The sequence below is a fragment of the Magallana gigas genome, chromosome 8, assembly GCF_963853765.1.
Source record: "Magallana gigas chromosome 8, xbMagGiga1.1, whole genome shotgun sequence".
Taxonomy (NCBI): domain Eukaryota; kingdom Metazoa; phylum Mollusca; class Bivalvia; order Ostreida; family Ostreidae; genus Magallana; species Magallana gigas.
The window spans coordinates 7,066,986-7,345,698 of record NC_088860.1 but is presented as its reverse complement, the minus strand read 5'-3'; the positions used below and the strand labels follow the sequence as shown (position 1 = coordinate 7,345,698).

General features: G+C 33.0%; 10 protein-coding genes, 2 long non-coding RNA genes and 1 other non-coding gene across 48 annotated transcripts; 8 read left to right on the top strand and 5 right to left on the bottom strand.

Moving 5' to 3' along the window:
- Nucleotides 1–489: 489 nt before the first annotated feature.
- Nucleotides 490–31,477, top strand: LOC105332783 (beta-arrestin-1). Of its 5 annotated transcripts, none has more exons than XM_066068649.1 (13): nucleotides 490–998; nucleotides 13,749–13,779; nucleotides 14,358–14,418; nucleotides 15,450–15,691; nucleotides 16,835–16,894; nucleotides 18,170–18,237; nucleotides 20,557–20,692; nucleotides 23,724–23,808; nucleotides 24,960–25,032; nucleotides 26,449–26,595; nucleotides 28,577–28,663; nucleotides 29,282–29,422; nucleotides 29,958–31,477. In XM_066068649.1, the coding sequence occupies exons 1-13, from the start codon at nucleotides 961–963 to the stop codon at nucleotides 30,049–30,051; spliced, it is 1,263 nt and encodes a 420-aa protein (XP_065924721.1). In that variant the 5' UTR covers nucleotides 490–960; the 3' UTR covers nucleotides 30,052–31,477. The 5 variants fall into 5 exon arrangements, with proteins under 5 accessions (XP_065924721.1, XP_065924722.1, XP_065924719.1 ...); XM_066068650.1 differs by lacking the exon at nucleotides 490–998 and adding an exon at nucleotides 1,796–1,848; XM_066068647.1 differs by lacking the exon at nucleotides 490–998 and adding an exon at nucleotides 7,278–7,420.
- Nucleotides 31,478–43,112: 11,635 nt separating this feature from the next.
- Nucleotides 43,113–63,332, top strand: LOC105332782 (beta-arrestin-1). 2 transcript variants are annotated; one of them, XM_011435488.4, is made up of 14 exons: nucleotides 43,113–43,244; nucleotides 45,012–45,118; nucleotides 50,383–50,413; nucleotides 50,535–50,595; nucleotides 53,512–53,756; nucleotides 55,126–55,185; nucleotides 57,044–57,111; nucleotides 57,637–57,757; nucleotides 59,372–59,456; nucleotides 59,758–59,836; nucleotides 60,093–60,239; nucleotides 61,821–61,907; nucleotides 62,457–62,567; nucleotides 62,790–63,332. In XM_011435488.4, exons 2-14 carry the CDS (start codon nucleotides 45,078–45,080, stop codon nucleotides 62,896–62,898), a joined length of 1,245 nt encoding a protein of 414 aa, XP_011433790.2. In that variant the 5' UTR covers nucleotides 43,113–43,244; nucleotides 45,012–45,077; the 3' UTR covers nucleotides 62,899–63,332. The 2 variants fall into 2 exon arrangements, with proteins under 2 accessions (XP_011433790.2, XP_034330034.2); XM_034474143.2 differs by lacking the exons at nucleotides 43,113–43,244; nucleotides 45,012–45,118 and adding an exon at nucleotides 48,396–48,468.
- Nucleotides 63,333–67,295: 3,963 nt separating this feature from the next.
- LOC105332781 (lipopolysaccharide-induced tumor necrosis factor-alpha factor homolog) lies at nucleotides 67,296–69,566 on the top strand. The gene is made up of 3 exons (XM_011435487.4): nucleotides 67,296–67,455; nucleotides 68,062–68,242; nucleotides 69,357–69,566. Exons 1-3 carry the CDS (start codon nucleotides 67,398–67,400, stop codon nucleotides 69,463–69,465), a joined length of 348 nt encoding a protein of 115 aa, XP_011433789.1. The 5' UTR covers nucleotides 67,296–67,397; the 3' UTR covers nucleotides 69,466–69,566.
- Nucleotides 69,567–70,639: 1,073 nt separating this feature from the next.
- On the top strand, nucleotides 70,640–73,626 carry LOC105332780 (uncharacterized). The gene is made up of 3 exons (XR_010708385.1): nucleotides 70,640–70,818; nucleotides 72,077–72,242; nucleotides 72,695–73,626. It is a non-coding gene; the product is annotated as an uncharacterized protein (transcript).
- Nucleotides 73,627–89,920: 16,294 nt separating this feature from the next.
- On the bottom strand, nucleotides 89,921–92,031 carry LOC117690321 (actin-like). The gene is made up of 2 exons (XM_066070133.1): nucleotides 91,805–92,031; nucleotides 89,921–91,066 (listed from the first exon to the last, which is right to left on the bottom strand). The coding sequence occupies exons 1-2, from the start codon at nucleotides 91,928–91,930 to the stop codon at nucleotides 90,062–90,064; spliced, it is 1,131 nt and encodes a 376-aa protein (XP_065926205.1). The 5' UTR covers nucleotides 91,931–92,031; the 3' UTR covers nucleotides 89,921–90,061.
- Nucleotides 92,032–120,804: 28,773 nt separating this feature from the next.
- LOC105332778 (retinol dehydrogenase 11) lies at nucleotides 120,805–127,782 on the top strand. Of its 2 annotated transcripts, none has more exons than XM_066068613.1 (7): nucleotides 120,805–120,934; nucleotides 125,209–125,403; nucleotides 125,784–126,023; nucleotides 126,132–126,221; nucleotides 126,302–126,481; nucleotides 126,583–126,692; nucleotides 126,894–127,782. In XM_066068613.1, exons 2-7 carry the CDS (start codon nucleotides 125,253–125,255, stop codon nucleotides 127,125–127,127), a joined length of 1,005 nt encoding a protein of 334 aa, XP_065924685.1. In that variant the 5' UTR covers nucleotides 120,805–120,934; nucleotides 125,209–125,252; the 3' UTR covers nucleotides 127,128–127,782. The 2 variants fall into 2 exon arrangements, with proteins under 2 accessions (XP_065924685.1, XP_065924684.1); XM_066068612.1 differs by lacking the exon at nucleotides 120,805–120,934 and adding an exon at nucleotides 124,188–124,245.
- An 856-nt stretch (nucleotides 127,783–128,638) lies between these two features.
- Nucleotides 128,639–133,581, bottom strand: LOC105332776 (lipopolysaccharide-induced tumor necrosis factor-alpha factor homolog). 2 transcript variants are annotated; one of them, XM_020069129.3, is made up of 5 exons: nucleotides 133,180–133,581; nucleotides 130,831–130,944; nucleotides 130,151–130,332; nucleotides 129,580–129,745; nucleotides 128,639–128,868 (listed from the first exon to the last, which is right to left on the bottom strand). In XM_020069129.3, the coding sequence occupies exons 3-5, from the start codon at nucleotides 130,305–130,307 to the stop codon at nucleotides 128,763–128,765; spliced, it is 429 nt and encodes a 142-aa protein (XP_019924688.3). In that variant the 5' UTR covers nucleotides 130,308–130,332; nucleotides 130,831–130,944; nucleotides 133,180–133,581; the 3' UTR covers nucleotides 128,639–128,762. The 2 variants fall into 2 exon arrangements, with proteins under 2 accessions (XP_019924688.3, XP_011433776.3); XM_011435474.4 differs by lacking the exon at nucleotides 130,831–130,944 and having other exon boundaries at nucleotides 133,180–133,575.
- Nucleotides 133,582–142,011: 8,430 nt separating this feature from the next.
- LOC105332775 (alpha-2A adrenergic receptor) lies at nucleotides 142,012–175,650 on the top strand. 2 transcript variants are annotated; one of them, XM_011435473.4, is made up of 3 exons: nucleotides 142,012–142,141; nucleotides 165,379–165,697; nucleotides 173,550–175,650. In XM_011435473.4, the coding sequence occupies exon 3, from the start codon at nucleotides 173,920–173,922 to the stop codon at nucleotides 175,231–175,233; it is 1,314 nt and encodes a 437-aa protein (XP_011433775.3). In that variant the 5' UTR covers nucleotides 142,012–142,141; nucleotides 165,379–165,697; nucleotides 173,550–173,919; the 3' UTR covers nucleotides 175,234–175,650. The 2 variants fall into 2 exon arrangements, with proteins under 2 accessions (XP_011433775.3, XP_065925091.1); XM_066069019.1 differs by lacking the exon at nucleotides 142,012–142,141 and adding an exon at nucleotides 162,841–162,857.
- A 6,664-nt stretch (nucleotides 175,651–182,314) lies between these two features.
- Nucleotides 182,315–185,957, bottom strand: LOC105332774 (UDP-GalNAc:beta-1,3-N-acetylgalactosaminyltransferase 2). Of its 3 annotated transcripts, none has more exons than XM_011435472.4 (2): nucleotides 185,828–185,957; nucleotides 182,315–183,853 (listed from the first exon to the last, which is right to left on the bottom strand). In XM_011435472.4, the coding sequence occupies exon 2, from the start codon at nucleotides 183,779–183,781 to the stop codon at nucleotides 182,357–182,359; it is 1,425 nt and encodes a 474-aa protein (XP_011433774.3). In that variant the 5' UTR covers nucleotides 183,782–183,853; nucleotides 185,828–185,957; the 3' UTR covers nucleotides 182,315–182,356. The 3 variants fall into 3 exon arrangements, with proteins under 3 accessions (XP_011433774.3, XP_065924709.1, XP_065924708.1); XM_066068637.1 differs by having other exon boundaries at nucleotides 185,732–185,895; XM_066068636.1 differs by lacking the exon at nucleotides 185,828–185,957 and adding an exon at nucleotides 185,641–185,777.
- Nucleotides 185,958–186,157: 200 nt separating this feature from the next.
- On the top strand, nucleotides 186,158–195,268 carry LOC105332772 (DNA cross-link repair 1A protein). 3 transcript variants are annotated; one of them, XM_011435470.4, is made up of 11 exons: nucleotides 186,158–186,469; nucleotides 187,460–187,664; nucleotides 187,838–187,954; nucleotides 188,230–189,891; nucleotides 190,061–190,194; nucleotides 190,521–190,639; nucleotides 191,626–191,769; nucleotides 192,138–192,283; nucleotides 193,230–193,384; nucleotides 193,801–193,942; nucleotides 194,784–195,268. In XM_011435470.4, exons 1-11 carry the CDS (start codon nucleotides 186,344–186,346, stop codon nucleotides 194,990–194,992), a joined length of 3,159 nt encoding a protein of 1,052 aa, XP_011433772.3. In that variant the 5' UTR covers nucleotides 186,158–186,343; the 3' UTR covers nucleotides 194,993–195,268. The 3 variants fall into 3 exon arrangements, with proteins under 3 accessions (XP_011433772.3, XP_034330044.2, XP_011433771.3); XM_034474153.2 differs by having other exon boundaries at nucleotides 187,457–187,664; nucleotides 187,838–187,945; XM_011435469.4 differs by having other exon boundaries at nucleotides 187,457–187,664.
- A 5,403-nt stretch (nucleotides 195,269–200,671) lies between these two features.
- LOC105332771 (uncharacterized) lies at nucleotides 200,672–202,671 on the top strand. The gene is made up of 3 exons (XR_900841.4): nucleotides 200,672–200,781; nucleotides 202,254–202,386; nucleotides 202,599–202,671. It is a non-coding gene; the product is annotated as an uncharacterized lncRNA (long non-coding RNA).
- A 10,180-nt stretch (nucleotides 202,672–212,851) lies between these two features.
- LOC105343249 (uncharacterized) lies at nucleotides 212,852–266,962 on the bottom strand. 24 transcript variants are annotated; one of them, XR_004602403.2, is made up of 5 exons: nucleotides 266,620–266,954; nucleotides 249,278–249,422; nucleotides 231,474–231,523; nucleotides 215,616–215,679; nucleotides 212,852–213,515 (listed from the first exon to the last, which is right to left on the bottom strand). XR_004602403.2 is itself a non-coding variant. In XM_034474159.2 (5 exons), the coding sequence occupies exon 5, from the start codon at nucleotides 215,676–215,678 to the stop codon at nucleotides 213,735–213,737; it is 1,944 nt and encodes a 647-aa protein (XP_034330050.2). In that variant the 5' UTR covers nucleotide 215,679; nucleotides 231,474–231,523; nucleotides 247,936–248,024; nucleotides 249,278–249,422; nucleotides 266,620–266,962; the 3' UTR covers nucleotides 212,852–213,734. The 24 variants fall into 24 exon arrangements, 21 of the variants coding, with proteins under 21 accessions (XP_034330050.2, XP_065925963.1, XP_065925962.1 ...); XM_034474159.2 differs by adding an exon at nucleotides 247,936–248,024 and having other exon boundaries at nucleotides 212,852–215,679; nucleotides 266,620–266,962; XM_034474168.2 differs by lacking the exons at nucleotides 212,852–213,515; nucleotides 215,616–215,679 and adding exons at nucleotides 225,810–227,885; nucleotides 247,936–248,024 and having other exon boundaries at nucleotides 266,620–266,937.
- A 4,440-nt stretch (nucleotides 266,963–271,402) lies between these two features.
- On the bottom strand, nucleotides 271,403–273,254 carry LOC105343251 (uncharacterized). The gene is made up of 2 exons (XR_902669.3): nucleotides 272,958–273,254; nucleotides 271,403–271,922 (listed from the first exon to the last, which is right to left on the bottom strand). It is a non-coding gene; the product is annotated as an uncharacterized lncRNA (long non-coding RNA).
- Between the last annotated feature and the right edge of the window lie 5,459 nt (nucleotides 273,255–278,713).

Genomic DNA, 278,713 nt, shown 5'->3' with positions numbered 1-278,713 from the left:
GTATTTATTTTTAATTATTTTAAAATCTTAAACTTTGCATGCACACGATATTATTGTAATATAGTTAGCTCTGGCGCATTTGATTGGTGAGCGAGAATTAAGGTAATCCCTCACACCTTTAAATTGAGGGGATATCCCTCTTGACGCACCCTTGAATATCTGCGTCACAATGTGTTTTTATTGCCAATAATATGCAACTATAATAAATAACACGGCACACTTTAAATGAATTCGATACATTCTACGTACACTCCCTTCCGTAAACTTAATTTTTTAACTTAAAAAAAACCCAACTTAACAAACTTTTGAGTTCATTTCAAACAAAAAATCAAGAAATATAACAGATAATAAAAGATCAGAAAAGCAAAGGAAACCATTTTTATGTACATACATCTTAATTTACATTGCTTTCAAACATTTTAAAACCACACAGAGGGCGAACGGAAAAGCAGGTGCCCGATGGGGATTCCTCGATTGACGTCACAATACACATCTTTAGGATATTGTCACGTGACATTCCAAATCAATGGCATATTTCTTACAATTGTATATGGGTAAAATATGACACAGTTAGGGGCGAAGTGACCGATTAACACCCTAGAAAGGTCACTCTCTGTGCCGATAGGTACCACACACCAGTGTGCAAGTGACCGCAAAGCAGGAGGCCACCGATTGTCGGAGAATACTTGCCAAATTATCGATCTTCCGCCATGAAGACTCGACTCGTACGTTCGTGAAAACGAAACGAGGAAAATAAGTTATGAGCCTTGTTTACATTACAGCTAAACAAGACGCCTGACTCTTCAATTTTGGTTGTGTTGCTGAAATCTTACGCCAAAGGGCGTCTATATGTGAGATGTGAAGTGTTTTTGTGTGCTGATTAGAACCCGAAGAAAAGAGAGAGAGAGACATTTAAATTGGGTTGCTGATGCGATTGAGGATATTGGCTGATTTCTTACGATGGCAAATCATAACCAGAACGGGTCCACAGGGACCAAGTAAGTAACTTCCTATATTTTGTTTGTCAACAGTTGCTTGTGCATGTGTGTGTGTGTGTATAATATTGTCATGACCTACATAATTGGGCGGATCACAAAGGGTTGCACATGTTGCTATATAGATATAATAGGATTATAAATGGAGGGTCTCTGGGGGCTGAGTCAATTTGTAAACATGCTGATTGTCATCAGATAGATCTGTTCTACTACTGCGTGTGGAAGCTCAGCATGAAGCATTGTAAGCTAGCAGTGAGTCATTTTCTGGAGTCAACATAGTAATGATATTATCTTTCAGGAACAGCATGGCAAAAACCAAAAATTTTGTATTGGATCACCATTTATAACATATGTCAGAGGATTTACTTGTCATATGCACAGGTTGCTTGGAAACTAATTGAAAGTTAAAGATTAAAAATCAACCTCGAGATAAAGATTTGATTGGTTCAAGTTCAGGTCAAATTTTAAAATTCAGACAATTCATCTTTGATTTACTGCCTGCTGTTATTGACTAAACTGAACTGAGACTGCAGGGGCCGTGACCTCTCTTCGCTGATTGTCAGCTGAGCACCCTATATTTGCTTGTAGTGATAATTATGTAAAAAAGCTTGATCCATCAGTTGTTGATCTCAGAAACCTCATGGCATCAATTTACATCATGTTTACAGTAATCAATTAGAATCGACCAATTGGAGTCACTCTCTTCATCATCACCATCATCATCCACATCAGATTTATTTAAAGAAGAAAAAGGCAACAGCTTGCAAGACAAATAAATGATTTAAAATATAAAAAATATAGGGTAAAACATTCAGAAAATGTTGGTCTACTCTGATCAGCACCATTCAGAAAGGTAGGAATGATGTACCATTTTTCCTATTTTCAGTTTAAATCATCAAAATTAAGCTCATTTAATACTCAAATGTTAACTACAGTATTTTAGTGAGTACCGCGGTAGTAGTACAACATCTGTATCAATCATACAACAACAAAATTGCTATCAATAAATCCTCTGCAATGGAAATGTTTTCAGTGATGTACAACAAAACATTCAAAATTAGTAGATTTTATGTTTTTTTATATTCTGAATTCCCCTTAAACATTTTCAAACATTGCTCATTTTCTGACTTTTAATGGTATTGGCTCTGACCCTAAAAATGTAGAATGAAAGATTATATGTAATATATATTTACTTTATCAACTTCTGATGTTGAGAAAATTGTAGATCACAATGTACACACATAATGGTCTTTTAACATAGTCTGTTTGGGCGTGGACTGAATGCAGATATTGTCTACAGGGATCGTGATGTCAATGTGCGACCAAACATCAATATACTGCCAGCTATCAATGTACATGTCTAAACATTTTAACCCATGATTATAATATTTTTTATTTTCCTGAATGGAGTATGTAAAAAAAAAAATCTATGCATGAAAATCACACATTGTTGGTAATAATGGTCTTCTGTCTTACAAAATTCTGATACGGATGAAGGTACACAGCATTTTTTGTTAAATTTTGCTAGTCAGACAATACTTAATTTGTCTTAGAAAGATTCCAATACTGCTGAAACCTGAGGTACGACGTGATGCTGATCAGTGAACAGTTTGGATCAGATTTCCCAGCCTCACAATTAAGACTGTGCAGAAAATATTGTTCTTCTTTTTCTTATCTCTCTGAGTTGGTATTACATAAATTACAAAAGATTTTTCTTAAGATTCCAATTTAGGTACAGTAATTCAAGGACATCAATGGGAAATGGCTCATTACTAAACTATATGTGTTTTCAAGAAGGAACATTTTTTTCATTTAATTTTTTGACACTCATTGACAAGTTCAAATTGTGGCAAGACGTAATTTTAAAGTTGACGAGGAAAGACATAATTCTTGGACATTTAATGAAAAAAATAATTATATCTGGCAAAAGATAGATTTAGCAATCTTGTAACTGAACACAATTTTCTTCTTGGAGCTTTCAATGGAACTCAGTGAATGCTTGAATGCCGAGTTTTGCAGACAGAATTGATATCATATATCACTCACGTGAAATTTTAATCATAGTCACGCGTGTATTGGAATTCTTTCAATTTATATAAAAATGGAAGAGATATTACTTAATTAAGGTTGAGATAGATGATTTGAATTTGGAAATTGAGATTGTGTTTTATCATGTTTTTAGGGTGAAAATGAAGGTTTAACATGTTTGTTCTACATATCAATGCATGTGATTAGATATATTAAAAAAGTAGGGCACAAAAACTTCTGCCTACATCTACTGTGTACAGGGAAATATTTGCTCCCCGTTTTATTTTTGCCCCTTTCACCCTAGTCAGTGGGCGTATTTAAGACTGGGTGTATTCCAATGTTTCAAACTATCTCTCTTTAAACACAACTGCGTCTGGGCGAATTCAAGACAGAGCAAGTGTAAAAGGGTGAAAATTAAAGTGGGCGAAAATAACAATGTATACCGTAGTAAATTTTTTTCAGAATGAGATACAGTACCTAATAAATATTGAATTTATATAGTAAGATATCCAGGATACTTCATGTGTAATACCAGCCGTATACAGAATAATTAGGCTTGCAAGATGCTTCAAAGTACATGTATCTAGGGTCTAAAGAAACCTAGTAAACTAGATTATTTTGTCATCACAATTGAAGTGCGGATATCAGATGCTCATGTCATGTAGGCATCTCTAGAGCCTCTTGAATGCAGCATAACGGTACAATGCGGCTTGATTGCCTTTATCTTGCACATTAGCGAAGAAGGAGAATCAAATCAAGTCAGGAATGTCCTTGTGTTGATCATTTAGTAAAAAGCAAGGTGCAGGACACCAAGAAACAAATAAAGGAAGGGTTAAACAACAACATGATCAAGGAAACGTGTACATGTTTGTTGACAGTCCCGGTTATTGTTGAGGCAGCAAGACAGAAGGAAGTTCATCAATCTTGCATATTAGATTAGAGGTGCACCGTGAGCTGTTTAAATAAATTGATCCAATCTGTAACAGGCTGCTGGTGTCAAAGTCACTGCGCTGCTTTTTGAACTAAAAGATAGAAACATTCTTTCACTAAAACACCTTTTCACACTGACACAGGAATATTGTATGTAAGGGGAGCAACTTTAATATTGGTGCTCAGATATTTTTGAGTCAAGTGACATATTGGTAGCTGAGGAACAGAATAGATGCATGCCAACACTGAAATATCACCCTGTGGTGAGGAAAATCTATAAAGCAGTTTAAGTGATGGGGCGTAGAGCCTCATCGCTTCCGTGTGTTTGTGACTGGAATCTCTGTTGTCGTGCAAAAAATCCTCAAGAGCTTTTTTAATGGAGAGGTAGAAGAAAATTGTTAAATGGATTTTCTTTTGAGACGTGATTTCGGAGCATATTAGTACGATGCTGTTGTACAACAAACTTTTCCTTTTTTTTAATCTGAGATAATCAGGATGAGAAAGAATTTTATCTTCTGTAATGTGTTGGATTTGCTCTGATCAGAAATTATGGGAATATAGATGGCTGATAAGAAGTCAAACACATTATTATAAGCAAAAGATCAAAAAGCATACACTATTCTACTGATTTGAATAAAATTTACATGATGACTATGTTATCTTTTTAAATTTATACTTGTAATTAACTTTCAGTAAAATCATTTAAGACATTGGATATTGGTGAATTTGAGTTTATTAAAACAGGAACTTTAATCATGTGTATGATGAGAAATAATGTGGATGTGGATCATGTGTATGATGAGAAACAATGTGGGCCGAGTTTACATACTCATCATGAGGAACTGTGAAGTACCGTGATAAATAAACAGTAATAAAAAACATGTACCAGGATGTAACAGTATCATGCATTCATATACATAACATCCCCATCCTTCCCCCACCCCATTTCATGTGTTGGGTGGGGGTAGGGGGGTAGGAGTTGTATGTCAGATGTGTGTACAAATCTGCGGCATAACATGACTCAATTCAGATGTGATTTGTTTGGTGATATGAAAACCTCTTCATTCTCTTAGTCTGAAGATTGAAAGTACTGATACATGTACAATGAAATTCTTATTAACAGGTCTTTTATCCAGAACATCGAGAGATGCTCACTGAATTGTGGTTATATGATTCAGATTTACTTGTAAATAAGAAACAGTGTACTCAATTAGCAAATGTAAGGCACAATCGAAAGAATTTAAAGTTTTTATAAACCACTAGAAAGACTTATAAGTACGCTTAAGCGTACCCATTGAAGTACACTTGAGAGTCTTCTAGCTGACATAGTAAACATGGTAAAGGTACTTGTACTGGCGGGGTAGTGCAAGCAGTTGTTGATAGTATTCTGTTTCAGTAGAAATAGTCACTGAACAGATGTTACAACCGCAAGTTGTCAGCATTCACTACAGCCGTTATCGTATTTCATTTGACATTTTGCCTGAATTGGGTTTATAACATGCAGGAGTATCAGAGAATGTGGGCTTCCTAGTTCAAATGGAAATCAAAGGTTAATGATTAATTACATATATAAGTAGGGTAAACTTTGCAGGTTTATTCATCACTCTTATGTGCATCAGCAACATTTGATTATATGGTAGAGTAAACCTTTGGTCTTCTGACATCACTAACTCAGATGGCAAGTTTTTGTGCATCAACAATATACGGTAAGTAGAGTAAACTCCATTCATTACCTACTGATGGCAAATATTTGTGTATCAGCACAGTTTGATATTATATATAAGTAGAGTAAATCTTTGGTCCATTCCCCATTCAATGATTGCAAATTATCATATATTGATCAGCACAGCAGTGCACTATCAGAAAAATATAGGAATCAGATTAATGAGAAATTCTTCCTACTGTAATTATTTATTAATGATCAGACCAGAGGGAAGATGATTGATATGACATGTTCTAGGGGTGTCTCAGGGAAGCGTAGGAACCCTCCATTCTGTTAAAAAAAATGAACTTTATTTATTTTACAACGATTGATAAGCAAGTTCTACAACTTATATTAATATCTCTCGTTGGCACGGATGTAAGCGCGAGGGGGTCAGTGGTGTGGGAAGAAGCCGGAGTACCATTCTGTTCCTCAGAGAGAGGAATCAGGTCTACAACCTCTCCCTAAATTCCTGTCCACCCAGATATAAGCTATTAATTCCAGGTGCCAGATGACCATGTGCAAAAATTTTCTGTGTTTATTGATACAAATTATAAAAGCCCACTGTTTGATAAGACTTGAATGCAAAAGATTAACATTTTAGTATTGTTTGGTCTTAATTAATGCATGTATCATTATTTAAAAATTTTGGTACTTTTCCACTTGAAGTCTAGAAAAAATATCTTGTGGCTGTGTTGTATGAAAAATGTTAACATGGAGAAAAAAAACATCAGAAATTCTAGGCAACGGGATGAACTGAATTATTAAATGTGTCTCTATTTTACTTTACTATACATGTATCTGATTGGTCAAGATGCATCCAAACAATTGATTAAAAATGCTTCTCCCTGTATTATGTAACTGTACCTTCCATATCCATGGCAACAGGTGATATTACCAAAAATATTGACTGTAAAATTCATATTACTTGTATATTTTTTCTTAGTTCTTGTTTGTGAATTGAAATAATTTATTAAAGCATATGAAACAAAGAATAAGGCAATGCAAATTTAATAAACTTTCTTTAATTATAAGGTACCCAGGTAACCATTTGTCTATTTGAATTTGTGCATGCCTTAAGAATTTATAATATTAATAAATGCCAGTGAGGGTAACATATTGGAAATCATCTTCTTTTGTCAACCTATGTGCAGCATTTACTTCTTTTAAATTCACTTGCCAGTACAAATCGGCATACATGTACATGTATGTAATGTATGTATATCAACAATACTGTCCTGGCAATCGTGTCTTCAGTAGGACCAAAACCTTTCCTCCATCAATATTACTTTATGATAAAACATCATATTTACCTGTAAATGCAATGTTTTTATATCCATGATTTAGCATATCGCATATACACTTAAGCTATCAGTATTTCCTAAGAATATTTTTAAAGACAATTTGCAAAACAAAGGATGTTTTTTCCTTTGACTGATGCTTTCACTCTATAGAAAATCAAAAACAGTAAGTCTGGGTTACTGGATGTTGTTTTTGCTCGAAATTTGTTTTGCTTCTGAAGCAATCATAGAATGCTGTTAATGACGCCCCTATTATCACTTTGGGAACAATCACAAACAAGATAATAGACATTATTTCATGTCTTGTCCACCAAGGAATAGCTCTGTATATTCGTGATGCATATGTTACTCTTTGATAATAATATTGTGCCGGAAAGGAGGAGAACTCTTGACTCTAAGATTAGACCCCAAAGGAAAGGGAAATCTAATGCTGCATTATATAGATTTGACCATCGTTTCCAAAGGTAAGACTAAAACAAAGCTCAGAAATTTTTACGACTTCGAGTGAAGTGGAATAAAAAGATTGTCGTCATGGGTTCTAGTTCATTTGTGAGCGTTGATGTTTAGGAAGACATGCTCATCAAAAATAAAAATCAAGGCTAATTTTAAGTAAGAATAAAGTCCATAAAATCTATTCAATTCAATCAACATTTACATTTATTTTTACAAAAGTATTAAGTTTATGAAGTAATTGACCAGAGAAAAAGTCATTGATTTATTCAAAACAGGGAATGGAGAATTTGAGGTGTAATTTAATTACTGATAGCTTGTTTCTGTTACTGTGAAGTTTCTTGCCTCTGATGGATATAGTGATGGGCAATTTTGAAGGGTTTGTGGTAAAAATATGTTTTGTGCACTTTGTCAATTATGAATGAATTTTTTGTTTTTGATAAAGATGTTGTGTAGTAAAATATAGATTTCTTTTTTATTTTTTGTGCTTAAACATGTTAAAATGGTTATATGTCATTTTGGAGATTTGGCACATATTTGCTGACATTTTCTGCCATTATTAAAATTTTACAATATTTCCATGAATGTCTGAGGAAAAATCCATGTTGCATAATCTTGTTTTGATTCCATTAGTACATGTAACATACAGAGAAGAAAAGGGCAGCAACATCACTATAACACATTATTAAATCAATGGCCTCTGAAATTATAAAAAAAAGGTGTGTAATCTTGGTGAAAGCATGTCTTTCCATGTGACATAAGATTTTTTTTTTGTATCTGATCCTTTTATCATGCAGGGAATGGATCAAAGAGCTAAATAGCTATTACTGTTGACAAAATCTGCTTAGGAATATTAAACTATAATATAATGGGTATGAAGAGTCAGGCAAAGAAGATCAAGGAAGATAACAGCCATCGAAACAATGTTCTGCTATTTTGATGCATTCCTAACAGACTCTATAATAGAAAGAAACAATTTAAAGTCCCTGGTTCAACAAAAATGTTCAATAATTTTGGAACTTAATGATAGAAGTTGTAGAATAACCAATGCATCAATTATGAAATATAGTATCTGCAGAAATTGCTGTTATTCGGCATGGATTGCAAAGCCCAGAGTCTGAGTCCATTAAAACATTGTTGATTTATAATTAAAGATATACTAACTACATTGAGAATTGAGATAGATGTACCAGGTATTGTATTGATATTCTGAAAAATGAGTTTATTGTTCAATTTACAAAAAAAAAGAACCTTCAAGAGAATGTTTTAATAGGTCTGAAGGTATGCTTGGAATTTGTATTTGTTTTCCCGGTCTAGATTTGCATTCTTAGTGCCCTACCAGGGGAAGAACAGTGAAGTAAAAACTCCCCTCTTTATTTTTACAAGATGGTGGAACTGTCTTGAGGAGAGTGAGCCGATCTTGCTTTACCCCTGCTGAGGTTCTACCAGTGTTCCTAGCAAGACAGATATAGGAATCTATATGTATTTTGGCAGAGGTAGAGCTATGATGTGACCGCAGTCTGTGTAGAGAAACATTTACTTTTACCCACAGTGTGTCCTTCATGGGTAAAACACCGTCAGAAACGGATTGCCTCTCTATGCTGGACAATGCAGAAAGCTTGACACTCTGCACTTTTGATCTGAGACAATTAGAGGAAGTGATGTAGTTAATGAAGTCTTAGTCAAAGGAACTGCTTCCCAATGGGATGATTTCAGTAGTAAACAAGTGGAGAAAGCCTGGAATTCTCTTGGGTTTTTATGTTATAAATGAGTGCTAACGATTGGAGCTCTCCTGATTGCAGGTAAAAACCAAGCTCTCATCAGGTGTAAGATGACAGGTGTTTACTGTGAAGGTCCCCTTGGATGGAACTTCACGATTTTCTCAGTATTTTGCATAACGTACAATGTATATTACGTAAATAATTACTAAAATGAAATAAACAGCTTCTTTCAATTGGGGCAAGTACAAAAACAAGTCAAAGAACCAATACAAAATATTTTAATTATTTTTAGATCGCTTCATAAGGGTTGCATATTTTGACAATTTGCTTCTTGTTCTAATCATGTATATATTGAAATGGCTCACTATCCCTTGTTGTGTTCATGCTGTTTTATATATAAAAGTGTCAAAAACAGTGATGTCGTGTCATAATTTCTCAACAAACTTGTCTATGTTTGTACATTCTGTCACTTGCAGCTTCACCCACACGTCAGATAATCAGGATCAGATTTACTTTTTTTAACACTCTATATTTGACTTCAATCAAAAACATATAAAAGACTTGTAATCTGACTAATAAGGAGTGCATGGTTTCTTTGATATTATGTAAATGAACAAAATAAAAGACAATTGTATTGGATAGTAGCTTAAAATTTGGCTTTGATCCTTGTATATGCACGTATGTATATACATGTACCAGGTATATATGATATTCTGCAAGGGAATATTTTGTCTAACGTTATTCACAAAATGATGCAGATACAGTTTATTATCAACCATATGTTATTACAGGTAGAAAGAGATATTTTTCTTCATGTATGGTTCAATGAATAAGATGATTATTAAAGCTTATATCCAGGCCTGATTTAGCTCTGATGCTGTGTGAAGACAAATCGGATAAAGTCCTTATTCATAGAACATCATCCATTACCTGCCGATTCTGGCTAATTAGACGTTGATCACCATGGCAATATGAAATGAATTCCATAAGAACTGAAGCCTTGTACATGGTTTTTCATTAGTTGAGAAGGCAGTGAGGGGATACAAAAGTGTAATCACCAGAACAATTTTCCTCTTGATTTTCTCGAATAACGTCAGCGTCTTCTGTGTGGACTCCATTGTGTCAGTGACACCATAGTGGTCTGCTTCATAGAAACGTTCCTAACCTTCAGTGAACCCTGTGGCCTCAAATCGTGTAGGAAAGTGCTAGATTTCAATTTCCGACTTCTTCTTGCACTCTGAAGATGGTTGCATTTGAATCAGACTGTCTTTTATCATTTAAAACTGTGACAGTAAATTTATTGTAAATAATTTTTGAATTTCCTTTCTAATATCATTATTTTGTGCTAGTTTTCATTAGAACATCGGTTAAATTTGGACGAGGAAAAAGAAAAGAATTGGAACTTTAATTAATATTTCTCAATCACCTGAATTCGAAGGATTTTACACTCAAAAGTTCATCCTCAAAAATACCATTTATTGATACGATCAATATATAGGTTCTATAAGATATTTAGAAAATTTAGTTTGATTGGAATATGCCTTCTCAGGATTTAGCAGCGAATTCACCTAAATGCAGGTTGGTTAATAAAGTTTCTTTGTTTAGTCATTGTTAGCTATCAATTAAGACTTTAACAAATGTTTTTAATTAAAATTTGTCATTAGTTACCCTTTAATCTTAGAATATTGGACAGCTAAGAGTGATAGATCTATCGGATGCATTGCTGTATGTTTTTCTTTGAAAGACTTCAATTTAACTAATTGCTTTCATTAAAAGTCAGAATATTGATCATCTGTGTCACAGACTAGATATCAAATCTGTTCATTTGCTCAGTGAAATTTTTGTTGTTGTGATCATGGAGACAGCTTACACTGCTAATTCCACTGGGGAAAGTGTTGAAGTGATTGTTGTTAAGATGGTTGCCCGACCAAGCTGTAGATAATCCTGCACAGTATGTTTTACTAGTTTATGATATAGACATGAGGTATTCAATCTTGTCTTTAGATTTATTTTCTTCTAAAACCAAGGGGCACATTGTAGTTATTAATTAATTAAGCCAATGGTCACATTATCAGTGCAGTTTCTCTTAATAAATTGAGTAGAAGGTTTTTTTTAATATCATATTGTTTCATATATTGCACAACATTTCTGCTACCCTATTTACTTCCAGAACCAAGGGGCTTGAATCTCACAAATGACAATTATCCACAATAGTAATTAAGAATGATATATCTGGCTGACAGAGCAACCAATTAGTTAATTGTTGTGCGCATATGAATTCTAGGATTTGCTCAATTAAAATCCTTCAATCTTTTGAGTTCTCTCATGGATCAGCAGGGTGAGGGTTTAGAGCATGTAATCAATGTTATATCATCAGAAATAAGTACACACACTCAGTATTTAATTCCTGAATTTGTACATGAACATAGAGTTCCTGCTTATCTTTAATTAAGAGGTTTTTCTCGTAAATATCAGCCAAAAATTGCTTTATGGGGAAGGATAAGTGCAAGGTGGGCTTTTATTATTGAATACAACAATTCAGCACAACAATACTATCAAGGAATGGATGACAAAGCAGAGAATACTGCCCCCTCAAAACAGCTCTGACCTATATATGGGGCATTTACTGTTTGTTTACAGTAGAGCCCATATTGGTCCGTGTTTGAATTGGAGACTATATGCCTGCAGGGAGACACGAGGTTTCCTCTCAACTGTCAGGTGTTGCCATAGTAACCAGGTGATATAAAGTGCAAACCCATAAACTGAAATTCAAAATCAAATGTCCATGATGATTTTTGCATGGAAGCAATTGTATTTTAAAACAAGAAAAAGCCAGATAAGACACTAAAAACATTAAGACCATTAATTTTTCTGTCAAAGATGATGGAAACTTAGTGAGTAGAATTGTATATTTGCCTTTGCATTCATCATGGTCCTTTCCCAATTAAAAGTATGTACGGCCAACTTGCTGGTAGCGAATTATATTCAGCATGCGCGATACTTGGCGGGAAATGGTTTTTCAAGAAGTTATTTGGAATGTGCCTATTCTTATACATATATGAAAAGCATTTAGTGATGCATATGTACTTGATTTGGTGGAAGCGCCTTTCTGCCACAACTTTAACGCTAAAAGGAATACTCAGCCAAATGTAATACATTTATAGTATTACATTAGCTTTGTCCAGAATGCTACATCTCCATCTGATTATGTGCCAGCCCATACCTGATCTCTACACCTGTTCCCTCACTGTTTGGGTCTGGTCAATTTGTAACACTTAGTATAATAACTCATAAATGACTGTGTTAATAAAAGGTTAGCAAGTGCTCTGCATGTGTTTCCCTGTACTGTCTGTTCTCTGATTAGATTACCCAGTGTGCCTCAGTGTTCACTCTCACAAGAGAATTTCTGACGCAGCTCTTTTTGTGTCACAAAGAACTATATTTTGTCTTGAACCAAAGAGAGAGTGCATGGATGAAATTGCAGATGGTTTAATTAAACACAAAACAATAATCTTGTCAGTTGGTGTGCAGAAGAAGCAATTGCAAGATGAACTAAATGATTGTTGTGTGGAGTTGATAGTGTTGATTCTGGATCAGGATGAACCCCTTTTAAATGTTTTCCTGCACTTTTAAAATGGTTAGATTTTAGAAATTAAATTGCAGACCATTGACGTTCTTGACACTTTTTAAGTTGATTTATGAATGGTTGCAGAGAATGGAAAAGGATATATAGACTTGAGGAATTGTAGAAAACAATGACAATGAACAATTGTGTTCTTATCAGTACACAAGGAAAGAAGTATACTAGGCTTTAGTTTCCTTGTTGAGGGTGTGTAAGATATACCGGTACTCTCCCAGTGAATGTGCACTTACAGCTCATCTTTATCATAAAGACACATTGTTGAACACTTGCCTTTTCCTTTATTGCTTCCTTACACACACTCATAATGCGCATTTTTTGAAATACTGTGACACAATGCGACCCAGAAGTGCAAGTTATCAGTATACAGTAAAACACGCTTATAACGAAGTCCCAGGGACGGCCAACTTAACTTCGTTATAAGCGTAATTCGTTATATCCGTCAAGTTTACAACATGAAATAGAGACTTGGGAAATGAAATTAACTTCGCTGTAAGCGTCAATTCATTATAAGCGTGTTCGCTATAACCGTGTTTTACTGTATTTTTAAGTACATGTTTCATGTACTTTGAGGATATTATATAACTGTAGGGCTAATTTTTCTTTAATAGTCTAGCTAATAAATAAATACAAAGTTTAAAACTGGAACTGAAGTTGGAATTGAAAGAAATGAAAAGTTGATAATTGGATATGAAGTTGATTGGTCACATAAGCAAATTCTGTGAAGTCCAATAGGCTAGCTATTATTCGACTCTATTGTATGCAGTATTTTTGTATAGAGAATCATTGTAAGCTTAAATACTTGATACAAGATTGCTCATGAACTGTAAATATGTATTGACTTTGACCTGAGTCAATTAATCAAGTTCAAGGTCAGGGCATATTTTTTGCAAGGGGTTTTATCATTTAGTGAGCTTGTTTATACATGTGTATTACCTTCATTTACATTTAAGTTTAATTTATAATATTTTTATTTTTCAGGGTTTTCAAAAAAAGCAGTCCAAGTGGGAAGGTAAGCTGGTAGACAATGAGAACACTGTTGTACTAGAACCATTTTAACAAGACCTTGGACTTTCAGCAGGACGTATCTATCTATTTCTGCATCAAAACAAGTTAAAATGATGCTGGTTTCAAGTGAAATATACACTGATTGCGTAGTCATAGCTCAAAAGCCAGACAAATCTTGTTGATTTCAAAGAGCAATGGCTAGGTGGCCTACAATGAAATAGACAGGCCTACGTCACAATGCTGTTTGACACCAACTACCTAAAGTCCAAGCTCTTGTTAAAATGGTTCTAATATAAATTTATGATAAGTATCTATCAAGGAAATAATTTTACAGCAGTTTTTGAGTACTGGTATAACCTGGGTTGGAGTAATACATAAACATGTACATGTAGTACATTTTGGTTAACATGTATTTACGTGAAATGACTTGAAACAGTGCACTGGTAACTTTTTTTTTTAATAAATCACTGCATAGTTACAAGTACCTACATGTATTTAGCCAACTTATCTGAAAGGATATGGCTGAAATGAAATCATTAAATATTGGAGACTATAACTGTAATTTTTTTCTTCAATTTTCAGATAACTACATACCTAGGAAAACGAGACTTTATTGATCACCTAACTCATATAGATCCCATAGGTAAGAGACACAAGAGAAAGAAATTCATTGGATGCAATTCAGTGATCTTTGAACATTGAGGTAGACTCTGATGAACCTCAAGGTGAGCTACGTTCTTATCAGAACAACTAGGAATTGTGTAACACGTACATCACATTTTGGTGTATTTGATACATGTACATGTATATCATAGGAACAACAACTTTCATTTCTCTGTCATAATATTGTTTGAGGAATAAATGAAATGCTTTATTAAGGTACCTCACTACACCTACACTTATACTTTTTAAGACACTAAGTCACAAGATGGCGATTTAAATGTTTTGTTGAACTGTTTTAATCATTCGAGTAGGTTGTATATCCTCTTAGCTCAGAGGTTAAAGTATTGGACTTCTGAACCGCAGATCATAAGTTCGAATCTGCGGGGAGCTTTTGTTCATGTTAACTGAATTAAATTTTTGAAACTGTAATTTTTCATCCAAAATTGCACATTTTTTGCCTAATAGACTTAAATATTTCTTATCCATTATGATATCTATCATAATCAAGTAATTTTCTGCTGATTTGAGAAAAATATTTCACGGTGTAGTGAGTCACCTTAATAATCAAGATGACATTTTTTTGGGCATGTATTCTAGCTATTCTATTAATGTATGTAATTATCTATTCTTAGAATTTTTGTATTATAATTTATGATAGTTTACATATGCCAGTTATCTTCTTGAGTTTCTAAAACAATCATTTACTCGTGTGTGTTTTCTTTATTTGATAAAAATTGAACTTCAAATGATAGATGGAATACATGTATTTGATACTTTTATAAATATGGAATAATAGTCTACTATTTACATATGAATAAGTCTGGTGTCAACAAAAACTATCTTAATGAAATATGTGTATATTTACAAAAAATTTTATTCCATTTTTATTGTTGATTTTTTTGTGTATTAAAAATAGCTTTGTATTAGAATCATCTGCTATGATGTAATTTTAATGGAGTATGTTCATGGTTTTTGTCTGCACTTTTAAGATATAGAAATGTTGTATTACAGATGGAATAGTTCTGATTGATAAAGATTCCCTCAGAGGAAGGAAAGTATTCGCCCATGTGTTGGCTGCGTTTCGTTATGGACGTGAAGACCTGGATGTGCTCGGTCTGACTTTTAGAAAGGACCTTTACTTGGCCAATTATCAGGTGTATCCCCCAGTGGAGGACCAGGCTAAACCCCTCACAAACCTACAGGAGCGCCTCATCAGAAAGCTAGGACCAAATGCCTACCCCTTCTACTTTGAGGTAAAATTCCTGAGGCATGTTCAGCAGAGCGAGTATTCACAAGCGCTTGCCAAAGTTTGTGTTGCAGGTATAGGGAATTTGGCCTGCGCTTGCTCTGTTTAACACATGTCTAGTTTCCTCTGAAAAATTATTTAACATGTTTCCAAACTTCATATGAATTATTTTTTATTTCTTTGTTTGGTATCACTTTTTAACATGTTCTGATATTCTATTTGAAAAAAACTAATTGTAAATTATTGTTACTTTTTGAGTATAAGGCATAATGATATTTAACTAATGTACATGCATGTAGCTTTTCAAATAAAAATTATCATTTACTGCCATGTTGTTCACTAAAAATCTAACATGTTTAATCTCTTATATAAAAGAGTTGTCCTGGATTGAAAATTTCCAATGTCTCTGGTTTGATTTATATATTTTATTTTAAATTAATTTTGATTTATGTTACTAAAAACTGTTACATTTTTCGTAACTATGTGGGAGGTACTGATAAATACACACCCTGTTTATGTAAAAGCCAGGTGTTTAACCTTTGCCAACTAATAGTTCAGTGGAATCAGTGTTACATTGGCTGTAAAATAAACATTTAGGTTGAAAATGAGGTGAAATGTCTGGGTATAGTAATTGTTAAAGCCAAGATGACTTGTTAATGACTCGTTACATTGATGTCATTGAATAGATTGGCTAACATTGATGACCTTCTTATCTTCATTCAAGTTCTTTTTATATTTCAACACTATAGTCATACTGGTAATTCTAAGTAATTAACACTGTTAAATTAAAATGATTGTGGGGAGCAGTCAAGTTTTGAAGATACTAATGTTTAGAAACTGTGACGATATGGACTTAATGTGAAGATCTGTACATTACGAAAAACTCTGGGTTTTTTTTGTTTTTTTTTTTGGGGGGGGGGGGGGAGGGAGAGGAGTTGTGCCCCTTTTATTCAAGTATTTGCAAACATTGCCTTTCATTCTGTGTAACATTGTCAGATAGGTGAGGGGTATATTATGTGAGCTTACTCACATTTTATTTCATTTTGTAAGGGCCATTTCTATTCAGATTTAATCTTACAAATGTTTTTTAAACAATATAGTTAGACTTGTACAATTTGGATTTTGATTATCTCCCCTTTGTTATTTCCAGCTTCCTCCAAATACCCCTGCTTCCGTCACACTACAGCCGGCTCCGGGGGACACGGGAAAGGTGAGGCTCCGGAATAAAAAAAACAACAACCTTAACACACCAAACGGCCAGCTGTAAATGTCTTATACAAAATGTACAGAAAACATTGTTTTAACACACCAAACAGCCAGCTGTAACTGTTTAATACAAAATGTACAGAGTACATGGTCATGTGAGGGCCTGAAATCAGGGGAAAAAAACAAAACAACTAACTGTCTGTTCTTTCTGTTCTATTCAAAGTTTATTGAATACATGGTTGGTTATATTTTCTTAATCACCTTTGTCAGTGATTTTGCTTTATTATACATTGTCCTTATACATTTAAAAAAAGAAGAAGGTATAAATTGATTAATGAGATATAATAATATTTGATTTAGTCTAAAGACAATATAGACCAAATAAGCTTTGCATATACAGCTTTTTCATGGGAAGATTGAAATCGTTGGATGGCTAGAGACCATTGCCCCTTGTATAGATTACTGGTATATCATGAGTAAAGTGCTAATGATGATAAAATAGTTAAATTAATCCAGATCTTAGCAGAAACAGCTGGTGCCATCTACTGGCCGAGATCAATACTTCTCATGTCACGTCATTACTCACGTACATACCTCATCTTTAGAGGATTGCGCAATAAATCAAAGAGAATTCAATGAAATTCACGACAGTCAGTCTATTGTGTATGCTCCTTGATGGATATCCAGTTGATATGCAGTGGCAGATCAACCTTTTGACTTCAGATTACCTTATTAACTGCTTTCTTGAGAGAAAAAAGAAAAAAACCATGCACGTTACTTGGACTTCCAAGACTTAGCTTTTCATCGAAACCATTCTTTTTATTTCGATATAGATAGAAGTTGATATTTTTTATTTTTTGAATACAATTTACTGATAAACATGCAATCACCTTTTCGATTTTTTGTATAAATTTCATATATGTCTTTTCCAAATTCATATTCATTGCTGTGTTGCTTGCTTTGTTCAGTTTCAAAATATTTATAATTTCCTATCCACTTGCAACTCATTGTGTTATGAAATAAAAGTTTCTGCAAATGGAATTAAGATTTGAACAGTATGTACATTTATAAAGACTGTAAAATTGATGTCTTGGAGATGCTTGATACACTATAATTATTGCATTGGAACTCAAAGAAACCTGAAAGTCAAGTCTAAAGTATTGTCATCAGACATTGATTTTCCAATTGTTGTAGAGAGATTCCAGTAAACATTATATGCAAGCAAATGGGCAGTATTTCTTTACGAGATATTTTATGTCATATTGATTTTTTTTTGTAGCCATGTGGGGTGGACTATGAGCTAAAGACATTTGTTGCTGAGAATGCAGATGAAAAACCACATAGAAGGTACAAATATTGGATGAAGATCATAAGGGAGAATGTAAAAACACAATAGGCTGATTTGTTCTTATGAGGAGAGTTATCAGCAGCTGCTGGATCTCTGAAATTTTATTATAGTACAAAGCATTATAGTTGATGTTCTTATAAGTATAATTTTGAGAATGAAGGAATATAAAACAAAATTGCAGCTTTATCTGTTAAAATTAGATTTTGCATGTTTCCATTACGAATCATATGATTATTAGGTATGCTTATAAAGGTAACTCTCTACATCAAGACTTGTACTTTTTAAGACACTACCTCACAAGATGGTGTTTTCTTAAATTTGTTGAAAATCATCATAGCTCAGTTGTTAAAGTATTGGCGTGTGAACAGCCAGTCATGAGTTTGAATCCGCCTGGGGTTTTTGTTCATATTTGCTGAATTAAATTTGTTAAAATCATATTTTTTAAAATCCAAAATTGCATATTTTTCACCTATTGACCTATATATTTCTTAAACATTAATAGAATCATTCATTATTACGAGTGTGGGATAGTGAAATTCCACCGAGGGGACAAGATTCACTGTCTAGGACGAGGCTTTGCCGAGTCCTAGACCGTGAATCTTGGCCCCGAGGTGGAATTTCACTATCCCACACGAGTTTATAATGAATGATTATTTTTCTCGCATTATATTAGCTTAAGGTATACGTTTACTCAGAATGAAAAAAAATTCCACTGATGATAATGAAAAACCATCTATTGTGTGTTAAAGACCTATCATGGGAGTGCTATTTTTTACTTTCAAAAAAGTAGGTCAATGACCTACTTTTTGAGATAATGGTCATTGAATATTTTTTCGAAATTCAAGAAAAGTCCCTAAAAATTTTACACTATGATTGAAATTTTCTTAATTGTGAAAATAATACAAATTGCTAAACAGTTTTAAAAATGAAATACAGTTTATGAATGGCAGCGACACTCAACAGACACAAAGCAATAAGTTTTCATTCACAATTTTTGTTAATATTCCAGTCCGAATTTCCTCTATCAGTTTTCAAATTCCTACCCTTTTTTGATTTAATTTTACAAAAAACTGAATGATGATAATACTAAAACATTAATAGCATTAAACTAGGTATATTGACCTTACTCTGCAGGCATAAAAGTTATATGAGGTCAATGATCAAAATTTTGAGATATGGTGTCTTTTATTGTTTTTAGGCATTTTTCAATATTGTTGTATTGTGTGCCATTCAAATATCTTAACGAAAAAGGGAGATAAAACCAACAGAAAATATACAAAATTATGTAAACTAACAAATAAAATCTTAACTTTGAATATTACAGTACTACCAAAAATATTTCAGTGAAAAACAAAATCTTTAAATTTTAGTCCGAATTTCCTCTGTTTTGCTAAAAGTCCAACTTTGCTTAAGCCTAATTCCATAATATAGTAAAAATATTGAATGGTTTGTCAATAATAATTCATTTCATAAATACTTTTAGTGGGTAGAACAAATTTTCCCCATGAAATTGAATTTTATAACAATCCGAATTTGAGAACTCAAACCCTGAGTAAACAACGTCCTTAAAAAATGATGTTTGACAACTTTCTGTTATGACGTTCAAAAGATTACTTTCGGTTTATCCCTCCGCGTGCTTCAAATAGTGCAAGTTAAATGAAAGCATAGTATCATACGACAGTTTTTTTAATTAAAATATGAAAAATTGTAATTAATTATGCAACACAATTACTTAATGGATAATATCAATGCACTATTTTGCATTTCCCTACAGCAGACAACGTTTGTTTACGTTTTAAAACGGCGTAGTAATACACAGTGTAAGACAGAAAAATCTCACACTGCTGTCTCACACCGGACAAACCGATCTCACACCGGTGATAATGCGAGAACATGCTATCTATCATTATCAAGTAATTTTCTGCTGATTTGAGAAATTATTTCAAGGTGTAGTGAGCCATGTACCTTAAGGAGGCTGGATATTGTCAGTATTATCCATCAAGTTATCCATCAGATTTACTTTAAATTTTTTTGTGTGATTAATAACCATTAAGCCATTTACTATTGTTAAGTAAAAAAAAAAAATCAAATAATTTAAAGTTTAATAGTTTCCTATACATGTATCTATATATACAGAGCTCTTCTTTCCAAGGAGGTTAATATATAGTCTAAGAAAGGCCACAACTATTCAGCCCTCTTAAATTTAATACCAGTTGTTACTATTTTCAAGTTGATTAAAAGAACTCTTGAATTATTCTCTATAGTAAGATAGGATCTCATACATATGAATTTTATCTAATAATTTTTTGATATTCTAGAAATTCAGTTCGTCTGGCAATCAGGAAGCTGACATATGCCCCCGAGGCGCCCGCACCCCAGCCTAGTGCCGAGGCTAAAAAAGACTTCATGATGAGCCCGGGCCACATCAAGCTAGAGGCCTCACTAGATAAGGAAGTAAGTGATAACTCAGCAATTCTGAGCCTGACCTATTTAAACAAAATGTGTCAAGTGGTCAGTGATCCAATGATAACAGTTTCAAGTTATGAAGGAAATGGCTAATACTTTGTATCAATCTACCAAGAAATGGCAGACTTAATGGTCCTTGTGGTGCCTTTCATCTCTCGCCTGAAAGATGAAAAAAATGTCTCTCAGGCTAGTTTCAAACTTGAAAAGGAATTTGCTTGTTACAAGAACATTTTAAAGAAAATTGACAATGAAAAGCTAAAGCCTGGCCATTGATACAGTTATTAAGCGAGTTCTGTCAATTTCCATTATAACCTTTTGAAGACACAGTAAATACATGTACCTTAATATAGCACTTTTTAACACCAGTAGTGATAATAACAGGGATATTGGGATATTCAGAGGTCAATGCCAGCTGGTTCACAGCAAATTGACCAATTTTGATCTGCAAATAAATCAGGAGAAAGTAGGGGGATCAGAAGTGTGGTAGCTGTTGAATGAGGATCTGTGAATTGATTCCAATCTGTTAATGATACTACCAGGATCAATGTCCTGTGTGAATATATAGGCCACCTCACATTGCCTGGGTGTCTAATTCCTGCAAGCCTATATTTGGCAATTTCCTTCTTGATTAATAATTATTTACATTTAATTTGATGAAGATATCTCTGTATTAAAGGATATACAAGAGATTATTCTTGCATTAAAAAGTTGAGAATACATTGGCGATGTGCCTCTATCATTGTTACCCTCAGCGGTGATTTTGTTTACCCAGGAGAAATCAGTGGATAATTTGATATTCTTTATCTGCTGTTGGCAGCTCATTTAGATGCAGTGTGAGTTCAATTAAATATGATTGACCATAAACGGCATTTGACTGAGCTAGCCCATTGGTAATTGCCTTGAGCTTCATCAGAGCAATCTTTACAATCAATAGTATCCAGACCTTTCACAGTTTACCAAACACTTGATTTATCATGTAGCAGATTGAACTTTATCACTCTGAAATATCGAGGCACTGTGACATTTAATTTGGGACAGTTTCTGAAGTGGAAGAAATGATGGACCTGTCTCATGCTCACTTAGCTCATTATTCATTTTCTCACATTTCCTTGTCCATGGCTCAACTGAGACTTTTGTGATGGAAAATGTATTGCTATCTGTCATTTGAAGTCAGTGCTATTGTCAGGGGGTTAGTTTTTCTCCTAAAAAAAAAGGGTTCTAAAAATCGCAGCTAATTTAGCTGAGTTAAGATGGGAGAGAGAGAGAAAGATCAAGTAGGGGTCACACTCTTCCATAGATGTATATTGACATTCAGTGTTTATTTCCCCTTATGTTTGCATTGGAAATCTTCGACGTTCAATTTCCTATGAATACACTTTAGTAATTCCTGCACCGTGAGCACAAATATAAACGTATCCACGTGTTTTGAGTTTATTTATTTTTGTAAGATTAAATGAAATGTTCAATCTTACATAACCAATTTGACATGTACTTATGAAAAATAATCATTAAATTATATCTACTTCATAATTAAATAGATTTTTCTCTACAAAGTTTCTGGCACTATATTCTTTGTCGTGGAAGCTAACTAAATAACTTGTTAATATGGCTGTTCCATGTGTGTTTTATCTTCCTGACTGAGAGCATATAATGGCTTTACAGCGACAATACATATATATTTCATACAAAAAAACATCAGTATGAATATAAATATAAGCATTAAATGCGTATTTTTGGATTTCGTCGGTCCTATGACACACCAGCGCAGTGCAGACAAATTGAATACCGCGCATTAGCGTGGTATGATCATTAGCACGGTATTCAATTTGTCTGCACCGCATTGGTGTGTCATAGGACCGACGACATCCAAAAATAAGCATTCAATGCTTAAATTATCTGACTAGTACCTCAAGAAATTGAACCCCAGTTGGCAAAATATAAATGATCGAATGACACAGCAGGAACACAATTTTTTTCTATTATTTGCATAAGTGCATGGTGAAGTGGCAACAGGAGTGCTATGACAGAATGTGTTGTCCTAGTCTAGAATTATGACATCTTGAACATGTATATAAAGTGTTTATTTTCTACAAAACATGCCTTTAATGTAGAAAGAAATGACATTTAAGATAAGTTCTGGGCTGCATTTTACCAAAGAACTTCAAACAAAATCGTAAATCTTTCAGTCTTATGCAATGATCCTGATCAACACTTAAAAAGTTTATATACAACCACTTGTTACTTGATTTTTTAAATATAAGTATGTTTTATTGGTATTAAGATCAATAATGTGCGCAAGCTTAAAAATAACGAGCATTTTAAAATTTGGTGGCAAGTTCTTTTGTAAAACACAATACTGACCTTTTCCACTGTCTGGTCCCAGCTCCTGGTTATATTCTACCCCCTATGCCCATATTGATAATGGAAAAATACTGGTACATGTATATGGACATGCAATCAACAAGTATTTACATTGTTGAGTATTTTCTTTGATCTGCACCATGCAGCATGGCATTGTATACTATTGCCTTATAATGCCTATGTTTGGAAAAGGTTGTTCCAGACATGTTCTGACTCTTCTTTTATCATTAACTGTCCTTACAATCAAGACAAAGTATCTGTAAGATAACCCCCCCCCCCTAAAAAAATGAAGCAAAAAAAAAAATAACCCCCCCCCCCCTAAAAAAATGGAGCCAAAAAAAAAAAAAAAAAAAACCACAAGAAAAAAAAACCCCTGGCAGGAAGTTGAATGTTGTTTGATGTTCATGCACCAAATCAAATGATATGAAATTTTCAATACATCTTTCACCAGAAAATAAACAAAATTATATAATTATCTAGATATCATTTTGGCTAGTAGGTTAGGTGTATGGTCTATGCAGCCTTACTTTGCTGGAAATGAAATGACTGAAGATAGAAGAACTTGTTATTGTTGTTTTTTAACAACATTGTTGATATATATTTCCTGTTTTGCTGTCATCAATGAATATGTACATCATCTTTGTTTTTCCTATTCAAGAAATACTACCATGGAGAGAGTATAGCAGTCAATGTATTGGTGGATAATAATACCACTAAGTCTGTCAGAAAAATCAAGATATCAGGTATGTGTAATATACATCATAATTACGCAAGAAAATTAAACTTGTGTATTGAGCAATGTCCCTAAAAATAAATAGCGGCTTTCAGGTCTAGGCGGGGCTTAACTTTTACTACAAGTGTGAATGCCTCAAGCAAGGGTATAGTCTACTTGGAGTCTCAAATACTGCTATTCCCTGTACACAGAAAGCAAATTAATACACAGGAAATAAACATTTACCGGTAGTCGAAATTTAATTATACTTTTGTTTCAAGATTTCTATACGAAGCTGTGAGGTGGTTTTATTAAGGAAATACATGTAAATAATTTTTAAATATTTCTTCATTGTTTGTCCAAATTTTCTCTGAAAGGTATTTTTAGTGTGTTTTGGATGTGAAATTGAGTGCTCATAGGTGTTATTAATATTAATATTCAAATTAAACTTTCACATATGTGGACTTGGAAAACTACCCTTTGTCATAGTAATATACCCAAATATCCAATGGCATGTATTTCTTGTGTATTTGAATGAGACATTTTTTTTCTCGCAACAATATGGATGACCACAGAAAGAAAAGCAAATATATATATTCACATTTATGTACATTTCATTAGTAATCATGATATGATTAAATAGATTTTTTGTCGTGTCATCTTAAATTTTGCAATCTGTTGTCTACATTGCCGGTGATAATCTATGAATAGAATCATGTGACCAGATTAAGGTGAAGTTATTCAGTGCATTTTTTAATGACAAATAATTTTGAACATGATATAATTGTAAAGTGATTGAACTCAAATGAGTAATTTACAGGAAAATAATATATTCTAATTGGTAATGAAATTATGTAATTTATAGGAAATTCATATATTTCCAATAGTAATGAAATGATGTATAGGATTAAAAAGATTTTAAAGATTATTTGTAACTTTAATAATTAGGACATTTTTGTTACTTAACTTTTCTGGAACTTCATGAAAAATTATGAGATATACATTGCATATACCGGTACAAGTATGTCTAGAAAATTGTAATTAAGAAGATTTTTTTCTCAATACATTCACATAGACTATTATAGAGTATATATACTTTTATTTGCTTGTGTTATGTTTGATATTATCTAATGTTATAGATGGGAGTGGTAATCAATGAATGTTTTTCTTTTGTATTTACAGTTCGCCAGTTTGCTGATATTTGTTTGTTTTCAACTGCACAGTATAAATGTAGCGTTGCAGAAATTGATAGCGAGTAAGTATCATATGTTATTGAGTTATCAATATAATGGCTGAGGCTATGAAACTTAATAATGTGAAGCATCTTTGCTTTATATTGATTTTTACAGACAACAATCTATATACAGCTTCTGTAGTGAATCTTTGATATCAGTATACATGAATATTATTGAGTGGTAAGCATTGCATGTAGTTACAATGTAGGGACGGAATGCTTTCTAAGAAAGTGGGGGGATTCCTCCAATATTCCTTTTATTGAATGAAAGTTATTGAATTTTAAAATGTATGATGTTGGTTTTATGATCTATTGAGAAATATTATGCCTGCTATTACAGTCTATTGTCAGGATGGGGAAAAACTAATTAGTGAACAATTCCAGATCCATGTGATGGACTTGATACCTTATGTTCTACATTCTTGGCTGCCTGCTTTTTTGCAATATTGATATTGATTCTAGAATATCAACAAGAATAATTAAACCCGAGTCGCTTTCTGATGGGGCAAATTTATCACTGATGACAGCAAGGCATTATTTTCAGTAGTTTAGCTCCAATATGAATTTAACATCTGAATATCGGTTAGAGCAAATTGGTTTGTTAACATTCTAGTTGTTTGTAATGTCAGAATCTGATCCGGCATCAGTAAAACAAATTGCCTGCAGTTAATAGGCTCGACTTACCTGTGTAGTACTGTTGATATGTACCTTAAATATACTCCGTCATTTTGCTTGCCTAACCTAAATTGTATCATACTCCAGATAAGTACACATGTACCTAAAACGTCTTCAGTAATTTTGTATACCTAACCTTAATAGTACTCCAAATATGTATCTGAAATATCCCCATTCATTCACTATGATTAATAGTTGTTAATCATAATTTCAAAAATTGCAAAACAATATTTATCAGATAAAGCTTAATAATGGAAGCGCTGTATGAAAAAATGTCAGAGTTTCAAGGCCTATTAGGGCTGAGAACTGTCTGATATTTTTTCATACAGAACTATTTGAGGCATATATGGTACTTAAAACACTGCCATTGAATTTCATTGTTGATTTACCTCAGATAGTCTGATTTTAAAAGATATCAGAACTGTAACCATTGGTAACTCTCTGATATTAAGAGGCTCAAGTCTGTAACTGTTACAGGTAAAATTTTAGGCTCACTAAAATTAGTTTTTGTGCAGGAGATGATTTTTTTTTTAATTTTTGTTCATTTTAAAATCTGTAAAAAAAAGTTGCTGTAAAACAAAAATAAAGGGTATGATGGAACATTCATGTGATATTAAGGCACACATTTGATATGTAATGTCTATTAAAATTTGATGTATACATTGAGTGCGTTTGGAACAAAGAACAATATGAATTAAAAGATAATTCTTACCTTTACTATTTGTTGAAGTTGGCTATATAAGAATCTATGTTTTTTTTCAGGGAGGGTTTTCCTATTCAACCTAGTCAGATTGGGTTTTGCAAAGTTTTTTACCTGACACCATTGTTGTCCAATAATCGAGACAAACGTGGCTTAGCATTAGATGGCAAACTCCGACATGAAGATACAAATCTGGCCAGTTCTACAATGTAAGTACAGTTCAAAACTTTACTCTGCAAATAAAAACTAACAAAAAGATGTTGCGTTTGTAAGTATGTTGGTGTGTTAGTGTACTGAAGGTTGTGGGCAAGATTGAAGGAAAACCTTTGCAGTTGCAATCATTAAATTTGCATACTTCTTAAGCATTGTAACAAGTCAAATTCTATACATTGTCCAAAGTCACTAGGTATGTATTATTTCTCATCATATTCCAACAGTCCATGTTATTGAGCACAGACAACTCAATTTACAAGTTAACAGAAGTACACAATAAACAAATAAGGGAATTTGATTCACAAAAATTAAAGAAAAAAAAACCCCAAGCCTATTTCAAGAGGATGCTTTTGTTGACACAGAAGTTAGACAGAAACTGTAAATATTGAAATTTTTCCTTGAACATTACTTACATTTTCAGAGGCGGATCCAGCAATTTGGAAAAGGGGGGGTTCCATTTGTTGAAAATCAATATATGCAAAATTCATTATTTGTCAATAAACAAGGACCCTTTTAACATTTTCCGTGCGTATACAACTATATTTAATAAACATTTATTTATCACTATCTATTTCACATCTATTTTAACATCAGAGTGCACTGCATTATTGAGCGTTTTGCTGTTTTAGTTTAGGTAAGGAAGATTTGCATAATTTCTAGCCTCAAGAAAATCAAGTCTCCAGCAATGAAAAAGTGCGTCTCTGCTTGATAGAAAAGAAACACGAAGAAACAAAAAATAACTCAAATTACAACAAACTATTATAAAAATTGATATTTTGGCAATTTTTTTTACACGTCTTTGATGTTTTTAAATTCTGAACTATTTTTCGATTTTGATTTCTATCTATTGCCTTCTTAAATAAAGGTCAAAATGATGGGATATGACAAAAGAATGGGGATAAATTATCCGCTGAATAGATGGTACATGTGTAATACAATGGGAGTACCTCCCAGGGAACATGATGTGACCTCTGTAATGGGTGCGCTACATCATCCGGCACTAGTACTGATGCGATCATATTTAGGAAAGTTTTGAAAAGTTGTGCATTTTCATAATGGTTTACATATAAACACTTTACACGGTATTTTTGTAGCAGAATTTCCGATTCTTAGAAACAAAACAAAAAAGGGCTTTCTTTTGTGTTTCATGTGGGTATGAAGGTAGCTAGCATTAAAAAAAAATAGCATAACCCGCATAAGCAGGTCCTGTATTTTTTTTGTATTTTTCCTATGAAACGAAGTAAAACTCATCTATTACAATTACTTAAGTTAATTTGAAAGTGGCTTTTTTATGTGAAACGAATGCGTGTACTCGTACTTGAACGTCGTTTTACTCGATGGCTTGTCAGTTCAAAACTATATGAACTATAATCGATTTTTTTTTCAAGAAATACTAGAAAAGAAAATACATTGTAGATGTTATTATAAATCTGTGTTTTTAGCGATACTGCTTAATTTTATGTATTTTTAATTTTCCACATGTTTACTCAGTGTAGTAAACACCGGGTGCTGAAGGTACAATGTACTTTATTTTGATAAAAAATCTATAGGATTTTTTCATATAAAAACAAAACTATGGGACGTAGTATGAAATTCTTTAAATATCAAGCAATTTTAGAAGCATTTATTTTAGATAATTACAGCATTTCTATTATAAATGGAAAAAAAACTGCCTTTGAATAGGCTTTAAACGTTTCCAAAAAAATTTCATATGACCCAGAGAAAGGGGGTGTTCCAACCCCCGGAACCCCCCCCTCTGGATCCGCCAATGATTTTAATACCATAAAAATATAGTATAATGTTACAGTCCACCAGGAACCTCACTATCCTACATATATGTCTTATATAACATATCTACACCCTGAAGATAATACCTTTCATTATTATTGTCAGCATGAAACAACTTCCGAGAAATATCCAAGGTACTTTTTGTTGTATTTTGTGTCATGACTATGTGTTTATTTTGCTCGGTTGCAGTATGACAGAATCTAGTCAAAAGGAAAACCTGGGAATTGTCGTGTCTTACAGAGTGAAAGTGAGGCTCATCCTGGGATTTGGATCGGGGTGAGTTGTCTTCTTTTTATTATCCATCACATTTTATTTGTCAACAAACAAAGACTTTTACATCATTCCTGTAAACCTACCAACAGTTTTTTTTCTGCTAACCTACAATAGGTAGTTGCATGGTAAATTTAAACTCAGTAGACATTGCAATATTGAATAATACTAGAATTCATTTTTTGAAACATTAACAAAAATATTTTATAAAGCTTCAGAGTGTTCAACTCTACTTGATAAATGAAGATGCATTTATTGTTTATTTATTAGTAATCATTAATCTGTATATACATCAATGTACATTTACCGTTAAACAGTTTAGTTGTAATTAACCTATAATTCAAACTTCAGATACTACTATTGATATGGTTTTTATTTTACTGATTTGATTGTAATGATATCAAAGTCTTTATTTAACAAACTCTATTTGATTAGAAAATAAAGCCAAAAACAACAGCAAAAGGAAACCTTGTCACTGAAGAACAAAAATAAGTTATTAATGCATGTCACAGTGAAATTGGGAAAAATGTGTAAAAAAAAAAAATGTGAAAAAAGCGAAAATAAGATAATTGCAAAAATTACAGAATATACGGTATGTTCATTATGTTTGCCATTTGTTTACAGAGACCTGTGTGTGGAGCTACCTTTTACCCTGACTCATCCTAAACCTCCGGAATCTCCTCCCCCCTCCCGTCCTATCAGCGTGGTCTCCAAGGAAGGCGAGAACGCACCAGTGGACACAGACCTCATACAATTAGACACCAAGTAAGCCAGTGCTACTTGTTGGCTATCAAATATTATTAATGATCTCCTTCAGTAGATCTCATTATTCAAACTTATAAGTAATAATCAACTCTCTCTTAGCATTGAATCATGATTTTTGGAAAGATACAGTCTCATAACTGCACAGTGTGTGCATACAAATTGAATAACGTGCGTTAGCGCATTATGAAAATTTGTATGCACATAGCTGCAGTTATGAAACTGTATCATTAAAAATAATTATTTAATGCCTCTATTTACATTTTTTTTTAACTTTTTGCCTTGTATGCAAATGTGATTTATACCTTAAAATTCCTATCATATCCTAAGGGCAACTTCATATTAATGGAAGAGCCACTGTAACGGCCACAAACGTGAACTTTGATTTTCGCTTGTGACCTTGCAGTTTACAGCGTTCAGCATTTGTGGCGTCATAATAAAACTCATCATTTTAAACTTTAAGTACCCTAAGCAAAAAATATGTGGAATGTAAATATTTTTTATTATACTTCATTCCAAGAAATTCATTATTTTTCAGTGGAGTGGAGCCAGTCAAAGATGATGACTTTATATTTGAAGACTTTGCAAGACTAAGATTAAAAGGTCATGATCCAGATGACACAGAAGCTTAAGTTGACCTTTGAAGTAACCTTTTGCAAATCAACTCTGTGGCAATTTACACGAAAAAAAAAAGATTTGTGTCAAACCTTTCAGGATAAAAAAGAGAATGAATAGGACCACTTGTTAGAATTCTCAGAATTCAAAAGTGTTAGAGATACCCCAAGAGCAGACTGGGTGTTTTTCTTAGATGTTGTCATAGTAACAAATGTGAAGTTTCTATATTTTTATTGTATTGAATCTTGATCTGAGTATCACTGAAGCCTCTCCCCATGTCTTCGTACTTTATATTTCTGATAAAAAGTTTTTACTCCAGGGAGCAAACGATCTGTGCATGCGAGACAAGAAAACTTCACACTGTTCTCCAAGTGTATTTGGTACCTATGTAAGCCCCTTCCTATCTGGTGCTTTACGAGTTCAGTATGTTTGAGTCTGTCAGGGTGCTTGTCTGTGTGTGTGTGCGTGTGTGTATGGTTTGGTATATTTAGATAAGTTATGTATCTGTTTGGCTTGAGAATTATAGTATTATATATTTATTAAAAAGTTCTAGTGCTTGTATATTTATCTGTAGAAATCAGCATAATGTAGCCATTTTTAAGGATGTTTGAATTGTGTAAAATGCTTGAAGGTTTTTCCCCCTCAGAATATATAACATGATAAAGCAAATGATTTGCTATATTTATCAAAATTTCTTCATATTAACAATAGAAAGCAAACTTACCATTCTGATTTTTTCATTATTTTTTTTTATCAGTTCATGATTCAAATTTTTTACCATGCTTAGAATTTTCCATGTGATTTTACATAATTTTATTTAACAGAAAAGATATGTCTTACAAAACGTTGTCATTCATCAATTGAACCTCATTTGATTTTATTTAGCTAATGTATATTTTTGTCTGAATTTTACAGTGCATATTAAAATACGGTCAGCTTCATTCTATGGCAAAAAACTGTGTTATGTCACGAAGCTTTATCAGTTCAAGACTGGTGATTTTTAACAATACTCGATCGTCAATACGGGATTAGTTTAGAACTGTTAATAAGATTGCAGGTTTTTTTTTAAAGATATAGATAAAGAGCTTATTGGTAACCTCTTCAGTATGGCGTACCATCTGTACCTCATTGTGGTATGTCATTGGAAGACTCCTGGGTTTGACTTTTAACGATGCAATGCTTTATCTGACAAATTGCAACTTCAGCAGAACTACTAGATATACACACGAGTTTTGACCACTTGTTAAACGAAGCAAAGACACGCGCATTCGCCAGCATTAGTTGCAGTGTGAGGAAGGGGAGAGAACCCTTGACTGTCCTACTTTCTGTTCGGCCTGTCAGCGCTTATGTCCAACAAGATATATTTATATGCTTTGTTGTTGTTCGGTAGTCCTGAAATTTAATCATTTGTATTGTTAAAGTAAATATATGAAATTCATCCTAGTATGTTGTTGTTGTTAATTTGATTTACAGTGCTCTGTAACACTGTAACACATTGCTTTATGTATACTACCAGTAGATGAATTCAATTTGTTCACTGGTTGTGTACAAAACGCAACTCAACTGAGTTCGTCTTAAGACTTTGATACTTGTATCCCTGCATTCATGGCATCGTATGTAGTTTTATCGTTTTACCAATATCTGCATTTTCTCGCAAAGAACACAAATGTTATTAGATGGCATCATCAAGTGAATATACGTTCCCCAAGGCGTACTTTCGCACTGATATACCGTAATACCATTTTTTCATGGACGAGGAAATGTCATCGGCTAATCTACAATAGAAATTGAAATGTAGGAAATTTGCATTCCGCTTGGTGTCACATGGGTGTTTGGAACATTTTATATCTCATACTTTCACTGGCGATTTAACACATCATTTATTCATCACCTTATACAGAATAAATAACTAAAAAAATCGCAGTCTTCATTGATTAATGGTTATCCTTTGATAACTTCGCCACTGTTTTAAATGACAACTATAATGACAATTATAGTTTAAATAAAAAAACTTAAATTCAATAAAACCATTGAATATACATGAAATAACGTTTCATATACAGAAAGGTGACGCAAAATAATTAAAAATAGGTAAATTTGATAAATTATATATTATAAATATATAAATTGATTCACAAGAAAAAACCTTTCATTCAGTTTATCTCTCCATGCTGTGAAAGTAGAGAAGAATGTTTTCCAAGATTTAATTCATTTTCACAAATTGGCCATATTGACTCAGCAATAGGGACTTTATGATTATTGCTATCATGCATTTAGTTTTCTTTAAATATGTGAGTAGAGAAGAATTTATTCAGATAAAATACATTTTCACTATTGTACGAAGGGAAGTATTCGCCACCGTTTTATTTTCGCCCCTTTCACCCTTGTTGTCAGTGTGCGAATTTAAGACTGGGGGATTTCCAATATCTCAAATTATTTCTCTTTAACACAACTTTGTTTGGGCGAATTCAAGACGGGGCAAAATTATTTGAAAATGCAGTTGGGCGAAACTAAAACCCTGTTTACAGTATATGGCCAAATTGGCCCCGCCTTAGGACCTGGACCCATGATTCAGGGGCCACGAATTTTTCAAATATATATGGACATAGAAAAGACGATTTTGTGAGATTTGATATATTATTATTATTATAGTCATATTGGCCCCGACCGAAGGCCTGGACTAGAGGTATAGGGGCCATATATTTTACACTTTAGGTGGAGGGCTTCATGACCATTAAAATCATGCATTTAGTTTTTATCAAGTTTAAATGGGAGTTCAGAAGATTTAATACATTTTACTACAATATAGCTATATATTATAAGAATTAAAAGTAGAGAGGTTTATATACATGCATTTAGTTTTTCTCAAATTTATAATGAAGTCGAGAAGAAGATATTCTAATGTTTAATAAGTGCTCACTACATGACCATATTGGCCTCACACTGAGATTTGAACCTCTAGGCCATGAATTTCACAATCCTTGCTCATCATAAATATGTGCTTAGTTTCTCTGCTAAATGTCCAGTAGTATAAAAACAGATTTATAAAATTTGCATCCCTTTTTACAGTTTTTACCCAAGGTTTCTGGCGTCTAGCTGAGGGTGGTGGTCATGAATTTTACAGTGGATTTGTTCCTCTCCCTCTATGGATGATACACACCAAAGTTCGTCAAGTTTATCCTACAAGTATATCGACAGAAAGCTGAAAATGTCAAATGATACCACACGACGACGGACGAAACCGGACAGCAATATGTCAGCTAACAAGTTATAACGTTTTATACTATGAAGATAAATTGCCATTTACGTGCCTTACACAGCAGAGCAGGAACCTAAAATGAATATAAAATTGTATCAAATAGTTAATCTGTGTTTGATTTTCAGTTTGTAGCACAAGAGGAGTCAATACGAACGAATTGCAATAGCATTTTTAGGTCACCTGAGTAACTCAGGTGACCTATTGATATTGTTATCTGCCTGTCGTCGTCCGTCCGTTAACAATTGAACACTATTACTTCTTCGTAAAAACTACTCGTCGAATTCTTTTCAAATGTGGTATGTTGCAACTTAATTGTTGGCAAGAGAAACATAAGTTGTAAAGTTTATGACTCTTTTCTCACAAGGGCCTAGTAGCAGGGCAAAATCTGACAATTTTTCAAGAATCTTCTCTACTTCTGCTCATCTGAAAGAAAAAAACCCCCTGAATACTAGTAGTTTAGTACCTCAGCACAAACCATCGCCGCTGACAAGACTTAGTTCTTGAAAATAATTGATAAATTCGATGTAATGTATGCTAAAGCATTGTTTTTCAAGGAAACTTATTTAAAAATACATTGAAAATAGTCAGAATTTATATGGTACGAACAATTAAGATATTTTTTGTAGTCGTATGTATTCCTACGCCAGAGTTCAATATAGTCTCGTTCATCTCCGAAAAGCAGAGAGTCTCTCTTGCTTGTCGGAGATTTACGGTGTCAGTCGAGCGTTTGGTTGAACGAGACTAGAGTTCAATATTGCTTGGATCCATACAATTTTCGAGAAATATTTCTATTACTGATACACAGTTTGATTGAATTAATTTTATCTTTGAATATTATTTAACATGATTCATATGGGGGTTTCTCGACATTCTTGTCGAAAAAGTCTAAAAATTCATATTTATGAAAATGTGCGTAATTCAAATACAAATTAGAAACTCCATGTACTTGTCATGCAAAATAACATCATTGATTTTAAAATAAATAAACATCGACAAAATCAACTCTCGTCAGTTCTTCAGTACTTTGATCAAACATTATATTCATTAACAATATATGACCATTTAAGCCCTGCTCTCGATTTGAAACCCTTACCCCCGTGGGACATGAAATTTATAATTTTTGCTGAGAGATTGCTGAGGTCCAAACACTGTTTCACTTTAATTTCGGTTTGTCCGAGTAACTGCATAGGAGAGTTGATTAAAATCAACTCCCAAAAATCACAGGATGAATCTGTACCATTCAGTCAACTGAACGTTAACTAAATGGTCTAGAGAGGTCACTAAATGGCAAAGCTATGCCATTCAGTCACCTTTCAGTTACCTCTCAGTCACATTTCAGTCGACTGAATGGCACAGATTAATCCTGAGAATCTTCTTTATTTTTGGTTGATACTAGTATAAAGTATTGGAGATTGATTATGAAAATCATAATTTTATAATAATATTGGAGATTGATTTTGAACTGTCATTTTCAATGAAATATGTAGGGAATAGGTAACATATCTCAGAGATTTTCCTCTTCATTTCTGATTTTTAAAATCTATCTATTAGAATGCCTACACTACTCCTTTTCAAAATGATATCAAATTAAATATGTTTTCGTATAATTTTTTATAGGATGATAAGAATTTTATTGTTTCATTTTGTCATCATTAATTAGATCTTGACCTTAAGTTAAGGGGGATGTGCGGCCATCTTGCACATTTGAGGATAAGAATGTAAACATTGCTTGAACTGGCTTGTTACTGCCAAAAAAAACTGGACAAAATTGTTGCCAAAAGATATAAAAACAATAAATACGAAGTCCTACATGTTATTTTGTTTAAAAAGTATGCATACAAGAACAGGACAATGCCTTTTTAATCACTAGGAACATTTGTCGAACTGCGCAGGTACAGACTGATTTTCAAGATTTAAAATTCTGAAAAAAAATAGGAAGGGGGTTCATTGGTGTCCTCTCTACAACAATTTTTGAGAAAAATGTCTAAGCTTGCTTAATGAAGTTGTAACTTTGTTTCAAAGTAAGGTACCCTTTTCTTAAAATGGGCCTCAAAAACCACAAGATATATTTGTCTGTGTCTATGGAGGTAGATAGCATATATATTTTCATTTAAATATGATGTATACAATTTTGATTTAAGACAATCAATATTTTGGACCCCTATCCCACTTCTAAAAAGAATATATTTTATTTTATACTTATAGAACTAAAAATCCCCATAAAACAAACATGGGACAGGTATTGAGATGTATATCAAATTCAAAACGCATTGTTTTGAGTTGACATTTATTTTTTTCTATGAAAATATAACGTCAATGTGTCTCCATAGAGTTTTAAGTATAGAATGGATTTTCCTTGTTCTAAAAAAAGATCCCATACCTACTGATAAAAATAGGGTACCCAATATTGAGGCAAAGTTACAACTAAAATGAGCAATATTCAAACTTTTTCTCAACAAATGGTTGTAGAGAGGACACCAATGAACCCCCTTCATTTTAAAAGATTTTTTAATCTTGAGGATAAGTCTGTAGCTGCGCAGTTCGACAGCTGTTCTGAGTGATTAAAAAGGCATTGTCCTGTTCTTGTATGCATACTTTTCAAACAAAATGACATGTAGGTTTTTCATACTTATTGCTTTTATATCTTTTGGCAACATTTTTGGCCAGTTTTGGACAGAAACAAGCCAGTTCAAGAAATGTTTACATTATTCTCCTCAAATGTACAAGATGGCCGCACATCCCCCTTTAAACTGCATGTATTTTGTGAAGAATTGAAAGTTGTAAATCACAGCTAACGTAGCCTCTACTTAGAAGGGTTACGTAACATATTTCAATTCGGGCGCCTGTAAAGTGCGAAACGAAATCGAAACGAAACGAAACGAAATCGAACGAAACGAAACGAAACCAATCGAAACGAAACGAAACCAAACGAAACGAAACCAAAAATCGAAACGAAACGAAACGGAATTTAAACAAAACTAATATCAATTTTGACTACATAAAAGTGAAAATATATTCATTGAAATAAATTTTTGAACCATAAGATATAACTACAAGTACCGTATGTTTCAGACTGCCGCTGTAAATTTTTAAGCCGAATATCCGAAATTTGCAAAATTTATATAATTATGTAAATAACTGATGTACATTCCTATACCTTTTAATGTTTCTAATTTGTTTCATTGAATGATATTCAGACGTTTAGAGAGAGAGAGAGAGAGAGAGAGAGAGAGAGAGAGAGAGAGAGAGAGAGAGAGAGAGAGAGAGAGATGCCTTAAAACTTATCAGCGACATCACATAGCAAAGTATATATGCACGTTTGGGAGAGAGAGAGAGAGAGAGAGAGAGAGAGAGAGAGAGAGAGAGAGAGAGAAAGAAAGAAAGAAAGAGAGATAGAGATATAATGATGATGATGATGATACTGAAGGGGACATTCTAACAACGATTTTCTCTCTATCGATTTGAAATATTGTAAAAATGAAACGATCGAATACAATGTGATTTAGAGCATACTGGTTGGTTGCCAGTTTCTAACATAAGAATAAGAATTGTCTTAATATGTATAGCATGAATTTGGACGTCGTTATTTGACAAAATTAACTTGCAATATAAAGATGATTATACTGTAAACGTATAAAAAAACTGTCATTAGTCCTTTGGCTGTGTATTATATTTTGCGTTTTTGGCGGCAAACGGCGTCCGCAAAATCAAGTACGTTGCCAAATGATAAATATATAAGTAGATAAAAAGGTAAATTCAGAAATGCGCTAAATCAAATCCATGCTAACTTGTTGAAAAATTATATTCCGCCAAATAGCGTGCACCCTATAGTATAGTACGTTACAGTATATATGGAGGCATTCCAACCACACGATTTTTTTTAAATATTGATATGAAATATTGTAAAAATGAATCAAAAACAACGTGCGTGCGTTTGATAGGGAGAGTAAGAGGGGATTATGTTTGATTTAAGGTAATACACAGGTAAAAAACATCTTTATAATTGCAAATTGATATTGTTTATTGAAATTACGACGTCCAAATTCATGCTATACATGTTAAAACAATTCTTATTACATGTTAGAAACTGGTAACCAAACCAGTATGCTCTAAATCACATTGTATTCGATCGTCTCATTTTTAAAATATTTCAAATCGATAGAAAGAAAATTGCTCTCTCTCTCTCTCATTTCATTCTCTCTCTCTCTCTCTCTCTCTCTCTCTCTCTCTCTCTCTCTCTCTCTCTCTAAACGTCTGAATATCATTTAATAAAACAAATTAGAAACATTAAAAGGTATAGGAATGTACATCAACATAATTATATAAATTTTGCAAATTAATGGAATTTCGGATAATCGGCTTAAAAATTTACAGCGGTAATCTGAAGCATACATGTACTTATCTTTTATGGTTCAAAAATATATTGGTATTAGTTTTGTATAAATTCCGTTTCGTTTCGTTTCGTTTCGATTGGTTTCGTTTCGTTTCGATTGGTTTCGTTTCGTTTCGTTCGATTTCGTTTCGTTTCGTTTCGATTTCGTTTCGCACTTTACAGGCGCCCTTTCAATTCATTGATAACAAATAAGGTTTCATTCAAGTTGCCCCATACAAGTTTTACTAGTGCCTCAAGTCATACACAGGTATCCAAGTAGAACCACTTTAACAAGAGCTTGGACTTTGGGTAGTTGTGTCAATCGGCGATGTGACGTAGATCTGTCTATTACATTGCTGGCCACTCAGTCAAGGCCCTTTGAAATTACCAACATTTGGCTGGCTTTTGAGCGAAGACTTTCACAATCGGTGTATATTTCGCTTTAAACAAGCGTCATTTTAACTTGTTTTGACGCAAAAAATAGATAATTACATCCTATTAAGTATAAGTGTAGGTGTAGTAAGGTACCTTAAAATGGTTTTAAGTTAAAATACAGAGTACAAATTCATAAAAGCTGCAAACCCAGATCAGCTGCAAAAGACAAAAGAATAAAACACTTGTAACACGAGAGACAAAAGATGAGACAGAGCAAAATGACATCTTTAAAAGACTCCTGTAGTAAATAATCAGTCTAGCAATAAGACAAAAAAAAAATCTCAATAGTAATGTACTTTATTCATATTGTATTCATACTGTATAGAAGTTGTCTTTCTTTCATTTACGTTCTTAACATGAAATGTATTTTATTATAATTAAGAAAACTAACAAATGAAAATTGTAAGTCATCCTCATCATTCTCTATGATATAATGGGAATTGTTTCAAGCATTTTTGTGTTGTTTACGTACATGTATTAATTTATCATTACGAATCATTTTATTGTTAGTTTTCCCCTTTTTTGAGTATCATGATTTAAAGCTTGCTTTACACATTATATTATATTTCTAAAGATAAAATTTATCAGAATACTTCATTTATTTTTGTAAAATATTACCATCCTTTTTTTAAAAGTTCAATTCTACATTATGACAATTAACTGCACCATGATTCAAAACAGTGTTGCAACCTGACCTTGTAGAAGGTTTTAATGCATAACACGTGCAATATTTTACATTTTTTTGCATTCTTTATTATAAAGTATCAATTATTCATTCAACAATATCTCTATGACACGCCAAATTCACCAAAAACTGAGAGAGGAATAGTTTCAGTGTTAAAAAACTAGATCTATCGACTGTAAGTTTTACTACTGTAGATTCCTAATTAACGCCCGGAATAAATTTCCACAAAATCATAAGAACCCCATTTCACAGATTCTAAAATATCGCTTTTATTTTTCGGATAGGTTTTAACTAAATGAAACTATAATAAATATTCGGCTTTCTTTTTTTTTTATTATCGCGTACAATGTTTAACGGTGGAAAAATTCAGTACTCGCATAAAATAAGGAATCTACAGTAGAGTTAGCAACGTTAATCTATATATACTATGGTTTCATTAATATTCAAGGGTATCAATTTTCGTGGATAAAGTGAAAAATAACAGTTTCAGGGAATGCCAACGACCCCATCAATACAAAATGTTAATAGAAATTGCATTTCAATGAACATTTAATTTCATGGATCAACTTAGAAACGAAATCCACGAAAATTAGTATTCAACGAATATTGATGAAACCACAGTATAGCACATATCTGTAAACCACAGTTAGCGCAATAATCTATGTTGTGTAAACTATCATGAAATTGATCATTTGCTATTGTAAAACATTGTATATTTGATAAACATACTTTCACAATTGTTAAAACTATGATAAGCAACTCTTAGAACTGTTTAAAATTCTCCGTGTACCATACAATTCTAATTTTTTCTTATTAGAAGTGAAGACAATTACAATCCTCTGCATTTTAGTATCCTGCCATTGCCTTTCATATTTATTGTATTTACAATTTTACAGTAGTAGAATTTTTATTATACAAAGCCTACCATTCATTATGTTTTGTAGACAACCAAAGTACATGGACGGAGCGAAGTTTGCTTGTACTTAAATGCAAACATATACTGTTCGATGGCAAAAACTAGTTAACTCTGGCGTTTTGTAATTTGAACATACTTTAAAAATCTCTAAATCATGGTTTCTAAAAATGTTTTTCTTTGTGAGTGGTCTTGGAGGAAAAATTTTCAATCCGAACCAACCAACACATTTCCTTGTTTAAAAATAAGAGGAACTGATCTCTATCAGAGATGAAAAGATTGACAGAGCGGAAAAACTTTGGCTTTTCGGATTTGATGAACAATAATTTAAGTAAGCATTCTTAATGAGACTCAAAACATCAATCTAATGTCGTTTCATCATAAAGCGACAAATATAAAATGTGACTTTGTATTGTAATTAATGTAATCACAATAATTCTAATTCAAAACGAAAAGTTTGAAATCAAAAGTTCGTTTGCCTCCGTATCTATGTTTGGTGCGCTAATTTTGTTTCCTTCCATATAAAGTAATGAACAAAGCACTGGTACAGTTTTATCAACGTGACTACTTTGGTGTTGTTTCCTTCTCACAGATAAGAACTTGCTATTCTCTACTCAATAAAGATGGTCGGTTGATTCTTATAAAGAGGACAGGTCGTCTAGCATTACAGACCGTTGGCCTCAACCACTTCATGTCATTTGCTGGTAACGTTTGTTCCTAATATTGTGGACTTCATCTATACGGTTGTCTACAAAGAAATTGCAAGTAATCAACAACAAGTAGCTGTTGTCGTTACGACATACTCTATTACGTTGTCTTTTTTGGTTTTTCTCCCACCCCCCACCCATATTCATCTCCTGTATAACCAAGGAATCAATACATCCTTGTATTGCTGCTGTACGTTTATCGCAGCCATCTATATGCCATGCCAAGTTTGGGTCACCACTTCCTTTATTCATAGTCTTTCTAATTTGCGATCTTCTTACAGGAATTGGCACTTTAAGGATCCCATATACGACATCTTTCGGAATTTTCATTTCAGTCATTTTGTACCCACTCCAAATGTATTTATACAAGCTATTTAATGCATACGTTGTTCATTGTTCTAAGTTTGTACAATATAGCCAGTGCACCCTGCAAATGTTCACTACATTTCCCCCGTTGGACTAACCGTTAGCGATTCATTTTCCTCTTTATCATTCTGAAACTTATTAACCCCACTGCACCGTTCGATAAGCATAGCAAGATCATATTATTGGTTTATTTTAAATTTAAGCAAATTTATATAATGTCCTCTTCATACATTGTAGTTTTCGATGTTAATTATGCCAAAAAAATAAAATAAAATAGAAAATAGCATTTTTGTTACATAATTACGAGATAACTAAGTCATAATCACAAATCTTTTCCAAATTACGAGATCATTATGTCATAATATAAAGATAGTTTTCTGTAATGACGAAAAATTATCTAACAACGAGATAATGATATATTTTCTCATTATAGAGATATCGTATGAGATAATTTAAGTCGTTTTAACGAAGTCTGTTAATGGAACACTTTTTGTCTTTTATTATAACCTCGCTAAGAAATTCATCAGTTTTAGTTGGTTTTGTGTACAACATTTTAACCCGTTTAAAAATAAGAGAATGAAAATTCAAAATAATGCAGTGTGATGTCCTTACTTATAGTTATCAAGCATCAGTGGTACAGAGGAAGCTATGGATTTTCATCCACGAGAAGTTCATGTGCGTACTTCAAGTGCACTTTTATTAAGTATTTAATGTTGTATTTCTATTCAATGGAAGCGTTCTTGTTTGATGGTCTCCAAAATGCATGTACTGTAATGTAACCAATTAGATTATTTCCTTTGATACCTATTTTATTCAAAACAATATTGTTCTTTTTACAACAAACCATTAGATTCATTGTAACTATACTCTGTCCCAAGATATTTATGCAGCACATTTTTATATATGATTCGATATGAACAAATACCTTTGGGTTCAAACGATGCTCACTCAATATTAGGAAAAATTTCCCAAGACGTCTCCTCTAGCTTGTCAGATAACAAATAAATAGTCTACGGGGATTTTGCACTGCAGGCAATATGAAGGAACCGGATGAAAACGTTCAACAACTGTGCAAGGTGTCCCGAATATTTCAAAAATGGGGAAAAGCTGTAAACATTTCCCACTATAAATCTCCTTAAAAAGAATTTGTTTTTGTTGCTGTGAGTTTCTCAAGGCAAAACAATTGTTGTGTCATGGATTTTTACCTTTTATGGATTGTATTACACTTAATTGACAAGTATCTTTATTATCATTAAAAATGGACAAAATGTGACAGAAACTTGTGGTATACTATAAATGTTAAAATGTACTAATCGTATTACATTTGGCTGTGTATTCTTTTTAGCGTATTTGGCGGAAAGCGGCTTCCACTAATTCAAGTACATTGCTAAATGCCTTTCAAATACGTATAAGAGTGAGCATATTACATTCAGAAGAACTCCAATTCAAATCCACGCTAACTTGTTGAAAAGTCATTTTCCTCCAAATACCGTACACACTAATTATACAGTAATACGTTTACAGTAATGCAAAGAAAAAACAAAAGCAATGTAATCTTACCTGATATTCAGGACTTTTATGTACTTACAAAGAGATCGACAGACTTGACTGGTAATAGTTCACAAACTGTATGTTTTTAAAGCTAGTACTGTTTTTGATATTTTTTAATATTAATTTTATACAGTATTTTAATTGCATTTCTCTCAAGTTTCACGTAGTTGACCTATATAAGGAACGTCATGTCACTTCAGCAATAATTATAACAACTGCTAAGGGGGCTAGGGGGTGGCTGCCATTTTAGACAATATTGATCTCCTTTAAAAGAAGAGCTCCATATAAAAATAATAGAAAATGATAAAATTTTATATTAAAATATATGAAATTTTTCTTTATTAAATAGTAGTTGATAGCTTCAGAAATCGCATATAAAATTGTATTGTTTTGAACTGCGTATTTCCATCAAATACTTTAATAAAAGATAATGAAATAATCATTCAAAATTTGCATTTTTTAGATTCTGGGCCAGAAATTGGTGTAAAATTCAAATAAAAATAACCATTCATTAGTTACATAAATCTCTTATGATTTAAATGTGATGAGAAGAACTATATAAACCAGTAATTCTTTATTTAGATCTACTGCGTAATGGACTTACAACTTTGACGTTAGAGGTAAATATTATTCTCTTGGTATTGGTATTGGTTTTTTTTTAAATGGGGGGGGGGGGGGGTACTTTTTACTACTCGTGATGTGGCTATGCTACAAATATGGATGTTAAAAATGCTGTATGAGATCCTAATCTACTCAAATCCACCTTGGCAGTAGCTTCTTTACTTTATCAATACTACGGAAACCGAACACCGGAAAAAACGCGGGAAGTGTCGGTGAGATTGTTAATCAGCTGACCGTCTGCCTAATGACGACACAGTCCATTTTCGTCTGCTAGAGAACGTCAAATTCAACACATTTCAAGGTACTTTTTAACTTCCTTTTCTGTTTTTTTTTCAGTTGTAAGTGTTTACGCTACCATGGAGTTTGTCACAGGGGGCTTTCCTTCTATTATATTAAGATGCAAAAATTCGAACGTAATTAAAGTTATCTATAACTATAGATAAATATAGTTATATGAAGCTCAAAAGGTTAAGATTGGGATTGAAATTATTATCGTGAAAGTATTGGTATATACATGTACATCGGATGCCCGTTCACATGATTTGCTACTAAATTTAGGTAATTAAAAAAACCAAAATTGTGGAAAAATAATATTGAACACTTAAAACAAACCAGAATTGACGTTATCAAAGTCAAAATAATGCATTATTTATTTAACAATTTTGAGCACATTCATATTAGATCGTACGGTACTAATATTCTTTTAAAGTTTGCCATTCAAGCAATCAAAATAATGCCTTTCCTGTATGTATTATTAATTAAATCTTCTAAGAAGCCCTTTCGGTTAGACACTATATAATCAACTAAGTACAAATTTTCAGAGATTTTGTGGGGGAAAATATTCATTAATAAATTGCACCGTGTATCGAAATTTTAAAAAACCCTAGTAATTACGTAATAGTACTTATCGTACGAGTTTTTATTATGTTGATTACAAAGATTATAAATCTCAGCAGAAGTATTAGTTGTATTACTTATTACAATCACGACATTGCACTTATTTAGTAATTAATAACCTTTATGGAAAAATGAAACGAAAATGTAAAGATACCAATGAAAATTGAGCAATTACTTCGATATGACTTGTTTAGAATTTTAAGTTCTTAAATACACCTTCTATTTAGTCATTTCTGTTTCTGGCTGACGCTTCTATAAAAATCTTCCCCATTTCAAGCAACAGTTTCTACTTATACTGATGATGGTTAACCGTATTTTGTAAACAATTATTGTAAACATCTTGTATTCTTTAAGCGCTTATGTGTTTGATTGTTTCGCCACTTCCTAGGTCAAATAAAAAATGGATAAACGCGACTTGGTCCAAGATACGAAGGATACTTTAAAGTACAGAAACAAAAATAGTTGACATCTGTAAATCGGTTGTCGATCAGCCATATATTGGCTTTCATCTATCGTGATACATAGGTATGTATTTAAGTATGAATTAACCGCGGGTACTTTTATCTTCTGTGATGGTAACTTCAGACAGAATATATGCACTTTATTGCTAGAGCAACCGTATTTCCTGGAAGCCAAGCACAAAGGAATCGCTTGCGATATCAAAAACGTTGTTCCTTACTGTAATACCTGCGCTGTTAAAAACGTAATTAAATTTCATGCATATATTATCAAGCATACAATCTAGCAGAAGTGGTCTGTGGAGCCAAACATGAAATATAGATTACGAAATTACAAAGGTACACTCTCTCCGTGTATACATCAGGCGCTTCTTGAGCACTGAGCACTGAGAGTATACACTGAGTGTGTTCTTATGAATACAGGAGTCATTTTCACTCAGGCTTGAGATCCGAGGCTACCTCTTAATTGGTATTCGATCGTTCCAGCTGGTATAAAGAGAAACTCACCGCATATACCAGGAGTGGATGCGTGACTCTGTCATATCCGGCATTCTCTTAAGTAATGCTGGCCGAGATTGGGTGTTGATTGTTATCAGTAATGGTATCGTTTTTGGACTTACTGGATAATTACCATCTACTGAAGTGATTACGTTTTGATGAATAAAACCTTGATTAACATTGAATTCCCCAGTTGAGTTTGATTACTTATCCAGTATTGTTAGTCTTTGCCACTATACCCCAAGAAGTCAGGTGTGTGGTACAAGGAACACAGTGACGATATGCCCAAGGGAGAGCTTCAAGATCCGGCGGAACCGTTAAGGTAAGAAACATACCAGCGGCAGTTTAAAATCTTAATTTATATTTTCAGTTATACTCTTTAATAACACTATAGTGATTATGTTTACTGTAGCTTTATAGACAGAAAGCAGAACTTTAGTTATAGACTAACCTATATTCATATAGTGCATAATGCATGATTATAGAAGTTTTTATATCATGGCTTCCTACATGTACTTCGAAATAAAATCCAAGAAAATTCACTTGTATTTTGAAATTCCAATTCACATGGCAAATTTCAAAATATATATCTAAATAAAAAAAATCAGATTTTTAGGGTAGTGCTCTGTCCATAATTTTGCTGTTTTGACAATTTTAGAAATACATTGTTTAAAAAACTGTACGTTAGTTAGATTAATAATACGTGGAAAATAAGGCCAGAAAAACAAATGGTTTGTAGCACGCAGCTTATCCAGCATTGACGAATCGTCATGCGTGATGGTACCAATCATTGGGCGGTAGGAAATTAGCGTTGTTAGATTTTGTACAAAGTAACGATGTCATGAAATAAAGAGTGGACACCAAGAGCCACAGTTGTTAATGAAGTCAACGCTTTTGTATTTCACTCGGGTTATGTTCGTACATGCATTGTTATTTAAAGTTTATACAAGACTGTTTTCACCAATAACCTTTTTGAATTCATAAAAAAGTTTATATCTAGTTCAGCTTCAAACCTGAAAGTCATAATAATACGCTTTGACTATAAAAACGGCCCCAAACTTGATAATTTTTTGACTCTCTCAAAAAGTTGGAATCTTGATTGTTCAAAAATAAAAGTGGTTCGAATAACAAAACAAATATCTAGTACAATACAATAAAAAATATCTAGTAATCCAGATTAAAATGTAATTTGATTATCATTGCAATTCTATGTCATACAAAGTCATAATACACGATTATATATTTTTAAAGAGAAAATAACATATAATTTAGTGTCATCAGATTCTTTAAGATTCAGAAAATGGTCAAAATATTTCTCATTCCACTCATTCGATATTATTATCGCTACAAGCAATTTGGTAGCATCACTTCAAATTTCAAATGCATATCTACAATATCGAAAATCACGCAAGTAATTTACTGATGACCGCTGTCTATAGTCAGGTTTTTTTTTTTTTTGGGGGGGGGGGGGGGGGGGGAGTGTAACAATTATAACCAAATAAGACAAAAGCTACTTTAGCACAACAATTTGAAGCATATACCCTAAAAGTAAGCTTGCCAATAATTTATGTTATTTTGTTTTACTAAATTACTAATAAGAAATTATATAAACTGTATTTAATTCATTGAAATTTTGAAATACATAAAAAAGCAGTTTGGAAATAAAACTATGCCCATGTCATGACATGGCTTCATAGGACAGACGTCTGATCACGACCTTGTGATATAGTTAGTTCTGACCTTGAAGTTGCAGTTGGCCACATATATGAGGTCTATAATTTGTAATGTATTGAAATAATAGGAATCAATACACGGAGCTATCTGAATTCTGTCTGCTTTGAGATAGCCGAATTCCATTCGTATGTTACATTTGGGACATGGGTGGTAACTAATTGAAGACCTCAGTCTAGATACACGTAGATGCAAAAGTTGATTAAAAGTATCTGTATGGCAATTTAAATAACAAAAGTGTATCTGTGGGATCATATCTGCGAATGGCACACTGTCACTCGTATCTCCCCTTGGGAGAAGCACGACGAAAAAAATGAGATCACTACAGTAATTTTGAGGAATTGCAACTCGAATTTTGAAGGACAGAATTCAATCATTTCTGTGTTTTGAGAAACCGTTGATAAATTGCGATTTCAAATCAAATGAAAAATGAGACTGGTACAATACTAGGCACCAACGCCGTATGTCACTGTTTGATTATAACACGATGGATTCCTGACATTCCGGAAAAGAAAAATGAAAGTACTGATACTACTGATACCCGGGCTCTTTGATGAGAAAATATGTTTTTCTGGAACGATAGCAAAAACAAGTACACGTGTACTCTTTATTAAATCAAACTTTGGTTCATCAGTACATAGTTATTAATTCTTTAATGAAGCAAATATTTCCTTTGTTTTTCTAGGCGAGAATGTGGAGTTCACTGTTAGTAATTAAAAGTAGCTTTAATAGTCACAATAAACTTAATTTACCAGTTTAAGAGAAATTAGTTTACAATTCCGTCTGCAGTTACATGTTAGTTACGGGTTGCAATAACTTTTGCGGATTCCTCTGCATTTGTGATTTAGATATATGTCCTATGATATACATTTATTGTGTGTAATTATACGCATAAACCTTTTTAAGAGAAAGGGGTAGGAACCTGGCATCATATCTAGGGGTAAACCTTTCTAATTGAAGCGACAATAAGGATATAGCATAGACATCTGATGCAATATTTGATTACATCAACAAAGACATTCTAATTTTTCAAGACTCACTCCACCGACTTGGGATCATTTGATTTACTCTAAATTTATTTTAAAAAAAATATTTCAGCAGACGGAAAAATGCATTTGTCAAAATGGTCTAACCTTATAAATCCACCGTTGACACCTTGGTATTTTTTTTTACCAAACCTACAGATAACAAACCAGTTTTCAATGTTCATGCTTTTTAGAAGTAGTTTCTTATGAAATATAAACAAATACACATCCGGTGTCTAACTCGTGAAAAGATCTCTTAAACAAGATATTTGTGATGTTGCGATTTCGTTAATGGTATGATCATATCGCACATGATCTGACTGCTGAACAAGTCGTTGGTTACAGGCATGAGTATTAGTAAGAGCAGGTAGTTTTGAACAAAAACGCATTCATTCATAAGTTAATTTGGTCTTGATGAATAAATTTGATTACAGTTTGCCATTGTTGGTATTGAATTAATATCTCTCTTGGAAAGTTTCAGAAAGCTCCATTAGCTTTTAGAACACATTGTTTGGATATAAACACATCCATTATCATCAGAAATAAATCATTAGCTGAATACCGAATGATAATTGTAAAATTGGTGTCTTGTAAAGTAGATCAGTATTTCGGATGAAATGTTCAAATTCTATTGATTTGAAAGAAAACCCTCGCTTTCATTTTTGTCCTTTTGTTTTGGTCAGATTAATTTCATTTGGGACATGAAGAAATATCTCTCTCTCTATTTTATGGCAATTGGATCTGAGCTACACGTTTTGTCAATTACGAATCATTATCGAAACATTAATAATTCAGATTGAGGCTTAATAAACTACGTTCCTCTCTGATGTTTGACCTAGGACGTCCATGTATTATCATCTTTCTTAAGAATATACTCGCACGTCTTTCATTTTATTATGGTTATGGATGCGGTAAGGTCAGTTTCTCTCCTCTCAGATTTATTTTCTAAAGTTGATTTGTATTGTGACTCTAGAAAAAATATCTTATGAAAAAGTATTAGTTTCAAAGCAAAGGGTTGTAGTAATTAAAATATTGTCGATCATTCTTTATAAGCACCTGAACTATGCTTACTGCGGATGTCGGTCCTAACATTAATACATGCAGTTATTTTTTTTTTTGCTGCAGAGCTATTTCCATGTAGCTACCCTGTCGGTAAAAACGCTTAGTTAAACATATGATGCTGTTATATTTCATAAGCTTACGTAATTAAATAATTTAAGGAGATATTTAACAACATGTGAGAAGAAAAGAAAGTGTATTGTTGGTAATTATATCCACAGAGACTAAACGTTAATAGGGTTGAATTGTTTATGGTACATTATTTTATCTTCTTATCTTAATTTTTTCTTCTAAAAGTGTGTACATGCACAGAGATATCTGACTCTTTGATTATATTCACCATAAATTATGATTCTATTCAAATAGATGTACTGAAAAACTCCCTTTGAACGACCGAAATTAAGGAAATTCGAAAGAATAATTATGACGTCACTTTGGCCAACATATTTACTCAGAACGCTCCAAAATTTGTTTATTCTGCAAGAATGATGACAATAACATGAAAATTACATGAACTTTTTTTTCTACAGTATAGTTATGTTTAATTATGACTATGTGTTTCCCGTGGCTTTCTTTCAAATGCACGAAATTGCCAAAGTACACACATCGCTTATAGCATTTGCGCACGACTCTCCCTTCATGCATTTAATTTTGATAATAGAAGGAACAATTATACTATATGAACAACATGATTAAACTGTGTTGCATCAGTTTGGTGAATGATGAAGTGAGCGCATAGTTAGGCAAAATTGTAATTGCGCAAAAGAACGAGGTTCAAAATCATTAGAAAAACTCTATTTTAACCAATAGATTTAGAACATAATACCAATGTCACCCCCCCCCCTTCTATTCATTACCCCTAAAAGACCTTCTGACCTCTTTCAGCTTTTTTATACAATAAGTTGAATAAGAAGCTATGACACTGGTACTTGACGTTTCAAAATATCTTGTGTTTGACTGAACAGAGCCACATTCGCTTTATCTACTTCAAATTATCATCATACATATCCTTCGGTAACTATTGATAAATGTCAGCCTTGCCAGGTAGAAGGTATCGGTCTTTTTTTTGTTCGGCTTACCATCATCAAGTAATGTTGATTTTTAGATTTGTGTCAGTCAGGCTTGGGGTAATGTTTAATGTATAGTGGTAATGGCAATGCATTGCAATGTTTTTAAAGTAATGCTAGAAATGTGCAATGTCACAAATTCAGCATTACAAATAATGGTAATGTAATGCGATACTTTCTAAAATTTAAAAGAAAAGTTTACATTGCAAAAATAGAGAAATACAAATTTTTTAATTATGACGATACATTAGTTTAATTAATTGTATTCGTGCTGCATTCTTGCTCAGTGTGTTTAATGAGTAACAAAACCTCCAGGTTTGAAATCAAAGCTCTGTCAAAAAGTGCTTTGCTATTAACAACCGTCTACCTATAAAGGGCAACGGTTTGATTGTCAATTAAGATTTTTAATAATTGGTTTTTATTGTGAATATTAAACTGTCTTAGAGTATAAAATTTATGCTTATTTTGTGAGATTGGCAATATCAAAAAAGTACCTTTACAGTATATTTTATTTCAAATTTTATATGTTTTCTTTCTATCAAAATGTTTCAATGGAATCTGAAAAAACCCAAACACACAGAAATCAAATACAAAAAAATCACCCAACCTCCAAAAACAAGACAGGTACTGAAATTCATTACATTCAAATTACCTAATGTCCTAACTGTTTATACTACTATTTATCTCTCTCTTTTTTAAAACAGAATATTCAAGAAGAGTAGCTTAAATGGAAGAGTAAGTACCTTATTTTAGATACAAAGAAAAATGTCTTCAGATTTAATAAATTTTCCTTTAATTTTACATATTTTAAGCGGATGTAAAATCGGTTGCTAAGGGATGATTTTGCTGTTGCTAGGTGACGGTGTTCCTTGGTAAGCGGGACTTCCTGGATTACCTGACCCACGTTGATCCGATAGGTGAGTACTTTACTTCTTCCAAAACATCTTTAAAAACAAATATCAAGTTAATTCATAATAATTTCGACAATGCAAACCCAGTGACCCAAACACAATCTGCGAATTGGAAATTAAAAAATAAAAAAATTTTAGTTAAAGAATTCGGTTTTTTTTGGTTGAATATGATATACATGTATAGTGTATAATTCTATCTGTTTTCTTTTGTCAAAGATTTTAATAAAAATATACGAAAAAATGATCAAATCCAGAGCCGATGAGGTTATGTTTGAACAAAATAAAAAAAGAACAGAATTAGAAAGTTAAAGTCAACCATTTCAATTTACCAAAACACATCTTTGCATTTAAAACAGCACACTTAAAACTAAAAACGCTTTGTTTTTGCAGCCGAAAAGCTTTTAATGCAAAACGAATAACTAATTTCCAAAAACACATTGAAATACAAAATAGAAAAGTTTAAAAAAACCCAACAGACTCCGATGGAAAACAGATTCCGATAAAAAATGTCACCTTACAAGAATCTTATATGGTCTTACCAAATTTCCAAAACAGATCAACATATCTAAATCATAGAACAGAAAATAAAATGCACATTATTTTTTATTTTTATACTACCACTGCACAGTTTTTAAGGAAAATATGACGACATAAATGATATCATAGTGAATCTAGAAAGTGTACAAATGGCAAAATTTTTATTGAGGTGCTAATGATACCGTACCAAATGACACCAAACCTTACGAAGGCGGAACTAATTTCTGCTAGCCCCAAATTGAAAATGGATTCAATTAACCATTCTAATGCATTATATGGACATAGTAATGAAGATTCATCAAAGAAAAAAATGGAATTTTCTTGTTTTTTCCCCACAGAGCGGTAATAGAACTCTTCATTCTTTTTCGCCACAATTAGTAAACCGAAAATATTGAAAAAGAAACACCTATGTTAGTTCTTTGATCAAGAATTATAACAAAACAAAAGAAAAAAACCAAAACATTCAAGAAGTAAATTAAGCACGTCAATAAAACAATTGTATGTTCTTTCAAGGAATATTTTCTTGTTTTATTTCTCACTGTGTTTTTTTTTTAAGTTCTGAACATTGAATATAACGAACGTAATTCTCCAGAGAATAACTGCAATTGAGTCGACTTTAATTAAAGTAGCTAGGATACGGGAGTCATATGCACTCTACAACAAGTTAATAGGCTGCTCCAAGCACGGCAGTCAAGTGGGTTTCGATATGAAGAAAAGGAGTCGTGATATTGTTATAGTCCGATTAGTATATGGAATGGACACAAAGCCGATGTCATGACCGTATGCTGTTATGTCAACCAGTCATGTCCATATTAGTGGACCTTCAATACCAGTCCTTTTGACCTTCATTGTAAAGAGCTTATACCAAAATAGAATACGATTAGGAAAGCACGTACATCTTACCAACATCAATAGGAAAGAACTCGCGTCTCTTCCATCAGTTTACGTTCATGTGAATATAAAAAAGAAATTTGATGATGAATTCGAAGCAACACGATCAAAATGTTCACAGCAACAAGTAAAGAATTTTTGAAATAGCTTATGAATAAACAAATTAACTGAAGATTACCCTTTACAAGTATAAAGTATGGTTTTATAATACAACATTTGAAAAATCAGTGTTTATCGATCTATCACTTATTTTACTAATCTGTGTTTATGTATTTAAATGTTGGAAAATACATGTACGAGGGTCAATCAAAAAATACGAAGACAATGTGGCTGTCTATCATATATCTTTCATGTAAGCCATACTTAACAGATTAATCTGTGCACAAACACTTATGTTATTGATATGCGAAGTTTTAGTCCATTTGATGAAACGGTATTTTTGTTACCCCTTTTTAAAAACAACATGTTTTGTCACCACGGCGCACGGTAACGTTCAAAACATGACGTCAACATTAAACACGCACAGTTTCACTCAGAGGAACAAACAAAAGAAATCGTAAACGCAAAAATGTTTTTAACAAGATTATGCAATTTATTCTTAGACATATCCTATAATTCTAGCCCTATGAAAAAAAGACATGTTTGTGAAACATCGATTGTAACATTAGTTTGATGTGATGAAAAGTTTATTTTCTGATTAAATACAAAATGTAGCGAAGTAATTGTAACTGCAAATAATACTGTAAAAACTTCTTTTTATTTCATTAAAACATCACAGCAGTTTGGGGTCTGCTGATTTTATTTGAAATAATATTTTATCTATGTTTAGCCCCTAGTACCTTAAAAGCATTTCTGTGTCATGTCTTAGCATTTTAAATGTATCGGTAATAAACCAGACAGTGATTGGCTGTTAAACATGCATTATTTTCAAAATGGATAAATACTGGAGATTTTCCTTAATAAAGTTCACAGTTGGGTGTCTTCATCCTCACTGATTCGGATTTTTACGTGTTCAACCTAAAACGGATTCCTGGAAAGTACACAAACATGGCCATGTTCTCCATTCTCGCATTTTTGTAATGTTTGACAGAATCAGAGATTGCAGTGTGTTTGCAAAATTCTTGGAAATGTTTGTGAATGAAAAGGCATAATGCATTCTGCTGGCTGTATCACTACATTAAAAAGAATTCTTCTCTTATGATGGTCTGTAAAATCCGAGTTAAGCGGAAGTTATCGCGCAAAGTCCTCAAAATCGAAACCGATCCGCGTGCTATAGAGATCTTGGTCGGATTAGAAATGTCAATGGGGATTACGCAAGACAATGAAGCTAGCCAGATACGACAATTTTAGCATACAAGAAAAAAAAAGTTGTTATATAGATCATTCCTTGGATGTTTTATCTGATAAATGAACAATTTCTTACATGCACAAGTAAACGAAAACCCAAACAAATAACATAATCGAGTTTAATGTCAAAAATTCATCATTTTGTAGACGGTGTGGTTTTGGTTGATCCGGAATGTGTAAAGGATTCGAAGAAAATTTACGTGCAAGTCCTTGGAGCTTTCAGATATGGAAGAGAAGATCTGGATATCATAGGGTTGTCCTTCCGGAAGGACTTATTTAGCGCCACGATTCAAGCTTACCCACCAGTTGTTGAACAACAAAAACCCTTGACACCACTGCAAGAAAAACTATTAGGAGTCCTTGGACCCAACGCGTATCCTTTCTTCTTTGAGGTAACAAAATATACATGTAAACACCTTTACAGACAACACACTGTTAATTTTGTTTTTCTTCTTCACAAACTGTTTTGCTTATCTAAGAACTGTTTTGCTTAACTACAAACTCTCTCTGATCAGTAAATGAGTTTAACAGACAAATTGGACATTTTAATTTTCGTTGTATGCAAAAGTATGATGTTCATAAATGTTTTACAAGAAATCTGCATCCCTGCATAATCTATGATAACGTCATAAGTATTATTCATCTAATGTACTAAGTCAGTTATCTTATTTTAGTAAAAAAAATACTGTTGACACTAAAATCTGTGTTAATTAAGTTTCAAACTTTAAAGGTTGTCTAACATAACAGAGTATACAGATCAGTCAGTATTAGATTTCGACAGCATGTTTTTTTTTTTTAGAAATGACTGAGCCCCTTTAAACATGTAGGATTAAAGTGAAAAGCTCTCAGTGCACAGCAAACCGCATATATTCTTTTACGTGAACTGTATCCATTATTCATTTGTCAACCCTGAATCGATAAACACTACCTATCCAGAGAAATGGTGTACCGATTATGTACTATATGGTAAAGACCTCGTAAGTTGTAAGAACTTGTGTCCTAACCATTTGTATATGTATCTTATATATATACACAAATATGTTCTAATGATGGTGTACCATATATGCAATATCTGCTAGAAAATGTTTTAACAGCCCGTAAATCAAATACAAGTAATATGCATATCTCTTATATATGTCCAGTTGATCTGCAAATCACCAACTTCCTATCCTTGAAAACTGTATCGGTAATATAGGGATATCCTTTTGGCAGCCGCCCGCCCACCCACTCGCCCGCGATTTTAACCAGTTCAATAACCGGATTTTATATTTGTAAAACCCGGTTAAAAGCATTTCTATAACTACTCAACTGGAAATCATTTAATTGGCGAAGATGTAGGTAATCAAATGCATGTTGAATTATTTCGTTTGACCACTACCAGCTTCATGTATTTCGATTGATAAATAACGGATGACGTGTTCAGGACATTCATTCAGAACGTTTATTCAGAGTGCAGATAGGTTAGATAACTGGCATTCATTACTCTACACACTATGCGTATTGACGGCTGTTAGTCAAGGAGCACCTGAATGTAAAATTAATGAGCTTTCTACAATTGAAATAGATGTATGAACGCTTGCTACCAAACAATGAGAAGTATCTTAGACCGAGTTGTCATCGGCTTCGGCATCAAATTCCAATTGATCAGCATAGTTAGCTGTTCCTACAGTATATTATAAGCTATTGGATACACGCTGGGAAGAAGGTTCTTGTGTGTATAACTACATTAATGCTTTTCCTAATAAAAGCGATTCGTTGCAGATTCCTCCCAACACCCCAAGTTCCGTCACTCTACAGCAATCCCCAGGGGAAGATGGCAAGGTAACAAACGCGCACTTGTTGTGTCACATCAATTTAGAATAGCTCACATTATAATGTTAGAATTTTGATTTATTCGATTATTCTACGTTTCTTAGCAATTATATTTTCTTGAATAATGATTGAAGAGATCGGTTAATGAAGGCATTTCATCACGTTTAAAACAAACTTATTTTAGCTCTACAAGAAATTCCCAGCAGTCCTTGAAAGTTACGTGTTCGAAAGCTCTCTCCTCAATTTGTAACCAAAACAAATATTTAGATTCACGATTTTCTTGTCGTTGTTTTTTTTTGTCCTTTGAAAAAAATCATCAAAGATTATTCAGAACTCGCACGTCCGACCTAAAAATTAGCCGCTGTCTGACGGGGAGTCTCTAAAGACAAATTAGAATCATTAAGACCACGAAGCTCTCCAAAAACCATGAATCATAATTTCATCAAGAACCTAGGCGACAATCACTATTGACGAGTCAGTTTCTAGACGTGTCCCTCGCGGAACTTGGGAATTTGCAAGGTTTTTGCAATGTTAAACAAGAACCAAAACCTGCGTATTTCTTTATTGGGTACGATAAAAGTTCGCTTTAATTCTTTAAGTATAGAGAACTTAACCCAAAGTCTTCTAAAATGTGTTTCCTATGTATTTCCTTGCGGACAATATTTTTAAGTAGCTATGATTTTTTAAATGATGAATTCAATTTCATTATAAGCATCTATATCATTTTATATAATCATATTTTGCTTATAGGGTTATATATTCAGTTTCATAATTGTTTTTCTAATATCTATACTACTATATTAAAATAATAGACTCGAAGTTTTGGTCTTTAATACCGAGAAATCGGAAGAATACTGTCTTTTGTTTTATATATTTTAAACATCATTGGTACTTGAAGATTACCAGTTTGTTTTTATTTTTTCTCAATCAAGCTTCGCCAATAAATAATCAACGAACATTCCTTTAAAAAATCCGGAAATCATCAGGATTTTTTGGATTTTACATTCTTGCGCATATGCTTTACATTCACGCTAAATCACGGGAGGCTCTTTAGTTTATGTTTCCACAGTATCACATTTGCATGGATAAACTCAGAAACGATAAAACAAAATTAATACGTTTACATTTTCATTGAAAATTTGCTATATCCCGAGAGTTCCGAAATTCAACATGTGTGTAAATTCAAAGCGAGTAAAAACGTTGGTGAAAAAGTGGCGAATCCTTCATTAATATGGATTAAATTTTTAGATGAAAGGTATTTACTGCCTCAAAATGGTTTGTTATGTATATTTTGACTGTTATTTGCAATGCAGCCTCATTAATTTTCTCCAAAATCGTTTCGGGGCGATTCTGCAGTTTTCTGCTACATATATATAGTATATATATGGTATATGGGAGACATTTTATCTCTGGTGGCCTGTTCCGAGACAGTTAGATTATTCAAACTAATCAGAGTGTAGTGAAATTAACATTATAGCATTATTGTAGGCTTAAAGCTTGGTTATGTAGATCAACAATGCGGTGTGTCGATGTATCTATTCCGTGAATGTCCGATATCAGATGCAATGTGTCAACCCGTGCATGCACGGGTCAAAGTCTAGTCTATTTATAATTATTTATTGTTTTAGTGATAATTGTGTGTTATAACTGTCAAACAATGGATTTGATTAAATTTAGCTGAAAGTTGAGAAAAACTTGTGATAACTTCTTTAATTAAAATTCCTTTTTATTGAAAAAAATATAGGACTTGAGTTTAGTTAAATGATTGGTATAAAGATTATACATGTATAAGATAATTTATTATAAAGGAAATGCAATTTACTATGGTGCACTATCAAATGACCTTTATCAAAATCAACTTTTCAAGCCCTGTGGTGTTGACTATCAACTTAAGACACATCTTGCTGAGAGTCTGGATGACAAACCAGAGAAATTGTAAGTTACTGTTGATTTCCTTTGATAACTAAACACACTGCAATAACGAGGAATAACGGGGAAATGATAAGGAGCCTGAAGCTTAAAAACAAACGAAGGCTACAGTTGATGTTTAATCAAATACTAACAAACATACATACAGTGATACTTGACACAGTTCAATACACTAGTAGAAAATATGTATTGTATATTTTTTTGATGAATAGAATATAATTAATAGGGTATGGAACACAAGTCGATATTAATGCGAAGAAAAAGTCCAATTTAATCAAAATGCTTTCACTGATTTAGAACTTTCAAATTTCACTACATTTGACAAAAAACTATGTGTTATAAAATTTTGTAAAAGTAAAAATTATGAAAGTCCCAGCAGAATTCAAACCAGACTTTCAGATTCTTATTTAACGTTTTAACCTTGCGCTACACTGTTAGGTACATGTAACAATTATGGGAAAGGAAACAGTTATAAATATGACAATTTAAAAGATACCTGTATAAAAGCATTACGCATACTTACTTTGACAGGACTACGGTGAGAATGGCTTTACGTAAGCTGACGTATGCCCCAAGTGACGAAAGAGTTCCTCCGCCCAGTGCAGAGATAAATAAAAACGGAATCAAGCTGGATGCCTCGCTAGGAAAGGAGGTAACAAATTGTAAAGCAATATAGCAACACAGCAAAACAAGACCATTGCAAAGCAACGTATACAACGATGTTATGTACTTGTATTCAATGGACATGCAATGAGAAACATAGATAATTAGTTGATAAAACTCAAAGTATAATCATATTTAAATGTACATGTATTATCTTACTATTACAAGTTCTATATACATGTTACAATAAGATATACTATACTAACACGTATACTGTAACAATCTAGTATAATTTAACGTAAGTGAATGAGTTTGAATACGAGAGTGGAAATAAATTATCATAAGAATTATGGTCACGATGTATTTCTGATACCACTTGTCAAGATCTAAGCGAGATCAATAACTAATATTTACATTCTACTGTGTTTTTCCATTAAATTCCGTGATGTTTAAATGCCTCTAAATGCAACACCTATTCACTGCGTATGGATTTACGAGTAATTTACATAAGTAGTTCTCAAACACTGATTTCTATGTTATCAGTTAAAAAATGTTTCATGAATGTTGTCAAAACACCATGTTTTATAACTATTCAACAAAAAAGTTGACTTTATTGTTAACAGCAACATTTCAAGAGTTATTTATCATGGATTATATTTTCATGCTCGTCGATCTAATCTCAACAGTCTATGTGAAAACCAGTTTAAACCGGTTTTACAAAACAGCTGTTCTTGCTGTTACTTATTCACTCCCTCCGTGATCTGCACTTTATATCGATTTATTTAATAAACAATTGATTTCTTCAGTAAGGGAATGTAAATATAAGCATTAAATGATTTATTTTTGACGTCGTCGTGTCAATAACTGCCGTCAGGTAAGCAGACAAATTATCATAACGCGCTAACGCGCGTTATTCAATTTGTCTGCTCACCTGACGGCAGTTATTGACACGACGACGTCAAAAATAAGTCATTCAATGCTATAATAATTTTTAGTTACGTGAACAAGGCGTGTGTCTTGTTTTTGTTTACATTGACTAAATATAGAAATAAAACTCCAGTTTCAAGCAAGTTTTTACATTAAATCTACTAGCTCGTTTTGTACACAAATAAACTTTTCTAGCATTTGTAACATTAAGTTTTATTTAAATCGTGGAATTTGCTATTCAGCTATTCGTGCCACAAGTGTAGTATCTATGATAAGGCTATTGTTTTATGTCATTCATTTGAAATAAGATTAATTCGTGATTTAAAAATCAAATAAGTTATAGCGAAAATATAAAAAGGGCATGGTCACAATTTGATTGAAATTGTTCAATTTTATATTTTTCCATTTTGGATGAGTAAAATCACAAAACAAAAACTAAGTATTGAATAGCTGAATAGAACTTACACATGCAGTTTCAAACAAATTGACAAACACAAGATAGGTGGGCTACTGTTTTTATACTCAAAGCAAATTAATAAGAAGAAAAAAATCTGCTTGAAACAGTCTAGCATATCTAACAAGGGTTAACAAAACATGGAATCTCAAGCTTTGTGTATATATAACATATGATAGTAAACTCTCAATCATTCACTTCCTTTGACAAGTGACATTCAAATTTTAGCTGACCATTCTGATAAAGGGGCAATAAAACTAAACTTTTTTTTCATTTTACCAGAAATACTACCACGGGGAAAGCGTGGCTGTCCATATTTCTATAGACAATGCCTCCAACAAGACCATTAAGAAGATTAAACTCAATAGTAAGAGGCTATTTTAGTGGCAGAACACTTCTGTACATTTAATACGGATTCCCTCTTATGATTTTTACCACTGTAAAAAATAAAGAAGTTACAACTTTAAAAAAAATAAAAACATGATTTAAATTTTCCGTCAAAAGAATTTCTTATTTTGCAACATTTTTTCAAAACAGTCTTTTTTCTCATTTTTTTCCCCTAAAGCATAACAAGTATTTTATAAAGCGTGGAAGTGGATTTGCCACCTTACTTCGCATGTACTTTAAAACAATTAAACACTTCCCTTGTTCCTACCTGAACTTTTCAGTTGTACAAAAAACAATGGTCACACTGCACGTGCTTTGTGAGGAAGAACAGGAGATAAAAGTCCCGGATCTGAACAGTCAGTAAGTTAGAAGTCACATTGACACATTCTGTTATCATCTAATTCTCTACTTAATCAACTTCACAGCAAATAAACAACATAGCATCAAATAAGATAAAATAAAGTAAAAGTTCTGGAATTAAACAGTCAGTTAGTACATTGATGATATTTTGATAGTAATTATATTAGCCCCAGGCAAATTACAAACATCACGTAAATTTACCTGATTCAATATACTTACCAGAATTGTAATTTTTAACATAACATTGCTGTTATAGAGAGGGATTCCCAATAAGAGCCGGACAGACGGGGTTCGCTAAGACCTACCACCTGATGCCGTTACTAGAGAATAACCGTGACAAACGAGGCATAGCTCTGGACGGGAAACTTAAGCATGAAGACACTAATCTGGCATGTTCAACAAAGTAAGTAACATGGTATATAATCTAGGAAAGTGAGATGTTCAAATTTATTTGGTACTAGAGTTCAAATAGGTATAATGTGTACTCATTAATTATGTCTCCCCTTTCAAAGGGGAGACATTTTGTTTTTGTCGACTTTCTTCTTCTTATTCTTCTTCATCCAAATTTGTCCAGGCCGTAACTTAAATACCCTTTGACATTAAGAATTCAAACTTGGAATATAGGTAGATGGAATTGAGAAGGAGTGCACGCCACCAAAATGTTTGACCATGACCTATTTTGCTCTTCAAAGTCAAGCGTTTTATAAAAATATTGTCCGGACCATAACACAAGACTCCTTCAACATACAGACTTTTAACTTGTATCATTGATAAATGGTATATAACCTAGTTGAACCTTACCAAAATCTTTGACCTTGACCTAATTTTTTTATTTCAAGGTCAAATTAGAAAAAAACCTATTTGTTCATTTTCTGAATATACTCTGACAGAAGGACTTCAAACTTTAAACAAAGAACAATAATAATACACTAAGGTGCACTATTGATTAATATTTGACCTTGACCTTGTTTTACTCTAGATCAAATTAAGAAAAAAAAAAATAAAATTATGTCTGGGCCGTAACTTAAATACCCTTCGATATTTAGACTTTAAAATTGAAAAATAGGTAGATGGTATTAAGAAAAAGTTCATGCCACCAAAATTGTTGACCTTGACCTATTTTGTTATTCAAGGTCAAGCGTTTTATAAAAAATATTGTCCGGACCATAACACTGAACTGCTTAAACATACAGACTTTAAACTTGTATCACAGATATATACTTAGAAACAAAGAACTTAAATACCATGAGACATACTGTTGTTAATTTTTTTTTACATTGACCCTTTTCCTAACTCAAGGTAAAATTAAGAAAAAAAATCATTTTTTTCCAGACTATAACTTCAAAATTTTTTGACAGAGAAACATTAAACTTAAAACATAGTTTGATGATCTAGCGAAAAAGTGAACCAAAGCCAACTTTTTGACCTTGACCTTTTTGGATCTCGGGGTCAATTATCATGAAAATATTCCTTACAATAATGACTTTGTATCATATACAGATGATATACTGTGGAATCATTAGAATTCGTGGTGGCTCAATTTTCATGGTATTCGTGGGTAGCCCTCGCCCACGAATTTACATCCTCAATGAAAACCAATTATAAAAGGTTTGGTTTACCTACTGAAACTGAAAACTGACTCATCAATGAAATTGGATCCCCACGATCAAACAAAAAACCCACAATCCACGAAAATTGGCCCCCACGAAATTAAATGATTCCACAGTATAACATATAGCTAACATCAATCTTTTTCACTTATTTAATTTGCCCCATATTACAATCCTTGGGGAGAAGGGGAGACATGTGTTTTTTGTAAAACAAAAACAATACCCACTAGTTAAAAATGTAACACGTGTTATGAACTTGAATAAAAATGCAATTCGTGTTAGAAATGTAATTGCAGTAAGTAGACCGAAAACAAAAATCAAGTCAGATGTTCGAATGTATGTGTAAAACGAATGGTATCCATATTTCAAAATAGGATGTCCAATTGTCTTCAAAAGGAAAACGCTGGGATCATTGTGTCTTACAAGGTGGTTATCAAGTTAGTGCTGGGATTCGGAAGCAAGTGAGTGAAAACACAGCGAAACAGTCTTTTAATGTCATGCTTTTTGTGTGCTTTACATTAATATAAAAGACTATTCAAGCAATTCAGTACTTGGATACACTTTAGTTACATGAAGTATGGGTTAAATTGGTGTGCAACACTTAATAAAGTTACTTATCGGATTTCAATGTATATAGAAAAAAATTATCAGAAACAAAAAGTACTTTTTTTCATTTTCAAAATATTGTTATGAAAAAAAAAGACATTTCCTCTTCAATATTTTTTGGAAAAGAATTTAAATATAAGAAATGTTGATCAGATATCCCCTAATATTGTGTTTTCTAGGCTGGTATGTATATCATGAAGGAACAAGGTGTTGCAACACAAAAATATTTGTGTTTCTTTTATCACATGATCAGGGCTCTTTTTATCCAATACCTAGACGGTGCAGAACTCATCCAAAATGACAAAACTATAGTTTTGTTTTAGCATGAATGAATGAATACAGAAACTAATCAGCAGCACAATTTTACATTAGAGAGACAATGACGAAATATTTGTTTGTTTCAGTGACGTCATTTTAGAACTTCCGTTTACTCTGACACATCCGATGCCAGACAGTCCCTCTACCAGAACAAACAGCTATCGAAGTTCTGTAGCTGACGATCCCATTATTCCTAGGTAATGGTTTCCAAATTCTGGATAAAAACATGCATATACATGTATTAGCAATTAACTTGCTTTAAAGGAGACGGTTTTGCATGTGAAACGGCTGTAAAATCATTTTAGCGTTAAAGATGATGGTCGAAATTCCAACAACTCAATCGTCTCTCATCCGACAAGGCGACTTGACTATTTTTTTTCTCAATAAATGTTATTATAATACATCTATATATTTTTCAGTGAAGACATAATCGATGATGACATGGTATTTCAAGAGTTTAACAGAGCGCCTATTGCTGAGCCCGAGAGCTTTAAGGACCCCATACCGGGGGAAAACAACGACAAGTGATATATAAAAACTAAACCAGATATACACTCTATGTCCCCTCACACTGGCCTATTGTCTTTCTGTTGTGACACGGTATTTTGATTTATTTATTGTATAATTTTTTTCACGTCTTTTTTGTGCATTTGTTAATATGTTTACAAACAACCTGAGTTAACTGATATACTTACATTTATAAATAAATTTGATGCCTATTACTATTTCCATTTTTATTTTATTGTGTCTGAATTGTTTACAGATTCGATACAGAATATTTAAAGTTAAACAAATTAAAACAAATTACAGAACGTTTAAATTGATCCTGTGAACAACCAGCATTTATATATATCTTATTTATAGGATAGAAGAATATCGGTTATTTCTCAACTTTGTGTTTTATGTCAATGTGATATTACTGACAATTATAAATTAATGAAAATTTAAAAAAATACAACTTTTTGAAACTTATGTTGTCTCTTGCAAGTAAATTGTTACAATGGTTGGATGGTTCATAACTAACGAATGGTATTCTTAAATATTAAGAATCTTGAAATGCTCAAATCAAAGAATTCAATCAATAATGTTTTAGACACCAAGAGATTTCTAGGTATACGGTATAACAAAGGATGTATACAGTTCTTTATTCGGTAAATACTTTCTACCAAAGGTTATACTTGTTGCCCGAATTCACTTGTTGGGTTCATTGTTAATACATACAACGAAACATTCTATTTTGTTCATCGAAAATAACATACCCTTAAAGAAACAAATATGATAAAAATAACAAATATACAATATTTTAATAAAAATAAAAATCAGCCCTATAGGGAGTATTACACCAGATATTAAGAGAGCAGCTGCTTTGCTGAAGCATTATAAGCAGTCTTACGTTGTCTTAATGGTTTTTATCTTGAATTGCGTACATTCGTAGAAAAAAACCCACAATGTGAATAAACTTGCTGCATGTCGTTCACATATGAATACATATGAATACAACAGTGGCACCACTCCACCAACCGGGTAAAAACATTAGAACTACTCTACCAACTGGGTAAAAACAGTGGCACCACTCCGAAAAGAGCAACTCAATAATAAAACGCGTTTTAGAAGTTTGCAACTAATAAATAAAGTGAAAATATAATTTCAAATGCTTAATGGTATAAAGGACACTTAACAGTTTATGAAACGCATGCGTTTACTTGTATATAATTACATTTTGAATCATATTGAAAAATTCAAAAGATTAAGGTCGAAAAGATTACTAGGCAAAAGATTAAAAATGACCAATTGTTTACATGCATCTATTCAATTTCATTTAATGAACAAATATGGCGTACGAGTGAATTCATCTTAGAATCTAATATAATCATTATATAGATTGTATGGGCAAAGTTTCAAGAGAGAGAGAGAGAGAGAGAGAGAGAGAGAGAGAGAGAGAGTCACATAATATTATCATATTTATACAGTTGTTATTAATTATCATTTTAGTCGTCGGTTGTAGCGGTTTTTTCTAAAAGATAATAAAAACGTAGAGAGGATATAATAAAAGCGCAACTTAAAACTCATTTCGTTTTGTAAGATGTAGCTAAAATATCTATAGATTGTCTATACATGTATATATGTACGATTCCGTATGGTTTAGCACATATGATACTTGTATGAATTGATGAATATCCGTTATCTTATTTTTTAGCCGGGCTTAGCTGAAAGCAGAGTCCTGGCTGTAGGCAGGCAAATCGCCAATGATACTATAAATAGCACAACTTCAAAAGTAAACAAAAACCGAGCAGCGTCAAAGTAAAAGCTTCCGCTATACCAAATAGTTACTCAGAGAGCTATGTTTTGTCAAATCTAATGGTTTTTTATTTGTTTGCGAATAATTATTTTCCCTTTCTTATTACTTACGTGTTTTTAAACAAGACTATGCATTTTGGACACATATACAATGCGCATGAATTTCCATGAACTACTTTTCAAAGCATTGGTGTTTTGCTGCAGATAGAAGTAATGAGGGGAAGGGGTTGATTTTATAACGCTTGTTTCGAATTTCAATGCAACTGTTGAATTTTTTTCTACTAGACAGACATATTTTTATTTATAGCTGCTAACAAAACCATTCAGTCGCTCTCTGGCGCATTTCCTACATTAAAAGAATGAGAGAGAGAGAGAGAGAGAGAGAGAGAGAGAGAGAGAGAGATAGATTGCCAGTTTTTACTACAAAATATGCATAATGACACATCAAAAGAGCCCAGCTTTCAGTACTATTTCAATACTTTGATTTTAACTGCTGGTAAAATATATTAGACAATTTTTTAAAAACTTAAAAAAAAAACTATGATCTATATGCAGAAACAACGAAAGTAGCAAATGTCTTTAGATTTGAGATGGATTCGATTAAAGTAACCTGACCCTACTGCAAAGGTACAGTTTTCACTTCTACAATGTATGACACGGGAAACATCACTTGGCTGACATGTGTAAGAACAGCCTTACTTGGGTATGATAAGATGAGATATTCTTTATTTCCTCTACAGTATTGGAGAGTATTATGTTGTTTAACATGAATCTAAATAACCAAAGAAAAAAGACCAAAAACCAAAAAAAAAAAAAAAAAAAAAAAAAAAAAAATAGGATTAAAAAAACCAAAAACACAAACTATTAACAATCAGTTTAGGGGTAAACAGTATTCGATTTTTATTTTACTACAGTCAATTACGAAATGATTCTCCCAAAAGTTACGAATTTTGATGCACAAATCAGATTTTCTCCCGCTTTTTAAAAGTAATTTGAACAAAACTGGTATCCTCAATACACCCTAATAGAACCAAACACTGGCTTTCGGTGTCTTTCAAATCAAAAGAATTTTTTATACATCTTAAATATCTAAACAAATCCTCTAAAAGTTTGTGTCTCTCTTTCACGAATAATAAACAATTAAGTATTACATATATGTTAAAATTGTTAAACATTCTTGACTACTTGTTTTAAAAACAAAGTTTTGTTGAAATCACTCTCTGCATATGCATTGAAAGAATTTGACAAATCATACTCAATTGTGTTTTTTGATTAGTCTTAGAAACAATATATTTATCTGGAACATCCTTTGAAGATAAAAACACAAACACCTTATTATGAAGAAGGGTTTTGTCCGCTCTCATTAGTCTACCAAGATATAGACGGTGGCATTTGTCTATATATCCTTTTACTGACTACAGGTCGAGATTTATAATGAAACATTTTTAAATGAAAAACACCGTGACAATTTATTACTCTAATAACGTTATAAAGCGAAGTCGAAGGTGCTTCACAAACTAAAACTTTTTCACTGAAAAATATTGAGAATGGATTTGTTGTTGTTTAAGAGGATGTTTCCTGCAACTTTATCTCTATTAAAAACCAAATGGAACCACTTATAAGAACGTACGTGTAGTTTCCCTTTACGTGTACACATTCTTGAACTCGTTTTCATTTACTCAAATTAGATCAGGAAATGTTTTTTGAAATCTTATTTTAAACGATTCAAGAAGTTTTATTATATAATAATTAATTTATATTTGTTGTTGTTAAACAGTCTCTTCTTATTTTGATATTTTATAATGTTGACAGTGAAAACATTCATTACGACTTTAATAACTTGGCATAATGATGCATGTTTTTATTAGTAAAATTAAAATCTGTCTTAAGGAAATTATTACAAAACATTGTAGATGATGGGTATATAACATGTTGTCCAATGATAAAACAATAATGATACATCTTACTATTAAATAAAATATCTTTTTTTTCTTCAAAATATGGTACTGAGCTGATAACAATTCATTGTAAATTCCGATAATAAAAATACGGAAAAACATCACCCTACAAGTATTACAAACCCCTTTTAAGTGTATAATAAAAGTTGTACTCAGAAGTAACAATCGAATTTATAATGAAATCCTGACGATACTTGTTATGATACACATTAGAATAGAATACACCTCTTTATTTCCCTAAATAGCCTTGTGTAATATGTCTGTTGTGATGTATATCGATCTCGTGACTGAATTTCCACATAGTGCACGTGGTATGTATGGGAAACATTTAATGACATAAATAAGGGCAGGATTTAAATAATTTAAAAGTGTAATGAAATCAGATTGGTATTGTAATGTCTGGGAAAATCCTTTGTATCCAAAATAATGGAGTCAAGGAGAACTCGTACATAGCAAGATCACAGTCCGAAAATACACCCAGTTTGTTTTCATCAGTATGCACCCTAAATTTGCAAGATTCATATCAGTGAAATCGGTGAAACTTAGATCAAATAATACAAATAAATGTCAATATAATCATAAAAAGCATTGAGTCAATGAGTGAACAGAATTAAAATCACGAGTGATATAAATAGGTATACTTCAAAGATGAATTAAAGATTTATTTCCGTGACGACCAGCCATACATTTTGTTATCAGGAAATTTATTACCTGTCTATCTCGGGTACGAACAGGGCGATACAGCGACGGTCTACATTTGAAGACAACAAAATGGAGAAGTCAGGACCTCCACCAAGCTATAGTGGTCCCCCGCCATCCTACCAGGGCCGTAAGTATTTAGTAGTTACAAAACAGAGCCTCATTATTCTCTAACGTCCAGGAGGGACATTTTTTATTTTGTTTTGTTTTTGTAAATTTACTTTCATTTTGATTATATCAGGTTATCTTTAATATCGATACATTTGACTGTCAAATTACACAAATTGTTTGAAATCTGACAAAAGGGTTGAAAACTAGTATATTAAATGTCACACATGTAAAATTTTCTTTAAAGAAACACATGCAGTGTAAATCTAATGCAATCTTTAATAGTTACCGTACTAGGTTATTCAGGGTGGGATTGGGTTCCAAATAGCGAGAATTGTTATCTCTGAGAAAAACCTTCTTGTTTTTTTAAGCGCAATATTTTGTCAAGTTTCCATCAGGCCGAATACCTTTAAAACTATCAGTAGAACGGATATCGTTTTAAAATCAATAGAGTGTACAGTGACAATGATGATAACATGCTAACGGTACGGTGTAATCAGTCTAAAAAGTTCTATATAAAAACAAGGAAGTTTGCTCTGGTCTTGTATAATACCTTACTTTATTATTATTATTTTAATCACAGGTATCTTTATGTCATATTTATCTTTCTTAACATTGTACTTGGCAGAAACAAGTTCGTCAACAGTTGTATTTGCACAACAACAACCGACTTTGGTGGCAGTTCAGTTGTTTAGGGAAACACCCGTGCGAGTTACTTGCCAGTATTGCGGAAGTGACGTTTTCACTTCTACAATGTTTGAAACGGGAACCATCACTTGGTTGGCATGCGCAATAACAGCCTTCGTTGGGTATGTTTCTGATACTTATTAATTTACTCAAACACCATACTTGAACAATACATGTCACTGCAAATTGCTTCACCAAAACAACTTAAACTCTTTACCACTTTGAGTAACTTAATTGTTTAACAAAACAACCAATATACTTTAACCAGTTGTGTTTATAAAATTTGCTTCTCTTTCACCACTACACTTGATATTGAGCACTTTGCGGCACACTGCAGATTGCTGCGTAGCTGCAATAATGTAGCCCTCTTCGATTTTTTTTATATCTGATGTTTACTGAAGAGGGCTACAATTCCACAGGATCTCCGTAATGGTGCAAAATTAATTTTTTAATGAGGCTGACTTCGGTCTGAAACTTCAAAAGATCGATTTTATATTTGACTTCCTTTAGATAAAATGATTTTTTTAATACAGGTTGAAAAAATAAACTGTTTATAAATCAAAACCAGATAAAACACATCAGCATGTTTACTAGTCTTTTTCAGCAGCCATGACAGTTCTCGCGTGATTTTATGGGATGTACGCTTGGAGATTTGATGGGCTTGATAACGTGAATGTCAGTGTAAATAATCGATCTTACCTCGTTATATCAATAAAACATCATTTAAGGAAATGGTATATAATGGAAAATTCATATTTACCGCGTTAATTATGTTTAAAATAGGGGAATTCCTACATTCAGTTCCAGATCCGCTCCCGAATTCTTATTGGCTGTCCCAAAATAAAACCGGTCAAGGTCAGTAAACATGGCGGACAAATTCAACTTTCGTTGTTGACATACACGAAAAATAACCGATATATGCCAAATATGGACTATACTTGATATTTTTGGATTAATTTATACCATAGATATCTACAACGTTTGAGTTTAGGTAAGAAATGCAAATGTTATTGTCATCTATAAACGATTTGAGACGAAATCGTTGCGGGAGTGAATCACTCCCGCACTTGCACCATTACGGAGATCCTATGGAGTTGTAGCCCTCTCCCCCCAAAAAAAAATCGGGAGAGGGCTACATTATTGCAGCTAATTGCTGCGGAGCAACAATTTCCAACATCTCCGTTGTTTTATCATTATTTGGTTATTGTTGACGGGTACTTGTTGTTTTTTCACCAGGTGCTGGTTAGGCTGTTGTCTGATCCCGTTCTGTGTGGACGGCTGTAAGGACGTGGTCCATTCCTGCCCCAACTGTCGACAGGTGCTCGGCCGCTACGACAGAATCTAAGGAACCAGGAACAGGGTCCTCAGCCACCAAATTACAGTGTAGTTCATGACTGTATTCGTGCACACATTGTTAACATTTGTTTGATTATAGGACAAATTTTGGGGATTTACTTTAAAATCATGAGCGTAATCTTTATTGTTTTTGTTTAAATGATTTTTATGATAAGAATTGTTGTATATGTTTGATATGTACCTTAATTGTTATGGATTTTAATCTTGTTTTTAATAAATATTTATCTTTAATATAAAAGAATTACAAGCGTAATTATTATTTTAAAGTCAGTCAGAGGCATGCCAAGTCCTCAACTTAACATTTACACAACATTAAACTTTCAAATTGGTTTCACATGTGAGAAACATGGGCTCTATCATTTGTTTGTTACTCCATGCACATGCTTTACATAGCAGCTGCCATGCAAAATAAAATACACAGGAACGTATCGGCTACGACGCAATGTTTGTTCTGCAAAAACATTTACACCGAAACAGTGCCTTTTTATCAGGTGGATCGATTTTTATTACTAGTAAGTATTTCGTTCGACATTAGCTATTGCAATTAACGGGTTTTTTTGTGAGATGTTTAAAAAATCCGTTAATCCGTTGTAAGACATGCTTGAAATAGAAAAAAAAAATATACTCACATGAATAATACACATTTGGACTAAGTATTGAAAGAAACGTCAAAATGATCACACTGCAAATCATTAAAATTGATAATATCAGATTTGACGTTACATTTTGTCTAAATTTTCCAATAGAAAGAAAAAGAAAAGACTATCAACTCTTTTCTGATAATATAGAATACCTTTATTTAATTATTGAAACTGATTTTTTTGTAAAATGCAATGAAAGCAAATATTAATGAATCAAAGAGTGCAGACAAGTTATGGTACTTTATCCAAATACATCTGTACAATTTAATGACAAAATGGTTCAATGTAACAAAAAAGGAGGCAGAACTTCAACCATGTACATTTACCCAGAACGAACTTGCCAGGCAATCATATACATATCTTCAAACTAGAAATAAACAATAAATATATTCAGACCCGCAAACTGCTATGTCAATTAAAAAACCACACACAATATAATCGGTTATCGATTTACGAGTTTTAAATGTACCATACAATCATAGTGAATACGATCCTTGAAGGCTCTCCTTTACGAGCAAAGCACCCCGGCATACAGCGAGAAAGACTCCCTTTAACTACCCCGAAGTAAAGAAGTTGTCCCTGTCTCTGGAGTTGGATGTACAAATCTATATTTTAAGAATATTTTCTTTCGTTTGATGCCAATGTTGATTTGATGTCATTTTTAACACAAATGATTTGAAAGAAAATGAGTAGTAATCAAGGTAAGTAATTGATTAACCTCAATGCAATCTAATTTTTGTTTTGATAATCATTAGATGATAATATGGTAAACCTTTGTGCAGTAACAAGTAAATGTTAACGTTATCAACAGAAACATTACTGTGTTGATAGTTTGAACTTCCTGGTTCTCGATTTTATTGATTGTATTGATTTGAATATTCGCGTTTAAAATTCCAGCATGGGTCGGTGCCAGTTTTTTCTTGTTAAAGGTATCTAAACAATTTAAATTCCTTCGGAGTGTAGCCTGTGTTTTTCTTGAGTTTTCAGTCTTATCTCGATACTATTTATATTTCAGGTAGTAATAAATCTGTTAAGAATCAGACTGATCGCAAATTTTTATTAATACTAGTAATGAAAATTGAAACAATAATAATTCACGTTAAAAGAGGTTGTAAGAAAGAAGTAAATAACATGTTTATAGCAAGAGGTATTTGAAAACAGTTAGTAACTTACAAGGTTTCAGTGTATAGCAAGAAATTATTAGTTTATGGGACTTAGACACGATTTGAATGAAAATTTTCAAATTTTATTTTTCCATTTTCAATGTTTATAATGATAAATACAGACGTTTATAATGCTATGTTAAAATTTGAAAGTCAAATATCAAGTTATAAGCAAGATACAGAGTTCATAATTTCTTTGTTTTGTAAACAAAGCTCGAATATTGTCATTGTTGTATTGGTGTAAGTATTAATCAAGTGTAACTTTCTTTTGTTGATCTCTACTTTACATTTTTTGTAAACAACCATAAGACTCGAGCTTTGTTTACATAACAACCAATTCTTACCTCTCTATCTCGCTTTTAATTTGACTTTAACATTCAATATTTTGTTCAATCATTCAAAATGCACCAGTTAACCACTTAATACATAAAAACTTATAATAACATTTTCCCTTTAACTCTAAATATCTTTTTTTATAGCAGGTGGTATAAGAAAACAGTAATTAACTTATTAGAAAATGTTAATAAATGTTAGTAACTTGTTTATAAAAAAGATTATTAGAAAAGAGTGAATAGTTTGACGTGTATAATTATGATTATTAGACAGTAAAAAAAAAATTCCCCATTTTCATTGTATAATAAAAACCACAGTACTAAAATAATTGACAGGAACAATCCCAGAGATGAGTTTTAGGTAGGACTACGTAGAAATCGAAACAGGAACAATGGCAAAAGTATTGTCTACAACTCTTCTGCTGATGAAATATGACTATTATTTCGTTTCGACTTTCTTTTAGACACCAAAGCTATCATTATCCAGCCAGAGGGTCGGGGTAGAACCCCCCTCCAGGAATGGCCCGTCCATACGGAGTGTCCTCACTGTGGCGGCTTTATCCTGACCAGTCTAGAATATGAAACAGGGACGCTTACTTGGATAATGTGTTTCTTTATAATGTTCATTGGGTAAGACCGGCTATCATTCTTTATATACATTTTACCTACTTACTCAGTCCGCTTCGTTCCTTGTGGAGCATATGACTACTAGAGTCGCTCTCCATCCCACTCTGTGTCGGGCTGTCCTTTTTTTGCCTCATTCCAAGTCTTCCAAATATTTTCAAGTTCTTTCACTCTTGTTTTTTTCCAACTGCAGAGTGGTCTCTCTTATCCACATCTCCTCTTTATCTTTGACTGTACTATAACATGTATGCAAATCAAATTTCTTCTTACATTACTCGTATCAATATGTTTTTCTTTTTTTTCTTTCCTGCGTTATATTTATTATTTTTGCATTTCAAGAAAATCAAATATTGGTTGTGTGCTTTAAAATTTTTAAGTATCTCCTCCTATTGAGGCATTGTTTTTCATAAAGTTCATGTGATTGTTTGACCAATTAATTCCTTTTTTTCTTCCTACAGGCTGTTTCTAGGATGCTGTTTAGTACCTTTTTGTATGGACGGGTGTAAAGATATTGCTCATATTTGTCCAGACTGTAAAAAGGAAGTGGGAAGATTTTACCGGATTTGAAATTATATTCACTGAGATATGCATGATTCCGTAGCCCATCATGTTTTAAAATTGCACATCATTTTGTTTTTCAAAGAAACACTGTTGTTATTGTTTTTGTATGTGTATGTTTTTATAAGGATTATATAATTAAACAATGTACAAATAAGCCAATGTCAGCTGATATGACCTTACATATATAATTATCATTCAGCATTACCTTACTTCGCTAAACTCTTCGTACAAGCACTGCCTATAAGCAAAATAATTCAATATATTAGCAAAAGTTTGTTAAATAACCCGTGAATATATATTTCTAATAAATTGACATTATTAGGATGTTTCTGTGCGCACTTCTTAATGTCCATAATTTGCTTTGACGCTGTATGACTGTACTTTTAAGCAATGTTATTTGCTCTATGCAAAAAACAGAACCATGTAGTCCGACTGCTCTCAGCATGTGGTTTTGTATTGTATAATGTTTTTTAAAATTTTGTTTAACAACTATAATTGATGATTTATAAGTTATTGGTGATGACGTTTGCAGTGTCTGCTCTAAAAGTATGTTTTCTTGACATATTGTCACTATTTAGAAAAAGATTCTGATTTGAAATTTGTGATAATTAGGAAGACCTAGTTTGTTATATTTGTTGACAGTTATTTTTTTTGTAAATTAGATAATTGAATGTATTAATAGAATGAGACATGTAATAAACGATCATGAGTCAATACAGCCTGCAAGTTAATGCAAATAGTAAATCCATATATTAAATACCATTTTAGATTTTTTAATGATATGAATTAAAAATGTCTTTATTCCAAAATAATATAAAGACAAAAGCTTTATTGGGGTTTCTGCTCAAAAGATACATTTATCACCAATTCATTTTAGATACTACTAGTATATATTTTGATTCACCCGAAACATATGCGGTCTTAATTACGTATATCAAAAATAGTGGGGCATGGTTCACAAGTACTAAGCTTTTAAACTACTCATAAAGATTTTCACGGTTCCCTTTGGATCATGAAAGTGTAAAAAAAAATGTGGAAAGGCATGAAAACATGTGTAACAAAACCCCCAAAACCTGTAAAATTAAAAACAGTATTGAAGAGAATCCATGCTTTCCTAGGTAGAACTGAGACAATTCCAATCGTTTGATATATCTTGTTTTAATAAATAAACAGCAATTGTTAACATAATCATACTTCAAATTACCATTGTGTTAGATTAGATTTGTTTTTTCTGTGAAGAAAACTTTTTAAAGAAAAAAATTTCTAATAGAAGAGGAAACACATTCTTTTTGCTTTCATAAAAAATATTTAAAATAAAAATTGCATTACTAAATTGCAGAGCAAATTTTATATAAACCAGTACAAAGTAAATGATACTGAAACCACAAATTTTACGAAACAAAAGCCGCCATTCGCAGGTGATAATATGGGATTTTTTCCGCCTATTATTCATTTTCCTCGAAATTTTACGAGAGACGCAGTTATGAATTTTTGTAGTTTCTATAGTTTCTATGGGTGTAGCTTTCTCCAGATTCAACCACCAATAGCCTCATAAGAAGACACTGCCAGATTTCAAGGACATGACCTTGACAACTATTCCTTTAGGTACATCTTAATTTCTTTTAGATAACTGCATTCTCAGAAATGACAGATCAAATAAGCTATCACATGCATTTAAGATACTTAGTATATGTATAAATATACGGAATAACACAACTCTTGATTGTTATGGTCTCACAACTGCCCGTGTCTTAATTTGTAAGTCTTTTTTATTTTCATACTTCTATTTTTTCTTTGTTCGCATACATCTTTTTTAAATTTGTTTAATTTTAAAATAATACTAGTATCAGCTGAATAACATTTTTAAGAATGAAATTATAAATCATATTTGTGATATAATTTTTATGGGACCCATATGTTATGGGTATTATAAAAAATAAATGAGAACGCACCAGTATTGTGAAAGATAAAGAATACCTGCAAGGAAATATTAATCGACGTCTAGTAACTGCATTTTCTTCGAGTAAAATAAACGTTCTTAAATTAATTGACCTTTATCTAGATTTCAGATATGCTAAAAATGATTTGGGAGTTGATTTTTAATCAACTCTCCTATGCAGTCACTCGGACAAACCGAAAGTAAAACAGTGTTTGGACCTCAGCACAAATCATTGCTGCTGACAAGACTTAGTTCTTGAAAATAATTGATGAATTCGATGTAATGTATGCAAAAGCATTGTTTTTCAAGGAAACTTATTTACAAATACCTTAAAAATAGTCAGATTTTAAATGGTACGAACAATTTAAATATTTTTTGTAGTCGTATGTATTCCTACGCCAGAGTTCAATATAGTCTCGTTTAACTCGACGCTCGGCTGTCTCCGTAAACCCTTGTCAGAGATTTGCGGTGTCAGCCGAGCGTTTGGTTGAACGAGACTAGAGTTCAATATTGCTTGGATCCATACAATTTTCGAGAAATATTTCTATTACTGATACATAGTTTGATTGAATTAATTTTATCTTTAAATATTATTTAACATGATTCATATGGAGGTTTCTCGACATTCTAGTCGAAAAAGTTCAAAAATTCATATTAATATAAAAATAGGCGTAATTCAAATTAGAAACTACGTATACATGTACTTGTCATGCAAAATAACATATCATAGATAAACATCGACAAAATCAACTCCCGCCAGTTCTTCAGTACTTTGATTTTTTAAATTTAGGCAAAACTCACAGAGCTAATGTTCCTACATCTATCTTTTTATGTTTAAACACTGGACTCAGGTGAGCAAGGCATTGTGGGAATAGAATGCAGTACATAAAGAAAATTAAATTGCATAGTAGTGTAAAAATTACAGTCATATAAGTTGATTGAAAAGAATTTTAATTTTTTTTCTAGATACAGTGTACCAGTGCTGTTAAGTACCCTTTACTCCTAACCCAACCCCCCCCCCCCCCCCCCCCGGAAAAATTGACTATAGTGTAGAATTTCTTCCATGGAAAGCTGGCTGTATAGTATTATTTCCTCCTTTTTATAACCCTCCCCCCCCGGAAAGCCTACTACATGTACATCGTAGCGTTTCCCCTTTCTTACATCACTCCGTCATGTTAAGGGCGGGCCATTCATGACAATATTTCACAATATCTGATATGGCATTGATTACTCATAATGAAAGATAATGAATGTTTATCTCCTTTCGATATACTTCTTGACAAATCCCTAATTCGATATGTATCTTTTGAAAAAAAAGAGTAAAAATGTTACAAAATTTGATACCCCTTTTATTCCCTGAAATCAATATACTGAGTATTTTAGATAAAGACAGTAATTGTTTTTATTCTAAAAACTTTTCTTTCTAATTTTTGATATCTGGAGACAGTGTGCAATGATAGGATTAAAAACTGTAGTTTTTTGTGGTTCCGCTAGGTAAGCTTTTAAAAAATGGCAAAGGTGTACTTTTGAGTATGTATTAAACAACAAATTTAAAGTACGTTTTCAGATGTTTACAGATATGTAAATACGTCACGCGGTTTGATGTGTTTTTTCTAGCAGACCATATAAGAAATACAAGGTTAATACCATGCTTACAATTCCTAAGCAAATTAAATGGCATAAAGTTGGTTTCTTTGCTTGAAATACGCGTAGTTGGTGATTACTAGAAAGTCTTAATTAGCAACGTGATTTGGAAAAATATAATATTTCGTTATTATGATTTAGCTAACAGAAAATACAATTCGCATATTTTAAAAATGTCTTTGCATTTTAGAATGTTTATATTAAATCAAAGTACTGAAGTACTGACGGGAGTTGATTTTATCGATTATCATTTATTATCTTGCATGGCAATTAGGTTCTAGTCTGTATTTGAATTACGCACATTTTTATGATATAGATTTTTAGACTTTTCTGACAAGAATTATTTCGAGAAACCCCATATGAATCATGTTGTGTAATATTTAAAGATGGATTTTAAACTATGTCTTAGTAATTAAAACAATTCTAAAAATTGTATGGATGCAAGCACTATTGATATCGAACTCTAGTCTCGTTCAACCAGACGTTACTCTCCGACAAGCAAGAGATCTAGAGCCCCTCTGCTTGTCGGAGATTTACGAAGGCAGCCGAGCGTTTGGTTGAACGAGACTATATCAAACTATGGCGTAGAAATACAAGACACTACAGAAATATCTAACTTGTTTGTAATATATAAAATCTGACAATTTTCAAAGTGTTTATTGATAAGTTTCTTTGAAAAACAATGCTTTAGCATACATTACATCGAATTTTTCTATTATTTTCAAGAACTAAGTCTTGTCAGCGGTGGTGATTTGTGCTTAGGTCCAAACACCGTTTCACTTTCGGTTTGCCAGAGTAACTGCATAGGAGAGTTGATTAAAACCAACTCCCAAAAAAGTATACGTATAAGTTTAATTTCACATTCTAAGGATTTATAGTTAAAATGTTGTTTGTCTAGGAAACAGTAAAAACAGCATTATTCACTTGCTTTTTAGAGGTGGCAAGTTATATTGCAGTTTAAAAAAGATTTTGTCACAAAGTTAGGTAAATATTATGTATTATCAATTAATTTTGATTTTACATTTATGGTGTAGATTTTACTGTCATTAAACAAAAAAAAAAATAATTTTATGAGAGAGGACACATTTATGGATGATAAATGTATTTCCGCGTTTTTACTATTTAAGAGCGGGCTTGTCTGATGTTTTTGCCTGTAAGTCTTACAATTTATTTTTCATAAATAAAGATGTTACCTCTTTTTAAATAGTTATGTATCTCAAGAAATTATGATGGTTTGTTTGAACTTTGTGCATGAGTACCTGTTTTTTTGTGACGAAGGCAACTTGCAATATATGTAACACAGAACTATGTGAAAGGTGTGGCAATTATACCAAACGCAAACTCAGAAAACATATTTTGATTGAAAAATAGAATGTACTGCTTAATTATCGTTAACATATCAGAGTGAAAAAGCAAGACATGAACGATCAGTGTATAACGTAGATACTTCCAATGATTTCCCAGATTAGGTATATGGCCCAGACAAGATTGCACGAACAGACGAATGACTTGATTTGTTGAGACAATACTAATGTAAAAATTCAGAACTAATATTAGTATGTGAATGCATAATATGCCATACCTTACAGATTTATCAATGACTATGCCAGTTAAGTTCTAAGTTTTCAATATAATCTAAGTTAAAATCACATGTGCACATGTTTACACAGGTTTATGCAACCTTCGGATTTAAAAAGCATTGATTTGAATTTTGAATTCAATCACCAATTGGCTTTTTGTAAATCTTTTTATGAAATCTGAGCCCAAAGCGCGGGGAATAAATCCTATTATGTGGGAAGGTCTACTACATGTATATAATGGCTTTCTCCCTGTGGAGAATTACTTCTAAATGGCAGATTTTGCCGGGGGGGGCAACTATGGTGGAAAAGCTGTTAAACAACACCGGTATTTATATGTTAAATTTGGTGTTATTGGGAAAGAGAACATTATTGAATCGTATTCTTCGTATATAGTTTTAACAAATTTGCATTTGTATTACGATTTTAGTTTATATTTTGTTAAAAACGAATATGGTTTTTTTTCTTCAAACAAATGTATACGTTAAATGTTGTTAAACCCCTTTTGGGATACCAGTTCTTTTTTTTTCTTTTTTTCTTTTTTTTATAGATTTATTCATTATATCAGTTTTACATCAAATATAACAAACAGAGATAACATCAACAAAATATAGAATGTACATATGCTCTAAATTGATTTTACAAAATTTTGACACAGAAGCATAGAATACAGTAGATACCTTTACATGGTTCAAAATATTGTAATTTGTTTCTTCTAAGGAATGTACCCGACAATACATCTTATATTTATAAATTCTGTATGCTATAAATGAAATGAGGGTATTCAGTGATACAATTTTTCTATTTTGTTGATGAAAAAAACCTAAAAGTACATGACTGTTTCCACTTAATATCAATTTTAGTGTAAACATTTAAAGCATTCCATATTTCAAGTACATTATCACATTCAAAAATAAGATGCTTTGTATTTTCATTCTCCTGGCATATTTTACATTGACTGTGGATTTCTTTATTCCATTTACTTAAATAAACATTGTTACAAAGAATATTATTTGATACTTTGTAATTGAAATCTGCTAGACGTTTATCAGAAATATCTGATAATTTACATTTGTAGATATATTTCCAATCAACAGAATCAATATCATATTCCTTTTGTAAAATAGTCTGATAACAAGGTTTATTAAACTTCTTATTTACTAAATTCTCATAGAAAAAACTACATCTCTGCCCTAATACATTCTCATAACCTAAAAAAAATTAAAATAATTATTATTTTGCATATTAGTAAACTTACAATTTGAAAAATCAAATTTCCTACATAAAGGCTTGAAAACAGAGGAAAGAATCTTGAATTCACATATCCAGTTTGATTTATTATTTATACAGTCTTTGAAGACTTTGAAGGGATACCAGTTCTTGAAAGTCTTTGCATAAACAGTTTAGAATGTCCATTATGTCAGGATGTTTGTTAAGTTATATCGTATATTGTAGCACTAAGGAAGCTCATCCCCTTATATTGATATGTTTGAATTTTTAACCCGACCAGGTCCCTTACTCTTACTCCGATGTCACAGATTGAACAATTTAGCGTTAACATTATTAAGGTTCTTGGATAATATACATGTACTCAAAAACTGAAACGTTGTTTTGAAGAAAAATATCTCCCTGTCTGTTTATAAGATATTCTTCCAAATGTTTTGAATTACCGACAGTTGACGATAATAAAATTTTATAATCTTTTTTTTTTTGGCTTTTAACAGCAACAAAAATTATTCAACGAAATTGCGACATGATGTGTATCTATGTGATTTTAACCGTTGCTTTTGTCGCCTTACTGGTATACTTAGCACTTGGTAGGAAAAACTACAATATCACGGTTTCAAAGTCACTGGAGGGTAAAACAATCATCGTCACTGGAGCAGAGCAAGGTATATAAATGATTTTATATCAGCAACTTAATTTTTTTTTCAATGTAGATGAGTTAAAAATAAAATCTTCACAACTGAAAGCAAATCGGACAAAATCAAGTTCACTTGGTTTCAATAGAACTGAAATTATTTGACCTTTCGTCACAATTGTAGGAAGAGGGTTTCAAATCGCACTTGAGCTGGTGAAGAAAAAAGCGCGAGTCATTATGGCGTGTGCAGATGACAACAAAGGAAGGAAAGCTCGACAAAACATTGTTCAAAGAACAGGAAACACAGATGCTGTGGTCCAACATCTTGATGTCACTATGATGTCATCTGTTCGGTCTTTTGTGGCGTGGTTTAAAGAACACGAAAAGAAGCTAGACATTCTCATAAATAATAAAGAAATGATAAGTAAATAAGAAATGAAAATTTTATCTTTTATAACTTCATTGATAACATAAACGATTTTTATAAACAAAACGATGTTTTCAGCCATTCAGAAAACGATGACAGAGGGGATTGAGTTGATTTTTGCCGCCAACTATCTTGGACCGCTTTTTGCTGACAACTTCGATGCTAGGCATGTTAAGTACACAATTCACTTTAACATTTTAAACACATTAGAAAAAATCTAAAATAAAGAACAAATATAGTTATTTTCTTTTTATAGATTTGCTGAAAACGTGCAAAGGGCGAATTGTAATTATTGGCTCTGTACTACCTAAATGTAGGTTCACTGAAGTGGACTGTGAGAATCTTAAAGCAGAGAAGTCTTTCGATTTTTCAAGATTTTACGAATCCAAAATAGCACTGATGATATTTACCAAAGAGCTTGCAAAACGAACTTTAAATTCAGGTTTTCAATGACGATAATATTTTTTTTCTTATAAAATTGTTATTTTATTGAAATTCAAATGAAGTTTTTGATACTTGCTACTGTCCATAATTGCCACTCCATGTTTATTTTATAACAGGTATTGTTGTTTCCTATGTGAACACTGGATTGGTGGAAATCGACTTTTACCGAGACATATCATGACTGTTTTTTCTTTGTCCAGGCACGTAGCATCGTTTTTGAAAGTGGGGTGGGGGGGGGGGGGTAGACTCTTTCAAAAAATCTTGACAAGCAAAAAAAGGAAAATTTTAAGTTTCCGAAAAAATCTTCAAAATCCTAATCCGTGGGGGGGGGGGGGGGGGGGGGGGGGGCGTGGGTCCAGGGCAAAGCCCTGGTGGGGGCCCGGGGAGCGAAACCCTCGGAAGATCCTGGGTTTTCGTGTATTTTGAAGGTAAAACCAGGCTCAAAATAGCGGTATTTTTTTTGCTATGTACACTTTTAAAAGATGAAATAAGCAATAAAAATAAACAAACAAGATAAAGTTTTCATTTCTTTTAAACACCAGTTGGATTTTCAAGCATTTTCCGTCTTGGATTTCTGGAAACAAATATGTCAATGATTTTACTGACATCTACCATGATGTCTTTATGTATAATAAACAAAAGCATAAGCTCATTAAATCGCTCTCCTCCCATCGTAGAGCGCAGATAACTCTTGAATTGTTACTTATTCCTAATACATGTATTGGATTAAAAACAAAATATTTTAGGCATTTATGAACTCCCAAAATTAACCAGGTTATCAAAGTTACAACATTCTAATGACGTTACGGTATCCGACTCCCTATTAGCTGTTAGAAATATCTGATCCATCAAATCTTCAATATTCTTATATTAAAATAGTCTATTTACCTAGAAAAAATTTCAAAAAATATACAGTAATTAATCAATGATTGCACATAGACCATCTGGTTTTAAATGCAATTATATATTTACCTTCGACCAGCTTTTAAATATTCAGGAATTTTTCCTTGCATCACAATAGGGAAATGACAGTGCAGTCTATACACTTGAAACAAAACTGCTGGGATTTCCAGTCGATTCTTGGTCGAAGCCCCAAGTTCAGGGCCTTGGGGAATTTGATGCAGCCACTATAATGAAGTGACCAACACTGCTTTTTTTAAACACAGTTTAAAGTGAAACACAAAATGCTAACTTTTTTATGTAAAATTTATCAGCTCATCTACAGTCATGCATACTTTGAAAATTTTAGGGGGGGGGGGGGCGTGCGCCCTCCACGCCCCCCCCCCCCCTTAAATCCGCCATTGGCCAACTCCATGATAATTCCATTTTCTATTTGTAAATTTAAAAAAAATTCTTGCTGCGAGAAAAAGTGGGGGGGGGGGGGGGCAGGGCCCCCCTGATGCTACATGCCTGTTGTCAGTCTCTCCGTAAGGGACAAGGACTAAAGGTATTGTAATTGCTGGTCATAGATAAGAAAAAAAGTTGAAAAAAAATATTTCATTTGTTAAATTTAACCTGATTAAATTTATTTTGTGAGCAGTCAGCGACAGAGGGCGCTCTGTCCGTGCTGTTCTGTGCCCTGGACGACTCTATACAGACGGGTGGGTGTTATAGTAACGGTCAGCTCATGGACCACACGTCGGTTCCTGTCTCTGTGTACGACGAGGGACTGGCCAAGAAACTGTGGGGGTCAGCGAGAGACTCACGGGAACCTTTGAGGAGAAGAAAATAACTTCTTGCACTAAAATTTCGAATGGTCGGAAAATAGAGAGATACAACTGTAAAACGGATATAATGAGTGAGCTGGAGAGCATACTTGCTAAACGTGGACGTGCCGAGTAACACCTATAGTGTTCCACATATAAACTGTTCATATTCATTGTATGCACTCTTATGAAAATCATCAGTTTTTAGAGAATATACTATATATATATATATATATATATATATATATATATATATATATATATATATATATATATATATATATATATATATATATATATATATATATATCAAGGTGTAGTTTTTTCCCTATAAACGTTAACAAATTTCGTTTGAATTCTTTAGTATCTTTCACTAGAAAAGAAAATGATCTATCAGGTTTCATTGCAAAAATTTTGAAACAAAGATTTCAGATAGTTGTAACGTTTTTCAATTGAATGAGAGCAAAGCTTATTATACGGCAATCAATGTGATTTTGATTACCAGTAGTTACTGTGCCGCTTCGTAAATATCGGTTTAAAAATATCTTACAGAAAATATTTCTACGTATTTAGGTACATTGTAATGCCTAAAGTGAATCAAGGACATAATTATTTTGCCTTTTTAACTGGGTTTTCCAACGGAAAAATCCGGTTATTAAAATGGTGAAAATGGCGGGCGGGTGGGCGGGCGGGCGGCTGCCAAAAGGGTACCCTCATTGTACGGATAACTCCTCCTACAGTTTTCAAGATAGGAAGTTGTTCTTTTGCAGATCAATTGTACATATATCAGAGGTGTGCATATTGCAAGGATTTTGATTTCTGATAATTCATCGAAAAAATACCAGCTTTTGAACTTAGTCATTTTTTGGCAAAATATTGCATATAGGGTACCCTCATTGTACGGATAACTCCTCCTACAGTTTTCAAGATAGGAAGTTGTTCTTTTGCAGATCAATTGTACATATATCAGAGGTGTGCATATTGCTAGGAATTTGATTTCTGATAATTTATGGAAAAAATACCAGCTTTTGAACTTAATCATTTTTTGGCAAAATATTGCATATAGGGCACCCTCATTGTATGGATAACTTTTCCTACAGTTTTTAAGATAGGAAGTTGTTCTTTTGCAGATCAATTGTACATATATCAGAGATGTGCATATTACTAGGATTTTGATTTCTGTTAATTTATGAAAAAAATATTAGCTTTTGAACTTAGTCATTTTTTGGCAAAATGTTGCATATAGGGTATCCTCATTGTAGGGATAACTCCTCCTACAGTTTTTAAGATAGGAAGTTGTTCTTTTGCAGATCAATTGTACATATATCAGAGATGTGCATATGGCTCGGATTTTGATTTCTGTTAATTTATGAAAAAAATATTAGCTTTTGAACTTAGTCATTTTTTGGCAAAATTTTGCATATAGGGTACTCCATTTCACTGGATACGTGTTGACATGGATTATGGATACAGTTCACATAAAAGAAAACCCGGTTTGCTGTCACATTGACAGCTTTTCACTTGTATTAAATTAGTGGAAAAATATTTATGTAAGGGAATTCAGAATTTTTTTTTAAACGGTTGAATGCCTAAAACATATAACGATAACAATACAGCCGTAATACAATCTGGAAGATAAAACTTTAGCTTGAAAAAAGCCCATACTCTGATTTATTTTGAATTGTGGATACTAAAACATGATAAAAGAAATGTATGATTTTGATTGTCATTTTAATCCTTGTTTTTTTTTTTCATTTTCGGCGATTATGAAGATTATTTATCTTATATCACAAAAATAAAGTTATTGTGCAAGTGTCATTTTTTAATTGCAAAGATGTAATTGCTAACCATATTCAGTTTGAATATTCTAGCAAATACAAAGGAAAAAAATATTTGCTTTAAGTTTTGTTGATATCGAACTCTAAACCGAAAAAGCCAAGCCCTATAAGCTTAGCTGTGCAAGGCATGGAAACCTTACCACTGATCTTGAGCTACATTTATTCACTCACAACACAGCAGTCAATTTAAGTCGGCTGGATGATTTGGTCGTGGCTATTTGTAGACTTTATGAATCTCCTTAAAAAGAAGAGCTAAATAAATCATACTTATAAATTTAAGAAAGATCTTTTTGTTAATTCGTTGACCAAGAGTTTGGTATACATACTTTTATTTATCAATATATTTCAAGTGTTAAAACTATTAAAGAGTTACGAATTATTGTTATGTTATGTTAAATATATATAGTTTGGAATGCTTTTTTTGAAAGAAATACCAATACTGTGGAATCATTTAATTTCGTGGGGGCCAATTTTTGTGGATTGTTTTTTTTTTTTGCTTATTCCTAGGAATGCAATTATGTGGAGGCATCGGTTTTCAGTTTCATTAAGAAAGACAATTCTTTTTAAATTTGTTTTCGTCGAAGATGTACGAAAATTGAGCTAGCACGAATTCTAATGATTCCACGGTATGTTGCTATTTTCAATTTTTTAGTATATAATCCATTCTAAAAAAAAGGGATTTTAAACGCCTTATCGCCTCATCTTTTATGTAAACAAAAACTCAATCATAGGGATGTAAATTCATTGATTAAGATAATTCATCAACATTAGACCTCCTCGAAAAGATGATAATTCCTAAAACATGACTATGTTAGAGTATTGATTCAAAAGTCTAACTATTTTGCTGACAGTAGTTTACTTTTAAAATTGTGAACGAACAAATACATCGGGGTATTAGTTTTTGAAAAATTATATTGTTTTAATAAACAAACAAAACAAGTAGATATTCTCTGAATCATTTTATACGATATTTTGGTGGTTTTTTAAATAAAAAAAGTGGAAAAATAAACTCTACAGTGTTTACTTGCAAACACAGCAGAGTTTCTTTCTTTTTTAAAATATAATATTCCCACTTATTCTTAATTTTGCGCTCTAATCAATCCATAAGATGAAAATAAATGTGACAGTATACATACTTATTTCTTTATGTTTGGTAAATGCCCCATTCCTTGAAAAGAATATTTGTCTTTTTACCATCTGTTACAAGTTATTACCCATACGCATTCAAAAATCAAAGAAAGTGATTCTGATTGTTTTCAGACGCTCAAAAAGCTGAAATCAACATTAATAAACTTTATCAACTAGCATAACGTATAACGATATAACAAAATAGAAAACTTAGGAAGGAGGTTTATGTAAAAGGCTGGTGAGTCCAAATTTGGTCCATATAAACAAAAGACTTTTCTATGGTTACATCTAATAGAAGAAAATTACCAGCACTATCTTTATATTCATTGAGTATTGTAATATCACAGTTATTATTGATTAGTATAGCTACTCCTCTAGAATTTGATTTGTATGAGTTAAAGTAGGCTTTATAACCCCATAGTCCCTTTATCATGCTTTCTTCCTTTTCAATGAAGTGAGTGTCTTGAAGAAAGTATATATTATATCTTGATTATATTTTGATTTTAAGACCTTAAAAATGTCCCTTCTTTTATTTATATCACCTAAGGCTTGGCAATTTAATATCAATATGCTTAGATAGCTTTTTTGCACTTTATCATCCATGTCTATATAAATGCTTTATAAGGTTTACAGTTTCCGAAAAGAATAGAAAAGGAGCAAAAAAAAAGGGAGAAAAAACAATTATAAAACAATGGTTTGGAATTGCGAAAGCACATCACGCTGGCTAATTCTACCAACAATAAAAAATAATTGACTGCATGAAGTTGACCAAAAACAACCTTATTTGTCAACGTAAGAAAAAAAATATCGTACAATAATATAGATAATTCAGGATTCAAGATATTTACTCTAACCAGCATATAGTTACTGGTGATGATTTTAATTTAGTTTTTGATAAAGACTTAGACTTCATGAACTATAAGAACTTAAATAATCCCAAATTAAGACTCGAAGTCTAAAAATAAATGGATACCTTAGTCTGAAAGATGTATATCGCGAGCATAATCCAACTCTAAAAATATTCACTTGGAGAAAAAAACCCAATTAAACAGGCCAGACTTGATTTCTTTCTTATATCAGAATCTTTACTTAACTAGTTACTCTATGTAAAATATGAAAACAGTTACCGCTCTGACCATTGCCCAGTTTTCTTGTATGTAAGAACAAATGAATTTCTTAAAGGAAAGGGTTTTTGGAAACTTAACAACTCTCTTCTTTAAGACAAAGAATATGTATATCTAATCAAATAAAAAATGAAAAATGTAAAACAGCAGTATGCCTGCCCAGTTTACAATTTAGAAAATATTGAAACAATAGATGATAATAATATACAATTAATTATAAGTGACCAATCATTCAAAGACACATTACAAATGGAAATTAGAGGAAAATCAATATTCTATTCAACTTATAGGAAAAAGAAAACAACAGAACTAGAAAAGCAATTACAGCAAGAGAATTTGCTGCTTGAACAGAATTTTACAGTAGAAACTAAAGATGAATTATCCAATAAACAAACAAAATTAGAACTTATTAGAAAAAACAGATTGCAAGGTTAATGTATTAGATCAAAAGTAAAGTGGATATATGAAGGTGAAAAGCCATCAATATATTTCATTAGCCTTGAATTTAGAAATTTTTCGAGCAAAATTATACCAAAAGTTGAAAAAGAAGACAGCTCCACTGTTTATAATCAATTTGAAATACTAAATGAATTAAGACTGTTCTACGATAACCTTTATCAGAAGAGGGAAACTATAGACTCTGAAAGCATTTACGAAAAATTCAAGTTGTATGACATTCCCAAATTAAATAAACAAGAGTATGATCTTCTTGATGGCCCCTTAAATAAATTGGAAGTCTATAACCTTTTGAAGAATATGAAAAACGATAAAAGCCCAGGGCCTGATGGGTTTACGAGCAAATTTTTTAAATTCTTCTGGAACAACTTAGGCAGATTTATAAGAAGAGCCATAAACAATACTTATGAGTTAGGACACTTTACAGAATCAAATAAACTAGGTATAATAACATGTTTACCAAAGGCTGGAAAACCAAAACAGTTTTTTTTAAACTGGCGCCCAATTAGCCTTCATAATGTATTATATAAAATTGCTTCAGGTTGCATTGCTAATAGAATAAGAAACTGTATTATATAAATCAATTAATGAAGACCAAACTGGGTTTTTAAAAGGTAGATTTATTGGAGAAAATGTTAGAATGATATATGATATAATGCAATATACCGAACAAAATCAGATCCCTGGCCTTCTAATGTTAATCGATTTGAAAAAGCTTTTGATACTATCTCTTGGAAATTTATATACCAAACACTGGACTTCTTTAATTTTGGAATTTCGATCAAAAACTGGATCCAAACTTTTTATAGGGATATTAAATCTTGTGTTATACACAATGGAATTGCCTCTGATTATTTTTTTCCTCAAAAAGGATGTAGACAGGATGACCCAATTTCCCCATATCTTTTCCTGCTATGTGTTGAGGTTCTAGGAATTTTGATTCGAAATAGTAAAGACATTCGTGGAATTAAAATTGATGGGGTAGAATACAAACTTTCGCAATATGCTGACGACACTTCAAAAATATTTGATAGATCACCTCAGTCCATGGATGGTATTTTACGAGAACTTGATTATTTTACATGCATATCTGGTTTAAAAATAATTTTTCTAAAACTAAATTGGTATGGATAGGAAGTAGAATATTTTCGAAAGAAGTTTTTCGCCACTCGCGATGGAAGCTTGATTGGAACAATCCCACTTTTGATCTCCTTGGTGTTAAATTTTTTGTTAATTTGAATGAAATGGTAGAACTAAATTATCCATCAAAATTTTTTGAGGTAAACCGTTTGATAAAGCAATGGAAAGTAAGAAATCTTACAACAATTGGAAGATTGATTATGATTAAAACACTGTTAATACAAAAACTTAACCACATAATCCTAACTATACCAAAACCTAGTGTAGAATACCTTCAACAGTTTGAGAAAGATTTTTTTTATGGGGAGGCAATGTCCATAAGGTAAAGAAAAGCGTTATAATTCAAGATTACAGATATGAGGGGTTAAAATGATAGACATATAGAATTTGTTTGTGCATTGAAATCTACATGGATAAGAAGACTAATTCACTCTAATACAAAGTGGGTAAAACTTTTCGAATCAGAATTAGAAAATAAAAATAGAAAACCTATGGGAAAAAGGTTCAGACTTTATTACCAATATTAGCAATAAGATAAATAACAAGTTTGGAAAGTAGTTTTATTAGATTGGGTTAGAATTGTTAAGTCCTATAGCCAAAATGACATAAAAGTACTTAATGAACATATATGGTTTAATCCTAATATTAAAATTAATAACTCATTCATTTTTATAAAGAATTATTTCAACTGTGGTTATAAATTTATTAAACATTTGATGACAGAAGAAGGCAATTTTATAAGCCTTGAAACTCTTAGAAGCTCAAATGGTAAAACCATTTTTCTAGAGTATATGGGTTTGAAAGGAGCATTTTATTAAAGATTAAAGGCCTCAAATAACAATAACGTAGAATATGGACCATTTATTCCAAATTCCCTCAGTATTTTTTGCAAATAAAGCAAGGGATGTAAGGATATGTATTATGTACTCATCGATAACATAAAGAATCAATTCGTTCAGCAAAAAAGTGGAAAAAAATGGATTTGCTTATACAGAAATAGAATGGAATAATATTTTTGAACTCCCGTTTAAAACCTCAAAAGAATCCAAATTCCAATGGTTGCAATTCCAGATTTTACATAGAATTTTGCCAACAAATGAGTACCTTTTTAAACTCAATAAAATTGATTCGCCAGCTTGCTCTTTTTGTAATCAAGATATATAAAACTATAGAACATTTATTTGTGGACTTTCATGTCAAAGAAATATGGCTCTACTTTGAAGAATGGTTAGGAAGCAAGTTTAATTTTTTAATGACATTTGATAAAAAAAACTTTTTGGTAAATTCAAAAACAGAAATATGTATATACTTCAAAACATATTGACTCTTACAGTAAGACAATTTATTTTTGCCAGTAAATATAAGAATGTCCCAAACCTCACGACGCTCATGCTTAAAACAAACTGTCACTGATAGAATACATAATGAGAAACTGCTGTTGCTTAAGAATTGTAAATTTGCTCAGTATGAAAAGTATTGGCAAACTATTTGTGATTTGTTATAAAATGTGTTTATAATAGCTGCAAGAAAATTGTAAGCAAATTATGGCAAAGGAAATATAAGTCTACTATTATGTATCCTCTTGCATATGTATGATTATTTTAATAGACAGTGTTCCCCTCTCTTTTTCCACCCTCTTTCACTCCCCCACCTCTTAACTAAAAATACTCAACTTTCCATGGTTGAAAAAAGAAAGTATTCAAGATTGTTTGTGCATATATATGTCTGTTTGTCGGTGTATACACTTGTCTGTACATGTGCATGCTTATCTCCGGTATATGACTTTGTTTATAATTATATCCCAAATCTTAATTGAAGTGAATATGTGATGTGTATGCACTGTAAACTAAGTATATGAGAAGATGTGAATGATTTGTACATGAAAGTTTAAATAAAAAAAATATATAAACAAGAATAAAAACTATTGTCTTGTTTTCATAAAAAAAAGTTTGTAATGTCTGTAATGAACATAATGATTACTTAGAAGCATTTCCTATTAACAATGGATGGACCAAATTCGTCGTACTCCTGTTTGCTGATCCACATCTGTTGGAAGGTGGATAGAGAACCAATTACGGAACCACCCATCCAACTGGCGTACTTCCGTTCGGGTGGGGCGATGATATTGATGTTCATTGTGCTAGGAGCTAAAGCTGTGATTTCTTTCCGGATACGGTCAGCAAAGCCGGGGTACAAAGTAGAACCACCAGATAATACGATGTTAGCGTACAAGTCTTTACGCATATCACTATCACATTTCATGATACTGTTGTATGTGTTTTCGTGGATACCAACAGAAGATTGCAATCCAAGGAAAGATGGTTGGAACAATGCCTCCGGACACTTAAATCGATCGTTGCCAATGTAGATGACCTCACCGTCGGGAAGTTCGAATTTATTTTGAAATGAGGTTAATGATGCAGAAGTCATCTCTTGTTCAAAGTCCAAAGCAACATAGCACATCTGTTCTTTAATATCTTTGACGATTTCTTTCTCGACCTTGTTAGTGAAAAAGTTGGAACCTTCTGCGAGGACCTTCATGAGATAATCTGTCAGATCAACTCCGGCGAGATCCAATCTCATGATAGCATGGGGAAGGGAGTAACCCTCGTATATTGGGACTGTGTAAGACACACTATCTCCAGAATCCAGTACAATACCAGTTACATGAGAGGAAGCGAAAAGGGACAATGCAGCCTGGTTGGCGACGTACATGGCAGGTGAGTTAAATACCTCAAACATTATCTGGGTCATTACTTTTCTTTGGGTCGTAGGGTTGAGTGGAGGCTCGGTCAGGAGAATGGGGTATTCCTCTGGGACCACACGAAGTTCATTGTAGAAAGTATGATGCCAGATTTTTTGCATGTCTTCCCAGTTGGTGACGATGCCGCGGTTAATTGGGTACCTGAGAGTAAGGATACCTCTTTTGCTCTGAGCCTCGTCTCCTACATAACTTTCCTTTCGACCCATATCAACCATCAAACCCTGAAAAGAATTGAGTTGAAGTTTTGTCAATAATCAGTTGAGTATGCAATATTACCTTTAGATGCTTATCAAATGTGAAAGATGATTTTCAACTAAGGATGTTAAAAAAGGGAAAAAATTATGCTGAGTCAGACATGCTTAAATATTTTGGCTGAATCGAAGCGAGCAGGTTCTGTCGCCTGGATTAAATGTATTTCGAACATGCCTTATTACTGTAATTGTGTTTACTTATCAAGATCAAGTAAAATACATCTTTAACGACTAACTTTGATCAAATATGAAAGGTGAAATTAATCTACAAGATGATAGTAAAGCGATGATTATCCTGATTTGAAAAAAAAAGAACTTGTCTCTATCAAAATTGATGAAAAAATTAAGAATTTATAAAAACTAGTTTGCTTTCATTCATACTCTCTGTCTGTCTGTCTGTCTCTGTCTGTCCGTCCGTCCGCCCCCCCTCTCTCTCTCTCTCTCTCTCTCTCTCTCTCTCTCTCTCTCTCTCTCTCTCTCTGTAATGAAAGCCGTTGAGCGTCAGATACTAGGCCAAACACTTTTCAAAACATTATTTACTTTGATTAATTCATTTCGCATTCAGTCTTGGTTTGCGAAACATGAATTACATGTACACAGTTAAAACGAGTTATGTGGGATTTATAAATATTTACTAGCTAAAAATATAATTATAGTCATTGGTCAAATATTTGCTCCTTGTAAACAATACAATTATTTTTGATTTACCTGGTATCTAGGGCGTCCGACCATGGAAGGGAAAACCGCTGTGGGAGCATCGTCTCCGGCAAATCCGGCCTTGCACATTTTTGATCCATTGTCAATCACTATAGTTGGCACCTCTTCGTCTCCCATTATGATAGCTGTTTTAATGAAATTTTAGGTAACTTTCTCTATAACTGGTAATGTCTAATTCTGTGTCGCAAAATATTAGGACAGAGCTAAAATTATACCAGCAATCCTTTCTGGTTTTTTTAACTCTTTGAACTACATTGACAGTAAATGGAATTTTTTAAAAATCGGAGATAGACAATTTCTGCGAATAAGATAAAGCTTCACATTAATCAATATCGACTTCGTAGTATGTATTTTATGGAACGCTATGGCTGTCTTATGAAGTTATTTTAATGAGCATATGATGCTTTTTATATTATGCTGTAGATATTTCATGTGAAAATGGTGTTTTGTATGTTATGCTGTGGTTATTTCATTTGAATGTGTTTTATCGAAGGTGAATTTTTATGTTATGCTGTGGTTATTTCATGTAAAGGTGTTTTTAAAAAAAATATTTTAGGTAAAGGTGGTCACTTGAAACTAAATTATCAAAGAAATAATATGTATCACAAATCGAGTAAAACTCATCCTCAAAAAGACTCCAAAACAATCATTATGCAACCCTATAGTACTGCATGGTTACAATATATGTCTTAAAGGGTTGACCCCCCCCCCCTCAGTTCAGTTTTGAGGTATGGGATATTCTGAATGCACAGCATTTGATTCTGACCCATTATTTAAAGCACAAAAAGGACACAAGATAATCAGGTCTCAACTAAAATAATTAAAACATCTTTTACTTTGCAGAATCCTGATGACCCACCGAAACACTCTACAACTTTTAGTACTTGCGAATATCATCAAAGTACTGAAAGTACTAATGGGAGTTGATCTTGCATAAATTTAATACCAGTGGTATGTTTGGACTAGTACATGTACATTAATATCTAGACAACATTGAAATGGTTACCCTGTCAAAGGGTCCTGCTGAAATAATGGACAATAGGATGAGAAGAATTTCAAATAAGTTTGCTTTGACATTGACCCATAAGTTATAAAAAATTCCTGATCAAGATTAAGCTCATCCCAATTGGGAGAAGCGTATTAAAAGGTTTCATGATTTTTACTTTTTTGGAGGAGAAAAATATGTATTTTGAGAGAAATGCTAAATATGATTCCAGTAAATATGTAGAACAACAATCATCAACAGTTAAACCAAATTTATTCAGAGATGGTATAAGGTATGGAAGACCGAAAACCATCTGAAAAACAGTCTGTGTAGCTTTCAAAAGTGAACAGGAATATAATTGAACATTGGTAATTATATAATATCAGAACAAAAACAGAAACAATTGGCTGTAATATAAACAAATTAGTCAGCAATATTACATGTATCTTAAATTAAAAGATCATGATAAAACTGTAGTTGGCATTCAGTGGAAACTATTTGAATTATGATCAATCTGTATTAAACAGAATGAAGATCAAATATTTTTTATTTTTATAATAATTATGTTTATTCAAAATAAAGGAATTTCTAATTTTTTTTTATTGTTCTAGAACTTATAAAAATCCTCAATAACAATTTTTCCTGTTTTAATCATTCACATTATACAATGTGTTCAATTTTAAAGCTTGTTTACTAATAAAAGGGCAGTAGTTTTATAGGTAAAATACAAAAAAAACCCAGCAAACATGTAATATTACATGTTGAGAAAAATACTGGTAGTGCATTTGAAACAATGCAATAGATCAATAAATTATATAACTAAAAATCACCCAAGAGGACAGATTTTGATATGACTAGTATGGTATTTGGATAAAAAAAAATCAATGTATAAAAACATTAGTATATACTGCAGATGTAAAACAAAATAATATTTTTTTTTACATAAAGAAGCCAAATATTCATAAATGAGAACTTTTTGCAATTAAATTTAACTTATCAACTTGTTTAAATGCATGTATTACATGGCAAAATACGAGTAATCTGTTTAAGTATGTCCAGTTAAAGCAACATGATTGGGAAAATAGAGAATCATAACAGAAATTTCAGGAATGCTGAAAATAGTGACAATAGTGTATATTGGTAAATGTTGAGGACCTCTAACATATGGCTTAGTGATGCTTTGATTTTAATACATGTACATACTAAACAAAGCATTAGGTTTTTGTTGTTTGTGTCCCAATACAAAATGAAGCCTTTGAAAATTGAAGAGCACCTATTAACAGATCACCTGATCAAAATGTATTAAAATACAAATGTATAAAAAGAAACTTCATAGAGAAGAGTAAATAAACAAGAATTATTTACCAATATTTGAAAAAAAAAATAAAAGCACTAAAATATTTACATCAAACAAAATTGTGGATGCATGCGTGGTGTTTTACATTATAGAGCAGCAAATTATTTTTTTTAGATGAAAAATTTGTCCAGCATAATTGTAGATTATAATAATGGAAAAGAAACAGAATGTGCATTTGAATTTTGAAAAATAAATGAACCAGGAGTAAAACGCTGTTGGGAATGTGTCAGAACATACAGTGAATGATGTGTTCATATTGCACTTGACTTAAAACAGATAAGTCATACAGACTGTAACAATGAAGTGCTTAATTATAAGCAATGAACTACAGAATGTCAAAAGGCAAAATATTCTCTATCATATATCCAGTGACAACAAAAATTTAAAAAACAAGCAGTTTAAATAAGTGATAAAATTCTCCAACATTTCAAAATGCACAACGTGCATTCCAAATACAGAAAAGTATTCAAACATAACATTTATCTGAGTTCAGATCTTAATTAACAGTATACAGCAAAGTACTGAATATACATGAAAAAGCATAATCATAAAGCAAAAAACCCAAAATATGGTCAGGATGGCAATCACCTACAGTGCATAAAAAGTTCACACTAAAGCAAATGAAGAGACAATTCCGTTTGTGGTTCCCACTGCCACACTGAATGGTATTCTAATGGATAAAGTGTCTTCAACACTATTCTCATCACATTCGAGAGCGTCACGGACCATATTTATGGGGATACCAACTGTCTGAAATGTGTCTCCGTCTTCCACCATAATGGAAAATCCAAATTCAGATTTTTCATAGGCAATGACTGTTCCTGTTAGCATTGATGGGGGAGCATCACATGGCTGCAAATAAAATTCACAAATTTTTTGTTAAAAAATATTAAACAAAATTAAAAACTTTCATAATTTTAGAGACAAATTCACTACGTCTTGTGTGTAATGTACTTGATCCTTTGTTCATATTACAATAAAATTTAATTAAAATGCATTTTTGTACACCTTTCAATTGTAATTTATTATCTTCAATCCAATTTTTTTAATAAGTATTTTGCATTGTTTTATAATTGAGTCATTTAAAGTTTAGAAACAAATATTGAGGTTTTGATCCTCAGCCTCAAAGTATTTTTTTCATCATAAAAGTGTTACACATCTTTTAAACGTTATAAGTGAAATGAAATAAAATGAAATTTTTAGATGGTATCAAAGCATTTTACAAAGTTATTGCAAATTTGCCTACGATGGATTTAATGGAATAAACGAGACTAAGTGTGAAAAAAAAGTGCTGGTGCACTGGCGGGTATAACTCATTGATAAGTAGCTCCTTGTGAATCCACTACACAAAGCATGTAGTGGTGTGACTGATGGTAATACTAACACTAAAATACTAATTCAAATGTCTGTATAAAATTCAGATTTATGCTATGGATAAAAGAAATCCGGATAATTTGGAGTTATTAAACATTGCTGAGCATCGGAGATGGTCAAGAGAAGTTGGCATCAAATTTTGACAACAATGAAGCAAACCACATAGCAATTGGTTAGAATTTAAGAAAAAAATGAAGTATTCAAGATTTGCATTAATTAGTCAAAATATGAAGTTCATTATGAAAAATCAAACAGGACGTTTTCTTCAAGTCACCTTTTATAGGTCTCTTTTAATGACTGTTAATGGGTACCTGCAGCCCAGCCTAAGTGAAACTTATGTCATAAAATTTATTTACAAGAATTTCATGCAAAAAATTGATGCAAAAATAACGGTGTTATGCCGCTTCAAACTGGCTATTTTTACCTGCTTTGAGAAATCTAATCAAGGGAAAATAGAATTAGGCTATAACGAGGCTTCAGAGGAAGATTTTCTTACAAGCTATACAAAATAAATAAGATTTTTCAGCCAAAATGATTGATATAGGTGTGATGTTTTGACGTAACTAGTTATTGTAAGTACTGTAGGTTTAGAAATCTGTATCCGTAATTATTTTGTTATAGTCAGACTTCTTTTTAAAGGATTTTAAAATTTGCTGTTCTCGTCGCCTTTTTACTGATGAATATGATATCTTAAAACGCTTGCATTGGCAGATCTATGTTCATTATTCATTTTTTGATTACATAATATCCCTTCACACACGAATGATTCCAAACAATGACACAGGTAAACTAACGAAGCTACTGCTCCAGACACATGTGTATCTGGGGAATGTATACACATCGTACATGGGTCTGGTGAACAAAGAGGGCTTTCATTAAAGTAACAGCTTTTCAAGGCAAAAAGTTCAAGTGATACACAAGATGCACATCACGACAACAACAGATGAACACCAATTGCAATAGGTCACGTGAGTGACTCAAGTGATGTAATAACATTTCTATCATAAATTCATTCAAATTAGTAAAAAAAATGTACATATAAAGTATATACATGAAATTGTATACATTTCATCAAAATTACAGTTTGAAATCACAAATGTTCACATATTTTGAGTTATAGAAATGAGCAGAAGAAATATTAATGTGAACAAAATTTTATATTAAATTAGAACTAATTGAATATTAAATTAGAATTTTGGTGAACTTAGAATAGATATTTTAAAAAATGCACGGATAAGCCGCCTTACTTTTCATGATCAGTGTACAATATAGAGAATGAGAGTAAGAAAAGAGTTACAAACTAATGAATGTTTTTCATCTTAATAAAAATGCAGGTGATTATCTTCAGATATCATTTAAAGTACTTATCTTTAGGCAATGTTCAACATACATGAATATATACATAATTTAAGACACATCCATGCTGTGATTTAATAGTTTATGGGGAGACAAATTAGTGTCTACATACATAAAGACAAAGTAATTCTAATACATCCCCTTAAACATGGTTTGCATGGGTATTTAAAAAAAACATACCTGTATTTTTGTTCTTTGTGTTGTTGACAAGGAAACCTCATCCATGTACGAGTTGGTCACCAAATTAGAGAATTCTAAGAATTCTCCAACTTTGCACCCATCGACTTGGTCACGCCATAATGCCACCTTTACTTCCTCGGTTCCATCCTTTACCCTTACATTCCGTACCTGGACATCTGTTCCTCTTACTTGTACTGTTCGAATTATTTCCTCTTGTCAAAAAAATAAAATTTTGATAAATATAGTAAATCAAATTGTTGAAATGACATAATTATTTAGAACTTGTTAAAAATCTTCTGAACAATGTATTGATAAAGATTCAGGTAAAGGTTTTATATTCACAAATTTAAGAAATTGAATTTAAAATTGAAGAGGTATTGAAACAAACCGAAATAACTCGTCCTTTTATCGATACCAAGGATTTGATAGGGCTCTTTTTGGCATCGTGGATCGTTATGATTTTGGCTGGGGCAGGATTTGCAATTGCCTTTGCTGTTAATTTGACATCTTCTGGAACCGCAAAGGCTGAGGTTTTCATGACTCTGGTCACTGCAGTGACCACTATTGTTGGATGAGGGTCCGCTCTGTATACGTAGTTCGATAGAACCACGCATTCTCCTGCCTTCAATAATGGTAATTTGTCAACTTCATACAAGGACACTTTTATAGAGTCCTCTTTATCTGCAACCCCAAGTGGAACAAGCTGTTTTTCTTTACCATCGGCTGTTGTGTACGTCGACTTATCACCGACCCCAATCACTTTTACTTTAAGTGGGTTGGAATACGGCTTCGGCTTTGAAGCCTTCAGTTTCTTGATGCTGAACATCTGAAAAGTTAAATTGTATTAATGCAAAATGCTTTTTTTTTTTTAAACAATCAAATTTAGAGTACATTTTATTGGAACAAAAAGTATCAATTATTTTGAATAAGAAGAGCATTATGAATGTTGAAATACTTCATATTAAAATAAAGAAGCTATTAAAATGAAAGTTGTTGCTCAAACAAAACTGCAACATTTTAATCCATATAAAAGCTAAAATTGAAACAATGTAAAGGATTTTTTTATATTGACCATTACTAAAGTTTTGTAAATATTTGAACATTCAGTCTTGCAATAAGAGAATACAAAAGCATTTTTTAATTTGCAGCTTGTAGGTCAAATATATATTGTTTCAGATGAAAGTAATAAACAATTTGTTAGAATTGTCTATGGATTTTTTAAGCATGGAGATATCATTTAAAGCACTTTTAACTAAAGAACAGTTTTGATCTCTTGTTTAATTGAAACATATGAATATTGGTTTGTGATCTGAATAATAGGACTCCAAAGTTCCCCATGAGTGAAGAGCAGCATTTCCAACATTTGTAAAAGCTTGGTCTAGCACAGAATTATAGTCTGTTGTTATACCTGTCTCTAAATATCTAAGATTAAATGTTTCAAGCATGAAACACTCAAGAGCTTTAGACACATGTGAATCAAAATTGAAATCACCAGCTATAAGGATTGGCTGAGAAAAATGTTCATTGCTTATTATGCTTCTTAACAGTTCCTTTAAATGTGAAATTGAAGTTTTTGGTGGAACATACAAAAACTTTATTGACAACCAGTTGTGAGCACAAGCTACCTCTAACGACAAAACCTGAATATTGTGAATGAGGTTCCTGAACACATTTCTAACCAGTATAGACTGCTTTACAAAGATTGCTAAACCATAAGCTGGCCTGTGTGCTGTACCAGGGTAGTCAAAGCGATAAGTAGTAAATCCAGTTAAAGAGTACATGTCAATTTCATCTGCCTCTCCAAGTCTTGTTTCTGACACAGCTAAAATATCTGCTGATAACAAAGTAAAATCTTTCTTAAGGTCTACCATATGACGATGAAGTGACCTTACGTTGTAAAATACAACTTTTGTGACTGATAGAGGCAGGACATCAAAGCTTTCAAAGCTTAAAGATATTTGTGACTTACTTCTTAACCTATCCATTTCTTCCAACACTAGTGTAGATACTTTGATTTTGCTTTCATTTAAGCTAAGTATGTGTAAATTTCTTATATGTGTCACTCTGCTTAGACCAACATAATGAATATGATCAATTTTCCGATTTCCAAAATGGATAACTGCATTCTGCATGGTTGACCCTTGAGACTTATGTATTGTTTTGGCCGCAGCAAGTTGCAACGGGAACTGGCGCCTTTTCACTTGATATACTCCATTTATTTGAATTTTGAATATCCTTGTTATTTCCAAAATAGGGGTCCAAGATCTTTCTATCCCATTATGATAAAGCCTGAAATGTTCGGTGCGGATTTTTTGTCCTGTTGATTCCTCAAGAAAGTCCACCCAAACAATGCTTACTCTTTCAGAGTCCTGAACAAGATAGTCAAATTTCTTAACAATACAAGGTGATCCATTTGTTACACCATCTTGTACATTAACATTGTTGGTAATTTCTGCAGGCACATCAATAACCAATTGCAAATCAGATACTAGACCCATTGTCTTCGAATTGTCATCAGGAACTTTGCACAATATCCTTGGATGCAATGCTTCATTAGGACACCCAATTACCCAATCTATAGCTTTAATAACGACCTTCATCTCGGATGAGGACTGTGAAAAGATTTTTTCATTAAAACCAAAGACTTCCTTCCTTGTTGCAAAAAGATGAGGAATGTTGGAAAGTTTGCTGTCACTTTTAATTTTGCAAGATCATCTGTGGTATGCTTTCCTTCTCTCAATCTGTTCAAAATCTCAGCAAATTCTTTATCATCTTTTTGTCGCATTATTTCTGTTAACTCGAACATCTGAAAATTGTCTCTCCATAAGTTTGTCGCTAAAGGTCCATAGTTTTGGCATGGTTGTGAGAAAATCCAACCATCCATTACTGGCTTAAGCTGGAAAAGGTCACCGACTGCTATAATGCTTACTCCACCAAAGAGCTTTTTGCAACCTTTTATCTCTTGCAATCTTAAATTAATAAAATTAAACATGCCATGCCCAACCATTGATATTTCATCAATGAAGATAACTTTAAGGTGCATGTATTTAGACCTAAGAATGTTCAACTGCTGCATGTCTAAGGGCTTATATTTGAAACCTTGCCCAACTGGTAAGCAAAATGATGAGTGTATGGTTGCACCATTTATGTTGTGAGCAGCCTTTCCTGTTGGTGCACAAAGTAAGACATGCAAGTTATCTGGTGAGTTTTGTAATTGATGAGAAAAATATTTCAGTAAACATTGGTAGAGAGCCCTTGTCACAACACTTTTCCCCACACCTGCACCTCCTGTCAAAAACACATAGAGTGGATCTGGTTTTGTTTTCACCCAATGCAAAATATGGTATAAAAACTCTTTTTGTTGCTTGTTCAAATTTCTCAATAATTGTCTGTAATCATCATCATTTATTTCTCCCCACTGAGTGATTTGTACATTTTCAAGCTGCTTTCTTGCTATGCCAAGGTCTATCCCTATATCATAATTTGGCATATTTTGATCAGGGTTGAAGCACCCATACTTTTGACAAAGCCTATCACCGTTATCTCTGTCAATAAGCTCATTATGCTCATTTTCAGGTGCAACAAAATCAAGACACTCATTTTCCAATGAACTGCCCATCAGGATTGCCTCCTCTATAGTGTTTACAACAACACGACTTGGTTCATATTTTCCCTTTTGCTATCTATTTCATCTTTTTTGTTTAAATACATAGTTTCAAAAGACAGACAGTTTCCTTTCAAGTCCTTAACTTCATTCCTCCAGTGTGTGAACAACATCAGTAGTTCTCTGTAAAATTTTTCAGGTTCTGTTTCTACATCAAAGTGCACCCATCTTAAAATACATTGTTTTTTCCTTTGAACTATTTCTGTTCCATTTCTAAACATGTAACTTTTTTGTAATTCAAAGTCCACAGAATCATCCTCAACATCATCTGATGTATCTTCTATATATTCTGTTTCTGGCAGATCATCTGTACTTATCAAATTAGGATTTGATTCCCTTTTTTTGTATCTTACAGAAAATTTAGATACAAAGTCTGCTAGACACAACTTTTCAATACTTTTTGGTCGCTGTTGATAGAGTTTCACAATGTTGCTTGATTCAATGTCAGTGCTGTCTTCCTTCATGTCTTCCAGTACATGTTTAGGCTTTAACATTATGACTCGTTCATCTGGAGGACTTGTGTTGATGAATACAAAAGACCTGGAAGTTCTGCGAAAAGGCATTTGTAACACAAGATAAGCTGCCTCTTGAGCTCCAATTTCCACATGGGACAAAAACTGATTCCCTATGTGCCTTACTTGCTGCCTTATGTCTGAATCCTCTCTTCGAGCTTCCTCACATGCTTTATTCAACAAGTTTGACATCCCTCGCTGACCCTTAGAGATATAGGAAACAATATATGTTGCACATGCATATGGGTCTAGGATAAACTGTATATCCATATTTGCAAGCCAACTTTTCAACAAGGTACAATTATAAGAATTGATTCTAATTTCATATGGCTGTCTCTTTAAAAAAAGTTTACTTTGTGTCAGTGATGATCTAATGGCCAATGTATATGTCTCAAAGTCCATTTCTAATTTTGATAAAAATTCTTTGAAGTCCATATCAGTATTTTTGATTTCATCTGAATTAAGTAGCATGCAAACCTTTTGGTAATTTGCTTTTGCTTCTGGCAATACAGCTTCATTTTCTAAAGGGGACAAGGTAACGGTTTTAGGCATAGGAGGAATTGGGAAATTGAAGCGACAAATAGGTTTGTTTTTTTTCATACATGTCTTGGCATGCCTGTGAGTCTGGTAATTAACCAAAACTGGATCTGCACCACTTTTTGAACAAGAGACATATCTATCAACAAACTGCGAAATTTTTTCGTAAGAATCAGAAGATACATTTGGTGCATTCTTCACCCACAAGAGCATATGAACATGAGGAGAGCCACGTTGTTGGAATTCCACACGAAAAAAATAGTCAACAACTTCCCCAACAGGATGTGTTTTGTGCAACAAAACTCCATGAAGAAATCTCTGGAACCTGTAATCAAAGTACCTTGAACAAGTTACTGGGTCTGACTTTATAAGCCTACATTTTTCATCCCAAGAAAGGTTATTTATGTCATCTTCTGTATATGTCACATTGTCAATGAGTTTGCCCAGTGTTTTTAAGAGAGGAATCCATTTCGTTTCTGCAGCCGAAAAAGAGCAGAACCAAGTGGGAATGCCCAACTGTCTCATCATAGCAAAAACATCTTTTTTTGCTTTTTCCCAATAAGGCGGGGAACCTCGAAGGTTGCGCAGCACATGATATCCTTCATTTAAATGAACCATTTTGTCTACCGTAATGGAATCCAACACCTCTGCTACTGTGAATTTCTTCCCTTGCAGTTTACATTTTCTAATTGCTAGCGAGACTTTGTCTTGGATTTGTTTTATTTGTAATTTCTTTGCTTTGTAAAAGATATTTGGAATGCACTTTGCACATCTTCTGTCAAAATTCCTCAATTCACATTTGCAGATGGTACTGTAATGCAAAGGTACTTAACGAGACTTGTTGTCTGGCCTAGCTTCTCCACAATATATAGTAGGAAATGCCAGAAACTCAGAGAAAATATCCTGAAACATACTTAAAGGATTGTTGTGTTCACCAGGTGCAACATTCAACACTTCATTAAACTCACGAAAATCAACACTCTGCAAAACGGTATCAGTATTTCCACTGGGCCTGTCATCAAGATCAGGGTCTTCAGTCCATGAATCTATCTCATTTTGACTTTTTCGAAGACTTGACTCTCCTGCCGAATTATTAACACTTGTGCTTAAATCAATATTTCCTAGAGAGCTTGTTTCTGTAATATTGCTTTCCTCAGTATTCAATGAATGAACCCAACTCTGATTTACCTCAATTCCTTCACTTTTATACAAAGCACTATTTTCAACTAGCCACTTTGCTGCAACAAAGACTTTGTTTGGCCTTATTCTTTCACTGGCCACAGAATGCTTGAAGCTTAAGCTGCGCTTGAAATTTAATGCAATAGTTTCATTTTCTGACATCATCCTGGGCAATTTTTTAACTGTTGAAGTGACATCTGCTGGGACATTAACAACATTTCCATTAATGCTTAACTGTCCTCCTCTAGGTTTTTCTCTGAGCTGCATAAATGGAATTCTTGGAGAAACAAGTCGTTCTTCAAGTTCAGTCAGTTCAAGTTCCTTCGGTTTTGATGGAAAAGCCATACCATTAGCAACTGAACATGGGGGTATTCTATTAGTTTTTAAATACAATTTACATGTACGACAAACTATATCAGCTTTCCTTACCTGGCACTGCTGAAGGATGCCATCAGGTATGTTTACAGCCTTCGAAACACTTTCTTTGAACCAAGTTTGTTTACAGCATTGGCATACATGAATAGGTCCTTCTTGTACAGATTTATGGAAATCAACAATTATTGATTGTTCCACTGGTTGACCAGGACCACTAATTTCTGATGAAATTTCTGTTGAACTACCACAACCATTAGGTTGAGATGAGATACCAATGGATGCACTATAATCGTTAACTTGGAGCAAAATTTCTGCTGAACTACTGCAATCATTAACTTCTGACAAACTTTCTGTGGATACACAATGATCATTGACTTGTGACAGAATATCTGTTGTACCACAAGTGTTACAAACAAGTTTGTTTGAACGGGTGAGTTTTTTATGAGACAAACATACTATCGGGCCATTTCTCTTGAATGCTTTTTTGTCCTTCAATATATGCACCTTGAATTTGTAAACTTCAAACTGTGTTGAATTCTTATTCCAAAACCAAAATCTCAGAAGATTTTGCAACTCCTGTAACGATTTGACAGTAAAAATGGCAGCATTTCCATCACTATCAGTTTGTCCTTGCATGTTTCTAGCATGGGAGTCGAAAACGTGGAAAAAAGTATCAGAATAATGAATTGCTAAAGCAACGCCCTTACAAAGAAATATACAAGCATGAGGTGCTTCATTCAAACAGAGATTTAATGCTGTTTCCAATGAAACAAAGGGAAATTCATTTGAAGATGTGTTTACGATATCTCCCGCAAATGTTGTTGAAATGGAGCAATTTGTTAGGCATGAATAAAAACACACTTTTCGAGGAATGTCCTCGGGATTCAAATATGAATGTGAACAGTATTTCCTCACTTGCCTATAAAGAGAATCTCCTTCAACTAAAAGGTAATCAATTACTTCTTTATCCCAAAAGAAAACTGTGTTTTTACTTACAACTCTGTACAGAATGCTTATCAATGCATTTGCAACACATTGCCGGCCCCTACTTGTCTCTGAAAAATTATCAGAACCCTGGTGAAAACTGCCAAAAACACTTCTTTCAAAAATGACATTATGAGCAAGCGAAGTATTTGATGACTCAACAACTTCATATCTTTCTACACCATGTTCTTGAACATCTGTTAATCCTAATTCGGAATATTGAACAGCTTCTAAGTTTGACCTTTTTGGTAGGCTTTCATTATCTGAATCTGAAAAGTTACAACTTCTTTTCTTTTCTAATTATTTCTCTAACACTTATTTAAATTCCAATTTCTGTCAACTATTTCTTAACACAACATGAATTTTTTTTTCTTAAGCTAAGCTATTTTTCGACTCTGAATTGGTTTAACAACCAGAGGTCCACAAACTATTCCACAGCAGTCGCAAAGTCACACGACAAGGAAAATATTAATATTGCCTTTCCATGCATATTCTTTATGTCCAAGTTAACAGCAGTTATCTGAATTTTTGTTTTATACAACAGCAACTGTTATATATCTTAAGGGGAAATATCAGTGCAATGTGAACCCCTCAGTTCTCTTCACAGGAGTATAACTTTAACTTGAATAAATAATCTTGATCAAACAAAGATAATTTTGAAATAAATTAATGGTCTTCTGAACTCATAAATATGCTGCACTTTATCTACAGGAATCAACCATCAGTCAGTGCAAGTTAATGAAAATCAGATCTCAATAGAGAATATCCCGACATTAATTATCACGTCTCTATACATCCATTAAGATTAATATATGGTCACTTTCAACACCTCAGTTCCTAAAACATGTTAATAACCACACTTTGTTACTTTTCTTGCACAAGATATTAATTCAAAACTACTTTGCCTTCAATTGAGATTTATCTTGAGCATGGTAAGAGCATATTTCTTGTGTCAATGTTCATATTTCTTGTTCATTCATCTCTTGATTGTTCATTTCTTGAAAGTTCATCTCCCTGACATACAACACTTGCAGTTCATTTATTATCAAATGTCCAAGATATACATCTGTGCATTTCTATTTTACCATTTTCTATGACAAGTGAAATGTGGATAATTTAAGTACACCCAAATTCTAAATAATGAATACACTTGTAAAAACTGGTAAACATAAATATCTGCTTATGATTTAAAACAGGTTTTCCATGACTGAATTTCTGGATTATCTACCCCGATGAAACTCTATAATCACCACGAGAAAAACAAAGCAATTCACATATCATCACTTCAAGCATTAGAATACACACTCTAGACTATCACTCGTATGCGAAGCCTCAATCAATATAAAGATTTCCTCGTCAACAGCACAATATTATATCTAAAATATAACTCTTTATTTTAGTTCTTATGCCTGTAGCTGTAGCTAAATGGTATATTACAATAACAGTGGCGACTGTGTCTTTAGAAAGGCTTAATTGTTGACTGTTACAAACTTCACTTTTCATGTAAGAAATATAACGAAATGACTTTAAGACAATCAGTTTCATATGCATTTAAAACAAACATAAAACACAAACCTTTCCGTTGAGAAACCTCGAACGATACGTTGACAAATCTGAGTCTGAGAATGTCGTCTTGTCTTCGAGGCTTGGCGGGAAAACAAAGCGTGGGGCGTACAAATATGTGTCGAATGAAAATAGTTCCAAAACTATTGTCATTCTAAAAATCAACGCTATACACAGTAATTTTTTTTTGCCGAAATTACTCATTGTATTTCAATTATTAACCATTTTTATAAATACGAATATTTTATCTTTCGGCCGATTTTTATGTAGGTTAACGTTACGGAATCAGCCGAATTTTGCCGAATTCCATTACCCGGGAAGCGCTCTGTGCCTCTATTAGTCTTGTTCAACCAGAACGCTCGGCTGTCTCCGTAAACCCTGCTCGTCGGAAATTTACGGAAACAGCCGAGCGTCTGGTTGAACGAGACTTCCTCTGGATTGACCTGATTTCGTAGGAATATATACAACTACTAAAACTTTCGAATTTAATCGTATCATTTCAAATTCTGAATATTTTCAAGCTTTTCAGATACATATTCTAAAGGGAAATAAGACAAACGAATACATTTCGTCGAATTTATCGATTATTGATTATTTTAAAGTACTATTTCTTTTTAGCGGTGTTGATTAAGTGATTGGGTCCAAACACTTTTTCACTTTCGGTTTGTCCGCGTGACTGCATAGGAGAGTTGATTAAAAATCAACTCCCAAAAATGCAATCTTCTCTTCAAATATGAGAGATGAAGTCAAAGGGGCTCCGAATATGATTATTATGCACCTAACACCTTCACACGAAATGACCACAGCATAATATGAAAATCCACCTTTACATGAAACAACAGAGCATAACATAAAATGATGAAATGACAACAGCATGACACAATAAAGCACCATCTTAACATGAAATAACTACAGGATAACATAAAAAAAGTACCATCTTCACATGAAAAAACTTCAGCATAATTTCAAAAAAGCACAATGTTCTCATTAAATAAACAGATCAGTGTTCCATATATTTTCGTAGAAAGAAGGCTATAAGTGAGTTTAAAGGGTATTTTTTAAACCAAAAGGGTGAAACGATAAAACATTAACCGCTATTGAGATTGCATTTTTCTATTATAATAAAGACATAATACAAGCGGTAAAGATCATTCAGTGGTAACATTATGAAAAAAAGTCCAGTTCTATTTGAAGTTGTTGATACCAAAACATTTAATATTGATTGCACTTCTTTATCCTGCGTTATCTTTTACGGCGATCATATAAGAATATCTTCTAATCATAACATTGACTGTTTTCAAGGACATTACTTTTTTTTAACTTCGCGGAGTTTTTATAAGTACCTGTATCGCTTTTGTGCATTCCTAGAAAGATAAGTAAACCTATTAAACATTTTCGGAATCTCAGACACCCGACAGCGGACTTCGGACCTTTTAGTTGAGGAACATGTCAAAAAACGAAAATTGAAGAATACATGTGTTAAGGTTCTTTCGTTTTTAAACTTTATTTTTTACTAGGGGTACGTTAAACTCATTTTTAAAAAAATAAGAATAAGCATGTAGTTTTCCTTCAATTATCTAGTGATCAATCTAACGTAATTTAAGGTGCATGTATTTCTAAATTTTTATACTCTTTTATCTTTGCAATGTATTCTTATGTTTTTAACTCTTTGAACCACATTGACAGTAAATGGAATTTTTTAAAAATCGGAGATACACAATTTCTGTGAATAAGATAAAGCTTCACATTAACCAATATCGACTTCGTAGTATGTATTTTATGGAACACTATGACTGTCTTATGAAGTTATTTTAATGAGCATATGATGCTTTTTATATCATGCTGTAAATTTTTCATGTGAAAATGGTGTTTTTTATGTTATGCTGTGGTTATTTTATGTGAAGGTGTTTTTGCGAAAGAGGATTTTTATGTTATGCTGTGGTTATTTCATTTGAATGTATTTTATCGAAGGTGAATTTTTATGTTATGCTGTGGTTATTTCATGTAAAGGTGTTTAAAAAGATATTTTAAGTGAAGGTGGTCACTTGAAACTAAATTATCAAAGAAATAATATGTATCACAAATCGAGTAAAACTCATCCTCAAAAAGACTCCAAAAAAATCATGTAACCATATAGTACTGGTTACAATATATGTCTTAAAAGGTTAAACACCCCCCCTCCCCCCCCCCCCCCCCCCTCAGTTCAGTTTTGAGGTATGGGATATTCTGAATGCACAGCATTTGATTCTGACCCATTATTAAAAGCACAAAAAGGACACAAGATAATCAGGTCTCAACTAAAATAATTAAAACATCTTTTACTTTGCAGAATCCTGATGACCCACCGAAACACTCCACAGCTTTTAGTACTTGCGAATATCAAAATGCAATCTTCTCTTCAAATATGAGAGATGAAGTCAAAGTGGCTCCGAATATAATTAATTATGCACCTCACACCTTCAAACGAAATGACCACAGCATAATATGAAAATCCACCTTTACATGAAACAACAGAGCATAACATAGAATGATGAAATGACAACAGCATGACATAATAAAGCACCATCTTAACATGAAATAACTACAGTATAACATAAAAAAGTACCATCTTCACATGAAATAACTTCAGCATAATATCAAAAAAGCACAATGTTCTCATTAAATAAACAGATCAGTGTTCCATATATTTTCGTAGAAAGAAGGCTATAAGTGAGTTTAAAGGGTATTTTTTAAACCAAAAGGGTGAAACGATAAAACATTAACCGCTATTGAGATTGCATTTTTCTATTATAATAAAGACATAATACAAGCTGTAAAGAACATTCAGTGGTAACATTATGGAAAAAAGTCCAGTTCTATTTGAAGTTGTTGATACCAAAACATTTAATATTGATTGCACTTCTTTATCCTGCGTTATCTTTTACGGCGATCATATAAGAATATCTTCTAATCATAACATTGACAGTTTTCAAGGACATTACTTTTTTTTAAACTTCGCGGAGTTTTTATAAGTACCTGTATCGCTTTTGTGCATTCCTAGAAAGATAAGTAAACCTATTAAACATTTTCGGAATCTCAGACACCCGACAGCGGACTTCGGACCTTTTAGTTGAGGAACATGTCAAAAAACGAAAATTGAAGAATACATGTGTTAAGGTTCTTTCGTTTTTAAACTTTATTTTTTACTAGGGGTACGTTAAACTCATTTTTTAAAAAATAAGAATAAGCATGTAGTTTTCCTTCAATTGTTTATTATTATATCTAGTGATCAATCTAACGTAATTTAAGGTGCATGTATTTCTAAATTTTTATACTCTTTTATCTTTGCAATGTATTCTTATGTTTTTAACTCTTTGAACAACATTGACAGTAAATGGAATTTTTTAAAAATCGGAGATACACAATTTCTGTGAATAAGATAAAGCTTCACATTAACCAATATCGACTTCGTAGTATGTATTTTATGGAACACTATGACTGTCTTATGAAGTTATTTTAATGAGCATATGATGCTTTTTATATCATGCTGTAAATATTTCATGTGAAAATGGTGTTTTTTATGTTATGCTGTGGTTATTTTATGTGAAGGTGTTTTTGCGAAAGAGGATTTTTATGTTATGCTGTGGTTATTTCATTTGAATGTATTTTATCGAAGGTGAATTTTTATGTTATGCTGTGGTTATTTCATGTAAAGGTGTTTAAAAAGATATTTTAAGTGAAGGTGGTCACTTGGAACTAAATTATCAAAGAAATATTATATATTACAAATCGAGTAAAACTCATCTTCAAAAAGACTCCAAAACAATCATGTAACCATATAATACTGGTTACAATATATGTCTTAAAAGGTTGAACATCCCCCCCCCCCCTTCAGTTCAGTTTTGAGGTATGGGATATTCTGAATGCACAGCATTTGATTCTGACCCATTATTAAAAGCACAAAAAGGACACAAGATAATCAGGTCTCGACTAAAATAATTAAAACATCTTTTACTTTGCAGAATCCTGATGACCCACCGAAACACTCCACAGCTTTTAGTACTTGCGAATATCAAAATGCAATCTTCTCTTCAAATATGAGAGATGAAGTCAAAGTGGCTCCGAATATAATTATTATGCACCTCACACCTTCAAACGAAATGACCACAGCATAATATGAAAATCCACCTTTACATGAAACAACAGAGCATAACATAAAATGATGAAATGACAACAGCATGACATAATAAAGCACCATCTTAACATGAAATAACTACAGTATAACATAAACAAGAGGCCCATGGGCCACATCGCTCACCTGAACAGCAGTTCCTTGTAACATTACATTTCTTGAGAAGAAAATTTTTAAACATTTTTCATATGTAGTTCTATGTTAAACTTTAAACCCCGCCTGGGGCCCCAGTTTTGGTCCGAGGGTCACTATTTTTACAATTTAGAATCTTCACTATATATAAAAGCTTTTGTGTAAATATTGGCATTTCTGGTGCAGTGGTTCTTGAGAAGAAGATTTTTTAAACATTTTCCTATGTATTTCTATGGTAAAATTTGAACCCCGCCTGGGGCCCTAGTTTTGGTCCGAGGGTCACGATTTTTACAATTTAGAATCTTCACTATACATACAAGTTTTTTTGTAAATATTGGCATTTCTGGTGCAGTGGTTCTTGAGAAGAAGATTTTTTAAACATTTTCCTAAGGTATTTCTATGTTAAACTTTGAACCCCGCATGGGGCCCCAGTTTTGGTCCGAGGGTCACCATTTTTACAATTTAGAATCTTCACTATATATACAAGCTTTTGTGTAAATATTGGCATTTCTGGTGCAGTGGTTCTTGAGAAGAAGTTTTAAACATTTTCCTATGTATTTCTATGTTAAACTTTGAACCCCGCATGGGGCCCCAGTTTTGGTCCGAGGGTCACCATTTTTACAATTTAGAATCTTCACTATGTATACAAGCTTTTGTGTAAATATTGGCATTTCTGGTGCAGTGGTTCTTGAGAAGAAGATTTTTTAAACATTTTCCTATGTATTTCTATGTTAAACTTTGAACCCAGCCTGGGGCCCCAGTTTTGGTCCGAGGGTCACTATTTTTACAATTTAGAATCTTCACTATATATACAAGTTTTTTTTGTAAATATTGGCATTTCTGGTGCAGTGGTTCTTGAGAAGAAGATTTTTTAAACATTTTCCATATGTAGTTCTATGTTAAACTTTGAACCCCGCCTGGGGCCCCAGTTTTGGTCCGAGGGTCACGATTTTTACAATTTAGAATCTTCACTATATATACAAGCTTTTGTGTTAATATTGGCATTTCTGGTGCAGTGGTTCTTAAGAAAAAGATTTTTTAAACACTTTCCTATGTATTTCTATGTTAAACTTTGAACCCCGCCTGGGGCCCCAGTTTTGGTCCGAGGGTCACTTTTCTATAATCTAGAATCTTCATTATACATACAAGCTTTTGTGTTAATATTGGCATTTCTGGTGCAGTGGTTCTTGAGAAGAAGATATTTTAAACATTTTCCTAAGGTATTTCTATGTTAAACTTTGAACCCCGCATGGGGCCCCAGTTTTGGTCCGAGGGTCACTATTTTTACAATTTAGAATCTTCACTATATATACAAGCTTTTGTGTAAATATTGGCATTTCTGGTGCAGTGGTTCTTGAGAAGAAGATTTTTTAAACATTTTCCTAAGGTATTTCTATGTTAAACTTTGAACCCCGCATGGGGCCCCAGTTTTGGTCCGAGGGTCACCATTTTTACAATTTAGAATCTTCACTATATATAAAAGCTTTTGTGTAAATATTGGCATTTCTGGTGCAGTGGTTCTTGAGAAGAAGATTTTTTAAACACTTTCCTATGTATTTCTATGTTAAACTTTGAACCCAGCCTGGGGCCCCAGTTTTGGTCCGAGGGTCACGATTTCTACAATTTAGAATCTTCATTATACATACAAGCTTTTGTGTTAATATTGGCATTTCTGGTGCAGTGGTTCTTGAGAAGAAGATTTTTTAAACATTTTCCTAAGGTATTTCTATGTTAAACTTTGAACCCCGCCTGGGGCCCCAGTTTTGGTCCGAGGGTCACGATTTTTACAATTTAGAATCTTCACTATATATACAAGCTTTTGTGTAAATATTGGCATTTCTGGTGCAGTGGTTCTTGAGAAGAAGATTTTTTAAACATTTTCCTGTGTATTTCTATGTTAAACTTTGAACCCCGCATGGGGCCCCAGTTTTGGTCCGAGGGTCACTATTTTTACAATTTAGAATCTTCACTATGTATACAAGCTTTTGTGTAAATATTGGCATTTCTGGTGCAGTGGTTCTTGAGAAGAAGATTTTTTAAACATTTTCCTATGTATTTCTATGGTAAAATTTGAACCCCGCCTGGGGCCCTAGTTTTGGTCCGAGGGTCACGATTTTTACAATTTAGAGTCTTCACTATATATACAAGTTTTTTTGTAAATATTGGCATTTCTGGTGCAGTGGTTCTTGAGAAGATTTTTTAAACATTTTCCATATGAAGTTCTATGTTAAACTTTGAACCCCGCATGGGGCCCCAGTTTTGGTCCGAGGGTCACTATTTTTACAATTTAGAATCTTCACTATGTATACAAGCTTTTGTGTAAATATTGGCATTTCTGGTGCAGTGGTTCTTGAGAAGAAGATATTTTAAACATTTTCCTATGTATTTCTATGTTAAACTTTGAACCCCGCCTGGGGCCCCAGTTTTGGTCCGAGGGTCACTATTTTTACAATTTAGAATCTTCACTATATATACAAGCTTTTGTGTAAATATTGGCATTTCTGGTGCAGTGGTTCTTGAGAAGAAGATTTTTTAAACATTTTCCTATGTATTTCTATGTTAAACTTTGAACCCCGCATGGGGCCCCAGTTTTGGTCCGAGGGTCACTATTTTTACAATTTAGAATCTTCACTATGTATACAAGCTTTTGTGTAAATATTGGCATTTCTGGTGCAGTGGTTCTTGAGAAGAAGATTTTTTAAACATTTTCCTATGTATTTCTATGGTAAAATTTGAACCCCGCCTGGGGCCCTAGTTTTGGTCCGAGGGTCACGATTTTTACAATTTAGAGTCTTCACTATATATACAAGTTTTTTTGTAAATATTGGCATTTCTGGTGCAGTGGTTCTTGAGAAGATTTTTTAAACATTTTCCATATGTAGTTCTATGTTAAACTTTGAACCCCGCATGGGGCCCCAGTTTTGGTCCGAGGGTCACTATTTTTACAATTTAGAATCTTCACTATGTATACAAGCTTTTGTGTAAATATTGGCATTTCTGGTGCAGTGGTTCTTGAGAAGATTTTCCTATGTATTTCTATGTTAAACTTTGAACCCCGCCTGGGGCCCCAGTTTTGGTCCGAGGGTCACGATTTTTACAATTTAGAATCTTCACTATATATACAAGCTTTTGTGTAAATATTGGCATTTCTGGTGCAGTGGTTCTTGAGAAGAAGATTTTTTAAACATTTTCCTATGTATTTCTATGTTAAACTTTGAACCCCGCATGGGGCCCCAGTTTTGGTCCGAGGGTCACTATTTTTACAATTTAGAATCTTCACTATGTATACAAGCTTTTGTGTAAATATTGGCATTTCTGGTGCAGTGGTTCTTGAGAAGAAGATTTTTTAAACATTTTCCTTTGTATTTCTATGGTAAAATTTGAACCCCGCCTGGGGCCCTAGTTTTGGTCCGAGGGTCACGATTTTTACAATTTAGAGTCTTCACTATATATACAAGTTTTTTTGTAAATATTGGCATTTCTGGTGCAGTGGTTCTTGAGAAGATTTTTTAAACATTTTCCATATGTAGTTCTATGTTAAACTTTGAACCCCGCATGGGGCCCCAGTTTTGGTCCGAGGGTCACTATTTTTACAATTTAGAATCTTCACTATGTATACAAGCTTTTGTGTAAATATTGGCATTTCTGGTGCAGTGGTTCTTGAGAAGAAGATATTTTAAACACTTTCCTATGTATTTCTATGTTAAACTTTGAACCCCGCCTGGGGCCCCAGTTTTGGTCCGAGGGTCACTATTTCTACAATTTAGAATCTTCATTATACATACAAGCTTTTGTGTAAATATTGGCATTTCTGGTGCAGTGGTTCTTGAGAAAAAGATTTTTTAAACATTTTCCTAAGGTATTTCTATGTTAAACTTTGAACCCCGCCTGGGGCCCCAGTTTTGGTCCGAGGGTCACGATTTTTACAATTTAGAATCTTCACTATATATACAAGCTTTTGTGTAAATATTGGCATTTCTGGTGCAGTGGTTCTTGAGAAGAAGATTTTTTAAACATTTTCCTATGTATTTCTATGTTAAACTTTGAACCCCGCATGGGGCCCCAGTTTTGGTCCGAGGGTCACCATTTTTACAATTTAGAATCTTCACTATGTATACAAGCTTTTGTGTAAATATTGGCATTTCTGGTGCAGTGGTTCTTGAGAAGAAGATTTTTTAAACATTTTCCTATGTATTTCTATGGTAAAATTTGAACCCCGCCTGGGGCCCCAGTTTTGGTCCGAGGGTCACTATTTTTACAATTTAGAATCTTCACTATATATACAAGTTTTTTTTGTAAATATTGGCATTTCTGGTGCAGTGGTTCTTGAGAAGAAGATTTTTTAAACATTTTCCATATGTAGTTCTATGTTAAACTTTGAACCCCGCATGGGGCCCCAGTTTTGGTCCGAGGGTCACGATTTTTACAATTTAGAATCTTCACTATATATAAAAGCTTTTGTGTAAATTTTGGCATTTCTGGTGCAGTGGTTCTTGAGAAGAAGATTTTTTAAACATTTTCCTATGTATTTCTACGTTAAACTTTGAACCCGCCTGGGGCCCCAGTTTTGGTCCGAGGGTCACGATTTTTACAATTTAGAATCTTCACTATATATACAAGCTTTTGTGTAAATATTGGCATTTCTGGTGCAGTGGTTCTTGAGAAGAAGATTTTTTAAACATTTTCCTATGTATTTCTATGTTAAACTTTGAACCCCGCATGGGGCCCCAGTTTTGGTCCGAGGGTCACCATTTTTACAATTTAGAATCTTCACTATGTATACAAGCTTTTGTGTAAATATTGGCATTTCTGGTGCAGTGGTTCTTGAGAAGAAGATTTTTAAAAACATGCACCCTATACTTACTGTTTCGCAATTATCTCCCTTTTGAAAAGGGCTGTGCCCTTTATTTTAACAATTTATAACCCCCTTTCCATATGGATGCTTTGTACTAAATTTGGTTAAATTTGGCCCAGTGGTTTTTGAGAAGAAGTTGAAAATGTGAAAAGTTTACAGACGGACGGACAGACAGACGGACGGACGGACGGACGACGGACAACGGGTGATCAGAAAAGCTCACTTGAACCTTCGGTTCAGGTGAGCTAAAAAGTACCATCTGATGTATAATATCAGCATAATATCAAAAAAGCACAATATTCTCATTAAATAAACAGATCAGTGTTCCATATATTTTCGTAGAAAGAAGGCTATAAGTGAGTTTAAAGGGTATTTTTTAAACCAAAAGGGTGAAACGATAAAACATTAACCGCTTTTGAGATTGCTTTTTTCTATTATAATAAAGACATAATACAAGCTGTAAAGACCATTCAGTGGTTACATTATGAAAAAAGTCCAGTTTTATCTGAAGTTGTTGATACCAAAACATTTAATATTGATTGCACTTCTTTATCCTGCGTTATCTTTTAGGGCGATCATATATATCTTCTAATCATAACATTGACAGTTTTCAAGGACATTACTTTTTTTTAAACTTCGCGGAGTTTTTATAAGTACCTGTATCGCTTTTGTGCATTCCTAGAAAGATAAGTAAACCTATTAAACATTTTCGGAATCTCAGACACCCGACAGCGGACTTCGGACCTTTTAGTTGAGGAACATGTCAAAAAACGAAAATTGAAGAATACATGTGTTAAGGTTCTTTCGTTTTTAAATTTTATTTTTGGGAGTTGATTTTAATCAACTCTCCTATGCAGTTACTTAGACAAACCGAAAGTGAAACAGTGTTTGGACCTCAGCACAAATCATTGCTGCTGACAAGACGTAGTTCTTGAAAATAATTGATAAATTCGATATAATGCACGCTAAAGCATTGTTTTTCAAGGAAACTTATTTATAAATATCTTGAAAATAGTCAGATTTTAAATGGTTCGAAAATTTAAATATTTTTTGTAGTTGTTTGTACATGTATTCCTACGCCAGAGTTCAATATAGTCTCGTTCAACTCGACGCTCGGCTGTCTCCGTAAATGCTTGTCGGAGATTTACGGTGTCAGCCAAGCGTTTGGTTGAACGAGACTAGAGTTCAATATTGCTTGGATCCATACACTTTTCGAGAAATATTTCTAATACTGTTACATAGTTTGATTGAATTAATTTTATCTTTAAATATTATTTAACATGATTTTAATGGGGGTTTCTCGACATTCTTGTCAAAAAAGTCCAAAAATTCATATTATAAAAATGTGCGTAATTCAAATTAGAACCTGCAGGTACCTACATGCAAAATAACATATCATTGATTTTAAAATAAATAAACATCGACAAAATCAACTCCCGTCAGTTCTTCAGTACTTTGATTTACTAGGGGTACGTTAAGTTCATGTTTTTAAAAATAAGAATAAGCATTAAGTTTTTCTTCAATTTTTTATTATTTTATATCTAGTGATTAATTTAACGTAATTTAAGGTGCATGTATTTCTAATTTTTGATACTCTTTTATCTTTTCAATGTATTCTCTATTATGATACTTGAAAGTTTATAAATTCCGAAAATTCGTTTATACATGATGAAATTTATCCCCTTTTAATAAAGTTATAAAATATACAGAAAACTAGCTCTTCAGATGTTATATTCAATTAAATCAATCCCGTCAGAGTCTATTTCGAGAATGTTGTTATTTTCTCTTAGTACGTATTACGTGGAATTGACCTTTGATGATTAGAGGCCACACGGCGGTGACTCCTAGATCCCAGGTACCTGACGATATAATTTTTCTCAGAATAAAAAAAAATTACCTTCTACCTTAATATCTATAGTAGAGGGTATATAGCGTTATTTTTATTAAGGGAAAAATTATAACGCCAGGTGTCTGATAATGTTATATTTTATCACGATTTGGTCTCCTGCTTACTACGTATATTTTTTGAGGCGCATCGCTATCGGCGATGTAGCCTCATCGCTGTCAGCTCAATTCTCTCGGCTTATGTACAAGGGGCGTCATAGAACTCAAGTATCAATGCGCCAATGAATATATAGTGCCGTTCTGATTGTTACGTATTTTCAACCAGGAACATATATTCAGTATGCGTTTTAAAAATATCAACAAATCATTACCACAGATATCTCCTTTACACATTAAAAAAACATCTACATCAATGAAAGAACAAAACAAAGATTAATACGCAGGTGAGATAGACTGGCAATGCCTGCAATGTACGATATGGGCAGAGGACCAGTCAACCGATGAGATAATTTGCATAACAACAGTTCGTACTTCAATTTAAAAGCGGTGATGTTAATTGTTCGAATATCGGAGTTTAAAAAAATGTAATAATTTCGTATATAAAATCTTTATTTTAAAATGAGAGTAAGTGGCTGTCTTTCTATAGCTAGGAACAGATTTCGTATTTTATCACTTGATAAAACGAATAAGACGATGTTCAACTGAATGAGGAAAAGCGCGCCACCTTCCCCATGTAGAATGGCGATATTTAACAACTTGTAGTGATGTTTTCAGCTACCCTTAGCTGCAATAATGTAGCCCTCTCCGAATTTTTTTATTTAATATCTGATGTTTACTGGAGAGTGCTACAATTCCCTAGGATCTCCGTAATGGTGCAAAATTAATTTTTTAATGCGACTGACTTCGGTCTGAAAAGATCGATTTTATATTTGACTTCCTTTAGATAAAATGATTTTTTAATTCCGGTTGAACAAACTAACCGTATATAAATCAAAACCAGATAAAACATATTAGCATGTTTACCAGTCGTCTTTTTCAGCAGCCATGACAGTTCTCGCGTGATTTTAAGGATTTACGCTTGGAGTTTTGATGGGCTTGATAACGTGAATGTCAGTGTAGATAATCGATCTTACCTCCTTCTATCACTAAAACATCATTTAAGGAAATGGTATATAATGGAAAATTCATATTTACCGCGTTAATTATGTTTATAATAGGGGAATTCCTATATTCAGTCCAAGATCCGCTCCTGAATTCTCATTGGCTGTCCAAAAATAAGACTGGTCAAGGTCAGTAAACATGGCGGACAAATTCAACTTATGTTGTTGACATACACGAAATAACCGATATATGGACTATACTTGATTTTTTTTTATTAATTTAAAGACATCTACAATGTTTTAGTTCAGGTAAGAAATGCAAATGTTATTGTCATTTATATACGATTCACTCCCGCAATTGCACCACTACGGAGAACCTAAGGAGTTGTAGCCCTCTCCCCCCCCCCCAAAAAAAAATCGGGAGAGGGCTCCATTATTGCAGCTAAGCTACCCTTAATGCGATGCGCCGCTCAGGCCTTCGGGCCTTTGATTTTTACATAAAAAAGACTTACTCAGTTGATTTAATTCTAGTTTATATGGATTCCAAACGCATTCTATTGGCTGATTTAGTAGGGAAATAAGAAAATTAACTCGTAAAAAGCATGATTACCAACGACAAAAAGATGCAGAAATGTCTAGAATCGAAGATATAGCTCAGTTAAGGCCAGCACTCCTGTAGGCCCAGGCAGCCCTTGGACCCCTTGCTCAATTTTTTGGTGGCGATTATATTTTTTACCTCATAGAAAACATACGTTAGTTACGGCCATGAATCTGAATGTATTATTAACATTAAAAAATGGCTCTTTGAATATATTATAAATAAATTCTATTGTAATGTATGTATAAACGCCACGTATTTATGCTATGATATATATACTATATGCTACATGTACCGACCTAGCTATAGGTCAGCATTAGCTATGTATGTCTTAACGCCTACTGGATTTAAAATATTTTAAATTTATTGTAAACTAAAGGTGTTTCAATGCAATTTTATATTTTAATAATCGTTAACTATATTTTTTATTAACCAAGTTATAGCGGTTTGATGGCCGGCAACTCGACTTGGAATAAGATAGTAATGACGAATGCAACAATATAGCCGCTTTAAGGGGAGAAGCAGACGAAAATTGAAAAATGTCTTGTATTCTAAAGTTTGATAACAGTTTAAGAAAATAAATGGAAGTGAATACGTATTGGGCAATTGTTTTAATTCCACAAGGACACCCTATTTCTATCCACCGATGATTAATCGAGCGATTAAGTCAGACGTGATGAACAGTGGATTGAATTTTTCCAGGTTAAAGCTGAGAAATGACGATACACTACTGCGCATGTGTAATTTAAGGACCCCAAAAAGGCAAAGTTACAAGAACCTGATATTGAGAGAGTTATATTTCTGTCGATGTATTTATTAGTGAAATGGTTAATTCTATTCATTTCCATAACATGACTTGACTCATATAGAGTGAAGTTGGATTGACTTAACTGAAGCTACATAGTAACTGTTATATATAGTGACATTAGTACCTTGTGTCATCATATATGGAATGAAAATGCGAAACTGTGGCCAACATTTCACTTTCGGTTTAGGGATTGAAAAAGAGGTTGGGATCAGAGCATGAAATAACATTTGAATAGATATGGTTAGACATTAGCCTACAAATTCTATGATAGTTTATTGCAGTTAATCGAGACTGGAGCGTGGTGCCGGACCCGTGAAAAAGTGAAAAAAGGTCAATTTTCAAAACTAACAAGTCATGTTTTATTCTGAAATCTCTGAAATATTTCAAGAGTCAGGATCTAAGTTATGTTTCTGCATGCAAACCAATTTTAGCAACTTGAAAAATCCACTGAAAAATTATTATAAATATCATCATTATCTGCTTCACATTTCAGTTAACTGTCCATGATGATTTAAGAGACTCACGGGAACCTTTGATAAGAGGAAAATCACTAACATCACTTACAATGATTTAAAAGAGATATAAGCACAGTAAGACGGATCGAGTGAGTTGAGGAGCAAACGTGCAGAACTTGAAAGTATTGAGTAACACATGATATCGTGTCCTCAAGGCAACAGTTACAATTGATTGTTTAAATTTTTTTGATTCATTAAGAGCGCTCCTATTTAAGTCATCAGTTTTTTTAACAATTAAAATCTTGGAATTGTATCTGATTTCCTTATTAACTATATTGATTTCATAAAATTTCCTTTGGTATTATTTAAATATACTTTAAAAGAATGATCTATTACACTGGATTTTATTGCGGTTTTCAAGCGATGAAATTTATTATGGTTGTTAAGTCATTGAGAGAAAGCAAAGATAGTTACAAATCAAACCTTTGTGGTTGAAATAACTCAACGTATCACCTTGATAAAAATGGAGTTAAAAAAAAACCCAGAGAAACACAACTTCTGCGAATAAGATAAGGCTTCAGATTACCCATGATCGAATTCGTCCTTCTTTCTATGTATTTTCTTGGGAAGAAGGTTTTATAAGTGAGTTCAAAGGGTATTTTTTAAAACGAAAGTGAACAATGTTTGACATTTAATTGTCATAGAGATTGCATTCTTGTCAACAATGTAGAAGTAATACAAGATATATATAATGAAGATAACATTTTCACGTGATGAAATAGCATACTAGTATACTTATATTTGGAATTGTGGACACCAAAACGTGATCATAGGGATAAATGATATTGTTAGGAGTTTTAAATACGTGGGTTTTTTCGGCGATCGTAGAAAAATAACTTCCTTTCATAACATTGGCAGTTTTCCAGGACATTCCTTTTTCACTAAGCTTAACATTTAATTTTGTATTTATATTGCTTTTGTGTATTCTTAGAACTGAAAGATAAAACAAACGTATATACTATTTATGATGATGTATTTCATACAATTCATGATTGCAATAGTATCGAAAGAGCCACTGGTCACATAAAACTGTAAGTTAATATTATTTCAAACTACTATGTTGCCTTATTTTGCATAAATTTAATTTCGTTAAAAACGTTTTAGAATGTAACTTTCTTGATTAATTATTAGTATGGAATAAATCATTTTTGTATTCTTGGGAAAGTATATTATAATGACTTATGTATCACGCATATGTATATTTTTAATGTTAAAATATTAAAACTATTTAAAAATCTAAAACAGTAAAAACATAAAAATAAGCCAAAAATTAAAACACAATACTTTAAAAAAATTTCTTTGCGGAAATTTCTCTATCAATTTTCAATCTCCAAACTTCTAATTTTTAATACTATATTATAAAAAAGTAACAAAGATGAAGTGGGAATTTATTCCCATTCACAGCCGTAATTCATTAATAGTGTTCGTATATATATTGGTTATATCGAAATCGTCGGCGGTTTATGCTAATATATCTGAGATACGCAACATCTGTCTGAAATTATTTGTGAGAAGTTTTAGGCTTTTCATATCGCTTCTTAGCAAACTATATAAATCAATATATTACATTTTAAATGATACAAACGTAATTACATGTTTATAATAATACTGCAAATTATTTTTAAGCAAAAAAAAAATTACAAAAAGTTGTCAATGCATTTTCAAAAGGTATTGAACTTAATATGTTCTTATAGTTTTGTTGTTTTGTGTAATTAGAACAATGTTGAAAAATGGATAATGGACTGTTCTAGAAATTTTAACCCTGAGTATTAGTAAGCGTAATCCTTGATCAAATTCCTTCAAATAGCAGATCCAAACTTATCACAAGTCGAAAAACACGCATGTGATGAATCTCTGCCATTCAGTCAACTAAAATGTGACTGAAAGGTAACTTAAAGGTGGCTGACTGACAAAGCTATATATGCCATTCAGTCACCTTTCCAGGCCATTCAGTTACCATTCAGTTGACTGAATGACAGAGATTTATCCTGTGACGTCCTGCATAGGACCTGAAGTGTTTTAGTTAATAGTAGAACTGCCTAATGGTATGTTATTGTTCGGTTCTCTTTGGCGTTTTAGCACTTACACCCACTTCCGCTAAAAGGTTTGCTGGAAATGTTCGGGTAAGAAATGTGCCCGATTTCTTTTTAACAAAAATGGTTTTGGCAATCAAAAGGTTACATATAAAGAATATGATTTAATTAGATTCTGAAGTTCCAAACATTATTTTTACAAGTCATTCTGTAATATTTCATACTATGAAGCATTGTATGGTTATACAGTCATACACGGAAACTATCAACAGCGAGAAAACAATTAACCAAGGAATTGTTATAAATGCTTTTCTGCATATAATTTACATCCAACCAGTTGCGCTCGCGCTTTATTGTTCATTCATAAAGATAATAATGCATAGTATTATACATATTTAAAAAAGTGATTGTCCTTTTTGTCAAAATATCAAATAACAAATATTATTATACCTCATAACGAAAATTCTATATAACGCGTTATCTGGTTGGTTCTAGACAATCACGTGCCAGGGCAATAAAACATCATATTTCCCCGTCATCGTGATATTTTTCATTATATCCAATCGTGAATTTTCCTTCCGTTTTTCATTGCATTTAAAAAATCCTGACTATGAGGATACGATGTCATCAAACGATTAATTTTAAAAATTACTGAAGTATACCAACATTCTAAATCTTTTTTATATCAGAAAACTAACATAGAAAGAACCCGGTAAACATTCACTAGGTTTTTGCTTTACAAGAGTTTAAAAACGAACATAACCTGGTGTATTCTTAATTACCACCTGTCTCTCGGCATAGTATACAATTTATTGCAAGAACGCTCGGGAGATATAAAGATGTATCCCCCCCGTATTTTCCTCGGGCGATGCCCTCGGGGAATATGATTTTCCCTGGGGTAATAAATCTTCATATCTTCCTCACCATCAAGCAATAAATGTATAGCCTAATATTGCACGAAAATACATTGTATCCATTAATTATAGCGTTCGGTGAAATTTAAAATAACAACATCCATTTTCAACACAAATGGTTCATGCATTTATATTTATCTGAAAAAAATTCTGTTTCCAAGAAATTGTAGAAACGCGGATTATCATTTAAATACCTGTTGTCGGATGATAAGTCCCGACATTTTGAGAGTTTTTTCCCCACAATATAAGGGTTTTGAATAAACGCTTCAATTAAATAACACTGGCAGCTTTCAAGGACATGACCTTGACTAAGCTACATCAACAAATGCAGGTAAACTGTAGATCATGTTACAGATAACATGTTCTTAGATCTTAAACTAATAAAAAAAAAAAAACACCAGAAGGAGCATATACAATTTTTAAAATTACACCATAGAAGTAGTCTGCCTTGCCATGATCAATGACTTGCATTATAACAAATATTTGTAGAAAAACTTTGTGCATGTTGAATGAGTTGTAGGAGGTATTCGAGTAGGAATGAATACCCCTCACCTTGGATCCGCGCGAAAATGATTTATTTTTTGTTTTGCAAATGTTTGTAGCATCATGTAACATAATAATCTTTACAAACGTTCTAATTTTATGCATATCTATATGTAGAACAAATCTTTTTACAAAAGTCGCACAAACCCTTTACTTTATTAATTGCAACTAAAATTCTCTCTTTAAATCCTCGATGTGGACTTTTTCGAGGTACATGTACATGTACAAATACGTAAAGCAAAAAAAAAATAGGTCAATAAAATTACAAAGCTGCAATTAAAGTTTGACAGTAAAACGTCCACATTATAATGTTATTAGTAAAATTAAAGCGTACATGCCAAATTTTGGACTATAGTTACGCAATTTCATTTAGTCTGAATTTGGTTCTACACAATGCTTTTTGAACCATTTTAACAAGACCTTGGACTTTCGGTAGTATGTAACTATCTATTTTTTGCGTCAAAAACAAGTGAAAATTGACGCTGCTTTGAAGTGAAATATGCACCGATTGCGTTGTTTTAGCTCAAAAGCCAGACAAATCTTAACTATATTTCAATGAGCTATGGCCGAATGACCAGCAATGAAATAGACAGGGCTACGTCACATTGCTGTTTGACACAACTTCCCAAAGTCCAAGCTCCTGTTAAAACGGTTCTAAGCTGAAAATAGGTAAGTCTTATTCATTTCTATTTGGTCTCTGAAAATCACTGACGAGCAGAGCCTATGGTAAAAAAGCATCTAGCTAAACGAGATATTCTATGCCGCAGATATGACGTAATTAAAACATTTGACGTCACAAATGATAGAAATGCAAAAGTGCATTTGAAAATAAAAATTGCTATGATTACGAGGGTAAGTAAATAGTTGCTATGAAGCCCTATATCTAGCTATTAACAATATTGTTATTGCTCAAAATGTGTTTTATGCTTCTTTGATATAGTAAATATCCATTTGGAATCTTTTCTTGAAAACCGTAATTTGACTTCATACCAAAACTCAATTGAAATTTGAAAGAATTTGTCCAAACTTTATTCCTATGGACCCAATTTCCAATTGTTCCACTACATAAATTTCTCAAAAGTCATTTTTGCCCACCCAAATAGAGAATGTAAGTCAACAGACAGAGTTCTGTTGTTATATTTTTGTCTGATACATAATTGCATTTCTATAAGTTTTTTTCGTATTCAACGACATATATAATCCTTTATATTCTTTTAACATTTAATAAACAGTACATCACTTATCACTTTAATTAATCACTCCGGTGCATTACCTTATAAACAGCAAAATGGCAACCTATACCAATTAGTTCATTAGCAAAGCTTACAAGTGCATGACGATAGATTCGTCAGCATTTTGACGCGCCAATGCTAAATCAGTTCTTATGCACCAACAATTTCTTCACCTGGTTAATTTTAAAATAGTTGGTTTTATGCTCATAGTCATCGGGTGCTGATGCGTAGAAGTTGCAAGTTGACGTAAAGCTTGCAATTGAATCTTTGAAAATCGTTCGTTCAAAAGAATACAAAACGACGACTAAAATAAAAACAGTTATGTCAACTGGACCCGTTACCCTTCTGAATTAGTAAAAATGTGTGTTAAAGAGTATAGAAAAACTGAGAAAGAACGTGAAACGGGAACCGCCTAGATATGCCAATTCAAACCACTACAAGGGACCGAAGTTAGGGCCAAATTTCCCGACATGATTAATAAATGACAGTGCCAAGATTCGATAAAGGATGAAGCTCAGCCCCTAATTAGACAATTTTAGAATATGACATTATACACAGTGTCATTAAAATCTTATTGTTTTAGGGCATACAACTGAAGATCGTTTGAATCGAACCCAGCATTGCGCCATGGACCTTACTTGTGTGGCTTTTTTCGCCGTTTTCATCTTTTTCCTGGTTCTCTTAGCTCTAGTTCTCGAAAGGCCCGGTCGAAATGACCTTAACATAACGTCAAGGTCTTTGGAGGGAAAGACGATCATCGTGACTGGAGCAGAGCAAGGTACATGTAGTTTATAGTCCCGTGACTTTTAGTCTGCCACCAAATACATGTATATCGTTAGATTGATCTAGCTCTAATAAAACATAGTTTAACCTTGTCAGTGGTTCTGTTACGGATAACACTAGTAGTATATATTGTGTGTTAGCTTTTGTGTCAATTATGTTAATTCCATGCAGCAGCATCCATCTTTACGCACGTTTATTGTAATTTAGAAAGAAACATCGAAATGCCCTTAAAGCTTGTTCTTCAAGAACTGTTCGATTACCTCCTGGTTTCAACCATTTTCACATGGCAACTGAAAAAACATCAACTAGATACAAAAGGAAATAACAATGTCATATCTCGTCATTTTATTAAATAAAGATACAGCTTCATTGTAGGCAGAGGAATTCATATCACACTTGAACTGGCGAAGAGAAAAGCGCGTGTCATAATGGCGTGTGCAGATGAAAACAAAGGAAAGACAGCTCGGCAAAAAGTTGTTCAAAGGACAGGAAACACAAATGTTGTGGTTCAACACCTTGATGTCAGTATGATGTCATCTGTTCGGTCCTTTGTGACGTTGTTTAAACTACACGAGAAGAAGTTAGATATCCTAATAAACAACGAGGAAATGATATGTAAGCTTCAAAACATAGCGTTTTGTAAAATTAAGAAATAAATAAATATAAATGAAATTAAAATCACTGAGCGGAAAATAAAATTTGGAAGCAATACTTTGCTTTCAGCCATCAAGAAAAAGATGACAAACGAGCAGTTTGAAATGGTTTTTGCCGCAAACTATTTTGGACCGTTTTTGCTGACACATCTTTTGCTAGGTAAGTTCATTTTTTGTATTTAAGAAACATATTTCATTTTTATTTTTAAAAAATACTGTAGATCTGTAAATTTACTATAGATCTGTTGAGGAGATCCCAAGGGCGCGTTGTCAATGTTGGCTCCGTTCTACCTAGTTCTACCGTGCTTGACTGTGGGAATCTTAAAGCAGAGAAATCTTTCCATTTTTCAAGATTTTACGAATCCAAATTAGCATTGCTGATTTTCACCAAAGAGCTTGCAAAACGAACAATAAATTCGGGTAAGAGTGAACGTTGAAAATTAATTCCAGGCAATAAAGCTTATCAAAATTCCCAACATCTGCGATTGTAAATAATATTGATCGCCTCTTACTTTTGACAGGCGTTGTTGCTACCTATGTTAATGCTGGTCCAACGCAAACAGAACTCTGCCAGGACATCTCTTGGCTGTTTCTACTATTTCAGTCAATTTACTCTGGACAAGGACTAAAGGTACACGTGTGGCCATTTTTAGATATTATTTCAAATAACAATTAAATAAAAAACAATTAACGAAAAAAGAAACAGAATATGTCATACATTTATTTTATTAACAGTCGACGACAGAGAGGCCGAGCTCTGAACTGAGTAGAAAAAAAAATTGAAAAATTTGTAAATTATTAAATTAACCTGATTGAATTATTTTGTTAACAGTCGGCGACAAAGGGGGCTCTGTCCGTGCTGTTCTGCGCCCTGGACGACTCTGTACAGACGGGTGGGTACTATATTGACGGTCAGCTCATGGACCATACACCTTCGGTACCTGCCTCTATGTACGATGAGGGACTGGCCAAGAAACTGTGGGAGGTCAGCGAGAGACTCACGGGACAGTCCGATGTCATGGGAGAACTGAATGCACGATTGGCAAAGCGGGGGCGTGTGGAATAATACAAATACGATTACCTGGACTTGTTTTGATCTTCCGTTTTCAATTCAATATCAGTTCTGTCTTTGAAACAACTATATATATTTTTTTCTTTTTTCTTTTTTGTTGAAACTTTATGATATTACAAATGTAATCATTATTTTGTTTTACTAGTACTCGGTATATGATGTCAAATAACATATATGTTTTGACAACACTGTGAAGAAAACTTTGCACTCTATAATTATGTAATCATATGCTTTCTGGATTAAACTTTGATTGAGTTTTAGAGAATTGCAATTGAATATTTTGAGCAACTATTTTCTACTCACAAAGGAAGCAAGTAGAAGGTCAATTTTTTTTAAAGGAAGTATTTCAGAATTTGTGTTACGTGATCTTAAATGTAGCTTTTTATTTCCTTCTGTTCAACATCGTTATTATTTTAACTCTTACATATGTACTTTTGTATAAATTCTTGTTTGTAATTGTATAGAATCTGAGTAGAAGATTGTGTATGGGATAGGGTAAATAAAGTAAGTGTTTATCATAGACTAATTGACAATTTAAGATCAAGCAAAATTAAGCCAATACTAAAAACCTGAGTTATAAGGAAGTTATGATACTTTTCATCTTCCCTCATGATCATGTGTATAACATATTCTTCCTTCATTTGATGCATCAAGAGTATAGGTAAAGAGGACTAAAAATAATGTTCTTGAGATTTCCTTATGGCAAATACTGTAGTAGGGATAACGTCAAACGGCATAATGTTCCTTAACTTTAACCATCTAAACAGTTAAACTGCATAACGTCTCTACATCAGTTTCGTTGTATTATTGAATTCAAATATCAATATATATTTTTTCAATTTACAGTCTATATTAACTTTTAAACAAATTCACATAAATAGCTCAATGCATCTATGAAGGTCTTTTTACACAGTTACAATATGATGAATTATCATATTGAAAAGTGTACAGTGCAGTGTGTGTTTCGAAAATCCAATTCCAGTCTAGTGATAAAAATAATTTCATCACATGTTTTAAATTTTTATTTTAAAAACCTTAAATAAGAAAATCGTTATAAATAAATTTAAAGCGGCATAAACCACTTAAACTAAAATAAAACGACATATAATAGTTAAAACAAAATATTAAATACATGTATAATTCTTGAATACAACCGAATCATTGTACAATAGAAGAAAAATAAATTTATCGACTTATGGTAGTATACTGCACAGAAGTCAATTTATGTACTAGATACAACTTGTGAGTACCGATAGATGAAGAATGACTAATAATGCTGAAGTATACCACAACACCATTACTACATGAGACATACTCTATAGTATTAATTTACTGTAAACAAAAATGCACTCTTTGATGTAAAAATAAAATTGGCTTATACTAGTTATCTAAGCGTAGAGGGTTTTGCAAAGGTTAACAATTGATAAAAAATCAATTGCCGGTTGTTGTTTCTTGAAATTGTCTTGAAACAACAAAGCATGGTGGTAATATATGTTTACTACAAATTTTCTGTCCCCGTAAAGTTCAATAATATTTTCCCTATAAATATGTATACACATAAATTTACAGTATGTTGATAACAAAACATAATTTAAAGACTACTATGGCGGGGGCATGTGTACACTCTGTTCACATGCGGCGGTACACGCCCACCTGAGCCTGGCAGTTCGGACAGGTGTGAATCACGTCCTTACACCCGTCCACACAGAAAGGTATCAGACAGCATGGCCAGCACCTGCAATAAAGACAAAACCCAGAGGTCAGAACATTTACAATTTTGGTAAATTCCTCCTTGTTTATTCTAACCATGTTCTCAATTTGTCGGCCATATTGATATCTGTAGTAGTGAGGAGAAAAATAAAACATGCAGTCCAATCACAAGCTTAATTATTACGATGGTGATTGCCTCCTTGCTCATTTTAATCATTGCCTGCTACATTTACAATGGTAGAGAAGATTATTAAAAATAACGAATTTGATTTCACTATATCACAAAAAACCCACCTGTACCCCTAATACCAGAACCCTTGACACATGGGGACTGGATTTCGTAACTTTTGGTAATGGTATATTTGCTAATCCTTATACTCTGCACTGAGTTGCACAATTAGGTTGAGGTACTTTTTCTCATTAAAACTATGCACTTAGTTTGTACACTAGATGCACTGAAGGTTCTTTTTCAAATATGTTTTGCGGAAGTGGGGGAGAGGGTTCGTAAGTTTCATAAACCGTAAACCGTATACCCTTGATCATAAAGGTAGCTCTTTCTACATGTAGATGTACTAAATTTGCCTAATGGTTTTTAAGAGAGATGAACATTTTCAAAAAAGTAGGAGGCATGACTAAAAACAGAGAGTAACAGGTCACCAAGGTCACTCTTCTTTTTTAAAAAAATGGTCAAATCATCATACGATGATACTAACGAACGTAATGTTTAATGTGTTACCCTATGATACAAAGGATTCCCACGAGGAGCCACGTCATAGTCCCCGTCTCGAACGTCGTCGCCGTCATGACGTCAGCACGACAGGAAGGACAGGACACCCTCACGGGGCATTCCCTCATTGACTGGCAGGCCACCACTGCTACAGGCTGGGCTACCACCGTCACACCTACAGGGTAGAAATTAGGCGGTATTTTGCAGGGATCAGTATTTGCTTTAAAGCGTATTTGTTTTTAAGGATACGACTATGTTCATGGCTGATTGGTTCATAACGGAATAGCATGTATTGGTATTTTTTCTGTGCATATAATTCCCGTGAAGATTTTAAATTATAATTCATGAGAAATAAAACTTTAATAAAAATACAGCAAATATAGAAAGATTAAAATAAACTGACTTTATATTCATCATAATATACATCATCAAACTGAACAAATATACCAAGTATTGTTGGTTTGAACAACACCATCTGTTACACAGGCATTCGTTGCTCTTGGATGATAAAAATCAGGGACGTATAAATTACGTCCCTGTAAAAATAGAACTGTTTAATATAAAACAGAAGGCATCTTACCTTGGGGTGGTGGATAGCCCGCAGGGGGGCCTGGGGGAGGGGCGTAGCCAGGTTGTTGGCCCGGGGGAGGGGCGTAGCCTCCTTGTGGTGCAGGATACCCCTGGGAAGGGGGTGGGTACTGACCCTCCGAGGGTGGAGGATATGCTGGTTGTGACATCACAATATACTATTCAATCTGAAAACTGAAAAAAAGAAAACGGAATTAAACGACAGATTAATTCAATCCACCTAAATTTTACATCAATTAAATGTCCTTACGTAAACTTAAGAATCACGAAGTCAAATGACAAATCAATATACCTCATCGGAATGCTACACGAATCTAAGATGCAGATTAAATGTTTGTAATTTAACTAAAGAATCACGGAACAAAATGACAAATCAGTCTAATTCACCTATATGTTACGTCAATCTTACGTGCAGATTACATATTCTTTTCTTACACAATCGCATGCAGGTAAGCTGATGGATGATTTAAGATAAATTGAGACAATTCCATTGTCACTGTACCTATACCATAGAACGACATAACCATTTACTTCCAACAAACAAATACATACGTACTCACATCTGCTGTTTTATGGTGTACATATAACCTTCTGAATACTAACCGCTTTTGTTAAAATATGAATACTGAAGTAATAACAGGTGAATTCAAAATACCCATAAATATTTCCTACCTATCAATATTTCCGGTATTTAGCCATTTCTTTCATCGGTTGTGGGGTATTCATGTCTTTAGAAATTTCTTTTTTTTTCTTCCTTCTAAAGCCCCTTTTAGGAAGTTCCGGTTACTATATAATATATATCTTAAATATTTGTTTTTATGTAATTCCCCACATACATGTATTTCCTGGCATTATGATTTCAATGCATGTTTACAATAAAAAGACCAAATAATGTGCGGTATAAATCACTATAAAGACTAGTATAAACAATTCTGAGTTTGAACCATCTTCGCTAGCCAATGGTTTGCGGTACACTTTGCTCCACATGTTTATGGGGAGCAAAGTGGAGCGAAAATCTTTGGCTAGCGAAGATGAGTTTGAACCTTCGGGGTAATAATATAATAGGGTTTATCTCATAAGGATAAACCAGATTATTCTGCGCAATGACTTATTGTTAATAATTTATGAGGAAAGGGCAAAAACTCAGTCGGTCAAATTTAATTAGCCCCTAGAGGGTCCCCCGGTTATTAATTTCAGAACATTCTAGAACATCGTGTTAATTGGATAGCATGCGCTATTAACTCTTCCTTTTTCTTCATCAACCGCTACAAAAAACATCGGAAATCCCACCCACCCACCTCCTTAAATTAAGTAGTTAAAGTTGTTTATAGACTATTCTAGTTATTTTTGGGGTTTTTTCTGCTCTCTCGCTTTATATTTTCAGCGTCATGACCAGGAGTTACTCCAAAGGGATATGAGTAGCAGCGCCGATCAGCCCATATGAATGTTTTTGGTGATAAGGACACTGCATAATTTTGCATAGAATGCCGTTTCCGGAGGAACTGTTGTTTCCAGCCTCCTTGGATCACGATGGCATTTCTAATACTGTCTATCATATTGTTAATCACTATATATTTAATAAAGGGTCATGACAAGCATGCCAAACGTCATTTAATTGTTGGTGTTTTTTTTTTTAATTTTGAGGAGGTCAGGTTAATACAATAAGGTACACTTAATATTAATTTTGGTAATTGTCAAGAAAAGCTAGGCTAAATGGTCGCTGAATAACACTAGATATTTTAAAAGCAACCTACAACAAAGCAAATATAGCAACCAAACAGAAATTGATATTTTACATAAGCTATCCAGAGACAGGCTGAATTCTATGTTACATATATGTATCAACAAAAGCCAGATGGTCTTGGGGACAAAACGCCTCAAAGAAACTTTCTTTTTTAAAAGCATCAACATCTATTTTTCCTTAAATTAACGATTAAAGTTAGATGCAAAGCTTTTCGTAAGGTACGTGTACACTGTACTACGAGGTAAAGTTTTTAAAAAAGTTATCTTTCCACACTAATCGAAATTAAAAATTTGAATTTAAATTCAGATCTTTGATCCGCTCCGACAATTTGATGTCGCTACACAGGGATTTAGATAAGGCAAGTTATCATTTTGTTTACATTGGTAGAACTCCACCCAAGCTTGGAATTTGTGATGTCAGTGGGATTGAAGTTGGAGAAAAAAAGCAAAAATATATGTACACCCTACCATCGTCAATTTCTGCATCCTCTCCATATAATTAGAGTCAAAATTCAAGTCAAATTATTTACAATGTTTAATTTGACAAAGTTTACATATTAAATGATAAGAAAGCGGTAAATATTGATGGTATACTTGTTCATTATTGATGTTCATGCCTCCATTATATATGGTGGAGAGATGGATGATGGAGATATACCACAGAGCCTTTCAATTCCGCTTCACGGATAGCTTTACAAATTATCACATGCATCAATATAATCATTATCTGCCATTAACTCATATAACACTTGTGTGCAGCTTAGTGGAGAACTATATCAATGATGCCTCATCTATTATTTAAACCAAGATTTTGCTTGACTTGATGGTTTGCACTTTGTGTGTCATGAAAAGATTTCTGAATAAAGAAAAATTGGGGGCGGGGTTAACAAGGTAGGTTAACACTAATGTGTATTCCTGTGCCGTAACTCTTGGTATTTCGCAATACACTGATGAACTGAGTATGCAAAAAGCACTGTTTGGCATGCGATTCTATAAAGCCCGGGGCCCCCTACTGATGACCCAGATGCTGCCGTTCTCCCGTCTTGGGCCCCCCTAGCTAGCCGACCACGGTCAGTGTTTAGGTCGCATAGCGGCCATGCCCCGGCACTGACCTACCGATATACTTTAGTGTTATGCCTCGCCCTAAAATATCTCAATATTATTAAACATAAACCTCCCCATGTTACAAATATAGATTCGTGTTATCGTCTTTTACAAAACCACCAGTAAGAAACGTTAATTGTGGAGAAATTATAAAAAAAAATCGGATAAGCTTACCTCGAATATCCTCGATTGTGGACGATGAAAACGAATCGATGGAGCAAGTATAACTGCACGGCCTGTAACATCCAGCGCCTACTCCGCTTGAGTTAGAATAATCCGACGAACTGTGGCAATGCTAAACAACTCCCTATAACCCTAGGCAAGTCGGTCGGTCGACCGCTCAGGGTGTACGGGCCAAAGTTGGTATGGTAGTGTATTCCTTGATTTGAATGAAAGATAATGTACCTCCACGGTCAGAAGATAAATGGACTCTCAATGTGCGCGCGTATTTTAGCGATGTGATTATCCACGCAATGACCTACTTCCCTTAGAGTCTGCAGCCACCAATACGATTTTTTTACCATTCACGTAAAACTGACTTGCTTGGATAAATTATCCAAAACTGTTATGCTGTATACATCTAGGCAATTGGAAAATTGCTGTCGCTGCACAGATGTGAATACACACACACACACCCATCCACACATACATCAACAACACTCAGGATAGATAGCAAAGCTTTTCCCCTTACTAATAGATACATGTATATGTAATGTCAATTGAATTTAGAAACATGTTTAGATTCTCCCGATTCTCAGCCTCAAAGTTGATCACGAAGAATATAATGGAATAAATAACGTATGTACGTTAAGATCAAATTAGAAAAAAAGGTTATACCGGTGCAAATGTGGCTCGAAACCCTTTACCTCTAGGTACACTGTAGTAGGTCTCTGTTGAGCCACTATCGTTGAATGGCTTACAGTAATAGACTAAGGTGGTACGGGACAATTTTTTTTTATACATTTCATTGTAGCCAGTGGATGTGTGTGTTCGGAACTCTGTAACTAGAATTTCCTCTGTTCCCATTTAGCACAAATACCTTTAATCCACTCTTTATAAGGCCAATCACCAATTTCTGAAGAAAAATACCAGTCAAAACCTGTAAAATTTTCTACATACTGGTTTTTTATGAGATTTTGACCCTTTCAAATTTTGCTAATTTTTCAGCTTTTTATACCTCCCCCAGCCAATTCCCTGCAAAGAGTTGACCTTCCGCACCGTGTGCGTTGCACTATCACATGTCAGAAACTTACCAGTGTATAGTTTACAACGTCCCGCCCACCTACTTTTCGTGTTTTTACCCTCCCGTCTGTAACTTTCAATTTCACTGTGCAAAGTCAACACAACAGTCATAGCCGCAGGTTTCACATTTTACTTCTGATTCTCATGTAACTAACATATGGGACCAAAATATTGCATATTAATTTCAGCAAGAGACATCCCTCTAACTAAACTAATGATAATCATTAAAAATCATTTCATGAATTTTAGCAACACTCATAAGCCTTCAAGTACAGAAATTCTCAATTTTACAAAAATATTGAGGGCACTTTATCCGAAACTGTCCCTTGCTACCTAATTAAATATGTCAGATTCATGTATGGATAAAAAAAAATTCCGGATAATTTAGAGCTATCGAACGTTGCTGGGGATCGGGGATCGCTTTAATCGGAAATGGTATATCTAAAAGTTTTAACATGAAAGGTGAAATTAATGGACAGAGACACAGCTGTTTACCCCACGAAGAATCAGTGTCACGCATGCTTTAAAATTTCTGTTAGATGCTCCCAGATGTTATTTTTTGGATGAAATGTAAGAACATCAAACAAATTAAAATTATGGGCAAATTAATTCACAATGATAATTATGTTGATACGGGAGAAAAGTAGAATAAAAAATTTAAAATAAACATATTATGTTTAGATAGTTTAGAATCACATATTGAATACGGCCTTTAGCCATTTTTCATTATTATTCAAACAAAGTATTATTATTTTTATAAACATTTGTTGATTGATAGATAACATTTGTTTAAAGTATTTATTTTCTCAGAATAATGAAAACCACGCTCTAGAGCTGGATTAAGCAGATAAGAGGTAAACTTTCAGATATATATATACATGTATTTTATTTACATCAGTGTACATCGCATATGTGTACATATGCATTACAATATATGTCTAGCATGTTTTGACTGAGTCTTGCTAGGTTACGCTTTATAAACCTCCATGCAATGCAATATCGATCTGTTAAAATTATTCAAACAAAAAAATGCATTCTCTTCGACGGTTCATTTGAATATGAAAGTAGCGAATATTAAGATATGATAATAGATATTCCGCGTCAAATGTATCGCATAGCCCCTTACCTCCTTCGCTACCCTAACTCCGTCACTTTCGGGAAACTCCTCGCCGTTTGAAATCAAGTGCGATTATGACGTCATTTTTTGCATGTCAAAAATCTTTAAATTACATCGGTTATATTCAAGAATGTTTTAAAACATAACTCAATTACACATTGTTTATTTTTTGCACCATTAATTGCGTGAAATCAGATAACAATTTTTCACGGGTGCACTAAAATATCGATATTTCTGACTTGCGGGCCCATTCAATCATTTACGGTGGTCAGTCATTTTCAGAGAGGCCAAGATGAAACATTTCACATGTAATGCAATTTTGATTAAGGTTATTAATACATTTTTTTTCCGTCCGCAATAACAATTCTTCCATGTACATGTTTGGGACATATTACGGTAATACAAATATTTGGAAGTCCGGCGAAAGTCAGACTGGTGCAGTTCGTTCTGTTACTTAGGTTTCGATTGATTACAAAATAATCCATGCGTAGTTAACCTTAAAAAAAACCCCCAAATATTTAAACAAGACGCCATTTTGTTTATAACTGGTATTTCATTACCGTTTTCGTTTTTCAACTGATCTCAGTTAAATAATGCACCCTTAAAAGGGCAGTTTAAAAAAGTAAAATGATTCCTGGACAAATTATTAAAACCGATTAAACCGTGTTTCAGTTTTTATCAGTAGCTGTGTGAACACAATCATATTTCTTTAAAATATAAGTGGCCACGGATACTTCATGTAGAAACGTTTTGCTTTAAGTCAGCGCAACTTGGGCCTCTTTGTTGCCAAACTTGGTACATATATAGCCTAATCATTATATAACTCTATCTGGTAAAACTTATTTGCAACTTAAATTTCTTAGTATAAGATCTTATCTATATAAAATAATAAGATTAATATCCTATTATTTAAAGTATACTTACATACACTATATACCTGCTCCATCTTTGGCATTTATTTTGTCTATGGAACCCACAATTACACATTGCTTGATAAAAATGCAACAAATACATGTACAATCTTCGTAAAAAGGCATTTGATATGAAATACATTGGAATTTGTCAGTTGTCATTTTGTAAATATTTGGTATTTACTGCCATCCGGTAAATTCAAAGTTTACAAAACTAACTAATGAAAAGGTTTTGAACATAAATTATATTTGTATTGCACGTTTTAAGTACGATATTTTATTCTAAGTGTCGCATGAGCTTGTGAAGCAAATTTTCTTTTTGGGGGGTGACAACCAAAAAACATGAATTATGAACGGATACTACAGTCTTACATCGAACGTTATCGTGAATGATTACTTCTTTGCCAAAACTTATAACTATGTTCAATAAACATAGTTATATCAGTTTTGAGAAAATCAAAAATAATCGGTTTTCGAAAAGTTTTTATGATTGAAAATTTAGATAGAGGTTGGAAAAATTGATATAACTATTTATATGGAAGAGATGATAAACAATAATTTTTCCAGTTATATCCAAGCAAATAACTGAAAAATAATTTTTTAAAATCCTTGGTATCTAATTCTGTGGTCTGACGGATTGTTTAGGAATAAGCATCTTCATTAGAGTTGATAGATAACACAGTTTGAACAGTTTATGTGAGCTCTTTGTTTGTTTACAACATGGAGAATATTACAAACAAATATACAACAGTTTACTCTGCGTGGCCTAAACAATGGCTTTATTGCGATCATAAACCAATGTCGATAACTAATTAGTCGTTAATGACAATTTATGCTCTTATTTGAGCCGATTCAAAAATAGGTGTTGTTGCTATCGTAACCGTAAATCAGTCGTTGGTCATGATACCAGGAACTAGTAGGTCTACATTAAATCTTCATTTTTACCGTAAGAAAAAGGTTCAATCTTAACTTGGGGGTGGGAGTGGGGGTGGGGGTTAAGGAGAATAATCGTATTTGAAAATCCAGACATGTAAGCGTGTAGATCAGACAGTACAATAGTATTGATCCGTAAGTCTTATTATGAATAATACTTTGTTTTTGTATGTTTGTAAAAAAATTGCTTCTGTCATCAAGAGCATTATCTTCCATTATGTGCAAAAGTTTTGAAAATATTATGTACAGAACGCATTGATTACCATGGTTCTTACATTTTATACAAAAGAGGGAAATTTCTAACTTTCATTCGACAAGATGATTCGAAATATTCTAGAAATGCTAAAAGTGTACATGTAGATTGGAATCACTTTTGATAAAAAAGGGGAGTAAATGTTTGCGTTATTTGAATTTCGATGTGTCTAGCCTGAGACATCCAAAGCATATAATGTTCATTAATTGCATATGGAAATTTTTGAGCCTTAAAATTATTCTCCAAATAATTATAAGTTTCTCTGAAATCTTATCTTCAAAAGTAATTTGTACTTCGTGTATATTTTTCATTCAAGGTAATATCAAAGCTTTGAAAAACAACAAACGTATATAATTTCTATAGTCAGATGACCGATCAAGTTCATCTCCCGATAAACTGTTAAAAACTAACACTACTTGAATATCATAAATAGAATATTTTGATTAAGATTCGATTTTTTTTCAGTATATATATATGAACATATGTGATTTATGAAGTATAAGGAATAAGAAAGAATCAGTTGATGTAAATATAAGGATAAAACTATTTAATTTCTTATAGGTAAAAATATTTCCGCATATCGGGAATTATTTAACGTGTTCCAAGCTATAGATAACAGAGTGAACTACACTTCACAAATTGTCCTTCAACAAGAACACGTAAAGGAATTGGAAATCCTTACTGAATGCTTATTGAAACGACGATAACTCTGGCAGTGTTAGTGAGGTTGCAGTTCTTCAACTTCCCCCAGTATGTTGTGTGTTCGCAAACAAGGATGTCCCCTGAAACCAAAATGATATCTTTTGCTTGAAAAGGACTAATGAAAGTACATGTCTATAAATCATTTCCTTTAAATAGCATTTTAATAACTTGTTACCATTGAAAGTTTAAATTAGACGTGATATTTCAACAAAATCGAATCAATTTATACCCATAGACCTTTATTCTTTATATTAAAATCATTTTTCAAACAGTTCATGTAAGGTTCATGCAAGTTACGTAATACCTGTGAATATACGTTTATTCACACTGTAAGGTATAGAAATTATATACGTTTGTTGTTCTTGAAACCTTTGATGTTATCATGATGGCATATACATGTAGATTCAAATTCTTGAATGGTTTGAGACGGTATCAATATCTCTGCTTATTTTGAATTAAAACTTAAATCACCTTTTTTAATTGAAATTGAGAATTATCCCATTAAAATTTGAAAAAAAATATTTAATTTACATGTGAATACAGAATGTACATGTAACAGTAATAATGAGTGATAATGAAATATGTATAAAAAGTATATGCGGTTATATCTATATTTGGTAGATGTAAATATATCTATATATCCTTAAGTCTCGGATTTGATTCATTTAGTTTTCGGCAGTTGGTTTGTAGAACGCAGTTTGCAGTTTGTTATTCGCAATTCAAAAGTGAACTGCATTCTATAACACAGTTGGCAATTCAAAATCTACCCTGGGGCTGAAATTTAAGATTCAAATTAATAAGTTAGGTCTGAAAGTAAGATTGTCATAAAATTAATGTCATCTCTGCCAGATTAAAACCTTTTGAATTTCTGTCATCCAAGCACCGGTTAGAATTGCAGCAGCTTTGTTGAATCCGTCATCATAAATATTTGAGACATTGTGTTCTTTTTTCAAAGGAATTTAATTAACTTTAGCTTTATTGGAAATTGCGTCTTGGCCTATTTTTCGGAGTTTTTTTTTATTTAAATTTTCTTTCATCTCTTTATGTCAAGAGAAAACAAGCACTCATTATTGGTAAAACTACTTTAAAAATAAATAATTAAGGATACACCAACATCATATCCCTGGAAAATTGTATATCAATTCTATGATTCAGTGTGACTTTAACACGTCAGCACTTTCACATTTTTTTTTCATAATTATACTGTTCATATGCTTGTAGTATGAAACTATATGATATCAAAGAATATTATGAAGTATGTATTAAAATTAAAGTTAATGAAGTAAATCTTAATTAATGAATGTTTTCATAATAGAACTAGAATTACTAGCTTGTTATGATTTTTATGTCCTAGTTAGTTAATTACCTGCTCAAATTATGAGTGATAGTGCACATGTGTTTCCCTTCAGGTATAATTTTGCTGCAGTTACTGCTGATTTAGTCGTTTGGAGTTTGAACTCAATCATAGGACATTAAAAAGAAACCATTTTGCCGATTGGAGAAGATGTCAAGTTCCTAAAAAATAATGATGACGTCACAAAGTGAGCGCAAACTAAAAAAAATCACAATCACCTGGGTCCCAAAATTAAAATACGGGTTTTAAAACTCTTGTAAATAAAATGGTTATGTAGCACGGATTTTGAAGCGTTTATGAATGAAGTTTGACGTTTTTGCACAATAAATAAAACACAAACATTCTGTATTTTTGACTAGTGCGAATAAAAAAATCTTTAGATTTTAATATGAATGGATAATGAACATTTACCGGTATTATTTGAAAATTAAACTGACATGAGGTTTTCTATCTGCGTTGATAATTTGTAATGAGAAGGGATTCCTGTAAAGTTTCCTCCTGTAAAAGCCAAATGTACCATAAAATTTCAGTTAAAACGCGTAATGAAACGATTTTCTAGGGATTTCCAATTCACAAGCTTTTTATGGCAAAATCATAGACCCTTGGGAGATAATTACTTGGAATTTTCCGCAGCTTCATTCAAAAGCTGTTCGTCTTTAGGAATCGCGGAGAAGGACATTAAAAAAAATCCTTTAAAATTGCAGTTTTAGGCCGGAGGTCAAGATCCTTTAAAATTGCAGTTTTAGGCCGGAGGTCAAGATCGTTATGTCTGAAGGATTTTTTTTCAAAGTTAAAAAATAACAATTAAAGTACAGTAGTGTCATTTTATTTGTCTATTCAAGTCGAATTTTATAGCACAGACCTTGTTTGAAACAATCCTCCGACGAATTAATCTTTATACTTAAACTTAGCATTCTTCTGCGTCGACCCGGTATATGAATGAAATCTTTTAATTGAAAAATCCTTTTCAATACTTTTTTGATAGAAAAAAGTTTTTAGAATTATAGATGAAAAAACAAAACCAGAGAGTATTTTGTTAAAATTTCTAAAGCATTGCCAAGTGTGAAAAATTAAAGTGGTAGTGTCCAATTTCTGATTTTCTAACTTGAAGATCATCGTGATCATCGTAGATCTACATGTATTTATCCCAAGACTTCCAGCAGGGCTCTAAGTCATTGTCGGCAAGAAAGGAACACCAAAATATTTATTTTCAGCAACATATTGACGATGAGCTAAAATGAATATGTTATAATGCAATAATAGAATAACCGCCAAATTCTGCCATCTGATGGTCGATTCATCGATTGATATTGCAGAGTTTGCTCTAATAAGTTAAAATGGATAATGTCGTATTCAATTATCAATAGTACAGGATATTTCCAATATGTGATTTTCTTTTTTTATTATTTGTAACAATAACATAAAATGATCATTTTGGCAGGCCACCTCCGCAATCTCGTCCTTTTTGTCGAAAAGTGCAAGAAAAGCTGTCATTATTATTTTCCCTGAAATTTATTGATGTTTTCAAAATTGTTCATTGTAAAACATCCTAAAAAAGTTATATACATATATGCAATAGGAAAAAGGAGAATGTTGAACAAAATCCAATTTTAATCTATTTCTTTTCGTTTTAATGAAATGTATAGAGAGAAAGAGAGAGAGAGAGAGAGAGAGAGAGAGAGAGAGATCGGCGACAGAATCAACACCTTCTTTAAGAATGTGAACAAATGATGTGTATAATGTAGCTAATCTTTTTTATAGTTTCTTAAGTAGTAGTAGTTTAGTAGTAGCTTTAGATTTTGTTTTCTTTGTTTTTTACTCATGTAATTTATTTTTTGGTCCTGAAGAAGGGACGGGTTGTCCCGAAAATTTGACAATTTCTATTGTTCGTGTCGTTAGCCATTTTTAGTGCTTTATATATATATATATAGAGAGAGAGAGAGAGAGAGAGAGAGAGAGAGAGAGAGAGAGAGAGAGAGAGAGCATTGGAGCTGGGTCTGTACGTAGTTTTCCGGAAACATTTACAGTTCTGATGAATTTTAAAAACTGTAATGTGTTTTTGTATAGATTGTATCATGCTTTGGTACATGTTATTCTTTATCTCAGCATCAAAAACGATTTTAAAAAGCGGTTAAAAAATAAAAACATTCACCGAGATAAGAAAAAAATTAACTCAACGCAACATTTAAAATATTAATCGAACGCTATATTTAACTGATAACATTGTTATCCCTGCATCAGATCAATCTTTTTTGTATCACCCTTAACGCTTGTTTCATTTTTATCGCCTTCATCGAACACATTTTTTAAGAAAATCCGAAAGACGACAAGATAACGAGGTTGGCGGTCTCTGAGGATGTTTTTATAAATCTGTGTAACGTGGTCTGTTACCCTAAAAGTGTCGTAACAAGATTTTCTCCAAGTAGGTAGAAAATTAATCAATCAATCAAACGATCAATCAATCACAAGCTATACAGATCATGGACGTGAGTACTGGGACAGAGTCCTGAGCAAGATATCAAATCAATACCAAGTATACCGGGAATGTGAACGACTCGAGGTTTCCACTATATAGTAGATCACGATTTCACTGGTTTGTCGTTTATCTAGGCTGCGAAACAAATGTAAGTAGATGACAAAGTTTTTGATTATTTTTTTTAAAAACTTATTCTTAGTCTGCAATGTTTGTATCATTCAAAATAAAGCAATGAAATGGCATCGAAATAAAAAATGCATTCGGGTTCTGGGTTGCGTTTTACAGAACTTCCGTCTAGTAAATTTCTAAAAGCATTTTTAATTCGTTACAAAATTGATTTAACTTGCATGAAACATACTTAGAATAATTAAATTTTTTATACAAATTGTTTTGTATACATTTTGTCCGTTAGGGTCATTCTATGAGACTGAAAATATTTACGACTTTGTCGTAAGTTCTAACGCAGCCCTGGGCTCTAGATTATATTCAATTTAAACATAGGTCTTACTAATGAATGTATAGACAATACAGGTAAGATATTTATACAACTGTATAGAAAATACAGGTACCATATTTATACAACTGTGTAGAAAATACAGATACGATATTTATACAACTGTATAAAAAATACAGAAACGATATTTAGACAAGTGTGTAGAAAATACAGATACGATATTTAGACAATTGTATAGAAAATACAGGTACGATATTTATACAACTGTGTAGAAAATACAGATACGATATTTATACAACTGTATAAAAAATACAGATACGATATTTAGACAAGTGTGTAGAAAATACAGATACGATATTTAGACAATTGTAAAGATAATACAGATACGATATTTAGACAAGTGTATAGAAAATACAGATACGATATTTAGACAATTGTATAGAAAATACAGATACGATATTTAAATAATTGTATAGAAAATACAGATACGATATTAAAACAATTGTATAGAAAATACAGATACGATATTTAAACAATTGTTTAGACAATACATCTTTTTTTCTGACTAAGCAAAGGTTGCTTTGGGTTAACATTACAGCTACGCCAACATATGTTGGACGATCAACACCAATATTTGCAAATAATGCCTTCAGCATCTTTTTGCATTTATATATGTGTATTTTGTAAGATTTGCAGATCATGCAGTGATTACTATATGCTTAAAAACGTTGAAATACAGGTTTTTTTTTACATTGTTTATTTATGGTACATGTATGAGGAATGAATGGGGAAATGACTATTCAACAAAGAACAAAGTTGGAAATACTGAGTATTAAAGCTGCTTGGTCCGATTTTATATCAAATTTTATGCACGCTTTTAAACGATGGCTATGTTTAGTATATGTATAATAATAGACATTGCAGTAGTTTTACCCGTCAATTATGCCAAATTTCAATGAAGAAAAATACGTACAAAATTTGCTAACAAAACAAACGACATTAAAAGGTACCTCGTTATTTCGCCTCATGTTAAATTTCACCCCTGACGACGAGACGGGTATAGTTGTATTACGAATTTGAAATCGCCTTAAATAAAGGTCGAAATGATCAGACAAATTACAAATAAACATGTGTACGTTTTGTTCGCTAATATTTCTAAAGTCTGCTTTCTTTACAATCGATGCATAGCATGCGGGTTGAATAACCCCAATCATTCGGGGGACGAAACCAAGCGGTTTCCTTTTCTAAACATTCCCGTGATGCACTTTGGTTTGTTTTTTCGTTTGCCCAAAGAGAAATTATTTTTATTTACTTTGAATATTTCTAACTTTTAAAGAAGACTGATTCTGCTGGTGTAAATAGGAGAAAGTCCATAACTTTCTAAGATAAATGATTTGTATGAAAAAAATATTGATACTGTAATTACAAAAAAATCGGACCAAGCAGCTTTAAATGTTACAGAAATGTGAGACATCTTTCATTAGGTATTAGAAAACTGTACTAAATTCTACAAAGATGTCAATCGATACAAAGCAATGTAATGAAAGTAATGAATACTAGTACTTAATTCCAGATGTTTACGTAAACCTGCGTTATTTTTGTTAAAGATAACGAAGGATTGACTACATTCAGCGTTTATTTGCAATTATCATACATGTCCCTCTATTCGCGGTGGTCCTTAAGACAGCAAAACCTATTTGAAAGCAGATATGTTGAAATACTTAAAGAACATGGGATTCCTTGAAGTGTGGTCACTCATAGAGTTCTATGCGATCTTACCATAGACATAACCGATTGACTGGGATGTAAACCTGTAATCCCACTGCTGTAAAGTCATATCTGGATCAGAGCTGCTTGATCGGTGTTGTGCAGATTCATTCAATTGGCCTTAATACGCCAATAATAGAGTTTTCATAGTTCTGAGAATCTACTACAAATCTCTGCAATTTAACATTCCATAATCATGATGGAAAGTCATGTTGTAAAAAAGAAAGAATATATTGATATTTCCTTCAGCTTTGTAATAAATCTATGAAATCTGTATAAATCATTCAACGAGACCGGGTCTAAATTGGCCTGCCCTAGATTTTTAAACGAAATTTCTTACATGAATTTCTACTGAAATAATTATCATTTTAAAACAAAAAAATCAGACATTTCAAACTTCTGCCCTAGGGATTTTTTCCTGTTCTACATATGAAGGTTATTGCTAGAAGATATCAAATGATCAAATAAATAAAAACTTTTACCTTCGGTTTGTTCCAGGGGTCTTACCAAAGTTTTATTTGTATGCCCAATTTCTCAGAAGTTATCTGATAATGGCTTATTTTTATTTGATAAAGGCGAAAATGGTGACCTTTATAGTGTTATTAAAATATTCAAACATATTTAAGTTATAAAAATATATACAAAACCACATATTTAGGCTTATACATACAAGTACATGGATACTGTCTTGAAATACATGTATTAAAGATATATTTAGTCGGGGCAAGAAAATGTGACAGAGGGCTAGGATTGCTGAATCCTCTTCACGTTTTCGACCCGAGCCCAAATATAGCTTATATTTCATGACATGTATGTTTAATCTACAATATAATATAAATTTTACGCCTCAAACGAGCTATTTTTAACAAACTGCGCTGAATATCTGCAGTTGAAATTATAACGCCATGGCGTCAACCAAGCAAAAAAAAAAAGAAGTGATGTCACAATGCAAATAAAACGCTGCGCGAAAGGGTGCGTACTCGAACTGTAATTGGCCTCGTTCAACATTTACAAACTCGTTCTGATCTCCGTTTCACGTATAAGCTTCTGCATAAATATTGCTTTTAAACTCTATATACTTTGTGATATAACCATCTTATAGTGAGTAAAAATTATTAAGGGGAGATATTTTTAATTCAAAATGTACGTACTTATAGGTTTTATGAACAACTTAGGGAGGCCTGGAAAGATGAATGCCGGGTAAAACTGTTTCACCAGGGGGCCGCCAAATTATTGATATTTCAACAAAAATGATGCTGACAGAGACCTTACTCTATAATAATACTCTCGGTTAATAACCAAACACCCAGGTGATTAAAAAAAGTTGTCGAACTTCGCACCTTCAACAAAGTCAAAATAATACACATGTGGTCCAATATGAAAACGTTACTTAAACTGACTTATTTATACCAAACAACTGACCAAAACTGTTGTCAAAGGATATAGAACCAATAAAAATGAGTTTTTATATCTTGTTTTGCATGAAAATTGCACACAAAAGTGCAGAATAATGTCGTTTTAATCGCTTAGAACCGCTGTAGAACTGCTCAGCTGCAGACCTAAGGAATCAAGCCTACCTACACATTATAATAATGTCAAACTTACAGACAGTGAGTTATTGTGAGGCTTATCTAAAAAAGATTTAATATTCTGAAAAAATATGAAAAGGGTTCATTGATGTCCACCATATAACCACTTTTTGAGGTTGAATTGTTGTTACATTAGCTTTCTCTTAAAATAGGGTACCCTATTTTATTAGCAGGCATGGGAACTATTATTAAAACAAGAAAAAATCCTGTGTCTATGGTGGCACATTGACATAATATTAATGTTAATTCAAAATAAAATGGGTTGAATGTGACAGACATCTCTTTACCGGTCCTGAGTTTGTTTTATTAAGTTCTCTAAGTATAAATTAAAGTGAATTCTTTTAAGAAGTGAGGCGAGGTACAAATATTGTCTTTCATGTAACTTTTACAGTGCTAAAATTGTTGTTTGCAATAATATTAGTTGTAGTGACTAATTGTTTGAATTTTTTGTAGCTCTCCTTGCGCATGCCAATTTCTGTAAGAACTAACTTTAGTTTTAAATGGAGTTCAGTATTTACATTAGATTGTACAATCTTGGTTCAAAAAAGGAAAATATATAGATGTCAAGAAAATGCTCCAAAAAAAACCCCCAGGATTCCAAATAAGAAAAAAATATTCTAACAGATGTTTTCGAAAGTTTGACCGTCAATATGTCAGTTTATATTTATTTCATCTCTTCATCTTTTGGTCTAAGGGCAAAATGTTGCTCATTCTGAAAGAGAGCTGGCATTCTGTTGACAAAGGAGATTACACCCTAATTCAAAAAACAGGGTTCCTTGTGAGGAGAACTCAATCATTTACCTCTTGTCTTACGCTGACAGATTGGAAATCTGCTTCTTACGAGAGTGTCTGCCTCCATGGTGGATTGGAGTTAATGTGGGTTTATTCATCGGGCTCGGAAATCAATATAAATTTTTAGAAAGCCGTTTTGTTCTTCGCAGCATCCTCCAATATTACCAGACTGTCAGAAGACCGTCAATTTAGATTACAGTAATCGTTCCTTCTCCCCGATAAGGACCTGATTATTTGTACAAAGATGAGCAATATATTTCTGCATATAAATAATAGATTGTATTGATTTATTCGAATGATGTTCACGATGTTGCATAACCAAGGTGTTATCAGATTAATAGAAGATTAGAAATTCCTCTGTATAATATTGCATTTGTTATGCGCAAACAGAATTAATATTGTTCTCAAAATCTTTAAAAATTACCGTGATTTGAATTGTCCAATTCATTATCAATGGCTTTTTTTTAACACAAAAAGGGGACTCGTCCTCTTTATAAGTCATTGAATCGCGTCAACTGTTTTTTTTTTTCTAAGATGGCTTTACTACCACCTACATGTATACTTTAACTGTTAAACATTTTTATTTTTCATAATCCACCTTAATGGCATCATGTAAACTATAATGTGTGCCCATGTCATTTCTAACTGCTGCACATAAAGTTTACAACTGCTCATGGATAATAATCAAGGTACTAAAAGTACTGTACGTTGTAACTAAAAATGGCGTCATAATAGGAAAATTGTATGTAACGAACATGAGTGTACATTTTTTTCAATGTACATTTAAAACGCCTATCCATTTTACGATCTGCTTAATCAATATGACGATAGAGAACGCTGGTTTGATCTAAACATCACACCTTCTAAAACATGCATGCACCCATATCAACCAGTCAGATAATATGCCCTTTGAACAATAGTCGTATGAAAAAAGCGAAGTTTTCAACTCACTGCTTTTGAAAATGAACCGTAAAATCTTTATTTTTAGAGAAATCAGATACAAGCATCGATATTTATCACATATTTTTTGAGACTTGCAGTATCTTCATATCAATTCAATTAACAATTTTCCCGACACCTTTTCACAGTTTAAACTCATCGACATATTATTTTTATGTCTTAATCTGGAGTGAGTCGAGCTAGAAACCCCACCTGTCTTAAGACAAGTTATGTGTAACTGTTTTTGAATGATTTGACGCAAATTGACATCATTTTGAATAAATCGTATTGTACTATCAAGCATATAGCCAGAAACTCTTGTAATTTGCGGGCTAATGCATATTAGCCATTTACATTGAAGTACACGGTAAATGTCTTACAAGATTTGTTTGACACACGGAAACATAATAGATTACACCAAATGAGTGACCGCCAGAAAGAAATGAAGAAAGATTGATTCGTTTTATTGAGCAAGCAACCCCTTAGATACGATGTAGTCACATTATTTTAACCACACATTGTTACTCATACAAGCCACCATGTGACCTCTTGACCGTCTCGTCGAAAAAAAATCATGCATTTATCAAGATATGATTGATCATTGGTGATTTTGTAGATTGAAATAAAAACATGTTATTACCCTTACCTTGTCAGATACATTCTAAATTTTGTGGTGTAACATTTTTACCGTCTTTTAAATTGGAAAAAATAAAATTTTATGTCCATAAAATGTTTTATATGCCAACGTTCTTCGTTGTATTAGCTGTTTAGTTTTTAAAATTGTTGAGTTCTGGATTATTGTTCAGTATCTGTTATCTTCGAGTTCTAAATTCCATCGGGATCGAACTTCCAGAAGCTACATGTAAAACTTTTGTCGTTTCAATCGCAACTTTTCGGGCCTTTCCGGCAAGCTCGGAAAAACACCTCGAGTGTATTACCCAGGCGGCCATGACAACCCCCCTTTTTATAAAACTTGATATAAATACAACACATTTTACGATCTGTTGAGATGTGAGCTAGACTTCATTAAAGTAAATGATATTCCCTAAAATACAACACAGAAGCGACTTATAAGGCTATCAAGCCGATACTTATTTTAATGGGAAGCGACTCCATTTTGTATAAAATTCTAACATCCGGTAATGTTAGGTGTTTTTCCGAGCTCTGCCGGAAAGGCCCGAGAAGCTGCGATTGTTGCCGTTGAAATCAGTTTTACCACGAGAAGTATTAAGAATTGTGAATATAAAATACATGTAAGTTTAAATGCATATTATAGGAAGTATAATTCTGTTTTACTTGGTTCTAACAATGGGCGAGTTCGATCATTAACTAGAGTTAAACCACGGTAGTAAGGCAAACTTATGGTGCGCATGTCTGTGTTCGAACGCACATTGGTCGATGTCTGGTTAAAAAGTATAAGATAGATGTTAATTGCTACTTATAATTTTACTGTTCACGAAAAAGGACGGACAATACCTTGTAAACACGTTAAATCATATGTGTGCGCGCTAAAATTTAACACATTGCATGCTGTGCTAATTAAAAAAAGCAATTTTTGGAGGTTTCGCTTTCCGCCGCCATCTTTAAACTACCTGACCAGAGACAGACCAGAGACTCTCCGTTGGTTGGACCACGGTTTCATTTAAGTCGGACTAAAGTGAGTTCGATCTCATTTTAGTCGAACTACGGCGACCGTGGTTTGTGATCGAACTCGCTCATTGATGAGGAGATTTTAATGTTTTAGTATGTTATTTTGTCCAGATATAAGGTGAAACTTATTCAATAACAAGCTATTAAGCAATGTGATTATGTTACTAGTATATCGTAAAAGTAAGTTATGTGGAATTAAAACATCAATGATGGAACCATTTTTTTTGCAATTTGAATTTTACTCAAGTCGTGAATTCGATACATTAAGCAAGCGTGCAATGTAGTTTGTACTTATAAAAATGTTAAATAAATGGGATTCTTCTTATGATGACAACAATGTTGGTAATTAAGATGGGTGGTTTTACGAGAACATTCAGATGTTCTTTTTCCCGTATAGCTATAGATCTGCAGCTAACAAGAAGATGATGCATATAGCAAATTTAGATATTTTGGGATTCTCCTTTTATTTATGCCCTTATTTCATAATTGTCTAAACTATATTCTTTTGCCTATCGCCACTCTAATTATAGTCATATATTATTTAAGTTGCGTGCATGGCGATTGCAACCCATCGTAAACCCGAACCAATACTTAGTGATTGTCTGACAAAAATTCTCCAGACAAATCAAAATGATTTGCAATATCTGTAACAATCTGCACAAAAGCATGTTTTTGAGCCCACGGACTCTCTGTTTGACAATCATCCCTCCAACCAATTGATCTATTATATGCGCAAATGATTTTCAGTCAAAATATAATCATAAAAGCATTTCGTTTTTCTTGTAAAAGGACTCTTCATAAACTTTAACGGCCACAATAAATCTGTTTTATCTGTTACGGCTAAACATGGCTGTGACCATTAGCTATCAAGCGGATAATAAGACTGATCCATTTCTTGTTTGAGACATTTCTGGGATTGGGTAATATCTTCATGTATGGTTTGTTGGTTTTCTTGACACCTGCATACTTTATAGCTGAGAGTTATGCAGCAAAAATGGTCTTTCGTTTTATTTTTTCGGGGGTGTGGTGGGGATGGTGTCTGTCGATCAATGCTCAAGGATCCACTTGACCCATTTTGTTACACGTGTAATTGAAACTGATCGACAAGCGTTTTCTGCATTATTTATGGTTCTTTATTTTTCATTATTTCATTGTTTGACAAATGTAAGAGCCAATAAATAAAAAAGACAATACTGCTTAAAAAAGAGGTCAGGAAAAAGTAAAATCATATCATGACTGACAGATGATTTATACAAACAGCTGAAACACAAAAAAAAACATGAAATTAACAGTAAAACTAGGCATATAATTTATAAAATTCCAACAATACATGCCACAAAACAATGAATGTATTTTCAGCTCTGGTGCTGACAATAGCAATGCATTACCTGCGCTGTTCTTTGGATATGCTCACAGCAGATTTGGCTGCTTGCTTCAATAGACCAAGGGATTTTTTCAAAGAAATTGCTAAGTAATATTGGTTAAACGGCCGCTCTAATGGTTACTGGTAATTCAAACTGACTACACCATCATCGCTGTACTTATATTATTTTATATCAGCAATATTTTTCATCAACATTAATAAAATGACAATCAGAACTCAAGTTTAACTCGGTCAAATAGCGATACCTATCTTTCGTCACCAGTAACAGTTTTTTATGAACCCTTCTTTTCGATTTAGGTGACTTTAAGGAAATAGTTCTTGGAAGTTATTGATATGTCTGGAGACATAGGTCTTAACACTTTAGCGGCCAGGGGTTATCTCTCAATAAAGTACCGCCAATTTTCCAAATTAACTCTCATAAAATAATTATTGATACCGGAGAAAAAGAACATTTTCGACTTATCACTTCATTCACTGATCACGTATTAGTCTGAATGCTGTCGATAAAGTATGAATTATTTTGCACTATTACATCAAATGCAAGTCACTGCCCTGTTTTTCTGGTCATGTACTGTCCTATATCGCGGTTTAATCGTGTCAGTGACACACATACATTGTAATTATAGAGAGGACACTCATTTTTTAATTAGTTAAGGATCTTTTGCTCAAATAATGCAAGTCATATTTATTATTAAACAAAAGGATAAGTGGGAATATTTTCTTTTAATTTTATTTCAAACGTGTAAACACTTAATGGTTGATTTTTTTAAAAATATTTTTTCGGCATTTGATCGAAGTAGATTTTTGATTCGAGTGTGATGATTTTGCTTTCGAGTAAAAAAAAAACCCAAGTGCGATGAATTAATGAAGCACACTGAGATCGAAATCTTTATAGCTATACCTCTATTATTATATGACACCCCTAATCAAAGTTTGATTATAGTTCCATTTAAAATCTGTATAATACATTATCCAATATAGCTTTTATAAAGGTTTTCTACTCAACATAACTCAAAATGCATATAATACTTGGAAATTATTGAAAATGTTAGTATGTTTTTTTTTTTAAATTTCCTCAGTTGACAAATCTAACCTGTTTGCACTCATAACCGCGTATCACCAAATTCCAGACTCCATTTTATTCATTAATCAAGACACATAGATTTTAATCAGTGAAGTTACAGATGAACTGTTGAGGGATTTTCATATCATCGTTACGTGCACCTGTTCCTTGAGTTCTTAACGATAGAGAGGTTAGTAGTAGCTGTGAGTATACTATTAATTACTAAAGGACTGATTACAATGGAAGTTTAGCAAGGTAATCCTCTTTTTAATGATATTTTAGGCTTTCGGAACACGCTGATTCTTTGTAGTTTCATTAGTCAGCCGAACTCTCTTTTTGTGATTAAAATACTTTACTTTGGAGTGAATGAACTTTGTTATTTACGTGTAAATACTCTATCCCCCATCCATTTTCAGATTTTGTTTTCTTTTAGTATATTTGATTTGTTTAATCAGATCTGTTGAGTTTTTTAGTTTCTAATATCGAAATTGACAAAGAAAACAGTTATCATAGCGAATAGCTAGTTTTAGAATCGTATCGGAGTTTACTTATCCTTCATAGAATTGTTGAGACCGATTGTTGACTGAGATTTGATTATCTAAAATCGTTAGCATTGTTAAGATTACATAATTTGGCAAGACACAATTATTACCGAAATGTTTCGCGGAACATCATTGGTAAACCGTCAAAACATTACTCATTTTGCATTGTGCATATCTCTTTGTTCACTGAATTGTGACAAAATCTTAATTTTGAGCCCTTCCGTGGTATTTGAGATTAGAATGAAGAGTTGTAGAGAGTGTGGTAAAATATAATATTGGAAAAATTGTATACGACGAAAATGTATACCGTATATATAATGCCCTAATTATAAAATCATTTTCTTATCTTATTTTCGCAGAAACGACACAGTCAGATTTATCAAATTATAAAAATTATTAAAACATAATAATAGGGTTGTATAAACTTTATTTAAAAAATCAAACAAAACACAAAAGTTAGCTTTTAAATACATGTATGCTCCTCACAGCTGGGCCTCTTTAACAAATCGATTTTGAATGTACATTGGCTCTCTCTCTCTCTCTCTCTCTCTCTCTCTCTCTCTCTCTCTCTCTCTCTCTCTCTCTCTCTCTGGCACATAGGTAACATCTTTAACATGAATCTGGTTAATTATCGTAACTTGGGTCTAAATCATACTGCGATAATTGTCCAGCACAATATGTTTTCTAATGGCTATTTTAACCAAAGACTTATGCTGATATGTAATTAACCATTTTCCCCTTTTGTTTCTTATTTTAGACAGTCCTATTTTTTATGCAGCTCCCTGATGATTCGTCCACATGCAGGGAAAAAAATATCAGAATGACTCGTGTGTTTGTTCATTTTGAGATACATTTTGCTGCCCAGTAATGATGTAGACATTTAGCCTAGTTATGTGGCCTAACACGATACTAGAACAAATATGTCATGTCAAATATGGATAACTGACACGTCTAAGTGTGATGAATATATATGATGAGACTTCTTGACGATGTATTGTTTTGCTACGAAATGTCAAATAAGCATTCGCCTCTTCTGTTCTTCTCATCTCGTTTCTCAATGAAAACCTGTATATGACTTGGCAGTTGTGTCTAAAAGACATTTTTCAATATTCTCGCTTTCTATCGATTTTGCAATAAATGAAGGTATCATTTGATTGTGTCATTTAGGTCACAAGTGTCAAAGTGCTTCATCATTTACAAAAGATAAAAAACCCCATTAAAACCCGTATGAATGGTCTGCAAGATGAAAAGGTTAGATTGATATGTCGGTTGTCATGCACAAGCTGTTATTAAGCCAACCTTAGGGATTTTTATTTTGGCAAAAGTTTGCGTGATATAAATAATCAAAGCTGGATTAATTACTATTTGTTGTCGCTCATCATATAGATAAAAGTATCTCTTAACATCACTCTTAACATGATTTCCACAAACAATCAAAGAGTTAGAAAATTGGACATGATGCAATCTACTGCAGATAATGCCAAGAGCAACTAAATGGTTTTGATGGTGACACATAAAATGACACAGATCACACTTTCATCACAAACACGATTAATAATGTCAATTTCGAAATGATGTACCAATCAAACCGCATCAAAGCAATAAACTAACGTCCATGCATCATGCAGCTCACTGAAAATATATACATGTGCCAACAGAACAGAATATACTATTTAAGTCAATTGATAACCTTATGCTTAAAGAGAAGCGTTGTGGTTCTAATAAATGCTTGCATATTTTTAATGACAACAACTGCATGAGTAGATTCACAAGCTTTATTTCTAAAACTTGTGGAGTTAGAGTGCATTATGTGTGCCAAATTTTCAGACTGCATTATGTCACGCTGTCTTTTATCAGTTTCGTAAAAGGTATGCCGTTAAATTCTAACAAATTAAAGAACAACAATAGATAAATCTTATCTTTGATAACTGAGCCCTATCGACTCTTCTTTTGTTTTTGCCTCTTATAAAGTGGGACCTATTTTTGAAACCATTTAATGTGTCTCCTGCTCCCTAAGGGTCGTCTAAGAAATGAAAACATTTTTTACTCTTATGTATCTATTTCAAAAACACTCTTATAAACCAGTTAAACTAATTGTTAAATTACATATAAAGAATATCTATCAATTACCAAGGATCATGCACTTAAAGACCTCTTATTAAACAACCTTTCTTCCATTGCTTAATAGTTATAAACAATAAAAGGAAAATTGATTAAGACATTAAATAAAAATTAATTTCAGGATTTTTATAGTATATTATAACAAATTTGCTCCTATTCTTTACCTCAACAAACCACTTTTCAGTAAAGACATTCTGCACGATTGTTCTCCAAAGATTTAAAGTACATCCATACTAAATTGTTGGTTTAAAATTCTTTAATTGAAAAAACATATCAATTTGTCATTGATTATCTTGATAATATGAAAAATGCAGCATCACTTTAAAAATATAAATAGCTGTACGTTTTCATTTTGTTTTACATTGTTAGACATTGATATTTTACTACAGTCATTAGATGTTAAAACAGTTTCTTAAAAAATAAAGAGGAAAATTATGTTCGACTTAATGAAGCCTATTGCTCCCCTTTTCAAATCTCCTATACAGGGATGACAAATAGTGTTACAGATTTGAAAAATTAAAAGTAAAAAAGTAAGTCGACAGCTTTTGATTTGCAAGATAATTTTTGACATTCTAATTTCTATTTATAGCGAACTAGCAAGAAGAAAAAAAGTTTCCTTGAAACAAAACATTTTCTACTATGTGTAACGACCGTAAACAAAAACATGGCACGAGCCATGTTTACATTTTAACAAAAGAATTGTGAGCTCTGTATCTTTCATATTACTCAACAACTGACATTTACAATGTTGCCTTTAAAAATACTCTGAAGGAGTACAACAACAACAAAAAATTAATTAATTTTCAGCTTTTCATTGAATCGTCACCTTGCCTCCTTAACATAAACATAGTTATACATATGTATAACGTATGTAGATATCTATGACAACGGGCCCTGTAGAATTCATGAATGTATGAAAAGACGCTTTAAGTATCATTACAAAGTGTTCTTGTTTCTGTATTCCTTTATCAGCTGTAGCGGAGATATTTGAACTTCTGGGGTGTATGCTGTATTATTTGACGAATCAATATTGTCATTTTATTTTCTCATCTTCAGGAGATATAACAGCCTCAAACCGACAAAAACTTTAAATTATCTCACTTTGAGAAAAATTCTTTACCACCACCCAACATCTGCGACCAACATTTTTTTTCTTTTAAAACTGATGAGCTTAAGGTTTTTAAACACTAATGATCAATACTTGCTTTTTATTTCTAACTCTTCTTAAAGGACAGTCACGTTTACAGTAATACACTGTTTCTCCATCTTTTTCTAAAGAAATGGATAGCATAAAAATAATCTGTTTTCATTACTTTGACATCATTACCATTTTTTATATAAATCACATCAAATATGGCAGGTACTCTTTCTTCCATTTACTTTGCATTATGTTTTATTTGTAATTAACGTGTGTTGTTGTGTGCATTTTCATTATCAGTAATTGCCTTCCACATTCTATATATAATGAAATTGGTTTGTCTTGGATTGATGTGATTACTTTTTGTACGATTTACACAATTTTGAATATTTTGGAACATATAATATTAATAAGTACACAACGTATAAAGTATCTCAAAATTTGTTTAAAGTAATGTTAGTGATCAAGAGTCATGAATGCCCCTGCCTATACATTAGTGTTAATTTGAACAAAGGCGAAATCAACTGTTCCCTTTTAAAAAATTGTCTGTAGATTTTGTTTAGTAAACAAAAAAGTTTATCATTTTATTCATAGAAAAACTGCCTGAATGATCGTAAAAACTGCTTCAGCAATTTTTGATACTTACATTCCAAGTACTTGTAAAACCATTGATCGCTTCCATGAAGTATGATGTACAACCAGACCAAGCAGCTTAAGATCAATTTATCAGTTCCTGTAGATATTATATAACGCTCTAAAAGTATGCCAATTTTAAAACGATTTAAGAAATTTTCATAGCTGCTTTAAATCGTTGTATAAATTGAATTCCCTATTGTTAAACTGCTTGTCTAGAATTATATTGCTTTTTTTAAAGTACATTTTACAAATTTTTATTAAATTCCTGCATAAACTATCTATAATCATTAAAACATTTTGTAATTGATTCAGAAAGTCAACATTTTTAATGCCATAAAGGACACACTAAAACGATACTTGATTTCGGAAACTGCACCTCAAACCAGTGAAATAAATTACACTTTGGCGCTGACATAATGATCCCGATAATTGTTCTAAATAGGTTACTGCGATTGCAAGCAAATGTAAGATAATAGTAACACAGGGGCACATGATTGATATTAAACAATGTATAATCTTTTGTAAATATTTTCTCATTTTCGATTGTTAACACAAGCTATAATGAAAACTACCACAAAATTCATGGGCTTTTTGTTATTTAGTTTTGCTTTTGAAATTGCATAACTGAGAATTGTTATCATTATTATAAAAACAGATGTTTAGCTTACCTGGACAAATTATCAAATGGGACTTAAGATCATTTAAATGAAAGCTGATCACATGTTTTATCCGTTTGTGTTTTCTCGATCCGAATATTTATTTCATGTTCCTTGTCCATAGCTAATGTCTTGAGCAAGTTTGATCCAATATTTCTGAAAATTACAAAATGTTAAATTGTATAAGCTTTCAATTTTGATCAAATGAGGTAGATAAGAGGGGTAAGTCGTATATAAAGAGGTGATACTAAGTAATAATAAAGAAACGGTATGTATCCAGGACTACATAGCTAGTATTAAATCATTTGCATAATTTTCCATTCACATACATATACACACAGGACGTTATTTCGTTAGTACATACCATTGTTAAGCAGGTAAGAACAAAACACGCCCGGCCAAGCATTCCTCTACGTTTCCAATTTACTGTCTTCTTATGATGCATAGCATGATCTAATTACAATCTTATGATGCAAAGCATGGTCTAATTACAATCTTGTGATGCATAGCATGGTCTAATTACAATATTATGATGCATAGCATGGTCTATTTACAATTTTCCTCTCAATCTGATACTATGGAAGTCATCAATTGTTCAGCAGTTGTAGCCGGTTTGTATTCTGTCACAATTATGTTTCAATTGCACTTTCAGACAATTTTTTAGATATTCAACATCGTAGTTCAGGTGTGCGATGTAGCCCAGTGGTCTCTTGATGATGATTATGTAACATGCTTATACATTAAAAGAGTATTTGATACATTTCCTCAAATTCCCAAAACCCGAAAATAAAGATTGATTATAAATAACATCTGTGTTGACTCTACTAGAAGTATTTATATTTCTTCTTTATTAAAAAATTGGAATATGTTTCATAGATATTACGTGACTGCATCGGAGAATATGAAACGATTATTTGAAGGCCAAACAAAACAATAATGCAGGCTGATAACGTCAAGCTGTTCAATAATTAATCTCAAATTGCAAGACCAAGTGAGAAACAGACATACAATATATTAATGATCACAACAAAAAAATAGAATAAAAATGAAGAAAAACAGACGCAGCTTCTGAAAAAATCAAGTCTTTACCTAAAACATCACTTTTTCCCTGTTCATAAGGTAAAAATAAGATGTTCTTTGTATAAATATTGTCGCTTTTCGGATTCATACATCCTTGATGTCTAGAAAAGTAAGTGCTACATGTACAACAAGAATTCAACATTACACTAAAAGAACGTATTAATTTATTCCATTGGAATCACTGGAAAATGAGCAAAAATGCTAGTATTTATGTCGGCTTAAGTTAATGATTCAAATAATGAGACAGTAATTAGACCAATAGACAGACAGACAAATCAACGACGATAAATTCGACGCCCTATTTTGTCATATATCGTTGTTTTCGGTAAACAGTTACACCATGATGTATGATAAATGCTCTAGGGTAATGTTAATGAACATTTCTATTCATTCATGTTGACTTTATGAGTAAAAACATCTACAAACAATGATGCTTTTACTTCCAAAAAAATACAAGAAACCAAGATTGATAAGCTGCAAGGATTATAAATATATCGGAAAAATTATTAACCTTGCAAAAAAAAAAAAAAGGATAGAACACTGTCAAAGATAATTAATTATGCCATTGCCAAGGTGGTATATTTGCACCCGCTTAAGATGCAGTTTCGTAAAAATCCATATATACCAAATGATAGACAATTGTCTAGAGAGTATATAAACACTTTTGTACTTAGTGTTTTCTCACTTTACCGGTGAAATATAAAAAAAAATTAATATCCCATAGGAAAATAAGAATTCTCATAGGAGATATGATTTTCCTATAGGAGAAAACATAGTTAAAAATCCTATGATTTTTTTTTAATCTAGAAATCTAAAAAAAAAATTACTGACAAACCTTTGGATATAAATCATATAATTTCACAAATAATGATATTTTGTTCATGCTGCAACCACCTTTTAACACCATCGGTGATATCAACTATATATATATATATATATATATATATATATATATATATATATATATATATATATATATATATATATGAGTACAAACTAGCTTAACGCTTCTCAATACTAACACTGCTTCGGTTTTTGTACATACAATTTGATGTTAGGTCTCACAAGTAAACAAAATTTGAGTATAAAAGCATCGAAACTTTAACAGAGACAGCAACCTTGCTTTTCAATGAAAGTGTTTACGAATTCAAGTAAATGTTACAATGCAGCAATGGACACATGGTTTTAAGGATTGTAGATGAAATGATTTATAATTACATGAACAAGCGATAGAAGATTCTTTCATTTTTTTACATCGCTTGTAGCAAAACATGTCACAAACAAAATTGGAATCCAAGCCAATCGATAGCAAAGTAAAATGAAAGATACCAAGCAGTATTAAATTAAAAATTATAATGAAAATAGTAACCGCAAAAACCTACCAAATTATCATACCGGGCTTATTGTGTTAAACATCTGTAAACAATGTTGCTTTTATTTTCAGACACAAAAAAAATCAAGATTGATATGCCGCAACGATTGTAAATATCTCAAAGAAATATACTTTTGCATCCCTAAGAAGAGATTTATAATAGACATTTCTTACTTCGGTAAATTCTTATTGAGTCATAATACCTTATGCCACGTACGTGTGACAAAAACCAGTATTTACCAAGTGTTGCCATTATGTTAATCAGAAACTTTTTAGAAACACACATTTAAGTATTAGATTTTGCTCTTTGAAAATTGAAAACACATAATGATTGTTTTTTATTCCATTATAATTTAATTAATTGCTTTCCAGATGGCAATTTGTCACATTACATTAAAGCGAGAGCGTACTTAAGTAGGACTTAAAAACATCCTACACTTAAGACAGAAAGCAAAAGTAATGCTGACTTAATTATTTTGCCTTATATATTTACGACATTGAAATATTTATGTTTTCATTTTATAATGTATTTGAAATAGATATCAGGATGCAGCATAAATGAAAAGTAGTTTGAGAGTTTTCCCTGTCGAAAATGCAAGATAATAGCTTCTTACTCAATACTCATTGAGATAAATATTCATAGTTTTCGCTGGTACCCTTTGCAAAGGAATTAACATCCCCAATAAAATTGTATAAAACCTTTCATTTAACATTATTAGAAGAAATTCAACGAAATTACATCTTAACAAATCTTCATAAAATTAAGAATCCCATTAAATTAGCAAAAGAAATATTAAAGATCAAATACTAAGTATATCAAATTGCGAGTAGTTCATTGTCTTAACGACAGAAGTAAACATTTTCAGAACAAATAAACCAATAAGCTTACAAAACAGTGTTATTGTGGATCAAGCCTGAGTGATAACTTAAAAGTCACATGATTACACAGGACCCCTGTCAACTTTTATTTACGACAATGTAAGGATATTTCAGATTAGATTATTCTCGCTTTATTCTGAACAACTTGCCAAAAAGAAATTGTAAAGTGACTAAAAAATGTTTATAGATAAGATACGGTCTTTAAAATTATTCACGAACATACGGTTTTAAGATTGATCATCATCAATGCATGTAAAAATTGCTTTCATAATGAACATAAAGGTAAAAAAAAAAACCATCAAAAATAAAAAAAATTCAACTATTGAACTAATATTCTCACGGAATACAGACAAATCATGCTGATGGCTCGATATGAATTTATGATCTCAGGTTTAACATTCGGTGCTTGATTATTGTTATACATGCATATTGCTGTTGCGTTTTACACTTGCTCCATCATTTAACGAACAAGGCACAGACAACGAGCTTTGTGCAATTTTATATCGCCATTAGCACACACATTTGTACTAGGGACATTTTTAAGTATGATGAATAGTATCAAAATATAATACATTTTGCTCAAATTATCCTAGCTCAGCAGGATTCTAGTAATAGTATAAGTTTGAAAATGTAATTAAGACTTACTTAAGCACGGTCTTATAACTCGCTACCTTTTATAATGCAAACCCAAGCCCAAGGCAATACAAGAAGTAATTCTTAGAGACATGATCTAAATACAATGTGCATTGAAGTATCACTGAATATCAAAAACGTCTGACAGGGATTCTGTCGTATTTCATCATAAAATGAAAATTTATTGATAAAAAGTATCAATTCAGAGACCTTTAAGGAAAACGGTGAGTGCAATTTCCTTCTCCTAATAATGGCCTTTGGTGATTTGTGACAGATTTTTTTATTCAAGAAGTTGTATAGGAACTAACAGATTTTTGGATGTAAAGCATATGCTTTCACAAATTATGAGATTTTTTTTAAATGTTTAACCCCTTTGTATATATAGTCGTATAAATGATGGTAGCCATTAGATGCAAACGAACGTATTGCATCATGGGTGATACCAACTACATATGAGAAGAACAATATAATATATTAGTTTCAAAACTAGCTAAGAACTTATCAGTGCTAACTTTGTACACATTAATTGATATGTTAGGTCATAATGAATACAACAAATATTCAGTGTAGAAGCATCTAAACTTAACCCAGACAGTGAACATGCTTCTTCATTACAGCTCCTCCGGGTTTAACTAAAACTTTAAATGCAGCATTTGACACATAATTTAAAGGATTTTACATGAAAAAAATTATAATTAGATGTGCAGGATAATGAAAAATTAATGTTCTCATTTCTTTTACATCAATTATAGAAAAAAAATGTCGGCCTGTTGATAATAAAAATAAAATGCCACACAGTTTTAAGTTAAGAATGAAAATACTTACAACAAAACCCATCGAAATTTGTTACTTAATGTATCCCGTGCCTATAATTTTTATATCATAACACGGTCAATATACGATCAAACATGTTAGTTAAAACAAAAATATCACCAGGTCACTGAAGTAACCATTAAATAGTACAATGTATATAGATACTCAAGATATCTCTTTGATTGCTTGTGACTGTGTTCAGTTGAGATTTGTTGCCAGCGTCGCTATGACAATGTTAATTCTACGACTAGAAACACGGTCGCTCATAGTTATAAGAAAGTCTTCTGGAAAAAGTGCGCTTTTACTTTGGCCAATGTTGATCATTTTACAGTAGTTTCAAGCTTTCCTTAAATCAGTATCTGAGATCACAAATAAAAAACGGTTTGTCATGTCTGAGGGAATGAAAGTATTCATTTTCATACTGAGATGATGCAACGCATCAAGGATATACAAATATTCTTAACCTGCTTTCTTGTTACTAATAAACAACTACTCAGGTTTTCAGATCAATTTTAAAAGATAAGTTTAAAATTTGTAATGCTCGTGATAACATAATGCATAGATAGCTATACACGTATTTAGTGCTAATTTTTACATTATTTCGAGGACAATTTTGTTAATTTGGGATTCTATATATCTTATTTTTTAAATAATGTACGTATACTAAAATAATCTTTGGTGATAGTAAATTATCTACAACTAATCTAAGGTTAATAAGATGGTTATCTTGAAAAACATGTTTACCGTTTATATCAGTTTTGATCTTATAAAAGTGTGTTAAAATCCGTGTGCACTAGTTTAAAAGGTTTATTACATGAAATAAGATGTTATTACAAGTAATAAGATATATTAGCCTTTCTGCTGCATGGATAAGACAAATATTTATGTCTTGACATTTTGATTTTAAGAAGTGATAATTGAAAGATATATTTTATTTTGAATTATAAATTGTTTTGTACATTCATTAGAATTTTACAATTGCTCTCTTGAACAAATCCTTCGTTGATTTTGAAATTCTATTAGTACTGATTTAAATCTATGATGAATGATGCTGAACTATGAGAAGCATCCACTGATTTCATGTAATATTTATGCAATAGAAACAGTTTTCCTATGTTGCTTTCCAGATTCACAAGGCCTAAAGTAAAATAATATTCATGTGTATTTTTCCAAGAGAGATGGATAAAGTGTCAGCAATAGTCATTTTTATTGAAACCAAGGTCATCTAATCATTATAAACAAGACGACTCCGACATTAGAGGCTTTAGACCACTCTGATCGGAACACAGTAAGGGCATTGGAGTGGCGTATTTATGGAGATCGTAACGCGGTTTTTCCTGTCATTATGATCCAGTGGTAATATTATTTTTTAGCATTAAGACATTTTTGTGCTATAAAACGTATTAAGAGAAATGATTGATTACGTCCGCTATTCAAAATCGCCTCTAAGAAAAAATGGTTCTGTATGAAAGTTTCTATCTATCGCTATCCAGATGACAAGTCTGTTGGACTTATTCAACTTGTTTTATGACAAAAATTATATTCTAACTCTTGTAAAATTATTATACAATTTTACAAGCATTCTCTTTTCAGTTTGTTCTTGATCCGATTTGATCGTTAAATTATGCAATGAAATCAGATACAGATTTCATAAGCGCATTCAAATATTACGTGTTGTCTACATTGTTTTGACGCAACTTCAAAAGTCAAATTTTATTTCATTTCAGGCATTATAAAGAATCTAAATACGCCTAAGATCGAATAGTTATTAAAAAAAGAAATAAGCCATAGTTATTTATTAAAACAAGATAGGGAGTCCTTTTGAAAAATCGATTTTTTTCAAAGCTGTATCGGATATGGATGACTATTTTCAATTCAATTCACCTAGCACTTTTCATTACGGGCGTTTTCATACAACGCATTATTATAGGTTTAAGTCTAACTTAGTATTCCAGAGGTAAGCGCTAATCTGGCTATAAAAGCTTTTCTTATGAATTGCAGTAAATTAACATTTTCCACTGAATGCAACATCATATTAATTACAAACCATTTTTACCATGTAATGACCGAAAACAAAACAAAAAATATAACGTTTAGTTTATTTATTGATGTGGTCTGTTACATGCATTTGGCCAATAGTGTCGGTTACTCGAGGACTGCCTTTTTGGATTTAATAGTAGTCTCTTGTTTTGTAACAGTTAGATCAGATAACGGGGCTATTTTTAGGGAGGGGATGACATGATTCTATCAATTCAATTTAAATTGAAAGATTGTACGGTTTGGAAAACAGTTTGTGAAACAAACATTAAGGGAGGGGCGGTAGGAGGGGGGGGGGGGCATCTTACTTTTATTTTCTTGAGAGGAAATGGGCCGTTTCAGTTATGTCTAAAATATACATGTAAATTAAGACGTCCAGATCTTTTTTGGTCCTAATCAGGTTCGTGGGAAATGTTGCATGTTAAACATTTGGTGTTTCGAACCGGAATTACAAAACAATTCTTTGAATATGACTCATTGTTTTGTTAGTATTTCTTCTCACGTTAAACATGAATTTAATATGAATCAATTTTATGGGAACATAATTGTTTATTAAACAACGAAAAACAGTCATACTGATTTAATTGATATTTCCTGTGTGGCTATATTATAGAATTCTTTAACGCTTTAAACGATGACAAAATATTTATATTGATAATCAATATTATATGACATGCACAAGAAAATTGATTGACATTGAAGACGTGAAACATAATAAATTCAATAACATGTACATACTGAAAAAAATCTTGCCTTAACTAGATTCAATTGATTTTGTTGTCGAACGAAAACTAATTCGTGACATTGCACAATAATGGCTTTACACATTACAAATATATATTATTTTAATCGTTTAGCTAACTTAATTATGGGGAAATCAGATCAAACTATGTAATACATCAGAAAGGAGAGCTCTCTTATAATTGACAATCTGTGTGGTCAGAATTATCCTTATGATTATTCAAAGTAGCTGGGTGGACGATAAGAAAAATTGAACATATTTCAGCTTTTAAAGGTGAATACTTCCTATATCTTGGCATACGGCTCTTCTTTTCTGGTATTAAAGGGGGGGGGGGGTAGTGGTTATATCTAAATTGAACATAATTATCTTCTCATCCACAGCGCATCTAGCGGGCAAAGATAGTTCATAGTAATAAGGAGTAACTAAAGTAAAGTAAACTTCAACCAAAATTGTGTACCATACTTCGGCGACCGCTGAGGCCATTGGGCTTTATATTTTACAAGAGATATTTCCAGTTCGGTCTAAAAGCATGTCATCGGATGCAAAAAATAAAAAAAAATTATATTACTTTTTTTGTTCTGGAGAATACAAAAATTCGAGCAAATGAACCAGTAGTCAATTGACATAATAGACAATGTTTGTGGAACACTCCATTTATTTGCGTTTTTTATTAGATTTGCCTGATTTGTCGTCTCAATTCTTGTCCAAGGATATAACTTGTCGGCATTGATTCTGACGTTAGTTTTCTTTTCAACCTATCCTAATTGTTATTTTGATAGTTATGTCTTGTAAAATTACACGAACCAGTGGTATTGCAGAATCCCAAGTCCGGAAAACAAGGAAAAGTACATTAATAAATAGAAAGCAAATTATAAATGACAATTCAAAAATACGAGTTCAAGAACATCCTTTTCAAAATTGTATTAGAAAATACAAAAAAACCAAAAAAAAACCCAAAAAACAAAAAAACAAAAAACCGAAAGAAAGAAAAGAAAAGTGAAAGATAACGATAAAACTATGGGCCTAAAAAATAATATCATTTCGACGATGTAGTATAATAGCATGCATTAGACAAAGAATGTTCTCTTTTTTCTTCAGGATTTAAAAGTGCCTCAATTTAACCGGAGAATCCCTTTTGTTGTGTTTCGTTACTAAGGAACTGAGTCATCCTCGACAAGACTCTGTGGACCGCCTCGCTCCGACAGGACTTTATTCCTGGAGACCGGGGTTTCAGATTGCTCGAGTCGTCGCCTGACTGGTACTAAGCTGACAGTTAATGAGCGCAATATCAACTGGGGAAGGAGAGGGAGGCTGTGTTATTGTACAGCAGACGGCGAGTATTAGGAGCGCCAAGTGCTTGATTGTATGGTAGAGAGCGGGGTCCGGGGTGATGGCTATAGAATGAACTTGGCACCAGGTAAGTTGATATATTCCGGTTTGCTTGTAATAATAGAAATTCTGTCATGCTAGAGAAAAGCCCAATAATCATTTTAATGTACATAACCGATATAAGATAATGTGGTAGACATGTTTATCACGAACAAAGATTTTTTTTTCTTATAAAAAGTTTCATTATACACGCACGAAGAATTAATAAAACTAAAATTTTCAAAAATGTATAAGGTTTTTTCATAACCTAAGTTTCTAAACCCAAAATCATTAAGAAAGTTACATTTTTAAAATTAAATTTAAAAGTTCCTCGTTATAATTTGGGAAATGTCATTTTATCAAATTTAGAGAACTAGCCCGTTGTTATATCGTTGATATAGATGTTATTTATAGTTTTTCTTTTCATAAAATTTATTTATCACAATTTAATGATATCTTATGAAATGATGAACCTAGAAATTCATTAGTTAACCTCGGAGTGATAATGAAAAATGACAATAACAAATTGTCAACCATTTTAAAAATCCACAAAATGAAAAACAAATTCAAAGCAGAGCAACACGGACCTCTAAAAAGATGGAGTAAGCATCCTCTGCTGACCGGTAAAAATTTTAAGTTAAATGTTTGATTACTTCTATCTTGGGCGACATGCATGCGATTTTCTAATGCAATTTACTACCATCTGTCAGAGATGCACAGTTTTGCATAAGTTTCTTTCTTTAGATGCATCATTTTATGCATTTGGCATGTAAAATCAATCGTGATGTCATCTAAATCAATAACGAAATCAAACACTCTAACCGTAGACCGTTCGTTTTATAAAAGGAATAGATTACAAGATACCAAGATATTATAATATTCAAATCATTCCGGAGATTCGAATCTATAAAGTTTTATTTTTAATCGGATCGTTATATTCTAATTTACATTACATAACACTAGTCACAGTGTGTCAAAGAAAAAAATGGGTTTTTTATCAACAAAAACAAAAACAAAAAACAAAAAAAAAAGAACTATAATCGGTGTGGTTCTCGTCCCTTGCTAGAGGGCTCTTATTCTCTGTGATCAATCATCGGCGCCCTGGCTCCACCGTCACCAAACTTTTTAAATCACTCAACTCGTTCAACAACTCAAATCCTTCAAAGAAGAACCTCATTAGTTGTTAGACCTTGTGTTCGAACCATCTGTATATGTTTATGCAATAAAATATGTTCAAACCATCCTTCAAAGAAAAGCGCATCAATTTGAGGTCAATACTCAGAGCTGATGCTGAGTATTGACATGAGGAGGGTTGGTGACGACAGGGGTCTGATCTATGTTTTAGTCTGTGTTTATGGGACTGCATAAGCCAATCACTCAGACCGGGCTAAATGCTTATGGTTGTGGTGATGGACATGTGCAAATTGTAACACGGACGTGAAATAAAGATGACTGCGCATCTAAATCCGGAGGTAATCTGTCGTGAAAAAGATGACTACCGTTCTAATGGATGAATTAGATGAATGTCTTCAGGCAAGACTGATATTCGCCTGAGATTGAAAATCCCCAAGTTGTTAATGAACTTTCGCGTAGAAAATTAGATGAGAAAAAGAAAAAGCAAGTTTTTTTTTACAGCTTAGACAAAAGCTTATATGACAAAGTTATTTCTTTAAGTTAAGATCAGACGACACGTTCCTCGAGCATCTTTTTTGTATCTCCTCGTTATAAAGAGTTCCAGTAAAATTATTATAATAAAAAATCGTCCTTAATTTGATTGATTTTTATATAAATAGATATATGCATAGATGGCCAAGTGGTTAGAGCGATGCATGGCTGCTCCCTGCTAGGAGCGCAGGTTTCATAGGTTGTGAGTTCAAGCCCCGGCCACGATGAAGCTCCAATGTAGTGAATTTTCCTGTGCTGTATATTTTTCATATCATCAATTTTGTATTTTCAGATAGAATATATAGGAGATTGCATACTCTAGTATTTTGTAGAAATGCCTGGTAACGTATCCCAATTTTTAGCAAGAAAGCTTGTCAAAGTAGTAGTAAACTATTAACAAATTCCTAGAAAAAGTTATCTAAAATTGAGGAACGTGTCGTTTGACCTTAAGGTCCTGAAAAGAGTTGATGATTTGAAGTTTCTAACTGTGTACAAGTTCATCAACAGCGTCAAGCAAAACATTAACGCTCTGAAACGGTAATTAAATGCCGTTAAGACTGAAACTTGTGGGTTTTATTTTCTTTTTAAAAAAAACCCAACAAACAAGCTTTTACCTAAGCAATCCTCTGTCGTACATTGTCATTATCGTTATGCGTTTTCATTATTTTGCTTTACAATTGAAATAAACTTTAAAAGGAATATGATAATGGGAGTTGTTAAGGAATCGCCAAGAGACCAAATTGAAAGCCTTTCAAAGATAATTAGGGTATTTGAGAACGTCACTTCAAAATTATTAAAGACAACAGAAATTCAAAAGACATTGAACTCTTTAGATTTTCCAAGTTTTCATGCTTTTAGAATTACTCTTCAAAATGTTTAATCAAATATAAAATACGGTGCATCTGGATCAAATATAAAACGAAAAATCCCTTATGTGGCTATATAGATTTTCCAAAAAAAAGAAGAGCTTTTGCAAAATGCTTTAACCATAAGCACTCTCAAAAACATACTGATAGCATTTCAACTTGGGATTGAAATGTTAAGTCATGCTCAAAATGAAAGACTCGATTCTCAAAGTAACATTGACAGCTAGATAATAAATCTTGATTGCTTAATTAAATGAAGTCCTTTAGGATTTTAAATAGAATAGGAAGTCTAACAGTGTACATTACTCTACAAAGAAAATATTATTTTATATATTATATAAATATATATATTATATAATATAATATGGTACTTTCATATTATCTACATGATATTCGTGTCTTTATCCCTTTAGTAGATGAGAATACGGTTAATAATCATAAATCTGATACATGTAGGAGTATTTCGTGAAATATGTGGCTTTATTTTCATATGACATGTTGAATGATCGTCATTCATCACGTAGTTAATGTCCACAGATATTTCGCTACAACCGTTACAAGACGGAAGCAGTCTTTAGATTAAAATGCGGATAAATCGCGCAAGAATTTCTGAACAAATCTCTAATGCTTCCGGAAAAAACAAATCGAATTATTCCGGTCATTGATTGGTTTTATGGATAGTTCTTCTCTTGTTTCCTAGATATGTTGATGATACGGGTAATTGGTCTACCTAGCAGCATTTCATTATTCTAAATGCAGTGTTATGGATAAATGTATTATGTAATGAAACGACGGGTTTTCTGTTCGACAGACAGATTGTTTCCATTGTTGTTTATGATTAAGAAACCATTTGTACGAAAGATGATACTTTCAAATATAAGTAGAATTGCGCATAGTTGGTTAAAAATTATTGAAAACGTTGTAAATTAATTTGTAGATGACAACTTTAAAACAACAACATCATAAGCCTACTTGTTTTAGAGCACATTAAAAAACAAGGTGTATTATTCCTCCATTGCCAATGTATTCTAAAAAGTCTTTTGCTACACTCTGTGCCTTCAGTATTAAACCAGGTGTTTAAGAAATCTTTCGTTGCTATCGTATTTCTTTCTTCTGTGCAGCAAGATCTATCTTGACAGTATGATTTCTTGCTATTGGAATGTGTCCTATATTTCTGTCGCTAGTTGTGTGGATCCATAAGTCAGTGTAACTCTACAATAACATGTATACTGATGATGTATTCCATTGCTGGAGCAAACCATTTGGATGGTGTTTTATCGGATACGCGACCTGTTTTTCCCCCTTTGACATAATAAGATATTAGTTTGGGATCCTGCTTGGAGGTTACCCTGGCAAGTATCAAACAATTTTCTATGGCTATAGTTTACACCTGGATAGGAATTCGAAATTCCTTGTCAATTTGATCTGATTCGATTGATTGATTGATTGTTTGAACTATTGATCGATTAATGGTATAATGATCATACTTGTGTCTAATGTTCGCAGAAATGAAATGCAGTTTGTGTATTTGTGATGATAATAGTTCAGCGTTTTAATTTCAGCATTATGATAAATAGTATTTATTCAATCAAGTTAGAAACAGACAAGGGTTACGGATAAGAATTGTAGGGAGCATGGATTAAAAACAGCTATGCAAGAAGGCTATTGAAACAAGCTCGGAAACAAAGATAAAGTTGTAAATCACGCTTTAGATGAAACGTTAAGTTATGACTGAATGTGTTCATTAAATCCATCTATTATCCTTTATCCTGTATAAATCAAACAACTTTCATTATAATGCCTAGATTTATGTTCTGTCGGCAAGGTATCAAAAAGATCCGGATTATTCAATGTCCTGACTTTCGTCGATTCGGATATGTTTTGGTGTAATTACAATCGCCGTATTGCTGTCGGTTTAATGTTATTGAGCCTGATAAAGAGGGAAACTTGCCATTTTATATCCTTACAACTCAGTATGCTATTAATTATAAATGGTAACTTCAGTGTACAAACACTGGGTGTTATTACACGGAAAACCGCTAGTACAATAATTTTCAAAGAAGTATACATCATTTTCCCGTCTTCAGTAAAGTTAGTAATCAAATTATCATTAGCCTTTGGCGTATTATTACGTTTTCATACAGATATTGTTCCTTATAACATCTCACATCAGGGATTCTAATCGTGTATTATAGGTGCTTGATAAACAACATTCTAGCTTAAAATGTAAGGAATTATACCTTTTTGAAGATTTTAAGGTTCTGATTGTGGATTTTCATAACCTCAGCTGATTAGCTCCGTACAATTTGACTTCTGAGAGAAGCTTAAGAAATTATTTCATACCATTTCCATCGTGAGATTTACGTTTCATTTTTATACAGCTTCATTTTATTAAATAGCTGTTGTTGCTTTGTGATTTGTGAGTAGTCTTGCATTTCAATTTTGAGATTACAAATCATACACGCTATTCCAGAACTAAATGATAATAGCTATACTACCAAGCCATGGTTACATTCTTTGCGCCAGTCTTATAGATCTGTGACGTGATAGAACATCGCCCAGAAAATATTGAATCACTTTTTTAGTGGATATATATATAAAAACCTTAAACTTTAGGAATAAACAATGATATTACCCCGAGTATAAATTTAAAAAAATGAGAAAAATAGTTTTTCTGTAACTGTTCCTCTCTAAATTTTTTATGAGTTTAATTTCGTATGCCTTTGGCTTAAGGGCATTTTATTCTATGAAGAATTTAATTATCCAACTGGATTTTTAATTCCTTAATACTAGTATTTGTTTTTCATTTCCCATCGGTATTGAAATTTCAACAGAAAGGATTTGAAATCAGGACGGAAATTCTGAATATCCTTCAGGAAAATTATTTTGAGCGGACTTTATTTTGATGATAGTAAATATCTCATCTGAAAGATGAGATACATAAATAAAACACGATGCTAGAAGCTCTCTATAGAATGGTCCATCATAGAATTATCACCGTGCATATTTCACCTTTCAATTATAACTTTATTTTGGACCGTTCGAACTGCACACGACGGATGCAGATCCAGACGAATTCTCTAGCACCGTAAAATCTACGAGGTCACAGAATTACAGGACTGATATTTTTGATATTTTGTAATTAGTGACTTGTGGCAGGTGCAAAAATCATCCTTGGCACCGGCGTGTACACACATGTAAATACCTGACATTGTTTGTTGCTTTCGTGTGAGATAATAAATTGATAAATATAAAATGGAACAGAAACCACGATCAGGACACTCACCTTACATTGGCTCAGAGACGATAAAATGTGCATATTATAAAAGCAGGTTATAATTGGATTTAGGTTATTAGCTTAAGGACGACCTCCATCCATTTACTTAATGGCATCACGTATTCGATTTGAAGAGAGATTCCTCTATAAAAGGCCATCATTAAATGACTTATTTAACCCCTCTGTGACCGCGTATTGCATTTGTTGGACAATATCTTGGATTTAAGACGCATCAGAGTCATTACACAATAATTGTTTCTTTTTATCTGTAATTCTAATCTTTGATACGAAGTGCGAGTAATTGACCATTCTATTGGGATGGGGACAACCTTCTTGAGTTTGATCGTTCTTTGATGTTAAAGGACGCATACAGGAATGCTAGTTGATGCAATAGTAATGCGGCAATTGAACCTCAACAAACCGAATTCAAAATGTCAATACATGCATTTCTCAAAATTTCTTGCTGTCTAGACTTGATAACAAATAATTATTGCCCGAGACAGCTAGCGTGAGCTTTTAATTACTTCTTCAGATAGAGGACATCACAAATTATCTGAAGAAGGGGAAGCAACAAAATCTTACAAATTGAAACACTTGTAATTATAAAACATTAGGAAACACAAATATCTCGTCCTTAGATCAACCCAAGTAAGGCTTTTGTTTGTTCTTTTGTTTATACGAAATATAAGGTACGTTATGCAAAATTAACTTTCATATGGGTAAATAATTGAGTTGAGGCAAAATAGTTTTGAATATTTGGGTCAATTGATTGCGACATTGTTGCAACATTAAACCAGCCAGGTGTTATGTAAGACCATACGATTTATAACACAATCTTAAAAAATTGATAAAGTTGACATAATTTTAAATATCCTGTAATGGATATGTGCATGTTAGCACATATGTGACAGGCAACACAAAATATTGTTGATCGAGGCTTGCTGTCTTATATACAGGGGCTTTGACTATTTCTTTTCATGCATTCTTATATACTTCGACTACTTATTTCTTTTCGTGCATCCTCACATACTTTATCTATTTCTTTTCGTGCATCCTCACATACTTTAACTATTTCTTTTCGTGCATCCTCACATACTTTATCTATTTCTTTTCGTGCATCCTCACATACTTTAACTATTTCTTTTCGTGCATCCTCACATACTTTACCTATTTCTTTTCGTGCATCCTCATATACTTTACCTATTTCTTTTCGTGCGTCCTCACATACTTGACCTATTTCGTGCGTCCTCACATACTTTAACTATTTCTTTTCGTGCATCCTCACATACTTTAACTATTTCTTTTCGTGCATCCTCAAATACTCTGATAACATATTTCTATCCCTTTTTATTTCCCGTGCATGCTTAGATTAGAATATAATTATACATGTACATATTTGTCTCGATATATATGTACAATATAGTATTCTATGCCAGATAAAAGCATAAACTCTGTGTCATTATCGTCGCCGTGCTATAATCATTAATATTACTGGAATAATTTTATTGACATTTTCTTGTCATTCATTAAACTTTTTTTTTAAATATTAAGTGAAAAATATGAAATAATATCGAGGCTTTTGTCCAATTAAGATATTAATGCTCTTTGAAAAAAAAAGATTGAAATATAAAATCTAACATATGGTGGGAGTTACTAACCCCCTCTCAACATTGACGAAATTTATTTTATATAATTTTAAGTAAGCTCGGTCTCTCAGCTTTATTGTCTAGTGATGTTATTTAAAATCTGATACTTATAGGATTTTTTTTCTTTTCCTTTTTTTTAATGAGGCCGGGGGGGGGGGGGGGAGTTCTTTCAAAGTTACAGTCATGTACTCAGAAGAGATTATCAATAAATGTCGTTAAAAATCCCTGCATATAGCATATTATAAAAAGCTTTTTTCATGCTCTACCACCAATAACCGGTAATTTGTCCTACAAAATAAAACAAACATTGGCGGTCGCACATAACACTGGTCATTGGAATAACCCATGACGGAAAACTTATGCGTGGGTTCCATTCCAAAATTTTTATTAAAATCAATATATCGACAGAGATTTATTGGCCTTCAAATGGTATTTTCCTTTTTGCAGGTATTGCAGAGTTCTGGTGGCTAACGGACGATTCCGATCTACTCAAGGGTCGTCTGCTGTTCAGATATTTCCCGCTGCGCTAAGCTACAAAGGGGATACAGTGGATGTTGAATAATTATGAAGTTCCGTTTCTTCTTTTTTCCTCCACTCATTATAGCTGTTTAATCAACGGACTATGAAATGGAACTTTATGGCTTTTTTCGTTAATTGTGTGGCTAAGACCCCTTGATTTTACTCTGGAGAGAAGTTCCCATCTTGTTAGCAGTATGATCACTCCGTTGTTACTCCTGTCGTGACGTGGGCATCCGAAATTCAATTGATTTGGATAACATTTCCATTTTGTGCAAAAATAGATTGGTTTTAAATTGGAATGATGAATTTGACGGGGAGTAACTATTCGAACACGACTATCAGCTCTGGGTCAGAAAGAGTACTTCCGCCAGGATACAGCACAGTACATTTGATACTGACCGTTACCATAGTGACCATCATCATCCTCATTATAGTAGGTGGAAATCTCCTAGTTGTGGTGGCCATTTATACGGATAAAAATTTGAAATCAAAACAGAACTGGTTCATAGCGTCGCTCGCTGTTGCGGATTGTCTGCTAGGTCTGATAATCATGCCGTTTAGTCTGACTAATGAAGTGATGGGGTACTGGTATTTCGGCTCTGTCTGGTGTGATTTATGGAAGGCCATTGATGTACTCCTGTGCACTGCTTCCATCCTCAGCATTTGCCTTATTAGTTTGGATAGATATTGGTGTATTACCAAAGCCTTGACGTATCCAAGACAACGAACTGCGACCCGTGCGGCGCTGATGATCGCCGCAGTCTGGATTCTGTCCCTAATTGTTTGTGTACCTCCACTGATAGGGTGGAAAAATCCTCTTCCGGTTAATGACTATCCGCTATGTTTACTCAGCAGTGAACTTGGATATATCATAAGTTCATGCATGGGATCATTCTACATACCTGGGGTTATCATGGTGATTGTGTATTATAAAATTTATAAAGCGGCGACAGAACGAGCAAGAAAACAAAGAGGGAACAATAATAAAAAGGCAAAGAAAGAGGACAGGACCGATAAAGAATTATACGGTCTACTGAAAAATACAGACACAAAGGAGAAACAGGAAACAGTCACAAACATGCCTACAAAGGTCAACAGTATGACCTTGACGGATGATGAAAGTACATGGCCGATATATCAGAAACAGGGGGTCAACAGGGAGGATTCGGGTCAGGAGCCGGAAACGGGTAATGGAACAATTGATGAGCAAGACATAGATTTAGATGAAGCGAACGAGAAAGAATCTACAAAATCTGATACCACAGGAACAACCAACTTAACGCCAAATCAAGAGGAAATCAAACACGCGGAGGTTTACGACGCCGTCAAAGACCTAGAGAGACATAAACGCAAACTCGCAAAAGCGCGGGAAAGGCGCGCCACCATTGTTTTAGGAATAGTGATGGCGGCTTTTATCGTCTGCTGGGCACCTTTTTTCACGTTGTATATAATCACGGCTTTGTGTAATTGTATCCCTGACATAGTGTTTGATGTCTGCTTTTGGGCCGGTTACTGTAACTCGGCCCTGAATCCAATAATCTATACTGTGTTCAATCGAGATTTCAGACATGCTTTTAAAAGAATCCTTTGTATTGGTCAAGCTCACCGTTGAATGAAAATGCTGTTGTAAAGGGTGGTGTAATTATGACATTAATGATTTGGATACCAAATGAAAAAACAAATATTGTTATTCTACTTCAAATCGTACTCATTATCACATTGCAAATATTAATGCTATTTGGACGAGCGTTCGTTAGTCTTATTTGCTCATTTCCCCTATAATTCAAATCCAAGAAATCTATAGTTGGAAAGATTGATAAAATCAAAGTCAGTTAACATGCAAGGCCCTAAAATAGATGGAACATAAAAGCATTAAAGTATGATATTTAAGCCTCCGATAGTATCCGTCAACAGTTCTAGAAATCTTTTTTTTCGTCGCTTTCATACCTTTTGTGACTTTTCTCACGTTATTTGATGAAGTTTCATATGTTTTGTTTGCATTGATATTAAATTGCGTAATGACTATCAAGAGGTTTCAAATTTTATGATTCGTGGCTCTGAAATATTGGTAATTTAATTCGTTACCATGCACCAAGACCATGAAGACGCCACAATTTAAGGTTGCCAGCTTTAGTTTTCATCGGGCATATTTTTGCGCAACCTAGTAAAATTATTTTTTTATAGAGTTAGGAGTTTTGCTGCTGATGTTTTTAACCAAAACCCCCAAATCAACAATTTTGAAATTTCTCGTTTTAAATCTAAAGAAGAACAAAAACCAAGTGTTACCAAAATGGTTGACTACTTTTACAGACACTAACGAGTATTTATTGTCGTTTAAGGCGTGATAATTACGCCAACCTCCTAGAAAGCAGGAAATGACAAAAAAAATCATCCGCCATATCTCTTCGGTTTAATGTAATTTAACGGAAAGTCAACAGGAAGGAGGACGAGGAGACAGATGTAATCATACTCTTATTATCTATGATTTATAGATATTTAAACTCACTTTTATTGAAATTTTCAATTCGTTATTTCTCTTATATCAACGGGTGCCATACTGTTTGTTCTACAGTTCTTGTCGTCAACACAGTCTTGTTATAATTCCTTTATTTATTACTCCCCCCCCCCCCCCCCCCCTTCCCCGTATCTTTCTCTTTCCCGTTTCAACCAAAAAAAAGGCACATAAAATATGGAAAAAATATCATTATGTCGGCTCTACTGAAAACTATTGTAGCAGATTATTCTGCGACAGCCGGAACTATTAACACTGTTAACCAGGTCAGTGATTGTGAGTAACAACGTGTCTGCAACACAGGACGTTGTGTCTGAATGTCAAAGTATAGCGTGTACCTTAAATAAAATTATTTCAAGCACGGGCGATAAATTCTGGGCATTTTTTCCTGTTTTAAGTGAAATATTACACCGGCAGAGAATCATTCAGATTGCATGGAAGACCAACGAGTAAATATGTCTCAAAGCATAGATGTATACACCCAAAGGACAATGGACTCACTGAGAAAAATTATGATAATTTAATCTTGGAAATTGTCCTGCGTATTCTCTGAAGCAGTGGCCGTTTTTCAAAAAAAAAAAAGAGCAAAGCCTTGTAGTTGATGAAAAATAATTTCCCATTGACTTCAGGGGATGACAGATTACTAATATTTCATGCCAGTTTGTCTTCGAATAGAATGGTAAATAATAAGCCAGATATCTTGTATACACACATGGAATAAAGATATTGCAATAAATAAAGCAAAAATGAATTAATTATTTAATGTACTTAAAACATTTTGTCATGTTTAAACCCATAATAAAAAATAAAACATATCAACCAAATTACAGATAAAAGCACCACCCAGGGAATAATTATATATTAATATGAGCAGCGGTAACTTTGGAAATTCAATTATTTACACTTCGGAAATGCAATATTAAATCGTTGGAATACTGAAGGGACTTTGATAAAGTTTACTTCAATGGCAGTAATCGATGATGTTTAATTTGAAAGGAGAACATATTCAGTCTGAAGCTAAAAACCCGATCCATTTCAATTTGAAAGCGACATAAAACTTATTGTTAAATGTTCTTAAATTTTCCCTATCGGTAATATAAAAAACTAGTGTGTGTCATATACCCTCTGGTAAGAAAAACAATTCTTCCAAGATTAAAGAACTAGTATTACTTTACGCAAATGTCGAGTGTAAAGACGAGCTATTGCAACACAAAACTGAAAGTCAGCAAGTTAAATGGACGCTGGAATGAATCTAAGTGAAAAAAAAACCTACCGAGAAACAAAACGGAACTAAACAAACTAAAAGATATATTCAACGAAAGCTTCATGTTTGAAAAGTGTAATTAATAGATGGCAAAGACATTTATGGCTTCATCATTAAAAAAAAAAAGTAATTGCACTGTTTAAAGTAATTAGCTACGACTGAAATGCACTCCACAAAAAAATTATTTTATTAAATTCCAATTCCATATCAACCTAAAATTAGCCGCAAATTTTCGAAAAGGAGAAAATGAAATAGTATAACGTTATAGAAAATTTGTTGATTAATATCGAGGTTAAATTACTTGTCCATTTTTATCCGAACTTCGGTAGAGCAGTATTGAAAACTTTTGCTTAGCGTATTTAATCGATGAGTTTTTTAGTGAACCTAGAGCGGAATTTGAATTGTGCATATGATTCTTAAAATCAGTATACAAAACACTGTATAAATTACATAACTATATTAAAAAATTTCTCTCTCTCTCTCTCTCTCTCTCTCTCTCTCTCTGATTAGGAATCGTTTTTTTCGCTTCTTAAAAGCAAGTCACGGTATCAATCAAGAAGGACAGAACCTGATCTTTTGAGTTGCATACCAATAGTCTAGAAAAGCTTGTAAATAAAGGACATTCCTCTCGAAAGTCCTTGTCTGGCTTAGATTTTAATCAATAATCCGCAAGAGAAGTAATGGTGTCAATACCTTTGATCCACAAAAAAAGTTTTTGTCGTTTAAGTGATGTCTTTTTACTACATGTTTTTTAAAGTCAAGACATATCAACGAATAGTCGATTATTCCACTATTCTTCATACAGACAGACGTTCGAATAACAATCTTTATGCGCGCGATGTTCGAAAAAAAAATTGAGATGATGCATGTATGTTGATAACTCTTGATCAGAAATAACGTAAAACGGTCTCCTAGCCCCAGCAATTATTATAGTTGCCGTCGGAACAAATATTTCCTCTGCCAGACTAATTAAACCCGTTTAACTCTGAAACAGTTTTTGGGGAACGAAACTGCTTGAAATGATTTGTTTTGAAGCAACATCGCTTGTTTTCATTTGTTCATTATCATTTGTCAGTTAAGCCTTATCATACTTACCTAATTAAACATGGTGATCTATAACCGATGTTGCAATTGTGTATCAGTATGTCCCATGTGTTTTTGATAAAATTCTTCTTCTTTTTAAGATTCTTTTTCACAAACTTTATACAAGCGTAATGCTAGAATAATAGAAAATAATTTGTAAAACGACATGACAATTTAACATTTTTTTCCATCAGAAACTTTTTAGAATCATTTTGCATCTATTTTATGTTTCAATTTTCTATGTTATTTGCTTTCTATCTAAAATGTTCGGTATGCTGCTTTCCCAACGGTGCACGCTCGTGGTTCATTTACAGTTTATAAATATATAAGTATGCATCTATTCAAACCCTGACCATCAAATAACTTTCGTCAATAGAAAAAAATCACGACAAATCTCTTAAAGAATTTGTCGTGACTAACAATAGTGTCGAAATAGAGCTCTCTGTAGCATTTTAGTGGAGTATTTGTCATCAAAGCAATTTACTCTGTAAAAGAAATACTTATATTGGCATCAATTAAGACTTTGCTCCAGAAAAGACATATTCAAGATACAGGCACGTAGCATCGTTTTTGAAAGTGGGGGGGGGGGGGGCAGACTCATCCAAAAAATCTTGACAAGCTAAAAAAAAAAAAAAGAGGAAAATTTAGTTTCCCAAAATCTTCAAAATCCTAATCCGTGGGGGGAGGGGAGGGGGGGGGCTGGCGTAGTACATGTATATAACTTCAATTTCACTCCTCGTTTCCTTATTTTCATATCAATATTCTACATACTCCCCAAAAAGTGGGGTGCCAACTCCATGATAATTCAATTTTTTAAATGTAAATTTGTTGCTGCGAGAAAAAGTGGGGGGGGGGGGCAAAAAAATAATAATAAAAAACAAAGAAACAAAATTTTATCAAACAAGTTATCAATATTGTTTACATGCAGTTATGTTTTCGCTCTCATATAAAAATTTCAACATCCCAGTGCAACTTCCGTTGCAACATGAACAGAATGCATCCCACACATTGCCTGAAAGCAATGGCGTAATGGAAATCGGAAGGGCTTAACGTAAGGCCTCATTACATCTTTATTAGACCTACTCTGTGTAATTAGTAAAACTTCACTTAAAATGGAACACATTTATTAATAACTAGTCGACGACCTAGTTCCTCTGTGAAGACTGGTCCAGGAGGATCCGAGAGGAATTAGAACTCTCCGAAGATCAACTACAGTGTAGATAATATAGTCATATATTGAACAGTTTACAATAATATTGCGTTAAATGTATGCAGTGTATTATGTAAAATTGTTATCATAATGGTTGATGTCAAAACTGATGATATATAAGAACTGAGAGAGAGAGAGAGAGAGAGAGAGAGAGAGAGAGAGAGAGAGAGAGAGAGAGAGATGACAAGAATGTTAGTATTTCTTCTGATATATGGTTTCAAAATCGCCAGAATTGCACGAACTACAATTAAATCACAAAAATATACTCATGAATCTCTTTCATTCATCTACAGCCCTCTCTTAGGGTCGGTGTTTCTCTGAAATTTGCATGTAAAATAACTCTATGGAGCATTGTACTAGCTGTCCTATCTAACTTAATAATCCAAACTAGAGGTTATCTGGGCGATGATTTGAAGAAGGTCCCGTCGCCAATTCGACCTTTTGGTTTCTATGCATAGAAAAAAAGAAGAAAACTTGGGAGTAGAGCGCGCCAACAAGAGACATTGCACTGGACAGGCGGCCGCCCATCTCTGATACAGTCTATATAGGCTCTCAAGAAACATTCTACAAAGGAATTACTATTAATGGGATTATCAAAATGCATATTGTTCATACAGAACTTCATCAAAAGAAGCAACAGAGTACCAGTATAATTATTTGAACCCAGACACTGACCAACTGTATACCATTACTGCAATATGTATTTGTTTCCCGGTGATAACTTCTCGACATAACCTTTATCGTGGAAGGAATTTTAAAGTATTTTGTATAGCCAAAAAAGGGGGTTATAAATATATAAATATTTAACTGCTTAGAGTCGTGGGTTTCTTATAAATTCGTTTGTTATGATGTTTGAATAGTGAAATACAGGATCGAGGTATGAAAATAAATAATTGCATTTTCAAGCAATTATCGCATGTTTTAGAGCAGAAGCGATAAAACAACGTACGTTGATAAAAATGCACTACATACAGCAATGGATCTGTTGACATTGGATGTGAGGTGCGTTCGCGTTCTCGCATCTTGGTCGTTTATTTCGCGAGATGTTGCTTTCATTTGCATTTCAACCTTCAAACCTTTTACCAGAATAATAAATTTACAAGGTAAAATCATATTGTGCAATGTACAGAATGTATAGAATTGAAAATGTTGCCAAATAAAAAAAGGTTTAATTTAATCATATGGCATATTTGAATTTTTCGATACATGCAACTTAGAAAACCTTCGCACTGGCATAATTATCTGGCAAATTGTAAAAGGCGGGTCTGCTGACCAGTCAAAATTTGAAATACCTTCAGATCGAGTTTGGGGATTTCGATTTGCCGTAAACCATGGTTTTTTTCGCGTATGAGAATGTTTTGGTTGTTGACACGAATATTTTAGTCGACAAATGATTAGTATTATGACTATTTATGGAGCGACGCGCACGTGCATGTTTATCTACATAAAACGCAAAAAAAGTACGTCCACGTGAATAAAAAATTAGTTTACAGTATTTGCATTATAATAATGAAAGGGTTGATACAAAGCTAGACGCATAAATAAACAACGATCTGAAAAAATCGAGATACATTTTTTTTAAGATTTGCAGGACTGAACACTTTTCAACATAGAGGAGATTGTCAAGTTTTGATTTTTCGGGTCCTCGATCAAACCCCGAGTTAGTTTTCAGATTATGCTACTTGTTCACGTTAACTTTATAGGGTTTTAGGTTGACATAATTATTTCGCAGAAAGATCCAGAGGTTCAAGGCTGTTTTTATCCAGACACCAGATCTCTCGAGTCTTCATTACAGAAAAAAATGTTCATATGGCGGTCTTTCATCCTAACACTATGGTATTAAAGTCAGGGTGTGTGATGTTCCACATTTGTCTCCACGGACTTAGTTTCCCTTGGATGTGTAACGTGTCATTAACTTACTAATGGCATTCGGTGACGTGCAGGAATCAACTTCACAAAAATCAGCGCACTTTTTTATTATATAAGTTATTTAAGGTGGCATTATACTTTGTTTTGTGAGCCATAATAAACAGTGTGTACATAATTATGTTTTAAATAATTTAAGACGGAAACGATCTCCCAAGGTTCCAAAAACCTACAGATGTGATGACAATGCTCAAGAACTATGACTTCACGGCGTTTTTTTTTTTTATCTGGCAGGGCTTGTTTCGTACAAACAAGATAATGGGTTATTACAGAGCAAACCTTAAAGTAATAAATCCGCATAATGACAGCCAAAAATCAATATTTAGGACTTATTAAACAATGCTTATTTGCTTCTATCTTTCATCAACTATCAAATACAGAGTGAAACTAGCTACGTGAGTGGATTTATCTATACAAGATTTCAGTTTGATCGTACTACCACCCCCCCCCCCTTTCGTGAGTCTATAAAAATTTGGAATGAAAATATGAAAATGAAGAGTGAAAATGAAGTTATATACTACCCCCCCCCCCCCTCCGGATTAGGATTTTGAAATTTTGGAAAGTCCTTTTTTTTTTTGCTTGTCAAGATTTTTTGGATGAGTCTGCCCCCTCCCTCCCCCCCCCCCCCCTTCAAAAACGATGCTACGTGTCTTTTTCACTATGACCTGGTGGAAATCACAAAAAGTAGAATTTTTTTTTGTACAATTTAATCAAAATGTACGTTATAAAAAAAACCCACATCAGCACCCACAGGGATCGCTGCACATCAATAGATTTTCCCAGTGTACTTTTATTTGGCTAGGCTCAAGCTCTGGTCGGCTCAAGGCGTCACGAGTACAACTATTTGAACACTGCCAGCGCCCATCTTCCACACGGGTGGGAGATATTGCTGCCATCCATATTCCCATGGACACATCCTCCCCTTGGTACTCGTGCAAATAATCAGCGTTTTTCGCTATCCATTCATGTACATTTCTATTTACTACATTTCCAGAACCACAAGCAAAAGCAGGGTACACATCAGCAGAATATACAAAATCAGCCCATTTTCCAAATTTCTGTACCAGCCACTGTTTTCTGAAGTTTCCCCACCATATAAAGATATTGTCATTTCTCTCATCCAACTCTGATAAAGACGTGTGAACTAAATCCGTATTTACAAAACAATCATCGTCAGTTTTTAGAACAAATCTTGAATATGTGTTTTTAAACAGCCATTTGTGAAATAGTAATAATTTTTTAGGTAAATTTCTGTATATGTCAACTGTGTCTACAAACAATATGTCTTTGTAAGAGTCTTTCTCTTCTCTAAGATGCTGGCGGACAAGATTGTTTCTTTCTTTCCATTCCATGTTAAGTTTATCTGTCATTTTCCTGTGTTCAAGGTGACCAGTATCTTTTATTTCTAGCCACATGGTAGGGAGAACCATGTCATTCTGTTTAATTTCATTTTGATAATGTAAAATTCCTCCAAAATTATTTAACTTTGTGAGCACACCCAAGTCTGAGAGACAGTGATTCAATCTTAAGTTTTCAATCTCTAAAATATATTCATAATTTCTGTGCAAGATGATATGAGGAATGGGTTGAAAAACACAATCCTCAACAATTATTCCCGAATCCAATTTAGAAAACTTGACATGTGCAATAACAGTTTCAGTCCAGGCTTCTAGAATATGAACTGATAGTTCTGGTTCATATTTGAGCAACTTTGTCACAACACCAAGTCTCTTTACATGTACGTCCAACATTACTTTTATATTTAGCTTATCTACAATAGTTCCACCAATTTTCCCCATCTTCAAATCTGCAGGTGGTGTAACAATGGTAAGTAGGTTGTTTTGAAGTCTTAGCAAGTTTTCCTTCTGCACTCGACTCTCATCACATCCAAACTGATCTATTCGGTTGTCAGGATGAATTTGACAATCTTGATTACCAATAATAAACCATGCCTTTATGTTATTCCCGGTCTTTGTTTTCCATGACTTTCTTATTGCATCTCTGTACTGGAAATTTTCTGGTGCTGATAATATACCTATCGCTAATGTTAAGTTCTCTTTGGCATACTCTTGTAAAGATGGTTGTATGCTTTTCAAAAGGAAGTGAATAGTGACTGAAGTTATCACACCACACACAAATAACCACAAAGAATGCCAAGCTGTCATTTGGAGGTTCAAGTACAAGCTATAAATGTTTCATTTACTGTTGCAAAAATGACCACCAGTGGTGTCCACATCCTGAAAAAAAAAAATTAAGCATTTTAAAATTGTACGAGTACAATTGTTTAATACAGGTAATTATGAGATTCAGATGAGTTACATTCACAATATTATTAAAGAGATGAAGCCTACTCTTGGGGCTAAACTGCATGTGAAAAAGAACCTTTATCTATAGATACTATAATCTTAAAATTAATACATTTGGTGTGGGTGATATTTCTCGGAAAAAAAGTTTTTTAACAAGTTGTGAAAATGTTACTATTCTTGTATATATTTGCAAGTCATTTAGCGATGTACTTGATTTACATGTAGCAGAAGCAGCATTCAAATTAAAATGCTTAATAGAATACACAGCCGTATGTAATATATTTACAGTAAATAAATGTAAAATTATTACATTCAAATATAATGATAACAGAGGAACTTTATAGTTAAAAGATGGTTTAATATTAAAATCCGAGGGAAGAAATCTGCAAAATGTACAGTATTTTGACTGACTGCAGCCCAAAATTCTTAACATAATTAACAACTGAAATTTAGACAATATAATTGCAAGTGTCAACATATTCTATATCTAACTTTACAAAGGAATTCCAGGTGTACAGCATTGATTGAAGAAAACAAGGGTTCTATTTAAAGGAGCCTTGACACGATTTGTGCTAAAAAATTTCAATATTTACTTTTTGATTCTGAATGTCTAGAGTAGAATGAAGAATATAATATTAAATATTATTGAAATGGTAAATTCCTTTGACTTACATTATTTGTAAACAACTATAAGCCTAGAGCTTTGTTTACATATCCATGAAGTCTTTCTTCTGTACCTCGATTGTAACTTGACTTTAACATTCATATTTTGGTAAGCCATAATCAAAATCATTTTATACATTAAAAAATTAATTTTGATCTCAAATCATGTCTAGGTCCCTTTACCTAAAACTTCTGTGACATAAGTTGGTGCCACTATTATAACATGTTAAGTGATAATTCTGTGTGATTGGTGACAACATCATCCAGCCACACCAGCTGCACTGCACATCCCAAAAATTCTATTATCAATAATTTCAACATTATTCTCTGACACTCTTCACATTGAAGGTTCACTGTAAAATGACCAGTGCGATCATCAGAGGAGAAATCCATAAATATGTTGTTTTTGATACTACCGGGTATATATAATGACTGATCAGACCGAGATTTAATCCCAACCCCCTAACCTCTAGACAGGTACACAAACCATTGATCTATCTGGTACCTGTATTCAAACCAGTCTGACCACATACAGGTATCCCCCCCCCTAACTAAATGATCTTTGCTCTCAAAAATCAATATCCTATACTTTTGATTATTGTCGATCCGGTCAGACTATTTGTTTATGAAAAACTAAAGATATAAACACTGATGGATGGAATAATGAATATCAAAATAGGAGTGAGTTCTCTGACATCATCTCGGTGCGGAGCATTACAGGCGTCCAACCAGTTCACGCCTGGTACCATTTCTCACCAGTGCCAGGCACATAGCATCGAATCTTGACCCAAATAAAAAAAAAAAAAGAAGTAAAAAAAAAGAAAGGAAGGTCACTTTCCAAACTCCTGAAAATCCTAATCCATGGGTATTTAAGAAAATTATTTGCTGCACAAAAAAGTGGGGGGGGGGGCTGGCCCACCCTCATGCTACGTGCCTGAGTGCATTGTTATGTCATTTTATCAACACATAAAATAATGTATGAAAAATTATGTAACATTCCACTAGTGAGAAATAGTATTCGGCGAGAACTGGTCGGCAGCCAGTACAGAATCTACATTTCTGTTGTCGTTTTCTCTCCATTCCTGTGTGACGGTCAGACCGGTTCAAATACTGGCGCCAGATAGCTCAATTGGTAGAACAACTGACTAGAGATTCAGGGGCTCGAGTTCGAATCCAAGTCTGGTCCGTCGTGATTTCTCCCATTCCGTTACACCCGAATCTATGCGTAGTGAAAAAATATACCTGGATTTAATTATGTGGAGTGAGTCTTTAAAGTTGTAGAGCCGGTTTAACATTTTTCATATTCGTTGTTTAAAGATAAATCACAATTTTAAAAATCATTATAATCATATAATCATGTAGGAAATTGAAGACGAACGCTAAATTTTAAAATTGAACCGTTTTTTAAAATTCCGGATATTGAATTTGAAATAAACTGATATTGATAAAATATCTTGATTGAATTATTATATGATAGCCACACGTATGATATTAGATATAAACGATAACCACATACGAAATTACTACTATTATCTTTTTTATAGAGTTTTTGAAAACTGATTAGAAATCTTTTGTGTCTGTGAGGTAGAAAAAGACTGTGTGGCGCAAGAACTGAATTCTTCACTACATTGGTCTGTTTGGAAAAAAGGCTAAGCCGATGAGGCTCTTATGACTGAGAAAAAATTCTGAAATAAAGACAAAATGCTGGTTTTGGTAATTTAAGATACAAGCAAATGAGATCGTTGATAATTTGATGAAATGGACGAGGAAGAAGATGAAATTTGGGACTATAAATCCATTAAAAGGGTCAAACGAAATGGATGTCAACGGGCAAAACCTCCCTCAAAAGACGAGAGTTATCAGACCAGCACTTCATCAAACAAGGTGAATATTTTAAATTAAATTCAAATCTTTTGTGTTTTTAACTTATCACAACTTATACCCAAATGGAAACAATACCAGGTCCAGTACAATCACTAGATTTAGCTGCGTAGCTTGATTTACCTACATAGCTTTATTTACCTACCTGAAGTAGGTTTATTTAGCTACCTTTATACAATTTTGCATTTTATGTAAAACAGACAAAAAGTCGCAAGGAACTGTCAATCTATATTTGTACTGTGTAGTTTTATAAAAGCAACCCAGAGCAAAAATAGTTAAAACATCGCTGCGTTTTAGCAGTTTTAAGGAAAACGTGCATTTCTATTGTTTGATTAACTGTATGACACCTTGTGGGCGATGAGGCATGGATAATTGTGATTGCTTCATATTGTGCTGAATTATTACTATCAATCATCATGTTAACCAGAACTGTTCTTCTTTGTTTTCCCATTTAGAAAATAGCTGTTTGGTAACACATAAACAGTTATACATAGCCCCAAAACTTTTAAAACTTTGACTGCATTTGCGCAAAAGGAGAAACAGTTTTGAGAGTGATTTTTTTATGAATTGTTTTCAGATCAGTTCAAAGTTGAAAATTGCTGCTGCACCTTAGTGCGACTTTTGAGACAGATGTCCATTTAAGACAAAAGTATGATTGAGTAGCTAAATAAACCTACTCCAGGTAGGTAAATAAAGCTATGTAGGTAAATCAAGCTACGTAGCTAAATCTAGTGATTGTACTGGACCTGAATACATCAATTTATAAAGACTGATCGAAACAATCTGTCCAGCAATCCGAGATTCCTCTGACTCTAACCCCCTCTTTTATGTTGTGACGTGCGGGGGAGAGACTCTCCCCCGCACGTCACAATATAAAAGCGGGGGTTAGAGTCGGAGGAATCTCGGATTATCTGTCCAGTAACTAAGTAAGTAACGAAGTTTGCATACTGTGTTACATTAAATGTATTGATAAATATATTTTGTCAAAAGAAGAAGAAAACCACCAAAATGAAGAAGAATAGGAAAACCCCAGAGAATAAGGAAAAAGCTGTATGTAATTTGTCTAAGACCAGCCATACCCCAGAGAAACCGAAGGGAGTTTGTCCAAATTGCCAGGTGCCCCTAGCTTATTTAGGGATACTGTCCCCCTCCTGGCATGTCACAGAATGCATAGAATCAGGTTCACAACCTTCTGTAGGTATGGCGTTTTACTATAACTTGTCATTAAGATATAATTCTTTTTTATTTAAACACTTTTAATATAAATAACATTCATAACATGAAGTATAATTAGCACGTTTACTAGGTCGAAAAATAAAATTACATTGTTTATAAATATCAAAATAACAGTTCAATTAAAATCCTTATTAGAATGCCCAGACGGGATGTCCTGCACGAACACGATAGAGGGCCATTACAGACAGTTTTCTCACTATGCACTTGCTTTGGCTAGATCTACAAACAATAAAGAATTAACAGGTAGCATTGGTAAGAGCTACATGTACTACTGAGTTTTGAATAATTACAGTATAAAATAAATTAGCTAGGATTTATCATTAACATATCTTGATCGCAAATGTATTTAAATATGTACATGTATCATATGATTGTCAAATAATAAAGAAAGGCATTAAGGTCTGACATCAAATTATTGTTGTCAATTGACAAACTGTGCATGCAGGAATATGAACATTTAGGTTCAATTAAGTTGCAATACAAATAAACAATTACTGTCCTATATGTATTTTACATTTTTATCATAGAGGAAAACAGGTCTGCAAAAATTTCCAGAAAGGAATTAAGATTTCCTGATGAGGACACCCAAGGCTTGAGCATGATGACATCAAATATAAAAACAGAAGCAGCAATGGATCCAGATCCAGGCCATGTATCTGATGCAGAGAGCGAGGACCTGCTGAGTCAGCGAAGCTTGTCAGACATTTTGGATGCAGCTCAGAGTGACAGTGACATAGATAAAGTGTCCTCAGACGGCGAGTCAGACAGTAATGACAAAGATTGGCTGGGGCTTGGCCTGGAGCCAGGAGAGGATGCAGACAGTAAATTGTCACAGGATGGAAGGAAAATGAAAGCAGGGTTTTCCTCAGAGGAAGATGAGATGGAAGAACTGAAGAAGTTGGGAGTGGATGATATTTTTAATGATGATGATTCTACTTTGTGTTTTTCTTCTCAGGAAGAATCAGCTGGTGTTGACTCAAGTTGTGAATTGAAGGGTAAAAAGCGGACTACATTAACTGTGAAGAATTCATTGTCTTCAAGATTAAAGAGATCACCAGATAAGCATTCCAAATATGATCAAATCAAAGCTCATCCAGAGGATATGGTTGATGAAAAAGATATTTGTAGCCAAGGGGCAAGTAATGGGCAAAATCCAGAAAGTCTTAAAGGTAACACAGATATTAAGGAAGTACATGTACATTGTATTTCTGACTCTGATTCAGACTTTCAAGACTTTGAAGATTCAGTTTCTTTGTCACAGAAAGCTAGATGGGCTAAGATGTTCACACCTCAGAAGTGTTCACAAAGCTCAGGAAGTTCCCAGAATAACTTAGGAAGAAAAAGTTTGTCACAGAAATCTACCTCTTCCAACAGATCTTCTGCAAGAAAACGAAAAAGTTTGCCAGCAAACTTAACCTCTCCTCAAAAATCATCAGAGAAAAAGACAGCTTTACCTCCAAAAGCCAACTCAGGGAAGAAAAGAAAAAACTGTGTGAATGCAGAAGAAAACTTGTCAAATACCACAGTTAGATCTGAATCCATGGCGAAACACCAAATAGATATGACAACTGAACTTAAAAATAAGAATAAGCAGACATCTTTAACTTCGTTTTTCAATGGAAAAAGCATAAAGTCCTCAGGAATACAACAAAAAGAAGAAAGTTCATCAAGAACCATGTCAACCACAAACATGGATGGGGATAACAGCAATAAAACTTATGAAAAAGTGACAAATAAATCGAATAGAACTGCTCTGAATGAAGTTACAAATAAAGTCAAAGGTTCAAAGAGGAATTCACTTGTTCCACAAGTGGAAGGTGTAAGTGTTTTAAAGAGGAGTCCTAGAATGCATGACAGTGGTCCATCTACTGAGGGCAGAAGCCAATGTTCTGATATTACAGCAAGTCATTCAACAAAATCTTGCAAAGGCATAGACCCTTCTCTCAGTAAATCCACAAACTTATGTACTGGTACATCAGCTGATGACAAAATGGCTTCTACAAAGTCTACTAAACCTAATGCAATGGAGTTCCTAATGTCAAAGCAAAAGAAACCCAAGTCTGAACCATTGGAAAAGTCTGTGAGTGTGGCATCAATTTCAGAACTGACCATCCCCACAGCAGAGAAACAACAGGAAAATGCCAACCGCTACCAAAAGAGAAGTTGTCCTTTCTACAAGAAAATTCCAGGTATGATGGAATGTATGGTAATGTAATGTAACCTTTCTCAATAACTTGTAGATATTACATACATGTACTAGTAGTCATTAAAGAGCTTGATTCTGAATATGTCAGACACAGCTGATATTTCTTTTTAAGTGATGTGTAGCATTATTCCTAAAGATATTTGGTTTTTCAGATACCGGGTTCACAGTGGATGCCTTCAGTTATGGCGTGATTCCGGGATGCACCGGGTACATTCTGTCTCATTTCCATTATGATCATTACACCGGCATGACAAAGTCCTTCTCTCAGCCAATTTACTGCAGCAAAGTGAGCCTATTCTTGTTATTTTACTTATACTTTAAACCATCTTTGTTGTCATGTTTCTAACAGATGGGATATTCTATTAAAAGTGCAAAGTACATGTGTTAAAACAACAAATTTTACAGAGTTTAGGTTGCATTGTAAATTAAAAGGGAATACATGTATGTATTTACAATTTCGTACCATATGTTATTAAAGCTAACGTAAGGACAATTTTTGCTAGCATATATATTCCAATCAAGCCTTTTATGAGGATCTTATCTCATGTTCATTAATGTTGTTCATATATTAATTTTTGCTGGTAGAATGTTATTTTCCATTCTTTTTCAAAGATCACTGCAAACTTGGTTATTTCTAAAATCAAAGTCAAGGAGTCCTTTGTGCACACCCTGCCTCTGAATAAGGCGACAGTTGTGAACGGCGTGGAGCTTACTTTTCTGGAGGCCAACCAGTGAGTGTATATAGAAAGAACTATCGGTATAGAACCATTTTAGCAAGAGCTTGGACTTTGGGTAGTTGTGTCAAACCGCAATGTGATGTAGGCCTCTCTATTTCATTGCTAGCCACTCAGCAATGGCTCTTTGAAATCAACAAGATTTGTCTTGCTTTTGAGCTAAGACTATGCAATCGGGGCATATTTCGTTTTAACCAGTGTCATTTTTACCTCGTTTTGATGAAGAGACAATTACGTCCAACCGAAAGTCCAAGGTCTTGTTAAAATGTTTCTTTGTATCAAAATAATGACCAGCGATGACAGAAACCCAAATTATTGATCAAGCCAGAGTCATTTTGTTGAAATAGGGTTAATTCTCATCAGCAAGTTTGATCCATGGCTGTATTCATAGTAATATGCTGATGCACAGGAAAGAAAAACAGGTTATATCTGCCATGTATTTGAAAACATGTTTTGCAAATACTGGATTTTTGTGATCGGCTTCAGCCGATCACAGTTGTGTCCATATGAGGCATCCGGCAAATTTTACTATCTGTGCACGCATTGCGCTTTGCACTGTTCTATTTTGCATTTGCCTTGAAAGTAATTCAATTATACAGTTACATGCATAATGATTCAAATCACGTTTTTCTTCACGTATGCATAAGAATATTAATCGGAAGTATAATTCGCCTACTAAAAGAAAAGCTTATCCATGCATTGCAATTTTGGAAATAAACAAATCAGTGCTGTATATCTTATTTATCATGTTTAATGCGTGTACCGTAATGCTTTTGCATTACATTAACATAGTTGACCAATGATATAACATGCCGATCATTCATTTAAAAGGAATACTTGTTAAAATCTAATTTCGATAGTTGTCTGGGTCTACAGTTGAGTTTGTTACTCATTTAAACAAAACTAAAGTTTTGCCCTACTATTAGTAAGGATTTAATGTAATGTAAATAATTATACTAAATATGTTCATGTTTTGATTCAAGCTGCCCTGGATCAGTGCTGATCCTGTTCAAACTAAGGGATGGAAGGGCCTTCCTACACACGGGGGATTTCCGAGCTGACCCCAGCATGGAAAAGTACCCTGCTCTGACGGGAGTTAGGATATCACAGCTCTACTTAGATACCACGTAATTTACCTTTGTTTATCATCATCATAAGCTGGATTGTGTTGTTTTGCTTAATATTTGATTAAGTTGTATTACTATTGTGTTTACACTATACTCTCTGTTGGAATATAAGTCAGAATATATGTACTGTAAAATGCTGTAAATTCATTGTGAAAGATTTTGAGCAATAGAGTGATATTTGAAAGATTTTATTTAGTGCATTTTATGTTTACATGAATCTATTCATATACTTGTATGTTCATGCAAGACATTTAGATTTTAACCTGATTGAGTAGAGCATTTACTCTGCTAAAAATGCTTAATAGAACAAACAATCAAATTATAGTACATTTACAATAATAACTGGTAATTTTGATGTTTTTCTTCAGATACTGTAATCCAACCTACGCCTTCCCTCCCCAGAGTGAGGTGATTGACTTCACTGTTAACCTGGTACGACGGGAGCTCCAGAGAAATCCCAGAACCCTCATCGTGTGTGGTTCCTACACCATTGGCAAGGAGAGGATATTCATAGGTACAGACAGTTTTCATATGACATTTTTTTTTTGCTCAAAGTTATACATGTATTTCCTGTGTATCTAATCTTGCAGTCAAACTGGTGAATTTTCCTCTCTGAGCAATGACTATTTCCAAACAAGTTTTACAGAAATATTCACCATTCCAATTATGAATTAAAGGGGTTTAACAAATGTTTATACCGTAAGTCAGGGGAAAAAAATTATCAAAATAACGCTTGCTAAATTTTCAATTTATTGAAATTTATATATATATTGTAAAGTGAAAACTATTTAGATTGTTGACCATTAACATGAGTTTGGATTTTATAGAATTGCAGTCATTCATTTATGAACATTATATGTATTGCAAGGTACTTCTTTGCATATACAGTGTACTGTATACTTAAAGTATAATTGTATAAAAAAGTATTTTCTTTATTGATACTTCTTGAGTCATACTGGTTACTGTTACATTTTCTATTATTATACTTTCATGTTAAATACTGAAATCTGATTGGTTTAGACGCAGTTGGCAATCCGTTTTATTACCCTCAGTATTAGCAACACACTTGGCAACGGGTAACACAACGAATTGTTACATGCGCGTTAATTATGCGCGTACGGTTCGTCGTAGAATTCACTTCATTTCTATATAAAAGCAGTAAAATTTTCTTTAAAAATAAGACATTCAGTATAATAAAATAAATAGTGCCTGTTTGGGAGGATAACAGTTGAAATTGACACCCCTCAAAAACCATTGTCAACCTCCGCTTTGCGTCGGTTGACAATGGTTTCCTCGGGGTGTCAATTTCAACTGTTACCCTCCCAAACAGGCACTATTTATATAATGTCAATCAGGAATGTTTACATAAAAGCAGTCTATTCCAGTTGTATTTACTAGTTACTGGTTCAGACTATATCTGACCCCCCAAACTGATGTTGTTCAATATTTGTCTCGTCTAGCTATTGCTGATGCCCTTGGTTGTAAGATTTGTGTGATGCGGGACAAGAAGAACGTCCTTGATTGCTTGGAGGATATCTGCCTCAGAGAGAGAATTTGTCTGAATTTTAACGACTCTTGTCTCCATGTTTTACCCATGAACAAACTCAATCCTAAGGTCTGTATCCTCATCTGTCCCATACTCTATTATCTTCAAGTTTTGTCTCAAGAGTTTAACAAATGTATGAAAATAGGTTCATGAACAGTGACTCAAGTTTGAATTGATTACATTTACCCAGTAACCAATTTTTTAGTTATGACCGATTTGTTTTACACATAATAAACATCATTATTAATTTGACATTATTTACATGTTTCTGTAATGAACCTTATTAATTTTTCCAATATAATTTTAGATAAAAAATGTTGCTTGCCATAGAATAAATATTAATTATGAAACAAAAATTTGATTTGATTATTTCAATGCATAAGGATGACAATTATTGATAATGTTTTACATTCTGTTTCAATTTTTTGTTTGGTTTTGTTTCTGTTTGGTGGTTTTTTTATCTATTTTTACTTTCTTTTTTGAAGGCTCTCCTGGAGCATTCTGGGAAGCTGAAACCATCCTATGGTAATATCCTGGCGATAGAACCCACTGGCTGGACCTTCAGCAAGGTCAGCTCTCTGCAGGAAATACGACCCAAGTACAACAGGGATGGAGTCAAGATCTATGGTAAAAACAACTTTGTCTTGTAAAACAACAGTGAATTAAACTTCCTATCTTGCAGAAAAAGTTAATAATTAAACTTCCTAACTTGCTGAAAAAGTTGGTAAAAACAGAAAAATCAAAGAGAACGGCTGTTTATTAAAGCACTTGATTTATAATGGTACTGATATACTTGTTTTGTGAGGGACATGTACCATGATAAGTGAAGTTATCTTCTCTTAGTTACCATGTGTTGTACAGTAAGACTTTATATAAATGTAGTTTATGCTGTACACTGTCTAAATATTTTATACAATGTAATGAATTCCTCCATGTTTATCAATTCCTCAATGTAAATGTATATGTAATGTCTGGAAGTAGTGTATTGTAGAATTCTTTTTATAGAGTACTCTCTCTTAGAGCCAGATATTTTTAAGTGTTTTCCATACACATTGGTCCATCCAGTATGACTGTAAAAATTATTATTGACTTTGAAATGTTTGAGTTGAATGCTTAACTCACCTTTGAATAAATATTACATCAATGAAAACGTTTAGCTCAATAGTTATTCTTGATACATGTGCTCAGATTTAATAAATGAGTCTTCAATTTCTAGTTTTTTCGTGCATCAAATTTTAAAAGCACTAATTTAATTTGTACCAGGTATATGATTATGTGACATGCAACTGCAAATGTTATTTTTTTTGAGTCAGTTGATAATACTTCTATTTGAACTACATGATCATGTCTTAGTGAAATTTATTTCCGGTATTTAATGTTATGAATCCAACAGTGATGGACTTTGTTTTATTTTATGCATACTGGTATTGGTATAATTAAATACATGAACATCTGTTATAATATCTAGGTATTCCATACTCTGAACACAGCAGTTACCTGGAGCTTCAGAGATTTGTACAGTTTGTTAAGCCAGGTAAAATCATCCCGACTGTCAACGTGGGCAACCCTGCCAGCCGAGCCAAGATGAACCAAATCTTTGAGGAATGGGGGCGAGGAACAAGCAAGGTCCAAAAGAAGAACAATCAAACCTCCATTAGTTCATGGGCATGTCATTGATGGCTGTATTAAATTAGTAAATGTTTGGGGTAATTTATATCTCAGGCATAAAGTTGATGAATTTTTCTACTCTGTTTTTTATCTTTGATATTAAGTTACCAATTGTGCCTTTGGTGAATATTATACAATTAATGCTCAGTCTTTCTTACTTCAAGTATTGCTACAGTTGTGTCATTTGTAAAAATGCAATTTTGATCAGGCAATGCATGCAAATGTTTTGTTATTAATTTATTTATTATACACTTTATTTATTTAATAAAAAGTCATTGAAAATTATCTGGCTTTTATATGATATTTACTCATTTAGTATAAAGAAATTATTTAAATGATCGTAAAACATTTGATATAAGTGTGCAGTGTAGTTTGTAGAAATAACCTAGTTTTCTACAAATGTTTTTAAAATTTTAAAACATGTTACATTTTGGACCAAAGCCCCAGTCACACAACTACGAGGTTCCAAATCTGTATTTTAAAGTCTGTTATTATTCCCCACACGACATGTTGCAAGGGGTATTAAGTTTTTGACTCATCATTCAGTCGTCACAAACTGCTGCACGCATTATTTCCTGAAACTTTGTAGGTATTTGGGACGTGCAATCAAGAAATTCCCGTTCCATTATTTTTCTAGGAATTTCAGTTCTTTTTAACATAGAATTATGGTCATATATTAGATAGCGTAATGAACAGTTGGTAAGCACAACTCCTCTTAAGGACACACGAGACGTTCCTCAATTTAATATAATTTTCTTTGATATATTAATCTTTATTCATTAACATTCAAACCTGTTAATTCCCAAAAATTCAGGGTACATTTCCAGGCTCTTTTCGGAGCTAAAATATTTAGAATTTTCCTTAAAATAGCATGCAAAATGCATTTGAATGCTTATAAATAAGGTTGTATTATATATATTCAATTGAACACTTTATATATAAAATAGTATCATATAACATAAAAATATATGGAATTACTTAATGGAAATCTTCACATTGTGGAGATAGGAAAAATTAGAAAAAATGGAAGATACGTCGCGTCTGACCTTAATCCCCTGCACGGATATTCGAGAGACTTTGTAGGTACATGTATTTGGGACAAAGTGTGTTAAATGTGCATATTACCAAGAAAACCCGATTACACTATTTTGCTTGAAATTTTGGACCCTTTGAACTTTGAAGGTTGGTCATATGTATTACATTAAAAGTTTAGACTTTATCAAGTTAAAACTAATCTGTAAGCACTGCACGGAATTTTCATAAAACTTTGTAGGTATCAAACAAAAAAAAAACCTTATTCCCAAAATCATGAATGAAAAGTATACCTATAACTCTAAAAAAATATCTTACCTATCCCCAAATCATTAAAATTCCTAATCCGTGGAAGGGAGGGGGGGGGGGGTGTACCTTTGACTCCAATTTTTAAATACCATTATTAATATTTCAATCTTTTTAAGGTAAAGAAGATGGGCGAATAAGGCGTGTAAACTGCCTATATGGAGATAGATTAGTTACTTTAAAATTATTCTTTCCAAATTATTGAAAACAATGTATATTTACCATAACATCGATTTAGAAACTTTATATATATGTTAAATATTTGGAATAGGTTGATTTAAAATGGAGTATGCGTGTCAAAACCTTTAAATAGTGTCATTTTTAGAACTTCAATGCCTTTTCTTTTATAGAGTGGGTCTGGGCTCCATATTTTTGTCATAGTCTATTTAAGGTTTAAAGGACATCAAACCGATTTCAATCAACAAAAATGTGGAGAAATGACCCACTATACTTTAAAAATGTCATTTTGTATCCCAACAATTGAACGTTTTAGAGAAATACTAAAAGTCCCTCGATTCGTGGTTTAAGTTGCATTTAGCATTTAACAAGGAAGTTTGTTGTAACTGAAATGGCTCAGTGGTTCGAGCACCAGACAATAGGTAACAATATAGCGCTAGGGTTTTTTTTCTTATCGTTTGTTAAAATATTCAAAACTGAATATAGTTAGAAATTGTCCTTTTGTAAACTTGTAATATAACATCATCCAGTATATTTAGTTGGAAAAAAAAATTGAAATTATTTTTTACGACAAAACCAAATGGGCATTTGCGCTATCTTGTTTCCCCATCTTCTTTAGGAACAATTATGTTTGCTGCGAGAAAAAGTGTGTGTGTGTGTGGGGGGTGGGGGGGTCTGGGCTGGCCCTCTCTGACACTATGTGCCTAATGGCTAGGTCAACCTTTGCAGAAAAAAAATAGGTCGGGGTGAGGGGGCTAAGCCCCCCCCCCCCCCGCCGACGCCTATAGGTATTAAGGACACAATGTGTAGATATGCAAATTTTGAGGTAATTTAGATCACATTATTTTTGTGGGAATTTCCGCCCTTTGAATTTAGAATTTTGTGAAAAAATTATAGATGTGGGGGCTGTGCATACACGTATTTGCAGAAAGATTCGATCTGATGATATTTTTTTGTGTACTACTATTAAATTCTTTTGTGTATGACAATGCGTATTCTGCCATTGATTATGTGAGGCACTGCCATGTACTGGTTGTCAGGAGCGTGTTTATCACTGTATATTTACATTTTCCAGTGTCTTCGCCTGTGATAACACTACGTATCGATTTTGTACTATATAACCCATAATACAAATGACGCCAAATCGAGGCGCCAGCGGGGTTTGCTTATATATCATTTAAATATATAATGGTACGATGGCTTAAAATTATATAAATATAAGTAATAAGGAATCATTCTTTGAATATTATGAGATGATAATTTCGGTCGGGGTGTGATCAAATCTATCATAAAGCCCTTCGGGCTTTATTGGATTTGATCACGCCCCGACCGAAATTATCACCTCATAATACTCAAAGAATGATTCCTTATTCCTTATATATGTATGTGAGCTTACTCACTTTTACTTTCATTTTATACAGGTTTTAATATTTCCTTGTGATATTTTTCCAATAATAAAATAGACCATCTTGAAGTAATGGGTGTTTACCAAATGCTCTTGTATGCTTTTATCCTGTGTGTTCCTTTCCCACCCACCCCGGCGATTAAGAATAAGCTTTTCCAATTATAGGGTCATTATCAAAATATGCAGCCTTTTGCGTCAGTGTCAATTTAAAGGGGGAAAAATAATGTTCTGGGGAATATATACAGTACCATTGGATTTTAGAAACTTAAACCCATATTGTTGAACAAATAAATCGACAATTTTACTGCTTAAAGTATAAAAAAAAATATTATTTGTTATGAGATTTCAGTGAATTTATGTTGTCATTAAATTTTTCCAACATCTTTAACCTACAATATCTTCAATAATATTGATGTTTTATTCCAAAAATCGCCGTTAATTTTCAAAACAACATTCATATTTTAATTTCTGCTATGCTCCTTAACAAGTTCTCTTTTAAAAACAATGAATTTGATGAGATATATGCTTGTACAAAAAATTTTTGTCATTGGTGTTACAAGGCAAATTATATAAAAATATCTTAAAATACATCAAGTAAATAATATTGTACTACAGTTGGAATCCCCCAGATCATAGTGACATCATTCCCTGCTACTAAAAAGATAAATGTATCAGTGATGACATCATTGTGATAGAAAATATGGCAGAAAATGTTAGTATGCTCCGAAAAATACAATGTAAACTGTGTCAGTGGGATAACGTGCTATTTAAGGTTTTCTATTATGAAAGAACAAAAAAGTTTTTCACATGAAATTGTTGTTACACCACTGAAAAAACTGTTACACCACATGACATTATTTAATTATTTTACTTTTTCTTCCATTTTATTTATATTTTGAGCATTTTGAACAATTGTTATTTATCAATTTTACAAGTTAGACGCTGTCACAATAAAGAAAGCTTGACTATTTAATTGCAATTGTGTTTTCTTAATCTGGAAAATGAGACCTGTTACACCATTGACATTATTTGAAACACCATTGACATTTTGTATGATCTAATTATGTTTTACCCATTTAAATACTTCATTAAAAGATAAAAGTAAAAACAAATTTATTCTAATAAAGAAATGAAATTATCCACATCATATTTTTATTAAAAAATCAAATTTTTTAATGACTTATAGTGTACAATAATATATGTTATTCCACTGACATTTCACATTCCCTATTATGTTATACTAAAATCTTTCAAATACTTAAAGGTAACAATTGCGAGCTGAGCTTCAAAAAACATATATAGACAAAGAGGAAGTGTATATGCATTGTATGCATATATTTTGGAGAAAATTGGAGAAAATTCAATTTTATTATCCAAAGTGTATGATTGATATGAGCTGGTATAGTATTGAAGATGTTGTTTGTGAGATTGATGAGCCGAAGAAAGTTCGAACTCGGTACAACGTGGATAAAAGTGTGTGGATGCCAATAGTAAAAAATATAACATCAAAGAATGAGTGAATTCATGTAAAAAAACATCTACATGCCATTTTTGTGTCAGTCGTGTAACACTGATTATAAGTGGTGTAACAGTGTGTCTATCTTCAGATTATGAAAGAAGAAGGCACGAAAACTTTTATTCAAGATCAAATTTATCATGTTTTAAATGCAATCAAAAATAGAAATTAGTTTATTTTACAAAATTTAACATGCTTATCTCTTATTTATTATCGCTAGGTCAGTGGTGTAACTTTTAGTCAGTGGTAAAACATAATAATCAGTGATGTCACGTGTACATTTTTCTCCAAATAAAATTAACTGACAATGATTCATGTATATTTGAAAACACCAGTGCATTTACAATAATGTCTTTTTTATGCTCCATTAAAAGAAAAATCCAGTTATGTTCTTTTTAATGCTCAAATTAAAAATTTGTTGAGTAACATCAAGACTTTGTCTCAAATGTTATGTTGGTCACTATGTAAATGTGTCAAATATTTTCTGTTATCTAATTCTAATAACTTTAAATGAAGTTTTTTGATATAAACTTTATGTCCATCATTTTAAAAGAAGTATTTTATTTTATTTAAGAATTTTTTCCTATACTATATGCCTGTTACACCACTGACAAAATTTTCACAGTTCATTTAATTTTAGTCTAATTATCAACCAAATGGTAGATTCCAATGTTTGCAAATTTTTAGATGTTATACTTCATTGTTTGTTAAATGTGTTTTTTGCAATCAAAGTAATTTTTTCACCAATAATTTTCTCATGTTTTACATATTTTAAAAGTCTGCATATTTTGATAATGACCCTATAGTCATGTTTAAAAATTCGACAAACACGTTAGAAAGTACATTGTCTGCTTGTGCTATAAATCTAGATTCGAATGCAAAGACTACAGGAAAAAAACCGCAATGTTATGACAAATTGATTTACAAAACATTTATGTTGTAAAAATTGCATTATATGTCGCCCTAATATATCAATGCCATAGTATAAGAGATAGCACCATCAGATTAACAAATTATAGTCTTTCATGAAATGACATAATTCACAGAACATTTGTCTGCAAAGATTATAAATCGCAGTAATATGTACAATTCAAAGCATTGCAAATAAGGTATCTCTAGCTCTAAGTGATGCAAACAAAATAATGCCGAACTAGTAGTGGTTGAGACATTCATGTAGTTCATGCGAGTGAAAAATTGGTAAAATGCATTCAGGTGCCCATAGTTTGGCCTATGACAACTACATGTATATATGTACAAATCAAAGATAAGACAAGTAGGCGATCCTGTCCTATACGGCCCCTTCTTTGCAATCAGTCAACATGACGAAACTACTCTTTATTTTGGTTCTGGTCAATGTTTTTGGTAAGTTTTTTTAAAGAAAGTAAATCATTTATTATTTCCAGAAGTACAGTAGTGATAAGGCCTTGCTGAGTGAAATATTCTCTCTTTCTTTCTTTCCATATTGCATTCAAAAGTATATATAAAGACATTAAAGTTAGAGATATCAGAAAGCAAATAAACATAATTATGACAGTATCGAATTGTTTGAGTTGTTAAAATGCATCTATTAGCCTACACTTGTATTCAACTAGTTTACTAAATTCACAAAAGTTCACTAAATTCACAAAGAACCCCTCTGTGACCTGGATTCCGACCACAGACAATGTGGTATCGCAGTGACCTGGATTCCGACCACAGACAATGTGGTATCGCAGTAGATAATTTCGTTGCAGAGAGCGTCCGCAAATTAAGATGATACGAAACACTGATGAAATTAATTTGAAACTATTTATTGTTGTACACTAAAAGAGTAATAAAACAGGGGAAAATTTATCACAACCAAGTGCCATCAAACGTATTGTGTACATTGATTTATTGTTTAATTATTTTTTTTTAGTAGGGGAAAAAGATTAATAAATCAGTACACAACCTAGTTGGTAACATACATTTAAATGTGTGCCTAACGCTGCAATGAAATTTTTTGGTAAACTTTTGGAAAAGTTCATTTAAACAATAAAATGCTTTCTTTGTTGATTCATTCGGGATATGAAGGTGGCGACATTGCAGAAAAAATACATAACCCGCGTTAGCTGTTTATGTCAATTTTTTTGCAATGATCGCTACCTTCATAACCCGCATGAATCGTCAAAGAAAGCATTTTATTGTTTATATTAATATCTTTCTTTAAACCAATTAAAAAATTGATTATGAAAAGTTAGTAAAATTCACTAAATTACTGTTAATGTACATAAGTACGTTAGGTAAAAAAACCCAAGCCATATCGTCTCCTGTGAGACTTTGAGTCTGACATCATCATGATTATTTCGTGCAGTCCGTGATTTCTCTTAGGTCGCTGTCGACCAATCGATAAACAGGGCGTGTCAATTTTAGTCCTGTCAGTTTCAGCCGCTGTAGATTTCGACCAATCGATAAATGGGGCGTGAAGATTTCAGTATGGCTGTTTCTATTGAGCTATGAATTAACTATAAGTTTCCATAAGAAACAGAGGAAATAATACTTGGTAAATGTAAATAGACCGATATGATTGTACATAGCTGGCAGTCACTGAAATAATACAACAATGATATTTAATTTAATGGTCATTTCTGTCATACATGTAAAAGCTTATATATATATATATAAACCATCAAAGAAAGCATTTTGATTAGATAAATCTCTCATAGATTGGTCATTATAGCGAATATTTGTATGCATTTTTAATTCTTAAAATATCCATATTGAACAATGAAATGAACAACTGTTCTGTCTATTGTTCATGTGCAGGCAAATGTCAAAATAATTCATAATCACACCCTCTCCAACGATGTTTTCAGCGTTATGTTACCTCCAACTGATTACCCCTATGATGGCCTGTGAGATGAAATGCCTTCAGGATATGAATGCTACTCATGTGCTGTATAATAGCGACGAGGCCAAGGAATGTAGAGAGTACTGCCTTCACCATGCGTGAGTTGTTTTTATGTCTTTTACCAGTAATTCAGTCTATATAACGCTCTGTATTGGTAGATAGTTCGCTTCTTTACGTCCCGTCGAGATTCTTTCACAGCAAGCGAGTCAATCCAGCGCATACGCTATTTTCTGCATCCCATTGCTCCTCCAGTTCGCACGCGCGAATCAATTGCAGTGCAATGATATATTAATCTGATTTTATTTTTCAGCTACGACTTCTTACATCAACTTGGATAGATGTCATGAAAATGTAGAATCTGAATACAGTTTAGAACAACCTAACTTATATTACTTTTTTATGAACTATATTTAATTATCAGAAAACCTCAGTTAACGATATAAAAATTTATTTCACTAGGAAAGGTAAACTCGGCACTTGGTACATGTAAATGCTAATGAATAAAACGCCTCAACTGCCTTATGTGGATGATCTTCATAATATGATGATACTTCAATATTGTATGAAGATTAATCAACACTACATGCTGATACTTCAACATCACCTTGATTGGTGAGACCATTGGCGATCCCATGCAGCCCATAAATATTAAAGAGGGGTAAGAAAGGTCCCCCAGGGGTTTTTGGTCCAAAATGTGCATTCTGAGCCCAATCTTTTTTCGCTTGGACCGCTAAAATATAAATGTCACCTTAACAAAGACTTCTGTCATTCAGGTTAGATTGGATTTATAGGGATTGATGGCATCTCCCTGGAGTTTCAGGTGCTGGAGTGGACAATATAAGCACTGATTTTGTCATCAGTACAGTTATTGCCTAGATCAGTTTCAACAGCACACATAGTCTTTGACTTCCGGTGAAACGTAGAATAATGACCCCCGAAGAATAATGACCGGGGGTCAAAATGAGCACACTCTATATGAAGAAAAGTGACCCATGTAGAATAATGATCCCCTTATAGATTAAAGTTTTTTAGTATAATTTGTTATTGTTTATGGAATTCCATATACGATAACAAACTGTCAGCTGCCAACTGCTTACTGACAACTGTTTACTGCTAAATGATTTCTTTACCTCTTTATTGGGTTAAGCGCGTGTGCAGACATTTATTTGAGGATGGAGAGATTGATAGCCTTTATTTTATTTTACACAAAAAACACATACAGTATTAACAATTCGAGTACGTATGAAAACCCATCACGCACATAATTTTAAGTGCATTAATTCGTGTTCACCACCTTTGAAAGACATGAGAGATAGTGGAGTTCTTGATTTGTCTCATGCTTATCCATATAGAATGTTTCATTCCTGTCATCCAGAATGACCTTGAAAATATCTCTCATGTCTTTTAAGGTGGCTCTATACACCCACAGTGTATTCCAATTTTCAATAGAAGACCACAAAACATACACTTATCAAATATTAAAATGATGATAGGGATACTATAGGTATTTTTAAAGAATTTTTTAATGTTTTTTCGTGTCTTTGTAAAATAGTTTTTAAAAAGAAAAAAAAAAAACAAATTGAGAAAATTTTTTTTGTCATATGATGGATATTTCCTTCGGACACATAAAAAAAAAAATTACACTTCTTAACATTCAAAAATGTTATTATTGCAATTTTTTTTTTGTATTTCCCCAAAAAAGAATTTTTCATATTTTTTTACTCTGTTGACAAATCATCTGAAAAAGTTGCTTTATGTTATAAGAAAATGTATTTTAATAAATGTGACATAAAAAATTGAATGAAAATCATTGCAAATAAGCACAAAAAAGATTTTAAATTTTATTTGGTATGAAAGTTCCTCAGGTAAAGGTTATTATTCCTAAGTCCTAAGGCCCAAACACCTTGGGGACTTTTCATTTCTGAGTTGAAGAAAATTTCCTAAATATAATGTTGGAATGATAAATACATAAATATTTCATTATACTGGCCCTGTACCAGTTATCGGCTATAATTTTACGTTTTCTTTTCGTGTTTCCTTATTTCTTGATATATTGGAATAAAACTTTTCATACTTTAAATTGTGAACTCTTTATTTATCCATCGGTTAGATTACATCATCATTTAGAACCCAAAACATATTGTTTCTGTGCTTTTTAGCACGCCCCGAATTTGCCGAGGTTTTATGATTTACTGTACCAGTTATCGGCTTCGTGATAATAACATAGTATAATCCTTGTACATGTTGATTTTATATTCTGCAAAGTGTAAATTGAATTATGTCCCTTGCGGGGTCAGCCTATAGGTCGTAGGGGTTATTATACGTAAACAAAACTCATAAAATTGTTCGTTTATTATCATACGGTAATACACAAAATCTTACGCTAATCAATACATATTTAATTATTTATACAATCAGGCGTTCAACTGCGCCATGAATCTCTCGGAATATAGTGAGTTCCTTTTGTTTATAAATGTTATATGTATTGATATTATATGCCAAATCAAAGAAGGGATATAATTACCTATCACAAAGAGGTTATATTCTATTTTTAACTTATTACGTCACTTCCCCCACAGCTGAAAGTGCAAAGATGTAAATCAGCGGTAAACAATGATCGTTAAAGCACATGTTTAAAACATATTGAAGAAAGTTTTCAAGCAAACTTACTTTTCTTTATTCGAAACAGACGACTGAATTAAAAAATCTCGGATATTTGCGTGTGATAAACCCGAACCCACAGTTTAGCCGATAACTGGTCTTAGCCGATAACTGGTACAGTACCAGTAGGGCTATGTAAGTGAATATACTAGTATTCGCTTTAATGCAAAACTTTAGTCAAATAGATAAAGGAGGAAATTGACTAGGCTATTGGGATTTATGTATCCCAACCTGAGAGAAATTCAAAGCAACCCTCCCATCCCCTGAAGGTGTCGATATTAATGTGCATTAAAGTATTTTATAATTGAAATATTTTCACAGGTTTAGAATTTTCTTTCACAGTATTCAACCAAAAAATACTATTTAGAAAATTTTGGAAAGTTAAAAAATTTATTGTTCTCAACGGGAATTGAACTCATTACCTACTGGTTCCTAGTGTATCCACTAACCCACTGCGCTACAATGTACAGTGTAACGTATCAATGATGGGAAAGAAACTCTTTAAAAAATTATACTTGATTTTATTGATTATTTCGATAAATAATACCACACAACGTGAAGATGTCACATACCACATTACTTGTACGTAATGAATTTTACAATTATCAAATTAAATCTATTCATTTAAACAATTTTTTCAAAAGAGCGGTCCCCATACAATTCGCCTCAGTTTAAATCAGCCAGTACCGGAATTGCATGCTTCCAGATTTACTTTTTAGCGTAATGCGTCATCAAAAGGTGGTGTATAGAGCCTCCTTAAAAGTAGTGAACACGAGTTAATGTATACTTGAAATTATGTGCTTGGTGGGTTTTCATACGTACTCGAATATGGCACTCTAAGCTCGCTCGCTAGTTGTGATTTGATGTAAAATGGCATATGATATGGAATGCAGTGATTCAGGCTGACAGATGGTTGTTAATTTGTGTTTAATATGTGTAAAAAAAAAAAAAGCTATCAAAATGTCTGCACATGCGCTTTAAACCCCTGTCACACCGGAGCTGCGTCCTCACGGCGATCCCGCTGCGTCCTTAATTAAATAATGTCAAACGCCAAGGTAAACGCAGTAGAGTCTCCTACAGCGCCGTAACAACGCAACGGCATCTTCGTCCGTCGCGGTGGGATCGCCTTGAACATTTTAGAACGCCATGCAACGGCGCGCACTTTGAACATGCACAAAGTACGCGCCGTGGCTCGGCGTTCGATAAACACGCCGTAGAAGCGTAGTGAGGTCGCCGAGACAGCGCCGTAAGATCTCCAACAACGCCACGAGAGTTCTGTCGGCGCGCTCAAGGAACGCAGCTAATCGCAGTGTAGACGCAGTGATAAGTCAATTGCGCTTGCACGGAGACCTCACGGAGTCCTTTGGGGTCTCACTGCGTCTCTATCGCGCTCTCACTGCGCATCCACAGCGTTTGAACAAGTTGTTTTCCATTTGGCTGCGTTCACACAGCGACCCCAAAGAGCTGTTGCTGCGTTCATCGCGCTCTCGTGACGTTTCTTCTGCGTTTATACCGCGCTCACACGGCGTTTCTAGTGCGTTGTCATCAAGACCACAAAAACTCGAAAAATGGCTGTGGTACAATAGCAAGCGATGTAATAATTATCAAACTGGATGTAGATGACTATGTAAAAAGTAGCATTTGCTAATATTCCAAGACCTATCAATGGACGTAGATGGAATTCATGCCATTTGGTTCTGATGTTTTCACATCTTTTTTATGTTTTCTAACAACTAATAACGGATCTTTTTTGTACATGTTTACCTGACTACTAAGAGTTTAATCCTAGTCATTCACAAATTGTTTAGAAGTAACTATGTTTCAATTACAATGTAGATTTCATAAAATCAACACATTTTTTTAATCATTTATATACTAGTTGTAAATTCTTATTTGTTTCCCATACGATTGTACAAATTAATATTAACCTACCAAGAAGTAAAGTACGTCTTGTAAGCGCAGTCAACGCGCAGAGCACACCGTGGACGCGCAGTAAAAACTCCTAGCACATCATGAGCGCTCGGCGGAGACTCAGCGAGAGTGCAGTTAATCGCTCCGTAGAACTCCGTGGAAACGCAGTTACACGCTGTGGGAGCTCCGTAAGAACGCTTCGGTCGCCGTCAGGACACCGTGACATCTCCACTGGTAAAATTTTCAAATAAAACTGTACTTTTTTCTGAATTTTCCTTGCGATCCTACGGCGATTCCATGAGTTTTACAACGCCGTGAAGACGCCGTGGAGACGCACCTTGGTGTGACAGGGCCTTAACCCAATAAAGAGGTAAAGAAAGCATTTGGCAATACACAGTTGGCAGTAAGCAGTTGGCAGCTGACAGTTGGCTGTCGTATGTGGAATTCCATAATTATTTGTGAAATAGTCTTTACAATATTGCAATTTTTACTGCAGTTTACATAAAGTAAAAAAAAGTTTCATTCATATTCAAATAAACCGTGAAAGAAGGGAAAATAAAAATCCTTCATATAACAAGATACTGACGTATTGTATAGGAGTATAGTTGTCATATTTACGAGTTACATTTACATAAATTATTTTGAGATACAAGATATTATAAAAGAAAATTCTGTTTATTGCCGATAAAAGAGTAGACTCGATATTGATCATGAATTATGCTTACATTGACAATTTTCCCCTACTACAATGCAAGTGCATCACCCAGAATCAATGATGAAACCAAAATTATGAAAAATTTACTCCATTGATAGGCAATATAACTATGCTGAAGTTAGCAGCCACTTACATCAGCCCATCAATAGTTTGTGGGAGCATTGACAACTTCGGAGGCAGTAAAGATCGTGTGATCAAGATCAAGGGAGGTATAAACCCCTCGGAATTACCTCGTGGTACATGTACCCGTACAGCCCAAATGTGGGGGCAGGCTATAAAAGCCTTATAGGTCTCTTGCATTGCCCTGTAATTTGTTTGATGTACACTATAAAGAAAAGGGAGATAACGGCCCACCATTCACCACAATATCTTTGTGAAGAGTTAAAAAAGACAAATTTCTAGTGAGCTAAATTAACAATTTTAGATATGATGGAAGCCCTCAGACCCTTGTTATTAAATTTTAAGAAACTTCCTCTTCTTAACGCGTGTGTTTCTAAGTTCATGTGATCAAAATCAAGGGGATATAAACCTTCAAAATGAGACCTTAACCCCTTATCAAAGCTTTTAGAAATAATCACTTAATATTTTCGATCAGTGTTTAATATCTATTTAAGATTTATTAGAGTCAAGTACTCATCACAAATACAACATTACAAAAAATGTTTAGAATATCAACGTATATTAATTACATGTACATGTTCGTAGAAGAAAACAAAACTAACGTAAAATGTTTTTTATGGTGTAATATCCCTCCGCTATTAATTTTACCAAATATTTTTTTTTAAATAAAACTTGTTTTGATTTTCATCTGTACTGGTACATATAATTAAGGTATATTTGGAAGAAAAAAACAACAACAATGCATTGGAGGATGGGAGGGGGGGGGGGTATAGATATTACCTCAAATTTGATCAATATGATTAGTATAAACTTGTACTTTTTGGTAAAACATTTCTAACTTTTTTCGCCCCCCCCCCGAAAAGTTGGGGTTCAGTTTGTTCCGTTTAAGTTTCATCTTTTAATATCTTAATTAAAATGAATGTCGCCTTCTAGCATAAATTGGGACCCAGTACGTACCACCTCCCTTGTTGCTTGTTGTCCTTAATAATTATGAGTTATCAGAAACAAAGTGGGAATATTTTTTACAGAAGTTAAATCTCTTATCAGAGGGACATTCATCCTTAAAAATCCTTTTCCCCCAGCAAGAAAATATATATATCATTCTTTGTTTGACAATTCATTCACCAATGAATATTGCTTAATTATATTATTACAAAAATTATTCTTTCTTGATTAATGTTCTTTAATTATCACACACACTTTAATTCCTCAATGTATATAGATTTGATTTTCATTTGTTTTCTTTTTTCATTACGGAATGACTTTGCAACAGTAGCACCACCAGCACAGATTTCTAAACACACACGTGCAGACCTGGCAATTTGTTGCCGATGCAATTGTAAAATCGCGATATATAAATTAAGCAAGCTGTGCATACATTTTGTAAATGAAATATTGTCTTTAAATAAAAAAGCTATATAATATGTTGTTAAGAATAAATCATGGTAAAGAATTCAAGTATAGTTCAGCAAATTTCTACACAAGTGTTATTTCCCGCCATATGTCGACGGGAGAAGAGGCGTAACTGTTAACAATCAATTTGTGGTTTATGTGTGTGTTTGCTACGGATATGAAAAACTATATACAGCGATTTCTTTACAAGTTCGGTGTTGATAACTTCCAAATCAACTGAAAAAAGTAAAAATTCCAGTAATTTCAAAGTCAGATACCGTGTCGGTATACTGGGTAACCAATATTTATTTTTGTTTACAGCGGGGGTCATTTTTTTCATTACATCGGCTTCGTGTAATAATGCAACCTAGAGGACGCAATACCTCATCCGTTGCATGCATGGAGCCGTGGTTTTATGAGCACCACGCGGTGTTGTCATATTCACCCAAACATATCGTATGTTCCCACAGTATTTTTTATTCAGTAGAGGTCCTATCGTATGAGCTGTACTATGTACTTTTTCAGTGCCAGCAGTTTTATTTACACGTGTGTTATGCTCCGGGTTAATAAAATTAGGAAATATAAGTTCTGTAAATGCTCCATGAAGCCAAAGTCATTTTTCTAACTCCCTTTTTAATAAAAAAAAAAAACTTTTGTGAAGGAAACTTGTAATAATAATTTTAAGATACGGGGCAACTGCCCCCCCCCCCCCCATATTTTTTATTTACTTGTCAAATTGAGGGGTAGGTTGAATCCCGCAATAATTTCATTAACGATAATCGAGTAATGTAATTTAAAAAATGTCATTTTTAAACATAATGAAAAAAGTATCGGCATATAATGTTACAAGATTAGCATGTAATGTTGAAGTTTCAGCATGAATTGTTGAAGTATCAGCATTTAATGTTAAAGTATCATCATGTAAAGACAATGTATCAGCATTTAATGTTGAAGTATCATCATATAATGTTTAAGTATCAGCATGTAATGTTGAAGTATCATCATATAATGTTAAAGTATCATCATGTAAAGACAATGTATCACCATGTAATGTTGAAGTATCATAATATAATGTTAAAGTATCATCATGTAAAGACAATGTATCAGCATGTAATGTTAAAGTATCATCATATAATGTTAAAGTATCATCATGTAAAGACAATGCATCAGCATGTAATGTTAAAGTATCAACATAAAATGAAGATCATCCACATAAAGCAGTTGAGGCGTTCCATACTAACGGAAGATCTTATCAAAATATATGTTTATGCATGCATGTCGAGTAATTCACCAAACATACGCCGTAATCAAAAAGTTACGGTCGGTTGCTTTTCGATCGACTGAGGCATCTTGGTTGCATAGACTAATTTGAATAGGGGTATTTATACCTCAGTGGCAGTTGAAAAGCAATCGAAACTAATGCGACGACCAAATGCTTCAATGAATTCATGTCAGCTTTCATATACAATCTGTTAATAAAAATTAATTACGATCAGATACATGTAATACCTCATCTTGGCGAGTTCTTTAATTTTTGACTGAAAGCGCGGCTTATGTATTTTTTCTGCAATGTCGCCACCTTCATAGACCGCATGAATCAACAAAGAAAGCATTTTATTGTTTAAATAACAACGCTGTTCACGAAAGTTTGGTTATGCTTCTCGGGGAAAATTGAGTGACAAGATTTTTCACAAAAACTCAAAACTAATCTGAAAGATGCCTTCCGAAGTTCTGCATTTCAAACATATACAAGAGTACCCTAATCAATATAGCTAGAGATACATGTACATATCAACCACATTTTCAATTAGCAGTTTATATACAGTGATATGTCAGCGCCGAGAAATTTTTGTGAAACAAAGAAACAGGTATGGCACATTTTACAAATTTGAATTGTAAATTCGACAAATCTTAATTAAGTTCTATCTTTTGCTACACCTAGGGGAATCTTTGTGAAATGGGCCAGGATTGCATGTTTGAACACATTCTAAACTCCATTGTAAATGACTGATTTCTTTAAAAAAAATCGAGAACTAAAATATAAAATTTTACACCTGAAGTGTTTCCTGTCTACTGGAGCGCATAACCTATATTTTAATCTTTTACTAGACTTTGATATGACCCGTGAGTGCACGGGTTGGAGTTGGATATGATATCGGACATTTACGAAATTGATACATCAACACACCGTATTGCTGACATTTACATAACCAAGCTTTAAATTTCACTAAACTCTGCTTAGTTAGAATAATCTACCAATTTTGGAGAAAATTAATGAAGCTGCATTGACAATAACAGTTAAATTATTCATAACAAACCATTTTAGGGCTGTAAATACCTTTCATCTAAAAATTTAATTAATATTAATGAAGAATTCAACACTTTTTCACCAACGTTTTTTACTCGCTTCGAATTTACACATCATGTTGATATTTGGAACTCTCGGGATTTTTTCGTATTAATACAATGAGTTAAAGTTATTTCCTTTCATGAACAGAATATATGACAAATTTTTAAATGAAAATTTATATGTATTTGTAATAACGTTTCTGAGTTTATCCCTGCAAATGTGATATTGTGGAAACATAAACTAAAGAGCCTTCCGTGATTAGCATGAATTTAATGGGCGTCAGAAAATTAAAATTGATTTCCGGATTTTTAAAAGGAATTTTCGTTGATTATTAATTAGTGAGGCTTGATTGAGAAAAAATAAAAACATATTGGTAATATTCAAGTACATGTACCAATGATGTTTAAAGTATTTAAAACAAAAGACAGTACTCTTCCGATTTTTCGGTATTAAAGCCCAACAATTCGACTCTTTTTAAAGCGCTAAGCATAGCTCAGCGCTTTATTGTCGTTAGACTTCTACTTCCGGTGCAAGGAATAACCGCCCCCTATGAGCAGAAGTTTACATCATTTAAACTGGTGAGGGAACCAGTTTCAGGAGCTGCACGGGCTAGTACGGGCTACTGTGAATTTGATGTACAGGGCTTACATACATCATTGCAGGGGCTGCCACGCAGTGATGAGGAAATATATTGCGTATACAGAAAATAAAATGTTATATACATATATCTTTTACAAACAGAAGCTAGGTTAGCGCTTTTCAGTACTATCAGTACTTTGATTTTTAATACAGTAGTATAGATAGAAATCTTTGCATTTAAGGCATATTTTTGGTGTACTTTTTTTTTATTGACAAAGGATTTACATAATGTGATGTAAATGTAGTTTAATAAGTAGGTTAGGCATTGATAATATTTTTCTGAATCATCGCAACGTTGTCTAGGTTTTTCGGGGTTTTTTTTTCAATTGATATTTTATCTATTGGAACGCCTCATCACGCTTATTTATATTTATTTGTTTACATAACTAGTTCTATAATTTTAAAATTATCATTAGATTTAATAAATCTTTTTAACATTTTAGCAATTTTTTTTTTATGTACGCGTATACCTGATTGTGTCATTAAAACGCAGAAGAGAAAAAAGACAAAGAGTGAATATATATTTTGTATGAACTTATTTAGAGTATACTTTGAAATTATGATTTGACAGATGTTGAATAAATAAAATGATCCAATTCGTCTCTTGAATGTGCGATTTTAGTTTTTTTTGGTAGAACTGGCCAGAACGTGTTAATCGAGAACGGGAGTTGACAAATTCACGTCATGGCGGACAGTGAAGGACGAGTTCATCATGCATCGCTGGCAGATAACTTGGATCGGCCATCTTGGTTTATGATGCAACAAAGTTTTAAAATAGATAAAAAGGAAACAATTTATTCTCAATCAGCTGCATAAAATATGTCATAGAATAGATTAAGGAAAGCAATTAAGAGAATTTTGGACACAGTACATACAAAAAAAATGTGATCCTTCACCTGTTGTTCTATAGACTTTTTGAAATCATAAGTCAGTTGGAGTTTTATGAGGTAATTATATTTAGCGCAATTATCGTATAGTGGTATAAAATCAATCTACAATTTCTTAATCTAATCATAAGCATATGTTAATACATCCTTTCGGGTAACAGTTCATACGTGACTTATTAACGAAGTTCATTGTTAAAGGTTAATTAGAGTCTTGCATCCGTTGACCGCTTTCCAAAGTCCAACCATCATCGAGAGTTTTACTCTTCTTTGTCATTCCGCTGACACCACGAATTCAAACTACGTCAGTTGTCCTTTTCGGTCAATGACCTTTAACATTGTTCACTATACATTTATCTCGTATCGAGTGCACAGCAAGATAATGACTAATTAAGGTAAAGCAGAATACAATCATATAAATATTTATATCATATATATGGCTGGTTACAAGATTAGAAGTGGAGTTGTTCCGACAGTTGGCATTTTGACATCATTGGATTGAGCAAATCTACAGTTGTTGTATTTCGCAATATTCTAAGAATCATAATAAATAATCTGTAAAAAAATAATTGATTTATGCAGTTATGGGCATTGTGTTAAACGGACATAAGTGTTTTATAAATAGTTTCATAAACTATAATAGATATATAACCAATATATTCTTTGTTCACTACAGATCATTAGAAAGATATAAAAATATAAATTTCATGTAGAAAAAAACCCTATGGCACATATATTAGTAAAACCAGACAAAGGAATGTTACGCATTAAATACTAAGTGCAATAACATAGCGGTTTTGCAAATTTGTTCTCAATACACCAAGATTGGTTGCCATATTTATTCACTCTATTGACTCTCCCTATGACGTCATATGACCCCTTTTTGTTTGTGCTCACTGTAGCTTCAAACAGCGCATGTCCTGGAACGGTCTCAAACACACTCAAAAACTTTTTGTCCTCCGTATCAGATCTAAAAATGTTCCTGAAAGTGAATTCTTCATTTTCTTTACGACGTTGGAGATTCGAATTTACCAAAAAGAAGTCTTTGATAAGCGAAATTTGTAATTTGGCACATTTGTCTCCCTGTTTTGATAATACTTGATTAATATATGACACGAGGAATTGAGCTACATCTTTTGACACTGTACTTCCGGCGTCCATTTGATCGTAAGAATTACAAACACAGTAATCACCAGGAATTGCTGCATCGTCACACGACCTCTTTTCCGGAATCTCTCGGAAGAAACTGATGCCACGTGGAAGCTTTTCATTCTCATTCAAGGCAGTTTTACTACGAAGAAAATCACTCCGTAAGATGTCCACTAATGTCTCATGAGCATCATAAACCGTGGACAAACGTTTTGTGTTTGTTTCGAGATTTCGAGATATGTGAGGGTATCTGGCTGTCATATGTGGAGGTACTACAATGGCAAATAATGGCATGCGATTTTCAGTTCTTCCAGCAAGCGTATTTTTAATAGATTTCCGCATGATACCATGATCACTCATTACTATCAAAAGAGAATTATCAAGTCTTCCCGAGTCTTTCATCCATTTAAAAAATAGCATGAAGTCACGATCGGCTAACTGAACGATGTTGTCAAACTCATGAGTGAGTTCATTTAACCACCCTAACGAAAATTTGCGTTTGTTCCCATAGAATTCAATAAATTGTTTATAATAATTCATGTAGAAATGGTGCTTTGGTGTGTTTTTTATGCACAAAGCTGAATGCTTGCCAAGGCGTATGTTGATATTTTCCCACCCTAAATATCCCCAATCAATGTCTGGCAACTGAAATTTTTTGAGTGCCAAGTAAAATGGCCTCAGGTAGTGCATACAAGGTTGTTCTTTAAAGCCTTTCCAATAGGAAAATGATCCCATTTCTGGCATGTCTTCTGCAAACATAGTAGCATAGCCAGAGTCACTGAAGTTATTCCATAAGAACGGATACGGATCAAGTTGCTCAACGTAAGGCGGCAATTCTTTTGAATAACAAACTTTTCCTGTCAATAAACTAATTAGATTTGGAAAAGTGTTTACTCCAACTTTTGTGTATCCTTTCATGATAAAGCCTCTCAAATCTTCTTCGATATAGCGAAGCGTTATTGGAATAGTTCTTTGTGCTGCTAATCTAGAAAGCGAATCAATACCAAAAATATACACATTTAAATGTTCATTGGATTCATTGAGTAGTTTATATTGTTGTAATCGAGATTTATAATCAATTGTGTGGTGTAATTTTTTATACACTTGTTCGTTCTTTTTATTTCTACATTCCATAAGAAAAAAATCTGCACCAATGTAGGCGGACTTTTCGATTCTCACTTCTGCTTCTTTTTGAACATCATAGTCACCAACCCGTTTCACAATAGAATAAGCACAGGAAACCCCCTGGTGTCCAGAATCGGAAATAGCGCTTTGGTTAATCTGCAAAATCCCTTCGTGGTCTATGAATACAAAATCAGACGATTGCTCACATTTAACGGGGTTAAGGCGGTGAAAAAAACTTGTGATGGACTTGTCATGTGAATCTAAATTTGGTATCTCGCATTTTTTGTCAGTGTATTCATTGACAAATATATAGTCCACTTCTTTAAACAAAATAGCATGGGCCCAATGTAAGATATATATTCCAAAGAATAGAATGAAAACCTTTTTGTAACGGAATCCAAGAACTTGGATTTTTGTCCAAACTGCACGACTGTAAAACTTCATGCTGTAAAAGAAAGCAAATATTCCGATTTTTGAAGGTTTTCAGATCTTTAAAAATATCTCCAAAACTTAGAGTTTTAATCGTCATTATTAGTAACTTTCAAAATATCGATCGTAATGGAAAATTGTCAAAATAACGAAAAATTTAACCCGAGTGTCTTTGTTTTATAAGAAATATTAACTATATTCATATTCAAATATTATTCAAATAATACAGGCTTAACCAATAACACAGCTTGCGATGAAACAACTGCCTGATGAATTAGGCAAGAGACCCATGGGCCATATCGCTCACCTGAGCAGCAATACCCATAATAAAATCAGCTTTACGGAATAATTGATAACACCTCTGGATAATATTGTAAAAGAGATCCCGTAAAAAGGATTTTAAAAATCTATACTGGATATTTCCTCATAAGTGGATGATTTCATTGTCGTATCACATATTTAGTATTGCAGCTCAAAAAGATCTGGAACAACTGTTCATATAATTATATTTATATCCACATAGTATGATCATTTTTTTCGGAAATTGATTGTGATTCATAGCTCTGTAGAAACTGACAAGACTGAAATCTAAACGACTCGTTTATCGATTGGTCAAACTTTTATCGACCTAAGAAAAATCATGGACTGTACGACATAATCCTAATGATGCCTAACTCAAATTCCCATTGTTCCAAGTCGATTTGGCTGTTTCATTTATCTTAAGTACTGATGTACAATAACAATAATTTAGTTAACTTAACTTACTTTTATCACTTATTTATAAAAAAAAATTTCAAAGAAAGATGTAAATATAAACAGTAAAATGACAATCTTTAGCGATTTATGCGGGTTTTGATGGTGGCGACACCGCAGAAAAAATACATAACCCGCGTTAGCATATTAACCACCAAAAGAAGCATTTTTGATTAAATAAGCCTACATCAATCTTTGAACACCTTTTCCTAGGGGCCAGAGTCTTAAAAAATTCAGAATCAGCAAATTTTAAGATGCTTGCGCATAAGTAATACAATACACAAGTATAATAACATTTGAGTTTTTGGTAAAATTCAAATTTTTTACCTGTGTAAAAATTTACCACCCCAACCCATGGGCCTCATCCTATCCCCGACAACCATGATTTCTACATGCACATAACCTGGGGATGCTTTCACAAAAGTTACAGCTTTTTTGATCAATTGGGTTTTATAAAAAAAAAAAAAAATTATATTTCTTCACTAAATATTCGACCTCCATAAGATTGTGGCCCTAGTCTTTTGCCATGGATCATGATTTGAACAAACTTGAATTTTAACTACCTGAGGATGCTTCCACACAAGTTCTGGAAAAGAAGTCGAAATTTGAAACGTTTACAGACGGACAGACAGAAAGACGAACGCCGAATAAAATGCATCATGTAACATATTCTAATTTTTATATTCATTAACAGAGCTATTGTCATATGTTATGGTCGCGTCCATCACATTAGTGCTGTGGCTGCAGTTGATAAAGACTGCCTAATACATATTTTGATTTATTGCAGAACCATCTGACTGGTTCAGAATTAATACCAATATGCATATTTAAACTAAAAACGACCGTACAGAATGTCTGACATAAATCATTCAGGGTACTTTTTTTTATTGTGTGAGAAATGAACGGAGAAACCAGGCTAAAACCATTGCTCTTGCCTTAGATCATGCCATGTACATGTATCTCTATATCTTGCAGAAGGTAATTCGTACTCTAATATTGAGTGCACTGCATTGTACTGCTAGCTTAGTTGTAATTGAGGAATAAAGAATCATTCTTTGAGTATTATAAGGTAATAATTGCGGTCATGGCGTGGTCGGGCTTTATGATATATTTGAACACGCTCCGACCGAAATTATCATCTCAAGATATTCAAAGAATGCTTCATTGTTACTTATATTCATATTTTTTCTAATTTGTACACTTTAAAACAATATTTTAAACCACTTTATTTTTCATTAGCACATGCTATGTACTACTACTCGGTGCAGCCAATGCCGTTTTTTGGTTATGCTACAAGACACGTCCTTTTTGTGTCACTCATCTTTTCTGAAACTATTGGGCTATAGGCCTCAATATTGATTTGTAAATACATGATCGATCATGTAAATATTAACTCATATATAGCTAAAATAATGACATTTATGAAAATTGTTTTTTGTATGTTAGAGAAAGCTTAAACAGTGATTCATTCCGAGTTTAGGACTCTTCAATACATGTACTTAATCAGGGGCGTAGCTTCCATTGTGGCAATGAGGCAACTGCCTCACTACACTTTTTTTGACCATCAATGAGATTTTTCCTCCCACATAGTAGAAATTCTATTCTACAGCAACGCTATTATGTTGGCGGATTCTTGACTTTTATCCCAATTTGTATGTCATATTCCGCATTTTACTCCCCATGCCAGTTGGTTCAGTCTTATGCAAGAGATCTTTATCCGCAATGAGGCGCTTGAAACATTGGGGAAGGTCAACAATCACCGAGGACCGTCTGGTTGGCCTTGCCTTACTTTTTGTTCACAGGCACCGAATGGTTTCAGTTGACAATATTGTCACAAAATTTGCTAACTCCAAAAAACGCCAAATTGGCTCATTAAAATTTTGAAGTAAAACAACAATTTAAATAAAAATGATCATTCACCTAAATATGTTAGAGGTTTTATTTTATTAAATACTTACGTATACACATTTTTGAATTATATATTATTATGAAATTATATATATTATAATTTCTTATAATTCAAAAATTTGTATAAGACATTACTGTGAATAGATGCTGGTCTGAAATGTAAAATAACAAAACTTCGTTCAGAACAATGAGTTTTTTCACATTCTAAAACTCCCAAATTCATTTTTCGTAAGGGGGCTTCGCCCCCCCCCCCCTGAACCTCCCACCCCCAGACCCCCTGCCGCAATAAATTTGCCTCACTAGAATATTATCTCAAGCTACGCCCCTGTTAATACGTACGTTAAATACGTGATTCTGGTTCAGGGTAAACTCATATTTGAAATCTTAAAGAAAAGTGTTTTGGTACACTAACAATTGAAAATTCTTTTTTTCTTAAAAAATGTTTACTGCTTCAATGGAAGTACCAAAAAGAAAAACAACGTGAATGACGGGCCCTGGTAACAATTTTAAAGCACAAAGTGGTCTTCTGGCTGGGCGATCGTGGTCGTTTAGGACCATTACAATCTCTTAAACAAAGTACTGAAAGTATTGATAGACGGAGGCATCATTTCGAAGGAGATTACACTAATGAAAATTTATATGATTTTTTTTATTTAAGGAAAAACAGCGCGCTTACCGCTTATCATGTTAGAATATTCGCGAAGCGGTTTAGTATTATGGTAATTTAAGGTCGCGATGGTATTTTCCAGGTTGACATCAGAGTTAGGTAGATAATATTAAAATAATTAGTGTTGTTCTCTTATTTTAACCTTATAAGCTTGTACTACCTAAAGGTGTTAATTCGTTACAAAAAAGGAAGGAGGAAATTTTCTTGTGTATATTTAGTTTAAGTCGATATTATTTCCTGTGTATAGTGATTTGCAAATCCAAGGTAGAAAACGGCATTTTTTTTAGAGGTTTCCACACCTGTTCAAGACAAAAGATAACCTCTAAATTGCAAACTACTTTGTCTAACTGTACAACCCCCCCCCCCTCCTTTTCTATCTTGCAGAAGGGGTTTCTTGATTATTGAGTGTCAGCGATCCAGATATTCTCTTACTATGATCGTAATGAGAGAGAGAGAGAGAGAGAGAGAGAGAGAGACAGAGAGAGAGAGAGAGAGAGAGAGAGAGAGAGAGAGAGAGAGAGAGAGAGAGAGATTGTTTTAGGCGCAATTTTACGTACATTCATTTGAAATATACTAATATTATATATTCATAAAATTAAAATCCACAAAAGAATATAGTACATTGTGATTAAACCAGCATGCAGTTTCAGTCCAAGTCCACGTGTTACCCCTGTTAATCAAATCAAAGCGCGAGGTGCACCACGTGTTCCTTTCAAGATCAGGGGAAAAAGTTTCGTTCTAATAGTTTTCATTTCAAGTAAGGAGAACAGAAGTATGCCTAACAATAAAGTATTCTACACTGTTTGTGATGTTTGATTTCAAGTAAAGAGAAAGGAAGCATGCCTATCAATGAAGTATTCTACACTGTTTGTGATGTTTGATTTCAAGTAAAGAGAAAGGAAGCATGCCTAACAATAAAGTATTCTACACTGTTTGTGATGTTTGATTTCAAGTAAAGAGAAAGGAAGCATGCCTATCAATGAAGTATTCTACACTGTTTGTGATGTTTGATTTCAAGTAAAGAGAAAGGAAGCATGCCTATCAATGAAGTATTCTACACTGTTTGTGATGTTTGATTTCAAGTAAAGAGAAAGGAAGCATGCCTATCAATGAAGTATTCTACACTGTTTGTGATGTTTGATTTCAAGTAAAGAGAAAGAAAGCATGCCTAACAATAAAGTATTCTACACTGTTTGTGATGTTTGATTTCAAGTAAAGAGAAAGGAAGCATGCCTATCAATGAAGTATTCTACACTGTTTGTGATGTTTTGATTTCTAGCAAAGAGAAAAAAGTATGTGTAACAATGAAGTACATGTATTCTACACTGTTTGTGATGTTTGATTTCAAGTAAAGAGAATGGAATCAAACTTAACAATGAAGTATTATACACTGTGATGTTTGATTTAAAGATTGATATACTGCGTTTGTGAAGTTTAATTCGTATACTTCTTTTTTCTCAACAGAAATCTCTCTCTCTCTCTCTCTCTCTCTCTCTCTCTCTCTCTCTCTCTCTCTCTCTCTCTCGTTCGTTCGTTAAGACTATGGACACAATAAACACATGAACTTAATTTTGCTATTTATTTTGTATTTGCAGAGAACTCTCAAGTTCAGTTATATGGAACCAGTTTTAATGATATATAATATGGCTATTGTTTGTCATATAAAAGATTTTTTGTCAATTCAATCTTTATTTTTTTATCTTTATTTTTTTTTCACGCGCGTTACTCTTATCAGCTTGTAAAATACACCGACTTCCCAAATCACTTGCGGGGGGGGGGGGGGGGGGGGGGGGGGGTTGATTTAGCTATAAAGAGAGATACGTCTCCGCGGGAAATTAATTGATAATATGCGAACGATATAGGACAGAGACAAAGAAGCACACCATGTTTATTCATTGAATCTCATCACTATTCATTATTTCGTTCACCGTTAAGATGGTGCTTAAGGAATTCTCATTATCTGAAGTCACGGGCTAGACAATCACAGTATACGGAGGCTGTTAAACAGCCTCCGTCTAAAAAGAGTTCTGTATAAAGAGAAAAAAGAAATATAATCAAATGTATAATTGCTAGCCAGACTTGGGGTGAATTATATTGTAAAGTAATGTATTACATTACCATAACTTCATGAATTTGGGCATTAAATTACCATTACCATTACTTAAATTTCTTGAAGTAATGCATTACATTACCATTACATGAGTAAAGTAATGCATTACAATTACCATTACTTTGTGAAAAGTCGACAATAAGTTTTAAAAAATTTAAAGTAATTTAAAAGCTAAATAAAAAGTTTTTGCAAATGTTTGATATATAAAACACGCTTACGTGTATTAATAAACATATTTACAGGTTCATGTTAACTATCAGGTTCAAATTTAATGACTTATACAAGATTGCTGTGCCACTTTATGATCAGCAAAGTTTGAAAGGTTTCATCTTTTAACTGCATCCTGTCGGGTTTGAAAATCTAAGATATGAGTGTTCAGGCAATAAAAGAAAAAAATACATTAATCTTGTATTTTCTGTCAGTACAAACTATTTAATATACAACACTACAACACAGATGTTGAGAGAGAGAGAGAGAGAGAGAGAGAGAGAGAGAGAGAGAGAGAGAGAGAGAGAGAGAGAGAGAGAGAGAGAAAGAGAGAGAGAGAGAGAGAGAGAGAGAGAGAGAGAGTAAAATCATTATCAAATAGGTTATAATACTCATTACTGGAATTAATTTTTAAGCTTTCAGAGATCATGACTGGACAGTGCATTCGTTTTTTGCTTTAAAGGGTGTATGTCTGTTCTCTTTTCTAATGGAACACAGTTAAGAGAAGGGCGGGGATCAGGGTGTTTAGCACCTCTTAAAACAATGGATTGTTTTGATACTTAGATTATCCCGGGGGCATTGTGTGTTGTTAACACATTCTTCACAGTAAAGAATTCATTGAATGCCCAACTACATTGTAACTGGAGTAAATTTTTCAGTTCTTTATTAATTTTAAGCTATACAGCTTATTAGTCCAATAAATATAAACAATATACACGTACAGGTAGGTTAACAGGAGAATGTGGCAGAAGTGTACATATGATATCAACATCTAATTTGCATTCAGTAAATTTTGTCTTATTTTCAAACTTAAGTGAATAAATTTACCCAGATTACATAATTCCTTTACATTTTCAACATTAAAAAGTTGCAAAAGTTTACACATTGAAGGTTTTTTTCCAGAAATAAGGCTTAATGTATTTTTTGCGATAGCCTTCGTATTTGGGACATATTAAAACAAAATGAAATTCATATTCAATAGAATTTGAACATAAAAAAAACATTTTCTATTGTGTCTTTCAATATTATAAAATCGACCTGTTTCTATTGACAATTGATGCGAAGACAACCTGAATCTGATAAAAACAATTTTGATATTTGTTTGGAATAGTTTTCCTTAAATAAAATCGTAAATCATGGGTTGCAATTAAGTATTTGAAAAAAGAGCATTTACTAGAAAAGTTGAGAAAAGATATATACTGTGTAGCTTGGTCAAAAATGCGTTGTTTAACAACAATGAGATCTGCAGCTGTTATTTTTTGTTATTTCCACAATTCAAACATACCCAGATTGCATAAAAAATCTTTAACATGATACAACCAGTTTTTTGCATTATGTTTTTTCGACACAGTCATATAAAGTATAATAGCAATGTTGAATAATACAATCATTATGGTACAGTATTTTTTTCCAGAACTTAACTATGTTGAAAATTCTTTGGTACAGTAGAGGACAGCGTCCTAATCAGAATAAACTGCTACATTACAAGTTGATCTTTTAACTCCCAAGATATGTTTACAAAAATCAAGATGAAGTTTCTCAATATTAGGTGCTTTGAGTGAACCCCCATACCTCAGAAGCATAGTTAATGACACTGCCAACAAAGCAATCGAACATGATAGCAAAGTATTATGATTAAAAAACATGTTTCTAATATTTTGTTTCAATACAAATAATGCCTTCCTACCTAGCTCAGCAAGTTGTTTCTCGGCTTTAGAAAATTTATTATTGTAGTAAAAAAATAATGCCAAGATAAGCAAACTGATCTACAATTTCAAGTGGTTTACCATAGATATACCATTTTTCTTTTTTTTTTTTACCCTTCCACCTTTTTCAAATGATATAAAATTCTTAATAACAACGCGTTCAAAATGTTTTGAAATTGTGTTATTATAGCTAGTTATATTGACAATTTAAGAATGGATTTTTTTTAAATCATACAACTAAACTACCTTTATCTCAATAATTATTTTTCTTCTTTAAAACAATTTTTAATCAAATACAATTTCAATTATTCAATTCATCACAGTTTTAGAAATGAACCTGCATAGAAAAGCATAGTAATGCAAAGTAATGCCATGTAATGCCAGCATTACAGTAGATTTTGTAAAGTAATGCATTACATTACCATTACTTGTAATGCTAAATTTGTGGCATTACACATTACTAGCATTACTTTGAAAAAATGTAATGCATTGCATTACCATTACACTTAGCATTACCCCAAGCCTGTTACTAGCATTTTAAAGTTTTATCTTCATAGTCATTTTTAGATGAAAACAAAATATCTAAAACTTTTATTTTGATTCATGTCTTTGTTCACTTGTCAAAATATCAAAAGTACATTTGACTAAATGTGTGTAAATGAAATCAAGACGAAAATATATTTAAAAATGATATTTATTTTTTACTTTAAAGTGTACAATTTTTTCTTGATATGGAGTAACAAATAGGATTTTTAAAAGAGTAACTTTATCATCATTCATTTAAATCTAATTTCAATTTTTTAAACAGGAGCATTGCACAATTTAGGCTCGTAAACATAAAATTGTGTTTATAAGTTTGATTCTTTGAAGCAGATATCTATACTAGAAATCGTAAAATGAACAATTATGAGATGAAAATATGACATTGAACAGTCGATTTATTCCGAATGACTGTATTTAAATAAAAAGTAAAGAATAATTAATGTTTGTCGGGAGTACAATGTAAATATATAAAGACCAACCCATTTTCACCGTATTGTTTAGAGGCAAGTGCACTCAAGATAACTATAATAAGATATAATAAACAATCGTAAACTATGGTACAAGTAACTTTACCTTATATATCCCGGGTATACACATAACCAACAATGTTAACGTTATATGGGGTAACTACTACATTAGATTATCGAAGTTTATGGTTTTCCACCTGAGCTACGCTATGGTAAGTTATCCATTCTTTGCCCTACTTAATGACGGCCCATTAAATTTTCCGGGTGCAGAAATGAATAAATAATGTGCTCTTTTCTTTTGATCCTTGAAACATATCAGAAAATAAAATTGTGTATGAAACTAGAGTTGCAATACGTTTGCTGATTTTATGACACCCCCAGACATTGTGTTTGCTTGAGGATAAACATTAAAATGAGTTACGTATATACCACAGAACTGCTGTTATGGTTCTTATTTAATTAAAAAAAACACAACAATTTGGATAAACATTCTAATTTTAGCGAAGATTTATGACGTAATCCTTAAGCCTGAACTCTCTCCATGCGAGGAGGCACATAAGGCATTGACATTTGCTTTCCACATGTCGCGGTCTGAAGCTTCTCGGCGCGCTGTGTTCCAGGATCTCCACCCCGACTTATTTCTTTCTACCTATACCATCCGTCGCCATGTTGTCGTTGGGCGCTCCCTTTTCCTTCTTCCCTCAGGCGTCTAACCTAGAGCCACGGTACAGTCATTTGTTGGATCTTTTCTTAATACGAGGCCGTTCCATCTCCTTCTCACGATCCCTCCGCGGATGGTAGATGTTTCTGCCATCTCCTGTACATCTTTCCATGTTTCACTTCCATATAACAATACGGAGAGGACTATGATATTTCTGATGATGTTTGTACCCTTCTAAATGTTTTCTAGCCTCCTGAAGGATGCATTGGCCATCGCTATTCTCTTTCTGCTATCGGCTGTGCCTCCGCCGTCCTTGGTGCCATTGTCTACCACCTTAACTTCACAGTTTCCGACATTCAGACTGGCTTCACTCTTACTGTTGACCTTAAGCACTTTGCATTCCTTGGCATTAAGCTTCAAACCGACCTGAGCTGAGTTGTCTTCCTGCTTTGTTGTCTTGAACTGGAGATGCTTCATGATAGTAGATGACAGAAGAGCAATGTCGTCTGCGGAGTCGAGGTCTTCAAGCATGGTGTTAAAGTCTCATTGAATTCCGGTTCGTTCTTCTTTGACTGCTGCATCACCAAGTCTATTATCAAAAAGCAACAAGAATCCTGACATGTACCAGCATTGCTTTACACCGATCAAAACAGGGAAAGGGACTGTGGTCTCATTGTCTTCAACCACAGAGCATTGGAAGCCTTCGTATAGTACTAATCCATTTGGATCAGTTTATTTGTATACCGTTCTTTCTCATGAAAATCCAAAACTGTCTCTCTGCACTGAGTCGAACGCCTTCTCGAAATCAACAAAGTAGCATTCCACTCATTAGCCAGCTACAGGATATTTCTAAGGATGAATATCTGGTTGACAGTCCCTCTACCTCTAACCCGCCTGTTCTTTTCTAAGAGAGCGGTGTACGTGTAATGCAGACGTAAAGTGACGTAAATTAATTGATTAATAAATTAATACTGTGCTTTATAGTTCCTATATATTGAAAATTCGTGTGTGAGAGGTCCCCGATAAATCCACAATAAGAATATCTCAACAAATTCTAGTGATTAACCGGTAACTGTTTTATTCCTTAAAAACTAATATTTCCTGTCTAAAAAGAAACAATAACAAAAGTGAAAAATAATTTATCTAATATCTAATTGCATATCAAAAATATCAAGTAACACCTTCATTATCAAAAATCTATAATGGCACATGCATGTAGATTAGTAAAACCAGACAAAGGAATGTTATTTATAAAATACTAAGAGCAGTAACATAGCGGTTTTGCAAATTTGTCCTCAATACACCACGATTGGTTGCCATATCTATTTACTCTATTGACTCTCCCTATGACATCATATGACCCCTTTTCGTTTGTGCTCACTGTAGCTTCAAACAGAGCATGTCCTGGAACGGTCTCAAACACACTCAAAAACTTTTTCACTTCTGGATCAAATCCAAAAATGTTCCTCAAAGAAAATTCTTCCCTTTCTCTATGACGCTGAAGATTTGATTTGACAAAAAAGAAGTCTTTAATTGCAGAGATGTGTAATTTGGCACATTTGTCTCCCTGTTTTGATAATACTTGATTAATATATGACACGAGGAACTGAGCTACATCTTTTGACTCTGTACTTCCGACGTCCATTTGATCGTAAGAATTACAAACACAGTAATCACCGGGAATTGCTGCATCGTCACACGACCTCTTTTCCGGAATCTCTCGGAAGAAACTGATGCCACGTGGAAGCTTTTCATTCTCATTCAAGACTGTTTGACTACGAAGAAAATCACTTTCTAAAATATCCACTAATGTTTCATGAGCATCATAAACTGTAGTTAAACGTTTTGTGTTTTTTCTGAGATTTTGGGGGATATGTGGATATTTTGCTTTTATATGCGGAGGTACTACAATAGCAAATAATGGCATTCGATTTTCTGTTCTTCCTCCAAGCGTGTTTTTAACTGATCTTTGCATTATACCATGGTCACTCATAACAATTAAAACAGAGTTATCCAGTTTTCCTGAGTCTTTCATCCATTTAAAAAATAGCATGAAGTCACGATCGGCTAACTGAACAAGATTGTCATATTCATGAGTGAGTTCATTTAGCCACCCAAGAGAAAATTTGCGTTTTCTCCCGTAAAACTCAATAAACTGTTTATAATAGTTCATATAAAATTTGTGTTTTGGTGTGTTTTTAACGCATAGAGCCGACGTACTCCCAATATTAATGTTGCTATTTTCTAAAGCTAACAGGGCTCTTCTAGTGTTTGGCAGACCAAATTTGTCAAGTGCCAAGTAGAATGGTCTCATATAGTGCATACTAGGTTGTTCTTTAAAGCCTTTCCAGTATGAAAATGTCCCCATGTCCGGCAAGTCTTCGGCAAACATTGTAGCATATCCAGAGTTGCTGAAGTTTTTCCACAAAAAGGGGTATGGATCTAGATGCTCGGCATACGGTGGTAATTCTTTGGAAAAACAAATTTTACCTGTCATTAAACTAACTAAATTTGGAAAAGTGTTTGCTCCGACTTTCGTGTACCCTTTCATTATATAACCTTTTAAATGTTCCTCTATGTACCGAAGCGTTATTGGGATGGTTCTCTCTGCTGCTAACCGTGATAAGGAATCCATTCCGAACACGTAAACATTTAAATGTTCCATGGACTCATCGAGTAGTTTATATTGTTGTAATCGAGATTTATAATCAATTGTGTGGTGTAGTTTTTCGTAAATGACACGCCCACCGTCATTTTTGCAGTTTACAAGGATAAAATCTGCACCAACATAAGTGGACTTTTCGAAACCCACTTCCGCTTCTTTTTTAACATCAAAGTCGCCTTCACGTTTCACAATAGAGTAAGCACAGGAAACATCCTTGTACCCAGAATCGGAAATAGCGCTGTGGTTAATCTGCAAAAATCCTTTGTGGTCAATGAATACGAAATCAGTTGATTGCTCACATTTAATAGGGTCAAGTTGGACGAAAAACTTTTCTATGGACTTATCACGCACATCCAAGTTAGGTATAATGCATTTTTTGTTTGTGTTTTCATTAATAAAAACATAATCTACTTCTTTGTAAAATGTACCATATATCCAATAAACTGCTAATATTCCAAGGAAAATTTTCAGTTGTCTTTTATATCGTGCTCTGACTATACTGATTCTATTCCAAATAAGTCGAAGATGTAACATTCTACAAGAAAAATTAATCTGAATTAGAGTATTCCCTGTGGTTTTAAAAAAAACATGTATAAAAGGGATACTTAAACAATATTAAATTCGACATCTTTGCTAGACAACAGGCTTGGGGCGAATTACATTATAAAATTATGCATTACATTACCATTACTTCATGAATTTGGGCATTAAATTACCATTACCATTACTTGATTTTCTTGAAGTAATGCATTACATTACCATTACATGAGTAAAGTAATGCATTACCATTACCATTACTTTCTTTAATAAAGAGTTTTTGCAAATGTTTCAAATATAAAACACTCTTTAACATATCTACAGGTTCATGTTCAGTATCAGGTTCAAATTCAATGACTATATATACAAGAGTCATTCTTTATTTGCTCAATATATAATAATCTTGTGGCATTATGAACAACATATTATATAAGTAAAAAGATATTTATACACATTTGGCATGATACAATGTCAGATATGATATAGAGACACAGAATTCGTGCATAATAGAAAACAATTTATGGAATAATGTTGCGGTTATTAAAAAGCTAAATAGAGATACCGGTATTTCCCCAGATAACACAAATCTTTATAATTTTGGACACTTAGTTGTATTAATTTATAGACAGAGGGGTTTTCCCAGTTATATTTCTTAATATATTTTAATCGGATTTTTTATGCTGAGGACACTTTAATACAAAAGATTGCTGTTGCACTTTATGATCAAAGTTTCACAGGTTTCATCTTTTAACTGCTTCCTATTAGTTTGAAAATCTTCCCAGCTATACTAAATAAACGGTGTACAGGTGCAGTGGAAGCTGGGACTGAAAGATTGTTTGACAATCTTTATCTTAGGATATATTAAGTGAAAAAATACATGAATCTTGTATTTTCTATCAGTCCAATCTAATGTACTTAATATACATGTACAACTGTACAACAGAGAGAGAGAGAGAGAGAGAGAGAGAGAGAGAGAGAGAGAGAGAGAGAGAGAGAGAGGAAGAGAGAGAGAGAAAGCGAGAGTAAAATTATTTTCAAATGGGTTATAATATTGGAAGTGATTTTGATTTTCATCATGGATGGACAGTGCATTCATTTTGCCCTTAAAGGTGCATGCATGTCTGTCCTCTATTCTATTGGGACATGGCGTAGGGAAGGGGATTGGGGTGTTTAGCACTTCTTATAACAATAGATTGTTTTGATACTTAGGTTATCCTGGGGGCATATTGTGTTGTTGACACATCTCTATTGAAGTGCAAACTAATTGGAGTAAATTGTTTAAATGATTTAAAACTCTTAAAAACAACACTCATAAAAATGTTATGAAACTGTGTTGTTATATTTAGTAATATGAACAATTTAAAAATGAAATTTTATAAATCTTTTTTAATACAACTAAAACATTTTTATTTGATGAATTATTTCTTTCTTCTTTATAATAAAGTTAATCAAATTCAATTTCAGCTATTCATTTATTCATCACATTTTTTAAAGTGAACATGCATAAATAAGCATAGTAATGCAAAGTAATGCCATGTAATGCCAGCATTACACTAAATTTTGGAAAGTAATGAATTACATTACCATTACTTGTAATGCTAATTTTGTGGCATTACACATTACTAGCATTACTTTGAAAACATGTAATGCATTGCAATGCATTACCATTACTTTAGCATTACCCCAAGCCTGCTAGACAAGGATATCGCACCGCTCCTCATGTACCTTTGGCATATCGAGCAATCAAACGTCATTTTACTAAAACCATTCAACCAATAAAAAATGCAAAACACATCCTATTTATTCGACAGTATGTTTGTACTGTTTATTCACGAGAGTCTCTAACACTTCATGATACCTTCATGATACATTTATCATGCAATGGTACATACAACCGATTGTGTATCAACAGAAGTAGCACTCATAAATTAAAAAGGCAAAGTTGACGCACAAATCTTTTATTTAACAAATATCGAATTTTACACGATTTCTTATATTTGTATATATGATAATATTGAATCCAGAAGTAAATACAGTATAAAGAATCCTCTGATTTTTATAATGAATATTTAACGTGTATATCAAGGTATCATGTTTTAATATGTTAGAAGTTAATAAGCTGTTGATTGCAAGTTCTGAAGCCTTAAATGTTTAAGAAAATTTGTTTATAATTATTTATTTAATAGAAGCGGTTTTGGAATGATTGATATGTTAAAATAAAAATGGTTTGAAAATGAACCATTTATCCCAAACTATCTTGATATATTTTACAAAATCAATTCCCTCTTAGGGATTCAAAGAATGTCAAATAAATCATTATAAACTAACAAAGAAAATTTTTGCTCCAAAACAATATTGATATAGGATTGTCTGTTGTTTACGTTGCCATGGGTGAGATGGAAAAAGAAAACCCCTTTTTAAAAACAGAATACCTACAATAAATTTCACAGCATGAACAATTAAATATCCATAGTCCATAACATATGTATAAGTATTTCCATATTCTTGCCCTTACATGCCTCTGTTTACTTAAAAACTAACTAATTCCTCAAAATATAGAAATCGTATGATGCATCAATCAACTTTTAATATCCACTACAAAAGTACAAAACATTAATGTCGCTTCTGCTCTTAATTTGAATATTCTGACTTGCCTCTAAATGCACTAAAATTGTCAAGGTAATCAACACATTACATCATATATGACACATTGAAAAGTCCGGGATTAACGAAAATACATGCATATTTTATTATTTTTTAAATGTAAAATCAGTTCAATTGGTATTCTTAAATTTCAGTTCTTGACATAATTTGCAGATTATCGAGTTTCAAAGAACTGCGAACGGTAGCATTGTCAAGCAGCCTAACTAAAAGTTATTTTTTGATAAATGTCTAATCAAATTTATTTTGTTTGAAATAATGAAATAAAGGAGTTGGTCAAACAAAGAGAGAGATATTTTATAATAGAAACTAACGGAAAACGGAATTTTTTAACATCCCCCCCCCGTGCAACAAAAATTCCGTTTGGGGCGTTTTGTATATTGTTATTTGGCATATTCATACCAAAGGGTTTGTTGTTTCGCAAAGGGGAGGGGGACATATGCCGACAGACCAAAATACATACTAGAAAAAGCATTTTGCCATGTAACATTTCAACATATAATTAAAGATATGAATTAAAATGAAAATTTTCTTAAATATCGAACGTAAACTTGTGATTATTAAGTTTCGTAGACATATCGGGCACTAAATAATATTTTCCTAACTCATAAAGACCGACTTCAATGAAGACATTTTTAGACCCCCCGTAAGCAAAACTTACGTTTAAAGACTATTATTTGACTTCAAATTTTATCTTAATATAAATAAATTAGGATTTGATTATTCTTTTTAGTAGACGACTTTGTTTTGTAATATCTTACAAAAATTCCTAAATATTTGGATGTAAAATGTAAGCGGGGAACGGGCGTTAGCGCTCGTAGTCCTTTCACCTAGATTCAAGGTAATAAACACATTGTACATCTGCCACGTCAATTTCTTTAGATTTCTGTTTTTGTTATCCTAGTATACTCATTGTATAACTTACTTGCAAAATCCGAACCTGTGTTCACCTCAGTGTTTCCGTTATTTCATTTTCTATGAAATATAAAAAAACAAATCCTTTGAAACATGTGTTTATGCACAGTAAAGGAAAATTATGTTCAATTGTAAATAGTCGCGGTCGTTTAAAATTAGCGACAGTGCAGTAATTTAAATTCCCAACGACTATGAATAAATTACTGTCAGCCTTACACGTTAAGCTAGTCTTCTTGATTCACATGAAAATCGTATTTTAGAATTCATATAAAATAAGAGCGTACATGAGTTATCTTTAATGTATAAAGTACAGGGGCATACTTGGCGTTGTATATCCCCCACTCGGGGCGGTGTCTTCCCACTTAGCCAAAATTTGAAAAAATACAGGTAAAAATACAGGTAGATTTGTGTTGGCCAAGTGGGAATGGGGTGCAGGTAAAGAACAAAAGAATTTAATTACAGGTAAGCAATTGTCTGTTTTCAGATGAAAGTAGGAGATATAATATATATTTATTAGCCTTCAGAAGAATCTGTATAAATTGAGCTTCTGTCAGTACTTTCTTTATTTGAAAAATTCAGATGAAAATGTTATTTTTTAAAAACGAACTGTTACATATTCCCCTATAATTCATGCCCTTAATTAGGGTACATATATCATGGTTTGTCGATTTTCATTATAAATTGAGATAATTATATAAGCTGACTTAAATTAAACAAGGCATTGAAAATATATTGTAATTATAAGAATCACGTTAGCAATTTTAACAACCGGTATACATTATATGGGTCATATTTCAATTCTTTTTTTTTTCAACTTTTTTTGGTTTCTATGATTATTTTGATTAATTCCAATCTACAAAATCTGAAATAAACAAAACACAAAAACGTTAGAGTAAAGTATCTATACTAAATTTTTTAAAGTGGAACGGTGACTCAAAAATAGATGTTTTACTTTTTGATTATGAGAACGGAAATAAAAAGAGCTACTCGAAATTTCATCATACGGAAGGTTTCACGCATCACAAGTCATTACCTATCAATCTACAGGTCATTAAAGGTAATCCGGAAATTGCTGAGTTGTTTTAGAAATAGGTGTAGTGTCACGTGATTGCGATTTCTGTCTAAAAATAGTTACAATGGGATTGAAACACTGATAATTAAGAATTTAAATTTGAAGCTATTCAATGTCTGTGGTAAAAAATATGCATTTATAGAAAATGCATCTTTATAAATATATAGTTCTTGAAGACATCATGTTTCAATGAGAGGTTTCTGGTTCATGATGTATGCCACCCTGCAGTATTTACATTCCCCTGCGCTTGCGTGTGTATGAAGCGGAAGGAAAACTCAATATTTTTGTGTTGGCCCAACGCATAATTCTATTTTTCTCTTTCTAATTTGATTTATTTACTTTGGAACACCGTTATTTTTCAAAAGTTCATCTTTTCATATGATATATAAAATATGTGGAAATCGTTTAAAAATTCGATATTTGCTGAATCATGGGTTTGCGCGTCACAATGTCCCTTTAATGGTGTATACTTCACATTTAATAAGATTCATTGTATGATGATCAATACATAATTAGTAATGAAGATAAAATCCTCTGTTTCATTTTCTATAAAGTTGACCTGCACCTGAAGATTGGGCAATTTGATTTTTTATGTCTTTCAACTAGCAGTCTATAAAACAATTAAAAACTCATAATTTTCAGACTTTCGATTCTGTAAATTAATGGCCATTAAAATGCTTCTCAATTTCAATTTGTTTATTCTCTCAAACAATTAAAATACATGAGGTACAAAATTGTGTTATTTGCGTTAAATTGTAATGTCAAGGGTCTTATTAAATATGATATTATATTACAACATAGTAATACATGTTTCTAGTCTATTCTTTAAAAACTGCTGATCGATTTTATTTATGTATACATGTATATATTATATACATCCAATTTAAACAGTTTAAAATTATTCACATAAACCTTCTAATCATGCAAGTGCTCGTATTGGTTTCAACATATAAACTGTTTAGTGCAATCATCTTGCAGAAAATTGCTTACCTACAATTATATTTCAAAAAGAAATTTCGGTTATTTTTATTTATTCATTCTGATTATCATGTTTAAGGGCAAAATTAAATGCTATTTTTTCAATTTTTTTCAACAAACTATTCTCAGGTAATTGATAACAAATACATTAACTTGTGAAAACAGACTATAGCGTCCTGATCACTCAGGTGTCTTAAAAAATCAAAATGTTGGCCAGGTGGGAATTGAGAATTTCAGAATGTTGGCTAAGTGGGAATAAACACTCGGGGCAATGAAGACAAAAGAACTTAAATTTAAGTTAGAATATTAATTTTTGGCTTGTATGTATTGTTTTTAGAATAAATTTCACTATAGAAGTCAATATTGTGTTTTCATTCTGTGAACACGATAGGTATAGGTTTCCAAATTAAGCTGCACAGCGTTTTATGCCAAAATCGTGGATCATTTACTGTTCTAGATGTAAATTGCAAAATTTAGATATGAATGGGCCTTGACTCTATCCTAAAAGTACTTTTATTTGAAGAATAAGTTTTCATTTATTTTCATTATTGATTTATTAAAATGGAGTCTAGACCCATAATTAGTCAAATCCGTGGTTTTCACCAAAAACGTTTTACTTTACTAATTATTGTCAAACAGTTAAAGATACCGTCTTTACTCTAATGCGTTAACGTAGCTCACTGTGATAAGCGGAGGCTCGTTGTCCATCGTTCTCGATTGAGAGGGTGTTCGAATTGTATAGATGGCGTTTTATTTCTAATTCATTGGCTTTTAAGTAAAATATTTTTTCTTTTTTTATTGGATTATTATGAAAAAAAATATCCAATACCATTTTTATAATGACAACAATTACGTAATGTTAATGTTCTCTACACACAATGTCGGATATAAATGGCGCAAGCACAGATATAAGATCATGCTGTAATGTTAAGAAACGAACAAATAAAACTAAAGGACAAGTACCAAGTACATTTATTAATTTGTCAGAGGATGTAGTTTTATATCATACATGTACTTGTACTGATGCACACTTTCAAATGTAAAGAATTTTTATATGATCATATGCCATTTCAAATTTCAGGGGGGATTTGTCGGACATTCTACAGTCTTGTCCTTTGTCCATTCTTAATTCTTACCTAACTTGAAACGAAAAATCCCGCTATGAAAAGTGAAACTATCTGTGGGGTCCCGAAATACACTTTTGAGACGACCCCCTAAGAAACGGGGAAGTAAATATTTTATATTTTAAAATAATTCATAAAATAGTATAACTACATTGACAAATTTCATAAAAATACCTATGGTAGAAATAATAAGACTCGGCCTAGGTTAACATTAAAAAACCCATCTAACACATACATGAACTGTAAGCCGTTATTTTTACAAAGAGCTAAAACTTAATTTGTCACATGTACAACTCAAAAGTACCAAATGACCCATTGAGATAGTTTTTATCAAGCAGCATGTTATGTAAATCTCTATTTCATTTTTTTTTGCGATGCATTGGTGTTTTGGTATAAATATACACATTTTAATTCACAGTTATGAGAAATAAGAGTTCAAATAAGAAAAGAAGATCCTCTTATTCAAGATTCGTCGATTTTAAAACTATTCTAAATGCCTCTCTCTATCATTTCTTATTTTGCCGTTAGATTTACAGCAATGTAGAAATACATGTAATACTTAAAGCATCACTGTAAGTTTACTATATATCAATAGAGTCGTAACATCAGGAGACATGATTCAAGTTTCATGCATTTAACGTTTTTTGGTAGAGATGCACTTGCTCGTTTTAACCATGATTTGTTCATTTGTATTTGTGCAGGTTTTATTCATTTTCAGAATTGAAAGCCTCTGGTAAATTGTGTGTGTGTTGTTGGGGATACCAATTTTACGTTTCCTACCAGTCCTACTCGGTCAACGCGCCCTTAATTTGATCAAGATAATATGGTTGGTTTCAGAAATAAAGTTGGACGCGGTCAGGTATAAAAGGACGATGAACGATGACAGATATCAGTAGATCTTCTTGGTAAAGGTGAACAAAACTGTACATGGGTAATAGCATAATTTAAGGACATTTTATTTGATAAGAATGTTTCTAATATGCCAACTGATAAAAAGTTAAAGATGAATTAGTGAATTATGGATCGAGTAACAAATAATCATTTTTCAATAAAGATTCGTTGAGTTTTTAGATACCCCATGAAAGAAATGCCTATACACTGTTTGTTTTAAGAAGTAAAATTAGGCACTTGTGGATCAACATCTTTGCTTTTAAAGTATGTACTTTGAATGTGAAAAAGTAAAATTTTGGAAAACTCAAAGTGATTGCAATTATAAATCAGCTTTGCAAAATTGAATGCAAATAAGGTTGTCAATTACTTTATATTCATCTAATCTATTTGTCATAAACACTTGCATGGATTTTCTCTTATAACAAACAATATTTGTGTTGCAGACAATTCATTATGTCATGTACAGTTACATAAAAATCATATCTACTATGTTTCTGTTTCTTTGGTTAAGATAGCATTATAATATTACATTTGAAAGATATAAAATCGAATTCATAATGAAATTTGTTTCTTTAAGAGGACCGTCTGCATACTAAGTATAGGTTTTTCTAAGATGTGTGCAATATTAAAAAGATTTGATAAGCAGATGAAATGAAATATGTTCAAGGTGTCATTTCAATGTAGAAATGACATAGACAAAGTTTCTCGTAAAATTTCTATTTGCAATTTTGCATCAAATAAAACGTGTACATACCATGTTATTTTAAGGTTCAAGTCCATATGTAGTAGAATGAAACGTAAAAAGGACATTTTTTGAAAAACTAGACAAAAATATATGCCAAATTGACGTTTTTGTTTACTGTTAGGAGAAAGGGTTTGTACTTTTGTTTATTTTATTCGTTTGTTTGTTCTTTTTGGTTAATGTCTTTTTTGTGTTTCGTGAAAAAAACCATTAAAGAGTTATTTCCCTCTCTGTGTTTATTTTGAAAATTCGTAAAAGAGTTATGTTCCTTTGGTTAAGAAAACAAAGAAAGGGGACAATTTATTCGTACGTAACTTCCCGTCCTAGTTTTGGAGAAACTATTCATCTTACACAATATTAATAAACATGTATGTGTGTTAGTAAAACAGCTTGACTGCCTCATAATAATTGAGAGAGAAAAGAGAGTAATAGAATTTAGGATGTCAAATTGACATAAACAAATCAGACCAGTACCGAGTAAAGTGGTCATAAAGAGAGGGAGGGGAACTTGTAGCATTGCATATTTAACTAGTTGGTAAATCTCTTATAGCATATAGGCAGTCAGATATATTTTACTACGAATTTGATTTGTTTTCTTTTACAGGCGATATTTAAAAGATAATGCCAAAATTGAATAAATGTAGCTCAGTTGTTTTGTTGGAATGGAGAATGGAGGAGGATATATTTCATCCCCCCCCCCAAAAAAAAGCGGGCAAATTATGTTCTTTTTGTTCTTTGATCTGGCTTTTGAATGGGAATATTCTTTAAGCTCCCGTCCTCGCGAAGTTTATCGATTTAAATGTGAACAAGCAATAACTTCTTAAGATAAGGTTTGCGCAACCCCCCCCCCCCCCTTCCACAATGGAATTTTTAACTTGTAAGTGCAATATATACATGTTTGTGGTTTTATATTATTCATATACGTTTTAAATTATAAGTTTTTCTTTTATTATCATAAAATGAATCTCTAAATGAAATACTTAATGCAGAAGTTTATATCTCTTTATTTATTGAAGTTATCGTTCATTATCGTTTAATATAACTTTAAAATAATTTTCTGTTAGATGTGGCTAGTCGGCCAATAAGGAGCAAATCGGATCTACATTTAACTATTAAATATAAATGTTTAAGCTATATAATACTTATGAATTTTAAGGCAGACTCCATTAATTTTAGCGGAAAAAAATTGAGCATATTTTCATCAAAAGTTCTTATTCTTAAGGAGATAGAAATAGTCTAAAAATGGCCACAAACACCCTGTCATCTTAAATCAGTGTACTTCATCACGTTACACTAAAAATGTTTTTGCTCTCAGAGAGGGCGAGTTTTATATATTGTATTCCTAAGAAGACAACATACCTTGCAAACTGTCTTTGATGCTTCGCTTCTCGGCAGTTATAAATTTCATGCCGATACATATAATTGACGCCCCCACTGGCAAGATTTGCAACAAGGTAAATTGTATTTGATGGTTGACCTATATATCACAGGTTAAATTAGTCATTCTTACACAAGCGTAAAGACAACCCTTCATTTAAATCATTTAAACGTTAACAATATTACAATGATTTTATAAAAAAAGAAGTTGACCAACCTCAACGGTCTTTAAAATGTCCTGACCTCTGCTTTTAAACAGTAAAGACTGATAACAAAATTCCCAAGCAAACAATTTGCTGAACCCCTGAACTATTCATTATCATAATTCGTCCCTACATAAACTCAGATATTTGATGGCATAACCATGTGTTATAAGGGTGTCTCTTTCTAATAAATTTGTTTAAAATAATAATGGACATTAACTATCTTATAGTTAAAAATCATAGTTACGTTAAATTTCTATGACCCCCTAAAACTACTAATCAAGCTAGTTTTTTATTGATTTATTTTTTCTTTATTTTCATTTTTTGGCTTCAAACAAAAACAAATGAAAATAAAGTGTAGTAAAATACAAAAACAACCTCTCCAAGCTGTGTGCATGACACATAATCACAACCAGACATTTTAATAGATAATAAGAGAACGTAGATAAAATTGATAACTTACAAAAGATTCCTACTTCACAACAATAGCATGCGCGGTCTTGTTGAATCGCAGTACTTCTGATTTTCAAACCATAAGTTTACAAAGGAAAACAGTGGGGAAGGGGTATCTCTACTTATATTTAGATAAAGCATTGCTCCTTGTGGTAAATAAATCACAAGTAGAACTAGTTCTTAGATAGAGAAATATTTCTTATTACTGTTTACGTTTTCTTCTTATGTTTGACACATAAAAAACCATTTGAAATAACTTTTCATGCAAATGACACATTTTAATACAATTAAGTACAGCGAAATTGTTTTTCCGACTAAAGAAAAACAAACAACCGCTTTGGATAAATCATACGGAAATTGGTCAGGCATCTTTCATTTTTTTTGTACTGCATACGTCCATGGGAACATCGAGATATACATTCAGGACATATCTGATTTAAAGACATTTTATCAAATAGCATGAAAATACGACAAAGCATGGTGGGATGAGAGTCAAATTATTAAAAGTTAACATTTTTGCATCCAGTGCTTCTTTCTGACTTGCTGATCATGGTGTTTTTAAAATGTTTACTGTCTTGTTCATAGCAACAGGATATAGGGGAGCTTATGTCTAGGTAAATTACCAATGCAGTGGAAGTTTGTCAGAGTCCTCGTGTATTTAAAATACTATGGACGTATCTGCACTTGAATTTATTAAATCCCCAGCCTAGATAAGTCATGTAAACAACCAGATATCGTATTGTAATTTGATTTTATTAAACCGCCTATAGGGCAAAGTTTATCATTACTGCAATTTTACATTATAAAAATTTAATGTTCAGAAAAAAATATCTAAAACAAAATATCTATATCACTAAAATACTAAATAATCATAACGGTTGCATTGTTACAACTGTTTCATCATACGAATAATTTTTCTTGGGTATGTTCATAGTGCCCAGTGTTTTATCGTATTGCTGTGTTGTGTTAAGTACACGTGTGTAGGAGACCCAATTAAGTAGCAAATGTAAAACTCGTAATATCGAGTCATATATTTAGTTTTAATGAGTCTTAACTATCGTTATAACGAGTAACCTTCGAAGTTATTTTGAGTCAAATATTTATTTTTACCTTTTTCTGCAAGGGTCAATGAAAATTGTAGGTAGAAAGATATTATATTGTTAATTTCTCCCATACCATGCATAGTTGTCTACTAGATGTCTTGGATTCAAAAAATTGCATGTGGTGATAACGAACAGTGTTTAAAATCAAAAACTCCAAAGGAAACTTAAAAAACAGGAGCAGTGCAAACACGGAACTTTAAAAAATTAGAGGCAGGTGCCATGAAGGGGCAAGCATCCTGCTCTTTGTTATAATCGCGAAAACGGAAAAATCCGTAAACAATAAGGTGATTAACTATGGTCTAACAATAAGTGACAAACGTCAGTCAGCAAGTGACCCAGTGGAAGATTGTATTTGCTGACAATGTCGTTTTATCGACCATCCTCTTCAATCGAGACTGTTGATAGCCCTATCTTATCAACTTGTTTGTCAGAAGCTTACCTCGCCTTAGAAACTGTTGCGCATCAAATTACCCGAGAGACTAAAACTCGATATGCAGGTGATGAAGGTAAATTGTTACATAAATATGGAAAGTTGACTATAGGAAAATTGAAGTCATCACGTTTATCATAAAGTTTTGTTGTTTGATTACCATCAATGTCCATTTCCAGCAAAATATCCAAATATAAAACGGATAACACAGACTCTGCGGTGTCTTATATTTCAAGTTAAATGGGATATATTAAGTCTACGTAAGTATGGAAGTAACAATTGTTAATAGATAATACGTCGTCGATATACTTGAATGATGAGTTGAAGGCCACAACGAGCGATTTATTATTTTCACGTACAAGTTTTTGAATAAATTTTGCTTCATATGAATAATAAAAATGGTCTGCTAACAATGGGACGTAATTGGTATCCCTGGGAATTCCAACAGATTGTTGGAAGACCGGATTTCCAAAAACTACATAGATGTTGTCTATCAGAAACTCAAGCATCTTTAATTTTCCAATTTAAAGTACTTGTCCGAATGGTTTTTAACAAAATAGTTTTGAAAATGACCGATGACAAAGTAAGTAAATTTACGTGATTCACTTTTACAAAAGATCTTAATAACTTTCCTGCTTTCAACTTTATGTATATGATCAATAAAATCATACCCTTAAACAAAGTCACGCGATGGGTCATTGTCCTTAGGGTAGATTTCAAACTTTTACCAGAGATTTCCTTGCTTATAATCATCTTCAACATGTACCGTTTGCCTTATCAACGACAAGAAATAGTACAGTACACTGCAGTTTAAAGAATTATTCCTCTTTAACTGCACAAGAAATAAATCCAGTTCGTACACTAGATATGAATAACTGATTTTGCCTTTTTATATGCCAAGAGTTTGGCATTTCTTTCAAGGAATGAATGCACATTAAAATGCACAAAAAAGCATAAGACCCCCCTTTAACATCAGATACCTGACGTTTGGCTTTTGAGTCTTTAAATTTTTGGTAGTAGTTCCCTTGCGGATCAACTTTGTATTAAGTCTGTTAGATGCTTAAGAGTAGAGAAAAAAACTTAACGTTTTTACCAGTTTTGATACAATAAACCAAACATTTACGAAACAGTATATTGAAAAATAAAATCCCTCCTTTTATGATATAGAAATAAGGCATGATTAACAAAATAAAAGTAGTTTATCAGAACAAGTTCAAGTTCTATTGTCTCAAGCTGTTGTCTTCATCTAATCTCTAAGACGTAAATCTGATTTGTGTCTTTTAAGGAATTAAGTACCGAGTAATATACTGTTACGACTGCAGCGTTAGATGACCTAAAACCTCTTATTAACTACTTACCATTAAGCTCCTCTTTTAACATTGAATAGGGGGCGTCGTGAGAAGCATGACAAGATATTAGCAGCATCAATTCTCGCCGAGATGCACCCATATTCATCTTCTATTGTTCTTTTAACGCGTGTTGTAATATGTTTGAATATAGAAATAAAATATCGACTCTCAAAATCTCGTAGCTTGGAATTTGATTTTTTGCAATTCCCCTCTTGAATTTAGTTACAACCCAGAAAAGTCAGTTGCAATCATTTAAATGAGTTAGTCTGTTTACAATTTTAATTAAAGCTCCTATGTCAAATCACGTAACGTTAAAGCACAATTGATTGATGAGCAGTCAAACTTTAAAACCAGCAATAATATTCAGTGTCTTCAAAGCAGAGAAATATGGTACATGTACATTGCTATGGCAGAGAAACGGAATGACGAATAGACATCCAAAACAAGGCTATACTGTATATATTATTTAGTACCAAGCACAGATTTAAAATGATATTTTGTTACAATTCTGTACCAGTCAATAGAAATTTATCAAAACAGTAACAACTAGCATTTATAAATACGCCTGGCTTTTTTAATAGGTGGCAATGATAAAGCTACTTATAAATTAAGTATTTGGAAAAGCCGTAGTTTACATTAAATACTCTAATAGATGATGTATTTTCCTTCGCTGGTATGATTTTTGTCCCCTGACAAACCAAAAGAAGAAAAACGACATAGTCGCCATTTTAATTTTAAAAATTCAAGACACACAATGTACATGGAGTATTTCCGAAACTGAAGACATTTCTTGAAGAAAAGAATAATTGAGCATTCCAGTGATGCTACTTGAATACCAAATCAAATCTTTTAAAACAGACCAAAAACAAACTCGACGAGTTGAATAAATTTGGTTTACTTAAAAATGCTTAAAATCCATATAAAAATGTATCCAAAAAACAGCGCGTTATTTATCTACAATGAACCGCAATGTACAAGCAGTGCACGGCAATGTAATGCAAGCACCACAATAATTTAATTAAACAATAAAATGCGTTCTTTAGTGATTCATGTTAGGTATGAAATGCAGCGACATTGAAAAAAAATTAATGAACCTTAAGACTTTCAGGGTTTTTTTACACTCTCGGACAATTCGTCACATGGTAGATTTCAAGTTGTTATGTCACCTATTATCGTTGCCTATCTCTGTAGTGCAATGGATATAGCTTCAATCTACCAACCTTGAATTGAAAGTTCTACGCTTAAATGTTATTTTCTGTAAATTAAGTGATATTCATTTTAAATGCATCTGCGATGACAAATCGTTTTCGGAACAATTTGTTCGTGTCGATTTGTCTTCTAATACCCAGTTTTAGCTTTTTTGTAGCGGTTGTCTTTGAACATAAATACTTGATACCTCTATGCGTTATTTGCATAAATATGTTTTCCTTAATCCTATTTTATGTTTTATTACAAGCTCTAACAGACAATTATTTTCATTGTTCAAGATCCACTTCTTATGTTTTTTTCAATTTGTTTATGTTTGTTGGCACTTATCTAATGTTCATCAAAATATTCTAGCTCTTTCTTCATAAATGTACCTCATCATGGTCATGCGAGTTCTCATTTTAAGTTATTTTCCCCATTAGGATAGTGATTGTGTAGTTTATTTGTACATTTATTTGTCATAGGATATTATGTGCACATCTATGTGGTCAGTAAATGTCTAAACTTTAAATTATATTGTTTTAAGTGCTAATTTAAATGTGTTAAATTGTTTGTGTTAATCGATTTGGTTGTATATTTCTGTAGTTCAGTAGCTTAGTGGTTAAAGTACTGTGCTTCACCTTGTGAACCGTAGATAATGAGTTCGAATCCAATTGGGCCTTTAAATTTGTTCACAATGACTGAATTAAATTTTTGAAAAGATAATTTTCCATCTAAAATTGTTTTTTTCCCGCCTATTTGACGTGTATATTATTCACCATGCTTTCTTTTATAATCAAGAAATTTTCTGCTGATTAGAGAAACTTTTTCGAGATGAGATGTGGTGAGCCACCGTATAAAATACTCCTTATTTTTTTTATTGTGCGCTAAAAATCGTCACCCCGCAATAGAGACATGATATCTGATTTAATATACCTCATTCTGGAAGATTCTGTACCCTTTGTGACTTCGGATGACCTTGATTTAAAACAAAGAGTTATCGTTCGTTGTTTACGTATTATGCACCTGATAAATATTTTAGAGGTTATGATACTACTAAATTGATTACCTACGAAAATTTGTTTGGTATAAAAAAAGAAGGAAATTTTAACTAATGTGCGTGCTTGTGCAGTATACAAATTACAAGTAAACGACAATGACATTAATTTGCATTTGCAGTGTTAGCAAATTAAAAGCTGGCATTCTAAAAAAAAAAAAAAAAGAAGCTGTTTTATTATTTATTATTTTATTATGCTACTTAGCATGATTTTATGACGATTCTGCTTGTAACTACAATCTCTATGATAAGATAAAACATTTTTCATAACGTCACCAGACCACGTGATATACAGATTGTAGAACTATTACAAGGCTTTTATTTTTAATCGTCCGTTTTTTCATTTCAAAACGGGATTTAAAGTGTTATTAGAGGTCTTTGGATTAAAATCATATACATGTTTCTACATTGGCAAGCGCACGATATATTCGCAAATAAAGTTTTTTGCAAAAATGTGGTGCTCTTGCATGATAAATAACGAAAATATCATTCCTAAAAGACTTTTAAATTGCAAAAAAGTTAATACTGATAACATATCATCCTGTATAATAATTTTTGGAAGGGGGGGGGTTAAAACATATTATGATCTACAATACGGGTGCACTAGCTCGTTTGATTTCACTAAATATACACTACTAACCTTTTTATACAGGAAATCGATGATTATAGATCCATTTCCTTAAAAGAGGGACTCAAATTTTGATATTTGCAGCATGAACACCTTTATATAGAATCGTGTATTGATTATGACGCAACTGTTGGGGCTCATATGAGTTGCAATAGGGGTCCTATAGAGATGCTGATAAGAAGAATTTGTAAAGAGGACTCTTATCATCGATATTTATAGTACTGGGGTCCATTTGCAGATATAACAGGGGCCCTGTAGAGGTGCTGGATAAAAATAACGCGCATGCGTAGAATAAAAATTATGATGTCTCCTATCATGTTTATTTATAGAAATGGAAGCTGCCTATACAATATAGTGAGCTTGCGCAGAATAAAAGATTATTGGTTTAATCATTCATAAACGATCATTTCATTAGGGATTGTTAAAGAGTACAATACAAAAGGAAAATTCGAGAATGGAGTGCATTAAAATGCATTGAATGAGAGTTATGGGTTTGACAATAAAAAAAACTAATATAAAAGATTTTAAAGAAGTAACTCTAAACGGGTAGGATTTCCCCGACAGCTGAGGAATTAAAGAATTTGCATTAAAACGTAGAGTTATGCCCCAGTGAGCGCTTGATATGAAACGAGATGGATACAAAACAGACAAAGATAACGATAAAAAAAATTTCCAGTTTGGTTATACAGTTCACACGCTATTAGTCTAATGTATAGACATGAAAGCTGAATGGATGAATTACGCCTTTAATTGAAAGACAAGAATTCAACAAACAGAAATGATTTTGTGACGAAAATAAATGAACTAGTCATTAAAGGGCAATTAGAGGACTGTGTCTTAATGATGACCTAGCTATTTGTATACTATCCGTATAGAGGACGGAGGTCGATTTTATCTTTAAATGGACGATACGGTATTTCGCATGGTAAATAGTTCCTTAGCTGTATATGAATTATTTTTTTCTAACATGAATTGAATTCTCAGGCTTTTCCCACATGATTTCCGAGGTACATGTATAGACGGAAAACCCATGTTGTGTAATATTTAAAGATAGAATTAACGCGAAGCTTTATGTACCAGTAATCGAAATATTTCTTGGAAATTGTATCCAAAGGATATTTTACAAACAAATAATATTTTGATAAAGTCTAGTTTACGCCAGTACTGGTTCTATCTTTAAATCAAATTGTCTCCCCTTATATTTCTATCATGAAGCGGTTTTTATCCATCCCCTTGATTCCAAACGTAATGTTGCATGGTAACCAATGATACCGGACCAGTTTTACCGAACTCTGGTTTAGAAATACACACGACTAAAACTATCGATATCGTCCGTACCATTTAAAATATGACTGTTTTCAAGGTATTTATGAATAATTCTGAATATAATGCATCGATTTTATCGATTTTTTTTAAAATTACTAATTCTTGTCAGCGATGATGATTTATGATTAGGTCCAAACAAAGTCTCACTTCCGTTTTGCCATAAATTGTATCGAAGAGTTGATTAAAATAAAATTTCAAATTTTTTTATTTTTCATGAATTGTTAGAGTACAGTAAAAGTGGAAAATTGAAGAATGGGTGCATTGAAAAAAACATGGACTTTGAATGAGAGTCGTTGGTTTGACAATAAAAAAACCCTGTATAAAAGATTTTAAAGAAGAGAACCTAAACAGCTACGATTTTGCCGACAACTGAGGAACTGCACAGTATGAACGTAGAGTTATGTGCGCTTGATATGAAACAAAATTCAAAACAGACAAAGTGATCAATGAAAAGAGTCCTGTTTGACGATAATGATTACACGCTGTTAGTTCAATACGAAGATAGGAACAGTGAATGGATGAATAACGCCATTGATAGAGCTCATTGAAAGAGCAGAGTTTAACACACAGAAATGCTATTGTTACCGGTATTGAATAAGATGTTAATGTTATCAAAGGACAAGTTAACTTTGACGATGCATTTTATTTTTTCTTTTATTTTTTATTAGAGTGGAATAAAACGAAGCGAGAACATTGCTGTTATTTTTAAGTGAAACTTTATGACTGTTTGACCCCCCCTCCCCCACTGATTAGGTTTATAACGACTGGTAAGAATGGGTTTACCTCTCTATCAGTCTCGTCCCCTCTTTTTGATTTGCTTCCTAATCTAAGCGTTACTAAACAAATCAAATTATACATTAATAAAGTATAAATTAAGTAACTGTACATAATTAAAAGATAAAACATTAATTTCGTAACATACTATGTCGTTCGAAAGTTTGAGGTACTTGAGGTGTTTAAGACCCTTATTAAGTTTTATGCCTTTTAGGGACTATCTATCACCCTAATGAACTTCATTGGGGTTCACTGGGGTTAAATGACGCGCCCTGAAATAAAACAAACAAAGAAAAGTAGTCCTTTCCTTATCTAAAAGTTGATTGTGATGAAGTACACTTAGTGGCATAAATGAACAGAGTGCATAGTGCTCATTTCAATACTGTGTTTGCTGCATGTATATCTGCACTATAACTATTGCACTAAACTGGCTAGAATTAAAAAACGAAGGTTTTTAAAAGTCTTAATTCAACTTTCTATCTTTTATATTCCATATAAGCCATATAATTATGGAAAAATGTTCTTTTTTTACCTCTGAAAAGATCCTCAGCATCCACAAAGCACAGAAAAGATATAGCTTATCAACAGTTTTTTAAATTTTACGGAGTTAATTTCCTTTTCAAAACAAACACAAAAGGCTATCAGTTTGAAATTTCCGCAAACGATTAGGGAAATAATTTTTTGTCGATTTTTTTTCAATAATCTTCCGTATAAGATAATATCATTTCCGTTGCAATAAAATAAGGATCATAGTCGTCATTGTATTGCAATAACAACTTTGCATAATGAATATACGTATAGTTTCTAATCTTTGAAGGGAAGAAATTATATCATTTAGCTTTTACAACCAATAGGACTGATGAACAATTAATATATTAAAAATGTAAATTAAATTTAATTTGTCACCTAATGCAGAGCTAAAAATTTAAAGTATTTGGGTCATTATTGAAGAATAGCCTGTCCTACTGAATTTGCAGGTCGGTATTTTCAGTAAAATGCTACTTTTGCAGGGAAAGCTGCTTAATTCTTCATGTAAAAGATTGTATTCAAATATTCAAGCATTCCTGTAGAAATAGCATTTTTTCCATTCGATTCTAGTTTTCGGTAGTCATTGCTACTAGCAACAAGAAAAGCAAGACAAGGTCCTCCATTGGAGTCAATTTATACTTTTACAGACAAGTTTCGTTATTCATTAGCCTAAAAAAGTGGACAAAAGCAATATCAAAACATTTACACCTTTGCCTAATACTCGTTTTGATTTACTGTCAAAAGTCAGGGGGGGGGTTTGCATTCTTTCAAACGAAACAATTTATGACTCACTTCATTTTTCAAGATACAATGACTTTTTCGCACAATCATATGTAATTCAAAATTAAATTGATATCATATGTTAGATTAGATCATATCTTATATTCAAATAGGGCATATCACTAATTCAAAGAAAATGTTTTATCATCAATTCGAATGTGTGGCAAAAGTTCGAAGAGGTAACATTGTCACAAAATAATCCAGCTACTAGTACTCAGTCGTGTTTAAAAGGATTATCGACTGAGACACTGCACGTCGACAAATCTTATTTATAGAAGTCTATAAATTGAAATTGCCAAAAAGTAAATGTAAAAGACTTTTTTTAAAATCTAAGTTTCTTACCAGTAACTGGGTTTCCACTCCTTTTTTAGATATTCAAATAACAAAGCATATTTCAATCAAACACATTATTTGCGGTAAAAATGACACTTAAATTGAAGCAATGCTAACAGTTGTAAATATCAAATCTTACGTAAAGTATCTTCTCCTAGGACAGATTAATGTCGTTCGTATCTTCTGATATCGTTACCTAGACCACTGTTCATTAGCACACGATTTCTCCTTGAAAAATGTAAATCTTTTTCACAATATCACATGCATTTATTGCATCATTAGATTATTCACAATTATCCAAATCTACCAAGAGATTGGGAAAAATCTAACTTTGTTCACTTTGTGTCGAACAATAATTAAAGTTTAATGGTTGAATAAGACTGAAATTGAACGTCAAATTTGGTTTAGCTTATTGGATTTTTTGGAGGACAGAACGTAATTTTGCTTCCATCAGAGCCTCTAAATAGCATTTCCTATAGAAAATCAAAATAGTTTATGACAATGAAGAAATTACTTACAACTTTGATGTAAGATTCGACACGAGCATTGTAGCTTTTGCTACATGTACAAGTTTTTCTTAGTTATATATTGATTCCATCTCAGGTAAACATTTGACTACCTGTTGTTGATGCAACATGTTGAAAGTTGAAAATGGTTCAAGCTGACGCCTATTGTAAGTTTCTGGTGCTTTAACAATAACTAGGGTAAAATATTTTGAACCAATAAGGCGTTTGATGTTTTAAGGATTTTAAGCTGTGTAGTCATAAAATGCATGTATATGTTTGAACATTTTGCTATTAGTACTTAGATTATTACCAGCAATAGTCAATCCCTACAACCATTATTGCCGGAAATCCGAGTTCAAGACTGTTTGTAAGTTAAAAACAAAGAACATTAAGAGTTCTATAAAGGTTAAATATTTTACATAAAGATGTACTAAATATACAGACATGACACTCAATGGACAAGTGAGCTAATTTTTTTAAAATATATATAATAATTAGGCGTCAATGTTCCTTGATACCAAAACTTTTGTCAATATAACAAATCCAATATGAAAAGGAATAAATTAAACAGAATTAATTTATTTAACGAAACAAATTTGCCTGTTAGCGTTTACCATGATCAGTTGGCTATTCACACATTTGAAGGTGGAATAATATACCGCCAAAAGTGCTTCATATGAACCGCACCATAATATTAATAATATGATATAATAAATGCACTCACGTTAGTTTTACATAGATATTTCTAAGACAGCATCCCGTTAAATGAAATACATATCATGTGCATTTGACGTCATATTTTTTTTTGGGGGGGGGGGGGATAGCCAAACGAAGTTCATGTATACTTTAATATGCACGTGAAATTAATGCACGTTACGACTAAATTCAAAGACCACAGACTGATTTTTGATCACGAAACAGGGTAACGTACACATCTGATATATTCCTGAAAAAGCCACATCATTGAAGACTTACCTTTCGTCACAGTGAACAAGGAGGGTCAGAAGATCATCGCTGAATCACAGAGTTGGAAGTGAGAACTGACATGCACCCTGTCACAACACACATAGAAGCCTCAGGTGCCCTGCGTTCTGCATTCGTGGAGTTTAAATATCTTTTTCTAAAATAAAAACAAAATCTGAGGTAAAAAATTTTCTTTAAATATTTTCTTATTGTTTTTCAAAGCTTAAGGCAAGCACACAATAATGAATACTGTCTGGTTGTTCTAAGCTATATGATATGTGTTTTTAAGAGTTGTATTATACAGCAATACTGTACACAGTTAATTGGATAGTATATATCTCTTTCGTCAATATCTAGTTTTCATTTTATGCAACGAAGCTTGTTATAAATTATATCAGTGATCGAGCATTGCGCATTGGAGATATACAAGCTGTTTGCTTTTTTGACATGCCAAATATAAATTCAGGCATGCTGTATATTTAGGTCCTCTTTCAATTAAATTTGACACAAGTTCCTTACCGGAAGGAAAATTTAGTTGATAGTATGTTAAATTTAGCCTTTTATCATTGATTTTCTGACACTTTCAATAGTGTTATTGGTGTGTGTTATCATTACGCCTTACTTTGCTTTTTCTGGCTCTGGTGAGCCTGGTGTTATTTTGTAATATACAAAGTATTATACATCAAGTAACCCTAGGACAATGTTCCACTTAGTGTACATGGTTTTCTGCTCGAGTGATATTCACATATGTGTATATAACAATATATTATAAATGTAAAATGTAACAAGAACCAGCTGTACTATATAATCACTGGAGAATATTACAGATATTCATATCTCTCTGAATAGAAAATATACACGTTTCAATTTCAATATTTTTTTTTAAATAAAACAATCTATCAAAACTTAATATTACGAAAAAGTACACAAGCTACAGCTCTATTAATAATCTAAATCTTAATCTAAAACATTTATACATTATGATATGAAATTTGAACATTTATTGTACACATTTACACATTCATCAATTATCTTTTTCTGTAGAACAGTTAAAGGAAAATAGAAATAATGAATATAGTAAAACGATGTCGCATGCAGATAGGTTAATTTCAGTAATTTTCACTCATATCAAACCAAAGTAATCAATTTACTCTTGAGTTAACAATTATCACAATTAAAGTATGATTCTTAGAGATGAATAGACAATTAAAATTTACATATAAAGTTTACAGATTATTGTTATCTGAATATCAAGCAATGTAATTTTTTATGATAATTTAAAAAATTAATCCGACCTTTATTATGCTGAAATATCCAGTATTCATGCGCGGTTCTTTAAACGGCGTAGGGAAACCCCCTCAAAGAATAGCAAAAATTAATATAGTTCGTTAACTTGACAAATTTATTGATCAAAATTTTTTAAACAAACGTTATATAACCAGTCTGAATAAATTCGAACAATTATCGACAGAAAAATTGTCACTTCTCTCTTTATCTGAATCCCTTTCTCGTTTAAAAAATAATCAATATATACTAGCAACAATACTTACCACTTGATCAGACTTCTGTCACAATTTTATACTCTTCACATGTACATGTAGTCTAACATATATAAGAGATTAAAGGTAAGTACCGTAGATAATCTCTTATTTTTATATCTTGTCCTTGTAGTTGTTCTGTATTCTACCTCAGTAGTACACCTTCCCTCAAGGTTATAGAATTGTAACTGATCTTCATCATAATAAAAAAAAAAGCGATGGGCTATCGTAAATGTAACAGAAGGAAAAAAATAGGCAAGCTGTGTAGAACACTACTGCCGAAATCTTGTTTTAAATCTACTTGTAATAAGTTCAGGTAGAAGCCTGTGGGCATGTTCACGAATCTTAAGACTAAGATATGTCTCAGACATCACTTAGGACACGTCTTAGTCCTAATTCAATTTCTTGAAGCAGTCCTATTTTAGGACATGTCTTAAAACATATCTTAACTTTAAGACATCCTAACAGGTGTCTTAACTAGTAAAAATGGCAAATTGCCTCCCATACACGCTTTTTTGTGTTGTTTGTCGTTACCCTCGAAAGTTTCGAAAACAAGACTCATTTCCATTTCTCCACTTCTTTGAGAATGATTTGAATTTCAGCCTCAGAAAAGTTAGGATTTCTTTTTCTTGATGACATGGCTATGGTTCACTCGCTTAACATGTATAATGTAATGAATAGGCACTGGACAGAACTGGACGCACGTATAATTTAAGAACATGAAAAAATTATCAAGGGCTAAAATTTGTCTGTTTGATGTGTATAATGATATCTGAAAACCGTTTAGACAGAGCTTTCCTCAGTAAAAAGATATACCACTTAGAATAACTAATTCTTGCAATCCATGAGCGCTGCCATATTGTTAAAATCATTACCTCCCTGCTGGGTTATCTCTAAGCATCTAAGAGAGGGCAGCACTGATGCTGCCGTCAGTGAGACACATTGCATTTTTACACACGTTTAGTACCAGAGATAAAATGCCATCATCAAATTGTGAATGGAAACTTGAAAGGATTATGTAAAGAGTTGTCATTTTAAACAGTGTTTATGGAGGAAGATTTTGGATCTCAGAATGATGCATTCTCACCAGCAGTTAATGTGACATGTAACTAGAATGGAATGTCCGTGGATCAGTGTTATCGTGACCTATTTTTTCTTGCACTCGGGAATTTCTTGTTTATGAGTTTGAGGATTATGTGTGCTAGATAAATGAGCACACAAGGTGCATGCACAGCATCCTGACTTTTAAAAAGTGTCTTAGTTCTGCTATTCTTCTGACAGCATAAACAAAACCGGCGTACATGTCATCAAGATCTTAGGTATAAAAAAAAAACAAATCAGAAAAATTTCCAGGGCATTAAATAAAAAGTAACGGTAGGAAACCCCACAAAGAAAATGGAATCACAATTTTATATTAATTTGAATTGAAATATAAAAACAGCATTTTATTTTTGTAAACACTGACTGCCACATGCATCTCCGTACAAACATCTGGAATGTGATGGTCTTATATTTCACAAATTAGTTTATCTATATTCATGTTTGTACAAATCATAAATAGTTATCTGAGGTTCATTTATAATAATGTACTAAATCCTTTTCTTCTTATGACAATACACAAAATTTTTCTTCACATCAAGGCATATTTTTTCTTCTCTCTGTACATAAACACTGGCCTAGTTCCAACATTGACCCAGTCACCAGCAGCAATGTGGCTTATCTACGTCAGAGAACAAATGCATGCTGGGGAATAATGGATTACCTCCATAAACCTTTCACTGAGAGTGTTAAATTGATAAAATCTCTTGATAGAAATAAACAAAAAGGTAACAGACCTCATTTTTAAGTTTCAAAAGGCTTTTAAAATTTATTAAGCAACAATTATTTTTTTCATGTTCACTTCCTTTAAGACTGGCGCGAATTAAAACCAATTACCAATATCATTGGCTGATCATATAAAATCATGAACAAGATACACGTGCTTTTACAAGTGTATGTTGACTGCTGTGTGAACCATTCATTTACATACATTAGCTTTTCCTAAAAGTATTTATTTACATGTTAAAATTCCATACTATTGAAGACAATCACTTACATTTATTGGATTAAAGGCAGATAAAAAATCCAAAAGAACAACAATGTAGTGAATGTTTCACAAGAAATCTCTCTCTCTCTCTCTCTCTCTCTCTCTCTCTCTCTCTCTCTCTCTCTCACAAGATCGAGTGGGAAAGGGATGAGGAAGAATATGAAGTTCGGGAGTTTTCGTAAAGTTGAAATAGACACACAGGAATCATATATATATATATATATATATATATATATATATATATATATATATATATATATATATATATATATATATATATATATCAATAACGACCAAATGCTCAACACACTGCACAGTTTATATAATACTTATGTGATAAAATAAAATCTTCATTTACTTTATTTATGATATATTTACCCAAATTATGTTTTCTGATTGAAAAATATACATTCCAAAGAATAGAACAGTATTTTGTATCATCGTTTTTAACTGTTTTTCTTGTAAGGATACATACAAACTGAAATTAAGATGTCTTAGATTAGGACACATCTGTGATAGCTTCGAGAAACATCCTAAGATATGTCTCAGATTGGTCATAAGATTCGTCTTAAGATATGTCTCAGAACATGTCTTAAGACGAATCTTAAGATACTTTCGTGAACATGCCCACTGGAGGCTCCATTTACCTGTCGTTGACTCTTGGCTAGTCTGTATACAGAGGAATCTATGTAAGAGCATAAGAAAAAAAATGAATATCGCTCTAATCATGTTCATTATATATACGAATACAGAATAAATTTTGATACAAATATGGAAAAGACTGGTAATGTAAACAAAATGATTTTCTCTCATGCCATGCGCAAAAGAAGAAATAAAGTAATTAAGTAAGATATTTTAATAACCAATTAAGAGTTTTTCTCACGGGAGAAACCAGACTTTGATATACTGTATTAATTGAGCATGGTCACTATTTTGGTAATTATTCATTTTTCTGTTTTTAATGTTTACAATGCTTTAGTGAGGCATTTCTAATATTCAGCCAAGATTTAAGTGACAGTCATATATATATATATATATATATATATATATATATATATAAGCGAGACACAGAGCTTACAATTCATTGTTAGCTCAGGTCATGATTTTGTTTTCAGTTTGAATGTTGAAAGGGAAATTCCAGGTTTAGACCTAAAATGAATGTGACAAAAGCTGAAAACAGTTTATTTATGTTCATAACGAATTAGCAGAGAGAAATATCAGCTTGAAAAGAGCTTATATTACTATAATGAACATAACAAAAAAATAATACGAGCCTTGTTAATATAACCAAAAATTGTGAGCGCTGTATCTTGCTTATAACGTAATACATTGCTCATTATAATAAATCCTTATTATAATTTTGATAGATCGGTAAAAAATAATAAATTGCTTGTATGTTACATACAGTTGTACTGATTAGTTTGTTTTGTTACATACAGTTGTACTGATTAGTTTGTATGTTACATACAGTTGTACTGATTAGTTTGTTTTGCATTACACTTTATCTTTCTTTATCTCAACAATGTAAACTCCCCTTCACCAAAATAGACATTTTAAAATAGAATATAGAAACGGTCGGACAGACAGGCAAACTTGATTAAGGTTTACTTGAACCTTCTGTTCTAATGAACTAAAACAACGCAATTTGTTGATAATTTTTGTCAATAGTCCTCGATGAACAAGTCAGTGATCCAGTGCTTTGGAACACGTCACCGGGAATTCCAATCTTACACGGGATTATATTTCTTTTTTAACATCAACTTGAATGCTTTTTTTAATCTTAATTTATTTTTTTATGTACAAGATGGCTTAATACCATATGAAGGTAGTTAGCCTCGATGCCAATTTTAAATCCCTGCGCATTGATGATTATTTAGAAGTCAGCATAAAGCGGGGATTCCTCTTACAGAATAAAAATGTCAAAGGACTTTGCATTAAGATCAATTTATGGGAAATAAATTTTAAATCATCAACTCGAGACAGTGAAAATCCGCTATCTGATAACATTACAGAAATAGGAACATTTACGAAGCCAAAAGACGATAATTGTGTTGAGAAAACGTCTATGCATGCAACCACTAAGGCATGCAACCACAATATTGTAAGACAAGCCTCTGAGTCTAGTTTGGACCTGAGTTAATAGCTTCTTACAACCTTTGGATTGGTGGGAAGGGATTTAATTTTATTAAAGTTGTGCAACAAATGAAGTTAAAAAAATATGTCTAAAAAACTTTGCCTATGTTGTTGTAAAAAAAATATTGTGTCGGATACTACCACTATTTCGTAAATTCTTCAGGTAAAACCAATAGAGGGGTTTTTGTGTTTGTCTTTTTTTTTTTTACAAAAAGCCTGGTATTTCTACCATTTAAAAATAGCTGGTTCGAGTTTATCAGTGGACAGGGGTGTTCTGCCACAATTCTTAAAATCCATCATTTAAACAAAGCATACTATATCAATCCTGGCATATTAGTCCGAATCTGTTCCTTTGGAAAAGTGCTGGTTTGGAACATAAAGCCATTATACTTCACTGATGCCTTAGCTGAGGGCAACATAAGATGGGACCCTATGTCTAGTACTAGTGTCATTTCTCTTTACATGTATTTCTTCTTTTTTTTATTATTTCGGAGGACATTTTCCCTGTTTCTTTTACCTTTCCTTTCTTCCTCTTCATTATTAATCTTCATTTCCACGCTGCCCAGAACAACTTCCTTGGAGTCTGAGGCTTTTAGAAGACTTTGTTTATTTACCTACATTGCCTTTACTTGGTCCCTATGGAGATTGACTGTGTGGATGATATCTTATAGCATTCTTTCACCAGGCTGAAGCTAGCAGCCACTAACAGCAGCCATAAGCCCGTAGATGCTATCAGCCAATAATGAAATTCATCAAAGTACAGAGAGTACTAGAACAGAAAATCATATTTTAGTTAATTATCAACATATTTTAATTAATATCAAAATGAATAATGGTCAATAGTTTGTACCAGCATTGACGACTTCCGAAGCAGTAAAGCTCCCCTGGATAAGAGTTATAAATTCGTCTTTGTTGAACAGAAATGAAATACGTCTATATGGGTCATAAGTTATGAAAATAATGTTATCCTAAGTGTAGTCTTATTGATACATATAGAAAAAAACTATATGCACCGAATAAAGTGATATGCAAACGTTATATGTTATATAAGACATGATAAATTAAAGTAAATTAAACGGCATACAACGATATTCGCTGAATATTCTAACCAAGACACATATAAACGTTGTCAATTGAAAGCGAACGTTTGGAAAAAAACTTTTGATGTAACAAACAATACTCACTCTACATTTAATTAGCCCCCACCCCCATAAAGCCCAAACAAACAAACCATCTAACAAACACAATACACAAACAATAAAAACCCTAAACCAAATCAGTGTGGTAAGATTATTTGTTTAAACCGAAATTTATCCTCGGGCCTTTTCACTCCCCCGGAAACAACATCAGTCGACAAATCAAAAATGCACCGTATTATTACGAATATGAGACAATAAAACACCTAGCATTGTAATTTTACTCTCGTAAAATTGTAATGTTTTGACGTGAACCTTCGACAAATAACAGCCTACTCAATATTCAGGGTCATGAACCCTGGGGAGCATTCATTATTGACTATAGTCCGTTTCTTAATCTTATTAAAATAAATAAATTGAGAAAAGTTTTCAAAGTATTTTAATAATAAATAATACATATAACAATGAGTAAAAGGCATAAAAAATGCATGAAAGAAGTACATTTATTTATCAAATATAGTACCAGGCTGGTACATGTTACTGGTTAATATTAAATGCATATTGCTTGTAGGTACATGTATAAATCTACACAACTGCATTCAATTAATACACTGTATTATGTAAATTGAAAAAAAAACCACACAGGTTGTAAGAGATCTTTTTTAAAATGAATTTTCTTAAAATGAAAAATAGATTAATAAAATTGCATATATCATTGTAAAAAAAAATCATAATACCAATAGACACGAAGTTCAACATAAATAAAGTGATACATTACATGGATAGAATATAATGTACAGCATTTTAAGATTTAGATGTCATTTTTCATATGAAAGGTAATTAAAACTCCATACCATTTAAACAATGAAAAGGTGGCAAAAGGCCTTTTTGTATCTACTTGAATATAATGAAAATAAATTAATGACACTGTACACATCATTTTAAGAAGAAAAAAAAGGAATAAACATGCTGTTCAAGAAACTTAAGTGATATATTACAGGAATCAATAGGATAAACTGTACAGCAATTTTAATCAAATATTGGATTTGTTTCCAAACATTGGAATAAAGGGGAACAACTTTTATATCATATTTAGAATAAATAATATTCTAAAAAAAAATATTAATATTTGTATTTGATGGCTAAAACTGAATATTTTTCTGTCAATTTCTTCTGTTCATGAACAAGACCTATACAATTATCAAACACTTTTATATATACACATGTATTATGTCCATTTCCCATTGTAACTAAGTATTTTTGTTCTGTTTGTATACAAGAGAGTATATTAAAAAAACTTGTATAAAATAGTAAGGCTAAATTTCAATTTAAAAAATAGCTCTTTTCAAAAATGTTACATGTATATTAATATGTTATATAAAAACATATGTTAGATGTATAGGTAGGAAAAATACAAAATAAGTGCACTCGATAAAAAAATTTGCTGGTATGCATTATGTGAACACTTATTGCTGAAACAATTCATCCAGTAACATTTAAAGTTATGAAACATAAATAAGAATGTTATGAATGATGTGTATAGAACAAATTCTTCTGTGGTTGGCTCCATAAATGCCACTAATTTAAAACCCATCTGACAGTTTCTTTTTGCTATATATACAGTGTCAAAAGATAGTTGCATCATGTGCATGTACTTTCAGTAATTTAAAAAGCCATAAAAAACATTTCAGTCCTATAAAACACTTTAAATTTGTCAAATGATTTTACAAATGATGTAATATGTACTAATATACCAGTAAGTCACAAGTGATATATACTTTTTAAAGCAGTACAATGTATCACTTATATGACAAAATCAGGAAACCTGGCTCAATCAATTCTGCACACACATGATAAATGTAATGAATGTGTATAACTTCAATGGTGTAACTTCAAAGATATTTAGATTTCCAGTAAACAGAAAGATATTAAATATATTGAACAAAGATCAAAGTCATAAACACTTATGTAACATACGAATGTCTGCATGAGTTTTAACTATCAACATTCTATGTACACCAAAATAAGATTGCGTCAATAACAAAAACTAATCTGAAAAACATATTTCCAGCATAAGAAATTCATGGGATTTCTGCAAATCCCATTTACTCAGAGAGTATAAAACACGTCTCGTTAAGTTTATAATATTTTCAAACTCCTGGTATTCCTTTCAGAGGTTCCCACCACTTAAAATACAGATACTCATGCACATTTGCAACAAGATGCCCATACAAACCTTTCCCTTTTACACGTACAAGACATTGTAGCTTTTTAGATGACCTTGCTTGGCTTTCAGTCAGCTTAAACCAAATATGTATAAATAGGGAGGACAAGTTGTAAGTTTATTACATGACAAAGAAGTACCTTCTGGGCTTCAGCAGACTTGACTGAGTCATTAGCAATATCAAATTGACAATATTTTCTATATTCCTGATCTTCAGATTATCTGGAGGCCACAGGTAAACCTGTAGATTAGAAGAAAAGAGATACACTAGCTATCATTACAAATCTAAATGCTGTCATTATCAAAAGAAAAGCGTGTATCCTAGATTACACTTTTTTATGGGCACATGCAGTATCTGAGACATGGTCAAAACATTACCATGATAACAACTATAACAACTCATTTAGTGGGAAATGACATATAACTATAAAATTTGTTATGGCTTTTCATACTCACTCTCTCTCTCTCTCTCTCTCTCTCTCTCTCTCTCTCTCTCTCTCTCTCTCTCTCTCTCTCCATGATCTCTCTCAACATCTTTGTCAGCAATATTTCTAGTGCAATGTGGCATTATTGAAATATATATATGGTTCATGGAAGCAAGGCAATCAATAACAATTACATGTACACTGTAATTACACACACACTCTCTCTCTCTCTCTCTCTCTCTCTCTCTCTCTCTCTCTCTCTTTCTCTCTCTCTCTCTCTCTCTCTCTCTCTCTCTCTCTCTCTCTCTCTCTCTCTCTCTCTCTCATACTTTCAATCGTATAATGTTATATTTACATAACAAATGCAGACCCTTGATTCATAAACACTCTCATCGTTAATAGATAAATAAGAACTAAAGTTAACAGTCTGGATGAGATACAGGTATCAAAACCACATGTACAGTGTACATTGTACGTGTCAAGGAAATTATGTATGGAAATAACTGAAAGCATGATTGACACAAACTCAATATTCTAGGAAAAACATACAATATTTTTTATCGTACAGTATGCTAGGTAACAATATGTGTAGAAACTTACTATAATACACCTGCATACACATTTCATACTAAAACATGTCTTTCAAGTCACATTTCACAACGACCATTATTTATTAACATTTTGGTAACACATGCAGTGGAATTATTGCATTGCAGGTTTTTAAAAAGGTATTTATCTAGTTTAACATTGTAAGTGAGTATGTTCTTACCGATACATGGCTGCCCCCTAGCACGTTGCATTAGCGCAACAGTTCGAAATTACACCAGATGGTGGTCTGAACTATACGGGAAGAAGAAGAAGAGATTGTTGACAAAATCGAAAACTCCTGTTCAGACGGTTTCATGCTGAAAAATATTTAACGAGATAAGGCCAATAACTCCAAACTTCGAATTCACATTAATAAACAATTGTTCTGCAACTTTAAATAATTTAAAAAGCTTGCTGATAGAATAAACATAAACTTTTACTTACTTTTTCGATCTAAACTCCTCTCTCGATTTGCAAGAGTCTCAAACTGGTCTCGTTAAAATCCCGTGAAAGACGTATTTTGGCGTTCTTGGTTTTTTATAGCTTTTTGTTGATATAAAAATCAGAAAGACTCCGATTATGCTAATAAGGGTGTGAGGTGTGAACAAGGACAATGAAAAGCTCGCCCGAACTTTGTCATATTTTAGCATTTCATAATGACATAGGGACGAAAGGCAGGCCATTATCTCTTTTATCTTTGAAGTGTGCATTAAATAAAACAAAGTTCGGATGAGTTTACTGGACCCTAGTAGGGGTCATAGGTACCCTTTAACGCTTATTATGAATACCTCTTGAGGTCTTCTACCTAATCCTAGTGTTTTCAAGTTCTTGAGATCAAACTAAAGTGAAATATAAAACCCCTAAAATGAGCCCAAACCCCTGGGAGCCACTTGGTGGTACCCCTACAGCCCAAATTTGAGACCGGGAAATATTAGCCCCATATGCCCCCTACACTGCCCTGTTATTCGTTCAATGCACATTTCAAAGATAAGGAACTTAATGGACCACCTTTAACCCCTGTATCATTGTGAAATGCTAAAACATAACAAAGTTCGGGTGAGCTAAATAGTCTCTTGTATATATTTCAAAGGTTCACGTCAAAACATGGCTGACACAAAATAATTCCAAATTCATGTGCAAAACATGGCTGACACAAAATAATCCCAAATTCATGTGTAAATTCTTTCGTTTTGGTTTTCGATTGAGGCTAGTTTTTTTTAATGAGAATAAAATCACAATGTAAATTGTCTGATCGTCCCACTTTAGTATTAATAGGACGATTTTTATGATTTATGATGCATGTTATTTTCGGAGAAGAGTAAACTGTCTTGGAGATCAATTTTTAGGCATATGTTTATACAAATACCGATATTCAATTGAATTCAGTGGACACAAACACATTTATAATTTTATCCAGGCGAGCTTTACTGCCTCCGAAGTTGTCAATGCTCAGATATATTATTCAGGCATAAATGTTATTGATAATTATTAAAATATGCCGATAATAAAGTAATGTATAATTTCCTGTTCGAGTACTCTCAGTACTTTGGTGAATTTCCTCATTGGCTGCTAGCTTCTACGGGTTTAGTTACTGTTGTTCGTGGCTGCTAGCTTCAGCCTGGCCATTCTTTCTTGCTGTTATATTTTCTAGAGACATTTGGTCTTGAGGACATCTTTGTTGGTGATAGGTATCTGTCAATTTTCATGATTCTGCGACAAACGGACAGACTTCTAAAACTACATGAATGGAATGCACTGCTGATGAAGATACGCTTCACTGAGCAATTTTATACTTGGCATTGTCTCGTTCAAACGTCATAATCTGCTTTGTAAGACTTTAGAGTCAAAGCGTGCGATCGGTTTCGACGTGACGTCCAGCGTCGGGTTACCACCCATTAATTGTGTATAAACCTCTTTAGGATCTCCGAAGTCTTATAAGGTAATCCATTATTCTTCTGTGACGAGTAAACGTCACCACCAAGGCATCAAGAACAAATTATGGGGGTGGCAAGGTATTCTAACGTCACGTTTACGCTGGTCTACAGATGTCTAAGTGTTTCTACAGTACATTGCATATCTTTATAGTAAAGCGACAAAACCTGTTACAGCCGGAGCACCATATTCGACTAATCCGTTAATTTCTATGAATAGTTTTTCATCTTTTGTTCAGAAGCTGTCGTCGAATTGCTTGATCCTAACGAGATGTATTTACCTTACTCATAGTCATTTATAAGAATCCTCTGCCAATAATTTGAAAATAAGTCAGTTATTTTGTTTGTTTAAAGGGGCATGGTCACGATTTTGGTCAAATTCAATTTTACTGTTTTTATTATTTACAATGCTTTAGGAATGCATTTCCAACGATCAAGTGAAATTTGAGAGTCAGTCGTAGAGTTATAAGTAAGATACAAGGCTCACAATTCTACGTCATGTAAACAAGGCTCGTGCCCCGTTTTTGTTTATATAGGTTCAATATACCAGTAAAAAATCTTTTCCAAGCTGATTTGTCTATCGTCTTATTTATTTTAAGCATAAATAAAGAGTTCCTAACGTTTAACACATTCATTTTAGGTTTAGAACTAGAATTTTCACTTCAACATTCAAAATGTTTACAAAGCTTTGTTTACATAGCAAAGAATTGTAAGCTCTGTAACTCGCTTATAACTCGACGGATTTTAATTGCCAATTAAAAATGCATTACTAAAGCATTGTAAACATTAAAATTGGACAACAAAATTTTTACCAAAATTGTGACCATGCCCCTTTAAGCATTGAATGCTTATTTTTGGATTTCGTCGGTTCTGTAACACACTAAGCGGTGCAGACAAATTAATATACCGCGCGTTAGTGCGGTATTCAATTAATCTGCACCTCTTGGTGTGTAACAGGACCGACGATATAAAAAAAAACCCCATTAAATGCTTATAGTTATAATATCCTGATGTCTATTTGGACGAAATATAATAATATTAATGCTGCATGCTTATGGTGAATAGTATGGACGAATACACCCACGGCTGTAGTAAAAGTACGTGCAATTTAAGTTCCCTTTTCAATAAAGATCAAACAAACCTATTAACCATCGATTAAGCGATGTACAAACTATTCACATTTTTTTATTATAAGTATATGTAATATAAATTGTATTTTTTGCTTAGAACTTTTTAATGGATTGGTCTTTGACTTTCGCCTTATCAAGGCTGGCGGGCTGGGGTCACGGAAAGACTACAACAAACTGTTTAATGTATAATTAACGAAAATTTTGGTATTAATACATTTGATCCTATTTTTAATCCAATGACTAAAAAAATAAACTTTTATAGAAAAATTGACCTGTTCTAATGTTCCTGCAACCGTGCATAAAAGTGTCTAACATCGTATGACTTGTGCATGGCTTCCATTTGTAACATTCGAGCATTTGACATCAAAATATACATATATTGGTGTCACTAGATGCAATTAGATTCAAAAGAAATCGAGTAAATGTAATTTTTGTGCAAAACAACAATAGGAATACAAATGTCATCGTTAAAAATGAATGCAGGTTTACAGGGGCAAATGGGGACAAAGAGGTTATTACATATATGGCAAACAGGCAAATATATGACAAATATGTTATCATGTGATAATCAGAAGCAAATGTATTATAATCATAAAACATGCAATCGTTAAACAGATAAATGTATGACAAACATGCAATCATGTGATAATCAGAAGCAAATGTATTACAAACATTAAACAGGCAATCATTCTATAATATTTACGTCTACCAAGTATATTATTCCCTCTATTTCTTACGGAAACTTATAGTTAATTTATAGCTCAATAGAAACAGACAGATTGAAATCTACACGCCCCGTTTATTGATTGGTCGAAATCTACAGCGGCTGAAACTGACAAGAAAGTGACAGGACCAAACTTGACACGCCCAGTTTATCGATTGGTCGAGACCTACAACTACCTACGAAAAATCACGGACTGCACAAAATAATCATGACGACGTCAGACTCAAAGTCTCACAGGAGACGATTTGGCTGTTTCTTTTAGTTAACGCTTAATTACTTAACCCGCTAACGCGGGTTATGGTTTTTTTCTGCAATGTCGCTACCTTCATATCCCGAATGAATCATCAAAGAAAACATTTTATTGTTTAACACAATCACATGGCAAACCGGCAATTATTAAACAAGCAATCACATGGCAAACAGGCAATTGTACAGACCCTTAAACGTGCTACTTCACCCCTAAAACAAACCGTATCATTCCGTGCAAGAAACAAACCGTACCGTTCACAAAGCGAAGCGTACTGTTCACAAAGCGAACTGTACCGTTCACAAAGCGAAGCGTACTGTTCACAAAGCGAACCGTACCGTTCACAAAGCGAACCGTACCGTTCAAAAAGCGAACCGTACCGTTCACAAAAGCGGACCGAACCAAACAGTGCAACTGTTGTAGTAGCACGTTTTAGGTCTGTATGACAAACAGACAATGATTTCATAATGTAAACTGGATTGATTTGTAATAATATGATTATCATACAAAGACAAATGCTTTAACTTTTATTATAATTATACTTTCATATTAAATACTTAAATCTGATTGGCTTAGACGCAGTTGATAATCCGTTTTATTACCTAATCAAAGGGATTTTGTTGTTTTATTACATATTAAATATTTGCGTCTATTTTGAACTGCCGGTCAATAGACTGCGATCTATTAGACCGCCGGTCAATAGTCTTCGATCTATTGGACCGACGATCAATAGACTGCGATCTATTGGACCGGCAACGTATTTCAGAACGCTGGTATGTTAATGTTACATCCTTTCGATAGTTCTCATGGAATGTATATTCCTTTACATAGACGCTGTTTTTAGTACTTGGTGAAACCAAATTCAATGTTATCAAAATGGAGTATCAAATAATCAATAGTTTTAAAGCCTGATATAAGGTAAAAGACTACATGTATTTAAAATCTAATAGGTTGAAGATTCCCCCTTCTTTGTGTAAACTATTAAATTGAGATGTTGTAATGCATGCAACGGGTTTTGTGCATGTAAAAGATGAAAAAAAAATCTTAGTATATTGCATAATGGCACGAAAATCATTGCAATATGCAAATTGTAAACCCCGAAAACTAAAAAAGGAATTAGGTAATAAAACAATTATTTAACGCTTGAACAGTCAATAGACCAGAATTTTTTCCCTTGGTGCAGGGAACAGCTCAGTATGATCTATTGCCCTCGGCCGTTGGCCTCGGGCAATAGATCATACTGAACTGTTCCCTGCACCTCGGGAAAAATATTCTGGTCTATTGACTGCTAAAGCATTAAATAATTGTATACTATTACCCTCAGCGTTAGCAAAACACTAAGCAACGGTTAAAACAACGAATTGTTACCTGCGCGTAAATTATGCGCGTACGGTTCGCCGTATAATTCACGTGATACCTATATAAAAGCGGTAAAACAATTCTCTAAAATTAAGACATTCATTATAATAGAATTAATAGTGCCTGTTTCGGAGGGTAACACTGAATAAAACCAATATAAATATAAATATCGATTGACAATGGTTTCCTCGGGGTGTCAATTTCAACTGTTATCCTTTAAACAGGCACAATTTATATAATATTACAACATTATTATGTTATTATTAAAACAGATCAAGTGCAATGATTTGATTAACATCCAATAGAATATTTAACATGCATTGTTACAATACAGAGACGTGATGTAATCTCCACACAAGGATGGCATGAATATGAAAAACAAACATTTATATGATTAACTTGCTTTTATATGATTTAAAAACAATGATCATTTGGTACATGAACAGTAGAAAAATGTTTTAATTTCAAATATGGTAAACAAAAAAAAATCGAAGAGATTTTTTTTTACTGCTAAAAAATTAATTTTAAAAATATATTTGTATGAAAAACTTGTACCATGCATGCAAAGTTTTCTGAAAACGAGAGAACACACTTATGTATTCAGTATCATCTTTTCTTTATTTCCTTGTAGCCTTTCACATCAGATAACATTGTACCTGTACAAAGTGAAGGGAAGATAATCATTGTAGACTTGCATTTATATTTAGAGCGATATCATTTTCCATTTATATTGAACATATACATTAAATATGCATTTTATATATATTAAAAAACAGTTCCAGGGACAATAAAGTATTGTATAAAACTGTCTTGCATGCTGTACCCTTTATGTTAGAATTTTCTTTTTGTCTGTCGTTTGATTTCATTTTGACTGTATGCCAACGTGGTGATGTCAATAAACCATTGAATTGAATTGAAATATCAACAATTCCTACTTCATTAATATCATATAACATTTTTTTCAGATGCTTGTTCATTTCTACAATTTATGAACATAATTATTTGTTGGTTTTATTCAGTGTTAAGTTTTTATAACCTTGATCTTATTAAAGTTAGTGTCTATCAAAATCAGCATTGTATCAGCAGATTCAGCCGTGGGTACCATGTCATAGGCATTCAGTTTTCAAATACAAGCTCTCTCTCTCTCTCTCTCTCTCTCTCTCTCTCTCTCTCTCTCTCTCTCTCTCTCTCTCTCTCTCTCTCTCTCTCACACACACACACACACACACACACACACACACACACACACACACACAGAAAGAATCATCAGGTTTGGGTATGTTTTGACGGCAATGATTAATCATACTTTTGTCCAAAATGTTACATTATATCATTATGAAACCTAGAAAATAATACAATAAGAAACTCTCTCTGTCTCTCTCTGTCTCTCTGTCTCTCTCTCTCTCTGTCTCTCTCTCTCTCTCTGTCTCTCTGTCTCTCTCTCTCTCTCTCTCTCTCTCTCTCTCTCTCTCTCTCTCTCTCTCTCTCTCTCTTTGAGATAAAACAGTTGTGCACAGTGTTACGTTTTATCGGTATGAAGCCTGTCAGTTACGGAGTGTTACGCAGCTACACATACATTTTGTTTTTCACAGTCACGGACGAACGTGCTCCATCGTGAAACCTTATCAAAGTTGAAACATATGTTATCCATCATGCTGCCTTTTAAATTATCAAATTATAATGAAGTCTGTGACAGATGCACGATTTTACTATGACAAGATATTTGGGATTCTTACAATACCGTTGAGTCGTACTCAAAAATTATTGATTGTCATGCAGGTTACATACACATCGCGACTACGTATGCACATAAATACATGCATATCTACTTACTTATGATCTTGTAGCACATTGACTCTATAGGACTGCAATAACACAGGCTCGGGGCTCCGCAAATTCTGACTTGAGGAGAAGTCGGCAAAATCGTTAAAAAGTCAAACACAGAATATTCCTCAACACGACTCGAATCTGTGGAACCCAGGAGAAGGCTGTGCTGGACTGTTTGTGTCTGTGAGCGAGATGAAGAGCACGCGCAAAAAAAATCTGCAACGGGAAATAGTTTCGCATACTTCAAAATCGGTGACAAAGTAAAACGATGTAGAATAATTAGATGCAAGATACAAAGTTCAAGTGTTCCTCCGAGCTCTCTCTCTCTCTCTCTCTCTCTCTCTCTCTCTCTCTCTCTCTCTCTCTCTCTCTCTGTGTAATCGGTATCCATACACTAATAGATATAAATAAGAGTAATATAAAGCCTGTTAAATGGATATTTATTGAAAATCTAAATATTTCATAAAATCATCTGCTAGACCTATCACAAATCATTGCAGATAATGATTTGTTTGACATTTTGACATTTTGACATTGTTTTTTCTATGATTTGATAGAATCAATAACTGATTAAAATTTGTATGCCTCTACACAATCAGAACACTGATTTTTTAGATCCAATACAGATCCAAAATATCGATTTTATAGTAAGATTGGGACCCTCCACCTTTTTGGGTGGGGGTGGGTGGTGGGGTATCGAGAAATGCCAAGCCCCCTCCTCATACACATACACACACAATGTCAAAAAATGGAGTGAACGATACTGTTTGCTTAGTGGTTCACAAAAAGAGCTACATGTAGAAATGCACTTCCATTAAAAAATGCATGGATGTATAATTATACGGGTAATTGAACTTTTCTTCGATTTGTTTTGTACATTTTGCACGTATGATTTTTTTTACAGCAATTCCTGTCGTTCAAAAACAATATCAAACATTTGTTACTCTAAGATTTCCGTTTTTCCGATTGTTTTTACTAATATGTCGTAGATGGTCTTAAATAATAATTCATAGCTGTTAAAATGAGATTGGCCAAATAATAAATACCAAATGACGTACGCCGCAAACACCATTTCCTTCTGTCCAATAATCGGACAATCCTTCTAATCTTATTGTCTGCTGTGATTAAATCTATAGGTCTGATCAGACATTGTTGCAACAAATTATAAGTTGTGACTGTTGAAGACATTCGGAACACATCGGTCGATTTGTAGCTCGTTGGTGTGGGCGACGGAATTAAGGAAATGGGGTTTATACATGTACTCTAAGAGTCGTGTTCACGCGGGTTCGAATCTGCCTAGGCACACAGAGCGTTCTACATTGTCGAGGTAAACAAAGTCCTCAATCTCGATTGATGTCGGCACGATACGGGTTCTTACTGTCAACCCTGTTTATACGTAAGCCTCGTTCATATGAGGAGACTAGTACATGTACTTATAACAAACAAAAAGAAATGAACAGTTGTTGTCATATACTAGTAAAACTCCATGGGTCACTCAGTATCCTTAAACGAAACGATTCTAGAGACAGGCTCAGAACGTTATGAAAAAAAAATCATTGAATTCGAAATTCTAGCAAATGCCTGAAATTTCTAATTATCGTCGACATCAATATGAGCCAATTATCCATTATACCAACAAAACTGATAATTCTTGTCTCGTGTCAATTTCATGTGAAAAATTGAAATTATTGAATTATTCTGGTTTACGTATTGAAACTCATCACTGCATTGCTTACACCCTGGATCATTTTTCCTCATTGGAACATAAGAGAAATGGAGTCCTAGTAATTTTAAATTAATATGCATGCACAACATCTATGCAAGAAGCTTATCAACCAAAAATAATCAAGTTCGAATTACTATTGCACACAGTTCAGGTTACCGTTGGTACCAGCATGTATAGTCAGTGTGATTAAAACATTCAGTAAATTTGAGATTCAGTATGTACAAACGGATTAATGTCCATAGGGAGACTTTGTCAGCAGAAAAGGCCATCGGAAAATTCATCAAAGTACTGAAAGTACTCTCTATAAAAATTTCTAATACTTCATCACCAGCAAGTTTTGAATAAATTAATGCATAATTCATGCATATTGACTTCCTCAGAGGCAGTGACATTTGCTTGGATAAAAAAATATTTACATTCAATGGAAAATCAACTGAAAATTGATCTTTACCTTCTGAAAATAGATTATGAAATCAATTTTGTCATGGAGACTGATATAAAAAAAATGTATTGGACAAAAATTAAAACGTATGAAGGAGTAAATATTTTACCTGGACTGTGGAACAAACATCAGTTATAGCTGAAAAAGTGTCATTTTTTAAAGACACATATTGTATTTGTTGAATCAAGAGAGGTGCATTTTTAAATAATCTCTCGCTTTGAGGATTGAAAGCTTTGACAAAGTCACTTAGCTCATTTAGATTTCGTTTTAATTTTATATTGCACAGTGAAAAAGGTATTGATACATATTCGAATTTTAAAGTATGCATTAACTGATTAACGTGAGCATTATTCATAATATGAATTTATAAACAGGCCCAGTGCAAAGGGCATCATGTCCCGCTCTGTGCTGTGGTGGTGCCACCAACTGATGGAAACATATTTCAACATTTTAGGTCTCCGAAAATTTGGACCATCGCAACAAAGACAAAGGTTAGAATCTCCAGGAGTATCAATTGTAAGCTTTGGTAGGAGTTTGTAAAACTGTAAGAAGCCAGTTAGCTCACCCGAACCCGATCCCCCAAGATTGAATAACCTATGGTCCGTTAGTAAAGCCCGTATAGACGAAAAACACATCAGGTCATTGTGAGTAACACGCGCAATACTAGCATCTGTTTTTGAAGGTATTAATCACCCCCCTCCCCCCCCCCCCCCCCATTCTGACCACACCAGAACAAACGAAGATAATGGATTTCAGGAGTATTTATTGTCAGCCTAATTGTCTCAAAAAGAGTCTGCCAGACGCATGGGACCGATAAGCTTACCCAAACTTTGTCATTTTACAAAGAGATAAGGTCAATGTTTAACAGATATATTGTGTTATCTTCCTTATCGTCGAACTCTGTATGAAACGAATATCAATGCAGGGCAGGTGACCAATTTATTCATAATTTTCAGCCAACCAATTTGGACTGAAGTGAAACCACCAGGACAAATAGTGTGAACATGCTCACTTCTAGATTTAATATCTCCACAACGACCTCTAGAGCATATGGAAAGTGGTGATAGAGAGAGAACCTCTTCAGTACATCCTCAGCTTTTGGAGGGGTCTTTGGCTCTGTTAAAGGCCAGAGAGGTCATCTTAAGTTTATCAAATCCCCCCCTCATTCTGCCTAGAGATAGGCAGTTAAGGTCGGCTATCGGTCCCTTTATCATCGTATTATGCATCGAATAGTTACACAGTACACTCAGGTGATCAATGGGCAACCATTTCCCGCCATGCGATATGACACTTCGATGATAAGGGAGAAATGGCTAACCTTTAACCCGTATTTCTCTGTAGAGTGTGAAAAATGAAAAATTTCAGACCAGCTGGCCTTCACTAGTGCCACATAAATATATTCTTGTTATTCTGAATGTCATCTCCATTTCCACAAAGTTTTACTCCAAAATAACGGAGGAAAGAAGTCTTGAAAATTCCTACCACTGTCATCGTATTGTCGGACCACTCTAAAGCCCAAAACAGAAGTCGGAAAAAGTAAAAGGGGAAGAATAATAGCCGACCTTATTCTTCTAATTCTTTATAGAATGTAAACAAAAAGAGAAATTCCAGGTGAGCTATCTAGTCTCTAACAAAACCATAGACCCCTTCAAATACTAACAATAGATACTACTCAATGCCGTAATGTTTTCTTTATATTCCATGTGTTTCTACGTTTTGGTGGTCAACATTTGTGGAGAGATATAAAAATCTTGTAATATGTTTCCACCCCAGAGCACCAACTTAATGTACCACTACAACCCAGAGCTGAGTGCCGAAAAATGAACGTCGTATGGAACCATCGTTCTACCTAATAATGAGTTGCTAAAATTATTTGTTTGATGCAGTTGATTCAAAATAAGAATGTGAATATCTTTCTCACAATAGGTGTAAAGACGACACGAAGTTTGACTACGCTATCTTGCCTAGACAATGTTTTCAAATCAGTATCATTGGTGTAAAATAAATTATGCACCCCATTTTATTCGAGCCTACAATATGTCTTTATAATAAATGACATCAAAATTTCTAGAGTAAGTTATAATTGTATTGTACATATATTTGTTCGGGCGAGTTTTAATTGCGTATTATGTATTTATTTCATAAACAATATTTTCTCACGGTTAATTTTAAGATTTATATGGTGTTTTTAACGATATCAACTTTATGATTTATGACCTGTATACAAAAATTATTGTCAATTTTTTTTTCTATTAAAGGTTGCTATTTCCTTATCCAGGCAAGCGTAACTACCTCTGACTTAGTCAATCATTATGCAGTTTTAATTTTACATTGATTTTATAATTATTATTTTAAGTAATTCCAGTGATAAAGCAAAAAGTACTCTCAGTATTTTGGTGATTTTCCTTATTAACTGCTAACTTTTACGGAATAAGTAGCTGCTCTTAGTCGCTGCTAGTTTCAGTTTAGCGAGAAAAACGATCTTGATTTCCAGAGGGGGATATTTGGATGATAACGGATAAGTCCACAGCTTTTGTTTTTACCCATTTGCATCGTGCCTTTGCTGCTTTGTATGAAAAATACCACATGGCTGAAGTTGGCATTCAAAAACGCAATCTTAATAAAAGCTGCAACAGGAACATTTATTTCGACCTTAATATTGAAGTTGAGAAGTGATCAGAGACCCAGATTATTTCTTTACTGTCCTTATATTCAGTTTACATATCAATCAAAATTTTCAATGACATTATCTGATCATTCATACTCAAGCAGTAACCCATCGAAATTTCTGCTTCAGATATAGTTCGGAGATAATTTGGAAGTAGTTAGTCAGCTTGATTATAGAGGACAAACAATGTACAGCTGTTGGCGTGCATAATTCGTCACGATGGAAATTCCCCGTCTGGTTACAGTGACGGTCTATTTGGAATGTAACAATATGTCTGAAAAGAGTAGTCGATACACCAGTCAGTGTTGAAACCGTGGACCGGCTGGTCACTAGTTATAGTTGGCAGTTAGACACACAGCGACTATGAACACACTGTACATAAAGAACACAAGACTTCCGAACAGAACCCGTTCCGAAGGCGACAGAGGTTTATCCGGGCTCTCAAATTCATCCTCTATCACAACTTCCGGTTCCTGAAAATTAAAAAATAGTTCTAGAAAAATGTTTGAAAACTGAGAATGCTTTGGCACATACTTCTATTTATATTAAACCCTATTTCAAGGGGATATCTCTTTCGAAACTTTAGCTACATGTATCCTTATGCTGTGTTTTAGCCTTTTTTTATTAACAGATGGTCACTCCAATTTTGGGGGGTTTTAATCACCCCCCCCCCCCTTCCTCCTCCTTAAAAACCTTAAGCTTAGACTAACACGTGCTCCAATTTTTAATATGCAGAGCATCCTCAAAATGCACACTTCGGAGAAAAGGCTGTTATCAAATAATGCCGATTCGGCAGGAAATAGTATAAACAAATCAGATAGTCGTGTTTATTTACGTCAATTGATGCACCTATCGGAAAGTGGGTGACACCCCCACCCTTAACTATAAAAGTTAACATGTCATGTCCTACTTGTATGTATTTTCACGACCCCTTTTCCCTATCCCTACTCGTTGCTGTTGAATATCTGTATCTTATGTAGTTATATATGGTATTACATGGAGACCTGCCTAATTTACATGTACCGGTTTATAAAAGAATGTTCATACTGAATATAGATGTGCTGGTTTTATTTAGATTTTGTAAAAAAAAAAAAAAATTAACATTAATAGGGAGCGAAAAGGACCGAAAATGCTTGGCAAGCAAAGATGATGAAATAATAAAAGTAGGGAAAGTCTGAAATGATAATGGCGGATGGTGATACGTTTACTGTCATATTTTTTCGATCTTACATGTAGTTGTAAACTATTGGCTTATATCTCTCAACAATGCACAACATTAAAAAGACTAGACAAGAAATCAATCGGCAGAAATCATATGTTCACTGACGTATGACAAACACTGCACAAGTAATAAAGTGTTGGAGCGGAACAGACGACAACAGTGGCAAATCGTTTCGTAAATGTAGCATAAAGCCTTCATTTAGACTAACAAACAACATGCAAATGTATTCTGCTGAATATATCAAGAAAAAACTTTAATCTGAAAAAAACAGAAGACATTCCATTACCTGCTTGCTTTTGCCTGCCATTTTACAGCGAGTTGACAAACGACTCTACAGCTGACCGATTTTGTCAATTTGCTCTTTGCTCTTGCTAGCTTTTAAAAATATATCAAGGGACCGTGGATCTGTATGGTTCAGTAAGCACAGGCCTACACCCATCCGCTTCACCTGTCTAACTTTATGACCCGCTCCCAGACACCATTTTCCGAAGAAAAAACCCCAAAACTGGTGATTTAACTGCAGATTGAAGAAAATCGTCTTTTTTGTTCTACATATTTTTACCTAGCAAATCTGTCTTCTTAATACTACCTTTCCCCCCCCCCCCCAAATTATGATTTAAACGAGTTTTCTTTTATCACATCAATTTAAAAAAAAAAATAAACATAAAAATTGAAAACTAGAACGATGTATGCATTAGAACTATCACTGGAATAAGAAAATGATTGTTTTCCATCTGAATACATTGTTGGAGCAGGCACGTAGCATCAGGCGTCCCATCCCACCACTTTTTCTCGCAGCAATGATTTTTTTATATTTACATATTAAAAAATGAATTACCATTGGGCTCCCTACCCCTCATCCACCCCTACTTTTTTGAGAGCATGTAAAAATTGAGGTGAAAATAAGGATTTTAACAGTGAAACTGAAGTTATAGGACAGTTGGATAGGTATACGCGCTACCCCCCCCCCCCCTCAGCCCCCCCCCTCCCCCCAGTCCCCGCCCCCCCCCCCTCCCCCCAGTCCCCGCCCCCCCATTCTCTACCGATTTTTTCATTTATGTAATTATTTTTAGTAGTTTTTTATTGCTTGTCAAGATTTGGTCTGCTGAGCCCCCCCCCCCCCCCCCCCCCCCCCCCGTAAAAAAAAGATGCTACGTGCCTGTGAAGGAAGTCTATCAATGTTTAAACGAGGGGAAGAGCAATATAAAAGCATTCGTTTGAACACATTTCATGGTATTTACCATTACCCCATTGTAAAATATACTTGTCTATGATACCTAAATCGTGTATTTGGAATAGTTTGTTCAATAAAGGATTTCTTGCATTCGAAAATCGTTTGCAAACAAATAAAAAGTGATAAACGTCTTCTTTTTTCTACATAATTATGCAGCTTGGAAAATCAATAATATTTCCTCTGTGTATATCATAATTTAATAAACAATTGTGTCTTGAATGAATGTTGTTATAATTAGTCTATTACCATGAAGAAAATATTTAGCAACTTTTCTATCACTGGTTTTATTAGAAACGCTTCTCTAAAATTGACAGTCGGATGTTGCTTTCTGGTATCCGAATTTAGTTCCGTTTGATTATAACATCTGGAATTAATTAAAATAAATGAATTTTATGTGACGTACTTAAATAACTCTAGGAGGTACATATAATTGTCTTCATAACGAGTACTGTAGCGAGAGGTACACGTATTTTTTCTATAAATGTTAGCAAATCACTAAGATATTGGGCTACAAGATTGTACAGTGAAACTCGTTTAGTACGAACACGAATATATCGAATTTTCGGATATAGCGAACTTTTTTTGGAATCCCCGGTAAAAATCTTAGCAAATCTCTGCAAAATTTCATGGTTATAACGAATTCGGATACAACGAATTTACGGATACTGCGAACTGATTTTGAGTCCCGTAGAGATGAAATATAACGAATTTTAACACCTTTATAACAAATATCATTACAGTTTAAAAAAGTTAGCACTACCAATTAATAAAATATTTTGAAAGAATTTATTTTCATATAATTTTTTTCAATTCACAATCCGATTATTAAAGGTATCAAAGTAATGAATTTTTTTTTAAACCTCATTTAGCGAAATTTATAGTCTGGTGAAAGAAAACATGTATATAGTAAATTCGCTATAGATATTATTACGAATTCGTTATACGGATATAACGAATTACGGATATAACGAAGTAATTTCATGGGACCCTAGGACTTCGCTAAAACCGAGTTTTACTGTAGTGAATTTTAAACTTAATATAATACAGGATACAATGATTCCATGAAGGCCAAAATTAAAGAGAGCATTGAAGAATCGTTCACAAATAAGTGATGTTTGATCTGTGGTATTTTGGAAAAGACGCAATGTATGACGTGGTGCAAGAAATGTTGTCATGTCGTAAATTTTGTATTTACACCCACCCAGTAAATTCAAAATTTACAACATGACAGTGTTATGAACGACGGTTGCTTACGTGCTAAATGGTTGATATGGCAACAGAACGATAATTGAGCCTGATCGCCGGAATATGACTGCTGATATTTTTGTTTGCATTTTGCCGGCGTTTTTTTAAACGAACTTAATTTTTTTCATTTAGAGTAACTGAATTTAAGGAGCTAAAACATAATATGTATCGACTATCCAAATGTTTGCCCAAAAAAACCCCACACAAACCCCCCCCCCCCCCCAAAAAAAAAAAAAAAACAACAAAAATAAAACAATCAAACTTGAAATCTAGGTGAAGAGAAAAATACTTTAAAGGGCATTTAGAATATCATTAAGTTTTTACATATATCATCAATAGACAACTGAACACAGAAAAGTCTTTCCCAACTGGAGGTGGTGCTTTTTTCATCTTCACTAGTACGTGTTAATATTTCATGTTCATCCACACTTTCTCTTTTAATGATAGAATTTTATGTGATTTCCTTCCATTTAATAAATGTGTTAAGTTTTATTCGATTTGGAACTCTTGAGCAAAATTGTTTTGGCAATTCGATGCGACTTTTGTTAATTTGATTTATTCTTCAAATTTTTCAATGACTTTGAGAGGCAAAAGGAAGTAAATACTCTAAATCATATTATTCCAGCAAAGATAGCATTACAAAAATTTCAGAATGTGCTAAAATTCTGTACAATTAAGAAATGGCATGCATGATTCTTCGACCCTTTAAGGGTTCATTACCAGTGCTTAGTAGTACATAATAAGTGAGGGAGAAAAACTACTGTATACGGAAAAATATTCGCCTCCGTTTTATTTTCGACCCCTTTTGCCCTCGTTGTTAGTGGGCGAATTTAAAACCGAGCGAATGTTAAAACAATTTTTAAATTTCTGTGTTAATCAGAAAATGTATCGATCATAAACTATTTATGGGCGAATTCAACACCGGGGACACCGTTTGCAAACATAGAAGGGTCTAAATACCATGGGACGAAAATAATATCCAGGCCCATCCCTTACTGATGATTGACATCTATGTTGCTAGTATCTAGACTACTATCGATTCATATATTATTGGTTTTCTTGCTAAAATTAAAATTCGGCAATTGGTAGATAATAACTTCGTCGCAACATAATTATCATAATAAATATCATAGGCGTCGGAACCGGGGGGGGGGGGGGGGCACTTTTTTTTTGCAAAGTAAGACCTAACCATTAAGCACAATAGCATTTTTCTTGCAGTAAACATAATTGATCTGAAATTGACTTTGAAAACATATTGAAATATTGAGAAGTTGGAGTTACAGGTACACTAGCCCCCCCCCCCCCCCCCCCCCCCCCCCCCCGGATTAGGATTTTCATGATTTCGGGAATTGGGTTTTGTCAAGATTTCTGAGGATTAGTCTAGCCCCCCCCCGCCTTTCAATTTGCTTCCGACGCCACTAAATATATCAGAGGCTTTCACCCACCATGCATTGATGTTTCCTCTGTAGAATATTTCTATTGGCGTTATCGTATTCCACCAAATTACTGGGTATAACTCTCAAATTTACAGTTGTCACAAAAGACAATGAAAAAAAAAACTCACTGAATGTCAAAAATAAAAGAAAAGATAATGGTAATGTGGTTTCGTCAGAAGCAAATAGCATGGAGCACGAACAAATGACAAGTATCTCTGTTCAGTAGGGGTAAAACCAGTGACCCCTTGGGATCGAACTGTCCTCGTGTAGCTGTGAGATCGAGATCTGCATAGCCCCAAAAATCAATGACTACAGTTAGAGAGACGACAGATGAATCAAACACGGCCTACACTCCAACAGTGGAAATTTCCCCGTCCTCAATGATCGCCTGCTCATTCTGTATGGGCTGGAAACAGTCAAATGGGGCACTCTATAACATGTCAGAAACTCTTATCGTTTAACAACGCAGGGTTGGAATATTGTTTTTTTAAGGGCCCTAAACATCTTTTGGATATTTTTTTCACAAAAAGTTACCTAGTTTAGAACTCAAGATATGGATTTCTTGTACATACAGGGGGTATGCAAAAAAAAAATAAAAAATTAAAGTTTAAAAGAAAATTGCAATTGATTAAATAATTTCGTAACTATATTTACTAAGATACAAAGTTGTTGATGAACCGTTATAAAACGAGGATATGGGCGACATTACTAACCGAGAAAGTTTCAAATTTTTTTTTTCAATTTATCTGCATGGATCCTCAACTTATTTCACTTACATAAAATCCCGAATTCCTAAGCCACATTCTATTTGGAGCGTGTACTATGTAATTTAAACAATGTAGAATTTTCGCATGAAATAGAAGTAGTCATATGATCCAATAATTGGCCAGTCTCTTAACACACTTGGAACTTACACACTTGTATCAGTACGTTCAGTACAAAACTTTGTAGTAAAGTAGTTTAAGCGGGCTTATAAAGAATAGCCTCATAATTGTACGCTGAACTTTATTCCCTTCCGTGGACACCATTATTTAATCTGGTGACAGTTTGAACATGACTGAATCTTAACTACAGAATGTAAATATTGAAGCTTAACAAATATATTTTTGCTACAGTTGTTGTCTAAAGATTTTTAGAAATGCAAATTATGTTCTCTGTTCTTTTTTTCCTTATTAAAATCTATCTTTTAGAGCCGGGTATGTGGAGTTAAAATGTTGAACATTGCATGCTTCTTTTAAAACAAAGTATCCACAACAATACTATTTAGCAGAGTAATTTTTTTCATAGATAATCAAATCAGTGTATATATATATATATTGATGTGTGTGTATACTATCTATGTGTATTTTACTTCTTTTTGTACATATGTTTTATACGGGACCACAATGTAAACTAGTACTTTGTTACTGAATGTGCTATTCTGTCTAAACATATTTATACAGTGAATTTAATTTGCTGCAAGCTAAGTGACATATGCACACAGATGCTGCCTTTCCAATCTGATTAAAGTTAAAGTAAATATATTTTATACAGGGCCACAATGTAAACTAGTACATTGTTACTAATTGTGCATTTCTGTCTAAACATAAGACTTTATTATTGTATTCGATCAAAGGAAAATCTTCACCTAAGAGGGCTTTGTGCCAAGTTTGGTTGATATTGGTCTATGTATATGTTACAGTGTATTTTTTTTTTTTGCAATGAAAGCAAGCTAGGAAAATCAATCCGATTAAAATAATATGTGGCATCAAATCAGCTTAACTTTAATCAGATTGGAAAGACAACATCTGCATGCATATGTTACTTAGCTTGCAGCAAAGTCACTGTATACAATTGCATTTGTCTTTTTGATTTATTTTCTTTTATTTAACTTTCTACATCTTTTCAAGCTATTTTCAATGAAATAGGTGTATTTATTTGCCTTGATAAATATTTATGTACATAAATAAATCAAAGTACCGAAGAACTGACGGGGGTTGATTTTATCGATGTTTATTTATTTTAGAATCAATGATATGTTATTTTGCATTACAAGTACGGGTAGTTTCTAATCTGTATTTGAATTATGCACATTTTTATAATATGAATTTTTGGACTTTTTCGACACAAGAATGTTGATAAAACCCC

Excerpts from the sequence above, each read along its gene's own strand:
- LOC105332783 (XM_066068647.1), top strand. The coding sequence starts at position 7,293 with ATGCATATGTTACTCTTTGATAATAATATTGTGCCGGAAAGGAGGAGA. Across the intron at positions 20,693-23,723 it reads AGGCCTCACTAGATAAGGAA|AAATACTACCATGGAGAGAG; the intron begins GTAAGTGATAAC and ends TTCCTATTCAAG. Across the intron at positions 26,596-28,576 it reads AATCTGGCCAGTTCTACAAT|TATGACAGAATCTAGTCAAA; the intron begins GTAAGTACAGTT and ends GCTCGGTTGCAG.
- LOC105332782 (XM_011435488.4), top strand. The coding sequence starts at position 45,078 with ATGCCCAAGGGAGAGCTTCAAGATCCGGCGGAACCGTTAAG. Across the intron at positions 57,112-57,636 it reads GATGACAAACCAGAGAAATT|GACTACGGTGAGAATGGCTT; the intron begins GTAAGTTACTGT and ends TTACTTTGACAG. Across the intron at positions 61,908-62,456 it reads GTGCTGGGATTCGGAAGCAA|TGACGTCATTTTAGAACTTC; the intron begins GTGAGTGAAAAC and ends TGTTTGTTTCAG.
- LOC105332781 (XM_011435487.4), top strand. The coding sequence starts at position 67,398 with ATGGAGAAGTCAGGACCTCCACCAAGCTATAGTGGTCCCCCGCCATCC. Across the intron at positions 67,456-68,061 it reads CCCGCCATCCTACCAGGGCC|AAACAAGTTCGTCAACAGTT; the intron begins GTAAGTATTTAG and ends TGTACTTGGCAG. Across the intron at positions 68,243-69,356 it reads GCAATAACAGCCTTCGTTGG|GTGCTGGTTAGGCTGTTGTC; the intron begins GTATGTTTCTGA and ends TTTTTTCACCAG.
- LOC117690321 (XM_066070133.1), bottom strand. The coding sequence starts at position 91,930 with ATGGGAGACGAAGAGGTGCCAACTATAGTGATTGACAATGGATCAAAA. Across the intron at positions 91,067-91,804 it reads TCGGACGCCCTAGATACCAG|GGTTTGATGGTTGATATGGG; the intron begins GTAAATCAAAAA and ends AATTCTTTTCAG.
- LOC105332778 (XM_066068613.1), top strand. The coding sequence starts at position 125,253 with ATGGACCTTACTTGTGTGGCTTTTTTCGCCGTTTTCATCTTTTTCCTG. Across the intron at positions 126,222-126,301 it reads GCTGACACATCTTTTGCTAG|ATCTGTTGAGGAGATCCCAA; the intron begins GTAAGTTCATTT and ends AATTTACTATAG. Across the intron at positions 126,693-126,893 it reads ACTCTGGACAAGGACTAAAG|TCGGCGACAAAGGGGGCTCT; the intron begins GTACACGTGTGG and ends TTTTGTTAACAG.
- LOC105332776 (XM_020069129.3), bottom strand. The coding sequence starts at position 130,307 with ATGTCACAACCAGCATATCCTCCACCCTCGGAGGGTCAGTACCCACCC. Across the intron at positions 129,746-130,150 it reads GGGCTATCCACCACCCCAAG|GTGTGACGGTGGTAGCCCAG; the intron begins GTAAGATGCCTT and ends TCTACCCTGTAG. Across the intron at positions 128,869-129,579 it reads GGAATCCTTTGTATCATAGG|GTGCTGGCCATGCTGTCTGA; the intron begins GTAACACATTAA and ends TCTTTATTGCAG.
- LOC105332775 (XM_011435473.4), top strand. The coding sequence starts at position 173,920 with ATGATGAATTTGACGGGGAGTAACTATTCGAACACGACTATCAGCTCT.
- LOC105332774 (XM_011435472.4), bottom strand. The coding sequence starts at position 183,781 with ATGACAGCTTGGCATTCTTTGTGGTTATTTGTGTGTGGTGTGATAACT.
- LOC105332772 (XM_011435469.4), top strand. The coding sequence starts at position 186,344 with ATGGACGAGGAAGAAGATGAAATTTGGGACTATAAATCCATTAAAAGG. Across the intron at positions 187,955-188,229 it reads AGAATTAACAGGTAGCATTG|AGGAAAACAGGTCTGCAAAA; the intron begins GTAAGAGCTACA and ends TTTTTATCATAG. Across the intron at positions 190,640-191,625 it reads ACTTTTCTGGAGGCCAACCA|CTGCCCTGGATCAGTGCTGA; the intron begins GTGAGTGTATAT and ends TTTTGATTCAAG.
- LOC105343249 (XM_066069888.1), bottom strand. The coding sequence starts at position 237,688 with ATGTATCGGCATGAAATTTATAACTGCCGAGAAGCGAAGCATCAAAGA. Across the intron at positions 227,886-237,629 it reads CATCAAAGACAGTTTGCAAG|AATGTTACATCTTCGACTTA; the intron begins GTATGTTGTCTT and ends TTTTTCTTGTAG.